The sequence below is a fragment of the Macaca mulatta genome, chromosome 19 (assembly GCF_049350105.2).
Source record: "Macaca mulatta isolate MMU2019108-1 chromosome 19, T2T-MMU8v2.0, whole genome shotgun sequence".
Classification (NCBI taxonomy): domain Eukaryota; kingdom Metazoa; phylum Chordata; class Mammalia; order Primates; family Cercopithecidae; genus Macaca; species Macaca mulatta.
The window spans coordinates 52063443-52266614 of NC_133424.1; the positions used below are offsets into that span (position 1 = coordinate 52063443).

At 45.6% G+C, this 203172-nt stretch overlaps 5 protein-coding genes, 1 long non-coding RNA gene and 1 pseudogene across 18 annotated transcripts; 5 read left to right on the forward strand and 2 right to left on the reverse strand.

Annotated features, from left to right (window-relative positions):
* Window positions 1–12934: 12934 nt before the first annotated feature.
* CYP2A27P (cytochrome P450 family 2 subfamily A member 27, pseudogene) lies at window positions 12935–21855 on the reverse strand (annotated as a pseudogene). The gene is made up of 8 exons (XR_013410686.1): window positions 20657–21855; window positions 20211–20376; window positions 19119–19276; window positions 18619–18771; window positions 17287–17463; window positions 15696–15837; window positions 15042–15229; window positions 12935–14520 (listed from the first exon to the last, which is right to left on the reverse strand). The product of XR_013410686.1 is annotated as a cytochrome P450 family 2 subfamily A member 27, pseudogene (transcript).
* An 85-nt stretch (window positions 21856–21940) lies between these two features.
* Window positions 21941–68173, forward strand: CYP2A23 (cytochrome P450, family 2, subfamily A, polypeptide 23). Of its 2 annotated transcripts, XM_077975859.1 has the most exons (11): window positions 21941–22011; window positions 33112–33275; window positions 57466–57699; window positions 57976–58138; window positions 59129–59278; window positions 59518–59678; window positions 60757–60933; window positions 62949–63090; window positions 63558–63745; window positions 64266–64407; window positions 65048–68173. In XM_077975859.1, the coding sequence occupies exons 3-11, from the start codon at window positions 57520–57522 to the stop codon at window positions 65227–65229; spliced, it is 1485 nt and encodes a 494-aa protein (XP_077831985.1). In that variant the 5' UTR covers window positions 21941–22011; window positions 33112–33275; window positions 57466–57519; the 3' UTR covers window positions 65230–68173.
* Window positions 68174–79411: 11238 nt separating this feature from the next.
* On the forward strand, window positions 79412–91474 carry LOC144337513 (uncharacterized). The gene is made up of 3 exons (XR_013410702.1): window positions 79412–79791; window positions 82383–82548; window positions 90747–91474. It is a non-coding gene; the product is annotated as an uncharacterized LOC144337513 (long non-coding RNA).
* A 6742-nt stretch (window positions 91475–98216) lies between these two features.
* Window positions 98217–122348, forward strand: CYP2B6 (cytochrome P450 family 2 subfamily B member 6). 4 transcript variants are annotated; one of them, XR_013408530.1, is made up of 10 exons: window positions 98217–98429; window positions 107917–108079; window positions 108214–108363; window positions 110815–110975; window positions 113130–113306; window positions 113902–114043; window positions 116215–116402; window positions 116597–116738; window positions 120593–121470; window positions 121597–122348. XR_013408530.1 is itself a non-coding variant. In NM_001040212.1 (9 exon segments), coding segments are annotated over 9 exon segments (1476 nt in total).
* On the reverse strand, window positions 121529–141806 carry CYP2G2 (cytochrome P450 family 2 subfamily G member 2). The gene is made up of 9 exons (XM_001100761.5): window positions 140387–141806; window positions 139325–139487; window positions 137079–137228; window positions 135219–135379; window positions 134468–134644; window positions 132713–132854; window positions 129802–129989; window positions 129550–129691; window positions 121529–128161 (listed from the first exon to the last, which is right to left on the reverse strand). Exons 1-9 carry the CDS (start codon window positions 140564–140566, stop codon window positions 127980–127982), a joined length of 1485 nt encoding a protein of 494 aa, XP_001100761.3. The 5' UTR covers window positions 140567–141806; the 3' UTR covers window positions 121529–127979.
* Window positions 141807–144679: 2873 nt separating this feature from the next.
* Window positions 144680–167165, forward strand: CYP2A29 (cytochrome P450 family 2 subfamily A member 29). Of its 7 annotated transcripts, none has more exons than XM_077983036.1 (12): window positions 144718–145329; window positions 155201–155270; window positions 157475–157683; window positions 158270–158503; window positions 158764–158926; window positions 159860–160009; window positions 160248–160408; window positions 161576–161752; window positions 163462–163603; window positions 164072–164259; window positions 164780–164921; window positions 165585–167165. In XM_077983036.1, exons 4-12 carry the CDS (start codon window positions 158324–158326, stop codon window positions 165764–165766), a joined length of 1485 nt encoding a protein of 494 aa, XP_077839162.1. In that variant the 5' UTR covers window positions 144718–145329; window positions 155201–155270; window positions 157475–157683; window positions 158270–158323; the 3' UTR covers window positions 165767–167165. The 7 variants fall into 7 exon arrangements, with proteins under 7 accessions (XP_077839160.1, XP_077839159.1, XP_077839162.1 ...); XM_077983035.1 differs by having other exon boundaries at window positions 157524–157683; XM_077983033.1 differs by lacking the exon at window positions 157475–157683 and having other exon boundaries at window positions 144717–145329.
* A 15233-nt stretch (window positions 167166–182398) lies between these two features.
* CYP2F1 (cytochrome P450 family 2 subfamily F member 1) lies at window positions 182399–201072 on the forward strand. 2 transcript variants are annotated; one of them, XM_077975861.1, is made up of 10 exons: window positions 182399–182676; window positions 184435–184616; window positions 184712–184874; window positions 189438–189587; window positions 193900–194060; window positions 194410–194586; window positions 195172–195313; window positions 197096–197283; window positions 197850–197991; window positions 200604–201072. In XM_077975861.1, exons 2-10 carry the CDS (start codon window positions 184446–184448, stop codon window positions 200783–200785), a joined length of 1476 nt encoding a protein of 491 aa, XP_077831987.1. In that variant the 5' UTR covers window positions 182399–182676; window positions 184435–184445; the 3' UTR covers window positions 200786–201072.
* The last annotated feature ends 2100 nt before the right edge of the window (window positions 201073–203172 follow it).

Sequence of the window (203172 nt, forward strand, 5' to 3'; positions counted from 1 at the left end):
GGGGTCTGAGGGTGGGCTGCCTCTTTTTTTTTTTTTTTTTTTTTTTTTGAGACGGAGTCTCGCTCTGCCGTTCAGGCTGGAGTGCAGTGGCCGGATCTCAGCTCACTGCAAGCTCCGCCTCCCGGGTTGACGCCATTCTCCTGCCTCAGCCTCCCGAGTAGCTGGGACTACAGGCGCCCGCCACCGCGCCCGGCTAGTTTTTTGTATTTTTTAGTAGAGATGGGGTTTCACCGTGTTAGTCAGGATGGTCTCGATCTCCTGACCTCGTGATCCGCCCGTCTCGGCCTCCCAAAGTGCTGGGATTACAGGCTTGAGCCACCGCGCTCGGCCGGCTGCTTCTTGCCTCTGTACTCGGGGATCCTTCACCAAACAGAATGAGGCAGACTTCCTGAGTCAGGTTGGTGAGTACGGCGCATAGTGAAGCATGATGGGTACTCTTATTAGGAGAAAAACATCAGTGAAATTAAATTCAGCAGAGTTTATTTGAGCAAAGAAGTGACTCATGAATCGGACAACTCCCTAAACCAGGAGACATCACACGGCAGTATGGGCAAGCGGTATTTACAGGCAGAAAAAGGAGGTGACATACAGAAACAGCCTGATTGGCCACAGATCACAGCTTGCCTTACTTGGTAACAATCTGAGCAGTTAGTAGCCTGTGATGGACTGAAGGCCCAGCTGCTCTGATTAGCCAACACTTGGCTACTTGTCACAAGAATATATTCGTGTGGGCCGGGTGCAGTGGCTCATCCCTGTAATCCTAGTACTTTGTGAGGTCGAGTGGGTGGATCACCTGAGGTCAGGAGTTCAAGACCAGCCTGGTCAACATGGTTAAACTGTGTCTCTACCAAAAATACAAAAATTAGCTGGGCATGGTGGTGCGTGCCTGTAATACCAGCTACCCAGGGGGCTGAGGCAGGACAGTCACTTGAATTCAGAAGGCGAAGGTTGCAGTGAGCAGAGATGGTGCCACTGCACTCCAGTCTGGGTGACAGTGTGAGACTGCATCACAAAAACAAACAAACAAACAAACAAACAAACAAAAGAATATACTCCCTCCTAAGTTAGGTTGCAGTTCACTCTATGCAGAGAGAGCTTTAGGTCAAATTTAATTTAATTAAACAATTCTTAGGCATCAACATTACTTCTGTCACCATCGTAATTGACTTGTTTGCTCTCAGTATGGAATTCACAATGGACAATGTCAAAGTAGTTGAGTGATTCTTTATGTTTTCTTCATGTTTTTGTTATTCATACTGTAATGAAGCCATTGGATGTACAAAGAATGGCTGCATATGAGCATTTAAGACTCTCTCTCTCTTTTTTTTTTTTTTTTGAGACAGGGTCTCACTTTGTCACCCAGGCTGGAGTGCTGTGGCATGATCTTGGCACTCTGCAGCCTTGACCTCCCAAGGCTCAGGTGATCCTCCTGCCTCAGCCCCCCAAGTAGCTGGAACTACAGGTGCATGCCACCATGCCCAGATACTTTTTGTATTTTTTTTGTAGAGACAGGGTTTTACCATGTTGCCCAGACTGGTCTCAAACTCCTGGGCTCAAGCAATCCACCTGCCTTGGCATCCCAGAGTGGTTGGATTACAGGTGGGAGCCATTGCACCGGCCAAGACTCTTGAGAAAATACAACACATCAGGGAGACTGTTATGATGGCTCTCAGGAGGGTAATACAAAGAAAATGAATTCTGTACCTTACCAGGAGTCTCCATGAACCAAACTGATCAAAATCGAATAATTCAAAGCTCAGGCAATAAAGATAGTTCAATAGTATTAGAGTCTGATTGGTCATGGACTTTGTTCAGGGCACGATGGTGATTAAGGACCAGAACTTGCTATAAAATAACTTGATTTAAAGAGTTATTCATTTTTGTAGTTGGCCTGGTAACACATGTCATAGTATCCTGGAGACCCACTAGAAGAAACATTAAGAGTAGAAAACCTTGGGATAGTCAGGCTTGCTGTGTTAGTCTGTTCTCACACTGTTATAAAGAGATACATGAGACTGGGTAATTTATAAAGAAAAGGGATGTAACTGACTCACAATTCCACATGGCTGGGGAGGCCCCAGGAAACTTACAATCATGGCAGAAGGTGAAGGAGAAGCAAGTACCTTCTTCACAAGGTGGCAGAAGAGAGAGCGAGCGAGCGAGAGAGAGAGAGAGAGAGAGAGAGAGAGAGAGCAAAGAGGGAAGAGCCTCTTATAAAACCATCAGATCTTGTGAGAACTCACTCACTCTCACAAGAACAGCATGGGGGAAACCGCCCCCAGGATCCAATTACCTCCTACCAGGTCTTTGCCTCCACACCTGGGGATTACAATTCAAGATGAGATTTGGGTGAGGACACAGAGCCAAACCATCTCACTTGCCATCCCATTCAGGATGCTTGCAAACCAACTGTTAGCTGCCCCCATAAACACATATCTTCTTTTTGCCCTGAGAAATTTCATTAGTGTATTTTGTGGCAGTGTCTAGAGAAATAGCATTGTCAGCCACATTTTAAATTAAGTTATCTGTACTAGCAAATTCACGGGAAAGATAAGAGCAATATTTGGTTTTGTTCAGCACCATACACAAGCCTCCAAGATGGGCAAAGAGGAGATCTAAAACTGGATGATGTTCCATTAGGCGTTTCTGTTGAACACAAATGTTCTTATCCTCCTTTTGGAGAGTGGCTTCTACCCATCTGGACACCTTGGAGGTTCAATTGGCTACAAAATTCAAGATATCCCTTAATGTATAAATTAGCCTCAGATTCCATACAACTGTCACCCCAGTACCACCAAGAGTGAACACCCAGGGACTCCACTGGAAACTTTTCTCAGCAGAAACCAACTTATCTCCATCAATTTTGAGGTTGATAGTGATTTCAGTTATTGACTGGTTTGGCTTTTAACTATGGGAGGTATTATTGAAATCTCAGGGAAACAATTTGGAAACCAGCAGTGAACTCAGGAAGGACCAGGCGTCCATCCAGGTTCTCCATGAGTGCATGCTTCACACTGGAGTTACAGCCTCTTAAATACAAATTTTTAACACCATAAGTAGCAATTTATGCTTCCCTAATTCAGGTACATAACACTGGTTTATTAAATAGGTTATCATAGGTAATTTGATGGTGCCATTGCACTCCAGCCTGGGTAACAGATTGAGACCCTGTCTCTGAATTGGAACAATGTGGGGGCACTGTCCTTGGAGGGGCGAGTGGGCATGAAGAGGTGTCTGGGTATGAGCCACAGGTGTGGAATTTCACTCTTCTCTGCCATCCTCTGTTACATCTTTGGGTACCTGCCTGCCACTGAAAGAACGAGGTAAAAGAAGTGGTGGCACGAATCAAATAGATTTTGCTGTGCCATTGAGAGAGAGCAGACTAGCAAATCTCAGTGCCAGGCCAGTGGAGGAGAGAGGAAGAGCAGGAAAGGAGTCTGGGCAGGGAGTGCTTATCAACAATATACATAATGCCCTATAACGGTAACTGCCACTTGGTCAGTGTTTACCTGGCTTATCACTGCTTACCATGCATGATTTTATGTTTAAATATGTACTTATTATTAGTAATCAATCAACCCATTTTCCAATGGGAGAATTAGAACACTGACAATACCTTCCAGCTCCTCTTCCCCTTCCCCCTCCCATGTTGACCATACTCCTGAATCTTAGGCTTGTTATCCCTTTGCTATTAATAAAGCTTTTTTTTTTTTTTCTGATCAATGGTCTTTTTACTGATACCAAGTACAGAGTATATATGCCAATACTATTATGAATTTTAAAAGTATTTGCTTAGACAGAATACATGGACTTACAAATGATGAATGTGATAATTGTCATACATATATGTTTATCTTAGACACTTAATCGAAACACGTGGTCTTTGGTTATTGTTAGACACTGACACTTTACCTGGAAGATACAAGATAATTGGGTCATAGACTCTCAAATTAAGGAACCTTTAGATTTTTCAGGGCAATGCCATGGAGGGAGCCAGGGAGGCTTATGATTAGGTAAGATGTTGTTTGGGTGGCTCACCACCCAACTGGTCAACACCCAAAGACGTGGTGGCTTATACCTGTATTCCCAACACTTTGGGAGGCTGAGGTGGGAGGATCGCTTGAACCCAGGAGTTAGAAATGAGCCTGGGCAACCAAATAAGACCCTGTCTCTACAAAAAAATTTTTAAAATTTAGCCAGTCATGATGGCATGTGCCTGTAGTCCCAGCTACTTGGGAGACTGAGGCAGGAGGATCACTTGAGCCCCACAGTTTGAGGCTGCAATGAGCTATGCTCACGTCACTGCACTCCAGCCTGGGTGACAGAGCAAGACCCTGTCTCTTAAAAATATATCATCTGCAGTGTGAGGGGTGATAACATTTAGGAAAGTGTGTATAGGTTTAAATTCTGACCAAAGACATCCTACACAATGCACTGAACCTTGTCTTTAAGGGCTTTTTCTAAGCAAGGCAGAGGCTACCTGGGTACCAATCATGCCTCTATTAACAGAATTTGTTGCTCCTTCTAGTTCTTGGTATCTCACTGCCCCCTTTCTTTATGAGAGCTGGTATGGTCATTGAATAGCCCAATCATTTACAAATTCTGAAACAAGCAAAACTGTCAATGAAATTTGTATTTGCCTAAACTGAGTTTTCAAAAGGATCTTTGTGGCTAACTTGTTAGTTCATAGAAAGTAGAGGCTTGTCAGGAATGATATTGAATTTTTTCATTTCAATTGTTTTAGAGACGGGGTCTCAGTCTGTTACCCAGGCTGAAGTGCAATGGCACAGTCATAGCTCACTGCAGCGTTGAACTCCTGGGGTCAGGAGATTCTCCCGCCTTAACCTCTAGAGTAACTGGGACTACAGGTATGAGCCACCATGCCCCACTATTTATTTTTATTTTTGTAGAGATGGGTTCAGGGGAGGATCTCACTAAAATGCCTAGGCTGGTCTCGAACTCCTGGCCTCAAGCAATCCTCCTGCCTCAACCTCCCAAAGTGTTGGGATAAGTTTTGAAAAGACATGTTTGACCCTCTCCCCTTCTTTCTTGCAGCAAAGATTTCTATTTTCCCACACGGAGGACTTGGGGTAAATAGTTTGTTTTGCTGTTGTTGTTGTTGTTGTTTGAGGATGTGGGTGGATCATCTTGGTTAATGTCAATGCAAGAACAGTGTCTGTTCCTCATTATTGGGGTTCCTTAGCTATCCAGGCAGGCAGCAGCTCCCTTGAGAAGATTTCCTGAGCCCCAGGTTCCCACCATATGCTCTCATACACCAGCTGCCCCTTGTTACTGAGCCTATGTTCTTGACAGTGCTGCATTTACCTGTGAACCTGTGGCTGAGCTCTCCCTCACACTTCCAGACAAGGAAGGCCTGTGAGGTCTCAGCAAAGTGCTGAACATAGTGCCTGGTACACAGTAGGCGTTTAGTAAATATGTGTCCAGGAACAAATGAAGGAGTCAGTGAGTGAAAGCTCCAAGCCTGACTTAGCAGAACTGGCAGTCAGCCAAGTCCTGTAAAGTGCTGCTTGGCCCCCAGTAGGGGGTCAGAGATCTGGGGATCCCTCCCCACCAAATAGAGCTGCATCACGTAGGTGAAGGTCCCAAGTGCCCATTGTTTTCTTTTCATTGTTTTCCACGTGTCACAAGAGTATCATGTGAATCAATGGACTTAGTTTTCTCACTAGAGTAATGTGGCTAGGAATTATCTGTGTTGTCATAGGGGATTTTCCAGGTGTCATTTACAACTACCTGTGGACAAGGTGAGGTGCTACCCTCATCTTAGAAGTAGGGATGGTGGCCAGGCATGGTGGCTGATGCCTGTAATCTCAGCACTTTGGGAGGCCGAGGAGGGCAGATCAACTGATGTCGGGAGTTCGAGACCAGACTGACCAACATTCACCTGCCTTATCCCATTCCATCTTCACTGCAACCCTCTAAGGGGGCTTGAGAAAGAAGATTACATTCCCAAAGGCACATCTTGGAAAGCAGGACCTTGGGCAAGTATTTTAATATCTCTAAACCTCAGTGAATTCATTTTCTTAAAGAGAAAAAAATCTGTTGAGCACTACCCTAAGGGCAGTGCTGTATTGGGGGCTGAAGATAATGCATCAAACAAGTCACACAGAGACAGGGTTCCTGCCCCAGGAAATTTAAAGTCCAACAGGGAAGATGGGCATTCATCAAATAACAGTAAAATAATCATCTCATGAAATGAATGAATGCCTGCAACATGCTTAGAACTGCCTACCACTAAGGACATGCTCACATGGACAATTATTATAATTAGACATAATTGTGATAAGTGCTCTAAAGGGAGCTTTGGGATTACAAAATAGGAAATACTAGCTAATCTTGTGGGGTCAGTAAGGAAAAGCTTACCAGAGGAACCGGCTTCCAAGCCGGGATGTTCATGGATGAGTGTCAATCAACCATTGCAAAGTGTGTTCCAGGCAAAGGAAACAGCAAAGGCAAAGGCCAAAGGTGGAAACATGATGGTATCGCTGAGAAACTATAGGAAGTCCAGTGTGCCTTGGTTGTAGATTGCAGAAGGGAATAAGACAAAGGGCTCAGCTCGGCAGGACCTTGAGGGTTGCGGGAGGAGTTTGGTCTAGCACTGGGGAGTGGAGAAGGTCTTGACGTGCTCTGACTTGTCCCAGTTCTCATCCTCCACTCTTTGGTTGGTTAAGAGAAAAGTTTTAGACAAATTAAACTTAGCAGAATCTATTTGAGCAAAGAAACAATTCATGAATTGGGCAGCACATGGAACCAGTAAAGGTTCAGAGAGCTCCACCCAGCAGTGTGGTCAGGCATTATTTATCCACAGGGAAAGGAACTGAGGTACAGAAACAGCCTGATTGGTTACAGCTCTGTGTTTGCCTTATCTGAGCGTGTCTGGGCAGCTTGCAGCCTGTGACTGGCTGAAGCTTGGCTGCTCTGATTGGCCAAGGTTACTTGTTCCAAGAATATACTCTCAAGTTACATTGCAGTTTGTTTACATATTGAGTTAGGTTACAGTTTGTTATGTAGGGAGGCCCCTTTAGGCCAAATTTAATTTAACATGCACCATCCATGAAAGGCCCCAGAAACCAACCCCCAGTCTTGAATTTCATCAGTGACTTCAGTGATCCAGGGTCCTGCCCCACCCTGTGGTTTTGTGCAGTACAGTGACCTCCTTCCACATTTTATCTTCAATGAAAGTTGGAAACACATGGGGTGGTGGCTTGAGGGTCAATGTCTTCTCTCAATTTTGCTATCTTTTTTTTTTTTTTTTTTTTTTTGAGATGGAGTCTCATTCTGTCGCCCAGGCTGGAGTGCAGTGTCGAGATCTCAGCTCACTGCAACCTCTGCGTCCTGGGTTGAAGTGATTCTCGTGCCTCAGCCTCCCGAGTACCTGGGATTACAGGCTTTTGCCACCACGCCTGGTTAATTTTTTGTATTTTTAGTGGAGACAGGGTTTCACTGTGTTAGCCTGGATGGTCCTGATCTTCTGACCTAGTGGTATGCCTGCCTCAGTCTCTCAAAGTGCTGGGATTACAGGCGTGAGCCACTGTGACCGGCCTGCTATTTTGTTTAAAGAGAGGCAGAGATGTAGGGAAATAAGGACAGAGACAGATAAGTAACAAAGATAACGAGACTGAGAAACAGAGTTAGGGACAAAGAGGGAACACCCTGAGAGATAGAGATGGGGAGACTGTGGCAGAAAGACAGACAGCAGGTGAACATCAGACAGTATATGGAGAGGAAGAGAGAGAGAGACACAGAGAGAGAGAGCCACATAAGGAGAAGGAGGAGAAGGAGGAATAAGAGGAGAGGGAGGAGGAAAAGGAAGGAGGAGGGGAGAAGGAAGGAGGGAAAGGAGAGAAACAGATAAGAGATAGGAAAAAGAGAGAGTGACATAAGAAGAGAGGAAGAAAGAATGAACAAGACAAAGTATCTTTAGAGGGAGATGAAAAAAGGATAGAGCAAGAGATATTGGGGAGGAATCAGATTCAAATAGACGGAGATAGGAAGTTAAGCAAGATGGAAGAAAGCCAAAAAAAGGAGAGGAAAGGAAGAAAAACTGTGTCTGACAGTTTTTCAGAAAAAGACAGGGGTAGGGCTGCCAGGAGCAGAAAGAAAGGTATAACCCAAGCCAAAAGTGTACTGCAGCCAAAGAAATTCCAAAAGGTGTCCAAACAGACGGCCCCAGAGATGGGGAGGGCGTGATGGGAGGGAGCTAACAAGCATCAGGCTATTGTGGAAAACGTTAGGTCACACAAATAGTTACAGAAGGACAAGCCCAGAGACCTGCCTGTTTCTAAGCTCATGTCGCCCACCTTCTGGATGTGCCAAAGGGACGTGGACCCTTTTCCAGACACCTCCACGTAGACGCACTTGTCCAACAACTTGACAGGCGTAGGGAATGCCTGAAAACTCACACTTGACATGGCCTTTCCAAGGTCTGCAGATTACGAAACACTGAAGTGAAGGGAAAGGCTCCCTTTGTCTCTGCCTCAGCTTTCTCTGGCTCCCGTTGTTCTCATTTTTCTCCAGGTCTGTAGTTTAGAACCTATGGGGGGTTCCTTGCACCTCTGAGAATCAGTGGAAGAAAAAGACCCTCCCTGACTCACATGCATTGGTCCCATTCACAATTTACATACAACTTGGGTTTTTTCCCCCCTGAGCTCTTGAAGCCTGTGGATCTCAGGCTGAGACCCGAAGACAGCCTAGAGACACACACACAGACACATGGCCAGAAACACATACCCCACACATACCCCCAGAAACAAACACAAGACGATAACCAAACCTTAAGGCTCCTTAGCACAAGCCAAGTGCTATCCTAAGAGTTTTGTCAGTTGTCTCCTTTAACCACACAAGAGCCCTTTGAGAGGGGTGCCATTCTCCCCGTATGAGAAGTGAAGAACACTAAGAATGTTGTCATAAATACGCTCACACTCACACATGTAGAGGTACACACACACACACACACACACACACACAACCGGAAGCAGGTCATTGTACTCTGTGGAGGTCACCAAACCCTTTGGAACTCTAACAGAAGCTACAAACCCTCTACCAGAAAAATGAACATGGCGCTGGGCGCAGTGGCTCATGCCTGTAATCCCAGCACTTTGGGAGGCCAAGGTGAGAGGATCACCTGAAGTCAGGAGTTTAAGACCAGCCTGGCCAACATGGTGAAACCCCATGTCTACTAAAGATACAAGAAATTAGCCAGGCACGGTAGTGGATACCTGTAATCCCAGTTACTTGGGAGGCTGAGACACGAGAATCATTTGAACCCCCGGGAGGCAGAGGTTGCAGTGAGCCGAGATGGCGCCACTGTCTTCCAGCCTGAGTGAGAGAGAGAGACTCCATCTCAAAAAAAAAATAAATAAATAGAGAGAGAGAGAGAGATGAACGTGGCACATCCACTCAAAGATTTGCACCTGGTTTCAGAGCAGCTTCCTCAAAGTCCACCCTGAATTGTAGGTAAAAGGCCAGTCTTATGCAAATCTGTTGCAGTGGACATACGTATCTGGGCTTAGGGACATATGAGAGTGAAGAGTATTCACCTGCCCTGTGCCCACACTGGTGACCTTCTGTGTCCACAGGGAGGCGGATTTGCCTTGATGAAGGCATCGCCCGCAACGAATTGTTCCTCTTCTTCACCACCATCCTCCAGAACTTCTCCGTGGCCAGCCCCGTGGCTCCTGAGGACATCGATCTGACACCCCAGGAGTGTGGTGTGGGCAAAATACCCCCAACGTACCAGATCCGCTTCCTGCCCCGCTGAAGGGGCTGAGGGAAGGGGGTCAAAGGATTCCAGGGTCATTCAGTGTCCCCACCTCTGTAGACAGTGGCTCTGACTCCCCGCAACTTCCTGCCTCTGAGAGACCTGCAGCAAGCCAGCTTCCTTCCCCTCCATGGCACCAGTTGTCTGAGATCACATTGCAAGTGAGTGGAGGAGCGAGATTATTGAAAATTATACTATACTATATATATATATTATATATTATATATATTATATAATTTATATAATATAAATATATATATTATATATATAATATATATATATTTTTTAAGACAGAGTCTCACTCTGTCACCCATGCTGGAGTGCAGTAGCACAATCTCGGCTTACTGCAACTTCCACCCCCGGGGTTCAAGCAATTCTCCTGCCTCAGCCTCCCTAGTAGCTGGGATTACAGGCGTGTGCTACCACGCTCAGTAATTTTTGTATTTTTGGTAGAGACGGGGTTTCACCATGTTGGCAAGGCTGGTCTCGAACTCCTGAACTCAAGTGATTCACCTGCCTCAGCCTCCCAAAGTGCTGGGATTACAGGTGTGAGTCACCGTGCTCGGCCATGTACATATAAGATTTTAAAAATTAAGATGAAATTCACATAACATAAAATTAGCCATTTTAAAGTGTGCATAGTGGCATGTGGTTCATTCACAAAGCTGTACAGCCACCACCATCTAGTTCCAAACATTTTCTTTTTTCTGGTAGGGAGTTTCACTCTGTCACCCAGGCTGGAGTTCAGTGGCGCCATCTCAGCTCACTGCAACCTTCACATCCTGGGTTCAACAGATTCTCCTGCCTCAGCCTCTGGAGTAGCTGGGATCACAGGTGCCCTCCACCATGCCGGGCTAAATTTTGTATTTTTAGGTGGTCTTGAACTCCTGATGTTAGGTGATTTGCTTAGTTCCAAATGTTTCATTATCTCCCTCCAACAAAACCCATACCTGTCAAGCTGTCACTCCCCATACCCCATTCTCCTTTTCATCTCAGCCCCTGACAATCTGGTTTTTGTCCCTATGGACTTACCGATTCTCAATATTTCCTATAAACAGAATCATACAATACTAGATTTTTTTTTTTTTTTTTTGAAACAAAACCTTGATCTGTCTCCCAGGCTGGAGTGCTGTGGTGTGATTTTGGTTCACTGCAACCTCTGCTTTCCAGGTTCAAGAGATTCTCCTGCCTCAGCTCCCAAGTAGCTGGGATCACAGGCATGTGCTACCACGCCTGGCTGATTTTCTTATACTTTTAGTGGGGACATGTTGGCCAGGCTGGTTGTGAGCTCCGGGCCTTAGGTGATCCACCCATCTTAGCATTCCAAAGTGCTGATATTACAGGCGTAATATGTGATCTTTTGTGTCTGGTTGCTTTCACGTTGAACGCTATTTTTGAGGGTCATGCCTGTTGTAGACTACAGTCACACACTGCTGTAGTCCTCCCCCATCCTCGTTCCCAGCTGCCTCTTCCTATTGCTTCCCTCTGTCAAAAGCCTCCTTGGCCCAGGTTCCCTGAGCTGTGGGATTCTGCACTGGTGCTTTGGATTCTCTGATATGTTCCTTCAAATCCGCTGAGAATTAAACATCTCTAAAGCCTGACCTCCCCAGGTCAAGAGGTGATCTGTGCCATTTCGTGTGGGATTCTTTTGTTGTCAGGTCCCTAGGGATTTTTCTGGAAGGAACATTGGTGAGAACGCCTCTCTCACCTCAATGCCAACTCTGTGAAGGGCTAAACCATTGTCTTGCTCATCACCGTACTCTCAACACAGCGTGTGGCCTATGACAGGTGTTCAAAATATTTGCTGAGGAATGAATGGATGAATGAGTGGCTAATCAGCATCCCCTACCCCCACAGCCCTCCCAAAATGGAGCTAGGCCTCCTCCATCAGACTGTCTCCTCCATATCCCACTTTCTTCTGAGACCCAGAATAAATTCTCATCCCCAAAGAGCCCAAGATGCCCCCAATTCTGCCTGCCAGTTACTCTCGATCCCCTGTGCTGCAATGCAACCTTTTGGTAAAGCTTAGCAGTATTCTTGAAGTGGAACCAGTCTAAATCCAGCCTCCAGGCTGGACATGGTGGCTCATGCCTATAATCACAGCACTTTGGGAGGCCAAGGCTAGTGGAGCACCTCAAGTCAGGGGGTTTGAGACCAGCCTGACTAACATACGGAAACCCTGTCTCAACTAAAAAAATACAAAAATTAGCCTGGTGTGGTGGCACGCACCTGTAGTCCCAGCTGCTCAGGAGACTGAGACAGGAGAGTCACTTGAACATAGGAGGCAGAGTGTGCAGTGAGCCAAGATCCCACCACTGCACTCCAGCCTGGGCGACAACACAAGACTCCATCTCAAAAATCAATCAATCAATCAATCAATCCAGCCTCCACACATTCCACCAGCAGGACCACCACCCTTCCCTGAGGGAGGTGCTGCAAGTTTAATATCTTTATCACGAGGATACACCAGCCAGCCTGTGGCCAATGGGAAGCTGGCTCTGAGACTCAGCCCTGAGATGCTAACCTGTTGGTCTCTGTAGCACCTGCCAGCTTTGGGCTCCTTGTAGCCTCTGAAGAGTTGGCAGGGACTCTGCCAGTGCAAATGCATGGCACATCTTCCCTTACCAACCACAGAAATCAAACAACAAACAGAACAACATGTCTTTTAAGAGCGACAGCAGAATGGAAGGTGGGTGGAATGAGGACCACGGCGCCCTCAGCCTTCTCACTCCTCATTGTTCCCAGTGACCTCTTGTTACTCTGGGTCTGGGGCCATTCCCACCTCCCAGGGCTGCCTCTCTCCTGGGCCCTGGCCTCTGTCCTTCCTGGGGGAGCACTTTGCAAATAAACCACAGGGCTTTCTCAAGTTTGTCCAGGTTTTCAGATGCGGGAGTGTGGAAGGGATGGAAAGGGTGGAGGTGGGTAGAAGGGAAACCGCTCACGGGCAGCAAGTCAGTTGGGGTGAAACTTTGGATGGGACTCCACAGAAAAGATTAGGAGTTCCTTTCTCGCTTATATATTAACTACAGAAGCTTCTAGAATTTTATAAGGTCAAATGAAGAGGAGGCCGACAGGAGGGAGAAATTCTGATAGACTTGAGGTTTTGAGCTGTGGTCCTGGGGTGGAGCAAGACAAGAAAAGTACTGGAGATTGGGGTTTGAGGAGTCTATGCAATTTTTATTTTTAAAAATCTTTGTGGCCACATAGTAGGTGTATATAGTATAGGGTGTGTGAGATATTTCGATACAGACAATGTATAATCACAGACATACAATGTAGATAGACATACAGTGTATAATCACATATAATAATCACATCAGGGTAAATCTGGTAACCATCACCTCAAGCACTCACCATTTCTTTGTGTTACAAACGTTACAATTATATTCCCTCTATAATGTAAAATGTACAACAGGCTGGGTACTTACATGTTCAACCGAATCATATGGTTACCAGCTGTCTTAGAAATAATCACTAATAAAACCGACAGAGCCTTGACTATTTTGGCCTGGCAAGAAACACAGACGAGAAGTACTATCTATCAAAATAGATTGGCTCTTGAGTACTTGCTAGCAGCTGAAGGAGGTGCCTGTGAGAAACTTAACCTTACTAATTGTTGTCTACACATAGATGACCAAGAACAAGTAGTTGAAGACATAGTTAGAGATATGACAAAACTGGCACATGTGCCCGTGTAAGTGTGGCATGGATTGGATCCGGGGGCCATGTTTGGAAAATGGTTCCCAGCACTAGGAGGATTTAAACTCTCATAATAGGAGTTATAGTAGTAATAGGAACCTGCTTCCTGCTCCCTTGTTTGCTACCTATACTTCTTCAAATGATAAAAAGCTTCATCACTACCTTAGTCCAACAAAATGCTACAGCACAAGTGTACTATATGAATCACTCTTAATCTGTCTTGCAAGAAATCATGGGTAGTGAGGATGAAAGCGATAACTCCCACTAATGAGTGAGGTTCTCAAAGGAGGGGAATAAAGGAGGAGAAACTTGGTGTCCTTGAAATTTGTGTCCTTCCTGAGGAGGAGAGGCGGGAGGGGTGGAGGTGAAGCCCACTCTCGGTGTAGCCTCACCCCACTACCGACCTCCAGCTACAGCTCTCCTAGGGAGGAGGGGTGGAATATTATGGCCTGAGAGATGTTCAGAGGAGGCTCTGATCCTCCCTGAGCCTCAGTTTCCTGAGTGTACAAAGGATGTACGAAAGATGGGGTGATCCATGCCAGGTGTCATAATGGAAGGTTTAGATGCCCCTTCCTCCAGATACACTCGCAAATATGACTGCTGTGCTATCATCTCCTTTTTAGGAATCTGAAGAATCTGCTGTGTGACCCTAGACAAATGAATCTGATTCACTCTGGGCCTTGGTTTTCCCCACTCTGAAAGGGGTAAGATGTTTCCTTCCCTTTTGCCTGGGTGCAGGTACTGAGTCGTTAAGGGAGTATCAGCTGATGACTAAAGGGTAGATTCTAACAGGAACGTGGAAGCCAGGGAAATACCAGCTACACCACAGAAAGGACAGCTGGGTGAGGGAGGCCCCTGCTGGTGTGAGCAGTGGCCTTGCAGCAACCAGTGGTCTCTTACCAATGGAAAAGGGCACAAAAGCATCACTCTTCTTAAACTGTCTCTTCCCATCCAGGAATTACTGGGAATTGAAGTCCTGGGGGTTGGAGAAGAACCTGGGGGTCTCTCAGCACGGAGCCCAGCATAGGGAACATTTCTGTGCCCTGGGAGGGAGGAGGAAGGTGTGTGAGATGAGGCGGGTTGGGGGATTGGTGAAGGTCCACAGGGGCTGGAGGGAGAACTAGGGTGCTCCAGGTGAGGGTAAGTGGCAGGCATGGGAGTTGGGGGCCTCTGAGGGAGGAGCTTTGGGGGATAGAAGGTTCATGTCCCTGAGACAGGAAGTTTGGGAGACATGGGGTCCATGTCCTCTTAGGCAGGGTGTTCAGGGAAAATGAAATTTGTGTCCTTAAGGCAAAAGGGCAAGGGGAAAGGAAAAGGAAACTCACGTCCCTTGAGACAGGGAGTTTGTGGACATGGAGCTGCTTCCTCTGCGGCAAAAAATTCTGTTGGAGATAACAGGATTCAGGTGTCTCTGAGACGGAAGATGGAAGGGATGTGGTGACTAGAAAAATCTTTGATTTAAGGAGTGGGACAGGGGCTAGAAAGCTTCTCATGGAGATGGGATGCTGGGGTCTCAGGGAGTGTGTCGGAAGTCCTTCTAGGCTGGTGGGGGGACATGCAGCACCTTCAGGAGGAAGACATCCTGAAACTTGGTGTCCTTGTTGACCCTGTGGGCCACAGCCATGGGGATCACGTCTCCAGATCTTTGGATCTCGTGGATCACTGCCTCCGTGTAGGGCATCCTGGCCTGGTCCTCAAACTTGGGCTGCCGGTTCTTGCCGATCACTCTGTCAGTCTCCTCATGGACCTTGGCTGGGGGAGGAGGGGGAATGTGTTTAGGTATTTAGGGGTCTCAGAGAAGGGATTATAGTCCAAATAGGTAAAATGGGGTAGATTACATGGCTCCACCAATGACACGGAGGTAGACCATTCAGAACAGACATTAGTCATTCGCATTGTTGGAGCAGGGTCCTGTTAACCAGGTTGTGCCAGAATCACAGGGGAGGCACAGGGAGGAACTCAAGGGATGATCCAGAGGAGCAGGCAGTGGGCACTCAGTGGGCTTGGGACGGGAGTGACTGACCAATCACTACAGACATTTTCAGTATTTTAATAGCTAGTGAGACTCAGCTGATTCCTGTCAGCTGAATATTGCCCTGTCTCTGGAGAGCAAGGCACGTCTCAGGGTCCTGGGATCTGGGACAGGTGGGGACATTGCACCAGGGTCAGTGGAGTTTTGAGGGTCTGGCTCTCCTCTTCCCTCCCCGTCCAGCCTTACCCTCCACCTCTGGGTGCTTCATGAGCAGCAGGAAGCCGTAGCGCAGGGTGGTGCTGACGGTCTCGGTGCCCGCAATGAAGAGGTTCAGCGTGGTCAGCACCAGGTTCTGCATGTAGAACTCCGTGTTGGGGTTCTTCTCCTCCTGCAGGGAGAGGGGGCTTTAGACCATCCTCACTCCTCTTGCCCTCAAGGCCCTGCTAGGGCTTTTCCTTTAGATCTACCTCTCTTCGATTCAGACCAAAGGTGGAAAGAGGGACCCTAGATCTACCAGGCTCACTCCAGGTTCCAGCCCTTGCCCTGGCTGCTGGTTCTACCCAAAATGCTCTTCCTTCTCACCTAGCTTACCTGACTAGCTGTCCTTTAACTGTCAGATTCGTTATACCTTTTCTTTTTTTTCTAAGTTAGAGACTGGGTCTTGGGATGTGGCTCAAGCTGGAGTGAAACTCATTGGCTCAAGCAGTCCTTCCGCCTCAGTCCCAGGTAGTTGGGACTATAGGCATGCACCACCAGGCCAGGCTCAGTGGTCCCTTTTTTTAAATGGTAGAAATATTTAGAAAAAGAGGGATAGAGAGATACAATGAGAAAAAGCACAGATATTGTAAGGTCGAATGAGTCAGAGAGAGTAAAAAAGAGGCATAGTTTCTCTGACAGACAGAGCTTTAAGCAACAGCATCCTATTTCTTCCCTAAAAATCTTGATGCTTACTGTGGAGGAACCCCCTCCCTTGATCCTTTCTCCCTGAGCTTAGACTCCCTAAAGCCTTCCCACATGGGAGACTGACATCCACATGGAGGTGGGGATCCTGCAATGTACAGCCAGGTCACCTGTCCACAGAGGTGTGTCTGCTAACCAGGGCATGATAAGTTAGCGAGCATGGTGGCTAAAAGCACCAGCCCTTGGATCACCTGAGGTCAGGAGTTCAAGACCAGCCTGGCCAACATGGTGAAACTCCATCTCTACCAAAAATACAAAAATTAGCTGGGTATGGTGGTGGGCGCCTGTAATCCCAGTTACTTTGGAGGCTGAAGCAGGAGAATCACTTGAACCCAGGAGGTGGAGGTTGCAGTGCGCCAAGATTGCACCATTTCACTCCAGCCTGGGTGACAAAAGCGAAACTCTGTCTCAAAAAAAAAAAAAAAAAAAAAAAGCACCAGCCTTAGACTTAGATAGACCAGGGTTTGAGCTTGGGGGACCTCAGCTTCCTCTCTGTGTGACCTCAGGGAAGCCACTTATACTCTCTGGGCCTCAGTTTTCTCAATTGTAAAATTGAGGCCATGATTGAACCTCCTCAAGAGCTGTCATGAGTGCTAAAGCAGGGACTATCTTAAAGCACTTAACACAGTGCCTGGCACATGGTAGTTCTGTAGAAGTGCTTGCTATTTGAATTCACATACAAAAGTCCTGCCTCTGGGTGAGGGGTCGGTAGATAGGGGTCACTATATCAACAGCAGTGGTTGATATAGTTGGGATTGTGAGGATTATTATGACAGGGGCTAATTTGAATGGGCCTGTGTTGTCTGCCCTCCCCACTGCCAGCCTGATTTCCCTCTGCCTGGCTTTGCAGCTACTCCCATTGGCTGCTGGGGTGTACCTCCTGCAAGCGGATGAGAAAGGAGTCGATGAAGTCCCGTGGGGAATTGGGATCCAGTGTGCGCTGGTTGTGCTCCACCTTCTTGGCTATGAAGTCGTCCAGCCCCTGCAGCTCTTTAAAGGTCTGTTGCTGTGGTCCTGGCAGGTGTGTCATTACCGAAGAGAACATCTCGTAGAGCTGGGGTTGTGGAGAGAGGATGGGAAGGGAAGGACAGCTGTCAGGGGGGCAGGAATTGATGGGAATGGAACCTGTGTCAGAGAAAGAAAGGCACTGGGTTGAAGGCACCTACCTGCCCAGGTGTTCAGGTATTTCAGTGGGGCTGGATGGGAGCATATATCTAAGTTTTCATGAGGGTTAAGGGAGAAGGCTACTGTCCAGGAATTTAGGTAAGATGGATTGAGGCATACATCCAGGTTTCAGTGAGGCTGGATTGGAGCACACATCTAGGTGTTTAGATATTCAAGGCAGGATGTGTTGGAAGACACCTGTTCAAGTGTTTAGCTACTCGGGTGGGGCTGGTATGAGGGGAGTGTCACCTGTCTAGGTATTTAGGCATTCAGGTGGGCTTCCTTGGAGACAACTACCAAGATACTTATTGGGTCTGGATTGGGGGCTTTTGTTCAGGTGTTCAGGTATTAAAGCGGGGCTGGTGAAGAAGTAGAGGGGATACCTGTTCAGGTGTTTACCTATCCAAGTGGGATGCATTGCGGGCACCTCTGTAAGGTGTGTGATTGGAAAGGTTGGGGAACACTTATTTGGGTGTCTGGGGAATAATCTGTCTAGATATTTATGTGTTTAGGGTGTTGGTTAGGACAGCTGTCGATGTTTTCAGGTATTTAAGTGGGTGAAGTAGAGGGTGCTTGGCCAGATATTCCAGTGGGCTAATTTGGGACATTTGTGTAGATGTGAAATGATTATGATGGGCCGGATTTTGCAGCACCAGGTGTTCAGGTATGCAGGAAGGGGTAGAGGCAGTCACTTGTCCAGGTGTTAAAATAGTCAGAAGAACAGGGTAGGGAGCACCTGTTACAAATTAGGGTAAGTTGGGGATGGGAACACGTGCCCAGGTGAGAGAGCTGAGCTGAGGGCTTGCATCCTGCCCGCAGGCTTTGTTTTGGGGAGCATCTGTTGAGCTATCCAGGTGTCCTTGGAGACTGGGTATTGGACACCCATCCTGGTTTCTGGTGCAACTGTCCAGTTGTCCAGTATTGGGGGCTGATTTGAGGGGACACTGCCTGGAGGCAGGTGGGCGTTTGGGGCACCTGTCCCCATGTAGGGGAGCAGTTGGCAGGTTGTGGTAGGGGCGTCAGGGGCCGGGTTGCAGCCGGTTACCTGCCCCGTGGAGGTTGCCGTGAACTGGAAGCTTTCCCGCATCATGCGCAGCAGTGACAGGAACTTTTGTCCTCATAGTCAAAGCGGTCACCAAAGGCAATGGAGCTGATGACATTGGAGACGGTTCGGCTCAGGAAGAAGGTGGGATTGATCCTGGAGCTTGCGGGTGTGGCGGTGTGTTGGGGGAGAAGGGGTTTGGGGAGAGAGTCAACTCAGAGGTCTGATGCCAGTCTGAGAATTCCAGGAGGCACTGCCCTGATAAGCCAAATTCCCAGCGCCAGACTCCAGGGCTGGGAGCGCGGGCGCCTTTCCCCACCTAGTCCCCGTTCCCGGACATAATTGCGCGCGCGGGTTCCTTGCCCTGGGCGTTTTTCTTCTCCAGCCTCAGCTGCTCACCGCGCGTGCTCACCGCGCGTGCTCACCGCGCGTGCTCACCGCGCGTGCTCACCGCGCGTGCTCACCGCGCGTGCTCACCGCGCGTGCTCACCGCGCGTGCTCACCGCGCGTGCTCACCGCGCGTGCCCAGGAGGGCCTGGATGAGGAAGCCCGCCTTCTCCTGGATACCTCCTGACGCCGTGCTTGCCCACCCCGAAGTTCCGCAGGGTGGCGATGGAGAAGTGCCTGAGCAGCTTGGCGCGCTCCAGGGTACTGAAGATCACTCCTGGGGAGGGAACGCAGGGGTGGAGTCAGGCGGCGGGGGCAGGCGCAGAAGCCTCGCGCAGGAGAGCTGCAAACTCAGTCAGAGAAACAGAAAGGGACAGAGACCGAATGGGAAGAAGAGGATCGGAAAAGAGACAGGCCAGACAGATGCACAGCGAAACAGAGGGAGACGGGACACTCCACAGAATATAAAGAGGGAAGGAGGGAGAGAAAGAGAGACAGAGATGGGAGAAGAGGATGGAAGGAGGGGAAGTGAGATATGGGGAGATCTGGGAGGAGAAAATAAAAAATGGTGAGTCTCTTTTGTTTGTATATTTGTTTATTTGTTTTTGAGACAGATTCTCGCTCTGTCGCCCAGGCTGGAGTGCACTGTCGCGATCTTGGCGGCTCACCGCAACCTCCACCTTCCGGGTTCAAGTGTAAAAATGGTGAAAGATTCTTAAGCTGAGCTGGAGAAGAGGGAAAATTACTGCGACAGAAACAGAGAGGGTCTGGAAGGAGGAGAGACCGTTACCAGGAGATGGAGGCTGGAGATGTGGAAGTAGGAATACTGTGAAATCCTAAGACAGAGGAAGAAGGAGAGGTCAGTGGACAGAGGAGAAACACGGAGAAGCACAGAATCTGAGAAGGACAAAAAGACAAATGAAGACAGAGGACCAGGGCTGGAAAACGGAAGCCCAGGATTGTCCTCAGAGATGGAGACAGAGGGGAAGGAGGAGACTCCAGTGAGAGAGGCAGGGAGAAATCTGGACAGGGACAGGGATGCTGGAGACAGGCAAGAGGGAGAGGACACAATGAAGGGAGCTGGGGAGAGAAGACCAGACTGGGAGCTCTGCTGCAGCCTTCAGTGGGCAGGAAAGTCAGGAAGAAGGCTGGGGACGCAGAGGCCATCGAGTCGGCCTGGCCAACTTCCTCCTCCGGGATCCCCTCACCATAATAGCCTTTGAAGAACAAGTTGAAGGTGGCCTGCTCGCCTCGCCCGCTGAACTCCTCAGCCTGGTCCACCAGAGCCTCCCTGACGGCATCATATCCGCACAGCACCACCACCCGCCGGGGCCCCAGGTGAATGGTGAACACCGGGCCATAGCGCTCACTGATCTGATGGAGGCGGGTGGGAGAGGTTAGAGGGAGCAGCTGCTACTCCGAATGGACCCAGCACCGAGATTTCATGTACTGGGATGCTTCGCCCAGTCAGGTTCTCACAGTCAGGGAGCTGGACATCCCAAGACCCTGTCTTTCCTGGCTAGGACCCTGACGCTTAACCTCCAAAACTCCCTTTCCTGAGTCTCTGGTCCACAGTGGTCAATCCCCTGCCACAAAGCTCCAGCCAGCTGGGCAGCCCCCACCCCGTGCCACCCATCTCCCTGCCTTGGGACGCCTTCATGAGGGAGTTGTACATCTGCTCTGTGTTCAGCTGCAGGTAGTTTCCAATGAAGGGCAATGGGGTGGGTCCCGGAGGTAGCTTTCCCTTGCTGTTCCTCTGCTGCCAGACAGACATCAAGACCATCACAGTCAGGCAGGCCAGCAAGGCCACCAGGAGCAGCCCTGAGGCCAGCATGGTGGCAGTGGGATGATCGATGGTGACGGCTGGGGTGGTTTGCCTTTATGCTGCCTGAAAAAGAGGGGTGGACTTTGACTGGTTATATAATCACCTCATTTGGTGATTGTAACTACACTCCCTCCATGAACTCCACCTAGCTTGGGATACAGCCAGCAAGGGAGGAGGAGGGGGACCCCAGGGCAGCTGAACCAGGAGGGGACCTCCAGACTAAATCTGTGGTACTTTGGGAAGGGTGCCGCAGGGCTGTGGATTTAGGAGGAGGCATCAGATAAACTGTAGAACTGAGGAGTTTGGAATATTTGCACAGGGGAGCACCTGGATTTTGGATTTGGGATCTGGGAGTGAGAATGCACCCCAAAGTTGTGGATTTGGGGGTCCCAAGGAGAAGAATCCAAAGGTCTGAGTTTTATTAGGGTGAGATGGAAGTGTGGCTGTGCATTTGGGGTCTTCTGGTGAGGAGGATGCAGGATTAAGAGTCTCAGGAGGGGGGATTCCAGGCATATGGACTTGAGAGTCTTGGGGCTAGGAAGACCCAGGGTGTGGGTGTGGAGTTTCTGGGAGGAGGAGTGTGTAGCAAGCCCAGCAGCTCCTCCCAGAAAACCCAGCAGCCCAGCACTGGGCCCAGGGACTGACTTGATTTTGCTGTGGCCCAGAGCTGTCTCTTAATGCCCAGAATCCTCATTGGAACCTCAGAGTGAGTCCAGGATGGGTGCCATAGAACCTCCACTGCCCATCTCTGGTTGGGAAAGGGTTGGAAGACTAGAGCCATATTTCAAGGGAACTTTCCCCACACCTGGAGGAGAGTACCTCCTGTTATCAGTTGGCAGAGGGATTGGCCAGGTCTGGAGAAATAGTAATAACAACCCCCAAATGGTGGAAACATCTCATGTCCCAAGGGTTGGAATTTACAAAGACCTCCACTGGTTTCCAACAAGATCCTTAGGGAAACCCACTAGATTGATTGTATCATCGCTATTAATATTATTGTTATTTATGTTTCTCATTTTATATAAGGGTCTATGGAGGACAGAAAACAGACAGTGGGCAGGGGACATGCGTGAGTGGCCCTGAACTCCCGTCTCTCCTCCTCTGCATCCTTAGTTCCCCTTTCTGGATTTCGTTTTCCCGCCAGTGGAAAGGAACTATTTAGAAAGAGAGGATCATATTTGAAGGTGAGTTAAGTCTCCTTTAAGGGTGATTCCTGCTTTGTCAGGGGCTACTACTATTAGCAGGCAGAGGGAGCAATCGCAGAAGAGATTGGGGTAAACTCCAGTGTTAGGCACAGAGGCAGAGCCTGGGGTGGGTAGGAGTGGAGAAGGATGAGTAGCCCTCTTGTCCTTCCCTCAGGGAAATTCTTCCTTAGTAAACAGGACAGTTACCCTTTGGTGAGCATGGTTGCATATGGGAAGAGCAAGTCTAGGTGTGTATGATCTGGTCGAATCTGTAACAATGAAGTTGGTTCATCATCATCCTCATTTTGAAGATGAGCAGATCTAGACTCCATAAATCCAGTTGAGTGAGGTCACACAGGGGGTAAGTGAGGGAGTGGGGATATGAACTCTCTCCTCGTTCCCCTTCAGTGACTGGCCTAGATCACCCTGGGAGTCAAGTGCGGGCCAGGCTTAGCAGGAGGTGAGTGCTGAGATTGGTATCAGCAGTGGACACAAGGATGACACTGGCGGGTTCTGATATCTGCATCAGATATGGCCAGGGAGGGGAGGCATCGTGTTGGCTTTGGGACTGCCCCCAGGTGTACGCAAGGATGGGAAACAAGTTGGCACTGAGCTTGACACCAGGAGAATATTAAAGTCATGTTTGGTGCCAAGAGGGCTCTGTGTGTTGTCTCAGGTGTCACTGAGGGCATAAGAATGTCCTGCTTCAGGAGGGCATGAGAGTGTCCTGCTTCAGGAGGGCATAAGAGTGGTACCATATAGGGTCTGAGGTTGGTTCCAGTGGGCTCTGACATGAGCATTAGGCAGGTGCTGAGATTGGTCCTATGTGGGTCTGAGATAAGCCTCAGCCAGATCCTGAGAGGGGCCCCAGATGGCCGCAGGACAGGCTCTGATGGTTGGTCCTTCCAGGGTTGCACCTCTCCTCTGGGTCACCAACTTTGGACAAGTGGAGGTAGGTGAGGTTGACACTCCCAGGACTGGCTCTAACTGGCTCAAATTAGCTGTTGAGCTCTGAGACCTATGTGGAGGGATCAAAGAGCAGAGAACAAAGCAGAGAGAGGGAAGCCGTTGATTGATTTTGTGGGGGAAGAGGTGGGAAGGAGGATTAGCACCAGCGGGACAGACATCAATCCCTTTAATCCTGGTCACCAACCTGCACTCAGGCTGGCCACAAGCCTGGGTCCTTCCTCTTCTCCCTCATTGCTTAAAAAGGAGAGAGGTAGAAATGTGGGGAGTTTGTTTCTCAATGAGGTTGGCACTAGGAAGGGCACTGAGTGTTCAGACAGGCTGCCATGACCTGGCCAGGGAGGGCGTGGGGAGTCAGGTTGGGAGAACTCTAGTATTTGGGGACATAGAGGTCTGGCAATTTTGGCCCTGTTGATTACTCTGGAGCGTGGAGTAAGAGAATGGTATCTGAAATTACGTGGGAGGGACTTGTCCCACTGGTGGTGACTTGGGTACAGGCTTTCAGAGTGAGTTAGTGGCGAACCCAGGAAAATCCCTTTCCATTGTTGGGCCTGTGTTTCCCTTTCTGGATGGATGGTACAGTGGTTAAGAACAAGGTTAAGGCATGGATTGGAATCCAAACCTTATCGCTTCTTTGTTGTGTGACCTTGAAGAACTGACTTCATCTCTCTGAACCTTATGGAGCCAAAAACAGCTCCTAGCTCTTCAGCTGTTTAGGTGAGAAGTATATGGGTCAATGCAGGCGAGTCACATGTAAGTGTGCAATGAATATTGGCTGTTCTTATTAAGGATGAACAGAATGGATGAGATGTTCTCCAAGCCCCCTCCTGGCTTTTGCAATTCTCTGGTCTAATGTTCCCAAAGCTTTTCCTTTGAGAAGGGGGAAGGGAGACAGAGTCTTTTGGGAACCTCTCTCCCCATCCCTTCCTTAGCATAGGCAAGCCTTACCCCATGAAGCTGTGAATAGGAAATTGACCTTAGGCTGCCTCCTAGAGCATGGCACTGAGTTAAGTAATATTCGCAGGAAGAAAGGCCAGTGTTAGGCCCTCAGATTACTCTGGATGGGCCTGGAGCCCTGGCCAGGACTTCGCCCACCTGTCTCTCTCCCTTTTTCTCTGGTCTTGTCTTTCTGTCTTTCTCTTTCTCCTTCCCTGCAAGTCAACCTTCCCCTCAAACACCCTGTGTGCTCCTGCAACTTTGCGTCATTTTGTCCAGTGGTTTCTCCTAGATGCCTCTGCCATGTTTATCCTTATTTATATGCCTGTCTGTGTGTGTGTCACTCTGGGTGCATGCTTGAGGTTTCTGTATGCATATATGTTTCAGCATGTCCCTGTTGATAGATGAATTTATGCATGCACCAGGCTTTGTGGGATGTGTGTTTGTGCTGGATAAGTGGGCATCCATTCCAACTTATGTCTGCACATGCACGTTTGTGTGAGTGCCTGATGAGGTGCATGTATGTCCATGCCACTCTTCCTGAATGTTTGCCAGTCTCTGTCTGTCTGTGCATGTAGTCTGAGTGCATGCTTTGGGTTTTATCCCTTGGGGGGTATCTATGATGTACATTTCTTTGTCCAACCTGATACATGGCTGCATGTTCACATTTGTGTGGATGCGTGCACAACTGGGTGACTACATATACGTGTGTGGATGTTTTTGTGCATACATTCTGGTGTCTGTATGCAGGCACGTGGGCCCTGTTGTGTACACATGAACATCTGGTTCACAAACACCTGTCTGTTTGGATTAAAAAATAGCCCTAGCCTAGACCCATTTCTCTTCAAAACAAAACAAAGCAACAACAACAAAACACCGTGTGAAGCTTTTTATGAGTATGATCTTAATTACACTCTGCACTGCAAGCCTGTGACGTTGGTTTTATCATCTTCGTTTTGCAAATGAGTTGGATAAGGCTTCCAAAATTGGAAGTCCTTTGCTTTGGATTCTACAGCAAATGAGGGTAGAGCTGGTGTATGGCCTTGTGTGACTGTCAAGTCCATGCTGTGAACTACCACTCTGGACTGCCAAGTTCCACCTGTTTTCTTTATGAAACATCAGAAAATTACCCCTAATCTCCTGTGGTTCTTGAAAAACTTCCCTGTAAGCCTGTAACAAAACATTCCAAAATGTTAGGGGGAAAACAAGTCTTTTATTAGGAGGGAGACTTCAACTTCTATAGTTTTTGTGTTCTTTGGAAGATTAACCAAAGATCTGGTCAGCTGGCATACCCCTCAGGCCATTGGCAGTGAGACAGTGCAGGGGTTGGGGAGCTAGCTGTTGTGGGTGGAGAGTAAAATGTCTGTGTTTCATATTTCAGAGTGATGACAAGGGTGAAGGTGGGCCTGTGGAAGTGTTGGCTGAAATAGAGTGAAGAAGGTCAAAGAAAAGAAGAAAGTCAAGATTCTTTCTTTCTGAGTGTTTGGACAGCTCACATCCATGGCCAGAAAGTGCTTCCCTACCAGTAGAATGTCAGGGCGTAGAGTAGAGAGGCAGGAAAGAAGTTGGGTAGATGACAGAGATGAACAACTTTTTAAATAACAGGGTGAAGTGTCAGTGTCCAAGTGTTCTGGAGAGTTTTTTCTGGTAATTGTTGAGTAGCTTCTATTAGATCAAGCATCCTGTGAATAACAGCTATTAACTCTGAATAAAACATTTTTAAGAACCCAATTCTCTGAAATTACTGGAGAGTGAACAAAACCAGTAGATACTGAAGGGGGTTGGATGAAAGAGATTTCCTATTTTGGGTGTTTTTTTTTTTTTTAATGCTTTCAGCCTAAAGGCAGACCCTGGAAAGTGCCTTGTGAGGTGGCTTAATCCCAGATAGAGATGTTTTAATTTTTTTTTTTTTTTTTTGCTTCTTTGTTTTCTTATTTTTATTTTTAGAGACACAGCCACACTCTGTCCCCCAGGCTGAAGTACAGTGGTGCAACCTTGGTTCGGTGCAACCTTGGTTCATTGCAGCCTTGACCTCCTGGACTCAAATGATCCTCCCACCTCAGTCTCCCGAGTAGCTGGGACTACAGGCATATATCACCGTGTATGGCTAATTTTTTTTTTTTTTTTTTTTTTTTTTGAGACGGAGTCTCACTCTGTTGCCCAGGCTGGAGTGCAGTGGTGCGGTTTTGGCTCACTGCAAGCTCCACCACCTGGGTTCACACCATTCTCCTGCCTCAGCCTACTGAGTAGCTTAGACTACAGGTGCCTGCCAGCATGCCCAGCTAATTTTTTGTATTTTTTAGTAGAGACGGGGTTTCACCGTGTGAGCCAGGATGGTCTCTATCTCCTGACCTCGTGATCCACCCACCTTGGCCTCCCAGAGTGCTGGGATTACAGGTGTGAGCCACTGCACCCGGCTGCATATGGCTAATTTTTTAATCTTCATTTTTTTTGTAGAAATGGGGCTGCCTACGCTGGTCTCGAAATCCTGGTCTCAAGTGATCCTCCTGCCTTAGCTTCCCAAAGTGCTGGGATTACAGACATGAACACACCATGCCTGGCCTATGTCTTAGTTTTCAACAAGAAGCTTAAATAGTAAAATAAACAAATAATCCTAGAAATAGAAAAAAAAAACTGTAGGATATAAAGGATATATATTAGCATATAAAGACAGAAAATATTTTGGTATAGCTGTACAGTGTGTTTGTGTTTTCAGCTAAGTGTTATTACCAAAGAGTCAACAATTTAAACAATTTTTAAAGCTTATAAAATAAAACAGTTACAGTCAACTAAAGTTAATATATTTACTCATTTATTTAATTTTGAGACAGGGTCTTGCTCTGTCACTGAGGCTGGAGTGCAGTGGTGAGATCATGACTCACCGAAGCCTCGACCTCCTGGGCTCAAGCAATCCTCCCACCTCAGCCTCCTGAGTAGCTGGGACCACAGGCATGTGCCACCACACGCAGTTAATTTTTGTATCTTTTACAGACAGAGTTTTGCCATTTTGCCCAGGCTGGTCTCAGACTCCTGGGCTTAAGTGATCTACCCACCTCGGCCAAAGTGCTGGGATTACAGGCATGAGCCACTGTGTCCAGTCTAAATTTAATTTATTGTTAAAATATTTTAAAAAATAAATTTATTTAAAATAATTAAAAAAGATAAATTTAGTCTACAATAGTGTACAATAGTGTCCTAGGCCATCACATTCATTCATCCCTCACTGACTCGCCCAGAGTAACTCCCAGTCCTGTAACCTCCATTTATGGTGAGTGCCCTACATGGGTGCCACTTGTTCTTTTTTTTTTTTTTTTTGAGACGGAGTCTTGCTCTGTCGCCCAGGCTGGGGTGCAGTGGCCGGATCTCAGCTCACTGCAAGCTCCACCTCCCGGGTTTACGCTATTCTCCTGCCTCAGCCTCCTGAGTAGCTGGGACTACAGGCGCCCGCCACCTCGCCCGGCTAGTTTTTTGTATTTTTTAGTAGAGATGAGGTTTCACCGTGTTAGCCAGGATGGTCTCGATCTCCTGACCTCGTGATCCACCCGTCTCGGCCTCCCAAAGTGCTGGGATTACAGGCTTGAGCCAGCCACTTGTTCTTTCATGCTATATTTTTACAGTACCTTTTCCATGTTTAGATATGTTTACATACACAGATATTTACCATCGTGTTATAGTTACCCACAGTATTCAGTACAGTAACATGTTGTACGAGTTTGTAGCCTAGGAGCAATAGGCTCTACCATATAGCCTAGGTGTGTAGTAGGCTATTGTTAGAAATAAATTTTCAGTGCCGCAAAAGAAATAACACTCAAACACAAATTTAATTTTCTCAGCAAGGCAATTTTTACTGCTACAGAAGGGTGTGATTCATGGATGGAGCAATGGCAAGAGCACATCTGAACAAGGGAGGGGAAGGGGTTCTTATTCCTGATGCAGGTAACCCCTACTGCTGCATCATTCCCTGACTGGCTAGGGTTGGATTGCACAGTCTAAGCTAATTCTGATTGGTGATTTTAAAGAGAGCAGGAGTATGAGTTGGAGTGGTGGGGTGAGTAGTTTGGTGGGAAGGACAGTTACAGAACAGGTGACTCAGGATGACTCAGGTCAGAGCAGGTGATGAGGGGTGACTCAGGATGGAATAGGTGATAGAGGCTAGGAGAGGGTAGTTTATTGAAATGAGGGGCAAGGAGACAAAGAGAATGAGAAAGTTAAACTTTAAAATGAAGAACAAAGAACAGGGGAGCTGAACATACTGACACGTTGGTCCTTTGGAGAGGATCTCAGAACTCATTGTACTTAACAATTTACAGGCTAAAATCTTTGATGAGGGATTTATTATATCCTACACTATGTACCAACTCACAGCCCAAGCAGCATGCTCAGGTGGTGTCGGTGGCATTGGCAGTGGCATGGTGGGTAGGAAGAGCTTGTCCTCAGGACATGAGCAATTGTGCAGCAGCCTTGCTGTTGGGGGTACAAGGTTCATGGCAGTGGCCCCAGACAGGCAGCTCTCAGGCTCTGGGGAGCATGTGCTTTGACTCCCTTTGTCCCTGAGGCAGCTTCCCAGTATGCTGCACCACCCATCCCTCAGGGTGTAAGCCCACTACATGGGCTAGAGTGCTGGGGACCCAGCCATGTTGCTGTATCCTGCTACAGTCCTCTAGGCAAACGGAGGGATGTCAGTGGGGCTCTAGGGATTTGGAGATGATGGGGCTGTTGACGCCCCAGGGCTGTTTTTTGTTTGTTTGTTTTTGAGACAGAGTTTTGCTCTTGTTGCTCAGGCTGGAGTGCAATGGCGCAATCTCGGCTCACTGCAATCTCCACCTCCCAGGTTCAAGTAATTCTCCTGCATCAGCCTCCCAAGTAGCTGGGATTACAGGTGCCCATCACTGTACCCAGCACATTTTTGTATTTTTAGTAGAGATGGGGTTTCACCATGTTGGCCAGGTTGGTTTCGAACTCCTGACCTCAGGTGATCTGCCCGCCTCAGCCTCCCAAAGTCCTGGGATTGCAGGTGTGAGCCACCATGCCCAACCCGCCCCAGGGTTGTTGAAGCCCATGGCAGGATGTGGTATAGTTGGGGCTGGGCTCTCACAACAGCACCGTACTGCAGCTGCTTGGGTCTCAGTGCATGTGGGAACAGCATGAGCTCCCTATCTGGAAAAATATCATTGCGTGGACTCCAGGCAGTTCTTTACACTGGTCTCAGGGCCTGAGAGTGTCAAGGGGCTCTCCCACAGCAGGAATGTGGGAGTCCATGGTGGCAATATGGGCTTCTAGGAGTCTCTCACCTTCCCTCCTTGCCCCCACCAGCCAATTCCCTCCCTCTCATTCCATGCCTCAGGTGTTAGCTGTCACTTCTCTGCTCAATCCTAGTCCCTCTTAGATGTGGTGATCTGCTGGCTGTTGAGGTTGTTCTTTGTGGAAGAGGAGGAGTGCAGGGCGGGTGCCTCCAGTCAGCTGTTTTGAAGCCTCCCCTTCAGGACATGATGTTTGAATTACAGTTGCTTTATAATAGGTTTTGAAATCAGGTGGTGTAATACCTCCAGTTTTGTTCTTTTGCTCAAGATTGTTTGGGCTAGTCAGGGTCTTTCACGGTTCTGTTTGAATTCAAGGATTTTTTTCTATTTCTGTAAAAATGACATTGGAATTTTGATAGGGAGTGCATCGAATCTGGAGATCTCTCTCTCTTTCTCCCTTTCTCCCTTTCTTTCTTTCTTTCTTTCTTTCTTTCTTTCTTTCTTTCTTTCTTTCTTTCTTTCTTTCTTTCTTTCTTTCTTTCTTTCTCTTTCTTTCTTTCTCTTTCTTTCTTTCTTTCTTTCTTTCTTTCTTTCTTTCTTTCTTTCTTTCTTTCTTTCTTTCTTTTCTTTCTCCTTTCTTTCTTTTTTCTTTTCTTTTTTTTTTGTTTTGTTTTTGAGATGGAGTTTCACTGTTGTCGCCCAGGCTAGAGTCCAATGGCACCATCTCACCTCACTGCAACCTCTGTCTCCTGGGTTCAAGTGATCCTCCTGCCTCAGCCTCCCCAGTAGATGGGATTACAGGCACCTGCCACCACACCTGCTCAGGATATATATATACACACATACACATATATATACACACACATACACACACACACACACACACACATACACATAGTATTTTTAGTAGGGAAAGGGGTTCACCATGTTGGCCAGGCTGGTCGCGAACTCCTGACCTCAGGTGATCCACCCACCTTGGCCTCCCAAAGTGTTGGGATTACAGGCATGAGCCACTGTGCCTGGCCAGATCCCTTCTTTCTTGGAGGCAGCAGCCAGAAGCTCTGCTGGGAGAGAGCAACATCCTCCCCTAACTGCCCCCTCTCATTTTAGCCTTTCTAGGGAAAACCTGACTGCCTGGTTTGTCAGTCAGCCTGGTCTCCTCAACTACTGCATGTGTGTGTTGAAAATATTTGCATGATGCTGTCAAGGTTGCAGACAAATAGCAATAATTTTACATGGTTGGTGAGAATGTAAATTAATTCAACCATTGTAGAAGATGGTGTTCCACAAAGATTTAGAACCAGAATTCCTCAAAGATTTAGAACCAGAAATACCATTTGACCCAGCAATCCCATTACTAGGTATAAACCCAAAGGAAAATGAATCATTCTATTACAAAGAGAAATGCACACATGTGTTCATTGCAGCACTATTCACAATAGCAAAGACATGGAACAACACAAATGTCCATCAATGATAGACTGGATAAAGAAAATGTGGTACATATACACCATGGAATACCACACAGCCATAAAAAGGAACGAGATCACATCCTTTACAGGGACATGAATGGAGCTGGAAGCCATCATCCTCAGCAAACTAATGCAGGAACAGAAAACCAAACACCGCACGTTCTCACTTATAAGGGAGCTGAACAATGAGAACACCTGGATACAGGGAGGAGAACAACATACACTGGAGCCTGTCAGGGGTGGGGTGAGAGGAGAGGAGAGCATTAGGGAAAATAGCTAGTGCATGCTGGGCTTAATACCTAGGTGATGGGTTGATGGGGGCAGCAAACCATTATGGCACACATTTACCTATGTAACAAACCTGTGCACCCTGCACACATACCCCAGAACTTAAAATCGAAATTAAAAAAAAAAAAATTTGCATGATTGTTGGTGTGTGAAAGTCTCACAATAAACCATGAATTCAAAAGTATTTAAATTGGCTGATGAGTCATCATGAAACTGCTCATCCTCACCCCTACACCTGTCAGAGTTAGCACAATTGACAGGGGTTGCATAAGAATTCCAACCTCACATGAGACTGGGTCATGCCCCAAAATCAAGGTGTGAGGATGTACACTTGTACATGGGGATGGGGAGAGATGTGGAGGGAAGGGGAGGAAAAACTATTTCAGAACAATAATTTATCTACCATAGGAGTAATTTTTACTTTCTTCTTTACATTTTCTGTATTGTTTAAATTATTTTAATAAAGTGTGCATCATTCTAGCATCAGACAAAAAAATAAAGCCATGTTGGGTTGCAAACCAAAGGGCGGAGTTGTCGAGTATTTGTGTATCTTTATTATTACCCAGGTTTTAAATGGTTTGTTTTTGGGTAAAGTAAACCATATTAGTTTCCCTAAAGCTTCCATAACAAATTACAACAAACTGGGTCATTCAGAACAACAGAAATTTGTTCTCCCACAGTTCTGGAGGCCAGAAATCTGAAATCAATGTAACAGCAGGGCCATACTCCCTCTCAAGGCTTGGAGGGAGAAGTCGCTTTGTGTCTTTCTCCCAGTCTTTGGGAATTGCCTGCAATCCTTGCATTCCATGGTTTATGAACTGCATCATTCCAGTCTCTGCCTCCATATTCACATTGCCTCATCTTTTGTGTGTGTGTGTTTTGCTTTTCTGTCTCTGATCTCTCTCGCTGTGACTTTTTCTTATATTTAAAAAAAAAAACAAACTTGTATTAGGCCAGCACAGTGGCTCATGCCTGTAATCCCAGCACTTTGGGAGGCTGAAGTGGGAGGATCAGGTGGAAGGATTGCTTGAGCCTAGGAGGTGGATGTTGCAGTGAGCCAATATCACACTACTGCATTCCAGCCTGGATGACAGGGCAAGACCCTGTCAAAAAAAAAAAAAAAAAAAAGGTAAAAAAAGAAAGAATGAAAGAACACATGATAGAAAGAAAGAAATAAAGAAAAGAAAGAAAGAAAAGAGAAGGGGGAGGGAAGGAAGAAAAGAAGGAAGGAAAAAATGTATTAAAGGTTGATCTTGATGGGCTTCAGGATACAACTATCCCAAAATATAGTATTTGGCCTTTGAGAAAACAGCAGAAGCAGGAAGATAGATCATCCTCCTCTTCTCCCTCCTTTCTCCTGTGAAGGAGGTAATAAAACCTAGGAATGATTCTCTGGCACTGCTCAAGCCCACACAGAGCTCCAGGGGCCTTAAATCCGGAGCAGCCCTGCACCAGGTGCCATAGCCCCACCAAGGGAGGACAGACTCCTTCACACACCCCAGGATATGGGTCACAGTGAAGTGACCACGTTGTCTGGGGTGATACTCAAGGTTTGCTGTCTCGGCGAAGGAAATCAAGGATGGGGACTCACAAAGAGTGAGGTTAAGAGTGAAAGTTTAATAGGTGAAAGAAAGAGAATAGCTCTCTGCTGGAGAGAGGGATCCTAGAGAAATGGGTTGCTGGATCCACAGTGAAATGCAGGAGATTTTATAGATGCCTGGTGAGGAGGTGGTGTCTGATTTACATAGGGTGTGAAAGATTGTTGGACCATATGTGCCATTTGCATAGGGCATGAAAAACTGGTTAAGACTAGGTGTTCCATTTGCATAGGACACAAATTTCTGGCTGCCTCCACCCTAATCTTTTATTGTGCAGGCAGGTCCTCTGCCTGGCCTGCACCATGTTGCCCATCCCTGTGTTGTACACATGGTAACAGAGGAAAAGGGGGATGATGGAGCCTCCATGTTGAACATACCTGGCTCCTAGCTAGCCCTTTTCTATTGGTACAGCTGCCAGCATTCCCCAGTACAAGCTTCCAGCTCACTTATTTATCTTTGCAGCTGGATTTTTCAGGCTGCTCTTTGTTAGAAAAGAAATTATTTTGGGGATTGCTTTGTGTTAGAAGGGAAGCTCTGTCAAGGACTCTGTTGCCCTCACTATCTGCTTAAATCATTTCTTTCTATCTTCTGTATCAACAGGATACTGAGGTGTGGAAAAACTGTGGACTGTGTGATCCCCCACCCATGCTGCTCCTCACCAGACAGGGCTCACCACCTTGGGCTCCCAGTACAGCTACCCTGCCCCTACCTGGATACTGTGGTTGGTCATGGCTCTTGCATTCCTCTGGAATGGAACTCCAAAGGTAACTGACAGGCCCTGTGCAGTTGCTGGCAGCAGCTGTCCTCATTCCTTCTGCCCTGAGGCTAAGAGAGAACAAGGAGGCTGGACACTTCTGTGCACCTCCAGCAGAACTGTGCATACCACAGCTCCCTACTTCTGCTGTTCTCTGTCAAATGTGGTTTGCCACCTTCTGGCATTCAGTGTACCCATCCTACCCCTGTGTGAGCATTTTGGCTGCAGCCCAGTGCCCTTCTGAAAACTGTACCCCCAACAGGCTTGTGGTCTTCCCTTAGGCATCCACCACCAAAGTGTTTTACCTGCCCCTGCCTAAGAGCTCAGCCAATGACCCATGGACCAGTCTGCCCTCCCCATCACAGCCGGCACCTGGACTCTGGGCCAGTCCAACCCCAGTCCAGCCCCCTTAGAACAGATACACTCTGGCCAGTGGCCCATCTACTGGCCTGGGAACTGGGAAACTACCTAGTCCATCCCAACTCTGCTGGCACATTACCACTTTTTCCAGGGCCTCAGGTCAGGCCAACCCAGTCAGCTAACAGCACCACAATGAACACCATCCCCATGGGCCCAATGGTGGGGCAACCTATTTCTTTACTGCCACGTTGGATAACAGGTGAGCCATAAACTGATAGTTTGCTTAGAATGATGATTTCCAGCTTCATCCATGTCTCTGCAAAGGACATGAACCCATCCTTTTTTATGGCTTATGGCTACATAGCATTCCATGGTGTATATGTGCCACATTTCTTAATCCAGTCTATCATTGATGGACATTTGTGTTGGTTCCAAGTCTTTGCAATTGTGAATAGTGCTGCAATAAACATATGTGTGCATGTGTCTTTATAGTAGCATGATTTATAAATCTTTGCATATATACCCAGAAATGGGATCACTAGGTCAAATGATAAGAAATGCTATGATTTTCTATACACCATTGTACATTGGTATGTAGAAAATCATAGCATGTCTATACACCAGTAACATTTAAGCTGAGAGGAAAATCAAGAATGCAATCTTCGTTATAATGGCCAATACAAAACATGAAATACCCAGGAATACATCAAACCAAGGAGGTGAAAGAGCTCTACAAGGAGAACTACAAAACACTGCTAAAAGAAATCGCAGATGACAGAAACTAACGGAAAACATTGCATGTTCATGTATTGGAATAATCAACATTTTTTTTACATGGCCATACTGCCAAAGCAATCTATAGATTCAATACTATTCCCATCAAACTACCAACATCATTTTTCACAGGATTAGAAAAAAATCATTCTAAAATTCATAGGGAACCAAAGAAGAGCCTGAATAGCCAAATCAATCTTTAAGCAAAGAGAACAAAGCCAGTCATCACACTATCAGACTTCAAACTATACTACAAGGCTACAGTAACCAAAATGGCATGGTACTGGTACAAAAACACATAGTCCAATGGAACAGAAGAGTGAACCCAGAAATAAAGCTGCACACCTACATCCATCTGATCTTTGACAAAGTCAACAAGGCAAACAATGGGGAGAGTTCTACCTGTTCAATAAATGGTGCTGGGATATCTGGCTGTCCATATGCAGAAGAATGAAACTGGATCCCTACCTATCACCACACACACAAATTAAATCAAAATGGAGTAAAGACTTAAAATTAAGACCTACAACTATGAAAATCCTAGGAGAAAACAAAGGAAGCACTCTCCTAGATATCAGCTTTAGCAAAGAATTTATGACCAAGTCCTCAAAAGTAGTTAAAAGAAAAACAAAAATTGACAGGTGGGACCTAATTAAACTAAAGAGCTTCTGCATAGCTAAAGAAACTATCAACAGAGTAAATAGGTACCCTACAGAATGGGAGAAAATATTCTCAAACTATGCATCCAACAAAGGTATAATGTCCAGAATCTACAAAGGACTTAAAACAATTTAACAGCAGAAAATATATAATCTCATTAAAAAGTGGGCAAAGGTGCTCGCTTCAGCAGCACATATGCTAAAAAGTGGGCAAAGGACATGAACAGACACTTCTTAAAAGGAGACATATAAGCGGCCAACAAACATATGAAAAAATGCTCAACATCACTAATCATCAGAGAAATGTAATTCAAAGCCTCCATGAGAATACCATCTCACAGTTTTTAGAATGGCTGTCATTAGAAAATAAAAAAATCACAGATGTTGGTGAGGCTGCAGAGAAAAGATAATGTTTATATACTGTGTGTGGAAATGTAAATGTAAATTAGTTCAGCCACTCTGGTTTGGACATTTCTCAAAGAATTAAAAATAGAACTATGAATCAACCCAGCAATCTTATTACTGGGTATATATTCAGAAAAAAACAAATTCTTCCACCAAAAAGACACATGCATTTGTGTTCATTGCAGCACCATTCATAATAGCAAGGATGTGGAATCTACCTAGGTGCCCATCAGTGGTGGATTGGATTAAGCAAATGTGGTACACATACACCATGGAATACTACACAGCCATTTAAAAAGGAAATCTTGTTCTTTGCAGCAACATGGATGCAGCAGGAGTCCATTATATCTAAGCAAATTAATGCAGGCACAGAAAACCAAATACTGCATATTCTCATTTATAAGTGAGAGCTAAATGTTGGGTACACATGGACACAAAAAATGGGAACAACAGACACTGGGGACTACTTGAAGGGACAGAAAGCAAGGGAGCAAGGGTTGAAAAAAATGCCTAATGGGCACTACGCTTACTACCTAAATGGGATCATCCATACCCCAAACCTCTGCATCATGCAATATACCCATGTAACAGACCTGCACATGTACCCCCTGAGTCTAAAAAAAGTTGAATTCTTTAAAAAAACAAATAACAATAGCATTAAAGACATAGATTGGCTGAATGGATTGAAATAAAATAAGATTTAACTATACGCTGTCTGAAAGAGACTCAGATTGGTTGAATGGATTGAAATAAAAATAAGATTTAACTATATGCTGTCTGAAAGAAACTTATTATAGATCTAAAGGACACACATAGGTTAAAAGTGAAATGATGGAAAAAAAAATTCCATGTAAACAGGAACCTACAGAGAGAAGAGGTGGCCATATTTACAGCAGATGAAATAGATTTTAAGACAAAAACTGTTATAAATGATAAAGAAGGACATTTTATAATAATAAAAGCATCATTTCAACAACAAAACAATTATATTAGAGGTCTCAACATTAGAGCTCCCCAATACATGAAGCAAATATTGACAAAATTAAAGGGAGGTCTAGACAATAAAAAAAAATCGTAAAAGACTTCAATGCCCCACTTTCAATTATGGACCGAATAACCAGACAGAGGATAAAGAAACAGAGGACTTAAACAACACTATAGATCAATTGGACCCAAGAGACATACACAGAAAACTCCACCCAATAACAGCAGAATAAATTATCTTCTTAAGTGCACATAGAATGTGCTTCAAAACAAACCACGTGTTACAAATAAGTTTTACAAATATAAGAAGATTGAACTAATACAAAGTACCTTTTTCAACCACAATGAAATGAAACTAGAAATCAATAGCAGAAGGAAGACAAGAATATCCACAAATAGGTGGGAATATTTAACTTCTTCCCAAAGAATGAAAAGATCAAAGAAGAAATCACATCGGGAATTAGGAAATTCCTGGAGACAAATGAAAATGAAAACACAACATACCATACCATGGAGGTACAGTGAAAGCCGTACTAAGAGGGAAGTTTACAATGATAAACACTGACATTAGTAAAGAAAATATCCCTAATCAACAAATTTACTTTACAACTCAAGGAACTAGAAAAAAGAAAACAAACTAAATCAAAAGTTAGCAAAAGAAAATAATAAAGTTTAAAGTGGAGTTAAATGAAGTAGAAAATAGAAAAACAATAGCAAACATCAGTGAAACTAACATTTTGGGTTTAAAAAAAATTCAAAAATCCTTAGCTAGATTAAGAAAAAAGAGAGAAGACACAAATAATTAAAATTAGAACTGAAAAAGGAGACATTACAATTAATTATAGAAATAAGACAGATTGTAAGGAAGTATTATGAAAAATTCTATGCCGACAAGCTGGATAACTCAGAACAAAAAGAAAAATTTACAGAAACATAAAATTTACCAAGACTGAATTATGTTGAAATTAAGAATTTGAACAGATCTATAACTAATAAGGATATTGAAATAGTAATCAAAAACCATTCAATAAGGAAAGCTCAGGGCAAGATGGCTTCACTGCTGAATTCTACAAAACATTTAAGGAAGAATTAACACCAAGCCTCCTCAAACTCTTTCTCAGAATTGACAAGGAGGAGGCACTTCTGAATTCATTCTTATGAGGTCAGAATTACCCCAATACCAATGCCAGACAATGATGCAAAAAGAAAAGAAAAATATAGACCAATATCCCTGATGAATATTGATGCAAAAATTATCAACAAAATACTAGCAAACCAAATTCAACAGCCCATTACAAGGATTATAATTATAATATGGTGACCAAGTTGAATTTACATCTAGAATGCAAGTATGATTGAACAAAAAGTAATCAATGTGAAACGCCACATTAACACAATGAAGAACAAAACTACATCATCATCTCAACTGATGCAGAAAAAGGAATTGACAAGACTCAGTATATTTTCATGATTAAAAATACACTCAATGAAGTGGAATAGAAGAAATGTTCCCCAGCATAATAAAGGTCATTTATGAAAATCCCACAGGTAATATCACGCTAAGGGTGAAAGAGTGAAACCTTTTCTTCTCAGATCAAGAGAAAGGCAAAGATGCCCACTCTTACCACTTCTATTCAACATAGTACTGGAAGTCCTAGCCAGAGAAATTAGAAAATAAAAATTAAACACACCAAAATTGGAAGAAAAAAAATAAAGATCCTCAAAATAAATCCTCATGTATATTATCAAATGACCTTCAACAAGGGGGGGCAAGACCAAACACAGGGGAAAAGGAGAGTGTCTTTAACAAATGATGTTAAGAAAATTGGATATCCACCTGCAAAAGAATGAAGTTGGACCCTTACAATATACTATATACAAAAATTAACCATAAAGACCTAAAAGTAAGAACTAGAAATATAAAACTCCTAGAAGAAAACATAGAGGGAAAGCTTCAAGACATTGGGTTTGGCAATGATTTCTTGAACATAACACCAAAAATAGACAAATAGGATTACCTCAAACTTTAAAACTGCTGCACATCAAAGAAAATAATCAAGACAGAGAAAAGGCAACCTATGAAATCGAAGAAAATAAGCGCAAATCATACACCTGATAATCAGTTAATAGCAGCATATATAAAGAAGTCCTACAACTCAACCCCCCAAAAATAAATAACCTGACTTGAAAATGGGCAAAGGACTTGAATTGAAAATTCTCCAGAGAAGATATATAAATGGCCAATAAGTATATTAAACTTAATGTCATTAATTATTAGAGAAATGCAATATCACTACAATATGACATCATCTCACAAACCATTCGGATTGCCACTATTAAGAAAACATAGAAAACAAGTGTTGGTGAGCATGCAAAGAAATCAAAACTTTTTGCTCTATTGGTAGGAATGTAAATTGGTGCAGCCACTATAGAAAACAATATAGAGGTTCTTTAAACAGTAAAAATATCGGCTGGGCAAGGTGACTCACGCCTGTAATCCCAGCACTTTAGGAGGCTGAGATGGGCGGATCACCTGAGGTCAGGAGTTTGAGACTATCCTGATCAACATGGAGAAACCCCATCTCTACTAAAAATACAAAATTAGCTGGGCGTGGTGGTGCATGTCTGTAATCCCAGCTACACAGGAGGCTGAGACAGGAGAAACACTTGAACCTGGGAGGCAGAGGTTGTGGTGAGCGGAGATTACATCATTGCACTACAGCCAGGGCAACAAGAACAAAAGTCTGTCTAAAAAAAAACAAAAGTAAAAATATCATTGCCATATGGCCCAGAAATCCTACTTCTGAGAATATAGCCAAAACAATTCAAAGCATGATCTTGAAGAATTTCCACACTGACTGGTTGCAGCGTTATTCACAATAGTCAAGATGTGGAAGTGACACAAATGTCTATTGATGGATGAATGGATAAAGAAAACGTGAGATATTTATACAATGAGGTATTAATGTCATTAAAAAAAAAAGAAGTCCTATCACATGCTATAACATGGGTGAATCTCAAGGACATGATGCTATGTATAATAAGCCAATCACAAAAGGACAAATACTATATGAGCCCATTTATATGACATATGTAAAGTAGTCAAAAATAATAGAAAGAGAAAGTAGAAAGATGGTTGCCAAGGACTAGTGGAGGGGAAGGAAAAATTGTTCAGTTTGTATAGAATTTGAGCATTGTAAAATGAAAAAAATCTACAGATCTGTTGCACAATAGTGTAAATATATTTAACCCTGTTGAATCGTACTCATAAAAAAATTTTTAGAGACATGTCCCACTCTTCCACCCAGGCTGGAGTACAATGGCACAGTCATAGCATAATGCAGCCTCAAACACCCCTGGGTTCAAGTGATCCTCCTACCTCAGTCTCTGGAGTAACTAGGATTATAACAGTGGGTCATTACACCTGGGTAATTTTTTATTTTTATTTTTTGTAGAGATGGGGTCTCATTAGGCTGGCCAGGCTGGTCTTGAACTCATGAGCTCAAGCAATTCTCCCACCTTGGCCTCCCAAACTGCTGGTATTATAGGCATGAGTCATCATGCCCAGCCTTGAAAATGTTTAAGATGGCAGGCCAGGCACAGTGGCTCATGCCTGTAATCCCAGCACTTTGGGAGGCCAAGACAGATGGATCCCTTGAGGTCAGGAGTTTGAGACCAGCCTGTCCAACATGGTGAAACCCTGCCTCTACTAAAAATACAAAAATTAGCAAGGCGTTGGTGGAGGATGGGGGTGTCAGCCATTGCTGAGACTTCAGTATGTAAATAAAGCAGCAAGGATGGTGTTTGAGCTCTGAGAATGAACAGAATGCCTTGCCAAGTGGGTCCCTGACCCCTGTGTAGCCTAACTGGGAGACACCTCCCAGTAGGGGCTGACAGACAACCTCATACAGGTGGGTGCCCTTCTGGGATGAAGCTTCCAGAGAAAGGATCAGGCAGCAATATTTGCTGTTCTGCAATATTTGCTGTTCTGCAACCTCTGCTGGTGATACCAAGGCAAACAGGGTCACAAGTGGACCTCCAGCAAACTCCAACAGACCTGCAGTTGAGGGACCTGACTGTTAGAAGGAAAACTAACAAACAGAAAGGAACAGCATCAACATCAGCAAAAAGGACATCCACCCCAAAACCCTATCTGTAGGTCACCAACATCAAAGACCAAAGGTAGATAAAACCACAAAGATGGGTAGAAACCGCAGCAGAAAAGGTGAAAATTCTAAAAACCAGAGTGCCTTTTCTCCTCAAAAAGATCATAGCTCCTCACCAGAAACAGAACAAAGCTGGACAGAGAATGTCTTTGATGAGTTGTCAGAAGTAGGCTTCAGAAGATCTGTAACAACAAACTTCTCTGAGCTAAAGGAGCATGTTTGAACCCATCTCAAGGAAGCTAAAAACCTTGAAAAAAGCCAGGTGATGGTGGGGAGTGGGGGCGTCAGCCATTGTTGAGATGAATAGCTAATTAGAATAAACAATGTAGAGAAGACCTTAAATGACATGATGGAGCTGAAAATGATGGCATGAGAACTTCATGACATATGCACAAACTTCAATAGCCAATTCGATCAAGTGGAAGAAAGGATATCAGTGATTGAAGATCAAATTAATGAAATAAAGTGAGCAGACAAGTTTAGAGAAAACAAAGTAAAAAGAAATGAACAAAGTCTCCAAGAAATATGGGACTATGTGAAAAGACCAAATCTACATTTGATATGTGTACCTGAAAGTGACAGGGAGAATGGAACCAAGTTGGAAAACACGGTTTGGGATATTATCCAGGAGAACTTCCCCAACCAAGCAAGGCAGGCCAACATTCAAATTCAGGAAATGAAGAGAATACCATAAAGATACTCCTTGAGAAGAGCAGCCCAAAGACACGTAATTGTCAGATTCACCAAGGTTGAAATGAAGGAAAGACAGCCAGAGAGAAAGGTTGGGTTACCCACAAAGTGAAGCCCATCAGACTAACAGCGGATCTCTTGGCAGAAACCCTGAAAGCCAGAAGAGAGTGGGGGCCAATATTTAATATTCTTAAAGAAAAGAATTTTCAACCAAGAATTTCATATCCAGCCAAACTAAGCTTCATAAGTGAAGGAGAAATAAAGTCCTTTACAGACAAGCAAATGCTGAGAGATTTTGTCACCACCAAGCCTGCCTTCCAAGAACTCCTGAAGGAAGCACTAAACATGGAAAGGAACAACTGGTACCAGCCACTGCAAACACATGCCAAATTGAAAAGAGCATCGATGCTAGGAAGAAACTGCATCAAGTAATGGTCAGAATAACCAGCTAACATCACAATGACAGGATCAAATTCACACATAACAATATTAACCTTAAATGTAAATGGGCTAAATGCCACAATTAAAAGACACAGACTAGCAAATTGGATAAAGGGTCAAGACCCATCAGTGTGCTGTATTCAGGAGACCCATCTCACATGCAGAGACACACATAGGCTCAAAATAAAGAGATGGAGGAAGATCTACCAAGCAAATGGAAAGAAAAAAAAAAAAAAAAAAAAAGGCCGAAATTGCAATCCTAGTCTCTGAGAAAACAGACTTTAAACCAACAAAGGTCAAAAGAGACAAAGAAGGCCATTACATAATGGCAAAGGGATCCATTCAATAAGAAGAGCTAACCATCCTAAATATATACGCACCCAATACAGGAGCACCCAGATTCTTAAAGCAAGTCCTTAGAGACCTACAAAGAGACATAGACTCCCACACAATAATAATGGGAGACTTTAACACCCCACTGTCAATATTAGACAGATCAATGAGACAGAAGGTTAACAAGGATATCCAGGACCTGAACTCAGCTCTGCACCAAGCAGACCTAATAGACATCTACAGAATTCTCCACCCAAAATCAACAGAATATACACTCTTCTCAGCACCACATCACACTTATTCTAAAACTGACCACATTATAGGAAGTAAAGCACTACTCAGCAAATGTAAAAGAACAGAAATCACAACAAACTGTCTCTCAGTCAACAGTGCAATCAAATTAGAACTCAGGATTAAGAAACTCATTCAAAAACCACACAACTACATGGAAACTGAATTATCTGCTCCTGAATGACTACTGGGTAAATAACAAAATGAAGGCAGAAATAAAGATGTTCTTTGAAACCAATGAGAACAAAGATACAACATACCAGAATCTCTGGAACACATTTAAAGCAGTGTGTAGAGGGAAATTTATAGCACTAAATGCCCACAGGAGAAAGCAGGAAAGATCTAAAATTGACACCCTAATATCACCATTTAAAGAAATAGAGAAGCAAGAGCAAACACATTCAAAAGCTAGCAGAAGGAAAGAAATAACTAAGATCAGAGCAGAACTGAAGGAGACAGAGACAGAAAAAAAACTTCAAAAAAATCAATGAATCCAGGAGCTGGTGTTTTGAAAAGATCAACAAAATTGATAGACTGCTATCAAGACTAATAAAGAAGAAAAGAGAGAAGAATCAAACAGAAGCAATAAAAAATGATAAAAGGGATATCACCACCGACCCTACAGAAATACAAACTACCATCAGAGAATACTATAAACACCTCTATGCAAATAAACTAGAAAACCTAGAAGAAATGGATAAATTCCTGGACATATACACTCTCCCAAGAATAAACCAGGAAGAAGCTGAATCCCTGAATAGACCAATAACAGACTCTGAAATTGAGGCAATAATTAATAGCCTACCAATCAAAAAAAGTCCAGGACCAGAAGGATTCACAGCCAAATTCTTCCAGAGGTACAAGGAGAAGCTGGTACCATTGCTTCTGAAAATATTGCAATCAATAGAAAAAGAGGGAATCCTCCCTAACTCATTTTATGAGGCCAACATCATCCTGATACCAAAGCCTGGCAGAGATACAACAAAAAAAGAGAATTTTAGACCAATATCCCTGATGAACTTCGATGCAAAAATCCTCAATAAAATACTGGCAAACCGAATTCAGCAGCCACATCAAAAAGTTTATCCACCACGATCAATTGGGCTTCATCCCTGGAATGCAAGGGGATGGTTCAACATATACAAATCAATAAACGTAATCCATCATATAAACAGAACCAAAGACAAAAATCACATTTCCATTCTGTGTAGGTACCAAATTTTATCCATTTATGTGCTGATTGTCACTTGGGTGGCTTCCACGTTTTGGCTTCTGCAAATACTGCTGCTATGAACATGCGTGTACTAAGATCTCCTTGAAATCCTGCTTTCAGTTTTTGTCAATATATACCTAGGATTAGAATTGCTGCATCATATGGCAATTCTATTTTTAATTTTTAAAAAAATTGCCATATTATTTTCTAAGGTATTTTTATTTTTCTATATTTAAGGGTTACAAGTTCAGATTTCTTTTTTCTTTTTTGAGACAGAGTCTCACTCTGTTGCCCAGGCTGGAGTACAGTGGCCTAATCTCAGCTCACTGCAACCTTCGCCTCCACCCACCCCCCCGCCCCACACCCCAGATTCAAGCAATTCTCCTGCCTCAGCCTCCCAAGTAGCTGGTACTGCAAGTGTTTGCCACCACACTCAGCTAATTTTTGTATTTTTAGTAGAGATGGGGTTTCACTATGTTAGCCAGGCTGGTCTTGAACTCCTAACCTCAAGTGATCCGTGAGCCTTGGCCTCCCAAAGTACCGGAATTGCAGGTGTGAGCTACTGTACCAAGTCACAAGTGCAGATTTCTTATGTGCATATATTGCATCATGGCGAAGTCTAGCCTATTAGCTTTCCCAGCACCCAAATAGTGAACACTGTATCCAATCAGCAACTTTTCAAGCCTCACCCCCTCCCACCCGCCCACCTTTCAAAGTCTACAATGTCCGTTGTTCCACTCTGTATGTCCAAGGGTATCCATTGTTTAGCTCCCATCTATAACTGAGAACATGTATTATTTGACTTTCTGGTCTGACTTCTTTCTCTTAGGGTAATGGTCTCCAGTTCCATCGATGTAGCTACAAAAGGCATGATCTCATTCCTTTTTATGGCTGAATAGTATTCTATGTTATACATATACCACATTTTCTTTATCCAAACCTCTATTTTTGGGCTTAGATTGATTCCATAGCTTTGCTATTATCAATACTGCTACAGTGAAATACAAGTGTAGGTATCCCCTTTATAAAATGATTTTTCTTTTTTTTTTTGTTTCCTTTTTTTCTTTATTTCTTTCTTTTCTTTTCTTTTTTTTTTTTTTTTTTTTTTTTTTGCAGTGGAGTCTTATTTTCTTGCCCAAGCTGGGGTGTGCAACAGCACGATCTCAGCTCACTGCAACAACCTCTGCCTCCCCGGTTCAAGTGATTCTCCTGCCTCATCCTCCTGAGTAGCTGGGACTACAGGTGTGTGCCACCATGCCGGGCTAATTTTTTGTATTTTTAGTAGAGATGGGGTTTCACCATGTTGCCCTGGGTGTTCTCGAACTCCTGACCTCAGGCGATCTGCACGCCTCAACATCCCAAAGTGCTGGGATTACAGGCATGAGCCACCACACCTGGCCTAAAATGATTTATTTCTTTTGCTGTGAAGAAGCTCTTTAAGTTCCATTTGTGTATTTTTTGTTTTATTGCATTTTTTTTGAAGACTTCATCATAAATTCTTTGCCTAGGCCAGTGTCCAAAAGAATTTTCCCTAGGTTTTCTTCTAAAATTTTTATAGTTTCAGGTCTTAGATTTAGGTCTTTAATCCATCTTGAGTTAATCTTTGTATATGATGAAAGATACTGGTCCAGTTTCATTCTTCTGCATATGATTATCCAATCTTCCCAGAAATATTTATTGAATAGGATATCCTTTCCCCAGTGTATATTGTTGTTGACTTTGTCAAAGATTAGTTGGTTGTAGGTAGGTGGTTTTATTTTTGGGTTTTCTGTTCTGTTCCATTGATATATGTGTTTATTTTTATACCAGTACGATGCTGTTTTTGTTACTATATGCTTGAAGTATAATTGGAAGTCAGGTAATGTAATGCCTCCAGCTTTGTTCAACTTGCTTAGAATTGCTTAAACTATTTGGGCTTTTTTCTGATTCTATATGAATTTTAGGATGGCTTTTTCTAATTCTGTGAAAAATGGCGTTGGTGTTTTGATAGAGATTGCATTGAGTCTATAGATTGCTTTGGACAGTATGTTCATGTGAATGATATTGATTCCTCAAATCCATGAGCATGGGATATTTTTCCATTTGTTTATATCATCTACAATCTCTTTCATCAGTGTTTTGTAGCTCTCCTTATAGATATCTTTCATCTCCCTGGTTAAATATATTCTTAGGCATTTTATTTTCTTTGTTACTATTGCAAATGGATTGCCTCCTTGATTTTGTCCTTGGCTAGATCGTTACTGGTGTGTGGAAATGCTACTGATTTTGGTAGGGTAATTTTGTATCCTAAAACTTTACTGAATTGTTTTCTCAAATCTAAGAGTTGTTTTTAGAGTCCTCAGAGTTTTCTAGACATAAGATCATCTCATCAGCAAACAGGGATAATTTGACTTCAATTTTCTCTAATTTGGATGCCCTCCATTTGTTTCTCTTGCCTAACTACTCTGGCTAGGACTTCCAGTACTGTGTTGAATAAGAGTGGTGAAAGTAGTATTCTTGTCTTGTTATAGTTCTTAGAGGGAACGCTTTCAAATTTTCACCATTAAATGTTATGTTTGCTGTGGGCTTGTCATATGTAGCCTTTATTACATTGAGATATGTTGCTTCTATGCCTAGTTTGTTGAGGATTTTTATCATGAAGAAATGCTGATTTTTATTGAATAATTTTTCTGCATCTATTGAGATGATCATATGACTTTTGTCCTTCATTCTGTTGATGGAATGTATAACATTATGGATTTGCATATGTTAAACCATCCTTGGATCCCCAGGTTAAATCTGACCCAATCATGGTGTATGGTCTTTTTTATTTGATTTGCTAGTATTTTGCTGAGGCTTTTTGTATCTATGTGATTCAGGGATATTGATCTGTAGTTTTCTTTTTTGTTGTGTTCTTGTCTGATTTTGTTATCAGGATGATACTGGCCTCGTAGAATCAGTTAGGGAGAATTCCCTCCTCCTCAATTTTTTGGAATAGTTTCACAAGGATTTGTATTAGTTCTTCTTTGTATGCTTGGTAGGATTAATCTGTGAATCTATCTGGTCCTGGAATTTATTTTCTTGAAAGACTTTTTTTTGAGACAGAGTTTCACTCTGTCACCCAGGCTGGAGTGCAGTGGCATGATCTCGATTCACTGCAACCTCCACCTCCTGGGTTCAAGCAGTTCTGCTGCCTCAGCCTCCTGAGTAGCTGGGATTACAGGCGTGTGCCACCACGCCCAGCTAATTTTTGTATTTTTAGTAGAGATGGGGTTTCACTGTGTTGAGCAGACTGGTATCAAATTCCTGAGCTCAAGTGATCTGCCCTCCTCGGCCTCCCAAAGTGCTGGGATTACAGGCATGAGTCACCATGCCTGGCCTTCTTGGGAGACTTTTAATTACTGATTCAATCTTGCTATTCATTATTGATCTGTTCAAGAGTTCCACTTCCTGGTTCAATCTTGATAGATTGTAACTGTCCAGGAATTTATCCATTTCCTCTAGGTTTTCTAGTTTGTGAGGGTATAGCTGTTCATAATAGTCTCTCATGATGTTTTGTGTTTCTATTCAGTCAGTTATAATGTCCCATTCTTCATTTCTGATTGTTTTTATTTTCATTTTCTCTTCTTCTAGGTTAGTCTAGCTAGTGGTTTATTAGTTTTGTTTAACATTTTGAAGAATCAAGTTTTGTTTTGTTGATTTTTTTGTTTTTGTGGTTTCTATTTCATTTAGTTCTGCTATGATCTTTGTTACTTCTTTGGCTAACTTTGGGTTTGGTTTGTTCTTTTTCTAGTTCCTTGAGGTGTAACGTTGGTTGTTAATTTGTGATCTTTCTACTGTTTTTTGAGATGGAGTCTCACTCTGTCACCCAGGCAGGAGTGCAGGGGCGTGATCTCGGCTCACTGCACACTCTGCCTCCCAGGTTCAAGTCATTCTCCCACCTCAGTACAGGCATGCACCAATAAGCCTTGCTAATTTTTGTATTTTTTAGTAGAGACAGGGTTTCTTCATATGGCCAGCCTGGCCTCAAACTCCTGACCTCAAGTGATCCACCCACCTCAACCTCCCAAAGTGCTGGGATTACAGCAGTGAGCCACCATGCCTGGCCCTTTCTACTTTTTTGATGTGGGCATTCAGTGCTATAAACTTCCCTATTAGTACTGCTTTTGCTGTATCCCACAGGCTTTTGTATGTTGTATTTTCATTTTTACTCATTTTAATTTTTTTTTAAAATTTCCACCTTAATTTCTTTGTTGACCTGGTGATCTTTCAGGAGCATGCTGTTTAGTGCCCATGTATTTATACCATTTCAAAGTTCCTCTTAGTATTGATGGAATGGAATCCTTTTCTGACTTTATCCACTGTGATCTGAGATGATACTTGATATAATTTTGATTTTTAAAAAATTTGTTAAGACATGTTTCGTGGTCTTAATATATGGTCTATCTTGGAGAATATACCATATGTTGATGAAAAGAATGTATATTCTGTAGTTGTTAGGTAAAATGTTTTGTAAGTGTTTGTTGAGTCCATTGGGTTAAAGTCCAATTTAAGTCTGCATTTGTCCATTTTTGCATCACTCTAAAGGAACACCCAAGGCTGCGTAATTTATAAAGAGAAGTGGTTTAATCAGCTCACAGTTCTGCAGGCAGAACACGAAGCACAGTACTGGCATCTGCTACTGATATGTGTCTCAGGAAGCTTACAATCATGGTGGAAGGCAATGGAGGAGCCAGTGTATCACATTGGCAAGAGATGGAAGGGGGTGGTCCCAGACTCTTTTAAACAACCAGATCTCATTTAAACTGAGTGAGAACTCACTCATCACGAAGGGGACGGCACTGAGCCATTCATGAGGGATCTGCCCCTATGATCTGATACCTCCCTCTAGGCCCTTCCTCCAACACTGGGGATCACATGTCAACATAAGATATGGAGGGGACACACATCCAAAGCATATGAAAGTCTAATGTTTCTTTGCTAATTTTGTCTCTCAATGATCTGTCTAGTGTATGAGTGGGATGTTGAAGTTCTCCACTTTCATTGTATTCTGTCTGTCTCATTCTTTAGGTCTAGTTATATTTGTTTGTAAATTTAGGGGCTGTGATGTTAGGTGCATATATATTCAGCATTGTTATATTCTCTTGCTAAATTGATCCCTTTATCATTATATAATGACCTTGTTTTGTTTTTAATGTTTTTGATTTAAAATCTGTTTTAACTGGCATAAGATATAGCTATTCCTGCTTGTTTGGTTTTTGTTTGCATGGAATATCTTTTTCCAACTATGTACTTTCAGTCTATATGTGTCTTTACAGGTAAAGTGAGTTTCTTATAGGCAGCATAGAGTTGTATCATGGTGTGTGTGTGTATGTGTGTGTGTGTGTGTGTGTGTGTTTATTTGTTTTGAGATGGAGTTTTGCTCTTGTTGCCCAGGCTGGAGTGCAATGGCACGATCTCGACTCACTGCAACCTCTGCCTCCCTCTGCCTTGAACTCCCAGGTTCAAGCAAGTCTCCTGCCTCAGCCTCCCAGGTAGCTGGGATCACAGGCATATGCCATTATACCCGGCGAATTTTTGTATTTTTAGTAGAGACAGGGTTTCTCCATGTTGGTCAGGCTGCTCTCGAGCTCCCAACCTCAGGTGATCCAATCGCCTCGGCCACCTAAAGTGCTGGGCATCATGTTGTTTAAAGTATTCTGCCAATACGTATCTTGTAAGTGGAACATTTAATCCATTTATTCAAGGTTAATATTGATATGCTAGGCTTTATTCTTGTCATATGGTTAATTGTTTAAAGTTATTTTATATGATAAATTATTTGTTTCTTTCTTTTTCTCTGTCATTGTGGTTTGATGAGATTCTGCCATGTTGCCATTTGATTCTTTTCTCTTCCTCATTTATGAGGTTGTTTTTATGAGAAATGTGAGTTTTATTCTTCTGTGTGTTTTCATGATGCTGAGTGTTGACCTTTCATTTCCATGTTTAAGACCCATTTGAGCATCTCCCATAGGAACAGGCTAGTGTTGACATGTTCACTCGCCATTTGCTTGTCTGGAAAAGATTTTATTTCTCCTTCATTTATGAAGCTTATTCTGACAGAGCATAAAAGTTTTGACTGACAGTACTTTTCTTTCAGCAGTTTGAAATGCCATTCTGTTCTCTTCTGGCCTGTAAGGTTTCCACTGAAAAGTCTGCTGTTAGTCTGATGAGTTTTCTTAATAGGTAACTAGATGATTTCTCTTGCTAATTTTAAAATTATTTCTTTCTTCTTGACTTTAGACTTTCTAAATATACTATTATGTGAAGTTCTTTTTGCAATGTATTTGCTGGGGCTTTGTATCTGGATGTCTAACTCTCTTGCTAGATTTGGAAGTTTTCATCAATTACTTCCTAAAAATAGGTGTTCTAATTTTTTAAAATCTCTCTTCCCCCTTGGAAATACCAAAAATACATAAGTTTGGTCACACTATGTAGTCCCAGATAACTCAAAGTCTTTGTCTCTTCTTTTTTATTCATTTTTCTTTATTTTGTCAGACTGGATATTTCAAAAGACCTGTCTTCAAGTTCTTAGATTCGTTTTTTTTTTTCTAATTTTAGAGATGGGGTTTCAGTATGTTGCCCAGATTGGCCTTGAACTCTGGCCTCAAGGAATTCACCTACCTTGGCCACCCAAAGTGCTGGGATTACAGGCATGAACCACCTCACCCAGCCATGTTCTGAGGTTCTTTCCTCTGCTTGGTCCAGTCTACTATTGAAGCTTTTGAATATATTCTGTATTCCCTTCATTGAATTTTTTTAGTTCAAGAGTTTCTGCTTTTTTTTCTTATAGTATCTCTCGCCTTGGTAAATTTCTCATTCATTTCCTGGACCGATTTTCCAATTCTTTGTATTGATTTTCAGATTTCTCCTGCATCTTGTAGGGCTTTATAAAATCAACATTTTGAATTATTTATCTGGCATATTGAGGGATTCTTTTTGATTGGGATCTGTTGCTGGACAATTATTGTGATCCTTTGATGATGTCATGATTTTCTCCTTTTTCGTGTTTCCTGTGTCGTTTCATTGATATCTGCAAATCTTGTGTAGTAGTAGCTTGTTGAAGTTTTGTTTTTTTTTTGTTTTTTTTTGTTTTTTTTTTGAGACAGGGTCTCGCTCTGTCACCCGGGCTGGAGTGCAGTGGCGCAATCTCGGCTCACTGCAAGCTCCGCCTCCCGCGTTCCCGCCATTCTCCTGCCTCAGCCTCCCGAGTAGCTGGGACTACAGGCGCCCGCCACCTCGCCCGGCTAATTTTTTTTGTATTTTTTTTTTTTTTAGTAGAGACGGTTTCACTGTGTTAGCCAGGATGGTCTCGATCTCCTGACCTCGTGATCCACCCGTCTCGGCCTCCCAAAGTGCTGGGATTACAGGCTTGAGCCACCGCGCCCAGCCCTCAAGTTTTTTAAAATTGTTTTTGTAGGAGAAAATTTTTTTCCTGAAAAATGTATGTATGTTGTTGGTTGAGTAGGATACTTTGGCTTTCATTCTGGGTGCCTATGGTAGTGTGATCTTAGTATGACTTCATAGGCGGTACCCACGGTCACTGGTATCTTTGATTTCCTTGGTAGCTTAGAGTAGTTATTACTTGAGATTGTGGAAAAATTTAGCTGGGTATTGGATGCCAACTGAGCCCATCTTTGGGCCCTGGTGGTGGCAGCAGCTTGGAGAGTGTGCCTGAGCCCCAGAGCAGCCTACACTGGCTTTGGTATTAGTGAGTCCTGGGAGGCTGATTCTTGAGCTTCTTAGTGGCTTGCTTAGAGGGTAGTCATGGAAGTTGGGGGACAGGGACATGGGCAAGTTCTCAGACCCCTGGGAAGCACACCCTGGTGTGATATGGTTGACGGCAGTAGCGGTGGTGGAGCAATCCACTAGGACCCAGGCAGTCCATGTTGGTGTTGCTGGTAGATGCAATGGGTTGGGTGGGCTACTCCCCAGTCCCACAGCATCCTGTAGCAGGTGTGGTGGTATTGTCCTAAGTGTGCTTAGGAGAGCTTGTTCTCCCCTGTCCCTTCCCCATCTGGGTGGCATCACCTCACACTTGGCAAAAAGGGGGACACAGCCCAACATTAAACTCTTGCAATTGTGCCTGCTGTGGGCTTGTGACCAGAGAGGGCAGGCAGCACCAGAGCTTCCTATGTCTTCTCTGTTGAATCCCTTCTCTTCTCTGAAGAATCCGAGCAATCTTTCCTAGATAATCTGTTTAAAATGGAGTTCCTCTCCATGAAGAAGGCCATGCTACCTGCATCTGGTCAGCCATCTTGATCACCTTTCTACATTTAAAGAGACACAGCATGTTAAAAAGAAAATTTAGTTCCCTTAGGAATTGTTATTTACCTAGCCCTCCCAGTCAAGAAGTGGTCTGCATTTTAAAGGATTTTAATGCTTTTTTTCACTCCCCAGTGATTTCAGGGAATTGGGTTGTTAAAAATGTTTTCTTTAGAGTTAATAGTTTTTATTCATGGGATGCTTGTTCCAATAGAAGTCACTTAACCATTACCAGAAGAAACTTCATCAGTGCACTTGGCAGCTGATATCTTTGTCCTCTTGGAAAAAAAAAAAAAAAAAAAAAAGTTGTTCGGGCATGGTGGCTCATCCCTGTAATCCCAACCCCAACACTTTGGGTGGCTGAGGCGGGCAGATCACCTGAGGTCAGGCGTTCAAGACCAGCCTGGCCAACATGGCGAAACACCATCTCTACAAAAGTACAAAAATTAACCAGGCCTGATGGTGGGTGCCTGTAATCCCAGCTGCTCAGTAGGCTGAGGCACGAGAATTGCTTGAACCCAGGAAGCGGAGTTTGCAGTGGGCTGAGATCGTGCCATTGCACTCAGCCTGGGCGACAGAGCAAGACTCCATCTCAAAACAAAACAAAACAAAACAAAAAAACTGTTCATCCCTGTCATCTATCCAACTTCTTTCCCATCTCTGGACTCCTAAGTCTTGCCATTTTCCTGGTAGGGAGGAACTTCATGGCCATGGATGTGAGTTATCCAAACACTCAGAAGAAAAGAATCTTGACTTTCTTCTCTTCTTTGACCTTCTTCACTCTATTTCAGCCAACATTCCCACAGCCCCACCCTAATCCTTGTCATCACTCTGAAATGTGAAACACAGACATTTCACTCTCTGACCACAACCACTACTACTCCAACTCCCCCACTACTTCATTGCCAATGGCCTGAGGGGTATACTGGCCCACAAGGTCTTTGGTTAAGGTTCCAAAGAGTGCAAACACTATAGAAAGTCAAGTCTCCCTCCTATTAAAATACTTTTTTTCTAACATTTTGAAACCTTTTGTTACATGTTTACACGAAAGTATTTGAAGAACACAAGAGATTACAAGCAGTTTTTCTAATGTTTCATAAAGAAAAACAGGTGGGGCCTGGCAGTCCAAAGTAGTGATTAACAGCATGAAATTTACATTCACAGCCAGGCGTGGTAGCTCAAACCTGTAATCCCAGCACTTTGGGAGGCTGAGGTGGGCGGATCACCTGAGGTCAGGAGTTTGAGGTTTGAGACCAGCCTGACAAACATGGTGAAACCCCGTCTCTACTAAAAATACAAAAATTAGCTGGGTGTGGTGGCTGTAAACCCAGCTACTCGGGAGGCTGAGGCTGCAGAATCACTTGAACCCAGGAGACAGAGGTTGCAGTGAGCTGAGATCGCGCCATTGCACTGCAGCCTGGGCAATGAGAGCAGAAGAGCAAAATTGCATCTCAACAAGAAAAAAAGAAAGAACAAAAGGAAAGAAAGAAGAAAGAATGAAAGAAAGAAAAGAAAAGAAAGGGAGAGAGAAAGAAAAAAAGAAAGAGGAAAGAAAGAAAAAAGAGAAAGAAAGAGAGAAAGAAAGAAAGAAATTTACAGTCATACAAAACCATACTAAGACTCTACCCTCATCAGCTGTGGAATGCAGAAGCAAGTCACTTATGACCGACTTTGGGAGCCTTACCTAACTCATTTGCAAAATGGAGATGATAAAGCTAACCTCACAGTCTTGCAATGAGGAGTTTAAGATTATGCTCATAAAATCTTCCCACAGTTCAGGGGCTTTTTTCAAGCAGACACATGGAGCTGGGCTAGGACTGTTTTAATCCAAACACAGATGAGCACAGGAAAACATCAGATGTTCAGCTGTATGCAACATGGCCCACAAGCCTGCACAGACACACCAGAATGCACACATGAAAACATCCACATACTTACATGTAGTCACCCAGTTGTGAATGTGTACACACAAATATGACTATGCAGTATACATCTTCTTTTACACAGAAATGCACATTGTAGACACCCCTAAATCATGTGTGCACACATGCTGTATGCAGAGACAGACAAAAAGACTGGCAAGCATTGAGAAACAGTGGCACACCCCGTCAGGCACACACACACATGTGCATGTGTAGACATAAGTTGGAATGGATACCCATTATCAGGCACAAACATACACCCCACAAAGCCTGGCACACACACAAATTCATGTATCAACATGGACATACTGAAACATACATGCACATAGACACTACAAGCATGCACCCAGAGTGACACACAGACGGTTGTATAAATGAGGATAAACATGGCAGAGGCATCCAGGAGAACCCATTGGACAAAATGGCACAAAATACAAAGATGCAGGAGCACACAGGGTGATTGAGGGGAACACTGACTTGCAGGAAAGGAGAAAAAGAAAGATAGAGACGGGATCCAAGACAAGTGTAGACAGACAGGTGGGCAAAGTCCTGTGCAGGGCTCCAGGGCCAACCAGAATAACCTGAGAATCTAATGCTGGTCTGTCCTTCTGCAGATACTGCCTAACTCAGCACCACGCTCCAGGAGGCCATGAAGGATTAATTTCCTATTCACAGCTCCATGGGGTAAATCTTGGCTGTGCTGAGGAAGGGATGGGGAAAGAGGTTCCCAAAGACTCTGTCCCTTTCCTCCTTCCCAAAGGAAAAGATTTGGGAGCTTTAGACTAGAGAATGTAAAAGCAGGGAAGGTGCTTAGGGAACATCTCATCCATCCACTTCATCCTACAGATTAAAGAGAACAACTACTATTCATTGAGCACTTACTGCCATGTACCTCATCGGCATTAACACATATATTTCTCCCCTAAATAGCCAAAGAGGTAGGAGCTGTTCTTGGCTCCATAAGGCTCACAGAGATAAAGTCAACTGTTCAAAGCCACACAACAAAGAAGGGATAAGGTTAGGATTCCAATCCAGGCCTTAATCATTGTACCATCCATCCAGAAAGGGAAACTGAGGCCCGGCAAAGAAAAGGGATCTTCTTGAGTTCAACACTGACTCACTCTGAAAGCCTGTACCCAAGACACTGCCCACTGGGACAAGTCCCTCTCACATCATTTCAGACACCATTCTCTCACTCCATGCTCCAGGGTAATCAACAAGTCCAACATCGATTGACCTCTATGTCCACAAATACTGGAGTTCTCCCAGCCTGTCTCTCCCCACCCCTCCCTGGCCAGGTCATGGCAGCCTGCTGACCACTCAGTGCCCTTCCCTGTGCCAACCTCACTGAGAAACAAACTCCCCAAATGTCTGTCTCCCACCTTTTAAGGAAACAAGAAGGAAAAGGAGGGGCGAGGCCCAAGTGCAGGCTGGTGACCAGGATTAGAGGGATTGATATCTGCCCAGCTGGTGCTGATCCTCCTTCCCACCTCTTCCCCCCCAAAATCAACAAACAACTTTCCTCTCTCCGCTTTGTTCTCTGAACTTTGCTCCCTCCACACAGGTCTCAGAGCTCAGCATCCCAGAACACTTGGAGCAAGATGTCAGTCCTGGGGGTGCCAACCTCACCCACCTCCCCTTGTCCAAAGTTGGTGACCCAGAGGACAGGTGCAACGCTGGAATCCCCAAACATCAGAGCCTGTCCTGTGGCCATCTGGGGCCCCTCTCAGGGTCTTGTTGAGGCTCATCTCAGGCCCACATAGGACCAGTCTCAGCACCTGCCTCATGCTCACGTCAGAGCCCAATGGAACCAACCCTATATGGTGCCACTCTTAAACCCTCTAGAAGCAGGGCATTCATATGCCCTCAATGACACCTGAGACAACACACAGAGCCCTCTTGGCACCAAACATGACTTTAATATTCTTCTGTCAAGTTCAGTGCCAACTTCTTTCCCATCCTCGCGTACACCTGGGGGCAGTCCCAAAGCCAACACAATGCCTCCCCTCCCTGGTCGTACCTGAGGCTGATATCAGAACCTGTCAGTGTCATCCCTGTGTCCACTGCTGATACCAATCTCGGCACCCACCTCCTGCTAAGCCTGGCCCACACTTGACTCCCAGGGTGATCTAGGCCAGTCAATGAAGTGGGACGAGGAAAGAGTTCACATCCCAGCTCCCTCACTTACTCCCTGTGTGACCTCACTCAAGAGGATTTATGGAGTCTAGATCTGCTCATCTTCAAAATGAGGATGATCATGAACCAACCTCATTGTTACAAAGATTCGACCAGATCATACACACCTAGACTTAATCTTCCCATATACGACCGTGCTCACCAAAGGGTAACTGTCCTGTTTACTAAGGAGGAATTTCTCTGAGGGAAGGACAGGAGGCTACTCATCCCTTCTCCACTCCCACCCACCCCAGGCTCTGTCTCTGTGCCTGACACTGGAGTTTACCCCAATCTCTTCTGCGATTGTTCCCTCTGCCTGCTAATAGTAGTAGCCCCTGACAAAGCAGGAATCACCCTTAAAGGAGACTTAACTCACCCTCAAATATGATCCTCTCTTCCTAAATAGTCCCTTTCCACCGGCAGGAAAACCAAATCCACAAAGTGGAACTAACGACGCAGAGCAGGAGAGATGGGAGTTCAGGGCCACTCACGCATGTCCCCTGCCCACTGTCTGTTTTCTGTCCTCTGTAGACCCTTATATAAAATGAGAAACATAAATAACAATAATAATATTCATTGGAATGATACAATCAATCTACTGGGTTTCCCTAAGGATCAAGGTTGGAAACGAGTGGATGTCTTTGTAAATTCCAACCCTTGGGACACTTGAGATTTTTCCACCATTTGGGGGTTGTTATTACTATTTCTCCAGACCTGGCCAATCCCTCTGCCAACTGATAACTCGAGGTACTCTCCTCCAGGTGTGGGGAAAGTTCCCCTGAAATACGGATCCAGTCTTCCACCCCTTTCCCAACCAGAGATGGGCAGTGGAGGTTCTATGGCACCCATCCTGGCCTCACTCTGAGGTTCCAATGAGGATTCTGGGCATCAAGAGACAGCTCTGGGCCAAAGCAAAATCAAGTCAGCTCCTGGGTGGGGTGCTGGGCTGCTGGGTTTTCTGGGAGGAGCTGCTGGGCTTGCTACACACTCCTCCTCCCAGAAACTCCACACCCACACCCTGGTCTTCCTAGCCCCAAGACTCTCAAGTCCATATGCCTGGAATCCCCCCTCCTGAGACCCTTAACACTGCATCCTTCTCACCAGAAGACCCCCAAATGCACAGCCACACTTCTGTCTCACCTCAATGAAACACAGACCTTTGGGTTGCTCTCCCCAGGAACCCCCACATCCACAACGTTGAGGTGCATTCTCAGTCTCAGACCCAAAATCCAAAGTCCAGGTGCTCCCCTGTGCAAATATTCCAAACTCCTCCGTTCTACAGTTTATCTGATGCCCCCTCCTTAATACACAGCCCTAGGGCACCCCTCCTGAAGTACCACAGATTTATTCTGGAGTTCCCCTCCCTGTTCAGCTTACCCAGGGTCCCCCTCCTCCTCCCTTGCTGACTGTGTCCCAAGCTAGGCGGGATTCATGATGGGGGGTGTAGTGGAGAGGTGAAATGAGGTGATTATGTAATCAACCAAAGTCCGTCCCTCTTTTTCAGGCAGTATAAAGGCAAACCACCCCAGCCGTCACCATCGATCATCCCACTGCCACCATGCTGGCCTCAGGGCTGCTCCTGGTGGCCTTGCTGGCCTGCCTGACTGTGATGGTCTTGATGTCTGTCTGGCAGCAGAGGAACAGCAAGGGAAAGCTGCCTCCAGGACCCACCCCATTGCCCTTCATTGGAAACTACCTGCAGCTGAACACAGAGCAGATGTACAACTCCATCATGAAGGTGTCCCAAGGCAGGGAGATGGGTGGCACGGGGTGGGGGCTGCCCAGCTGGCTGGGGCTTTGTGGCAGGGGATTGACCAGTGTGGATGGGAGTCTTACAAAAGGGATTTTTGGAGGATCAGCATCAGGGTCCTAGCCAAGAAAGACAGGATCTTGGGATGTCCAGCTCCCTGACTGAGAACCTAGGGACAACGGATCCCAGGAGTTGACATCTCGGTGCTGGGCCCATTCAGAGTGGGAGCTGCTCCCTCTAACCTCTCCCACCCGCCTCCATCAGATCAGTGAGCGCTATGGCCCGGTGTTCACCATTCACCTGGGACCCCGGCGGATTGTAGTGCTGTGCGGATATGATGCCGTCAAGGAGGCTCTGGTGGACCAGGCTGAGGAGTTCAGCGGGCGAGGCGAGCAGGCCACCTTCGACTGGCTCTTCAAAGGCTACGGTGAGGGGGTGCCCAAGAGGGGGAAGGTGGCCAGGGGGACGGGATGGTCTCGGTGTCCCCAGCCTTCTCCCTGCCTCTCCTGCCCACTGGAGGCTATGACAGAGCCCCCTGTCTGGTCTTATCTCCCCATCTCCTTTCATTCTGGCCTCTCCCTGTGTGTCCCTCACCTGTCTCCAGCGTCCCTGTCCTGATTCCTCCCTGCATCTCTCTGCCCCTCGTTTTCTCTCCTCATTCCGCCTCACTGGAGTCTCCTCTTTCCCCTCTCTCCATCTCTGAGGACATCCCGGGTTTCTGTTTTCCAACCCTGGTCCTCTGTCTTCATTTGTCTTTTTGTCCTTCTCAGCTTCTCTGCTTCTCCGTGTTTCCCCTCTCTCCGCTTCCCTCTCCCACTCCTTCCTCTGGCTTAGGATTTCACAGGATTCCTACTTCCACATCTCCAGCCTCCATCTCTGAGTAACAGTTGGTCCTCCTTCCCGTCCTCTCTGTTTCTGTCTCTGTATGTTTCTCTCTTCTCCAGCTCAGCTTAAGAATCTTTCACCACTTTTATTTCCTCCTCCCAGATCTCCCCATATCTTACTTCCCCTCCTTCCATCCTCTTTCTCAATCTCTCTCTCTCTTTCTCTCCCTACTTTCTTCCCTTCCTCCATGGAGTGTCCCTGTATCCCTCTGTTTCTCTGGGCATCTGTCTGGCCTTTCTGCTTCTCTTCTGATTCTCTTATTCTTTCTACCCGGGGTCGGTCTGTCTGTCCGTCTCTCTCTCTCTCTCTCTCTCTCTCTCTCTCTCTCTCTCTCTCTCTATCTCTTTCTCTCTCTCCCTCACTCTTGTTTCTCTGACTCTGAGTTTGCAGCTCTTCTGGGCACTCCCGCTGAATCCATCTCTCTCCCACCCCACTCCCTCTCTGCTCCACCCTTGGGGAGCCCCCTGGAGCTGGTCCGCTCCTGCCCCTGCCGCCCTCTGACCTCTCTCCACCCCCACGTTCACCTCCCCAGGCGTGGTTTTCAGCAACGGGGAGCGCGCCAAGCAGCTCCGGCGCTTCGCCATCGCCACTCTGCGGGACTTTGGCGTGGGCAAGCGCGGCATCGAGGAGCGCATCCAGGAGGAGGCGGGCTTCCTCATCGAGGCCCTCCGGGACACGCAAGGTGAGCAGGGCACCCCGAGGGGACGGTTGCAGGAGCAGGAAAACGCCCAGGGCGGGGACCCGCGCGCGCGCATTCTGCCTGATGATGGGGACTAGGTGGGGAAAGGCCCCCGCACTTCCAGCCCTGGAGTCTGGCGCTGGGAATTTGGCTCAACAGGGCCCTGCCTCCTGGAATTCTGACTCTCCCCAGGCCTCTGAGTTGACTCTCTCCCCAACCCCCTTCTCCGGCCACACCCGCAGGCGCCAATATCGATCCCACCTTCTTCCTGAGCCGCACTGTCTCCAATGTCATCAGCTCCATTGTCTTTGGGGACCGCTTTGACTATGAGGACAAAGAGTTCCTGTCACTGCTGCGCATGATGCTGGGAAGCTTCCAGTTCACGGCAACCTCCACGGGGCAGGTAACCGGCTGCAGCCCGGCCCGCGATGCCCCTACCACAACCTGCCAACTGCTCCCCTACCTGGAGACAGGTGCCCCAAACTCCCACCCCCCTCCAGACAGTGTCCCCTCAAAATCAGCCCCCAATATTGGACAACTGGGCAGTTGCACCAGAAACCAGGACAGATGCACAATACCCAGTCTCCAAGGACACCCGAATAGCTCAACAGATGCTCCCCAAAACAGAGCCTGCCAGCAGGATTCAAGCCCTCAGCTCAGCTCTCTTACCTGGGTGCATGTTCCCATCCCCAACTTACTGTAATTTCTAACAGGTACTCCCTACCCAGTTCTTCTTTTCACATCTACACAAATGTTCCAAATTAGCCCACTGGAATATCTGGCCAAGCACCCTCTACTTCACCCACTTTAAATACCTGAAAACATGGACAGCTGCCCTAACCAAGACCCGAAACACATAAATATCTAGACAGATTATTCCCCAGACACCCAAATAAGTGTTCTCCAACCCTTTGCAATCACACACCCTACAGAGGAGCTCCCAATGCATCCCACTTGGATACATAAACACCTGAACAGGTATCCCCTCCACTTTAACATCTTCACCAGCCGCGCTTTAATACATGAACACCTGAACAAAAGTCCCCAGTCTGGACCCAGTAAGTATCTGGATAGTTGTCCCCAACCAAGTCCACTTAAATGCCTAAATACCTAGACAGGTGGCACTCCCCTCATACAAGCCACACCTGAATAGCTAAACACCTGGACAGGTGTCTTCCAACTCGACTTCACTTGAATATCTGAACACCTAGATGTGTGCTCCAATCCAGCCTCATTTAAATACCTGAAACCTGGATATATGCCTCAGTTCTTCTCACCGAAATTCCTAGACTGTGGCCCTGGCACCTAACCCATGTGAAAACTTAGATATAAGTTCCCATCCAACCCCACTGAAATACCTAAACACCTGGACAGATGCCTTTAACTCAGTTCCTTCCTTGCTATGAAACAAGTCCCATTCCCATCAGCTCCAGGCCCCTGACAACTGTCCTTCCCTTCCCATCCTCTCTCTGCAACCCCAGCTCTATGAGATGTTCTCTTCAGTGATGAAACACCTGCCAGGACCACAGCAACAGGCCTTTAAGGAGCTGCAAGGGCTGGAGGACTTCATAGCCAAGAAGGTGGAGCACAACAGGCGCACGCTGGATCCCAACTCCCCACGGGACTTCATCGACTCCTTTCTCATCCGCATGCAGGAGGTACACCCCAGCAGCCAGTGCGGGGAGATGCAAAGCCAGGCAGGGGGAAATCAGGCTGGGAGTGGGGCAGGCAGATAACACAGGGCCATTCAAATAGCCCTTGTCATAATAATCCTCACAATTGGCCGGACGCGGTGGCTCACGCCTGTAATCCCAGCACTTTGGAAGGCCGAGGCAGGTGGATCACCTGAGGTCAGGAGTTCGACCAGCCTGGCCAACATGGTGAAACCCTGTTTCTACTAAAAATACAGAAATGGGCCGGGCGCGGTGGCTCAAGCCTGTAATCCCAGCACTTTGGGAGGCCGAGACGGGCGGATCACGAGGTCAGGAGATCGAGACCATCCTGGCTAACACGGTGAAACCCCGTCTCTACTAAAAAATACAAAAAACTAGCCGGGCGAGGTGGCGGGCGCCTGTACTCCCAGCTACTCGGGAGGCTGAGGCAGGAGAATGGCGTAAACCCGGGAGGCGGAGCTTGTAGTGAGCCGAGATCCGGCCACTGCACTCCAGCCTGGGCGACAGAGAGAGACTCTGTCTCAAAAAAAAAAAAAAAAAAAAAAAAAAAAAAAACAGAAATGACCTAGGCATGGTGACATGCGCCTCTAATCCCAGCTACTCAGGAGACTGAGACAGGAGAATTGCCTGAACGCGGGAGGCAGAGGTCGTATTGAGCGGAGATCATGCCACTGCACTCTGGCCTGAGTGACAGAGCAAGACTCTGAAAAAAAAAAAAAAATCCTCATAATCCCAACTATATCAACCACTGCTGTTCCATCTACTGAGCCCTCACCCACAAGCAGGACTTGTGCACATGAATTAGAATAGCAAGCACTTCTACAGCACTACCACGTGCCAGGCACTGTGTTAAGTGCTTTAAGATAGTCCCCACTGAACACTCACAACAGCTTTGAAGGAGGTTCAATCATGGCCCCGATTGTACCAGTGAGGAAACTGAGGCCCAGAGAGTTGAAGTGTCTTAACTGAGGTCACACAATAAGGAAACCTTGGTCCCCCAAGCTCAAACCCTGGTGTCTCTGAGCCTAAAGCTGGTGCTTTTAGCCACCAAGCTCTCTAACCGTTCATGCCCTGGTTATCAGACACACCTCTGTGGACAGGTGACCTGGCTTTACATTGCAGGGTCCTCACATCCATCTGGACATCAGTTTCCCATGGGGGAAGGCTTTAGGGAGTCTGAAGCTCAGGGAGAAAGGATCAAGGGAGGAGATTCCTCCACAGTAAGTGTCAAGATTTTTAGGGAAGAAATAGGTTGCTGTTGCTTAAAGTTCTACGCTTGTTTCTTAGAAAAACTCTTTTTTCCTGACTCTTCATCTTGCCGTCTCTGTACTACTTTCTCTTCGTCTCCCCTCATCATTATCTTTCTAAATATTCCTACCATTAAAAAAGTAACAGACTGGGAAAATGAAAAAACCCCATCTGTACAAAAACTACAAAAAAAATGACTGGGCATAGTGGTACATGCCTGTGGTCCCAGCTACTCAGGAGGTTGAGGTGGGAGGATAGCTTGAGCCCAGAGTGGGCAGAGGCAGCAATGAGCCAAGATCACGGCACCGCACTCCAGCCAGGGTGACAGAATAAGACCGTGTCTCAAAAAAATTAATTACTTTTTAAAAAATTAACAAGTGAGCCTGCATGGTCATGTGCATTTGCAATTCTAGCTACTCAGGAGGCTGAGGCTGGAGGATTCCTTGAACCCAGTTCAAGTCCACCCTGTGCCACTTAGCAACGCCAAGTCTGTATAAGAAAAAAAGACTGACAGCTAAGTTGATAATTAAAGGACAGACGGTCAGCGAGGTAAAGAAGCTGAGAAGGAAGAGCATTTTGGGCAAAGCCAGCAGCCAGGGCAAGGGCTGGAACCTGGAGCGAGTCCGGCAGATCTAGGGTCCCTCTTTCCACCTTTCATCTGGACCAAAGAGAGGAAGATTCACAGGAGAAGCCCTAGAAGGGCCCCAAAAGCATGGGAAGTGAGGTTGGTCTAAAGCCCCCTCTCCCTGCAGGAGGAGAAGAACCCCAACACGGAGTTCCACTTGAAGAACCTGGTGCTGACCTCGCTGAACCTCTTCTTTGGAGGCACCGAGACCGTCAGCACCACCCTGCGCTATGGCTTCCTGCTGCTCATGAAGCACCCAGAGGTGGAGGGTAAGGCTGGAGGGGGAGGGAAGTGGAGGGTTCCAGACCCTCAAAACTCCACTGACCCTGGTGCAATGTCCCCACCTGTCCCAGATCCCAGGACCCTGAGACGTGCCTTGCTCTCCAGAGACAGGGCAATATTCAGCTGATAGGAATCAGCTGAGTCTCACTGGCTATTAAAATACTGAAAATGTCTGCAGTGATCTGTCAGCCATTCCTCTCCCAAGCCCACTTAGTGCCACTATCTACTCCTCCGGATCATCTCCTAAGTTCCTCCCTGTGCCTCCCCTGTGATTTTGGCACAACCTGGTTAACAGGATCCTGCTCCAACAATGTGAATCACTGATGTCTGTTATGAGTGGTCTACCTCCGTGTCATTGGTGGAGCCATGTAATCCACCCCGTTTTACCTATTTGGACTATAATCCCTTCTCTGAGACCCCTAAATACCTAAACACATTCCCCCATCTCCCCAAGCCAAGGTCCACGAGGAGATTGACAGAGTGATCGGCAAGAACCGGCAGCCCAAGTTTGAGGACCAGGCCAGGATGCCCTACATGGAGGCAGTGATCCACGAGATCCAAAGATTTGGAGACATGCTCCCCTTGGGTGTGGCCCACAGGGTCATCAAGGACACCAAGTTTCGGGATTTCTTCCTCCCTAAGGTACTGTCCCCCCACCCCCCAGACTACAGGGACGTCCAGCCTCTCTCTGTATCCCCAGCATCCCACCCCCATTAGAAGCTTTCTAGACCCTGTCCCACTCCCTCAATCAGTCAAAGAAGACTTCCCCCACCACCACATCCATTCCACCTTCCCACTTAGAGACTCCTGAGTTCTGCATCTCCCCAGACTCTTTGTGTCAGGAGAATCAACCCCATGTTCCCAAACTTCCTGTCTTAAGAAACAGGAGCCCCCTTTCCATTAGGCTTTTTGCCTTAGGGACACAAGTCTCAGGTCCCCCAAACACCCTGCCTAGCAGGACATGGACCCCATGTCTCCCAAACTTCCTGTTTCAGAGACATGAACCTTCTATCCCCCAAAGCTCCTCCCTCAGAGGTCCCCAACTCCTCCATGCCTGCCACTTCCGCTTACCTGGGGCACCTTAGTTCCCCCTCCAGCCCCTGTGTACTTTCACCAATCCCCCAACCTGCCTCATCACACACACCTTCCTCCTCCCTCCCAGGGCACCGAAGTGTTCCCTATGCTGGGCTCCGTGCTGAAAGATCCCAAGTTCTTCTCCAACCCCCAGGACTTCAATCCCCAGCACTTCCTGGATGAGAAGGGGCAGTTTAAGAAGAGTGATGCTTTTGTGCCCTTTTCCATCGGTAAGAGACCACTGTTTGCTGCCAGGCCACTGCTCACACCAGCAGGCGCCTCCCTCACCCAGCTCCCCTCTGTGCTGTGTAGTCTGGTATTTCTCCAGCTTGGAAGTTCCTGTTAGAATCTACCCTTAAGCCACCAACTGATACTTCCTTAACTACCAAGCACCCAATACCTGCGCCCAGGTAAAAGGGAAGGAAACATCTTCCCCCATAGATTTATTTGTCTAAGGTCACACAGCAGATTCTTCAGATCCCTGAAAAGGAGATAATGGCACAGCACAGCAGTCATATTTGCAAGTGTGTCTCGCAGGTAGGGGCATCTAAACCTCCCATTGCTACACCTGGCATGGATCATCCATCTCTGATGAATGCGTGACATTATGCCTTTTTCAAAACCCATAGAACTGTACAACACAGAGTAAACCCTAATGTAAACTATGGACTTTGGTCAGTAATAATATATCAATATTGGTTCACCATTGTTATATCTCTTATAGAAAGAAACTGAGGCTTCTCTGAAAGTCTCTCAGGCCATAATATTCCACCTCTCCTCCCTGGGAGAGCCGCAGCTGGGGGTCGGTAGTGGGGCGAGGCTGCACTGAGAGTGGGCTTCACCTCCACCCCTCCCGCCTCTCCTCCTCAGGAAAGCGGAACTGTTTCGGGGAAGGCCTGGCCAGAATGGAGCTCTTTCTCTTCTTCACCACCATCATGCAGAACTTCCGCTTCAAGTCCCCCCAGTCGCCCAAGGACATCGACGTGTCCCCCAAACACGTGGGCTTTGCCACGATCCCACCAAACTACACCATGAGCTTCCTGCCCCGCTGAGGGAGGGCTGTGCTGGGGCAGGTCTGGTGGGCGGGGCCAGGGGCGGGGCTCACGGGAGGGGCGGGACTAAGAATGGTTGCAGGATAGGGGAAAGGAAGACTAGGTGGTTAGAGGGAAGAGAAGAAACAGAAGGGGCTCAGTTCACCTTAATGATGTCCTTCAGAGCTGGGATGAGAGGAAGGGAAACCTTATAGTATGCTATGGAGAGTAGTAATAATAGCCGCTCTTATTTCCTGAACAAGTACCTCCATGTCAGCTTTGTTCAAAAAGCGTTGCACGTTCACCTCACTTAATTGCCACAAACCTCTGCAAAGAGGAACAGCACTCATGCCCATTTTACACGTGACAAAGCTGAGACTCAAAAAGTTGTCTCTATCTGATGTCTCACAAAACATATGCGCCCAGAAAATCTTTGAACACAGATCTGTGCCCATAGCCCTCTAGAAAGATTCTTAAAAAGCACCCTACCTTATGTAAAACAGCTTAGTATAGCATCAGACGTCCTGAACATCCCTGTCCTGAGGGTTTTTCCAGAGACCTGAAGGGTGGCTGTCCTACCTTCACTGCACACTTGCCCACACTCTCACCTACTCAGCATGCTTTGAATACCGGGGTACAGTCTGAGCTCACTACCAGGTAAGGCCACTGTGGCCCACTCAGAGTCAGTACAGGGACACAATGAGACATGAATGGACATACAGAGTCAGTCCATTGACAATTCTTTTGCACAGCAGAAGTTTTTAATTTTAATGACTTTCTGTCATTGTATCTCTTAAAGAAAAAGTTGAAGGAGAGAACCACTTTCAGAGAATGCCGAGAGAACTCTGGATGAAGATGTACCTTATGCATGTGTGTGATCATGTGCAGGTGTGCATGTGAGCATATGACTGCATATTCTTCTCCGTGTATGCATGAAACACATTCCACTATGTGTTTCTGAAGGTGGGGCTCTCCTGATGGATCTGGGGTCCATTGTAAGACCCAGTTAAGAGTTTCACAGTCACTGCCCACTCTCAAGGAAGTTAGTGTATGTCCCCCTTAGAAGCTGCCTTACGGCATTCACGAAAATTAACTCAAAGTTTATCATAGACCTAAATGAAAAGTGAGTATAAAATTTCTAGAAGATAATACAGGAGAAAATCTAGATGATCTTAAGTTTGGTGATGACTTGTTAGATACAACACCAAAAGAACAATCCTTGAAAGAAGCAATTGATAAGTTCTGTGTCATTAAAATTAAAAATTTCTGCTCTGCAAAAGAATTGTCAAGAGAATGACAATACAAGCTGCAGACTGGGAGAACATATTTGCAGGGAACATATCTGATAAAGGACTTACATTCAAAATACACAAAGAACTGTTAAACTCGACAATAGAAAACAACTCAATTAAAGAATGGGCAAACAATCTGAGCAGACACCTCACCAAAGAAAATATACACATAGCAAAAAAGAATAAGGAAAGATGCTCCACATCATATGACAGTAGCAATTTCAAATTAAAACAATAGTTTTTTTTTTTTTTTTTTTTTTTGAGACAGAGTCTCGCTCTGTTGCCCGGGCTGCAGTGCAGTGGCCGGATCTCAGCTCACTGCAAGCTCCGCCTCCCGGGTTCACGCCATTCTCCTGCCTCAGCCTCCCGAGTAGCTGGGACTACAGGCGCCTGCCACCTCGCCCGGCTAGTTTTTTGTATTTTTTAGTAGAGACGGGGTTTCACCATGTTAGCCAGGATGGTCTCGATCTCCTGACCTCGTGGTCCGCCCGTCTCAGCCTCCCAAAGTGCTGGGATTACAGGCTTGAGCCACCGCGCCAGGCTAAAACAATAGTTGTGTACCACAACCCACTTATTAGAATGAGTAAAATCCAAAACTGACAACACCAAATGCTGACAAGGAGGTGGCTCAACAGGAACTGTCATTCATTGATGAGGGGAATGCAAAACGGCACAGCTACTTTGGAAGGCAGATTGGAGATTTCTTGCAAAGCTAAACATATTCTTACCATGTGATACAGCAATCATGTTCTTCTGTATTAACCCAAAAGAGTTGAAAACGTATAGCCATACAAAAAATTTCTGCACAGATATTTATAGCAGCTATGTATTCATAGTTGCCAAATCTTGTATGTAACCAAGATGTTCTTCAATAAGTGAACGGATAAACGAACTGTGTTATGTTCATACAATGAAATACGGTTGGGCGTGATGGCTCGTACCTGTAATTACAGCACTATGGAAGGCCAAGGCACGTGGATCAGTTCAAGTCAGGAATTTGAGACCAGCCTGGCCAACATGGCAAAACCCCATCACTACTAAAAATACAAAAATTAGCCAGGCATGGTGGCATGCGCCTGCAGTTCCAGCTACTTGGGAGGCTGAGGTGGGAGAATTGATTGAACCTGTGAGATGGAGGTTGCAGTGAGCTGAGATGGAGCCACTGCACTCCACCCTGGGTGACACAGTGAGACTTTGTCTCAGAAAGCAAGCAAAAAAAAAAAATCTATCTATCTATCTATCTATCTATCTATCTATCTATCTATCTATCTATCTTTCTATCTATCTATCTATCTATCTATCTATCTATCTATCTATCTATCTATCTATCTAGATAGATATATAGATATGAAATTTGGCAATAAAAAGAAATCAGGCCTCAGAAAGACATGGAAGACCTGAAATGTATATAGCTAAGTGAAAGAAGCCAGTCTGAAAAGGGCACATACTATGTGATTCCAACTATATGACATTCTGGAAAAATGAAACTGTGAAGACAGTACAAAGATAGTAGTTGCCAGGAGTTTAGGGAGGAGGAAGGATGAATAGGTGCAGCACGTGGTTTTAGGGCAGAGAAACTATTCTGTGTGATACTGAAATGGTGCATAATATTATGCCTTATTCAAAACCCATAGAACTGTACACAGAAAAAATAAAACCTAATGTAAACTATAGACTTTGGTTTATAATAATATATCAATATTGGTTAATCATTGTAACAAAGGTACCATACTTATAAAAGATGTAAGGGGAAAAAGAAGTATATAGGAACTTTCTTCCATTCCAAGATGGTCAAATAGGAACAGCTGCAGTCTGCAGCTCCCAGAGAGATCGATGCAGAAGATGAGTGATTTCTGCATTTCCAACTGAGGTACCTGGTTCATTTCATTGGGACTGTTCAGACAGTAGGTGCAGCCCATGGAGGGTGAGCCAAAGCAGGGCGGGGTATTGCCTCACCCGGGAAGCACAAGGGGTTGGGGGATTTCCCTTTCCTAGCCAAGGGAAGCCATGACAGTGTGTACCTGGAAAATTGGGACACTACCACCCAAATACTGTGCTTTACCAACAGTCTTAGCAAATGGCACGCCAGATTATATCCCATGCCTGGCTCAGCAGTTCCCACACCCACGGAGCCTTGCTCACTGCTAGTGCAGCAGTCTGAGATCGAACAGCGAGGTGGCAGCCTGGCTGGGGGAGGAGAGTCCACCATTGCTGAGGTGTGGGTAGGTAAACAAAGCATACAGGGAAGCTCAAACTGGGTGGAGCCCTCCTCAGCTCAGCAAGGCCTCAGCATTCCACCTCTGGGGGCAGGGCATAGCTAAGCAAAAGGCAGCAGAAACTTCTGCAAACTCAAACGGCCCTGTCTGACAGCTCTGAAGAGAGCAGTGGTTCTCCTAGCATGGTGTTTGAGCTCTGAGAACGGATAGACTGCCTCCTGAAGTGGGTCCCTCACCCCGATGTAGCCTAACTGGGAGACACCAGGAGGGGCCGACTGACACCTCATACAGATGGGTGCCCCTCTGAGATGAAGCTTCCAGAGGAAGGATCAGGCAGCAATATCTGCTGTTCTTCAGCCTCCACTGGTGATACACGGGAAAACAGGGTCACGAGTGAACCTCCAGCAAACTCCAATGGACCTGAAGCAGAGGGACCTGACTGTTATATGAAAAACTAACAAACAGAAAGGAATAGCATTAACATCAACAAAAAGGACATCCACATCAAAAACCCCATCTGCAGGTCACCAACATCAGAGACCAAAGGTAGATAAAACCACAAAGATGAGGAGAAACCAGAGCATAAAACCTGAAAATTCTAAAAGCCAGATCACCTCTTCTCCTCCAAAGGATCACAGCTCCTCACCGGCAACGGAACAAACCTGGGCAGAGAATGACTTTGATGAGATGACAGAAGTAGGCTTCAGAAGGTTGGTAATAACAAACTTCAAGCTAAATGAGGATGTTTGAACTCATCACAGGGAAGCTAAAAACCTTGAAAAAGGATTAGACAAGTGGCTAACTGGAATTAACAGTGTAGAGAAGACCTTAAATGAATGGAGGGAGCTGAAAACCATAGCATGAGAACTACGTGACACATGAAAAAGCTTCAATAGCCGATTCAATCAAGTGGAAGAAAGGGTATAAGTGATTGAAGATCAAATTAAAGAAATAAAGTGAGAAAACAATGTTGGAGAAAAAAGAGTAAAAAGAAACAAAGCCTCCAAAAACTATGAGACTATGTGAAAAGACCAAATCTACGTTTGATTGGTATACCTGAAAGTGATGGGGAGAATGGAATCAAGTTAGAAAACACTCTTCAGGATATTAGGCAGGAGAACTTCCCCAACCTAGCAAGGCAGGCCAACATTCAAATTCGGGAAATACAGAGAACACTACAAAGATACTCCTTGAGAAGAGCAACCCAAAGACACATAATTGTCAGATTCACCAAGGTTGAAATGAAAGAAAAAATGTTAAGGGCAGCCAGAGAGAAAGGTCCGGTTACCCACAAAGGGACGCCCATCAGACTAATAGTGGATCTCTCAACAGAAACTCTACAAGCCAGAAGAGAGTGGGGACCGATATTCAACATTTTAAAGAAAAGAATTTTCAACCCAGAATTTCATATCCAGCCAAACTAAGCTTCGTAAGTGAAGGAGAAATAAAATCCTTTGAAGACAAGCAAATGCTGATTTTGTCACCACCAGGCCTGCCTTACAAGAGTTCCTGAAGGAAGCACTAACCATGGAAAGGAACAACCAGTACCAGTCACTGCAAAAACATGCCAAATTGTAAAGACCATTGATGCTAGGAAGAAACTGCAGAAAGTAATAGGCAAAATAATCAGCTAACATCATAATGACAGGATCAAATTCACACATGACAATACTAATCTGAAACGTAAATGGGCTAAATGCCCCAATTAAAAGACACAGACTGGCCGGGCGCGGTGGCTCAAGCCTGTAATCCCAGCACTTTGGGAGGCCGAGGCGGGTGGATCACGAGGTCAGGAGATCGAGACTATCCTGGTTAACATGGTGAAACCCCGTCTCTACTAAAAATACAAAAAACTAGCCGGGCGTGGTGGCAGGCGCCTGTAGTCTCAGCTACTTGGGAGGCTAAGGCGGGAGAATGGCGTGAACCCGGGAGGCGGAGCTTGCAGTGAGCCGAGATCATGCCACTGCACTCCAGCCTGGGAGACACAGCGAGACTCCGTCTCAAAAAAAAAAAAAAAAAAAAAAAAGACACAGACTGGCAAATTGGATAAAGAGTCAAGACCCATCAGTGTGCTGTATTCAAGAGACCCGTCTCATGTGCAGAGACACACATAGGCTCAAAATAAAGGGATAGAGGAAGATCTACCAAGCAAATGGAAAGCAAAAAGAAGCAGGGGTTGCAATTCTAGTCTCTGATAAAACAGACTTTAAACCAACAAAGATCAAAAGAGACAAGGCCATTACATGATGGTTAAGGGATCAATTCAACAAAAAGAGCTAATTATCCTAAATATATAAGCACTCAATACATGAGCACCCAGATTCATAAAGCAAGTCCTTAGAGACCTACAAAGAGATGTAGACTCCCACACAATAATAATGGGAGACTTTAACACCCCACTGTCAATATTAGACAGATCAATGAGACAGAAGGTTAACAAGGATATCTGGGAATTGAACTCAGCTCTGTGGACCTAATAAACATCTACAGAACTTTTCACCCCAAATCAATGGAATATACATTCTTCTCAGCACCACATTGCACTTTTTCCAAAATTGACCACATAGGTGGAAGTGAAGCACTCCTCAGCAAATGTAAAAGAACAGAAATCACAACAAACTGTCTCTCAGACCACAGTGCAATCAAATTAGAACTCAGGATTAAGAAACTCACTCAAAACCACACAACTACATGGAAACTGAACAACCTGTTCCTGAATGACTACTGGCTAAATAACAAAATGAAGGCAGAAATAAAGATGTTCTTTGAAACCAATGAGAGCAAAGACACAACGTTCCAGAATCTCTGGGACACATTTAAAGCAGTATGTAGAGGGAAATTTATAGCATTAAATGCCTACAAGAGAAAGCAGGAAAGATCTAAAATCGACACCCTAACATCACAATTGAAAGAACTAGAGAAGCAAGAGTAGACACATTTAAAAGCTAGCAGAAGGTAAGAAATAGCTAAGATCAGAGCAGATGAATGAGATAGAGACAGAAAAAACCCTTCAAAAAATCAATGAATCCAGGAACTGGTTTTTGGAAAAAATCAACAAAATAGATAGATGGCTAGCAACCCTAATAAAGAAGAAAAGAGAGAAGAATCAAATAGATGCAATAAGAAATGGTAAAGGGGATATCACCACCGATCCCACAGAAATACAAACAACCATCAGAGGATACTACAAAAACCTCTATGCAAATAAACTAGAAAATCTAGAAGAAATGGATAAATTTCTGGACACATACACCCTCCCAAGACTAAACTAGGATGAAGCTGAATCCCTGAATAGACCAAAAACAGGCTCTGAAATTGAGGCAGTAATTAATAGCCTACCAACCAAAAAAAGTCCAGGATCAGATGGATTCACAGCCAAATTCCACCAGAAGTACAATGAGGAGCTGGTACCATTCCTTCTGAAACTATTCCAAAATAGAAAAAGAGGGGAATCCTCCCTAACTCATTTTGTGAGGCCAGCATCATCCTGATACCAAAGCCTGGCAGAGACACAACAGAAAAAGAGAATTTTAAACCAATATCCCTGATGAACATCGATGCAAAAATCCTCAATAAAATACTGGCCAACAAAATCCAGCAGCACATCAAAAAGCTTATCCACCATATCAAGTTGGCTTCATCCCTGGGATGCAAGGCTGGTTCAACATACACAAATCAATAAGCATAATCCATCATATAAACAGAACCAAAGACAAAAACCACATGATTATCTCAATAGATGCAGAAAAGGCCTTTGACAAAATACAACAGCCCTTCATGCCAAAAACTCTCAATAAATTAGGTGTTGATGGGATGTTTCTCAAAATAAAAAGAGCTATTTGTGAAAAACCCACAGTCAATATCATACTGAATGGGCAAAATTTGGAAGTATTCCGTTTGAAAACTGGCACAAGACAGGGATGCCCTCTCTCACCACTCCTATTCAATATAGTGTTGGAAGTTCTGGCCAGGGCAATCAGGCAAGAGAAAGAAATAAAGGTATTCAACAGGAAAAGAGGAAGTCAAATTGTCCCTGTTTGCAAATGACATGAGTGTATATTTAGAAAACCCCATCGTCTCAGTCCAAAATCTCTTTAAGCTGATAAGAAACTTCAGCAAAATCTCAGGATACAAAATCAACGTGCAGAAATTACAAGCATTCTTATACACCAATAACAGACAGAGAGCCAAATCATGAATGAACTCCCATTCACAATTGCTACAAAGAAAATAAAATACATAGGAATCCAATTTACAAGGGATGTTAAGGACTTCTTCAAGGAGAACTAGAAACCACTGCTCAACGAAATAAAAGAGGACACAAACAAATGGAAGAACATACCATGCTCATGGATAGGATGAATCAATATCATGAAAATTGTCATACTGCCCAAGGTAATTTATAGAGTCAATGCCATCCCCATCAAGCTACCAATGACTTTCTTCACAGAATTCAAAAAAACTATGTTAAAGTTCATATGGAACCAAAAAAGAGCCCACATTGCCAAGACAATCCTAAGCAAAAAGAGCAAAGCTGGAGGCATCATACTACTTGACTTCAAACTAGACTACAAGTCTACAGTAAACCAAAACAGCATGATACTGTTACCAAAACAGAGAGCTATACCAATGAAACAGAACAGAGGCCTCAGAAATCACACATCTACAACCATCTGATCTTTGACAAACCTGACAAAAAGGAACAATGGGGAAAGGATTCCCTATTTAATAAATGGTGCTGAGAAAACTGGCTAGCCATATGTAGAAAGCTGAAACTGGATCCCTTCCTTACACCTTGTACAAAAATTAATTCAAGATGGATTAAAGATTTAAATGTTAGGACTAAAACCATAAAAACCCTAGAAGAAAACCTAGGCGATACCATTCAGAACATAGGCATGGGCAAGGACTTCATGTCTAAAATACCAACAGCAATGGCAATAAAAGCCAAAATAGACAAATGGGATCTAATTAAACTAAAGAGCTTCTGCACAGCAAAAGAAACTACCATCAGAGTGAACAGGCAACCCACAGAATGGGAGAAAATTTTTGCAATCTACCTATCTGGCAAAGGGCTAATATCCAGAATCTACAAAGAACTTAAACAAAATTACAAGAAAAAAATCAAACAACCCCATCAAAAAGTGGGTGAAGGATATGAACAGACACTTTTCAAAAGAAGACATTCATGCAGGCAACAGACACATGAAAAAATGCTCATCATCACTGGTCATCAGAGAAATGCAAATCAATACCACAATGTGATACCATCTCACACCAGTTAGAATGGCAATCATTAAAAAGTCAGGAAAGAACAGGAGCTGGAGAGGATGTGGAGAAGTAGGAACACTTTTACACTGTTGGTGGGAGTGTAAACTAGTTCAACCATTGTGGAAGACAGTGTGGCGATTCATCAAGGATCTAGAACTAGAAATACCATTTGACCCAGTGATCCTATTACTGGGTATATACCCAAAGGATTATAAATCATGCTACTATAAAGACACATGCACAGGTATGTTTATTGTGGCACTATTCACCAAAGCAAAGACTTGGAACCAACCCAAATGTCCATCAATGATAGACTGGATTAAGAAAACGTGGCACATATACACCATGGAATACTATGCAGCTATAAAAAAAGGATGAGTTCGCGTCTTTTGTAGCGACATGAATGAAGCTGGAGCAAACTATCGCAAGGACAGAAAACCAAATATAGCATGTTCTCACTCACAGGTGGGAATTGAACAATGAGAACACTTGGACACAGGTGGGGAAACATCACACAATGGGACCTGTCATGGGGTGAGTGAATGGGGGAGGGATAGCATTGGGAGAAATACCTAATGCAAATGACGAGTTAATGGGTGCAGCACGTGAACATGGCATATGTATACATATGTAACAAACCTGCACGTTGTGCACATGTACCCTAGAATTTACAGCATAATAAAAATAAAATAACATAACATAAAATAAAAAAGAAGAAGAGAATTAAACCTAAGTAAAGTACTTAGAACTAATTGCTGGCACATTGCTGTGTTAGTTGCTGTTCTCCCAAGCCAGAAGCAGCACAGACAAGTTACCACCAGGGGACGCTGTATTTTCCCAGTTCCACGGGTTACTCAGGCTCAAGAGTCTGGCAGAGCATCACAACAGCCCTGAATTTGAATCCTGCTCTGCCACTGCCTAGCTGAGATCTTTTATTGCCTGCCTAGCTGAGACATTTACTAGCACTAGGCCTCTTTATTAATTTCAGTTCATTCCTTTTTTTCTTCTTTTTTTTTGAGACACTCTCACTTTGTCGCCCAGGCTGGAGTGCAGTGGCACAATCTTGGCTCACCACAGCCTTCACCTCCGGGGTTCAAAGGGTTCTTCTGCCTCAGCCTCCCGGGTAGCTGGGATACAGGCACCCGCCACCACCTCTGGTAAATTTTTATATTTTTAGTAGAGATGGGGTTTTACCATGTCAGCCAGGTTGATCTTGAACTCCTGACCTCCTGTGATCCACCCACCTCGGCCTCCCAAAGTGCTGGGATTACAAGCCTGAGCCAACATGCCAGGCAGAAAGCTGGTTTTCTTGAGAGGTGATGAAGACTTGAGGCCACGTCAACCATACCTGAGTTAGAATTCCAGTTCCAGCACCTACAATCTATATTTCCTTTGATAAATGACTTCATCAATCTGCCCTTCAGTTTCCTCCTTTATCAAATGAGTATTTTAACAAAATCTCTATATAACATATGGCAATCACGATGGATACACCATGAGGATTCAATGTGATACTGTAGGAAATCCTTTAATGCAAGGCTTGGCATGAAAAGCAACTCCTATCAACCTTAAAATATTAAGACTAATATTAAACTAATACTTGGGGGCAGGAAGATTACATGAGGGCAGTTCAGGACCAGCCTGGTCAACATGGTGAAACTCCATCTCTACTAAAAATACAAAATTAGTTGGGTGTGGTGGCGTGCACCTTGTAATCCCAGCTACTCAGGAGACTGAGTCAGGAGAATTGCTTGAAACCAGGAGGCAGAGGCTGCAATGAGCCAAAATCACACCACTGCACTCCAGCCTAGGCGACAGACTCTGTCACAAACCCAGCCCCCCTCCCAAAACCCCCCAAAAACCTGTGCAGGAGTGCTATTCTCAGCCCCATTTTATTTTTTTCATTGATTTTTGAAACAGGGTCTCACTCTGTCACCCAGGCTGGAGTGCGGTGGCACGATCACAGCTCACTGCAGCATTGACTTCCTGGGCTCAAGCGATCCTCGCACCTCAGCCTCCTAACTAGCTGGGACTACAGGTGTGTGCCACTAAGTCTGGATAATTTTCAAATTTTTTTGTAGAGATGGGGTCTCACCATGTTGCCCAGGCTGGTCTCAAACTCTGGTTCAAGCGATCCTCCCGCCGCAGCCTCACAAAGTGCTGGGATTAGAGTCATGAGCCACTGTGCCCGACTTCATCACCATTTTATAGATGAGGAAACAGAGGCACAGATGAGTGAAGACATTTGCTCAACTTCACATTGCTAGTGGCTGGTCCAGGATTCAGATTTAGAACAGTTACTTCAGATCTATTCTCCTTTGCACAACCACTCCACCCTCATTTTGCAGATGAGAAACGGAGGCTCAGTGAGGGGAAAATTCTTGATCAGGACTGTACAGGCAATGCTAGGATTTGAGCACTGCGTTCCTCTTTAGCTGGCACAGAGAAGTACCTGAGGTATTCCAGGGCTGTCCAGGTGGAGGCCCTTGCCTTGGCCACAGGAGTACATGGAGTCGGGGAGATATTAGAACACAAGTCACTGACATGGGCAGATCACCTGAGGTCAGAAGTTTGAGACCAACTTGGCCAACATGGTGAAAACCCATCTCTACTAAAAATACAAAAATTAGCCGGGTATGGTTGTGTGTGCCTGTAATTCCAGCTACTTGGGAGGCTGAGGCAGGAGAATCGCTGGAACCTTGGAGGTGGATGTTGCAGTGAACTGAGATGGCTCCATTGCACTCCAGCCTGGGTGACAGAGTGAGACTCCATCTCAAAAAACAAACAAACAAAAACAAACAAACAAAAATGAACACAGTTCAGAAGAATTCCTCAGGAGGTTAAGGGTCCCCACCTGCTTTGTCCACAGAGTTTATGTCCTTCTCAAGAAGGGTGTGAGAGAGAGACACGGAGAAATGTCTAGAGATACAGGGCTCTTTTTATTTTTTTTGTTTTGTTGTGTTGTGTTTTAGTTGGAGTCTCACTCTGTTGTCCAGGATGGGGTGTTGCCCAGGCTGCAGTGGAGTACTCTAGCTCTGGCAGCCCATCTGTAGCTCCCCTGGCCCATGTCTAGCTCCGCGGGCCTGACTCTAGCTCCCTCCACCTCTCTGTGAATGTCTATGTCTCTCCCTGTGTCAATTACACATTCATCAAACACTTACTGTGTGTCTACCCACTGGCATATTGAGTCTCATGTCCAACCTCACAATGACTCTATAGGGTTGGTGTATTAGTTCATTCTCATGCTGCCAATGAACACATACCTGAGACTGGGTAATTTATGAAGAAAAAGAGATTTAATGGAGTCACAGTTCCACATGGCTGGGGAAGCCTCACAATCATGACAGAAGGCAGAGGAGGAGGAAAGACACATCTTACATGGTGGCAGGCAAGAGACAGAGCGTGTGCAGGGAAAACTGCCCTTTGTAAAACCATCAGATTGTGTGAGAATTATTCACTATCACAAAACAGCATGGGAAAATCCACCCCCATGATTCAATTACCTCCCACTGGGTCCCTCCCATGACATGTGGGGATTATGGGAACTATATCTCAAAATGAGATTTGGGTGGGGACACAGCCAACCCATATCATTCCACCCCTGACCACTCCCAAATCTCATGTCCTCACATTTCAAAATAAATCATGCCTTCCCAACAGTCCCCCAAGGGACCCTTAACTCATTTCAGCATTAACTCAGAAGTCCACAGTTCAAAGTCTCATCTGATATGAGGCAAGTCCCTTCTGACTATCAACCTGTAAAATTAAAAGCAAGTTAATTATTTCCTAGATACAATGGGGGTACAGCCACTGGGTAAATATACCCATTCCAAAAGGAGAAATTGGCCAAAACAAAGGGGCTATAGGCCCCATGCAAGTCCAAAATCCAGCAGGGCAGTCAAATCTTAAATCTCCAAAATGATCTCCTTTGACACCATGTCTCACATGCAGGTCATGCTGATGCAAGAGATGGGTTCCCATGACCATAGGCAGCCCTGCCCCTGTGGCTTGCAGAGTATGGTCCCGCTCCTGGCTGCCTTTACAGGCTGGCATTGAGCGTCTGTGACTTTTCCAGGTGCACAGTGCAAGTTGTTGGTGGATCTACCATTCTGGGGTCTGGAGGACAAAGGCCCTCTTCTCACAGCTCCACTAAGCAGTGCCCCAGTGGGGACTCTGTGTGGGGGCTCCAACCCCACATTTGCTTTCTTCACTGCTCTAGCAAAGGTTCTCCATGAGGACCCTGCCCCTGCAGCAGTCTGGCCACCCTGGTGTTTCCATACATCCTCTGAAATCTAGGCGGAGGTTCCCAAACCTCAGTTCTTGTCTCCTGTGCACTCACAGCCCCAACACCACTTGGAAATTTCGAAGGCTTGGGGCTTGCACCCTCCAAAGCCAAGGCCTGAACTGTACCTTGGCCACCTTTAGCCAAGGCTGGACTGGCTGGGAGGCAGGGCACCAAGTCCCAAGGCTGCACATAGCAGGGGAGCCCTGGAGACCTTTTCCCCATTGTCTTGGTGATTAACATTCTGCTCCTGGTTACTTATGGAAATTCCTGCAGCTGGCTTGAATTTCTCCCCAGGAATTGGGGTTTTCTATTGCATCTTCAGGCTGCAAGTTTTCCAAACTTTTATACTCTGTTTTCTCGTGAATGCTTTGCTGCTTAGAAATGTCTTCTGTGAGATACCCTAAATCATTTCTATCAAGTTCAAAGTTCCACTGATCTTTGGAGCAGGGGCAATATGTCACCAGTCTCTTTGCATAGCAACAGTGACCTTTAGTGCAGTTCGCAACAACTTCCCCTTCTCCATCTGAAACCACCTCAGCCTGGATGTTATTGTCCATATCGCTATCAACATTTTGGTCAAAACCATTCAACAAGTCTCTAGGAAGTTCCAAACTTTCCCACATTTTCCTGTTTTCTTCTGAGTCTTCCAAACTGTTCCAACCTCTACCTGTCACTCAGTTCCAAAGTAGCTTCCACATTTTTGGGTGTCTTTACGGCAGTGTCCCACTCCCAGTACCAATTTACTGTATTAGTCCATTCTCATGCTGCTAATGAAGACATACTCGAGACTGGGTAATTTATAGAGAGAAAGAGGTTTACTGGACTCAGGTCCACAAGGCTGGAGAGGCCTCATAATCATGGTGGATGGGGAAGAAGTAGCAAAGGCACATCTTGCATAGTAGCAGGCAAGAGAGAGCAGCAGACAAGAGAGGGAAACTTCCCTTTATAAAACCATCAGATCTCATTATACTTATTCACTATCAGAAGAACAGTACGGGAAAACCCATCCCCATGAGTCAATCACCTCCCACAGTCTCCCTCCTATAACATGTGGGGATTATGGGAACTACAATTTAAGATGAGATTTGGGTGGAGACACAGCCAAACAATATCACTAGGTATCCATATGTTCCAGATAAGGAAACTTTAGGCTCCAAGCTGAGCTTGCACTTGCCTGAGCATCTTTAGCACAACAAACGAATGACGAAGATGGGATTTGAGCTCAGGTATGTCTGACTCAAAACATATGGGGAAAAGAAAGAGAGATCAAAATGGAGTTTCTTATGTCTTCCTTTTCTATGTAGACACATAGTACCTGGCCCCACATGGGTATGTGGCCCCACAGGTGATCGTTGCCCTGCCCAACCCGAGGAAGAAGGAATGATGATGAATATTTCTATTGAGTATTTATCTTCCTATTTGCCTAGGGAATGCACCAGGATGCTTAATGCCTACAACCCAAAATTGGTTGATAGAAGTACCTACTGTCAGTGCCACCAGTAGATTTACTTATCATATGGTAAGTGGAATGTCACTCAGACTACAGGTAAATTATTTGCAGACCCTTTTTATCAAAGATCATTAAAATCTAGGCCTAAGGGGAAGCCTTGCCCCAGGGAAATTCCCAAAGAGTCAAAAGCCCAGAAGTTTTAGTTTGGGAAGAGTGTGTGGCTGATAGTGTGGTGATATTACAAAACGAAGAATTTGGAACTATTATAGATTGGGCACCTCGAGGTCAATTCTGCCTCAATTGCACAGGACAAACTCAATCGTGTCCCAGTGCACATGTGAGTCCAGCTGTGGACAGTGACTTAATGGAAGGTTTAGATAAAAACAAGTACAAAAGGTTAGAGTCTCTCTACCCTTGGGAATGGGGTGAAAAGGGACTCTCATCACCTCCACCAAAGTTAGTTAGTCCTGTTACTGGTCCTGAGCACCCAGAACTTTGGAAGCTTACTGTGGCTTTGCACCACATTAGAATTTGGTCTGAAAATCAAGCTATAAGAACAAGAGACCATAAGCCATCTTATACTATGGACCTAAATTCCAGTCTGACAATTCCCTTGCAAAGTTGTGTAAAGCCCCCTTATATGCTAGTTGTAGGAAAAATAGTAACCCAGATTCCAAAACTATAACCTGTGAAAATTGCAGATTGTTTACTTGCATTGATTCAACTTTTAATTGGCAGCACCGTAGTCTACTAGTGAGAGCAAGAGAGGGTGTGTGGATCCTGTGTCCATGGACCAACCGTAGGAGGCTTCGCCATCCATTCGTATTTTAAATGAAGTGTTAAAAAAGAGTTCTAAATAGATCCCAAAGATTCATTTTTACTTTGATTGCAGTAATTGTGGCATTAATTGCAGTCACAGCGATGGCTGCTGTGGCGGGAGTTGCATTGCACTCTTCTGTTCAGACAGTACACTTGGTTAACAATTGGCAAAAACATTGTATGAGACTGTGGAATTCACAATCTAGTACTGATCAAAAACTAGCAAATCAAACTAATGATCTTAGACAAAATGTCATTTGATGGGAAATAGGCTCATGAGCTTGGAACATCATTTTCAGTTACAGTGTGACGGGGATATGTTAGATTTTTGTGTTACATCCCAAGCCTGTAATGAGTCTGAGCATCACTGGTACATGGTTAGACACTATGTACAAGGAAGAGAAGATCATTTTCCTTTAGACATTTCAAAATTAAAAGAATAAATTTAAATTTGGTGCCAGGAACTAAGGCAATCACAGAAGCTGTTGATAGCCTCACAAATCTTAACCCAGTGACTTGGGTTAAAACCCTCGGGAGTTCCACTATTATAAATTTTGTATTAATCCTTGTGTGCCTGTTTTGCCTATTGGTAGTTTGCAGGTGTATCCAGCAGCTCCAAAGACACAGCGATCATCAAGAACGAGCCATGATGACGATGACAGTTCTGTCAAAAAGAAAAGGGGGAAATGTGGGGAAAAGAAAGAGAGATCAGATTGTTGCTGTGTCTATGTAGAAAAGGAAGACATAAGAAACTCCATTTTGATCTGTACTAAGAAAAATCGTTCTGCTTTGAGATGCTGTTAATCCTCAACTTTAGCCCCAACCCTGTGCTCACAGAAACATGTGCTGTATGGAATCAAGATTTAATAGATTTAGGGATGTGCAGGAAATGCCTTGTTAAAAATATTTTTGCAGGCAGTATATCTGGTAAAAGTCATCGCCATTCTCCATTCTCTATTAACCAGGGACACAATGCTCTGCAGAAAGCAGCAGGGACCTCTGCCCAAGAAAGCCTGGGTATTGTCCAAGGTTTCCCCCACTGAGACAGTCTGAGATACGGCCTCGTGGGAAAGGAAAGACCTTACCTCCCCCAGCCCGACACCCATGAAGGGTCTGTGCTGTGGAGGAGTAGGGAAAAAGGGGGGCTCTTTGCAGTTGAGATAAGAGAGAGGTTTCTGTCTCCTGCTCATCCCTGGGAATGGAATGTCTCGATGTAAAACCAACCATTCGTTATTCTGAGATAGGAGAAAACTGCCTTGTGGCTGGAGGTGAGATATGCTGGCAGCAATACTGCTCTGTCACTCTTTGCTACGCTGAGAAGTGTGTGTAAAGTGAAACATAAATCTAGCCTATGTGCACATCCAGACACAGCACCTTTCCTTGAACTTATTCATTACACATTCCTTTGCTCACACGTTTCCCTGCTGACTGTCTCCCCACCGTCACCCTGTTGCCCTGCCACACTCCCCTTGCCAAGACAGTAAAAACAGTGATCAATAAATACTGAGGGAATTCAGAGACCAGAACTGGTGCGGGTCCTCACATGTTGAGCGCCGGTCCCACTGGGCCCACTGTTCTTTCTCTATGGTTTGTCTCGTGTCTTATTACTTTTCTCAGTCTCTCATCTCCACCTGATGAGAAATACCCACAGGGGTGGAGGGGCAGGCCCCCTTCAACTCACAATATCATTAGGTATCCATGTTTTCCAGATAAGGAAACTTTAGGCTCCAAGCTGAGCTTGCACTTGCCCAAGCATCTTTAGCACAACAAATGAATGACAAAGTTGGGATATGAACTCAAGTATGTCTGACTCAAATTAGTCCTTTATTCTGACTTCCCAGAGTGTGCTCCTCAGAGCCTTGGACCTGAGAGATAGTGACGAGTGCTGTGATGGAAAAGAAAAAGCTGAGAACCCAAATAGTCTGAATAGCTGCTGTCAGCTCCCTCACCTCTTGATGTTATTTTAAATGCACACTAACATTCTAAAGGCCCTGAGAAGTCCTGCAGGTAAGAAATTGCTTTCCTATCATTTAACCCAGTTTCTCCCTTGCTATTTACCTGTGGAATCCCCTTCCTCCAGAACTCATTCTCTCCACCTTCTGCTGAGGGAGGCATCATGGGGTAGTGGTTCAAACAGCAGGCTGTAGAACCAAACTTTCTGGGTTTGAGAACTGATTCTACCTACCGCCTGCTCTGTGACCTTGGGAGAGGTCTCAAGCCCTCTGTGTTTCACTTTCTCCATCTATACAATGGGGGTGACAACAATCCCTACTTGAAAGGGTGGACAACAAAGTGAATTACTCTATTGAAAGCACTTCATGCCTCCCTATCCGTGCTCCGCAAGGGTGGAATGAGGACTCACAGTACCCGTATTAGGCCATACTTGTGTTGCTATAAAGCCTGTGCCAGATTGCACACCGCAGCAGGAGCCAGGTCCTGGGGTCAGGGAAGTCCATGGTGGCATCTTTCCTAGGTCAGGAAAGTGTGGGTTGTACTTTGTTGGTTCTTTCCACCTGGGTCAGGGAAGTGTGGAGTGTGTCTCACGTGTCCGTCTGAAGAGACCACCAGACAGGCTTTGTGTGAGAAACATGGCTGTTTATTTCACCTGGGTGCAAGTGGGCTGCGTCCGAAGAGAGAGTCAACAAAGGGTGGTGGGATTATCATTAGTTCTTACAGGTTTTGGGATAGGCGGTGGAGTTCAGAGCAATGTTTTGGGAGCAGAGGGTGGATCTCACAAAGTACATTCTCAAGGGTGGGGAGAATTACAAAGAACCTTCTTAAGGGTGGGGTAGATTATAAAGAACCTTCCTAAGGGTGGGGGAGATTACAAAGTACATTGATCAGTTAGGTTGGGGCAGAAATAAATCACAATGGTGGAAGGTCATCAGTTAAGGCTATTTTCGCTTTTTTGGTGGATCTTCAGTTGCTTCAGGCCATCTGGATGTATACGTGCAGGTCATTGGGGATATGATGGCTTAGCTTGTGCTCAGAGGCCTGACAGGGTGCAGCTGCTCCTGGCAGCTTTGACTTTCATCCTCAGATAAAGCATTGCCTGTGTGTCATCCCCATGCATGTGGGGTGACACAGCCACCTCCATTCCCTGAATCAGCATCTTCAGTGGTGGGAACTGGTTTGTTTAGCTTTGCAAGCAAGAGGAAGATTCTCCACTTCAAATGAGAAAGAAAGTGCCAGACAGAGACCGCAGATATGAACACATTCATTCACATGTTGGGTGATTAGGGACTGACCCCTGCCGGGCGCAGGGAGGGGACAGGCTCACAGCAGTGATGGAGACAGGTCCAAGCTTAGGGGACATCAATCAAACTGGACCCAGTATCTGTGCTTCCGGACCTCAGAGTCTAGAGAAACAGAGACACAGAAGGGGATAGAAGAGGATGGGGAAGAGGCAGGGGGCAGAGGGGAGAGAGGGGGGTTGCACAGAAAGGTCCACAAGATCAGAAAAAGGCCCAGACAGCAGAAGACAGGGAGAGAACTGACCAGCTAGCCAAAGACATATGAATGCAAGAGAGACAGGCCTCTCAGTGGATCCTGTCTTGATATCCCCAGGTCACAGTGTCCCTGTCTTTCCCCACCTGTTTTATCCCTGCCTCTGGGTCTCATCTATTTTGTCTCTCTCATCCCCTCTCTGTTTCTGTCCTCATGTCTGTGTCTAATGCTGTCACAGAAAAAGGGAGGTGAAGGAGAAAGACATTGAACATCTACAGGCCACACAAAGACAGGGACTGGGATAGACACACACACAAACACACAACTATAAATATGACAAGCACATGCAGACACACCCAGGATCATACACTACCACCACTCCCCAAATATAAACACACCCTCACATATAACACCATACAAACATACACAAACACACACCAAATCGTTCACAAGGATGAACACCAACACAAATTGTTATGCCCAGACCATTTATTCCCCGAAGAAGACCACCAGAGTCCAGAGTCAAAGCTAAGCAGCAAGGATCTTTATTACAGGTTCGAACCTGGAACTCTCCCTCGCTCGTGAAACGAGACAGGCAGGAGAGCTCCCCCACTGAACTCCGAACAATGTTATATAGTCTAAGGAAAGTAGGCATAGAATCATTATACAAATTAGAGGTATGATTGGCTGGAGTTTGAACAAAGCGATTTGGCAAACTATGATTGGTTCCCGCCATTTCTGATATTTCAGTACAACCCTTGAGGCGGAAGAGCAGTTTTACACAAAGGCAGTTAATTATATTGCGTCAGGTTGCACAACCAGTTTATGGCTATCTGGCTATCTTACTTAAACATTCCTTGTGACCTGGCTTCAGAAAGAAAAACATGTACTTACAGAACTTACGAAACCTCTGGTACATGCAGAGATTAGAAAGCAGAACAAAGAGTTTAGCAACATCGGGGGGGGGGGGAAGGGAGGGTACGCATTTTTGTATCTTTGTGTCCTTTCAAAATACAAACACATGTCTTTTTAAATTTTTTTTTTGAGATGGATTCTCACTCTTCTTGCCCAGGCTGTAGTGCAATAGCATGATCTCAGCTCACTGCAACTTCCACCTCCTGGGTTCAAGGGATTCTCTTGCCTCAGCCTCCTGAGCAGCTGGGATTACAGGCACCCACGACCAAAACCAGCTAATTTTCATATTTTAAGCAGAGACAGATTTCACAATATTGGTCAGGCTGGTCTCAAACTCCTGACCTCAGGTGATCCATCCACCTCGGCCTCCCAACATGCTAGGATTACAGATGTGAGTCACCACACCTGGCCCAAACACACATCTTATGGCCAACGTAAAGTGACAGTGACCAGAGTAACATTCTCACTGAAACAACCACAAAGTGGAGAACATACAAGGAAAAAGAATATTTAAGGCACAAGACATCAGGCAAAGAAGGACAGTAATCTCTGAGATATGTGAAATGAAAGAAGAGCTCTATAATTGAGTCCATTTATGGCCTTAAGAGGGTTCCCAGGCTGCAGTGCAGGAAGGAGGAACCCAGGTGGAACCAAATGTGCTAGCTGCATTGAGGAGGAAACAGTGGAGCATCTGAGAGGGAACAAGGCAGCTAGAATTTATAGGATGGAGTACAGGTTAGGAGATGCCTTGGGAGGGAATTCAGCTGAATCCTGACTAGCTCATGTTTGTGAAGAAATTACCCGAGGCTAGCGAGAGAACCATCTAAAAAGATTCCAGGAAACAGTGTCAGTTGCTCACACAGGGCCAGGAATAATGCCTGTTCCTGTCAGCCAGACTGAAAAAAGTTTCTAATTCCTGGGGCATTGGGACCCAGGAAAGAATTGCCTCAGTAGTGAGGAATAATTAGTCCTAGCCTGAAGCCTTTTCAAACCTCACTGAATGAATCTTAAAACCAAGCCTAAAAGGATAAATGTTTCCCAAACAACTTACCTGTGTTCCAAAACCAAGCTCAAGAATATTTATATAAATACAAATATTCAGTAATGGATAAGGTAAAATCCATGATGTCTAGAATCCAACAAAAAATTACAGGAATGAAGCAGATATATAGGAGGAGAAAAATCAATTAAAATAGACACAGATTATAGAATTAGCAGAAAAGGACATTAAATCAGATATTATAATAGTATTCTGTATGTTCAAAGAGTTAAGTAGAGATATGTAAGATATAAAAAATGTCTAAATCAAACTTATACAGATGAAAACTATAGTATGTGAGATTGAAAATACACAAGACTTATGGTAGATTAGACATTGCAGAAGAAAAGATTAATGAACTTGAAGTCATAGCAAGAGAAACTATTCAAAATGAAACACACAGAAAAAGAGAATTAAAACAAAACAAACAGAGCATTAGTAAGCCATGTAACACCATCAAGGGGCCTCAAATATGTATGATTGGAATCCCTAAAAGAAAGGACAGAGAGGTGGGAAAATACAAAATATTTGAAGGAATGAGGGGTGAAAACATTTTCAAATCTGATGAAAATTATAAACACATAGATCCAAGAATCTCAAGGAAACTCAAACACAAGAAACATGAAAAAAAAAGACACCAAGGCACATTATAAGAATATGGTTCAAAATCAATGTAAAAAGAAAGTCTTAATAACAGAGAAAAAAGACATATTGTGTAAAGAGGAATAAAGATAAGGATGTTAGCAGATTTCTCATCAGAAACAGTGCAAGTGAGAAAACAGTGGAGCAACATTTTACAAATACTGAAATAACAAATCTATCAACCCAGAATTCTATATCCAGCAAAAAGGACTTCCAAAAACAAACACAAAATAAAGATATTTTTAGATATACAAATGTTTAAAGAATTCATCACTGGTAGGATTGCAGTATAAGAAATGTCAAAGAAAGTTCTTCAGGCAAGCTAGATTGTTACTTTTTTTGTTCAAACCGTCAATTATTCTTCTAAATGTTCAAATAATAGGGGAAAATCTTATGTATTTACCATTTCTGGTGTTCTTAATTCTGTTGTGTAGACCCATATTTCCATCTGGTCTCATAGTTTTGTAGTTTTCCCTGTAAAAGTCTTTTACCTCCTTGGTTAAATTTATTCCTAGGGTTTTTTTCGGTAGCTATTTTAAATGGGATTGCTTTCTTGATTTCTTCCTCAGCTAGTTTATTATTGGTGCATAGAAATGCTACTTTTGTTATCGGTTGATTTTGCATCTTGAAATGTTGCTGAATTTGTTTATCAGATTTAAGAATTTTTTCGTGGAGTCTTTAGTCTTTTCTAGAACTAAAATCATGCTGTCAGCAGAGAGAGACAAATTGATTTTCTCTTTTTCAATTTGGATACCCTTTATTTTTTTTCTCTTGCCTAATTGCTCTGTCTAGGACTTCCAGCACTATGTTGAACAGGAGTGGTGAAAGTGGTCATTCTCATCTTGTTCCAGTTCTTTCAGAGAAGTTTTCAGTTTTTTCTCATTTAGTGTGATGTTATCTGTGAGTTTGTCATATGTAGCCTTTATTCTGTTGAGGTATGTTCCTTCTATGCCTAATTTGTTGAGAGTTTTTGTCATGAAGGGATGTTGCATTTTATCAAATACTTTTTCTGTGTCTATTGAGATGATCATATGGGTTTTGTCCATCATTCTGGTGATGTGATGTGTGATGTATATTGATTTACATATGTTGAGCCATCCTTGCATTCCTGGGATAAATTCCATTTAATTATGGTGTAATTATACAATAATTTTCAATGTATTGTTGCATTTGGTTTGTGTATTAGTCCATTTTCACATTGCTATAAATAAATACCTGAGACTGGGTAATTTATAAAGAAATTAGGTTTAGTTGACTGATGGTTTCACAGGTTGTATAGGAAGCATGATGATGGAACCTGCTCATCTTCTGAGGAGGCCTTAGAAAACTTTTACTCATGGCAGAAGGCAAATCGGGAGCAGGTGTCTTCACATGGTCAGAGCAGAAGGAAGAGAAAGAGGAGGGATGTGCTACACAGTTTTAAAAAGCCAGTTATCATGAGAACTCACTCACTATACAGTACCAAGGAGGGATGGTGCTAAGCCATGAGAGACCACCCCCATGATCCATTGGGGATCCATGATGGATCCATGATCCATCCCAGCAGGCTGCACCTCCAACACTGGGGATTACAATTCACTATGAGATTTGGGTGAGAACACAGATCCAAATCACAGCAGTTTGCTAATATTTTGTTGAAGATTTTTTAGTCTATGTTCAACAGGAATATTGGCTTACAGTTTTCTGTTTTGTTCTTGTGTCTGATTTTGGTATCAGGGTAATATTGGCCTCAGGATGAGTTAGGAAGATTTCCTTCTCTTCATCTTTTTGAAAAAGTTTGAGGAGAATTGGTGTTAGTTCTTTGTAATATTGGTAGAATTCAGCCATGAAGTCATCAAGTCCTGGAATTTTCTTTGTTGGGATAATTTTTATTATTAATTCAAACTCATTTCTCATCATTGACCTTTTTAGGTTTTCTGTTTGTTTCTGATTCAAAGTCTGTGGGTTATATGTATCCAGGAATTTATCCATTTCCTCTAGATTCTCCAGTTTGTTAGTATATAACTGTTCATAATAGCCTCTGATGATCTTTTATGTTGATGGTATCAGTTGCAGTGCCTCTTTTTATTTCTGAATTTAATTATTTGGGTTTTCTGTCTTTTCATTCTCTGTTAGTCTAGCTCATGGCTGATTTGCCATTTTTTCAAAAAACATTTTTCATTTCATTGATCCTTTGTATTGTTTCTTTAGTCTCTATTGTGTTCAGTTCTGCTCTGATGTTTATTCTTTCATTCTACTAATTTTGAGTTTGGTTTCTTCTTGCTTTCTAGTTCCTTGAGGTGCATGATGAGATGGTTTATTTGAAATCTTTCTACTTTTTTGATGTAGCCATTCATTACTATAAGTTTCCCTCTTATTACTGCTTTTGCTGTAACCCATAGGTTTTCCTATATTTTGTTTCCATTTTCATTCATTTCAATACATTTCTTGATTTTCTTCATAATTTCTCCTGTGACGCAGTTCTCACTCAGAAGCATGTCAATTTCCTTGTATTTTTACAATTTCCAAAGTTTCTCTTGTTATTGCTTTAGTTTTAATCCATTGTGGCCTAAGAAGATACTCGATATGATTTTGATTTTCAAAAATATGTTGAGACTTGTTTTGTGGTCTAACATATGATCTATCCTGGAGAATGTTTCATGTGCTTATGAGAAGAATGTATATTCTGCAGCTGTTGGGTAAAATGTCCTGTAAATGTCTGTTAGATTCGTATGTTCTATGGTGCAATGTAAATCCCATGTTTTATTGTTGATATTCTGTCTAGATGATCTGTCTAATGCTGAGAGTGGGATGTTGAAGTCCCAACTATAATTGTGTTGGAGTCTATCTCTCCCTTCAGATCTAATAGCAGTTGTTTTATTTATCTGTGTGCTTCAGTGATGGGTGCATATATGTTTAGAATTGTTATAACTTCTTGCTGAATTGATCCTTTTATCATTATGTAATGACCTTCTTTGTCTCTTTTTACAGTTTTTGACTTAAAGTGTGTTTCCTTTATAACCATAGCTATTCCTGCTCACTTTAGGTTTTCATTTGCATGGAGTATCTTTTCTCATTTCTTTACTTTCAGTATATGTGTCTTTACAGGTGAGATGAGATTCTTGTAGGCAGCATATAGTTGGGTCATGCTTTTAAAAATCCATTCAGCCAGTCTGTTTCTTTTAAGTGGAAAGTTTAATCCATTTAATTCAAGGTTACTATTGATATGTGAGAGATTAATCCTGTCATAGTATTAGTTGGCTTCTTTATATATGTATATCCTTTGTTCCTTTCTTTCTCTCTTATTGTTTATCATTGTGGTTTTGAGAGACAGGACTAGCTGGATTTCCAGATCTGTTACTATCCAAGGGGTCCTAGGACAGGCAGTCACTAGGTACTTCTCCCAGCCACTAAGTTGTGACTGGGGAACTTTACCCTTTTCACATGCCATTCTAATTATGTCTGAATGCCCCACTCCTTTGTTAGGCAGAGACACCTTAGCAAAATCAGGGGCCATTATACACTAGAATTAAGAGAAGGAAAAAGGGTAAATATATATACAGACTCTAAGTATGCTTACCTAGTCCTCTATGCCCACGCAGCAATATGGAGAGAAAGGGAATTCCTAACTTCTGAGGGAACACCTATTAAACATCAGGAAGCCATTAGGAATTATTATTGGCTGTACAGAAACCTGAAGAGGGGGCAGTCTTACACTGCTGGGGTCATCAGAAAAGAAAGGAAAGGGAAATAGAAGGAAACTACCAAGCGTATGTTGAAGCCTAAAGAGCCACAAGGTGCGATCCTCCATTAGAAATGCTTATAGAAGGACCCCTAGTATGGGGTAATCCCCTCTGGGAAACCAAGCCCCAGTACTCAGCAGAAGAAATAAAATGATGAACCTCACAAGGACATAGTTTCCTCCCCTCATGATGTCTAGCCACCGAAGTAGGAAAATACTTTTACCTGCAGCTAACCAATGGAAATTACTTAAAACCCTTCATCAAACCTTTCACTTAGGCATCGATAGCACCCATCAGATGACCAAATCATTATTTACTGGACCAGGCCTTTTCAAAACGATTGAGCAGATAGTCAGGGCCTGTGAAGTATGCCAAAGAAATAATCCCCTGCACTTCAGGCCAGACATTTCAATCCCTGTATTTTTAACCTCTTTGTTAAGTTTGTCTCTTCCAGAATTGAAGCTGTAAAAACACAAATCATTCTTCAAATGGAGCCCCAGATGCAGTCCATCACTAAGATCTACCATGGACCCCCGGACTGGCCTGCTAGCCCATACTCTGATGTTGATGACATCAAAGTCACCCCTCCCAAGGAAATCTCAACTGCATGACCCCTTCTGTGCCCCAGTTCAGCAGAAAGTAGTTACTGTGATCATCAGCCAACCTCCCCAACAGCACTTGGGTTTTCCTGTTGAGATGGGGTACTGAGAGACAGGACTAGCTGGATATCCTAGGCTGACTAAGAATTCCTAAGCCCAGCTGGGGAAGGTGACGACAACCACCTTTAAACACGGGTCTTGTAACTCAGCTCACACCCAACCAATCAGTTAGTAAAGAGGTCTCACTGAAACACCAATTAGGCTAAAAGTAGGAGGTAAAGAAATAGTCGAATCATCTAACGTCTGAGAGCACAGGGGGAGGGAAAATGATTAGGATATAAATCCCAGGCATTTGAGCCTGGGTGGGCAACCCCTTTTGGGTCCTCTCCCATTGTATGGGAGCTCTGTTTTCACTCTATTAAATCTTGGAAATGCACACTGTTCTGGTCCATGTTTGTTCCAGCTTGAGCTGAGCTTTTTGCTCACTGTCCACCACTGCTGAATGCCACCCGGAGACCCGCTGCTGACTACCATCCCTCCGGATCTGGCAGGATGTCGGCTGTGCTCCTGATCCAGCGAGGTGCCCATTGCCCCTCCCGATCAGGCCAGAAGCTCACCTTTGTTCCTCCATGGCTAAGTACCCAGGTTCATCCTAATCGAGCTGAACACTAGTCTCTAGGTTCCACGGTTATCTTCCACGACCCATGGCTTCTAATAGAGCTATAACACTCACTGCATGGCCCAAGGTTCCATTCCTTGGAATCTATGAGGCCAAGAACCCCAGGTCAGAGAACAAAAGGCTTGCAGCCATCTTGGAAGTGGCCTGCCCCATCTTGGGAGTGGCCCGCCACCATCGTGGGAGCTCTAAGAACAAACGCTCGCCCCCATAACATTTTGGTGGGTTATTTTGTTTTTGCTGTCATGCTACCATTTGAGTCCGTTCTCTTCCTCATTTGTATGTTTTCTGTACCAATGGGTTTTACTTTTTGTGTGCTTCCTTATGGTAGATATCCTCCTTTTGCTTCTATGTGTAAGACTCCTGTAATCTTTTCTTGTAGGTCTGGTTTAGTGATGATAAATTTACTCAGATTTTATTTGTTTGGGTACGACTTTATTTCCTTTTCACTTATAAAGCATAACTTTCCTGGGTACAGTATCTTGCAGATAGTTTTGTTTTTCTATCAGCATATTAAATGTATGATTCCATTTTCTCCTGGCTTGTAAGGTTTCTGCTGACAAATCCACTGTTGATGGGCCCCTTTATAGATGGCTAAATGCTTTTCTCTCATCGTTTTTAGCATTTACTCTTAATCTTTGACTTTAAGCAGTCTGACTACAATGTGCCATGGAGAAGAACTTTTTGCATTGTAACTACCTACAAATCACGGAAATCATTATGTCTAGATGTCTAAATCTCTTGACAGACTTTAGAAGGATTTAGCTATTATTTCATTAAATAGGTTTTCTATCCCTTTGGTTTTCTTTTTGCCTTCTGGCATAGTGAAAATTTGAATACTTGGTTGCTTTTTGGTGGTGTATGTATCAGGTATGCTTTGCTCATTGTTTCTTATATGTTTTTTCTGACTGAGTTATTTCAAAAGACCCATCTTCAGGTTCTGCAATTCTTAATTTTGTTTGATCTAGTCTATCATTGACGCTTTTGAATTTGTTTTGTATTTAATTCAATGAATTCTTCAGTTCCAGAATTTCTGTTTGGTTCTTTTTTTTATGACAGTGATCTGTTTGGTAAATTTCTCACTCATATTCTGAACTGTTTTTCTGACTTTTTTGTTTCTTGTTTTTTGTTTTTTCCTTCTCTTGTATTTCACTGAGCTTTTTAAATATCATTATTTTGAATTTTAAGGCATTTTATGGATTATTTCTTCTTCTTCCTCCTCCTCCTCCTCCTCCTTCTTTTCTTCTTCTTCTTCTTCTTCTTTTCTTCTTCTTCTTCTTCTTCTTCTTCTTCTTCTTCTTCTTCTTCTTCTTCTTCTTCTTCTTCTTCTTCTTCTTCTTCTTCTTCTTCCTCTTCCACTTCCTCTTCCTCTTCCTCTTCCTCGTCTTCTGTCTTCTTCTTTCTTTCTTTTTTTGAGATTGAGTCTCACTCTGTAGCCTAGGCTGGAGTGCAGTGGTGCAATCTCAGCTCACTGCAACTTTCACCTCCCAGGTTCAAGCAGTTCTAATGCCTCAGCTTCCCAAGTAACTGGGATTACAGGTGCGCACCATCACACCTGGCTAATTTTGTATTTTTAATAGAGGTGAGGTTTCACCACGTTGGCCAGGCTGGTCTCAAACTCCTGACCTCGAGTGATCCACCCACCTCAGCCTCCCACAGTGCTGGGATTACAGGCGTGAGCTACCATGCTTGGCCTAGATTTATTTTTCATTAGACTCTCTGGCTGGAGAATTACTGTGTTCTTTTAAGGGTGTCGTGTTTTCTTGCTTTTGCATGTTTCTTGTGTCTTTATATTGATATCTGTGCATCTGGGATCATGGTTGCTTCTTTTAATTTTTTGAATCTGCTTTCATAGGGAAGGACTTTTTCCTGAAGATATGTCTATGGTGTTGCTTGGGTTGGGCACTTTGACTTTGATTCTGAGTGCATGCATTAGTGTGGTTCCCATATGATTTCTTCCTCCATAAAAAATGTCAGTAGTGTGTCAGTGGTGTCTGTGATTTCCTCATTGGCTTAGGGTGTGGTTGTTAGTGGACGCTGTGGTAAAGTTTTTCTGAGATGGGGGCATTAGGTGGACCAAGGGATGGCAGCAGCATGCTGAGTATGCCTGTCCTTGGGTTCCAGGGTAGCATACACTGGCAATGGTGTTAGTGGATCTAGGTGGGCCAACTCTTGGGCCTCTAGGTGACTTTCTCAGGTTCTGACAGTGGAATGGAGGGCTGCGCTGGTAGGTAGGTCCTCAGACCCCTGCGTGGTGGACATAGAATGAGCAGTAACAGTGGCAGGATAATCTTCTAGCTCCAAAATGGTCCATGCTGGTGTTGGTGGTGGTGTAATGGACTGGATAGGCCAGTCGCCAGGCCTGCTGGTGGCACATGCAGGTGGGTGCCAGCCATGGTGGTAGCAGCGTGTTGGGTGGGCCCATCTCCTCCCTGGGAGGAGCCCTCAGGTGCCGAGTACTTTGGTACTTTGATACTCAACTGCCAAAGGTGGTGGATGGAGCAGGGCGATCCCCAGCACCCCATATGACATGCTTGGGCACTAGTGGAGTAGAGCTTGGCCAGGGGGGCCTGTCCTCAGACCTCTCAATGGTGTGTGGGCACTGACTACAGTAGGCAGGAGTGGCTGATCCCCAGGTCCTCAGCAGATGCTCTGCAGGGCCTCCTGAGGAGGGCAGGATTGCTCTCAGTGGCTGCGGAGCATTGCTTCACCCACAGGTGGGAGTCATAAACCTCTTAGCAATTTTCAAGTAATTGCTTTTCAATTAATTTATAGTTAACACAATACATTTTTATTAACTATAGTCACTATTTATGTAATAGATCTCCTGAACTTATTCCTCCTAACTGACATTTTGTATCCTTTGATCAACATCTCCTCACCCTCTCCACCAACTCCTGGTAACCCCCATTCTACTCTTTGCTTCTGTGGGTTAAACTTTTTAATACTCCACATATAAGGGAGATCATGCAGTATATATATTTCTGTGCCTGACTTATTTCACTTAATGTAACGGGGTCCAGTTTCACCCCTGCTGTTGCAAAGGACAGGATTTTCTTCTTTCTTAAGACTGAATAGTATTAGAGGGGGTGTGTGTATGCATGTGTGTGTGTGTGTGTGTGTGTGCATGCATGCATGGCACATTTTCTTTATCCATTCATTCACCTGTTGATACACACTTAGGTTGATTGAATATCTTGGCTGTGTGAGTATGCTACAATAAACATGGGGTGCAGATAGCTCATGGAGGACTTTGAGTAACTTGAGTAAATAAACATTCTTTAAAAAGAAGAAAGATCTCAAATCAATGATATTAGCTTCCACTTGAAAAAAAAGAAGGAAAATAAACCCCAAAGGTGATAAAAGAAACAAATTCTAAAAACTACAGAAGAAATCAATGAAATATAAAACAGAGAAACAACAAGGAAAATCAATGAAACCAGACACTTATTCTTTGTGAAGACTAATAAAATTGATAAAGAAAAAAATAGAAAATACATCATTTACCAATATCAGGAAAGATAGTTGAAATCATTATAGATTCTATAAATATTTAAATAATAATAAGGGAATATTAATAAAACCTTGGCAAAAAAAATTGGCAATTTAGATGATTTGAATAAATTCCTCAGAAGATACAAACCACAAAAACTCACTAAGGGAGAAATAGATAGCCTGAACAGCCCTATAGTTATTTTCAAACTGAATGAGTACTTAAAAACTTTTCTACAAAGAAAACTCTAGGCCCATATGACTTCACTAGTGAGTTCTATCAAACCTTTATGAAAAGAGCATTATCTAGTCTATAAAATCTCAGAAAAACAGGACGTGAAATTTTCCATCTCATTCTCTGAGGCCAATATCACACTGATCTCAAAACCAAGCAAAGACATTCCAAAAAGGAAAACTATGGACCAATGCCCTCATGAACACAGATTTAAAAATACTAAACAAAATTTTGGCAAATTAAATCTAACAATATAAAACAAGTGTACTACCTTGTGGGATAAACACAATGGAAGTGGGTTTAACAAGGGATGCAAGGTTGGTTTAATATCTGATAATCAATTAAGGGAACTCAGCATATTAATAAGCATATATATATATATTCATTATAATACAGACATGAAAAACACTTGATAGAAATCCAACATCCATTCCTGATTAAAAATTATCAGTGAGCTAGAAATAAACAGAATTTCTTACCCTGACTAAAGGCATCTAGAAAAAAGTCTGCAGCCAACATCATACTTAAAGGTGAAAGACTTAATGCTTTCCCTCTAAGATTGGGAGCAAGTAATGAATGGCTGTTCTTACCACCCTGATTCAAAATTGCACTGGAGGTTCTATCTATTATTCCACTCTCTAGGTCCATGTGTACACATTGTTTAGCACCCACTTTCTAATGAGAACATGTGATACTGACTTTCTGTCCTGGCTTGTTTCGCTTAAGATAATCACCTCCAGTTGTATCTATGTTGCTATAAAAGACAAGATTTTATTCCTTTTTATGGCTAAATAGTATTCAACAGTGTATATATACTACATTGTATTTAACCATTCATCTGTTGATTCCCTATCTTTGCTATTGTAAACAGTATTTGGACCACATTTCAAGTACTTAATTAGTGTCCACATGCAGCAAGTGACTACCATATTGGACAATGTAGCCCTAACCCACTGTGCGACCTTGGGTAAGACTTGCAAACTGTCACTGCTTCAGTCTCTCCATCTATAAAATGGGGATGGCAACCATACCTCCCTAAAAGGGTACAGACTGAGTTACTGTGTGTAAAGCCCTTCATGCCTCCCCATTGGTGCTTCACCCTGGGGTTGGAATGAGGACGCAATCTTGGCATCAGATGACACAGCACAGCAAGACCCAGGTCCTTGGGTCAGGAAAGTCCATGCTGGCACCTCTCTAGGGTCAGGAAAGTACAGCTTCCACCTCTTAAAAATCAGGACTGTTCGTCTGCTTTTCCTGGATCAAAGTAACTTCGGGGTCAGTGCCCTGGATCCAGCAAAGGGTTTGCTTAATATTGCAAGAAAGATGTTGCCTTATGGTCAAAAGTCAGGTCTAGGATGAGACAGGGAGACACGGACACATTCACACCCAAATTTTGCAAATATGGACTGACCCTGTCAGAGGCTGTGTGGGTGCAGGGTCACAGTGAAGATAGAGACAAATGGGAGTCCAGTAGACGTCAATCAAACTGGACCCATTTTCTGCACACCTGGAGCTCAAGAGTCTCCATGGGGAACACAGAGACACAAAGTTAGAGAGAGACAGAGCCAGAGAAATTTCCTGCACTGTGAAGATGGTCAGAGGCAGGGAAGAAACTCCTCAGCACTAGTTAGAATGATCAGAAACCAAGCAATCAGGGACCTGATTGCTGCACCTGCCAGGTCTCAGTTTCTGTCTCCCTCCAACTGACCACCTCTTCCTCTGAGACTCACCAGTTCGGCATCTCTTGCCCCTCATTCTGTTTCGCCCATCACTTCCACCTGTGGCTGTCACAGAAGGGCGAATGAAGGAGAGGACATTGGAGATAGACCCTGAGCTTCTGCAGGCTTCCAAAGAGAGGGGCTAGGAGACACACCAACACACAAGCACAAATACGCCAGCACACAGAGATACACACAATTGGTTTGCATATTGCTAGGTTATAGTCTGCTGTGGTATAAAGGCAGTGGGCCAAATTTGATTGAATTGAACAATTCCTTCTTTTCTTCAGCTTCTCTTTTTTCTTTCTTTCTTTCTTTTTCTTTTTCTTTCTTTCTTTTTTTTTCTTTGAGTTAGAATATTGCTCTACCACCCAGGCTGGAGTGCAGCGGCGTAATCTCAGCTCACTGCAGCCTCCGCCTCCCAGGTTCAGGTGATTCTCTTGCCTCAGCCTCCCAAGTAGCTGGGATTAAACATGCCCACCACCATGCCCAGCTAATTTTTCTATTTTTAGAAGAGACAGGGTGTTGCCATGTTGGCCAGGCTGGTCTCGAACTCCTGACCTCAAGTGATGTGCCCACCTCAGTTTCCCAAAGTGCTGGGATTACAGGCATGAGCCACCGCACCCAGTCAGCCTCTCGATTTTGAACATACACTACCACAACCTCCACAACACACAAAAGTAAATGCACTTTCATATATGAAACTGTATAAATACAAGGAAGGTCCACACATGCAAGGATATACACATAAGCACCCCCAGATTCAACCACAGAAACACACATCAGCACATTTGCATAAATTCAAGCACCCCTTTACATACAAAAACCATGTAAGCACATACAGGGATGCAAGCAGGCATGGATGAATGTACACAAGCATAAACAAACAGACAAAGCTAAGTAAAAAAGTGCATGCTCACCCATGCTTACAAAAATACACATACACATACCCACACACCCACATATTCACATGCTCAGGTGGACTTTGATAACTCTACCACTGTATCCTTGCCAACATCTAGAGAGTGGGTAAGGGATAGGCATCAGGTCTCTGGGTTGCCCAACATGTAGTGTGGGTTCCCTAATACCTTTTTCTAAGCTAATGCTCCTGGACAATGATGAAAAGGGAGGCGGGGAATGGATGAAATTTCATAACTGGGTGGAGAGGTAGGTTCAGGATAAAAGGCCCAGTTGGAGGCTGCAGTGGGGTGCAGGGCAGTCACACCAGAACCATGGAGCTCAGCGTCCTCCTCTTCCTTGCACTCCTTACAGGCCTCCTGCTACTCCTGGTTCAGCGCCACCCTAACGCCCATGGCCGCCTCCCACCAGGTCCCTGCCCTCTGCCCCTTTTGGGAAACCTTCTGCAGATGGACAGAAGAGGCCTACTCAGATCCTTTCTGAGGGTAAGGCACAGATGAATGGGGTCTGAGGGTGGGCTGCTTGTTGCCTCTGTATTCGGGGATCTTTCACCAAACAGACTGAGACAGACTTCCTGAGTCAGGGGTGGCACGGGGAGGGATGATGAGTACGGAGCATAGTGAAGCATGATGGGTGCTGTTATTAGGAGAAAAACATCAGTCAAATTAAATTTCGCAGAGTTTATTTGAGCAAAGAGGTGGCTCATGAATTGGACAACTCCTTAAACAAGGAGAGACACCACACGGCAGTATGGGCAAACAGTATTTACAGGCAGGAAAAGGAGGTGACATACAGAAACAGCCTGATTGGACACAGATTGCAGCTTGCCTTACTTGGTCACAATCTGAGCAGTTTGCGCCTGTGGTGGACTGAAAGCCCAGCTGCTCTGATTAGCCAACACTTGGCTACTTGTCACAAGAATATATTCCTTTGGGCTGGGCACAGTGGCTCATGCCTGTAACCCCCGCACTTTGGGAGGCCGAGGCGGGCAGATCACCTGAGGTCAGGAGTTCAAAACCAGCCTGGCCAACATGGAGAAACCCTGTCTCTACTAAAAATACAAAAATTAGCTGGGCATGGTGGTGCGTGCCTGTAATTCCAGCTACCCAGGATGCTGAGGCAGGAGAATCACTTGAATCCATCAAGTGGAGGTTGCACTGAGACGAGATGTTTCCACTACATTCCAGCCTGGGTGACAGAGGGAGACTCCATCTCCAAAAAAAAAAAAAAAAAAAAAAACAGAGAGAATATAGTCCCAAATTAGGTTGCAGTTCACTGTATACAGAAAGAGCTTTAGGTCAAATTTAATTTAATTAAACAATTTTCCCCTTTTGGTCAGCCTCAAAATTTTGAGACTGACCAAAACCTTGGGCATCAACATTACTTCTCTCACCATCATAATGGACTTGTTGCTCTCAGTATGGAATTCACAATGGACAATACCAAAGTAGTTGAGTGATTCTTTATGTTTTCTTCATGGTTTTGTTATTCATACTGTAACGAGACCATTGGATGTACAAAGAATGGCTGCATATGAGCATTTAAGACTCCTTTTTTTTTTGAGACAGGGTCTCACTCTGTCACCCAGGCTGGAGTGCTGTGTCACGATCACAGCTCACTGCAGCCTTGAACTCCCAAGGCTCAGGTGATCCTCCTGCCTCAGCCCCCAAGTAGCTGAAACTACAGGTGCATGCCATCACGCCCAACTACTTTTTGTATTTTTTGTAGAGACAGGGTTTTGCCATGTTGTCCAGACTGGTCTCAAACTCCTGGGCACAAGCAATCCACCTGCCTTGGCCTCCCAAAGTGCTAGGATTACAGGTGGGAGCCACCGCACCTGGCTAAGACTCTTGAGAAAATACAACACATCAGAGAGACTGTTATGATGGCTCGCAGGAGGGTAATACAAAGAAAATCAAGTCTGTACCTTACCAGAAGTCTCCATGAACCAAACTGATCAAAATCGAATAATTCAAAGCTCAGGCAGTAAACACAGTTCAATAGTATTAGAGTCCGATTGGTCATAGACTTTGTTCAGGGCATGATGGTGATTAAGGACCAGAGCTTGCTATAAAATAACTTGATTTAAAGAGGCATTCATTTGTAGTTGGCCTGGTAACACATATCATAGTATCCTGGAGACCCACTAGAAGAAACATTAAGAGTAGAAAACCTTGGGATAGTCAGCCTTGCTGTGTTAGTCTGTTCTCACACTGTTATGAAGAGATACATGTGACTGGGTAATTTATAAAGAAAAGGGATGTAACTGATTCGCAAGCACCTTCTTCACAAAGTGGCAGGAGAGAGAGAGAGAGCAAAAGGGGAAGAGCCTCTTATAAAACCATCAGATCTTGTGAGAATTCACTATCACAAGATTAGCATAGGGGAAACCGCCCCCAGGATCCAATTACCTCCTACTAGGTCCTTCCCTCCACACCTGGGGATTACAATTCAAGATGAGATTTGGGTGAGGACACAGAGCCAAACCATATCACTTGCCATCACCATTCAGGATGCTTGCAAATCACCTGTTAGCTGCTCCTGTAAACACGTATCTTCTCTCTCCCCTGAGAAATGTCCTTAGTGTATTTGGTGACAGTGTCTAGAGAAACAGCAGTGTCAACCACATTTTAAATTAAGTTATATGTACTAGTGAATTCATGGGAAAGGTAAGAGCAATATTCGGTTTTGTTCAGCACCATACATAAGCCTCCAAGATGGGCAAGGAGGAGATCTAAAATTGCATGATGTTCATTTAAGCATTTTTGTTGAACACAAATGTTCTCATCCCCCTTTTGGAGAGTGGCTTCTACCCATCTGAACTCCCTGGATGTTCAACTGGCTACAAAATTCAAGATGTCCTTTAATGTATAGATTAGCCTCAGATTCCATACAACTGTCACCCGCAATACTACCAAGAGCGAGCCCCCAGGAACCCCATTGGAACCTTTTCTCAGCAGTAATTTCAGTTATTGACTGTTTTGGCTTTTAACTACGGGAAGTATCAGGGAACTCTCAGGGAAACAATTTGGAAAGCAGCAGTGAGCTAGGACACATAGCAAGTTCTGGACCAGTGAGGAGAAAGAACAGAGTAAGCAAACCTCCACAGACTCAAGGTAGGCACTTGGGTTTGAAAAGAGGGTCACCTACTGGCATCAGAGCAGAGGTCAGTTAAGCTTGTTTACCCGTAAGTCTGCATAGCTCCTGAACAAGGTGGGAAACTTACTTTTTTTGTGGTCTTTTTCTAGCATGCTGCAAGGATGCACAGCCACATTTAGTTGGAAAGAGACTTTACTGCATTTACTTATTTATTTATTTATTTATTATAGAGTTGGGGTCTTGCTATGTTGACCAGGCAGTTCTTGAACTCTTAGCTTCAAGCGATCCTCCCATCTCAATCTCCCAAAGTGCTGGGATTACAAGCATGAGCCACCACGCCTGGCCACTTTATCATATTTAATCCAGTAACATTACACATGCAATTACCCATACCCACACAGGTTATCCCCAGCTCCTGCATACGGGATGCCTGGAAGCACAATATGCCTTTTTCAGCCATCATTCAGATACGTTTTCTATATTTGGTAGTGATTATGTTCTTAGTTAGTTAATAATATGTTATTAAATACTGTTATTATATTACCTAACTAAGAACATAATCACTTCCAAATATTTCCAGTGAGTGCAAAAAAGCAAGTGGCAATGATGTCTGGAATATCAAGATATAGCTTTCCACTCCTCCGTTGGGGCTTCAGGGTGATTCCCATTGGGAACACAAAGAGGCATTGGCACCAGTGAAATTATTTCCTGATTTTGGAGCATTGACTCACAAACTCAACAATTGCTTGTTTTTTTTGTTGTTGTTGTTTGTTTGTTTGTTTGTTTGTTGCTAGAGTATAAGCCTTTGCTAAAGCCATTCGCAGATTATAGTCCTGTGGATTTTCTTTTTTTTTTTTTTTTTTTTTTTTGAGGCGGAGTCTGGCTCTGTCTCCCAGGCTGGAGTGCAGTGGCGCAATCTCGGCTCACTGCAAGCTCCGCCTCCCAGGTTCACACCATTCTCCTGCCTCAGCCTCCCAAGTAGCTGGGACTACAGGCGCCTGCCACCTCGCCTGGCTAATTTTTTGTGTTTTTAGTAGAGACGGGGTTTCACTGTGTTAGCCAGGATGGTCTCGATCTCCTGACCTCATGATGTGCCCGTCTCGGCTTTGGGTACCTGCCTGTCACTGAAAGAATGAGGTAAAACAGGTGGTGACACGAATCAAATAGATTTTGCTGTGCCAATGAGAGAGAGCAGACTAGCCCGTGTCAGTGCCAGGACAGTGGAGGAGAGAGGGAGAGCAGGAAAGGAGTCTGGGCAGGGAGTGCTTATCAACAGTATACATAATGCCCTATAATGTGTAACTGACACTTACTCAGTATTTACCTGGCTTATCACTGCTTACCATGCATAATTTTATGTTTAATTATCTACTTATTATTAGTAATCAATCAACTCACTTTCCAATGGGAGAATTAGAACACTGACAATACCTTCCAGCTGCTCTTCCCCATTCCCCTCCCATGTTAACATACTCCTGAATCTTAGGCTCCTTATCCTTTTGCTATTAATAGAGTTTATTTTTTTCTCATCAATGGTCTTTTACTGATACCAAGTACAGAGTATATATGCTAATACTACCATGAATTTTAAAAGTATTTGCTTAGACAGAATACATGGACATACAAATGATGAATGTGATAATTGTCATACATATATGTTTATCTTAGACATTTAGTCAAAACACGTGGTCTTTGTTTATTAGTTAGACACTGTCACTTTACCTGGAAGATACAAGGTAATTGGGTCATAGACTCTCAAATTATGGAATCTTTAGATTTTTCAGGGAAATGCCATGGAGGGAGCCAAGGAGGCTTATAATTAGGTAAGATGTTGTTTGGGTGGCTCACCACCCAACTGGTCAACACTCGAAGACATGGTGGCTTATAGCTGTATTCCCAACACTTTGGGAGGCTGAGGTGGGAGGATCGCTTGAACCCAGGAGTTAGAAATGAGCCTGGGCAACTGAACAAGACCCTGTCTCTACCAAAAATTTTTAAAAATTTAGCCAGGCGTGGTTGCATGTGCCTGTAGTCCCAGCTACTTGGAAGACTGAGTCAGGAGGATCACTTGAGCCCCGCAGTTTGAGGCTGCAGTGAGCTATGATCACATCACTGCACTCCAGCCTGGGTGACAGAGCAAGACCCTGTCTCTTAAAAAATATATATATCATCTGCAGTGTGAGGAGTGATAACATTTAGGAAAGTGTGTATACATTTAAATTCTGGCCAAACACATCCTACACAATTCACTGAACCCTCTCTTTAAGGGTTTTTTCCAAGCTCTGCAGAGGCTACCTGGTCACCAATCATGCCTCTATTAACAGAATTTGCTGCTCCTTCTAGCTCTTGGTATCTCACTGCCCCCTTTCTTTATGAAAGCTGGTATGGACATTGAATATCCCAATCCTTTACAAATTCTGAAACAAGCAAAACTGTCAATGAAATTCGTGTTTGCCTAAAATGCGTTTTCGAAAGCATCTTTGTGGCTACCTTGTTAGCTCATAGAAAGTGGAGGCTTGTCAGGAATGATATTGAAGAATTTTTTCATTTTAACCATTTTAGAGACAGGGTCTCAGTCTGTTACCCAGGCTGGAGTGCAATGGCACAGTCATAGCTCACTGAAGCCTTGATCTCCTGGGCTCAGGAGATTCTCCCACCTTAGCCTCCAGAGTACCTGGGACTATAGGTATGACCCACCATGCCCCACTATTTATTTTTACTTTTGTAGACACAGGTTTGGGGGAAGGTCTCACTATGTTGCCTAGGCTGGTCTCGAACTCCTGGCCTGAAGCAGTCCTTCTGCCTCAACCTCCCAAAGCATTGGGAGAAGTTTTGAATAGACATGTTTGACCTTCTTCCCTTCTTTCTTGCAGCAAAGATTTCCATTTTCTCACAGGGAGGACTTGGGGCAAATAGTTTGTTTTGTTGTTGTTGTTGTTTCTTGAGGATGTGGGTGGGTCATTTTGGTTAATGTCAGTGCAAGAACAGTGTCCGTTCTTCGTTATTGGGGTTTCTTAGCTATCCAGGCAGGCAGCAGCTCCCTTGAGAAGATTTCCTGAGCCCCAGGTCCCCACCATATGCTCTTATATACCAGCTGCCCCTTGTTACTGAGCCTATGTCCTTGACAGTGCTGCGTTTACCTGTGAACCTGTGGCTGAGCTCTCCCTCACACTTGCAGACAAGGAAGACCTGTGAGGTCTCAGCACAGTGCTGAACATAGTGCCTGGTACACAGTAGGCGTTTAGGAAATACGTGTCCGGGAACAAATGAAGGAGTCAGTGAGTGAAAGCTCCAAGCCTAACTCAGCGGAACTGGCAGTTGGCCGGGGTCTGCAAAGTGCTGCTTGGCCCCCGGTAGGGGGGTCGCAGATCTGGGGATCCCTCCCAGCCAAGTAGAGCTGCATCACATAGGTGAAGGTCCCAAGTGCCTATTGTTTTCTTTTCATTGTTTCCACATGTCACAAGACTATCATGCTATCATGTGAATCAATGGGCTTAATTTTTTCCCTAGAGTAATGTGGCTGGGAATTATCTGTGTTGTCTTGGGGATTTTCCAGGTGTCATTTACAACTACCTGTGGACAAGGTGAGGTGCTGCCCTCATCTTAGAAGTAGGGACTGTGGCCAGGCACAGCAGCTGATGCCTGTAGTCTCAGTACTTTGGGAGGCTGAGGTGGGCAGATCACCTGAGGTCAGGAGTTCGAGACCAGCCTGATCAACATGGAGAAACCCCATCTGTACTTAAAAAAACCCCAGAAAACTAGCTGGGCGTTGTGGCACATGTCCGTAATCCCAGCTACTCAGGAGGCTGAGGCAGCACTCTTGCCTGATCCCAGGAGGCGGCGGTTGCCCTGAGCCGGGATTGCACCATTGCACTCCATCCTGGACAACAAGAGTGAAACTCTATCTCAAAAAAAAAAAGTAGGGATGGTGATGCTCAGCCTGGGGAAAGCACTGGTCCAGTGTCACACAGATGGGAAAAGGGGAAGCTGAGATCCAGCAGGAGGTCTGTCTCCAAAGCCCTCCTAGATTAAAGCTGCTTAACAATTTGTGGATGATGAAATCCTCTGAGAGTTTGATTAAAGCTGTGGCCCCCTCTTTTCCAAATAGGCACATACATGTTTGCACAAAGTTATGAGGCTTCACAGACTCCCTAAAACTCTTTCATAAACCTTCCAAGGATTCTCTAGGTATTCATGACCATCTATTATGATTACATCTCTTGGGGGCAGGGTAAAGAGGGAGGGCATGAGCAAGTGTGTGTCAAGGCTGAGGAAGCTGGTGCTGTTGCTTTTCCATTTCCCAATAAGCTTCCAGATTCCTTCTGGAGTCAGAAGGATGCGGGCTTATGTCTCAGATTCAACTCTTATGCATTGAGTCACAGTTTTCTCTTCTGTCAGTTGAGATCATGACAATGAGAAGGTGTGCCCCTAAGGTGGTTGTGAGGATTAAATGGGATATTGCATACAGCTAGTATATAATAAGTGCTCATTAAATGGCAACTACCTTGATCCACTCATTCATTTATTCATGAATCCAATAACAATTCACTGGGCACTTCCTACGTACCAGGAAATATTCTAGGAATTGATGATGTGGCATCTTGGACAAGACATACGAGATCACTGTGCTTATGGACATTCCGTTGGTGGAGACAGATAAGCAAAAAATAAACAGATAAGGAAATGTTAGGTGGACAAGAGCTATGATTAAACTAAGCAGGGGGTTATTTCAGAAGGTGATGAGAACTACGTTAGGTTGAGGAAACTCAACCTAGAAGACTAGGTTCTAGTCTTCTAGAGTCTAGGAAAGAGTCTAGGAAAGACTCCTGCTTTGTTTCTGAGCAGGGACCAGGAAAGATTCAGGTGGAAGGCACCAGAAGGAGGCAGGGGTGGTTGCAAGAATTCTGAAGCAGGAAAAATCTCAGGGAACAACATGGAGGAATGAGTGGGAGGAGAAGTCAGAGAGGTAACGGGGCCACGTCATGTAGGACCATGTGAACCATCCGTGGAGACTTCAGATCTTATTCTCAGCAAAGTGGGAGTATTGGAGGCCTTGGTGAGCACAGGGATATTAATTATTTTACATTTTAGTGGGGTTACCCTGGCTTGTGGGGCACTGAAACAATTGTTAAGTGGTATAAGCATATAAGCCTGGAGAGCAGTGAAGGGGCTTTGCTGAGACCAGTGCAGGTCATTTGTAAGTAAAGTTAACCATTTTTATGATTTTTATGTCAAGTTTTTATTGAAGTTGAACATCACCATAAAAAGTGCACAGCTCAATGAATTTTCACAAACTAAACACACTCATGTAATTGACATGCAGACCAAGTAGCAAGAGTCCCCCGAAACCCTGCACCCTGTTCTTTTCTAGTCACTATCCGCCTACCACCTTGATCATGGATTGATTTTATCTGTGTTTAAACTTCTTTTGTTTGTTTGTTTGTTTGTGAGATAGAGTCTTGCTCTGTCACCCAGGCTGGAATGTAGTGGCACAATCTCAGCTCACTGCAACCTGCACCTCCCTGGGCTCAAACAATTTTCTTGTCTCAGCCTCCCAAGTAGCTGGGACTACTACAGGCAAGGGCCACCATGCCTGGCTAATTTTTGTATTTTTAGTAGAGACGGGGTTTCACCATGTTGGTCAGGCTGGACTTGAACTCCTGACATTTTGATCAGCCTGCCTCGGCCTCCCAAAGTGCTGGGATTACAGATGTGAGTCACTGAGTCCAGCCCTGTGTTTGAACTTCATACACATAAGATTATGATACATGGACTCTTTTGTGTCTAATTGCTTCCACTCAAAATTATGCCTGTGAGTTTCAGCCACGTTATCGAGTGTAGCTGTAGTTTGTTCGTTTTCATTGCTGTATAATATTCTACTGTGTGAAACTCTCATTGTTTCTCTATATCTATGTTGATGAATATTTTATTAAGAAAGCTTCTGTGAATACTTTGTTCATTTTTTCGTGAACACAAGTACACATTTTTGCTGGGCATGTACCTGGGAGTGAAGTGGCTGGGTTCCTGGGTATCCATTTGTTCAGCTTCGGGAAATACTGCCCAGCAGTTCCCCAAGTGGCTGTACACTAATCCCACCTTATCCACTGGAGATATTTTCTGAGACCCCCAAGTGAATGCCTGAAACCCCACATAATACTGAACCCTATGCATATTGATTTTTTCCTATACAATCACATTATATAGGGAGGGTGGTATACACTGTGCAGACGTGGTGAACAAAGCATGATTCATGTCCTGGGTGGGACAAAGTGGATGGTGCGAGACATCATCCTCCTCCTCAGAATGATGCACAACTTAAAACTGATGAATTATTTCTGGAATTTTCCATTTAATATTTTCAGACTGCAGTTAGATGTAGGTAACTGAAACTGCAAAAAGCAAAACCACAGATCCTAAGAAGTATGGGATGGGGTGATATTCGTCGTATTTTAGCAACCATCTCTACTGTTTAGGGCACCAGCCAATCAGAGCAGAGCCTGGCTGGGCCACCCATTAACCTAAGCTTGTCCAACCGCCTTATTTTGTTGTTGTTGTTTTGTTTTAGTCTTTTAGCAGCCTGAAGCCATGGTTTTCAGTTTCTGTCTCTAGTGATACACAGAAAAGAAGGATGAGCAAGGGGCTTTATTGGCCCAACAAGAAACAGAAACTAAGAACCCATGACTGTATTCTCTCCTTTGGATACCATTAACCGTTAACCCTTAGTCGCTGGGTCCTGGCAGGGGAAAGGGCAGCCTGGGAAGGCGGATGTTGGGGAGGGGCTAATTACCAATCTCTTACGTAAGTATTTTGATAGTTTTACAACTGAGGTGTATGCTGACTAACAGCCACCCCGGGTGTGGATGTAATTGGCAGTTCCGAGAGAAATATGGGGACGTCTTCACAGTATACCTGGGACCGAGGCCCGTGGTCATGCTGTGTGGAGTAGAGGCCATACGGGAGGCCCTGGTGGACAACGCTGAGGCCTTCTCTGGCCGGGGAAAAATCGCCATCACTGACCCAGTATTCCAGGGATATGGTGAGGGCCTCAGAGGCACTGGGAGGGGGCGGGTGGGGGATGCATCAGGGAAGGGAGGATATGGGGGGGAAGAAGGACTCAGAGCCTTCTTCCAACTTCCTATGCAACCAACCCACACCTTCCGTACACCCCAGGCGTTGTCTTTGCCAATGGAAACCGCTGGAAGGTGCTTCGGCGATTCTCTCTGACCACCATGAGGGACTTTGGGATGGGAAAGCGGAGTGTGGAGGAGCGGATTCAGGAGGAGGCTCAGTGTCTGATAGAGGAGCTTCGGAAATCCAAGGGTGAGTCCTGGGAGATGAATAGGAAAGAAAGACAACGAAACACTGAGAGATGCAGGTGCACGGGAATAGAAAGAGAGGTATATGTGGGCAGAGACAGAGACACATGAAACAGGAGACACGATCTGACAGAGGGATAGGGACAGAGAGGGAGAGAGACAGGGGAATAGAGAGGGTCGGGGATGGGCAGGAGAGAAACACAGAGAGCCAGGGAAAGAGAGAGATGCCAGGTGTATAATGTCCACGAATTGCTCAAAGAGGCTGGATGCGATGACTCTCACCTGTAATCCTAGTACTTTGGGAAGCTCAGGCGGGAAGATTGCTTGAGGCCAAGAGTTAGAGAACAGCCTGGGCAACATGATAAGATCCTGTCTGTACACAATATAGAAAAGAAATGAGCCAGGCATGGTGGTGTGTGCCTGTAGCCCCAGGTATTTAGGAGGCTACGGTGGGACTACAGGATCACTTGAACCCAGGAGGTTGAGGCTGCAGTGAGCTGTGATTGTGCCACTGCATTCCAGCCTGGACAACAGAGCAAGACCCTGTCTCAAACAAACAAACAAACAAATCCTCAGAGACATATATTTTCATAAACCAATTGTGTCTATCGAAGGCAAAGACAGAAGTTATGTAAAAGAAAGCAAAGAGAGAAAAGAAAAAACTACAGACATTTAACAAATAATGAACTGTGTTTTCCTCGCGCTGGGTGCAGTGCTGATGAATTGGCAGTGAGCAAACAGGCCAGGTGGGCTGTCCCGCCCTGGTGCAGCTGGAGGGGTCATGAAGGAAGCACTAGGTTGTTTCTGAGTTCTCCATAACTTGGTGTCTGTGGGAAACACAGGTGATGGGTCTGTGGCTAGCACCTCCATCTCATTCATGCTAGGTGATTCCCATCTCATCTTATCAAAATGTCTCAGGAGACTCTGGGACATAAATGCAGAGGCTGTGTGGGGAGGTAGAGACACAGGAGCTCTTGGAAAACAGGGACAAGAAGACTGAAGAGAAGGACAGGAAGAAACAGAGTGACACAGGCAGGAGGAAAGAGACAGATGGAGGGACCGAAACAAAGTAATATAGGTTGGGCATGGTGGCTGTTCATGCCTGTAATCCGAGCACTTTGGGAGTCTGAGGTGGGTGGATCACTTGAGGTCAGGAGTTCAAGACCAGCCTGGCCAACATGGTGAAACCCCATCTCTACTAAAAATACAAAAATTAGCCAGACTTGGTAGCATGTGCCTCTAATCCCAGCTACTCAGGAGGCTAAGACAGAAGAATTGCTTGAGCCCGGGAAATAGAGGTTGCAGTGAGCTGAGATGACACTACTGCACTCCAGCCTACATGACAGAGTAAGACTCTGTCTCCAAAAAAAAAAGTAGGAGGGAGACAAATATACACACAGAGAGACAGAAAGAAACAAAGGCAAAGAGAAACTGAGGGAGAGAAAATTAGAGAGACAGACAGACAAGGCTCAGGAAAAGGTCTGCAGAGTAATGAGAGAAGAAGGCAAGTGAAACTCAGAGAGAGGCTGTGCCAACCTGATGTTCTTGGGCGCTCACAGATCACCCTCCAGCTGGAGCCAGGGCTGAGCCTGGTGTATACAAGTATCAATTAACAAGTGCAGAACAATTCCCGGAAGACTGGCGAGCCCTATATGTGAAAAGAAGAGATGACTGGGGAGTAATAGGTAGGGGTAGAAAGATGGTTTTTTATTTTTTTTTAAATTAGAGACAGGGTCTCACTCTGTTACCCAGGTTGGAGTGCAGTGTCACCATCACAGCTCACTGCAGCCTCAAACTCCTGGGCCCAAGTGATCCTCCCACTCAGCACCCTGGATTCCTCCAACTGGGATGACAGGCATGTGCCACCATGTCTGGCTACATTTTTAATTTTTTTTGTAGAGACAGGGTCTCCGTATGTTGGCCAGGCTGGTCTTGAATTCCTGATCCTTTTGTCTGAGGCTCCCAAAGTGCTGGGATTAGAGGTATGAGCCACTGTGCCCACCCAGAGATTTTTGATTTATACAAGCAATTGATTGAACACCTACTCTGCCCAACCCCTACCCCTGGGATTTAACTGTATTTGCTCCCAGAGTCAGAGGTGGGGCCTGAGAGGAGGTGTAGAGTGAGAACCGGCTGCATGGACTCTATAGCTGCGTTGCCTGGGTCTAAATCCTGGCCACAGTAATGAGTGACTGTGCAACTTAAGTCAAATTACTCAACCTCTCTGTCTGCCCATCTAAAAATTGGAGCTAATAATCAAGTTGCATCTGCTTCATAATGTTGTAGAGAGAATTCAGTGGAATTATGTGTGAAGTGCTGGTACAGAATTAGCTGTTATGGTTATTCTTATGGTTATCATTACTGAGTGATGGCAGACAATCACACAGAGATGGGTGACAGCCTGATGTTCCCCAGGTCCTTCAGTCTGTGTCCTTGACCTGCTGCTTCTTCCTAGGAGCCCTCGTGGACCCCACCTTCCTCTTCCATTCCATTACCGCCAACATCATCTGCTCCATCGTCTTTGGAAAACGCTTCCACTACCAAGATCAAGAGTTCCTGAAGATACTGAACTTGTTCTACCACACTTTCTCACTCGCCAGTTCTATGTTCGGCCAGGTCAGGGAGAGGGAGAAGGAGAGGGAGGGTGGGGGTGAGGTGAACATCCAGGACACACGAGAAAAGGACGACCTGTCTTGGGGGCCCAGAAATGCAGCTTATCGCTGGAAGAAAGGCAGAGACCATGTGGAGAGTCAGGGACATGGAGACCTGAAGGGAGGGGAGATGGTGAGACAGGGATAGAGACAGTGAGAGAGAGAATGGGGCATGATGTGGAGGCAGAAATAGAGTCAGAGAGAGACTGAGAGAAGGAAGATGAGCAAAAACAAGACAAAGGACAGAGATCAAGAGATCCTGAGAGACAGAGTAGATGAGAATGAGTGTGAAAGAGAGGGAGAGAGAGAACGAATCAGGCTTTGGGCTTCATCTCTACTCTTCTGCTCCTCGATGTCATTTTTGTTATTATTATTATTTTTTTAGACGGAGTCTGACTCTCTCATCCAGGCTGGGGTGCAGTGGTGCCATCTTGCTTACTACAACCTCCACCTCCCAGGTTCAAGTGATTCTCCTGCCTCAGCCTCCCAAGTAGCTGGGACTGCAGGCATGCGCCACCACACCTGGCTAATTTTTTTTTTTGAAACGGAGTCTCACTCTGTTGCCCAGGCTGGAGTGCAGTGGTGCAATCTTGGCTCACTGTAACCTCCACCTCCCTGGTTCAAGCAATTCCCCTGCCTCAGCCTCCTGAGTAGCTGGGATTACAGGTCTGTCACCACGCCCAGCTAATTGTTTTGTATTTTTAGTAGAGACGGGGTTTCACCATGTTGGCCAGGCTCATCTCGAACTACTGACCTCAAGTGATCTGCCCGCCTCGACCTCCCAAAGTGCTGGAATTACAGGCGTGAGCCACCGTGCCCAGCCTGCTCCTCGTTCTTCTGTATCCTTGCTTCTCTGTCTTTGGTAAAGCTCCTCACCTGAAGAAAATCAAGGATGCATGACAATAAGGAACAGCATTTCTTCATTTTCTCCCATTTCTCCTTCTACTTGTTTTTTTTGTTTTGTTTTGTTTTGTTTTTTTAAAAAAACATTCCCCAGATTATAAAGGTAACCTTCTGCTCTTTTAAAACAAAATACTAAAAAGTCTCCTTATTGATTAACATGGAAATGTGCCTATTACATATTAAATTTAAGACTATCAAGCTGCAGAACAGTATGCATAGCAGTAGCTTTGTTGGTTTGTTGTTTTGAGACAGTATCTTGCTCTGTTGCCCAGGCTGGAGTACAGTACTGTGATCTCGGCTCACTCGTTCAAGCGATTCTCCTGCCTCAGCCTCACAAGTAGCTGGGACTGTAGGCGAGCTCCACCACACCTGGCTATTTTCTTGTATTTTTAATAGAGATGGGGTTTCACCATGTTGGCCAGGCTGGTCAACATAGCTACATCTATTAACTAAGGGTGTATGTTGGATTCACATGTGGGATTGTCACAGTTATTGATTTTCAGGGCCCTGCTTTCCAGATGGTCTGATCTGGAAAGTCTGGGATGGGGCCCAAAGTGAGTACTTGTAACAAGCCCGACCAATAATTCTAATGTTCTCCTCCCATTGAGAACCACAGAGAAAAGTCTGGAAGGAGACCCACCAGACAGTTAACAATGGTCATCTCTAGAAGGAGAAATTAAGAAGGAATTTTACATCTCAGTATATACGTTTGCATTTTTGCAATTATTTGCAATAAATTAGGCATTCCATTCTTCATCAAAGTAATAGAGATGTGCTCCAAAATACATAGTCCTAAAGTGTCAGCAGGCTTATCTTGCGAAGAATCATTTTATCAATGTCCGACACAGCAAGGGAGATGAGAAGAGGTGGGAAGAGGGAGAGAAAAGTATGAGAAAGACAAATAAACAGGCTGAGGTAGACAATGAGTGGCACAGAAAGGAAGCAAGACAGAAACAGAGAGATAGAAAGGAGAGAGGCAGGGAGATGGGGCAGAGGCCAAGAAAAAGACAGAAGGATGAGGGAGGAAGATGCCGAAAGAGGTAAATGTGAGAATAACAGATCAAATGAGACATAGAGTCAGTGAGTGAGGGTTCAGAGACAGAGGGGAGTGGGGAAGGGGGGTTCCCACAGAGGTATTGGGGTCCAGGAAGGGCCCTCTCCCTGTGACCTGCTCGCTCAGCCCTAGGCAAACCTCACCACCCCTTCTTTCTTGCAGCTGTTTGAGCTCTTGTCTGGCTTCTTGAAATACTTTCCTGGGGCACACAGGCAAGTCTACAAAAACCTGCAGGAAATCAATGCTTATATTGGCCACAGTGTGGAGAAGCACCGTGAAACCCTGGACCCCAGCGCCCCCCAGGACCTCATCGACAGCTACCTGCTCCAAATGGAAAAAGTGGGGTCTGGGAGAGGGAAAAGGGAGGGGAGGAGAGGGAGGGCAAGATGGAGAGGTGAGAAGAGGGAGGGAAAAGTGGTAGGGAAGGGGAAGAGGGGGAGGGAAGAACAAAGACTAGGGAGGGGAGAATAGAGAAAGGGAGGAGAGGAGATGAGGAAGGAAAGAAAGATGAGGTGAAAGGAAGGAGAAAATAGGGAGGAGGAACTGAGATGGAGAGAGAGGGAAGGTGGGGAGAGAGGGAGAGGGACAGAGAGAGAAGGAGAGAGAAGACTGACTGAGGAAGGAATTCAGGGTAAGGGACAAAAATACAGCAACAGGAGAAAAGACTCAGAGGCAGAAAGAGACTGGGAGACAAAAAGAGAGAAACACATCAAAGAGATGTGGAGAGAGATAGAAACAGAGCCAGGCAGAGTAAAGAGAGGCTGAGAGAGACGGGTTAGAGATATGCGGCTGGACATGTAGAGGACAGCAAAAAGCACACTGAGCCAGATAGTGTCAAAGACCTTTAGGCAAACAGAGGGCAGCCAGGGAGACGGGCGTGTTCACAGCAAGGCTACAGCCTCCCCCTCTCTGCCCCTCCCTACTGTGGACACAGGAGAAATCCAACCCACACAGTGAATTCAGCCACCGGAACCTCATCATCAACACGCTCTCGCTCTTCTTTGCTGGCACTGAGACCACCAGCACCACTCTCCGCTACGGCTTCCTGCTCATGCTCAAATACCCTCACGTCGCAGGTGGGCAAGGGACAGCCTATCAAGGGGGTCTTCTGACCTCCTTCTGAGCTGTAGAAATGGGGCTATGGGTACCACCTGGATGAGAGAGGGGATGCTGGCTTCCTATTCTGGGAGCACTGCAGGCTTTGGACTAGCTTCCACTAAGCCAGTTCTGTTGGTGGATGCATGAACGCATGAAGAACCTGTCCATACGTTCTCCCACTGGTTTCTCCCATCACTTAAGGATTTTTTGTTCTAAGTTGTTTTTTTTTTCTTTGTTTTTTTTTGTTTTTGTTTTGTTTTGTTTTTTGAGACAGAGTCGTGCTGTGTTGCCCAGGCTGGAGTGCAGTGGCACGATCTCGGCTCACTGCAAGCTCCACTTCCAGGGTTCACACCATTCTCCCCTTCTCAGCTTTCCAAGTAGCCAGGACTACAGGCACCCACCACCACACCCAGCTAATCTTTTGTATTTTTAGTAGAGACGGGGTTTCACCGTGTTCGCCCAGATGGTCTTGATCTCCTGACCTCATGATGTACAAATTTAAGGGGTACATATGCAGTTCTGTTACATGCCTACGTTTTGTAGTGGTCAAGTTAGGGCTGTTAGGGTATTTATCACCCGAACAATGTACATTGTAGCCATTAAGTAATTTCTCATCATTCACCCCCTTCTGCCCCCTCACTCTTCTGAGTCTTCACTGTCTATCATTCCTCTCTCTGTGTCCATGTGTACACATTTTGTAACATTCACTTATGAGTGAGAACATGCGAAATTTGACTTTCTGTACCATCACTTTAAAATTGATCCATTCATCTACTTATCTTTTCATCTACTCATTCTTTAATTCATTGATTAAAGAATGTATACTCACTGATTCTTTCATCTATGATTCAATCAAAGACATATACTGTCATTCATTTATTTGGATTACTTGATCCACAAGTTGATTCTTTGAAACAGTGATATGTTGATGGACTATTTGTCATTGACTCATTGGCTCATTCATTCATTCATTCATGCATTCATCCATCCTTCTACGAACTAGGTTTCACCCTTATCCTTGCATCAGTCAATCTTTCAATTCACCCTTATTCCATCCATGCGTTCCTTCATTTATCACAGTAATTCACTCATTTATTCACCTCTGATCTATTTATCACTCAATTCAGCCATTCCTTTATTCCTTTATTTATTCATTCTTCACTAATTTACTTATTCACTTGTTCTTCCGTAAATCTAGCCATTCATGTGATTATTCATTAATTGGTTTCATTGATTTCTCTATGGACCATGCATTAGTGATTAATTAAGCAATCCATCTACTAATTGATAAGTAAATCTATACATCCATTTATTCATTTGTTCATTTATTCACCCATCTTTCCATCCATGAGTTAATCTATTGACTGATTGATTTATGTATTTATTTATCTATCCAGTTGTTCATGGATTCATCTATTGTTCTACTACACTGCTATGTTTCTGAGGACCAAGAATAGTGTCTCATGTATATTATACACAAAATAAATATTAGTTTATTTTCTACTCATCTTAGAGAGGATGTTTTGAGTGGTTGTAGCCTGCAGTTCTTAATCTGAAATTCCATGCAAAATTGTGGTGTGTGTGTGCATGTGTGTGTGTGTGTACCTGTGCATGTGGGAAGAGGATCCCTAATATCCATTAGATTTCAATCAGTGAGAATTCTTGTTGCTTCCTCCCTCCTTCCCTCACCCCATGCTGATTGCTTTGAGGGGTATCAAGGATCTGACCTTTTACTATAGGTTTTTCATTGTTGAGTAGAAAGTAGTGTCCCTGCTGAAAGGTCTCTTTAAAAAATTTTTTTTTCTTTTTTTTTCTTTTGAGAAGGTGTCTTGCTCTGTCACCCAGGCTGGAGTGCAGTGGCACGATCTCAGCTCACTGCAACCTCCAACTCCTGGGTTCAAGCGAATCTCCTGCCTCAGCCTCCTGAGTAGCTAGGACTACAGGCGTGCACCACCACACCCGGCTAATTTTTTGTATTTTTAGTACAGATGGGGTTTTGCCATGTTGGCCAGGATCATCTTGAACTCCTGACCTCAAGCAATCCGCCTGCCTCGGTCTCCCAAAATGCTGGTATTATGGGCATGAGCCACCATGCCCGGCCTGAAATGACTCTTTAAAATGAGATTCATTCGTGTTCTCTCCTCTGCAGAGAGAATCTACAAGGAGATTGAACAGGTGATTGGCCCACATCGCCCTCCAGCGCTTGATGACCGAGCCAAAATGCCATACACAGAGGCAGTCATCCATGAGATTCAGAGATTTGCCGACCTTCTCCCCATGGGTGTGCCCCACATTGTCACACAACAGACCAGCTTCCGAGGGTACATCATCCCCAAGGTAACACCAGCTGGACTCCCACATCCTTCCTCTGTGGGCATCCTGGATTCTCTTAATCCCCAAACTCAACCTTTTTTAAGCTTCTCAATTGAGTCCCTTTGTTTCTGTTTTTTCTTTTTCTTTTTTTGTGGTGTGTGTGTGTGGAGGATGGGAAGGGAATGACAATATCTTTTGATCTTGTGATCCTCCCTCAGGACACGGAAGTATTTCCCCTCCTGAGTACTGCTCTCCATGACCCACACTACTTTGAGAAACCAGACACCTTCAATCCTGACCACTTTCTGGATGCCAATGGGGCATTGAAGAAGAATGAAGCTTTTATCCCCTTCTCCTTAGGTAAGCTGGACCCACAATTTCTTTCCCAGACACCAAGGGCAGGTCCTACCCTCAACTTGAGAAAAACAATGACAGGTCCTTATTAATTGAGCACTTAATATATTCCAATTGCTTCACCTGCTTTATCCCATTCCATCTTCACTACAACCCTGTAAGGGGGTTTGAAAAGGAAGATCACATTCCAAAGGCACATCTTGGCAAGCAGGACCTTGGGCAAGTATTTTAACATCTCTAAACCTCAGTGAATTCATTTTCTTAAAAAGAGAAAATCTGTTGAGCACTACCCTAAGCCCAGTGCTCTACTGGGGGCTGAAGATAATGCATCAAACAAGTCACACAGAGACAGGGTTCCTGCCCCAGGAAATTTAAAGTCCAACAGGGAAGATGGGCATTCATCAAATAATAATAATCATCTCATGAAATGAATGAATGCCTGCAACATGCTTAGAACCGCCTGGCACAAGGGCAATTATTATTATAATTAGACATAAGTACTCTAAAGGGAGCTTTGGGAGCACAAAATAGGAAATACTAGCTAATCTTGTGGGGTCAGTAAGGAAAAGCTTACCAGAGGAACTGGCTTCCAAGCCAAGATGTTCATGGGTGAGTGTCAATCAACCATTGCAAAGTGTGTTCCAGGCAAAGGAAACAGCAAAGGCAAAGGCCAAAGGTGGAAACGTGATGGTACCGTTGAGAAACTATAGGAAATCCAGTGAGCCTTGGGTGTAGATTGCAGAAGGGAATAAGACAAAGGGCTCAGCTGGGCAGGACCTTGAAATCTGCGAGAGGAGTTTGGATTTCTGCTCTAGCACTGGAGGGTGGAGAAGGTCTTGACGTGCTCTGACTTGTCCCAGTTCTCATCCTCCACTCTTTGGCTGGTTAAGAGAAAAACTTTTGACAAATTAAACTTAGCAGAGTGTATTTGAGCAAAGAAACAATTCATGAATTGGGCAGCACATGGAACCAGTAAAGGTTCAGAGAGCTCCATCCAGCAATGTGGTCAGGCATTATTTATCCACAGGGAAAGTGGTCAGGCATTATTTATCCACAGGGAAAGGAACTGAGGTACAGAAACAGCCTGATTGGTTACAGCTCTGTGTTTGCCTTATCTGAGCATGTCTGGGCAGCTTGCAGCCTGTGATTGCCTGAAACTTGGCTGCCGTGATTGGCCAAGATTACTTGTTACAAGAATATACTCTCAAGTTACATTGCAGTTTGTTTACATATTGAGTTACATATTGAGTTATTACGGTTTGTTATGTAGGAAGGCCACTTTAGGCCAAATTTAATTTAATTTAACAGGCACCGTCCATGAAAGGCCCCAGAAACAAACCCCCAGTCTTGAGTTTCATCAGTGACTTCAGTGATCCAGGGTCCTGGCCCAACCCCTCGTTTTGTCCAGCACAGTGGCCTCCTTCCACATTTTACCTTCAATAAAAGTTGGGAACACATGGGGTGATGGCTTGAGGGTTAATGTCATCTCTCAATTTTGCTATCTTAAGTTTTTTTTTTTTTTTTTTTTTTTCTTGAGATAGAGTCTTGCTCTGTTGCCCAGGCTAGAGTGCAGTGTCATGATCTCAGCTCACTGCAACCTCTGCCTCCTGGGTTCAAGCGATTCTCCTGTCGCAGCCTCCCAAGTACCTGGGACTACAAGCTCGTGCCACCACATCTGGCTAATTTTTTGTATTTTTAGTAGAGACAGGGTTTCACTTTGTTAGCCTGGATGGTCCTGATCTTCTGACCTTGTGGTAAGCCTGCCTTGGTCTCCCAAAGTGCTGGGATTACAGGCGTGAGCCACTGCAACTGGCCTGCTCCTTTGTTTTAAGAGAGGCAGAGATGTAGGAAAATAAGGACAGAGACAGATAAGTAACAAAGATAATGAGACTGAGAAACAGAGTTAGGGACAAAGAGGGAACACACTGAGAGATAGAGATGGGGAGACAGTGGCAGAAAGACAGACAGCAGGTGAACATCAGACAGTATACGGAGAAGAAGAGAGAGAGACACAGAGAGAGAGCCACATAAGGAGGAGGAGGAGGAGGCAGAGGAATAAGAGAAGAGGGAGGAGGAAAAGGAAGGAGGAGGGGAGAAGGAAGGAGGGAAAGGAGAGAAACAGAATAAGAGATAGGAAAAAGAGAGAGTGACATAAGAAGAGAGGAAGAGAGAATGAACAAGACAAATAAGGTATCTTGAGAGGGAGATGAAAAGGAAGGAGAGAGCAAGAGAGATTGGGGAGGAATCAGATTCAAATAGACGGAGATAGGAAGTTAAGCAAGATGGAAGAAAGCCCAAAAAAGGAGAGGAAAGGAAGAAAAACTGTGTCTGACAGGTATAGACAAAGAAAAAGACAGGGGTAGGGCTGCCAGGAGCAGAAAGAAAGGTATAACCCAAGCCAAAAAGGTGCTGCAGCCAAAGAAATTCCAAAAGGGGTCCAAACAGACGGCCCCAGAGGGGAGGGCGTGATGGGAGGGAGCTAACAAGCATCAGGCTGTTGTGGAAAACGTTAGGTCACACAAATAGTTACAGAAGGACAAGCCCAGAGACCTGCCTGTTTCTCAGCTCATGTCGCCCACCTTCTGGATGTGCCAAAGGGACGTGGACCCTTTTCCAGACACCTCCACGTAGACGCACTTGTCCAACAACTTGACAGGCGTAGGGAATGCCTGAAAACTCACATTTGACATGGCCTTTCCAAGGTCTGCAGATTATGAAACACTGAAGTGAAGGGAAAGGCTCCCTTTGTCTCTGCCTCAGCTTTTCCCAGCTCCCTTTGTTCTCATTTTTCTCCAAGTCTGTAGTTTAGAACCTACTGGGGGTTCCTTGCACCTCTGAGAATCAGTGGAAGCCATAGACCCTCCCTGTTTCATATGCATGAGTCCCATTCACAATTTATATACAATTTGGATTTCTTCCCCCATGAGCTCTTGAAGCCTGTGGATCTCAGGCTGAGACCCGAAGACAGCCTAGAGACACACACACAGACACATGGCCAGAAACACATACCCCACACATACCCCCAGAAACAAACACAAGGCGATAACCAAACCTTAAGGCTCCTTAGTACAAGCCAAGCGCTATCCTAAGAATTTTGTCAGTTGTCTCCTTTAACCTCACAAGAGCCCTTTGAGAGGGGTGCCATTCTCCCCGTATGACAAGTGAAGAACACTAAGAATGTTGTCATAAATACGCTCACACTCACACATGTAGAGGTACACACACACACACACAACCGGAAGCAGGTCATTATACTCTGTGGAGGTCACAAAACCCTTTGGAACTGTAACAGAAGGTACCAACTCTCTACTAGAAAAATGAACATGGCACTGGGCACAGTGGCTCATGCCTGTAATCCCAGCACTTTGGGAGGCCAAGGCTGGTGGATCACCTGAGGTCAGGAGTTTGAGACCAGCCTTACCAACATGGTGAAACCCCATGTCTACTACAAATATAAGAAATTCGCCAGGCATGGTGGCAGGTTCCTGTAATCCCAGCTTCTTGGGAGGCTGAGGCATGGGAATCCTTTGAACCCTGTGGGAGACGGAGGTTGCAGTGAGCCGAGATGGTGCCACTGTGATCCAGCCTGGGTGACAGAAAAAGACTCCACCTCAAAAAAAAAAAAAAAAAAAAAAAAAGGGAGAGAGAGAGTGAGTGAGTGAGAAATGAACATGGCACATCCACTCAAAGATTTGCACCTGGTTTCAGAGCAGCTTCCTCAAAGTCCACCCTGATTTGCAGGTTAAAGGCCAGTCTTATGCAAATCTGTTGCAATGAACATACGTTGGACTTAGGGACATAACAGGGCAAAGAGTATGCACCTGCCCTGTGCCCACGCTGGTGACCTTCTGTGTCCACAGGGAGGCGGATGTGCCTTGGTGAAGGCATCGCCCGCAATGAATTGTTCCTCTTCTTCACCACCATCCTCCAGAACTTCTCCGTGGCCAGCCCTGTGGCTCCTGAAGACATCGATCTGACACCCCAGGAGAGTGGTGTGGGCAAAATACCCCCAACGTACCAGATCCGCTTCCTGCCCCGCTGAAGGGGCTGAGGGAAGGGGGTCAAAGGATTCCAGGATCATTCATTGTCCCCACTTCTGTAGACAGTGGCTCTGACTCCCCGTAACTTCCTGCCTCTGAGAGACCTGCAGCAAGCCAGCTTCCTTCCCCTCCATGGCACCAGTTGTCTGAGGTCACATTGCAAGTGAGTGGAGGAGCGAGATTATTGAAAATTATAATATACAAAATTATATATATATAATTATATATATATTTTTAGATGGAGTCTCACTCTGTTGCCCAGGCTGGAGTGCATTGATGCGATCTCAGCTCACTGCAACCTCCACTCACGGGGTTCAATCAATTCTCCTGCCTCAGCCTCCCTAATAGCTGGGATTACAGGTGTGCGCTACCAAGTTCGGCTAATTTTTGTATTTTTAGTAGAGACGGGGTTTCACCATGTTGGCCAGGCTCGTCTCGAACTCCTGAACTTGAGTGGTTCACCCACCTTGGCCTACCAAAGTGTTGGGATTACAGATGTGAGTCACCGTGCCCGGCCATATATATATAATTTTAAAAATTAAGATGAAATTCACATAACATAAAATTAGCCATTTTAAAGTGTACAATTTAGTGGCATGTGGTTCATTCACAAAGCTGTACAGCCACCACCATCTAGTTCCAAACATTTTCTTTTTTTCTGAGACAGAATCTCGCTCTGTCACCCAGGCTGGAGTTCAGTGGCGCCATCTCAGCTCACTGCAACCTCCACATCCTGGGTTCAAGAGATTCTCCTGCCTCAGCCTCTGGAGTAGCTGGGATCACAGGCACCCCCCACCATGCCCGGCTAAGTTTTGTATTTTTAGGTGGTCTCGAACTCCTGATGTCAGGTGATTCACCTAGTTACAAATGTTTTCATTATCTTTCCCCCAACAAAACCCATTCCTGTCAAGCTGTTACTCCCCATTCTCCTTTTCATCTCAGCCCCTGACAATCTGGTTTTTGTCTCTATGGCCTCACCGATTCTGATTATTTCCTATGAACAGAATCATACAATATTTGACTTTTTTTTTTTTTTTAAACTAAGCCTTGCTCTGTCTCCCAGGCTGGAGTGCTGTGGTGCGATTTTGGTTCACTGCAAATCCACCTTCCGGTTTCAAGAGATTCTCCTGACTCAGCTCCCAAGTAGCTGGGATCACAGGCATGTGCTACCACGCCTGGTACATTTTCTTGTACTTTTAGTAGGGACATGTTGGCCAGGCTGGTCGTGAGCTCCTGGCCTCAGGTGATCCACCCACCTCAGCGTCCCAAAGTGCTGATATTACAGGCGTAATAGGTGATCTTTTGTGTCTGGTTGCTTTCACGTTGAACGCTATTTTTGAGGGTCGTGCCTGTTGTAGACCACAGTCACACACTGCTGTAGTCTTCCCCCATCCTCGTTCCCAGCTGCCTCTTCCTACTGCTTCCCTCTGTCAAAAGCCTCCTTGGCCCAGGTTCCCTGAGCTGTGGGATTCTGCACGGTGCTTTGGATTCTCTGATATGTTCCTTCGAATCCTCTGAGAATTAAATAAACCTCTCTAAAGCCTGACCTCCCCAGGTCAAGAGGTGATCTGTGCCATTTCGTGTGGGATTCTTTTGTTGTCAGGTCCCTAGGGATTTTTCTGGAAGGAACGTTGGTGAGAACGCCTTCCTCACCTCAATGCCAACTCTGTGCAGGGCCAAACTATTGTCTTGCTCATCACTGTACTCTCAACACAGCATGTGGCCTATGACAGGTGTTCAAAATATTTGCTGAGGAATGAATGGATGAATGAATGAGTGGCTAATCAGCATCCCCTACCCCCACAGCCCTCCCAAAATGGAGCTAGGCCTCTCCATCAGACTGTCTCCTCCATATCCCACTTTCTTCTGAAGCACAGAATAAATTATCATCCCCAAAGGGCCCAGGGTGCCCCCAATTCTGCCTGCCAGTTACTCTCGATCCCCTGTGCTGCAGTGCCACCTTTTGGTAAAGCTTAGCGCTATTCTTGCAGTGGAGCCAGTCTAAATCCAGCCTCCAGGCTGGACGTGGTGGCTCATGCCTATAATCGCAGCACTTTGGGAGGCTGAGACAGGTGGATCACCTCAAGTCAGGGGTTCGAGACCAGCCTGACCAATATACCGAAACCCTGTCTCAACAACAGCAACAAAATGAGCCAGGCATGGTGGCACAAACCTAGAGTTCCAGCTACTCAGGAGGCTGAGACAGGAGAATCACTTGAATGCAGGAAGCAGAGGTTGTAGTGAGCTCAGATCCCGCCACTGCACTCCAGGCTGGGCAACAAAGCAATACTCCATCTCAAAAATAAAAATAAATAAATAAACAAATCCAGCCCCCACACATTCCACCAGCAGGACCACCACCCTTCCCTGAAGGAGGGGTTGCAAGTTTAATATCTTTATCACAAGGATACATCAGCCAGCCTGTGGTCAAAGGGAAGCTGGCTCTGGGACTCAGCCCTGAGATGCTAACCTGTTGGCCTCTGCAGCACCTGCCAGCTTTGGGCTCCTTGTAGCCTCTGAAGAGTTAGCAGGGACTCTGCCAGTGCAAATGCATGGCACATCTTCTGTCACCAACACAGAAATAAAACAACAAACAGAGCAACTTGTCTTTTAAGAGCGACAGCAGAATGGAAGGTGGGTGGAATGAGGACCACAGCGCCCTCAGCCTTCTCACTCCTCATTGTCCCTAGTGACCTCTTCTACTCTGGATCTGGGGCCATCCTACCTCCCAGGGCTGCCTCTCTCCTGGGCTCTGGTCTCTGTCCTTTCTGGAGGAGCACTTTGCAAATAAACCACAGGGCTTTCTCAAGTCTGTCCAGGTGGTGAGATGGGTTAGTGCGGAAGGGATGGAAAAGGAGGAGGTGGGTAGATGGGAAACAGCTAGCAAGGCAGCAAGGCAGTTGGGGTGCAACTTTGGGTGGGACTCCGCAGACAAGCTTGGGAGTTCCTTTTTGGCTTATATATTTACTACAGAAGCTTCTGGAATCTTGTAAGGTGAAATGGAGAGGAGGCAGACTGGAGGGAGAAATTGTGATAGACTTGAAGCTTTGAATTGTGGTCCTGGGGTGGAGCAAGGCAAGAAAAGTACTGGAGATTGGGGTTTGAGGACTCTGCAATTATTTTTAGTTTTAAAAATCTCTCCCTGGTGCTCTCTGTCTTTCTTTTTTTCTCTCTCTCTCTCTCCATCTCTCTCTCCTCTCCCCACCTCTCTCTCTCCATCTCTCCCTTGTGCTGTCTCTCTGTCTCTCTGTCTCTGTCTCTCTCTGTCTCTGTCTCTCTCTCTCTCTCCATCTGCCTCAACCCTCCATCTCTCCCTGGTGCTCTTCTCAGTCTCTCTTTTTCTCTCTCTCTGTCTCTCTCCTCCCCCCTGCATCTCTCCTTGGTGCTCTTTGTCTCTCTCTCTCCCATCTTCCCCTGGTGCTATCTACCTCTCTTTCTCTCTCTCTCTCCATCTTTCTCTCTCCTCTCTCTCTTTCTCCATCTCTTTCTCTGTCTCTCTCTCTCCCCATCTCTCCCTGGGGCTCTGTCTTTCTTTTTATCTCTCTCTCCATCTCTCTGTCTGTCTCTCCCTCCATCTCTCCCTGATAGGCTCTCTCTCTCTTCTTCTCTCTCTCCTCCTGCCACCTCTCTGTCTCTCCATCTCTCCCTTGGGCTCTCTCTCTCTCTCTTTCTCTCCTCTCTCTCTTCATCTCCCTCACCCCCATCTCTCCCTGGTGCTCTTGGTCTCTCTTTCTCTCTCTACATCTCTCTCTCTCTCTCCTTCCCCCCCATATCTCCTTGGTGCTCTTTCTCTCTCTCTCTCTCTCTTCCTTTCTCTCTCTCCCCCATCTCTCCCTGGTGCGCTCTCTCTCTCCATCCCTCTCTCTCTGTTGTTCCCTCCATCTCTCCCTGGTGCATGCTCTCTCTCTCCATCTCTCTCTCCTTCCCCCACCTCTCTCTGTCTCCATATCTCCCTGGTGCTCTCTGTCTCTCTCTTTCTCTTTGTCTCTCTCTCTCTCTCTCTCTCTCTCTCTGTCTTCATCTCTCTCACCTCCCCATCTCTCCCTGGTGCTGTATCTCTCCTTGTTACTCTCCCTCTCATCTCTCCGTGGTGCTGTCTCTCTTTCTCTCTCTCTATCTTTCTCTCTCCATCTCTCTCTCCTCTCTCCTCTCTCTTTCCATCTCTTTCTCTGTCTCTCCCCCATTTCTCCTTGGTGTTCTCTCTCTCTCTCTCCATCTCTCTCTCTCTCTCCATCTCTCTCTCCCCTCCGTCTCTCTCTGGTGTTCTCTCTCTCTCTCTCGCTCTCTCTCTCTTTGTCTCTTTCTCTTCCTTTCTGTCCCCCTGGAAGCTTTTCTCTTGCTCTCTTCTTACTTACCCATGCTCATTGCCCAGATACCTCCCCTTCTGGCTCTCTGCCTGTGGGAAGGAGTAAGGTGGAGGTGATTATGTAATTGTTATGATTCCAGAGGATGGGGGTGAGGGATGAGGAGGAGATCAGGAAGGAAGACTTTCTTCTCACCCATCCATCAAACTGGCCTCATAGATACCTCCCCCAGCTCCACGGCTACTGAATTGGGCGGGTAGGTCAGATCACTGCCTCCCTCCCCCAGGGAAGGTCAGACAATGAATCATACAGAACCAGAGGGAGTGAGAGTCTCAGGCTGGGAGACAGAGGCTGCAGTCAGGTGGAGCTTCCCAAAGGAGACAGGCAGGCCTCAGGGCTCTCCCTCAGCCTCCAGAAAAGGTGAAAAGCAGTGGAATCAAGATGTCAGTGGAGGTTTTGGGGAGCCCCCAACTCAGCTGGGCTGAGGCCTGAGGAATCCAGTTCCTAAAGCCCCAAAACAGAGACCAACTAGTGAAATAGGTTTCAAATCTACCATATTCTGCCCAGCTTCACTGCTGCTGCTGGGTCTGAGTCAACATCACCAGTTGCAGTAGCTTGCTAATAGGTCTTTGCTTTCATATCCATCATATGATAGCTAGTGTGAGCCCCATAAAATATGTCAGTACATGTCACCCTCTGCTCACCATCCCTCCAAAGACCTCAATCACTTTCAGGGTAAAAAACAAGACCTCACCTTGGCACATAAGACCCCACACAGTCTGGCCCCCATCACCTCCCTGGTCTCGTTTCCTTCACTCCTACTCTGTCTTCCTCCTCCATGCCAGCTACACCTGCTCCCTGTGGATTCCTGGATGCACACAACCTCCTGCCTTAGGACTCTGCTGGTTTGTTTGTTTGTTTGAGACAGGATCTCACACTGTTGCCCGGGCTGGAGTGCAATGGCGCAATCTCAGCTCACCGCAACCTCTGCCTCTCAGGTTCAACCGGTTCTCCTGCCTCAGCCTCCTGAGTAGCTGGGATTACAGGCACCCGCCACCAAGCCCGGCTAACTTTTGTATTTTTCGTAGAGATGGGGTTGTCACCATGTTGGTCAGGTTGATCTCAAACTCCTGACTTCAGGTGACGCACCTACCTTGACCTCCCAAAGTATGAGGATTACAGGCGTGAACCATCGCGCCTGGTCGCTGCCATTTTTTTGTTTCTTTGTTTTGTCTTGTTTCTGTTTTTGTTTTTAGATGGTGTCTCCTTCTGTTGCCCAGGCTGGAGTGCAGTGGCAGGATCTCAACTCGCTGCAAGCTCTGCCTCCCGGGTTCACACCATTCTCCTGCCTCAGCCTCCTGAATAGTTGGGACTATAGGCACCCGCCACCACGCCCAGCTAATTTTTTGTATTTTTAGTAGAGACGAAGTTTCACCGTGTTAGCCAGGATGGTCTCCATCTCCTGACCTCGTGATCCGCCTGCCTCGGCCTCTGAAGTGTTGGGATTACAGGTGTGAGCCATCATGCCCAGCTGCTGCTGTTTTTAATCATTCTACCAGGAACACTCCCTTCCCAGATATCTTCATAGCTTGTTGCTCCATCACCTTGTGAAACCACCCCTAACCATCCATTTACAATTCCAATCACAGAATGTGTATCCCACTTATCAGCCTTGCTTTTCTAACGCGGTATGTCTTTCGCATATTTATTTCCTATGCGCTCTATTGTTCACCTTCCTTACTAGAATGTAAGCTCCTTGAAGGCAGGAGTTTTTGTCTGTTTTGCTTACTGAGGGATTTCAAGTCCCTGAAGACTATGCCGGCACTGTTGGGTATTCAATAAATATTGACTGAATAAATGAAAAAGAGGGAACATTGTTGTCAGTTAATGGAGTTTGGAAAGGGAATGATAGAAGGTGGGAACAACCGAGCTGTTGTCAAAAATGGAGTGGGGAGGCCCAGCATGGTGGCTCACGTCTGTAATCCCAGCACTTTGGGAGACCAAGGTGGGTGAATCGCTTGAGGTCAGTATTTTGAGACCAGCCTGGGCGACATGGCGAAACCCCATCTCTACTAAAATTACAAAAATTAGCCAGGTGCAGTGGCACATGCCTATAATCTCAGCTACTTGGGAGGCCGAGGCACAAAAATTGCTTGAACCCGGGAGGCGGAAGTTGCAGTGAGCCTAGATGGTGCCACTGCACTCCAGCCTGGGCCACAGAGTAAGACTACATCTCAAAACAAACAAATGGACTGGGGAGTATTTGGAATTGGGAGTTCAAGTAAGAGCAACTAGAAAGGAAGATTAGAAGAGATGACGGTGGAGAAAGGTAATGAGTCAGTAAGATGGGTGAGGATGGGACATTTTACCCAGGGGAAGTCACTGGAGCGGAGCTGGCAGAAACTATAATAACAAGTCAAGAAAGACATTTCAAGCTGTTGACTGTACCCTACATCGCTGTCACACATAATACACAATACACTTGCTACACTCAACAGACTTGAGGTCTTTGTTGACTTTTCGGGGGCTGGTGGGTAAAGACGAGAACCAAGCAGAAAGGATTTTAGACTACATTTTGGTCAAAATCACAGCACACACAAAAAGGGACAACATGAAGACACAGGGTCTACACTAAGAATTTGATGCAGCCAGAAACCTAAGCCACGGTGACCATGTGACCGTGAAACCTGCAGGCAGAGGTGCAAATCTTGCACAGGGCGTTGCTCTTCTATGGGAGGGGAAGACACGCAGCTGTACATTCTCAGGTGACCCTGGCTGACTCTGTAATCATGGTGCCTCCTCTTAGGGATGCTGTGAGGATTAGTAAGATGAGGAAGAGGGGTGCTCCTGAACATGAGAGGAGAGCTGCGTTCCCCGCTTCCTCCTTGCCCCGCAGGTGGCGCTCAGCGGGCCACGAGGCAGAGTTCATAGGTGGGGGGGATGTTGCCAAAGCCTGAGAGCTTGGGGGTGATATCGATGTCCGCGGGCGGCACCAGCGAGCGTGGAGAGAAGTTCTGCAGGATGGAGGTGAAGTAGAGAAAGAGTTCCATGCGGGCCATGGCCTCGCCCAGGCAGACGCGCTTTCCTGCAGGCACAGGGGAGGACAGAAGGAAGGGTCGCACCTGCACAGGTCATGGAGTGTCGGGGGTGTCTGGACTGACCACCCCACTGAGCCTCAGCTGCCTCATCAGCACCTCAGGACTCATGACTGTGCCTGCTTTATAAAGGGGTGTTACACAGGCTTAGTGGGTGTCTATAGTTAGGCTCAGCTAGGACCTGCGACTTCTCTGATGGCTCTGATTCCATCCCATTCCAAGAGGGAATGGTTCTATAGGATCCATGAGTTTCAAGGTTGTGTTCATTTCAGTTCCTCAAGGGTTTGTCAAATGCCTATTACGTGCCAGACACTGGTGAGAAAAAAAGTGAAACTCACCATTAATAACACCTACTGTTTGTAAGCCGCTCTTCCAATCGTTTGGAGGGATGAACCCCTGTTTCACAGACGGGTCCTGAAGTGACTCAACCAAGGCCCCACCATTTCTAAAAGGTGGAGTGGAGTCCAGGTTCCCAACCGCTGCCCTGACTCCAGGATCCAAACAACATACACTTTTGTTGTTGTTTTTTGTTTGCTTGAGACCAGGTCTCACTCTGTCTCCCAGGCTGGAGTGCAGTGGCATGATCTCGGTTCACTGCAACCTCATCTCCTGGGTTCAAGTGATTTTTGTGCCTCAGTCTCCCGAGTAGCTGGGATTAGAGGCACATGCCACCACGCCTGGCTAATTTTTTTATTTTTAGTAGAGATGGGATTTCACCATGTTGGCCAGGCTGGTCTCGAACTCCTGGCCTCAAGTGATCCGCCTGCCTCGGCCTCCGAAAGTGCTGGGATTACAGGTGTGAGCCATTGTGCCCCACCAATATATACTTAAAATGTTGCTGCACATAGATTTTATGCCATGAGTAGGCAAATGACTGTCTGTTGGGCAAATTTGCCCTGCTGCTTGTGTTCATATAGCCTGCAAACTAGGAATGCTTTTGGCATTTTAAAATGGTTGGGGAAAAAAGAGTCTTTTGTGATATATGAAGATAAAACAAAATTCAAATTTCATTGTCTGTAAACAGTTTTTCAGGCTCACACACACACTCATTCATTTACATATTGTCTATGGCTGCTTTTGTAGATCAATGGCAAAGGTTCAGAGGCTATCTGCCTGGAAACATAGAAAATATATCTTATTTTCTTCTTAACAGCCAGTTGGTTTATGCCCTGTTTAGTGCTGTCACCATCCTAACTTTTTTTTTTCTAACTATCAGGGTTAATTGTTCCAATATTTACTAATTCTGGGATTCTAAAACTTTATGGTTCTAAGATATAACCTTCAAATTCACATTGTGACTTGAACTTCAAATACAGATCAGTGGCTGGGGGGTGGATTTAGCACATGCCTGGGGGGAAGTCAGACCAGAGAAACCTACCAGAGGAAAAAGGCACAAAAGCTTCATTCTTCTTGAAGCGGCCCTGCTCATCCAGAAAGTGCTGGGGATAGAAGGCCTCTGGGTAGCGGAAGTATTTGGGGTCTTTGAGGACAGAGCCAAGCAGGGGAAATACGTCTGTGCCCTGGGGTGAAAATGGGGCAGTTAGGAGAAATCAGTGTTGGACTACAGGAGTAGGGAACCAGGGGGACAGAGGAGTGCAGTGGAAGGGAGGCAATGAGGGGGCTACCCCACCTTGGGCAGAAGGTAGCCTCGAAATTGAGTGTCCCGGATGACGTTGTGGGGGACACCCATGGGCACGATGTCTACCAGTCTCTGTATTTCGTGGATGACGGCATCTGTGTAGGGCATCTTGACCCGGTCATCCACACTTGGGAGCCGGTGTGGTCCAATCACCTGGTTAATTTCTTCATGGATCCTAGCTGGAAGGGGCCAGAAAATATAGTGGAGAACAGAGAGAAAAAAAACAGGAGGTGTTTTTGTTAGGCAAGCCAGGGAAAATCATGTATTCCAAGCTCCAACAGGAAGAGATCTCAGATGCAAGCCATGCATGTTTGGTCGCTTTTTTTTTTTTTTTTTTAAGCAGCCTGTCACACTGGCTGGAGTGCAATGGCATGATCTTGGCTCACGACAACCTCCGCCTCCCCTTCAAGTGATTCTTCTGCCTCAGCCTCCAGCGTAACTGGGATTACAGGTGCCTGCCACCCGCCCAGTTAATTTTTGTATGTTTAATAGAGACGGGGTTTCACCATGTTGGTCAAGCAGGTCTTGAACTCCTGACCTCGTGATCCACCCACCTTGGCCTCCTGAAGTGGTGGGATTACAGGTGTGAGTCAGGCACCCGGCCTGTTTGGTCGCTTCTTTGACTTAACAACTGACACACTGGTGGTGCTCAATTACTTGTCAGACATCAGGAGACAGGCAGCTTGGCGTCTTGAACGCTGCCACGACATTTGGTCTTTATTTAAAAGCATCAGAAAGCCATGGTGCCAACTTGGCTCTCATATATGGGATTTTTACAAAATGGGAAAGAGGCATGCTAGGTGACTAGGACAGGATTGACACAAATGGCAAGTGGGTATGTCACTGATTAAGATCACCACTGATCGAGTTACTCCTCTTTGCGCTTTAGGGTTTAGGGATGAGTGACTTCACCTTTTTTTTTTTTTTTTGGAGATGGAGTCTTCTCGCTCTGTTGGCCAGGCTGGAGTGTGGTAGCATGATGTCAGCTCACTACAAGCTCTGCCTCCTGGGTTCATGTCATTCTCCTGCCTCAGCCTCCAGAGTAGCTGGGACAACAGGCGCCCACCACCTCACCCGTCTAATTTTTTTTTATAGTTTTAACAGAGACGGGGTTTCACCATGTTAGCCAGGATGGTCTTGATCTCCTGACCTCGTGATCCACCCGCCTGAGCCTCCCAAAGTGCTGGGATTACAGGCGTGAGCCACTGCACCCGGCCTGTGTGACTTCATCTTCTGAACTTGTGTTTTGTCACCTTCAAAATGAGTGTGATGGTTGGACAAGGTCATAGAGTTGTAAACATTACATAAAGTCTGGTGTACAAGGAACTAGGACAGTGCTTGGCACATAGAAGCATCCAATAAATATTTGATTTGATTTGATTTTCTTTTCTTTTTTTTAGAAGGAGTCTCGCTGTGTCCCCAGGCTGGAGTGCAGTGGTGCAATCTTGGCTCACTGAAACTTCTGCCTCCTGGGATCAAATGACTCTTGTGCCTCAGCCCCCCAAGTAGCTGGGATTACAGGTGTGTGCTATCACACCTGGCTAATTTTTGCATTTTTAGTAGAGACAGGGTTTCACCATGTTGGCCAGGCTGGTCTTGAAGTCCTGGCCTCAAGCGATTTGCCCATCTCTGCCTCCCAAAGTGCTGGGATTACAGGCGTGAGCCACCGCACCTGGCCTGATTATTTAGACTGGTGAAAGACAACTCAGACAATGGAGGTAAGACTAGAAATGTTTGAGTGGAAGTGTGTTAGTGTCTCTTATCTGCACCAGGAGAAATCCTTTGGCTTGTTTTGAATTGCATTATTAAGGAGAGGGGCCAAAACTGGGAATTTTCCTTAAGCAAGTAGTGAGTTCCTCGTTACTAAAGTTACTCAAATGGACCAGATCATAAGTTATTGGAGACGGATTCTATTTAACTTTGGCAGGGCGGTTGGCTCAATAATGGCCATCAGAGATAACTACCTCCAAGTCTCTAAAACCTAATGCCTGGAAGGCTGTGTATATAAGGGTAACAAAAAGACAAGAGAGACTTTGAAAATGCCAGTAAATTAAGAATCTTGAGACGAAAAGATTAGCCTGGATTGCTGAGATTTGCCCTCAATAGAATATTGTGTGTCTGCATAAGAGAGAGGCAGGAGAATCTGAGTTAGAAAAAAAAAGATGTGAGGCTGGGCGCAGTGGCTCACACCTGTAATCCCAGCATTTTGGGAGGCCAAGGCGGGTGGATTACCTGAGGTCAGGAGTTTCAGACCAGCCTGGCCAACATGGCAAAACCCTGTCTTTACTAAAAACACAAAATTAGCTGGGTGTGGTGGCACACACCTGTAATCCCAGCTATTCGGGAGGCTGAGACAGAAGAATCGCTTGAACCAAGGAGGCAGAGGTTGTGTGAGCTGAGATCACGCCACTGCACCCCAGCCTGAGGAACAGAGGAAGACTGTCTCCAAAAAGAAAAGACAAAGAATAAAAGATGTGATGCCAGAAGCAAACAGAGGTTTGAAGAAGCTACGCTGCTGGCTTTGAAGATGGAGAATAGAGTCGTGAACCCAGGATTACAAGGAGTACAGCTTTAACACCCAGAAAAGGCAGAGAATCAGATGGTCCGTTGGTGTCAGCCAGTGAAAGCCTATTTGAACTTCTGAAATTCAGAACAGAAGGATAATGCATTTGTGTTGTTTTAGACGACTAAGTTCCTGGTAATTTGTTACAACAGCCATAGGCCACAGACACCAAGTAGAAGATTAAGTTAAATGACCCCCACAGTCGGGGATGTCGTGTTTCACGCCCTGAAGTTGTCAAGGGTGAAGAGTCTGAGGCCGTGGGATTCTAGATTTTCAAGATGATGTCTTCTTTATGTTGGGAGGGGGACGTACCAGATAAGCAGCTCAGGGCGGACTCACCTTCCACTTCGGGATGCTTCATTAACAGCAAGAATCCGTAGCGCAGTGTAGAGCTCACCGTCTCCGTGCCAGCAAAGAAGAGGTTCAGAGTGGTGAGGACCAAGTTCTTGAGGTTGAATTCTGTACGAGGATTATTTTCATCCTGAGAGTGAGGGGATAGTGAATGGAGTCACTCTCTTCTGTCTTTATTGTCTTTTTTTTTTTTTTTTTTTGAGACAGAGTCTCGCTTAGTCGCCCAGGCTGGAGTGCAATGGTGTGATCTCGGCTCACTGCAAGCTCCGCCTCCCGGGTTCACGCCATTCTCCTGCCTCAGCCTCCCGAGTAGCTGGGACTACAGGCGCCCGCCGCCTTGCCCGGCTAGTTTTTTGCATTTTTAGTAGAGACGGGGTTTCACCGTGTTAGCCAGGATGGTCTCGATCTCCTGACCTCGTGATCCGCCCGCCTCGGCCTCCCAAAGTGCTGGGATTACAGGCGTGAGCCACCGCGCCCGGCCTTTTTTTTTTTTTTTTTTTTTTTTTTTTTGACAGTCTCGTTCTGTTGCCCAGACTGCAGTGCAGTGGCATGATACCATCTCACTGCAACCTCCACCTCCCGGGTTCAAGCGATTCTCCTGCCTCAGCCTCCCGAGTAGCTGGGGTTACAGGCGCCCGCCACCATGCCTGGCTAATTTTTCTTTTTTTGAACACTTAGTAGAGATGGGGTTTCACCATGTTGGCCAGGCTGGTCTCAAACTTCTGACCTCAGTTGATACACCCACCTCGGCCTCCCAAAGTGCTGGGATTACAGCGTGAGCCACTGCGCTTGGTCTATTGTCTTATTTTCTCATTAGCTTTTTTGTCTATTGTATAGGGAAACAATAGGTGGGTAAACCAAGCATGTCTGGGAGAGAACACAGTCAGAACAAAGGTCCTGGGGCAGGAACGTGCCTGGTGTGTTAGAGAAACAGCAAGGCAGAAGCCGGGGTGGATGGGATGGAGTGAACAATAGGGAGGATGGGAGGAGAAGAAGAATGTAGGATGCCTTGTAAGATTTGAACATGTAGGGACAGTAGTATATAGAATTTAAATTTCCAAGGGCAAAGATTCGATAATATAAAAATATAAATTTACAAATGTATAAAACTCTAAGAAATGGTGATACAGAAGTATTAACCTTCTACATTTCTATAGAGATATAGAAATAGAGATACATATCTATAGAAACAGAGATATAGCTCTATATAGAAATAGATGTATATCTCTAAACAAATTCAGAAGGTTAATACTTCTGTATCATCATTTCTTAGAGTTTTATACATTTGTAAATTTATATTTTTATGTTATTGAACCTTTGCCCTTGGAAATTTAAATTCTATACCTATGTCCCTACATGTTCAAATCTTTTAATTTTAACTTAAATGTTAACTTAAACTTTAAACTTCAGAAAATTTCTAAGTTTTTGAGATTCTAAGACTCAAAACTACAGTTGTAACTCTCTGGCATGTATAAGGTGGAAGATTTTAAGTTTCCAAGTTCCTAAATTTTCCAAATTCCTAAAATTTCTAGATTCAAAGTCTGTTTTAAAGCTGTAACAGTTTGTACTTTTACAGTTTCTATACTCATCTGTAGATAAAAGTAAACCCTGTGAAATAATGCTTGTTTTTTTATGTTTTGTTTTGTTTTGTTTTGCCCTCAGTGTTTGCAGATTGGTGGAAAGTTGCAGGGACCAGTGGTTGAGAAAATGAGAGGGAAGGACCAGTGGAAGAAGAGGAGATACCTGGTGCATCTTGATGAGAAAGCAGTCAATGAAGTCCCGAGGGTTTTGGGGGTCAAAGGATGCTTCATTGATCTTGACCCTGGAGGCAATGAAGTCCTTGAGCTGTTCTATCAAGTAGTAGACGCGATTGTGTCTTCCTGGCAAATACTGCATGATTCCAGAGTACATGTCATAGAGCTGTGGGAATACGTAAGGGGACTTTGTCACTGATGGGTGCCAGGGGCCCTCATGGGCTGAGTCTGGAGTTGGACAGCTGGGCTCAAAGTCCAGTGCTGGGTCTAAGAATCAGGTGAGGCCCTTTTGCTTCACGGAACTTGGGTCCTATTGAGACAGTAGTTCCCCCTTCACCTTGGTTTTGCCTTCCACCATTTCAGTTATGTGTGCAGTCAACTGCAGTCTAAAAATATTACATATAAGATATTTTGAGAAAGAGTACATTCACATAACTGTTGTTAGAATATGTTGTTATAATTGTTCTATTTTATTACTTATGAATGCCAGTCTCTTACTGCACTCAATTTATACATTGAATTTTATCACAATATGTATATATCAGAAAAACTTAGTATCTATAGAATTGGGTACTATCCATGGTTTGAGGCATCCACGGGGGTCTTGAACATATCCCCCAGCAATGAGGGGGAACTACTGTACTAACCTCCCGGGGGTGTGGGGAGGATCAAGTGGGGTATAGGAAGGTGCTTAGTTAACTGGGGTTGGTGCGTGGACAGAGAGGTGGCTGGGTGGGCACCTGCGCCCAGGGAGTGCTCATCTCAATGAAACTCTCATTGATCAACCGCAGCAGATTCAGGAACTGCTTGTCCTCATAGTCGAAGCGACTTCCAAAGACAACAGAACTGATGACGTTCGAAACGGTGCGGCTCAGCAGGAAGGTGGGGTCGATGGGGGCACCTGGGCAGTGGAAATTGTTTATGTTGGAGGTAATCGTCATGAATATGGGGTGTGGAGTCACCGTGATGCATCTGAGTCCCAGGTCTACTACTTAATTACATGTGCGAGCCATTTCATTTTTGTGTTTTGGGTCTAGATTGTCCAATCTGCAAATTGTTTTGGGAACCATTTCATTGATTCACGAGGATTCAATATCATTATCCGTATAAAATAATTAGCACAATGCCTGGCATACAGTAAGCACTCAAGAAAAGCTAGTTGAGCTTAATCATTATTTTGTATTATTATTACTTAAATGTGTTGATGTTAGAGACTCACATATTTGGGGAAAAATGAGATAAGGGACACATTATAAAAGTTCCTGAATTCTGTCTAGCTCTACGATGATTCCATTTGGGCAATTAAAAAAATCCTTCCTGGTCCGGCGTGGTGGCTCATGCCTAGTAATCCCAGTACTTTGTGAGGCCGAGGCAGGCAGATCACAAGATCAGGAGTTGGAGACCAGCCTGGCCAACATGGCGAAACCCCGTCTCTACTAAAAATACAAAAATTAGCCAGATGTGGTGGCAGGTGCCTGTAATGCCAGCTACTCAGGAGGCTGAGGCAGGAGAATCACTTGAACCTGGGAGGTGGAGGTTGCAGTGAGCCGAGATCGTGCCATTGCACTCCAGCCTGGGTGACAAGAGCAAGACTCTGTCTCAAAACAAAACAAAACAAAACAAAACAAAATTCTTCCCTTGCCCTCACCTACAACTTCTGTAAAACAAGATCAGTAGATATGGGAAGAATTTCTCTAAAATAATGCACATATTCACAGATACACAATTTTATGAATAATGTCTGGGGTACATGGGCATTTGAAGTTTTTATATAGACCTGTTAATCACCCATGTAGACCAGGCAAGGCGCCTTGGATGCAGAGAAAATGTGTCTCTATTTCTACCTCTTATCTATTTTTCTGTCTTGTTTTTTTTTTCCAGCCTCTGTGTCCTTTCTCTATAGATCCCAGTGTTTCTAGACCTTATTTTATGGTGGGACTGAACTCCTTTTAAAACATAATGAAATGAATATAGAGTTTCAAATTTGCAAGATAAAAAAGTTCAAAAGATTTTTTTCACAACATGAATATACTTAACACTAATTAACTGGACACTTAAAGAGGCGAATATGGTAACTTTTATGTTATGTATTTTTTACCACAATATGGATATACAAATGTAATGAAATTTGAGCCTGTCTTCAGGAAAAGTCACAAAGTCACATGTCGCCAAAATCTGCATAGGATATCAAGAGCTCACAGACCCCCTGAGATCCACTGATTAAAGTTTCTAGAGAAGTGGTCTCTAAGGGTCTTCCATGTTTACTGTTTTGTTGTTATTTTTTTAAGAGACAGAGTCTCACTGTGTCTCCCATACTGAAGTGCAGTGGCACGATCATAGCTCACTGCAGCCTTGAACTCCTGGACTCAAGCAACCTCCGGCGTCAGCCCCACAAGTGGCTGACACTACGGGCCTGTGCCACCATGCCCAGCTCATGTAAACTTTTAATATGGAAGCTGGCCAGAAATCCCAGTGGATTCTTAATATTTTCCCTCTTCTTCCATTCCAGAGCTTTCTCCCACCAAAGCTCATCTTCTCTTGACTGAGAGCTCCATAACCACCCAGTCACCTAGTGGCCCTCCCCCTTGTGGCCCCCATACCCTTGGTCTTCCGGAACTCCTCCAGTAGGTAGCTGGCCTCCTCCCGAATTCGCTCCTCAATGCTCCGCTTTCCCATCCCGAAGTCCCGAAGGATGGTCAGGGAGAAGCGTCGGAGAATCCTCCATCGTTCTCCATTGGCCAGAGCCACACCTGCCAAGATCTCAGTCTCAGGCTTCTGCCTCCCTCCCCTTGCTGTGTTCAACTCGGTGCTACACAGTGATGGGGAAAGATTATGAAAGCTCTAGACTGTGCTGTCAAGGAAGCCATTCTCAACCTTCAAGGCTCAATCAAGAGAGTAAGGTTCCCTCTCTCCAGGATCCTCGGAAAGAAAAAAAAAAAAAGTCCAGACTGAGGTGGAGGAAAAAGGAATCAGTGCAGGAGTGATAGGGGGAGACCAAACAGTGTTTCTTACAGGAAAGAGGGGTGGAACTGGATAAATAAAAAAAAAATAACTGAGTGAATGCATAGGAAGGTGGAGGGATGTATGGACAGAGTGCCATATAGAGTGCCCTGGAATGGGGATATTAATTCTTTTTTCTAAGTAATACTTGGATTTTCTGTATGTATACACATATGTGTACGCAGAAGCTCACACCTGTACATAGATATACCTACGAAAAAGGAGTTACCGTGTAGTAAGAAACATTTAGAAATTACTAAATGTGTGGACTGATGAGAGTCTTATACCAATGCACTAGATCTAATGAAATTATTTTGCTTTATTGATGAATGGAAGGAAGAGTTTATGACTGGAATGATGGATGGATGGACGGATGGATGGATGGATGAATGGATGGAGGGATGGATGGATAGAAGACTTAATAGATGGGTGGATGGTTAATGGATGGATGGTTTGAGATAGATGGATAACGTTTGGAGAGTGGATAGAGAGATCGATAGACGTATAAAAGATGAAAGAATTAATGAATGGATGGAATGATGGATAGATGAATAAATAGTTAATTGACCGATGTATAAATAATAGAGTGAAAGATGTTTTTATAGAAAGAATAATGAATGGATTTTCTGATGAATATGGATCAATGGACAAAAGGAAGAAAAGGTAATAGAAAAAAAGAAAGAAAAGAAAGAAAGAGAAAGAAAGAGAGAGAGAAAGAAAGAAAGAAAAAGAAAGAAAGAAAGGAAAGAAAGACAGCATGTGGTGAGCCTGCTTGGAATCGAAGGATATGGGCAGTTAGAGATGGATGCTTGGGAGAAAGATATCTACCTAAGTGAAGGAGGCAGAGACCTATGGGTTAGGTATGTGGATGAGTATAGGAAGATGAGAAATAAGGTTGGCTATGAGAGCTTTAGTGGGTGCATAAAGAATATCACTAACCGCCAGGTTCAGTGGCTCATGCCTGTAGTCCCAGCACTTTGGGAGGCTTAGGTGGGTGGATCACCTGAGGTTGGGAGTTCGAGACCAGCCTGTCCAAAATAAAGTAACCCCATGTCTACTAAAAATACAAAATTAGCCCTGCATGGTGGCTCATGCCTGTAATCCCAGCTACTTGGGAGCCTGAAGCAGGAGAATCGCTTGAACCCAGGAGGCAGAGGTTGTGCTGAGCTGAGATCGTGCCATTGCACTCCAGCCTGGGTAACAAGAGTGAAACTCCATCTCAAAAAAAAAAAAGAATATCACTAATCCATTAAAAATAAGAGCAGAAATAACAAAGAAAACAGTTTAGAGTCAGATAGCATAGGCTCAAAATAAAGTGATCCTACCACTTACTGTGTGACATTATCTAATCTTTATCTTAGCTTTTTCTTTTCTTTCTTTTTTTTTTTTTTTTTTTTTAACAGAGTTTCACTCTTGTTGACCAAGATGGAGTAGAATGGCATGATCTTGGCTCACTATAACATCCGCCTCCCGGGTTCAAGCGATTCTCCTGCCTCGGCCTCCCCAGCAGCTGGGATTACAGGCATACAACACTACGCTCAGCTAATTTTTATTTTTAGTTTTTAGTAGAAACAGGTTTCACCATGTTAGCCAGGCTGGTCTCAAACTCCTGACCTCAGGTCATCCACCCGCCTCAGCCTCCCAAAGTGCTGGGATTACAGGCGTGAGCCACCATGCTGGCCTATCTTAGCTTTTCATTGACAACATTAGTATAATGTTAACAGCTCTCCTAAGGGAAGCAATGCAATAAGTCATGTAGAGTACTTACTTACCAAAGAACCTGGCATAGAGGGAGTGCATTGCAGTCATTTCTGGTTTTATTCTTTTTGTTGTCGTTGCTACCTACCATGACCTTGGAAGTTTCGCTCTATTGAAGCCAGTTCTCCACGGCCACTGAACTCATCCGCTTGGTCTACCAAGGCTTCCTTCACTGCTTCATGTCCACATAAAACCACCACTGGCCGGGGACCCATGTACACAGTGAACACAGGGCCGTATTTCTCCCTGAGCTTGGAGTGAAGGAAAACACAAGAGGAGGGACTGATTGGAGTACCAAGTATAGGCCAATCGAGGATTTTAGAGGATGGTGATTTCAGGGGGATATAAACATGGTACTAAGGAACCAAGGTAAATCTGGGCTTGGAAGGACTATTGGGAAACAGGCACGGAAGTCTTGACTTCTATCATCCTAGGCAAAAGCTCATCCCTCCCCACAAGACTTACTGTTCTCATCTATAAAATAATGGACCTGGATTCGATAAATTCCAAGATTCATACTTCTCTCTCTGAAATGTTAAATTTCTAGAATCTTAGACTTCATGATACCAAGTCTCAAAGCGCTAAGACAACCTGAGTCAAAGTGTCCTTGTGTTTAAAAATATAATGTACTGTGATTCCAAAGTCCTGAGATCATGAAAGTCTTATTTCAATGCACTGAGAATGTGTGTTTCCAACATTTCAGGATTCTGGAATTTCAGAATTCTTTTTTTTTTTTTTTTTTTTTTTTTTTGAGACGGAGTCTCGCTCTGTCGCCCAGGCTGGAGTGCAGTGGCCAGATCTCAGCTCACTGCAAGCTCCGCCTCCTGGGTTCCCGCCATTCTCCTGCCTCAGCCTCCCGAGTAGCTGGGACCACAGGCGCCGCCACCTCGCCCGGCTAATTTTTTGTGTTTTTAGTAGAGACGGGGTTTCGCCGTGTTAGCCAGGATGGTCTCGATCTCCTGACCTTGTGATCCGCCCGTCTCGGCCTCCCAAAGTGCTGGGATTACAGGCTTGAGTGGTATTTCAGAATTCTAAGATTTGCAAAGTCTGTGCTTCTGAGAGTCTATCTTTAGAAGGCATAAGGTTCTATGTGAATCTGGCTACAGGATTAGTTGCTCTAAGCCCTGTTAGAGGAGACAGACACACTCACCTTCATGAAAGACTGAAACGTAGCGTCAGTTCGAACTTGCAGCAGGTTCCCCAGGAAAGGAATTGGTGTAGGACCTGGGGGCAGCTTTCCTGCCTTATTCATTCGTTTCCAGGCAATGAGGACAAGCAGGCAAGACAAGCAGAGTGCCAGAAAGATGGTGACAGCCCCTCCCAGCTCCATGGTGCCAGGTCAACAGGTTCTGTCCTGGGCACCAGATCCTGCCTAAATAGGTCCTGGGAGATCAGCTTATACCGAAATCTGAACACCCTGGGATTCAAGTTTTCCGGGTTTGAATGTCATTGGAGAAGAGATTGCTTTATTTGGGGGGTGGTTATATAACCTATAATCTCCCATCTGAATAAGGGTAAATTGAATTCACACAGGGAAATCCTCCGGGGCCATTCCCCTTTCTTCATATTTCCAGTCTGCCTGTTCTTCTCTCTCAGCTCAATAGAATTGACAGAATTTCTTGGTTGGGGGTAAGACGCAGATTATTCTCTTTTTAGGCTTTTGGTTTTAGGATCCAAACAATCTGGATACAAGTGGCAGCTCTGTCTTTTCTTCACTGGTCAAGTCACTTAACCTCTGGGACTTGTTTCACCATCTATCAAATAGGGAAACCATGTTATTTTATTTGTATTATTTTATTTTATTTTGTTTTATTTGAGACAGATTCTCACTCTGTCACCCAGGCTGGAGTGTAGCGGCGTGATCTCATTTCACTACAACTTCTGCCTCCCGTGTTCAGGTGATTCTTATGCCTCAGCCTCCCAAGTAGCTAGGACTACAGGCGTATACCACCATGCCCAGCTAATTTTTGTATTTTTCTAGAGATGCAGTTTCACCATGTTGGCCAGGTTGGTCTTGAACTCCTGGCCTCAAGTGATCCACGCCCCTCAGCTTCCCAAAGTGCTGGAACTACAGGCGTGAGCCACCGCAGCTGGCAGGCCATGTTGTTTTAGAAAGTCTTGATAGACAACAAGGAAAACTCTTTGTTCATTATTTAATTAAGGATAACCCTAATTAATCAGTTATTAAATTTTTTTAATTGATACAATAATTGTACATATTTGTGGGGTACAGTGTGATGTTTTGATATATGTATGCAATGTACAACAATCAAATTTGGGTAATTATTATATCCATTACTGAGACATTTGTCATTTCTTTGTGGTAAGAACATTAAAAATCCTCTCTTCTAACTATTTTGAAATATGCAATGTATTATCGTTAACTACAGCCACCCTACTGTGTAATGGAACACTAGAATGTCAATAAGGCAAGTAAGCTGAAGATTTAGAAAACAAGAGAAATAAATCAATTGAAAGGGTTTTGTTCAAAAAGTTCTTGTTTTCTACTCAAGATAATGTTAAATAACAATAACCAAAGATTACCTGTGTTGGTGTATCAGAACTTTGCTGTATCAAATTTAAAAAAAGAAATAAAAAAGAACTTTGCTGTAGTGTGTGTCGGGGTGTGTGTGTGTGTGTGTGTGTGTGTGTGTGTGTGTGTATTTTGAAAGCCTAAGGTGTAGGGATCACCCCTGAACTGCAGTCTCTGGAGGGGAACGTCTCCTCCAGCGAAATTAGTGATTGCGTTTCTTATAATCTGAAAAGTGATTCACTACCTTTTCTGCACCAAATATTTTCAAAGCCTTATTGTCCTGAAATGAACTTCCTGGATATCATATCCTACCCACATATACTATTTAACAGAATTCAATGTCCTTTTCATGCGACTGTATTCTCAGACTTGGAAGCTGAATCCCTCAAGGTATCTGTAGGTTTGGGGAATGGGGTTTGGCTGGCTGAGCTGAGGCATCCTGTGTCCAGAAGTGGTGGAAATTCTGGGAAAACTGAGTGACTCACACACAGTATCACTTTTTGTCTCTTGGATCTGCTACTAGAATGTCCTTCTTGGAGTAGAGACTCAGCTTAGCCCAACTCCTTTGACTCTCTTAGCTTTTGCCTCCCCATCCCATTCTGATCCTCACCCCCCAACACTTAACACCCATTCAGGACTAATCTCTTAACCCTCTCGTGGTGGTGGTGTGTGTGTGGTGATGTTGGTTGGTTGTGAGTCTGGTTTTCCGACTCAGACAGGAAGGGAGAGAGCAAGTGCTCTTAGAACAGCTCCCCTAGGCCGGGCACGGTGGCTCAAGCCTGTAATCCCAGCACTTTGGGAGGCCGAGATGGGCGGATCACGAGATCAGGAGATCAAGACCATCCTGGCTAACACGGTGAAACCCCGTCTCTACTAAAAAATACAAAAAACTAGCTGGGCGAGGTGGCGGGCGCCTGTACTCCCAGCTACTCGGGAGGCTGAGGCAGGAGAATGGCGTGAACCCGGGAGGCGGAGCTTGCAGTGAGCCAAGATCAGGCCACTGCACTCCAGCCTGGGCGACAGAGCGAGACTCCGTCTCAAAAAAAAAAAAAAAAAAAAAAAAGAACAGCTCCCCTCAACATCCCACCTCCAGATAGGAAGCCAGGAATGGAGGAACTTGAACTAAAAAGTAGAAGCAAGCTAAAGAGGAAAAATAATTGCAGAGGACTTGAGGCAGAGAAATTCAGAGCATGGCAGATTATGTGTGGCTGAGACAGAGATCAAGATTGAGAGAAAATAGAGGTGCATTGAAACAGAACCAGAGCGACATCAAAACCAGAGTGAGATGAGGCTGGGCACGGTGACTCACACCTGTAATCCCAGCACTTTGGGAGGTTGAAGCAGGTGGATCACCTGAGGTCAGGAGTTAGAGACCAGCCTGGCCAACATGGTGAAACCCCGTCTCTACTAAAAATATATGCATACATAAAAAGACTAGTCAGGTGTGGGGGCAGGCACCTGTAATCCCAGCTACCCAGGAGACTGAGGCAGGAGAATCACTTGAACCCGGGAGGCAGAGGTTGCAGTGAGCCGAGATCACGCCACTGCACTCTAGCCTAGGCAACAAGAGTGAGACTCTGTCTCAAAAACAAAACAAACAAAACAAAATAAAGATGAGAGAGAGAGAGATTCGATGAGTCAAAGATAAATGTCAAGGAGGACACAGAGACAGAAGACAATTCAAAGAAGCAGAGAGAGGGAGATAGAAGCAGAAAGAATAAAAGACAGGAAAAAAAGTTTCAGTGAGACAGAGACTGAGAAAGTGACATACGGCTGAGAAGAGAATCAAGAGGAACCCAAAGTGTGAACGCACTTTCTCCCTCATTTCTAAAAAATAAACCAACCAACAAAGCACTGGTGACTCAGAGAGAAATCCAACTAGACAAAAAGTTGGAGATGGAGATGAACAAAGAGAAAGGCAAAGAAACAAAGAGATACAGAGACAAGAGACAAACCGAGGTCTAAGTGGGATAGAGAGAAGGAGATTTGTGCTTCACAGGCTGTGTGTGAAACGGAACCTGGGTCATTTTATGCCTAGTCACATGCCCCTGTTTCTGGGACTAAGAAATGTGATGCTGCCAGAATTTTTTTTTTTTTTTTTTTTTTTTTTTTTTTGAGATGGAGTCTTTCTCTGTTGCCCAGGCTGGAGTGCAATGGTGTGATCTTGGCTCACTGCAACCTCCGCCTGCCGGGTTCAAGCGATTCTCCTGCCTCAGCCTCCGGAGTAGCTGGGATTACAGGCACCCGCCACCATGCCTGGCTAATTTTGTATTTTTAGTAGAGACGGGGTTTTGCCAGATTTGCCAGGCTGGTCTTGAACTCCTGGCCTCAAGTGATCCACCTGCCTGGCCTCCCAAAGTGCTGGGATTACAGGCATGAGCCACTGCGCCCAACCAAATTTTTTAAATTTGTTGTCACTTTGTGCCAGGCATGGAGCTGTGTGCTTGACAAGCAGGGTATCCTCCAATCCAAACAACCAGCTTGCCAGGAGGGGCATGTTAAATAGTCAGAGATGATTCAGGTCACCCTAAAACAAATATTCTTATAACCTGAAGTTGTTGGATAAACTTTTTTTTTTTTTTTTTAAACTCCGTGTAATACCTTTCATACTGGGGAAAAGATATTCAGATGCTTCCAGTGCTTGGGAGTATAGCTCTCATTGTCATCTGGTTTGCTACATTAAATTCATATATGACCGTATTTGAGAAAAGGTTCATATTTCAGAGGCCCCTAGATGTCTCCCAATATTTGTTTTCCCCGTCTTCCACAGTAATGGAATTCTCTCCAACGACATGATTATCTAGAGTTAAAAACTACATTTCCCAAGCTCCCTTGCAGCTGTGTATGGCCATGTAGCCAAGTTCTGACCAATAAGAAGTGAGTGGAAGTGGCGTATGCAACTTTCAGTTTGCGCTTTTAGAGGGAGGGGCAAGATTTTCTTCCGGAATATTTCCTCTTTCTGGCTAACTGGGATGGAAATATGGGGATAGCAAGAGCAACAATTTAGGAAGGAGCAGCAGCAACATGGAAGGAGCCTGGGCCTTTGATATCAGTGAACTACCTGATGACCTCTGGGTTGCTTATGCAGAGCCATTAAGTGTAAGAAAATTTAATTTCCACCAGGCGCGGTGGCTCACACCTGTAATCGCAGCACTTTGGGAGGTCAAGGCAGGTGAATCACTTGAGGTCAGGAGTTCGAGAACAGCCTGGCCAACATGGTGAAAGCCCGTCTCTACTAAAACTGCAAAAATTAGGCCGGCGTGGTGGCACACACCTGTAATCCCAGCTACTCAGGAGGCTGAGGCAGGGGAATCGCATGAACCCAGGAGGCCGAGGTTGCATTGAGCTGAGAGGATGCCAGTGCATTCCAGCCTGAGTAACAGAATGAGGCTCCATCTCCAAAAAGAAGAGAAAAGAAAAAAAAGAAAGAAAGAAAATTAAATTTCCATCTGGTGTAAGCCCCTTTAAACTGCTGTTTCAGGTCTTCATTATAGCAGTTAACCTATATCTTAGGAAATTAGGCTTCTATGAAAAAATGATTGAAAAATCATTGAACCAAGGTAAGTGCTTGTCCAGCATTGGACGTTTGCCTTCTTTTTTTTTTTTTTTTTTTTTTTTTTGCTGTGTCTGAGTACCCCCATATATTAATTTAATGTTTCTTTAATTGATTCTCCTTTTTAAGAACTTAAATTCATTAAGATGGAACTTGGTATTTCTCCCTTTAATGGAAAATTACCTATTTTCTATCAAAACTAGAAAATACCGAGGCTTAAGACAACAACGATTGGTTGTTTCCCACAGTTTCCGTGTGTCAATATAATTTAATGCCATACTCTCCCATATCCACGGGGAAGTCTTTCTGGTACTCATACCTGCCCCCAACTTCTTTTCTGCATCTCCTCTCACTCTTAAACTCAAGCTTGGGGTTCCAGTCTAAACGCAGCACGGCAGAGCTTGAAGAGGTCTCAGAAATATTATTAGTTCAGAGTTTCTCAAAAGGTATAAAATGCATAATTTGACCCCATTTATACCCATGGAGTATAAATCATCAGTTGTGAGATATTGCAAGATTCCTTGTAAGGAGGATGTATGTATGGAATTAAATATTACAGATGATGACAATAAACATATTTAACAACTAGGGCAGCAGAAACATTGTCTGAAGATGGAGTAGGGTCCTGGAGGCCTCCGTAGTTGCTGAATTATGGGACTCTTGGTAAGAGTGGTCCCGGAGAAGTGGCTGAATTTCCCATTCACCAACTGCTCTTCTTTGGATGTTTGTCCTCGCAAACCTCACACTGAAATTTGATCCCCAATGTTGGAGATAGAAACTAATGGGAAGTGTTCGGTTCATGATCCAGGAGTTGCCTGATGTCCTCCTCATGGTAATGAATGGGTTCTTGCTCTATTAGTTGCCATGAGAGCTGATTGTTTAAAAGAATTTGGCCACACCCTCTCTCTCTTGCTTCCCCTCTCCGTGATCACCGCACACGCTGGCTCTGCTTTGCCTTCCACTATGAGTGGACGCAGCCTGAAGCCTAACTACTCTGACTAGGACTTCCAGTACTGTGTTGAATAAGAGTGGTGAAAGTGGCATTCTTGTCTTGTTATAGTTCTTAGAGGGAACGTTTTCAAATTTTCACCATTAAATGTTATGTTTGCTGTGGGCTTGTCATATGTAACCTTTATTATGTTGAGGTATGTTGCTTCTATGCCTAGTTTGTTGAGGATTTTTATCATGAAGAAATGCTGATTTTTATTGAATACTTTTTCTGCATCTATTGAGATGATCATGAGACTTTTGTCCTTCACTCTGTTGATGGAATGTATCACATTATGGATTTGCATATGTTAAACCATCCTTGGATCCCCAGGTTAAATCCGACCCAATCGTGGTGTGTGATCTTTTTGACGTGCTGTTGGATTTGATTTGCTAGTATTTTGCTGAGGCTTTTTGTATCTATGTGATTCAGGGATATTGATCTATAGTTTTGTTTTTTGTTGTGTTCTTGCCAGATTTTGTTATCAGGATGATACTGGCCTCATAGAATCAGTTAGGGAGAATTCCTCCTCCTCAATTTTTTGGAATAGTTTCACAGGATTGCTATTAGTTCTTCTCTGTATGCATGGCAGGATTCATCTGTGAATGTATCTGGTCCTGGAATTTATTTTGTTGAAAGACTTTTTTTGAGACGGAGTTTCACTCTGTCACCCAAGCTGGAGTGCAGTGGCATGATCTCGATTCACTGCAACCTCTACCTCCTGGGTTCAAACGATTCTGCTGCCTCAGCCTTCCGAGTAGCTGGGATTACAGGCGTGCGCCACTACGCCCAGCTAATTTTTGTATTTTTAGTAGAGATGGAGTTTCACTGTGTTGACTAGGCTGGTCTCAAACTCCTGACCTCAAGTGATCCGCCCTCCTCGGCCTCCCAAAGTGCTGGGATTACAGGCATGAGCCACCATACCTGGCCTTCTTGGGAGACTTAATTACTGATTCAGTCTTGCTATTCATTATTGATCTGTTCAAGAGTTCCACTTCCTGGTTCAATCTTGATAGATTGTAACTGTCCAGGAATTTATGCATTTCCTCTAGGTTTTCTAGTTTGTGAGGGTATAGCTGTTCATAGTAGTCTCTCATGATGTTTTGTGTTTCTATCCTGTCAGTTGTAATGTCCCATTCTTCATTTCTGATTGTTTTTATTTTCATTTTCTCTTCTTTCCTGGGTTAGTCTAGCTAGTGGTTTATTAATTTTGTTTAACATTTTGAAGAACCAAGATTTGTTTTGTTGATCTTTTTTATTGTTTTTGTGGTTTCTATTTCATTTAGTTCTGCTCTGATGTTTGTTATTTCTTTGGCTAACTTTGGGTTTGTTCTTTTTCTGATTCCTTGAGGTGTGACATTGGTTGTTAATTTGTGATCTTTCTACTGTTTTTTGAGATGGAGTCTCACTCTGTCACCCAGGCAGGAGTGCAGTGGTACGATCTCAGCTCACTGCAACCTCTGCCTCCCAGGTTCAAGTCATTCTCCCACGTCAGCCTCCTGAGTAGATTACAGGCATGCACCAACAAGCCTTGCTAATTTTTGTATTTTTTAGTAGAGACAGTGTTTCTTCATACTGGCCAGGCTGGCCTCAAACTCCTGACCTCAAGTGATCCACCCGCCTCAGCCTCCCAAAGTGCTGGGATTACAGCTGTGAGCCACCATGCCTGGCCCTTTCTACTTTTTTGATGTAGGCACAGTGCTTCCCTATTAGTACTGCTTTTGCTGTATCTCACAGGCTTTTGTATGTTGTGTTTTCACTTTTATTCATTTCAAATTTTTTTCTAATTTCCACCTTAATTTCTTTGTTGACCTGGTGATCTTTCAGGAGCATGCTGTTTAATTCCCATGCATTTATACCATTTCAAATTTCCTCCTAGTATTGATGGAATGGAACCCTTTTCTAGCTTTATCCACTGTGGTCTGAGATGATACTTAACATAATTTTGATTTTTTAAAAATTTGTTAAGACATGTTTCGTGGATTAATATATGGCCTATCTTGGAGAATATACCATGTGCTGATGAAAAGAATGTATATTCTGTAGTTGTTGGATAAAATGTTTTATAAGTGTCTGTTGAGTCCTTTGGGTTAAAGTCCGATTTAAGTCTGTGTTTGTCTATTTTTGCATCACTCTAAAGGAACACCCAAGGCTGGGTAATTTATAAAGAAAAGTGGTTTAGTCAGCTCACAGTTCTGCAGGCAGAACATGAAGCATGGCACTGGCATCTGCTGCTGATAAGGGTCACAGGAAGCTTACAATCATGGTGGAAGGCAACGGAGGAGCCAGTGTATCACATTGGCAAGAGATGGAAGGGGGTTGTCCCAGACTCTTTTAAACAACCAGATCTCATTTAAACTGAGTGAGAACTCACTCATCACCAATGGTATGGCACTGAGCCATTCATGAGGGATCTACCCCTATGATCTGATACCTCTCCCTAGGCCCTACCTCCAACACTGGGGATCACATGTCAACATAAGATATGGAGGGGACACACATCCAAAGCATATGAAACTCTAATGATTCTTTGCTAATTTTGTCTTTCAATGATCTGTCTAGTGTATGAGTGGGATGTTGAAGTTCCCCACTATTATTGTATTCTGTCTGTCTCATTCTTTAGGTCTAGTTATATTTGTTTGTAAATTTAGGGGCTGTGATGTTGGGTGCATATATATTCAGCATTGTTATATTCTTTTGCTAAATTGATCCCTTTATTACTATATAATGACCTTCTTTGTTTTGTATTTATTTTTAATGTTTTTGATTTAAAATCTGTTTTAACTGGTATAAGATATAGCTATTCCTGCTTGTTTGGTTTTTCTTTGCATGGAATATCTTTTTCAATCTATGTACTTTCAGTCTATATGTGTCTTTACAGGTAAAGTTGATTTCTTATAGGCAGCATATAGTTGCATCGTGTGTGTGTGTGTGTGTGTGTGTGTATGTATGTGTGTGTGTTTGTTTTGAGATAGAGTTTTGCTCTTGTCACCCAGGCTGGAGTGCAATGGCACAATCTTGATTCACTGCAACCTCTGCCTCCCAGGTTCAAGTGATTCTCCTGCCTCAGCCTCCCCAGTACCTGGGACTACAAGCATATGCCATCACATCCAGCTAATTTTTGTATTTTTGGTAGAGATAGGGTTTCTCCATGTTGGTCAGGCTGGTCTCAAGCTCCCAACCTCAGATGATCCACTCACCTCAGCCTCCTAAGGTGCTGGGCATCATGCTGTTTATTCTGCCAATACATATCTTGTAAGTGGAGCATTTAATCCATTTATTCAAGGATAATATTGATATGCTAACCTTTATTCTTGTCATATTGTTAATTGTTTTAAGTTGTTTTATATGATAAGTTCTTTCTTTTTCTCTTTTTGTCATTGTGGTTTGATGAGATTCTGCCATGTTGCCATTTGATTCTTTTCCTCATTTATGAGGTTGTTTTTATAAGAAATGTGAGTTTTATTTTTCTGTGTGTTTTCATAATGCTGAGTGTTGACCTTTCATTTCCATGTTTAAGACCCATTTGAGCATCTCCCATAGGAACAGGCTAGTGAAAAAATAAAAATTAAAAAAAAAAAAAAAAAGGAACAGGCTAGTGTTGACAAGTTCACTCACCATTTGCTTGTCTGGAAAACATTTTATTTCTCCTTCATTTATGAAGCTTATTCTGGCAGAATATAAGATTTTTGACTGACAGTACTTTTCTTTCAGCAGTTTGAAATGCCATTCTGTTCTCTTCTGGCCTGTAAGGTTTCCACTGAAAAGTCTGCTGTTAGTCTGATGAGTTTTCTTAATAGGTAACTAGATGCTTTTCTTTTGCTAATTTCAAAATTCTTTCTTTCTTCTTGACTTTAGACTTTCTAAATACACTATTATGTGAAGTTCTTTTTGCAATGTATTTGCTGGGGCTCTGTATCTGGATGTCTAACTCTCGTGCTAGATGTGGAAGTTTTCATCAATTACTTCCTAAAATTAGGTGTTCTAATTTTTTAAAATCTCTCTTCCCCCTTGGAAATACCAAAAATGCATAAGTTTGGTCACACTATGTAGTCCCAGATATCTCAAAGTCTTTGTCTATTCTTTTTCATTCATTTTTCCTTATTTCATCGGACTGGATATTTCAAAAGACCTGTCTTCAAGTTCTTAGATTCTTTTTTCTAATTTTAAAGATAGGGTTTCACTATGTTGCCCAGACTGGCCTTGAACTCTGGCCTCAAGGAATCCGCCTACCTTGGCCTCCCAAAATGCCAGGATTACAGGCATGAACCACCTCACCCAGCCATGTTCTGAGGTTCTTTCTTCTGCTTGGTCCACTCTACTATTGAAGCTTTTGAATATATTCTGTATTCCCTTCATTGAATTTTTTTAGTTCAAGAGTTTCTGCTTGTTTTTTTGTTTTGTTTTTTAAGTATCTATCTCCTTGTTAAATTTATCATTCATTTCCTGTACTGATTTTCTAATTCTTTGTATTGATTTTCAAATTTCTCTTGCATCTTGTAGGGCTTTATAAAATCAATATTTTGAATTATTTATCTGGCATATTGAGGGATTCTTTTTGATTGGGATCTGTTGCCGGACAATTGTTGTAGTCCTTTGATGATGTCTCATTTTTCTCCTTTTTCATGTTTCCTGTGTCTTTTCATTGGTATCTGCAAATCTTGTGTAGCAGTAGCTTGTTCGAGTTTTTTTTTTAATTGTTTTTGTAGGAGAAAATTTTTTTCCTGAAAAATGTATGTATATTGTTGGTTGAGTAGGATACTTTGGCTTTCATTCTGGGTGCCTATGGTAGTGTGATCTTAGTATGACTTCATAGGCGGTACCCACGGTCACTGGTATCTTTGATTTCCTTGGTAGCTTAGAGTACAGTTATTACTTGAGATTGTGGAAAAATTTAGCTGGGTATTGGATGCCAAGTGAGCCCATCATTGGGCCCTGGTGGTGGCAGCAGCTTGGAGAGTGTGCCTGAGCCCCAGAGCAGCCTACACTGGCTTTGGTATTAGTGAGTCCTGGGAGGCTGATTCTTGAGCTTCCTAGTGGCTTGGTGAGAGGGTAGTCATGGGAGTTGGGGGACAGGGATGTGGGCAAGTTCTCAGGCCCCTGGGAAGCACACCCTGGTGAGATATGGGTGATGGCGGTAGTGGTGGTGGAGCAATCCACTAGGACCCAGGCAGTCCATGTTGGTGTTGCTGGTAGATGCAATGGGTTCGGTGGGCTACTCCTCAGTCCCACAGCATCCTGTAGAAGGGTGGTGGTATTGTCCTAAGTGTGCTTAGGAGAGCTTGTTCTCCCCTGTTCCTCCCCGATCTGGGTGGTGGCTACAGTGGCATCAACTCACACTTGGCAAAAAGGGGGACAGAGCCCAACATTAAACTCTCATAATTGTGCAAGCTGTGGGCTTGTGACCCAAGAGGGTAGGACCCTTTCAGGTAAGCAGTATGGACAAGAAATTGTGGAAGCGGGGTCCGCTCAAGTCTCCCTGTCACAACAGCCCATAGCAGGGTCAGGGGAATTGTCCTAGGTATATGTGAAGGAGCTTTGTTTCCCTGTCCCTCCTTGGCCAGGTGGTGGCTGCAGCCAGGTCAACTGAAACTGGGCCTCAGGGTAGGGCACAGTACAGTATTAAACTCTCAAAATGGTTTCTTGGGCCTGCAACCAGGGTAAGAAGCTGCAGGGAGTGTGGTTCACTCACATCTCAGTCTCAACAGCAGCCCACAGCAAGGCAGAAAGGACCCTCCCATGGGTGCCTGGGAGTGCTGGGTCTCCTCTATACCTACCTGAAGCAGTCGACGGGCAGCAACCATTTCTGTAGATCTCTAGTGTCTAGGTTCTCAAAATGGCACCCAGCTGAGGCTGCTCTAGGCTCAGATGGGATTCCATGTGGGTTCCATTTTCCAGGGCAATGTCTCTGCACAATCTTTAGGGAGCTCCATATGTCAGGCCCAAGACCCAAGTGGGTTGAGGGTTTCTACCATAGCCAAGATCATAAATGCCCATTTCAAAGTGTGGAGCCCTGGGAGTTTCTCTCTTATAATTTCCCCACATCCAGGAGCCACTCTCAGCTTTCAGTCAATCCCCTTTCCTTACTCACTTCCGGTGCTTCCCATCTCTTCTCTGTTGAATCCCATCTCTTCTCTGATGAATCCAAGCACTCTCTCCTAGATAATCTGTTTAAAATGGAGTTCCTCTCCACGAAGAAGGCCATACTACCTGCATCTGGTCAGCCGTCTTGATCACCTTTCTACATTTAAAGAGACACAGCATGTAAAACATATTAGTTCCCTTAGGAATTGTTATTTACCTAGCCCTCCCAGTCAAGAAGTGGTCTGCATTTTAAAGGATTTTAATAAGATGAAAAATATTCTAAAATAAATTTGCAGTGACCCCATCTCCCATTCTTCCTGCGATAAGGAAGACCAAAGCTATGTGTTTTCTTTTTTCTTTTCATCTGGAAATCCCTTTCTTCTAACTCCCTTCAGAAGCTGCTGCTTTTTTTCACTCCCCAGTGATTTCAGGGAATTAGGTTGTTACAAATGTTTTCCTCAGAGTTAATAGTTTTTATTCATGGGATGCTTGCTCCAATAGAAGCTACTCAAATATTACCAGAAGAAACTCTTCATCAGTGCACTTGGCGGCTGACATCTTTGTCCTCTTAAAAAATAAAAATAATAAATAAATAAATAAATAAATAAATAAGTTGTTCGGGCATGGTGGCTCATCCCTATAATCCCAACACTTTGGGTGGCTGAGACGGGCAGATCACCTGAGGTCAGGAGTTCAAGACCAGCCTGGCCAACATGGCGAAACACTGTCTCTACAAAAGTACAAAAATTAGCCGGGCATGATGGTGGGTGCCTGTAATCCCAGCTGCTCGGGAGGCTGAGGCAGGAGAATTGCTTGAACCCAGGAAACGGAGGTTGCAGTGGGCCGAGATCGCTCCATTGCACTCGGCCTGGGCGACAGAGCAAGACTCCATCCAAAAAAAAAAAAAGTTGTTCATTCCTGTCATCTATCCAACTTCTTTCCCATCTCTGGACTCCTAAGTCTTGCCATTTTCCTGGTAGGGAGGAACTTCATGGCAATGGATGTGAGCTGCCCAAACACTCAGAAGAAAAGAATCTTGACTTTCTTCTCTTCTTTGACCTTCCTCACTCTATTTCAGCCAACATTCCCACAGCCCCACCCTAATCCTGTCATCACTCTGAAATGTGAAACACAGACATTTCACTCTCTGACCACAACCCCTACCACCCCAACTACCCCACTGCTTCATTGCCAATGGCCTGAGGGATATACTGGTCAACTAGGTCTTTGGTTAAGGTTCCAAAGAGTGCAAACACTGTAGAAGGTCAAGTCTCCCTCCTATTAAAAGACTTTTCTTCTAACATTTTGAAATCTTTTGTTACATGTTTACATGGAAGTATTTGAAGAAACACAAGAGATTACAAGCAGTTTTTCTAATGTTTCATAAAGAAAAACAGGTGGGGCCTGGCAGTCCAAAGTAGTGATTAACAGCATGAAATTTACATTCACAGCCAGGTGTGGTAGCTCACGCCTATAATCCCAGCACTTCTGGGAGGCCAAGGTGGGTGGATCACCTGAGGTCAAGAGATTCAGCCTGACAAACATGGTGAAACCCCATCTCTACTAAAAATACAAAAATTAGCTGGACATGGTGGCTGTAATCGCAGCTACTCAGGAGGCTGAGGCTGGAGAATCACTTGAACCCAGGAGGCAGAGGTTGCAGTGAGCCGAGATTGCGCCATTGCACTGCAGCCTGGGCAACGAGAACAATAGAGCAAAACATCTCAAAAAGAAAAAAAGAATGAAAGGAAAGAAAGAAGAAAGAAAGAGAGAAAGAGAGAGAGAAAGAAAAGAAAGAAGAAAGAAAGAAAGAGGAAGGAAGGAAGGAAGGAAGGAAGGAGAGAGAGAAAGAACGAAATTTACAGTCACACGAGACCATACTAAGACTCTACCCTCATTAGCTGTGGAATGCAGAAGCCAGTCAGTTACAACCGACTTTGGGGGCCTTACTTAACTCATTTGCAAAATGGAGACGATAAAGCCAACCTCACAGTCTTGCGATGAGGAGTTTAATTAAGATAATGCTCATAAAATCTTCCCACAGTTCTGGGGTGTTTTTCAAGCAGATAAATGGAGCTGGGCTAGGACTCTTTTAATCCAAACACAGATGAGCACAGGAAAATATCAGGTGTTCACATGTATGCAACATGGCCCACAAGCCTGCAAACAGACACCTGAATGCACACATGAAAACATCCACATACTTACATGTAGTCACTCAGTTGTGAATGAATACACACAAATATGACTATGCAGTATACATCTTGTTTCACACAGAAATGCACAACGTAGACACCCCTAAATCATGTGTACACACATGCTGTATGCAGAGACAGACAAAAAGACTGGCAAGTATTGAGAAACAGTGGCACACCCCGTCAGGCACACACACACATGTGCATGTGTAGACATAAGTTGGAATGGATACCCATTATCAAGCACAAACATACACCCCACAAAGCCTGGCGCACACATAAATTCATGTATCAACATGGACATACTGAAACATACATGCACATAGACACTACAAGCATGCACCCAGAATGACACACAGACGGTTGTATAAATGAGGATAAACATGGCAGAGGCATCCAGGAGAACCCAATGGACAAAATGGCACAAAATACAAAGATGCAGGAGCACACAGGGTGATTGAGGGGAATACTGACTTGCAGGAAAGGAGAAAAAGAAAGATAGAGACGGGATCCAAGACACGGGTAGACAGACAGGTGGGCAAAGTCCTGTGCAGGGCTCCAGGGCCAACCAGAATAACCTGAGAGTCTAATGCTGGTCTGTCCTTCTGCAGATACTGCTGAACTCAGCACCACGCTCCAGGAGGCCGTGAAGGATTAATTTCCTATTCACAGCTCCATGGGGTAAATCTTGGCTGTGCTGAGGAAGGGATGGGGAAAGAGGTTCCCAAAGACTCTGTCCCTTCCCTCCTTCCCAAAGGAAAAGATTTGGGAGCTTTAGACTAGAGAATGTAAAAGCAAGGAAGGTGCTTAGGGAACATCTCATCCATCCACTTCATCCTACAGATTAAAGAGAACAACTACTGTTCATTGAACACCTACTGCCATGTACCTCATCTGCATCAACACATATACTTCTCCCCTAAATAGTTGAAGAGGTAGGAGCTGTTCTTGGCTCCATAAGGCTCACAGAGATAAAGTCAACTGTTCAAAGCCACACAACAAAGAAAGGATAAGGTTAGGATTCCAATCCAGGCCGTAATCATTATACCATCCATCCAGAAAGGGAAACTGAGGCCCAGCAAAGAAAAGGGATCTTCCTGGGTTCAACACTGACTCACTCTGAAAGCCTGTACCCAAGACACTGCCCACTGGGACAAGTCCCTCCCACATGATTTCAGACACCATTCTCTCACTCCACGCTCCAGGGTAATCAACAAGTCCAACATCAATTGACCTCTATGTCCACAAATACTGGAGTTCTCCCAGCCTGTCTCTCCCCACCCCTCCCTGGCCAGGTCATGGCAGCCTGCTGACCACTCAGTGCCCTTCCCTGTGCCAACCTCACTGAGAAACCAACTCCCCAGATTTCTATCTCCCACCTTTCTAAGAAACAAGAAGGAAAAGGAGGGACCCAGGCTTGGGGCCAGCCCAGGTGCAGGCTGGTGACCAGGATTAGAGGGATTGATATCTGCCCAGCTGGTGTTAATCCTCCTTCCCACCTCTTCCTCTCCAAAATCAACAAACAGCCTTCCTCTCTTCACGTTGTTCTCTGACCTTTGCTCCCTCCACACAGGTCTCAGAGCTCAGCATCCCAGAACACATTCAGGAAGATGTCAGTCCTGGGGGTGCCAACCTCACCCACCTCCCCTTGTCCAAAGGTGGTGACCCTGAGGACAGGTGCAACCCTGGAAGCTCCAAACATCAGAGCCTGTCCTGTGGCCATCTAGGGCCCCTCACAGGGTCTGGCTGAGGCTCACACAGGACCAATATCACACCTGCCTTATGCTCATGTCAGAGCCTACTGTGACCAACCTCAGACCCTAGATGGTGCCACTCTTATGCCTTCCTGAAGCAGGACACTCTTATGCCCTGAATGACACCTGAGACAACACACAGAGCCCTCTTGGCACCAAACATGACTTTAATATTCTCCTGCTGTCAAGTTCAGTGCCAACTTCTTTCTCATCCTCGCGTACACCTGGGGGCAGTCCCAAAGCCAGCACGATGCCTCCCCTCCCTGGCCGTACCTGAGGCTGATATCAGAACCCGCCAGTGTCATCCCTGTGTCCACTGCTGATGCCAGTCTCAGCACCCACCTCCTGCTAAGCCTAGCCTGCTCTTGAATCCCAAGGTGATCTAGGCCAGAAAATGAAGGGGGACGAGGAGAGAGTTCACATCCCAGCTCCCTCACTCCCTGTGTGACCTCACTCAAGAGGATTTATGGAGTCTAGATCTGCTCGTCTTCAAAATGAGGATGATGATGAACCAACCTCATTGTTACAAAGATTCGACCAGATCATACACACCTAGACTTAATCTTCCCATATACAACCGTGCTCACCAAAGGGTAACTGTCCTGTTTACTAAGGAAGAATTTCCCTGAGGGAAAGACAGGAGGCTACTCATCCCTTCTCCACTCCCACCCACCCCAGGCTCTGCCTCTGTGCCTAACACTGGAGTTTACCCCAATCTCTTATGCGATTGTTCCCTCTGCCTGCTAATAGTGGTAGCCCCTGACAAAGCACGAATTGCTCTTAAAGGAGACCTAACTGACCCTCAAATATGATCTTCTCTTCCCAAACACTCCCTTTCCACTGGCGGGAAAACCAAATCCACAAAGTGGAACTAAGGACACAGAGGAGAGACGGGAGTTCAGGGCCACTCACGCATGTCCCCTGCCCACTGTCTGTTTTCTGTCCTCTGTAGACCCTTATATAAAATGAGAAACATAAATAACAATAATAATATTAATAGGGATGATACAATCAATCTAGTGGGTTTCCCTAAGGATCTGGGTTGGAAGCCAGAGGAGGTCTTTATAAATTCCAACCCTTGGGACATGAGATGTTTCCACCATTTGGGGGTTGTTATTACTATTTCTCCAGACCTGGCCAATCCCTCTGCCAACTGATAACAGGAGGTACTCTCCTCCAGGTGTGGGGAAGGTTCCCCTGAAATATGGCTGTGGTCTTCCACTCCTTTCCCAACACGAGATGTGCAGTGGAGGTTCTATGGCACCCATCCTGGCCTCACTCTGAAGTTCCAGTGAAGATTCTGGGCATCAAGAGACAGCTCTGGGCCACAGCAAAATCAAGTCAGTACCTGGGCCCAGTGGTGAGCTGTGGGTTTTCTGGGAGGAGTTGCTGGGCTTGCTACACACTCCTCCTCCCAGAAACTCCACACCCACACCCTGGGTCTTCCTAGCCCCAAGACTCTCAAGTCCATATGCCTGGAATCCCCCCTCCTGAGACTCTTAATCCTGCATCCTCCTCACCAGACCCCCAAATGCACAGCCACACTTCCATCTCACCCTAATAAAACCCAGACTTTTGGGTTCCTCTCCCCTGGAACCTCCAAATCCACAACTTTGGGGTACATTCTCAGTCTCAGACCCAAAATCCAAAGTCCAGGTGCTCCCCTGTGCAAATATTCCAAACTCCTCCGTTCTACAGTTTATCTGATGCCCCCTCCTAAATCCACAGCCCTGAGGCACCCCTCCTGAAGTACCACAGATTTAGTCTGGAGGCCCCCATCCCTGCTCAGCTTACCTGGGGTCCCCCTCCTCCTCCCTTGCTGGCTGTGTCCCAAGCTAGGCGGGATTCAGGTGTAGATTGGGGGTGTAGTTGGGAGGTAAAATGAGGTGGTTATATAATCAACAGAACTCCGCCCCTGTTTTTCAGGCAGTATAAAGGCAAACCACCCCAGCCGTCACCATCGATCATCCCACTGCCACCATGCTGGCCTCAGGGCTGCTTCTGGTGGCCTTGCTGGCCTGCCTGACTGTGATGGTCTTGATGTCTGTCTGGCAGCAGAGGAACAGCAAGGGGAAGCTGCCTCCGGGACCCACCCCATTGCCCTTCATTGGAAACTACCTGCAGCTGAACACAGAGCAGATGTACAACTCCATCATGAAGGTGTCCCAAGGCAGGGAGATGGGTGGCACGGGGTGGGGGCTGCCCAGCTGGCTGGAGCTTTGTGGACCAGAGTCTCAGGAAAGGGAGTTTTGGAGGTTCAGCGTCAGGGTCCTAGCCAGGAAAGACAGGATCTTGGGATGTCCAGCTCCCTGACTGTGAGAACCTGAATGGGCGAAACATCCCAGTACATGAAATCTCAGTGCTGGGTCCATTCGGAGTAGCGGCCGCTCCCTCTAACCTCTCCCACCCGCCTCCATCAGATCAGTGAGCGCTATGGCCCCGTGTTCACCATTCACCTGGGGCCCCGGCGGGTGGTGGTGCTGTGCGGATATGATGCCGTCAGGGAGGCTCTGGTGGACCAGGCTGAGGAGTTCAGCGGGCGAGGCGAGCAGGCCACCTTCGACTGGCTCTTCAAAGGCTATGGTGAGGGGGTGCCCAAGAGGGGGAAGGTGGCCAGGGGGACGAGATGGTCTCAGTGTCCCCGGGCTTCTCCCTGACTCTCCTGTCCACTGGAGGCTATGGCAGAGCCCCCTGTCTGGTCTTCTCTCCCCATCTCCCTTCATTGTGGCCTCTCCATGTGTGTCCCTCACCTGTCTCCAGCGTCCCTGTCCTGATTCCTCCCTGCCTCTCTCTACCCCTTGTTCTCTCTCCTCGTTCTGCCTCACTGGAGTCTCCTCTTTCCCCTCTCTGTCCATCTCTGAGGACATCCCGGGTTTCTGTTTTCCAACCCTGGCCCTCTGTCTTCATTTGTCTTTTTGTCGCTCTCAGCTTCTGTGCTTCTCCGTGTTTCTCCTCTCTCCTCTACCCTCTCCCACTTCTTCCTCTGTCTTAGGATTTCACCTTATTCCTACTTCCACATCTCCAGTCTCCACCTCCTGGTAACAGTCTGTCCTCCTCCTTGATCCTCTCTGTTTCTGTCTCCTTATTTTTCTCTCTTCTCCAGCTCAGCTTAAGAACCTTTCACCATTTTTATTTCCTCCTCCCAGATATCCCCATATCTCAATTCCCCTCCCTCCATCCTCTTCCTCCATCTCTCTCTCTCTTTCTCTCCCCACTTCCTTCCCTTCCTCCATGGAGTGTCCCTGTATCCCTCTGTTTCTCTGGGCATCTGCCTGTCTAGCCTTTCTGCTTCTCTTCTGATTATCTTATTTTTTCTATCTGATCTCTCTCTCTCTCTCTCTCTCTCTCTCTCGTTTCTCTGACTGAGTTTGCAGCTCTCTTGGGCACTCGCGCTGAATCCATCTGTCTCCCACCCCACTCCCTCTCTGCTCCACCCTTGGGGAGCCCCCTGAAGCTGGTCCGCTCCTGCCCCCGCCGCTCCCTGACCTCTCTCCACCCCCACGTTCACCTCCTCAGGCGTGGCGTTCAGCAACGGGGAGCGCGCCAAGCAGCTCCGGCGCTTCTCCATCGCCACCCTGCGGGACTTCGGGGTGGGCAAGCGCGGCGTCGAGGAGCGCATCCAGGAGGAGGCGGGCTTCCTCATCGAGGCCCTCCGGGGCACGCGCGGTAAGCAGGGGACCCCGAGTGCGGGGGCAGGAGCAGGAAAACGCCCAGGGCTAGGGACCCCCGCGCGCGCGTTCTGCCTGGGGATGGGGACTCGGTGGGGAAAGGCGCCCGCATTTCCAACCCTGGAGTCTGGCGCTGGGAATTTGGCTCAGCTGGGCCCTGCCTCCCGGAATTCTGACTCTCCTCAGACCTCTGAGTTGACTCTCTCCCCAACCCTCTCCTCCGGCCACACCCGCAGGCGCCAATATCGATCCCACCTTCTTCCTGAGCCGCACCGTCTCTAATGTCATCAGCTCCATTGTCTTTGGGGACCGCTTTGACTATGAAGACAAAGAGTTCCTGTCACTGCTGCGCATGATGCTGGGAAGCTTCCAGTTCACGGCAACCTCCACCGGGCAGGTAACCGGTTGCAGTCCAGCCCGTGACGCCCCTACCACAACCTGCCAACTGCTCCCCTACCTGGAGACAGGTGCCCCAAACTCCCACCCCCCTCCAGACAGTGTGCCCTCAAAATCAGCCCCCAGTATTGGACAACTGGGCAGTTGCACCAGAACCCAGGATGGGTGCCCAATACCCAGTTTCCAAGGATACCTGAATAGCTCAACAGACACTCCCCAGAACAGAGCCTGCCGGCAGGATGCAAGCCCTCAGCTCAGCTCTCTCACCTGGGCACGTGTTCCCATCCCCAACTTACCAAATTTTCTAACAGATGCTCCCTACCCAATTCTTCTGAATATTTTAACACCTGGACAAGTGACTGCCTCAACCCCCCTCCTGCATACCTGAACACCTGGTGCTGCAAAATCCAGCCCATCATAATCATTTCACATCTACACAAATGTCCCAAATTAGCCCACTGCAATATCTGGCCAAGCGCCCTCTACTTCACCCACTTAAATACATGAAAACATCGACAGCTGCCCTAACCAACACCCTAAACACGTAAGTATCTAGACAGATTATTCCCCAGACACCCAAATAAGTGTTCCCCAAAACTTTCCAATCACACACCCTACAGAGGAGCTCCCAATGCATCCCACTTGGATAGGTAAACACCTGAACAGGTATCCCCTCCACTTCAACATCTTCACCAGCCCCGCTTTAATACCTGAACACCTGAACAAAAGTCCCCAGTTCAGACCCAAAAATTTTCTGGGTAGTTGTCTCCAACCAAGCCCACTTGAATGCCTAAATACCTAGACAGGTGACACTCCCCTCATACCAGCCCCACCTGAATAGCTAAACACCTGGACAGGTGTCTTCCAACTCAACTTCACTTGAATATCTGAACACCTAGATATGTGCTCCAATCCAGCCTCATTTGCATACCTGAAACCTGGATATATGCCTCAGTTCTTCTCACCGAAACTAGTAGAACGTAGCCCTGGCACCTAATCCACATGAAAACTTAGATATAAGTTCCCATCCAACCCCGCTGAAATACCTAAACACCTGGACAGATGCCTTTAACTCAGTTCCTTCCTTGCTATGAAACAAGTCCCATTCCCATCAGCTCCTGGCCCCTGACAACTGTCCTTTCCTCCCATCCTCTCTCTGCAACCCCAGCTCTATGAGATGTTCTCTTCAGTGATGAAACACCTGCCAGGACCACAGCAACAGGCCTTTAAGGAGTTGCAAGGGCTGGAGGACTTCATAGCCAAGAAGGTGGAGCACAACCAGCGCACGCTGGATCCCAACTCCCCACGGGACTTCATCGACTCCTTTCTCATCCGCATGCAGGAGGTACACCCCAGCAGCCAGTGCGGGGAGGTGCAAAGCCAGGCAGAGGGAAATCAGGCTGGGAGTGGGGCGGGCAGACAACACAGGCCCATTCAAATTAGCCCTCATCATAATAATCCTCACAATTGGCCGGACGCGGTGGCTCACGCCTGTAATCCTAGCACTTTGGGAGGCCAAGGCAAATGGATCACCTGAGGTCAGGAGTTCAAGACCAGCCTGGCCAACATGGTGAAACCCCATCTCTACTAAAAATACAATAATGAGCTAGGCGTGGTGGGGTGCGCATGTAATCCCAGCTACTCAGGAGGCTGAGACAGGAGGATGGCTTGAATGCGAGAGGCAGAGGTTGCAGTGAGCCGAGATCATGCCACTCCACTCCAGCCTGAGTGACAGAGCAAGACTCTCAGGAAAAAAAAAAAAAATCCTCACAATCCCAACTATATCAACCACAGCTGTTCCAACCACTGAGCCCTCACCCACAGGCAGGACTTGCGCACGTGAATTAGAATAGCAAGCACTTCTACAGCACTACCACGTGCCAGCCACTGCATTAAGTGCTTTAAGATAGTCCCCCACTGAACACTCACAACAGCTCTTGAAGGAAGTTCAATTATGGCCCCAATTGTGCAAATGAGGAAACTGAGGCCCAGAGAGTTTAAGTATCTTAACTGAGGTCACAAAGCGAGGAAGCCTTGGTCCCCCAAGCTCAAAGGCTGGTGTCTCTGAGCCTAAAGCTGGTGCTTTTACCCACCGTGCTCTGTAACCATTCATGCCCTGGTTATCAGACACACCTCTGTAGACAGGTGACCTGGCTTTACATTACAGGGTCCCCACCTCCATCTGGACGTCAGTCTCCCGTGTGGGAAGGCTTTAGGGAGTCTGAAGCTCAGGGAGAAAGGATCAAGGGAGGAGATGCCTCCATAGTAAGTTTCAAGATTTTTAGGGAAGAAATAGGATGCTGTTGCTTAAAATTCTGTGCTTGTATCTCCGAAAAACTCTTTTTTCCTGACTCTTCATCTTGCCATCTCTGTACTACTTTCTCTTCGTCTCCCCTCATCCTTCTCTTTCTAAATATTCGTACCATTAAAAAAGTAACAGACTGGGCAACATGGCAAAATCCCGTCTGTACAAAAACTACGAAGAGTGACTGGGTGTGGTGGTGCATGCCTGTAGTCCCAGCTACTCAGGAGGTTGAGGTGGGAGGACAACTTGAGCCCAGGGTGGGCAGAGGTTGCAATGAGCCAAGATCACGGCACTGCACTCCAGCCTGTGTGACAGAATAAGATCCTGTCTCAAAAAAAATTAATTTTTTGTAAAAAACAAGTGAGCCTGCATGGTCATGTGCATGTGCAGTTCCAAGTACTCAGGAGGCTGAGGCTGGAGGATTCCTTGAGCCCAGGAGTTCGAGTCCACCCTGCACAACTTAGCACGACCAAGTCTGTATAAGAAAAAAAAAAAAAAACAAAACAGACAGCTAAGTTGACAATTAAAGGACAGATGTTCAGCAAAGTAAAGAAGGTGAGAAGGAAGAGCATTTTGGCCAAAGTCAGCAGCCAGGACAAGGGCTGGAACCTGGAGCGAGTCTGGCAGATCTAGGGTCCCTCTTTCCACCTTTGGTCTGGACCAAAGAGAGGAAGATCCAAGAAAAAAGCCCTAGAAGGGTCCCAAGAGCATGGGGAGTGAGGTTGGTCTAAAGCCCCCTCTCCCTGCAGGAGGAGAAGAACCCCAACACGGAGTTCCACTTGAAGAACCTGGTGCTGACCTTGCTGAATCTTTTCTTTGCGGGCACCGAGACCGTCAGCACCACCCTGCGCTACGGCTTCCTGCTGCTCATGAAGCACCCAGAGGTGGAGGGTAAGGCTGGAGGGGGAGGGAAGTGGAGGGTTCCAGACCCTCAAAACTCCCCTGAGCCTGGTGCAATGTCCCCACCTGTCCCAGATCCCAGGACCCTGAGACGTGCCTTGCTCTCCAGAGACAGGGCAATATTCAGCTGATAGGCATCAGCTGAGTCTCACTGGCTATTAAAATACTGAAAATGTCTGCAGTGATTGGTCAGTCACTCCCGTCCCAAGCCCACTGAGTGCCCCATTACCCGCTCCTCTGGATCATCTGCTAAGTTCCTCCTGGTGCCTCCCCTGTGATTCTGGCATGACCTGGTAAACAGGATCCTGCTCCAACAATGCGAATGACTAATGTCCGCTATGAATGATCTACCTCTGTGTCATACACGGAGCCATGTCACCCACCCCGTTTTACCTATTCAGACTATCATCCCTGCCCTGAGACCCTAGCTACCCAAACACATTCCCCCTCTTCCCCCAGCCAAGGTCCACGAGGAGATTGACAGAGTGATCGGCAAGAACCGGCAGCCCAAGTTTGAGGACCGGGTCAAGATGCCCTACACGGAGGCAGTGATCCACGAGATCCAAAGATTTGGAGACGTGATCCCCATGAGTTTGGCCCACAGGGTCATCAGGGACACCAAGTTTCGGGATTTCTTCCTCCCTAAGGTACTGTCCCCCCACCCCCCAGACTACAGGGACGTCCAGCCCCTCTCTGTGTCCGCAGCATCTCACCCCCATTAGAAGCTTTCTAGACCCTGTCCCACTCCCTCAATCAGTCAAAAAAGACTTCCCCCACCACCACATCCGTTCCACCTTCCCACTTAGAGACTCCTGAATCCTGCATTTCCCCAGACTCTTTGTGTCAGGAGAATCAACCCCATGTTCCCAAACTTCCTGTCTTAAGAAACAGGAGCCCCCTTTCTATTAAGCCTTTTGCCTTAGGGACACAAATCTCAGGTCCCCCAAACACCCTGCCTAGCAGGACATGGACCCCATGTCTCCCAAACTTCCTGTTTCAGAGACATGAACCTTCTATGCCCCAAAATTCCTTCCTCAGAGGACCCCAACTCCTCCATGCCTGCCACTTCCGCTTACCTGGGGCACCCTAGTTCCCCCTCCAGCCCCTGTGTACTTTCACCAATCCCCCAACCTACCTCATCACACACACCTTCCTCCTCCCTCCCAGGGCACCGAAGTGTTCCCTATGCTGGGCTCCGTGCTGAAAGACCCCAAGTTCTTCTCCAACCCCCAGGACTTCAATCCCCAGCACTTCCTGGATGAGAAGGGGCAGTTTAAGAAGAGTGATGCTTTTGTGCCCTTTTCCATCGGTAAGAGACTAACTACTGTTTGCCGCCAGGCCACTGCTCACACCAGCAGGCGCCTCCCTCACCCAGCTCCCCTCTCTGCGGTGTAGCCTGGTATTTCTCCAGCTTGGAAGTTCCTTTTAAATTCTACCTTTGAGCCACGAGCTGATACTCCCTTAAGTACCAAGCACCCAATACCTGCGCCTAGGCAAAAGGGAAGGAAACATCTTCCCCCATAGATTTATTTGTCTAGGGTCACACAGCAGATTCTTCAGATCCCTGAAAAGGAGATAATGGCACAGCACAGCAGTCATATTTGCAAGTGTCTCTGGCAGGTAGGGGCATCTAAACCTCCCATTGCTACACCTGGCATAGATCACCCCATCTATGATGGATGCGTGACATTATGCCTTTTCCAAAACCCGTAGAACTGTACAACACAGAGCAAACCCTAATGTAAACTATGAACTTTGGGTAGTAATAATATATCAATATTGGTTCACCATTGTTACATCTCTTATAGAAGGAAACTGAGGCTCAGGGAGGATCAGAGTCTCCTCTGAAAGTCTCTCAGGCCATAATATTCCACCTCTCCTCCCTGGGAGAGCCGCAGCTGGGGGTCGGGAGTGGGGCGAGGCTGCACTGAGAGTGGGCTTCACCTCCACCCCTCCCGCCTCTCCCCTTCAGGAAAGCGGAACTGTTTCGGAGAAGGCCTGGCCAGAATGGAGCTCTTTCTCTTCCTCACCACCATCATGCAGAACTTTCGTTTCGAGTCCCCCCAGTTGCCTAAGGACATCGACGTGTCCCCCAAACACGTGGGCTTTGCCACGATCCCACCAAACTACACCATGAGCTTCCTGCCCCGCTGAGGGAGGGCTGTGCTGGTGCAGGTCTGGTGGGCGGGGCCCGGGAAAGGGCGGGGCTAGGGGCGGGGCTAAGAATGGGGGCAGGATGGGGGAAAGGAAGGGGCGACGTGGTTAGAGGGAAGAGAAGAAACAGAGGGGCTCAGTTGACCTTGATGATGTCCTTCAGAGCTGGGATGAAAGGAAGGGAAACCTTACAGTATGCTATGAAGAGTGGTAATAATAGTGTCTCTTATTTCCTGAACAAGTACCTCCATGTCAGCTTTGTTCAAAAAGCGTTGCACGCTCACCTCACTTAATTGCCACAATCCTCTGCGAAGGGGAACAGCATTCATGCCCATTTTACACGTGACGAAACTGAGGCTCAGAAAGTTTTCTCTATCTGATGTCTCACAAAACGTAAGTGCCCAGAAAATCTTCGAACACAGATCTGTGCCCATAGCCCTCTAGACAGATTCTTAAAAAGCACCCCTTCCTCACGTAAAACAGCTTAGTATAGCATCACATGGCCTGAACATCCCTGTCCTGGGGCTTTTTCCGGAGACCTAGCGGGCAGCTGTCCTACCTTCACTGCCCACATGCCCACACTCTCACCTACTCAGCGCGCTTTGAGTACCAAGGTGCAGTCTGAGCTCACTACCAGGTAAGGCCACTGTCGCCCATCCAGAGTCAGTCCAGGAACACAACGAGACATGAATGGACATACAGAGTCAGTCCATTGACAATTATTTTGCAGAGTAGAAGTTTTTATTTTAATGACATTCTGTCATTGTACCTCTTAAAGAAGTTGAAGTTGAAGGAGAGAACCACTTTCAGAGAATGCCTGGACAACTCTGGATCAGGACATACCATATGCATGTGTGTGATCATGTGCAGGCGTGCATGTGAGCATATGACTGCATATTCTCCTCTGTGTATCCATGAAACACATTCCACTATGTGTTTCTGAAGGTGGGGCTCTCCGGATGGATCTGGGGTCTGTTGTAAGACCCAGCTAAGAGTTTCACAATCACTGCCCACTCTCAAAGAAGTTAGCGTATGTCCCCCTTAGAAGCTCCCTTACAGCGTTCGTGAAAATTAACTCCAAGTTTATTGTAGACCTAAATGAAAAGTGAATATCTATAAAACTTCTAGAAGATAACACAGGAGAAAATCTAGATGACCTTAAGTTTGATGATGACTTATTAGATATGACACCAAAAGAACAATTCTTGAAAGAAGCTATTGATAAGTTGATAAGTTCTGTCATTAAAATTAAAAATTTCTGCTCTGCAAAAGAATTGTCAAGAGAATGACAATACAAGCTACAGACTGGGAACATATTTGCAGGGAACATACCTGATAAAGGACTTACATTCAAAATACACAAAAGACTGTTAAAACTCAACAATAGAAAACAACCCAATTAAAGAATAGGCAAACAATCTGAGCAGACACCTTGCCAAAGAAAATATACACATAGCAAATAAGCATAAGGAAACATGCTCCACATCATATGTCAGTAGCAATTTCAAATTAAAATATTAGTGATGTACCACTAACCACCTATTAGAATGGCTAAAATCCAAAACTGACAACACCAAATGCTGACAAGGAGGTGGCTCAACAAGAACTGTCATTCATTGATGGTGGGAATGCAAAATGGTGCAGCTACTTTGGAAGACAGACTGGCGGTTTCTTGCAAAGCTAAACATATTCTTACCATGTAATACAGCAATCATTCTCTTCTGTATTAAGCCAAATGAGTTGAAAACGTATAGCCACACAAAAATTTCTGCACAGATATTTATAACAGCTTTATTCATAGTTGCTGAATCTTGTAAGCAACCAAGATGTTCTTCAATAAGTGAATGGATAAATGAACTATAGTATGTTCATACAATGAAATATGGCCGGGTGTGATGGTTCATGCCTGTAATTACAGCACTATGGGAGGCCAAGGCAGGTGGATCAGTTGAGGTCAGGAATTCGAGACCAGTCTGGCAAACATAGCAAAACCCCATCTCTACTAAAAATACAAAAATTAACCGGGCATGGTGGCATATGCCTGCAGTTCCAGCTACTTGGGAGGCTGAGGTGGGAGAATTGCTTGAACCTGTGAGATGGAGGTTGCAGTGAGCTGAGATGGAGCCACTGCACACCAGCCTGGGTGACACAGTGAGACTTTATCTCAAAAAAAAAAAAAAAAAAAAAAAAGCAAAAAAACACAAAAGAAACAAAATATTATTTGGCAATAAAAAGAAATCAGGCCTCAGAAAGACATGGAAGACCTGAAATGTATATAGCTAAGTGAAAGAAGCCAGTCTGAAAAGGCCACATACTATATGATTCCAACTATATGACATTCTGGAAAAATGAAACTGTGAAGACAGTACAAAGACAGTAGTTGCCAGGAGTTTAGGGAGGAGGAAGGATGAATAGGTGCAGTTTTAGGGCAGAGAAACTATTCTGTGTGATACTGAAATGTTGCATGACATTATGCCTTTTTCAAAACCCATAGAACTGTACAACAGAAAAAAAAAACACTAATGTGAACTATAGACTTTGTTTCATAATAATATATCAATATTGGTTAATCATTGTAACAAAGGTATCATACTTATACAAGATGTAAGGGGGAAAAGGAAGTGTATTGGAACTTTCATCCGTTCCAAGATGGTCGAATAGGAACAGCTCCGGTCTGCAGCTCCCAGCATGACTGATGCAGAAGACGAGTGATTTTGTACATTTCCAACTGAGGTGCCTGGTTCATCTCATTGGGACTGGTTGGACAGTGGGTGCAGCCCATGGAGGGTGAGCTGAAACAGGGCAGGGTATTGCCTCACCCAGGAAGCACAAGGGGTTGGGTGGTTTCCCTTTCCTAGCCAAAGGAAGCCATGACAGAGTGTACCTGGAAAATTGGGACACTCCATTTTCCCAAATACTGCACTTTTCCAATGGTCTTAGCAAACAGCACACCAGGAAATTACATCCCACGCCTAGCTCGGCAGGTCCAACACCCACAGAGCCTTGCTCACTGCTAGTGCAGCAGTCTGAGATCGAACTGTGAGGCAGCAGCCTGGCTAGGGGACGGGTGTCTGCCATTGCTGAGGCATGAGTAGGTAAAAAGCATACAGGGAAGCTCGAACTGGGTGGAGCCCTTTGCAGCTCAGCAAGGCCTTTTGCCTCTGTACATTCCACCTCTGGGGGCAGGGCATAGCTAAACAAAAGGCAGCAGAAACTTCTGCAAACTTAAACGTTCCTGTCTGACAGCTCTGAAGAGAGCAATGGTGCTCTGAACACAGTGTTTGAGCTCTGAGAACGGACAGACTGCCTCCTCAAGTGGGTCCCTGAACTCCATGTAGCCTAACTGGGAGACACCTCCCAGGAGGGACCAACTGACACCTCATACAGGTGGGTGCCCCTCTGGGATGAAGCTTCCAGAGGAAGGATCAGGCAGCAATATTTGCTGTTCTGCAGCTTCCACTGGTGATACACAGGAAAACAGGGTCTGGAGTGGACCTCCAGCAAACTCCAAGAGACTTGAAGCTGAGGGAACTGACTGTTAGGAGTAAAACTAATTAACAGAAAGGAATAGCATCAACATCAACAAAAAGGACAACCACACCAAAACCCCATCTGTAGGCCACCAGCATCAAAGACCAAAGGTAGATAAAAATACAAAGATGGGGAGAAACCAGAGCAGAAAATCTGAAAATTCTAAAAACCAGAGCACCTCTTCTCCTCCAAAAGATCACAGCTCCTCACCAGCAATGGAACAAAGCTGGACGAAAATGACTTTGATGAGCTGCCAGAAGTAGGCTTCAGAAGGTCAGTAATAACAAACTTCTTTGAGCTAAAGGAGAATGTTCGAACCAATCACAAGGAAGCTAAAACCCTTGAAAAAAGATTAGACAAATGGCCGACTAGAATAACCAGTGTAGAGAAGACCTTAAATGACCTGATGGAGCTGAAAACCATGGTACAAGAACTACATGACACAAGCACAAGCTTAAGTAGCAAATTCAACCAAGTGGAAGAAAGGGTCTCAGTGACTGAAGATCAAATTAATGAAATTAAGTGAGAAAACAAGGTTAGAGAAAAAAGAGTAAAAAGAAATGAACAAAGCCTCCAAGAAATATGGCACTATGTGAAAAGACCAAATCTACATTTGATTGGTGTACCTAAAAGTGATGGGGAGTATGGAACCAAGTTGAAAAACACTCTTCAGGATATTATCCAGGAGAACTTCCCCAACCTGGCAAGGCAGGCCAACATTCAAATTTGGGAAATACAGAGAACACCACAAAGATACTCCTTAAGAAGAGCAACTCTAAGACACATAATTGTCAGATTCACCAAGGTTGAAATGAAAGAAAAAATGTTAAGGGCAGCCAGAGAGAATGGCTGTGTTACCCACAAAGGGAAGCCCATCAGACTAACAGCGGATCTCTCGACAGAAACTCTACAAGCCAGAAGACAGTGGGGGCCAATATTCAACGTTCTTAAAGAAAGAATTTTCGACCCAGAATTTCATATCCAGCCAAACTAAGTTTCATAAGTGAAGGAGAAATAAAAACATTTACAGACAAGCAAATGCTGAGAGATTTTGTCACCACCAGGCCTGCCTTATAAGAGCTCCTGAAGGAAGCACTAAACATGGAAAGGAACAACATGTACCAGCCACTGCAAAAACATGCCAAATTGTAAAGACCGTCAATGCTAGGAAGAAACTGCATCAACTAATGGGCAAAATAACCAGCTAACATCATAATGACAAGATCAAATTCACACATAAAAATATTAACCTTAAATGTAAATGGGCTAAATGCCTCAATTAAAAGACACAGACTGGCAAATTGGATAAAGAGTCAAGACCCATCAGTGTGCCATATTCAAGAGACCTGTCTCACGTGCAGAGACACACATAGGCTCAAAATAAAGGGATGGAGGAAGATCTACCAAGCAAATGGAAAGCAAAAAGAAGCAGGGGTTGCAATCCTAGTCTCTCATAAGACAGACTTTAAACCAACAAAGATGAGAAGAGACCAAGAAGGCCATTACATAGTGGTAAAGGGATCAATTCAACAAAAAGAGCTAACTATCCTAAATATATATGCACCCAATACTGGAGCACCCGGATTCATAAAGCAAGTCCTTAGAGACCTACAAAGAGACTTAGACTCCCACACAATAATAATGGGAGACTTTAACACCCCACTGTCACTATTAGATCAAGACCGAAGGTTAATAAGGATATCCAGGAATTGAACTCAGCTCTGCACTAAGCGGACCTAATAGACGTCTACTGAACTCTCCATCCAAAATCAACAGAATATACATTCTTCTCAGCACCACATCACAATTATTCCAAAATTGACCACACAGGTGGAAGTAAAGCACTCTTCAGCAAATGTAAAAGAACAGAAATCACCACAAACTGTCTCTCAGACCACAATGGAATCAAATTAGAATTCAGGATTAAGAAACTCACTCAAAACTGCACAACTACATGGAAACTGAACAACCTGCTCCTGAATGACTACTGGGTACATAACAAAATGAAGGCAGAAATAAAGATGCTCTTTGAAACCAATGAGAAAAAAGAGAAGATGTTCCACAATCTCTGGGACACATTTAAAGCAGTGTGTAGAGGGAAATTTATAGCACTAAATGCCCACATGAGAAAGCAGGAAAGATCTAAAATCAACACCATAACATCACGATTAAAAGAACTAGAGAAGCAAGAGCAAACACATTTAAAAGTTAGCAGAAGGCAAGAAATAACTAACATCAGAGCAGAACTGAAGGAGATAGAGACACAAAAAACCCTTCAAAAAAATCAATCCAGGAGCTGCTTTTTGAAAAGATCAACAAAATAGATAGACTGCTAGCAAGACTAATAAAGAAGAAAAGAGGGAAGAATCAAATAGACTCAATAAAAAATGTTAAAGGGGATATCACAACCAATTCCACAGAAATACAAACTACCATCAGAGAAAACTATAAACACCTCTATGCAAATAAACTAGAAAATCTGGAAGAAACAGATAAATTCCTGGACACATACACCCTCTTAAGACTAAACCAGAAAGAATTTAAATCTCTGAATAGACCAATAACAGGTTCTGAAATTCAGGCAATAATTAATAGCCTACCAACCAAAAAATGTCTAGGACCAGATGGATTCACAGCTGAATTCTAACAGAGGTACAAAGACGAGATGGTATCATTCCTTCTGAAACTATTCCAATCAATAGAAAAAGAGGGAATCCTCCCTAACTCATTTTATGAGGCCACCATCATCCTAATACCAAAGCCTGGCAGAAACACAACAAAAAAAGAGAATTTTAGACCAATATCCCTGATGAACATCAATGTGAAAATCCTCAATAAAATACTGGCAAACTGAATCCAGCAGCACATGAAAAAGCTTATCCACCACGCTCAAGTTGGCTTCACACCTGGAATGCAAGGCTAGTTCTACATATGCAAATCAATAAACGTAATCCATCACATAAACAGAACCATCAACAAAAACCACATGATTATCTCAATAGACACAGAAAAGGCCCTCAACAAAATTCAACAGCACTTCATGCTAAAAACCCTCAATAAACTATGTATTGATGGAAGGTATCTCAAAATAATAAGAGCTATGTATGACAAATCCACAGTCAGTATCATACTGAATGGGCAAAAACTGGAAGCATTCCCTTTGAAAACTGGCATAAGACAGGGATGTCCTCTCTCACCACTCTATTCAATATAGTGTTGCAAGTTCTGGCCAGGGCAATCAGGTAAGAAAAAGAAATAAAAGGTATTCAGTTAGGAAAAGAGGAAGCCAAATTGTCCCTATTTGCAGATGACATGATTCTATATTTAGAAAACCCCATCATCTCAGCCCAAAATCTCTTTAAGCTGATAAGCAATTTCAGCAAAATCTCGGGATACAAAATCAATGTGCAAAAATCACAAGCATTCCTATATACCAATAACAGACAAACAGAGAGCCAAATCATGAGTGAACTGTCATTCACAATTCCTACAAAGGGAATAAAATACCTAGGAATCCAACTTACAAGGGATGTGAAGAACCTCTTCAAGGAGAACTACAAACCACTGCTCAACGAAATAAAAGAGGACACAAACAAATGGAGGAATATTCCATGCTCATGGATAGGAAGAATCAATCTCATGAAAATGGCCATACTGCCCAAGGTAATTTATAGATTCAATGCCATCCACATCAAGCTACCAGTGACTTTCTTCACAGATTTGGAAAAAACTACTTTAAAGCTCATATGGAACCAAAAAAGAGCCCACATTGACAAACCAATCCTAAGCAAAAAGAACAAAGCTGGAGTCATCATGCTGCCTGTTTCAAACTATACTACAAGGCTACAGTAACCAAAACAGCATGGTACTGGTACCAAAACAGAGATATAGACCAATGGAATGGAACAGAGTCCTCAGAAATAACACCACACATCTACAACTATCTGATCTTTGAAAAACCTGACAAAAACAAGAAATGGGGAAAGGATTCCCTATGTAATAAATGATTCTGGGAAAACTGGCTAGTGATATGTAGAAAGCTGCAACTGGATCCCCTTCTTACACCTTATACAAAAATTAATTCAAGATGGATTAAAGACTTAAATGTTAGACCTAAAACCATAAAAACCCTAGAAGAAAACCTAGGTAATACCATTCAGGACATAGGCATGGGCAAGGACTTCATGACTAAAACACCAAAAGCAATGGCAACAAATGCCAAATCAGACAAATGGGATCTAATTAAACTAAAGAGCTTCTGCACAGCAAAAGAAACTACCATCAGAGTGAACAGGTAAGCTACAGAATGGGAGAAAAATTTTGCAATATACCCATCTGACAAAGGGCTAATATCCAGAATCTACAAAGAACTCAAACAAATTTACAAGAAAAAATAAACAACCCCATCAAAAAGTGGGCAAAGCATATGAACAGACACTTCTCAAAAGAAGACATTTATGCAGCCAACAGACACATGAAAAAATGTTCATCAGAGGAATGCAAATCAAAACCACAGTGAGATATGATCTCACACCAGTTAGAATGATGATCTTCAAAAAGTCAGGAAACAACAAATGCTGAAGAAGATGTGGAGAAATAGGAATGCTTTTTTTTTTTTTTTTTTGAGACGGAGTCTCACTCTGTCGCCCAGGCTGGAGTGCAGTGGCCGGATCCCAGCTCACTGCAAGCTCCGCCTCCCGGGTTTACGCCATTCTCCTGCCTCAGCCTCCTGAGTAGCTGGGACTACAGGTGCCCACCACCTCACCCAGCTAGTTTTTTGTATGTTTTTTAGTAGAGACGGGGTTTCAGCGTGTTAGCCAGGATGGTCTCGATCTCCTGACCTTGTGATCCACCCATCTCGGCCTCCCAAGGAATGCTTTTACACTGTTGGTGGAAGTGTAAACTAGTTCAACCATTGTGGAAGACAGTGTGGCAATTCCTCAAAGATCTAGAGCTAGAAATACCATTTGACCCAGTGATCCCATTACTGGGCATATACCCAAAGGATTATAAATCATGCTACTATAAAGACACATGCACACGTATGTTTATTACAGTACTATTCACAATAGCCAAGACTTAGAACCAACCCAAATGTCAATCAATGATAGACTGGATTAAGAAAATGTGGCACATGTACACCATGGAATACTATGCAGCCATAAAAAAGGATGAGTTCATGTCCTTTGCAGGAACAAGGATGAAGCTGGAAACTATCATTCTGAGAAACCTATCACAAGGACAGATACCAAACACCACATGTTCTCACTCATAGGTGGGAATTGAACAATGAGAAGACTTGGTCCCAGGGTGGGGAACATCACACACTGGGGCTTGTCATGGGGTGGGAGACTGGGAAAGGGATACCACTGGGAGAAATACCTAATGTAAATGAGGGATTGATGGGTGCAGTGGCCCAGCATGACACATGTATACTTATGTAATGCCCCTGCAAGTTGTACATATGTACCCTAAAACTGAAAGTATAATAATTTTAAAAAAGGACCTGGAATTAGAGTTACATAGGAAGAGTAAGTTCAGGAGATCTACTCTACAACATGGTGACTATAGTTAATGATGATAAAGCGTATTTTTGGAAAATGCAGAGAGTGAACATTGAGTTCTCACTACAGAAATGATAACTATGTGTGACAATGCATTGTTAATTGGATAAATTTAACTATTTCACAATATATATACTTTAAAACATCATGTTGCACACAATACAATAAATAATTTTTTTTTTTTTTGAGACAGGTCTCGCTCTGTTGCCCAGGCTGGAATGCAGTGCTGCCGTCGTGGCTCACTGCAGCCTGGATCTCCCAGGCTCAAGTTATCCCCCCACCTCAACCCCCAAGTAGCTGGAACTACAGGTGCATGTTCAGGGTTTTTGTGCTGGTTTTTTTATTTTTGTGGGTACATAGTAGGTATATATATTTATGGGGTACATGAGGTGTTTTGATACAGGCATGCAATGTGAAATAAGCACTTCATGGAGAATGGGGCATCCATCCCCTCAAGCATTTATCCTTTGAGTTGCAAGCAATCCAATTACATTTTTTAAAATTATTTTAAAATATACAATTCAGGTATTATTGACTACAGTCGCCCTGTGGTGCTATCAAGTAGCAAGTCTTATTTATTCTTTCTAACCATTTTTTGTACCTGTTAACCATCCCGACCTTCCCCCCAGCCCTCCACTCCCCTTTCCAGCCTCTGGTAACTATCCTTCTACTCTGTGTCCATGAGTTCAATTGTTTTGATTTTTAGATCCCACAAATAAGTGAGACCATGCAATGTTTGTCTTTCTGTGCCTGGCTTGTTTCACTTAACGTAATGATCTCCTAATTTCTTTTTTTAGTCCATTCAATTCTAGATCATCTTCTAATTTTTTTAACTATTTTGTAGACACAGGGTTTTATCATGTTGCCCAGGCTGGTCTCGAACTCCTGAGTTCAAGTGATCCTCCCACTTCTGCCTCTGCCTCCCAAAGTGCTGGGATTACAGATGTGAGCTACCACGCCCAGCCTTTTTTGTTTTGTTTTGTTTTTTCTTTTATCTCACCTGGGACAGATGAGATTCATTTTTAAATACTCAAGTTAAAAAGGGGAGATGGTGGTGGAAGAAGAGATGAAACAAGATCGTTTGTGTGTTGAAAACCTCTGGTGATGCATGCATGGATATTTGTTATCCTATTTTCTCTTCTTTTTTTGTTTTGTTTTGTTTTGTTTTTGAGACAGAGCCTTGCTCTGTCATGCAGGCTGTCGTGTCATCCATGGAGCCTGGCCACTCTACTTTTATAGAACTTTGAAAGTTGCCAGGCATGGTGGCTCATGCCTGTAATCCCAGCACTTTGGGAGCTGAGGCGAGCAGATCACCTGAGGTCAGGTGTTTGAGACCAGCCTGATCAACATGGAGAAATCCTGTCTCTACTAAAAATACAAAATTAGCTGGGCGTGGTGGTGCATGCCTGTAATCCCAGCTACTCAGGAGGCTGAGGCAGGAGACTTGCTTGAACCCAGGAAGCAGAGGTTGTGGTGAGCCGAGATCATGCCATTGCACTCCAGCCTGGGCAACAAGAGAGAAACTCCATTTCAAAAAAAAAAAAAATTCATAATAAAAAGGTTAAGAGAAATGAAGAATGAAGAGGATCAGAGAATGGAGCGGGAACTGAAGGATGACATGGGGTCAAGAGAAGGTCTGGTATTCTCATACACATCTCAGGGAAATGTAAATTGATAAACCACTTGGAAGAGCTGTTTAGCAGCACCCACTAAGGCTAAAATATACCTTATCCTATGGCCCAACAATACCCAAAATAACTGAATGCACAGATTACAAAAAGGCTTGTGTAAGAATGTTCAGGCCAGGCGCTATGGCTCACACCTGTAATCTCAGCACTTTTGGAGGCTGATGCGGGGGGATCATTTGAGGTCAGGAGTTCGAGACCAGCCTGGCCAACATGGTGAAACCCTCCCTCTGCCAAAAGATACAAAAATTAGCGGGGCATGATGGCATGAACCTACAGCCCCAGCTACTCAGGAGGCTGAGGTGGAAGAATCACTGGAACCCAGGAGGTAGAGGCTGCAGTGAGCAGAGATCATGCCATTGCACTCCAGCCTACATGACAGAGAGAAAGCCGGTCTCAAAAAAATAAAAATAAAAAAGAATGTTCAGAGCAGCTTATAGCCAAAAACTGGAAACAAACCAAATGTTCATCAACAGATGAATGGATAAAGAAATTACGGTATATTCATACAATGAAATACATTAGCAAGGGTGGCACAGTGACCCATGCCTATAATCCCAGCACTTTGGGAGACTGACACAGGCAAATCGCTTAAGGCCAAGCCTTCAGGACCAACCTGGGCAACATAGTGAGACTCCACCTATAAAAAAATAAAAAACAAAAAAATTAGCTGAACATGGTGGTACGGGCCTGTAGTCCCAGGTAATTGGGGTGCCAAGGCAGGAGGATCACTTAAGCTCAGGAGGTAAAAGAAAGAGGGAAGGAAGGCAGGGAGGGAGGAAGGAAGGGAGGGAGGGAGGGAGGGAGGGAGGGAGGGAGGAAGGAAGGAAGGAAGGAAGGAAGGAAGGAAGGAAGGAAGGAAGGAAGGAAGGAAGGAAGGGGCAATACATACCATTATACCATTTCTGGTGTGTGTTTTTTAATAGCCATCCTAATGAACATGAAGTGATACCTCTTGCTTTTGATTTGCATTTCCCTAGACGGCTAGTGATTTTGAACATCTTTTCATAAAAGGGTCTTTTTAAGATGGGAGAAATACAGCTTATTGGGGGGTTTTTTGCTTGTTTTGTTTTGTTTTGTTTTTTTTGAGACAGAGTCTCGCTCTGTCGCCCAGACTGGAGTGCAATGGTGTGATCTCAGCTCATTGCAAACTCTGCCTCCTGGGTTCAAGCAATTCTCCTGCCTCAGCCTCCTGGGACTACAGGCCCAGGACACCATGACCAGTTATTTTTGTATTTGTAGTAGAGTTGGGGTTTCACCATGTTGGCCAGGCTGGTCTCAAACTCCTGGCCTCTAGTGATCTGCCCACCTCGGCCTCCCAAAATGCTGGGATTACAGGCATGAGCCACCATGCCCGGCCAGCTTATTGGATATTTATGAAAAATATTCAATAGAAGAAAACAATCACACAGGAAGTGAAAACATGACACAGGCACTTTGGAAACGAGTTTGAAAGTTTCTTATAAATATACACTTATCATAGAACCCAGCAGTCACATTCACAGCTATGTCTAGATAGATGAAACATAGATCCCCACAAAGACATATGCATATATACCAAGAATAATACATATTATTATTTACAATAGCCAGACCTTGGAAACAATCCACATTTCCATCAACCGGTGAAAAGCAAATTGTGGCACACCTACATGAGGTGACATACTACTCCTCAATGAAAAGGAATGAGCTTCTGATGTATGTAACACATGGCTGACTCTCAAAAGCATTACATATGCTTCCCAGAAGCAGCCTTGGCATACAGAAGAAAGGCCCAGCCATATATTTTCATTTATATGAAATGTAGATCCATAGTGGGAAGAAAAAGCTAGAACAGGGCTGGATGCAGTGGCTCAAGCCTGTAATCCCAGCACTTTGAGAGGCTGAGGCGGAAGGACTGCTTGAGCCCAGGAGTTCAAGATCAGCCTGGGCAACATAGGGAGACCTCTGCCTCTACAAAATTGTTTAAAATTAGCCAGTTGTGATGGCACATGCCTGTACTTCCAGCTACTCGGGAGGCTGAGGCAGGAGTATCGCTTGAGCCGGGGAGGTCGAGGTTGCAGTGAACAGTGATCACACCACTGCACTCCAGCCTGGGAGACAGAGCAAGACCCTGTCTCAAAAGAAGAGAAAAAAAACTATAACAGCGGTTGCCCACAAGAGATGGAGCATGGTTGACTAGGAAGGAGTATGAAAGAGTGTTATTATTATTATTATTATTATTACTATTATTATTATTTTAGAGAAGGGTCTCTCTTTGTCACCCAGGCTGGAGTGCAGTGGTGTGGTCATAGCTCACTGTAACCTGGAACTCCTGGGCGCAAGTGATCTTCCACCTCAGCCTCTCAAGTAGTTGAGATCACAGGTGTGCACCACCACACTTAGCTATTGTTTTTTTCTTTTTTTTAATAGAGACGGGGGTCTGGCAATGTTGCGCAGCCTGGTCTCAGTTTTCTGGCCTCAAGTGATCCTCCCACCTCATCCTCCTCTAGCTAGGATTACAGGCACAAACCACCAGGCCCAGCTCCAAGAGAACTTTCTAGGATGATAAAAATATTCTGTTATCTTCATAGGGATTTGGATGCATTCAAAATTCAACAAATGTTCGCTTACAACGTGTGTATTTCATCACATGTAAATTTTACCTAAAGGAATTAAGGCAAAACTCCACCTACACTCGTTCACATGAGCTATGACCCAGTAAAAAGAATCAGGTCCTCCAGTTGGCGATGGAATGGGATCTGGCACAGCAAGGGGGGCTCGCCTAAGCCTGACATGGGACAGTGTGTGGTTCTAGCAGGAAGGAAGGCTGCACGTGCCGTCCAGATGCCAGTGGGCAGGAGGACAGGATGGTGGAGGATGCTCCCGCCCACTGCCCATTGCTGCCGTTCTCTCCATGAGATAAGAAGCGGGATCATCAACACAGAGTGAGGTGAGTGAAGAGCGTTTTGGAGTTTGAGGAGGCAGGAAGAAAAGGATAGGAACAGGGCAGGGGGGAAGTCCCAAGAGAGGACAACGAAAGGCGAGCCATTCTTCCACCATGGAGTGTGTTTTGGTTTTCTGCAATACGCCAGCGGTTCTCAACTGGGTTGATTTTTTTCCTCCCAAGGGGACATTCAATAATATCTGGAGTCATGTTTGTTTGTAACAACTGGTAGGGAGTGAGTGGGTTCTGTCATCTACTGAGTAGAAACCAAGGGCGCCACTAAACATCCTACCATACACAGGACACGGCCCCCACCACCCCACGAAGGCCCAAGACATCAACAGCGGTGAGCTGAGAAACTGCTATACATCCCTTCCTTGCCCCAAGTTCCCTCTGTAGCAGGACAGCACGTCAGACCAACAGAACTCAAAGCCTCTTAAAACTCCCCTTCTTGGCCACACATGGTGGCTCCACCCGTAATCCCCAGGGGCCCAGGTGGGAGTATCGCTTGAGCCCAGGAGTTGGGGACCAGCCTGGGTGACATAGCAAGATCTCATCTTTACTAAAAATTTTAAAAATTAGCCAGGTGTGGTGATACACGCCTGTAGTCCCAGCTACTTGGGAGGCTGAAGCAGGAGAATCCCTGGGGCCCAGGAGATCGAGGCTGCAATGAGCTATGATCACACCACTACACTCCAGTCTGGGTGACAGAGTGAGACTCTGTGTCAAAACAAACTAACTAAATCCCAGTTTCCCCAATCAGGTGGTCTCATTAGACCAATCTTTTTTCTTTCTTTCTTTCCTTCTTTCTTTCTTTCTTTCTTTCTTTCTTTCTTTCTTTCTTTCTTTCTTTCTTTCTTTCTTTCTTTCTTTCTTTCTTTCTTTCTTTCTTTCTTTCTTTCTTTTTCTTTGAGTCAGAGTTTCACTCTTGTTGCTCAGGCTGGAGTGTAATGGTGCAATCTCGCCTCACTGCAACCTCTGCCTCCCGGGTTCAAGCGATTCTCCTGCCTCAGCCTCCTGAGTAGCTGGGATTATAGGCATGCACCACTATGCCTGGCTAAATTTTTTTTTTTTTTTTTTTTTTTTTTGTATTTTTAGTAGAGACAGCGTTTTGCCATGTTGGTCAGGCTGTCTCAAACTCCTGACCTCAGGTGATCCACCCACCTCAGCCTCCCAAAGTGCTGGGATTACAAGTATGAGCTACCGCGCCCGGCCTCATTAAGCCCCTCTTAACCAAGTTCTAAGGTGAGGGATAAGCTGCTTATAGGGTTGGCATGCATCCAGCACTGCACCCTCCCCTTAAAGGTAGGGAGTAGATGCCAAGGGAAACTAGAGCTATATAATCCCATCATCAAGCCTTCAGCCCTCTTCCAGGACCTGCCCCAACCTGCCTTCCCAGGACTGAAACAACAGCATGGGTCCCACCTCCATCCCACCATACGCCTGGGACCTAGGGTGTCAAATTCCCCAGGACCTCCAAACACTTCCTCCTCTGCCCCTCTGAGAACAGCAATCCTGGTGCACACCCACGAACCTGTGTGGGTAGTTTACCTCCACCTGGCCTCCCAGACCTTTGACCTCAGGGGCTTTCCACCTAGCCCAGTCCCTGGCACCAGAGCCCTGGCCCAGCTCCAGGTTTTGCAATCTCCCCTTGTGACCTGGCCAGGAGGTGGGTAACTAGGGCCAGTTTTTGTTTGTTTGTTTTTGAGACTCTGTTGCCGAGGCTGGAGTGCAGTGGTGTGATCTTGGCTCACTGCAACCTCCACCTCCTGAGTTCAAGCGATTCTCCTGCCTCAGCCTCCCAAGTAGCTTGGACTACAGGTGTGAGCCACCATGCCCAGCTAAATTTTTGTATTTTTAGTAGAGACGAAGTTTCACCATGTTGGCCAGGCTGGTCTCGAACTCCTGACTTCAGGAGATCCACCCACCTCGGCCTCCCAAAGTGCTGGGATTACAGGCACGAGCCACCCTGCCCAGCCTACTAGGGCAAGTTTCTAAGGCAGGAGCCAAGAGTAGACATGGCTGGTGGGGTGTTCGGGAGGGCAGCAGGAGGGCTGTTTATGAGCCGGTGGTGGGAGAGACTGTCATTCTAGTCTGAGAGCCTGTTTCCCTGTGGCTTCCAGCTCTGTCCTTCTCCTAAACACTCCTTCAACCTCAGCCTGGCTTCAGTCCCACCAAGTGCAGTGTGACTCGTGGAGACATGAGAGACAGACAGAGTGAGAGACCGGCGAGATCAGGAGAGAGTGACTGAGAAGGACTTACAGGGAGATCAGGGAGAGACGCAGAGAGAAGGAGAAAGCCCAGAGAGCAGAAGAAATGAAGACCCAGAATTGAACAATGAGATCACTTGGACATGGGAAGGGGAACATCACACACCGGGGCCTATTGTGGGGAGGGGGGAGGGGGGAGGGATGGTATTGGGAGTTATACCTGATGTAAATGACGAGTTGATGGGTGCTGATGAGTTGATGGGTGCAGCACACCAACATGGCACACGTATACATATGTAACAAACCTGCACATTGTGCACGTGTACCCTAGAACTTAAAGTATAATAAAAAAAAAAAAAAAAAAAAAAGAAATGAAGACCCAGAAACACCGAGGGAGAGACAAATAGAGACACAAAAAGATTGAGAAGCAGAGACTGTAGAGGCAGAAGTAAAGCAAGACATAGCATTTCAAAGACCCATGGCAAGGGACAGGGAACGACAAGAAGAGCTATGCTCTGGAGAGAAACGGACATAGCCAGGGCCACTCGGCCCATCAGTGGCAGAACTTTACTTGAACCCAGAGAAAGAGAACCAAGTGCCCCAAATACAAATGGGACCCAGCCCCCATCCCTGGCCCATCATTTTGCCACAGCCCCACAACTACCCCATTCCCTCTACCCCAAAACCAGGCCCAGGGTCTGAATGGCAAAAAAAAAAAAAAAAAAAAAGCTTTGCCCCATCCCAGGAGGGCCCACCAGGTGTGGCCCCCTTCCACGGCACCTTTCCAGTTTGCGGTGAGCCCTGGGGCCACAGGAAAGGTATGGCAGGATGGTGGGAGGGAATTAAAGTTCACTGTGAGAACAAGAAAAGGGGGGTTAAGGAGGAGGGTGTGGGCAGAAACAACTTAAGAACAACCTCTGCCCACCCGAGCACACCCAGAGCTGCAGAGTACGTGTCTGGAGCGGCCTGGCCAGTGTCTCCTGCAGCTCAGCAGGTAAAGGGCCCCGGTGAGGGATGCAGAGGAGGAGGGAGTGGCTCCCAAGAGAGGCTGGGTCGCCGGCTCCAATCTCTGTCTCTGAGACTGGCTAGGAATCTTCTTTGCTGTCTCCTCTGAGAGCTCTCGCATCCCTGTTCTGAGCACCGAGATTTCTGTACTGGCACTTCACCCAGCGGGCGGCATCTCTCTCTGCAGTGCGACCCCATGGTTGGCAACACTTGATTCTTTGCTGCCACTGTTTCTGCCTGTGCCCGTCCTCTCTGTTTCAGTCTCTCTCTTTCTCTCTCTCTCTCTCTTTTTTTTTTTTGTTTGAGGCTGGAGTGCAGTGGTTCTCTCTCGGCTCATCGCAACTTCCACCTCCCGGGTTCAAGCGATTCTCCTGCTTCAGCCTCCTGAGTAGCTGGGATTACAGGCACCCGCCACCACACCTGACTAATTTTTGTGTTTTTAGTAGAGACGGGGTTTCACCATGTTGGCCAGGCTGGTCTCAAACTCCTGACCTCAGGTGATCCGCCTGCCTCGGCCTCCCAAATGCGAGGATTACAGGCACGAGCCGCCGCGCCCGGTCTCAGTCCCTTTTGATCTGCCCTTTGCAGCCTACCCATGTCTTTGTGTGGCTCTAACATTTCCTGCCTCTCTTATTCTCTCTCTCTCAATCCCTCTCTCTCTCTCTCTCTCTGTCTCTGTCTTTCTCCATCTCTATGTGACTCTGTCTTTGTGTATCTGTTTCTGTCTGTCATTCTCTTGCCCTCAGTCTCTGTGTCTAGCTCTGTCTCTTCCTCTCTCTGTCTCTCTCACCCTTTTTCTCTCCATCCTTCCATGTCCATCTCTGTCTCTCAGTCAGTGTCCATCTCGCTGTCTCTCCATTCAATCTCTCTTGTCTTTCCCCAGCTCTGTGTCTGTCTAGTTCTCTCTTTCTTCCTCTGGTCTATGTCAGCCTCTCTCTTTCTGTGACATGCTCTCTAGCTCTCCCTCTCTCTGTGTTTGTCTGTCTCTGTCCCTGTATGTCTTGATCTCTCTTTATCACTGTCTCTGTATGAGAATCAGTCTCTTGACAGACAGGTGATGATAGATAGATAGACAGATAGATAGATAGATAGATGATAGATAGATAGATAATAGATAGATGATACATAGATAATAGATTATGATACACAGATAGCAGATAGATGATATAGATAGATAATAATAGATCAATGATAACAGATGATAGAAGAATAGATAGATGATTGATAGATGATAGATAGATGATGGATAGATGATAGATAATAGATGAAAGAAAGAAAAGAGAAAGAAAAGAAAGAGAAGAAAGAAACAGAGAAAGAAAGAAGAAAAAAGCAAGCAAGCAAGAAACAAACAAACAAACAAACAAACAGATGAGTGATAGATGATAGATGGCCGACAGGTAGACAGACATCTGTACATATGTAGATTGCTCACTGGTTTTCTGTCTCTCTCATTATCTTTATGCATATCTCTCAACCTCTCTTAGTCTCTGTTCCTCTATCCCTTGTCTCTCTCCATTTCTGTCTCTGTGTTTCTGTCTCATTATCTGTCTGTATGTTGACTATCTCTGCCTCTTTCCTCCTTTCTCCCTCCCTTCCCCAACCCCTGACCTCTCCCGGTCTCCTTCTCTCCATCTGCCTTCATTTCCAGGGCCTAGGGAAGGCAAGTCTCAGGGGAGATCAGGAAAGGGGAGATCCCACTCTCTCCTCAGCGATGTCCTCTCCCACTTTGCCCTCCAGACGCCAGCAGCTGCCTTCACCATGGACAGCATAAGCACAGCCATCTTACTCCTGCTCCTGGCTCTCGTCTGTCTGCTCCTGACCCTAAGCTCAAGAGATAAGCGAAAGCTGCCTCCAGGACCTAGACCCCTCCCACTCCTGGGAAACCTGCTGCTGCTTCGCTCCCAAAACATGCTGACTTCTCTCACTCAGGTGCAAGGCCCTTAGCTTGGGTGACAGTGGAAGGATCAGGAGGAGGGGGCCCATGGCCACAGGAACCCCTGTAACTTCTGTCTTCTTATCCCTAGCTGAGCAAGGAGTATGGCTCTGTGTACACAGTGCACCTGGGGCCCAGGCGGGTGGTGGTCCTCAGCGGGTACCAAGCCGTGAAGGAGGCCCTGGTGGACCAGGGAGAGGAGTTCAGTGGCCGCGGTGACTACCCTGTCTTTTTCAACTTTACCAAGGGCAATGGTAAGCCTCGTCCTTGTCTCCTCTACTCTGGGCCTTTTCCATATTGAGGGAGGGGGTGAGGGTGGAGACTGTCATCTCAATCTTGATACTCAGGGCTGCTGGCATCACTGATGACACCCAATGCAATGCAGTGAGGTAGTGTTGGTCTACAGTGAAGTCCGTCCCACCTTCCCCACCTCCAGATCCCACCACTGTCCTGAATTCCACTCTTGTACCGCTCCCCATCTCCATCCAACCCCAACCCCATTGTCATCCCAACCCCTAGCTCTATCCCAACCACATCATCAACTTTCCAACTCAATCAAGTGGCCCCGGTTCCCACTGACCACCTCAACCCAATCCCAGTCCCCATCAACCTTTCCCCACATCAACCTTTCACCACATCAACCCCACCTTCATCCCTATTCACAACACTGATGGCATCTCAATCCAACCTTCATTCCCATTATGAACCCTATCCCAGTCCCCACTTTAAATTCTATCATCAACCCCATCCTAGTCCCTTTAGTCAAACTGAATTTTTTTTTTTTAATCCAAGACGAGGCTTGCTGTGTCACCCAGGTTGGAGTGAAGTGGCACAATTTCAGCCCACTGCAACCTCCGCCTCCCAGGCTCATGTGATTCTCCTGCCTCAACCTCCTAAGTAGCTGGGACTACAGGTGCACACCACCACACACCTGGCTAATTTTTTGTGTTTTTAGTAGAGATGGGGTTTTGCCATGTTGGCCAGGCTGGTCTCGAACTCCTAACCTCAGGTGATCCACCTACCTCGGCCTCCCAAATTGTTGGGATTACAGGCCTGAGCCACTGCTCCTGGCCCAAACTGAATTCTACTGCTACTTTTCCCCAACCTCAGTCCCATCTCCTAATCCAATTGCCTATTGAAATTTCCAGTTCCCAGTTCTCGCTTTCAATCTTAAACTCACTACCATCACCAAAACAAACTCATCACATATCTACCCAACCCCAAGCTCAAGTTCAGTCCCAATCTATCAATCCTCCTCATCCTACCCAACTCCATCCCCATCACCAGTTTCAAATCCAATTTATCATCAATCTCATAACCCCCTTCATGCCCCACTGTCATTCCCAACCTAACCCAAACTCAACTCCATCTTCAGCCATCCAACGATTCATATCATTCACTCAAAACCTCATCTAGGTCAATATCCTGTCCTTCTAAGGCTTGGAAATCACCCTAGTCTTGTGGTCTTCAAAGTTAATTTATTTAGTTAGTTATTTTTGAGATGGAGTCTCGTTCTGTTGCCCAGGCTGGAGTGCAGTGGCATGATCTCGGCTCACTGCAACCTCCACCTCCCGGGTTCAAATATTCTCCTACCTCAGCCTCCTGAGTAGCTGGGATTACAGGTGTGCACCACTATGCCTGGCTAATTTTTGTATTTTTAGTAGAGACTGGGTTCACCATGTTGGCCAGGCTGGTCTTGAACTCCTGACCTTGTGATCTGCCCTCCTCAGCCTCCCAAAGTGCTGGGATTATAGGCGTGAGCCACTGCGCCCAGCCACAAACTTTGTTTTAAACACAAATCTCTGTTCAAAGGAAGCTATGTGACAAGACCCAATAAATGATGGAAGGAAGGAGGGACCAACAGAAGGAAGGAGGAAGAAAGCAAAAAGGAAAGAAGGAAGGAAGGAGGGGAGGGAGAGAGGGAGGGAAGGAGCGGAGGGAGAGAAGGAGGGAAGGGAGGGAGACAGGGAGGAAGGGACAGGATGGAGAGAAGGACAGAGTGATGGAGGGGTGGAGGGGGAGAGGGAGAGAGGGAGGGAGGAAGAGAGGGAGAGGAGGGAGGGAGGGAGAGGGAGGGAGGAAGGAAGGGAGGGAAGGAGGGAGAGAGGGAGGGAGGGAGAGGGGGAGGTAGGGAGGAAGGGAGGGAGGGAAGGAAGGAAGGGAGAGAGGGAGGAAGGGAGAGAGGGGAGAGAGGGAGGAAGGGAGGGAGGGAAGGAAGGAAGGGAGAGAGGGAGGGAGGGAGGGAGGGGGAGGGAAGGAAGCCATCATGATTGGAAAGGGGATCCTGGAGACCTGCATCCTAGAGGAGACTATTCTCTCCTCACCTCCAAAGAATGCCTAGGGCTCTCCCTGGCTCCTGCATTAGATGGGTCCCAGTTGCCCCAGGATTTGAAATCAGAGAGCTCTGGCACAATATTACAATACTGTGTATTAGGTACACATTCCATCCTTCATGCTCCCTTCCCTGGCTTCATTTGATGACCTTACCTGTCCAGGTGCACCAGATGCAAGCAGGTAGAGACAGGGTGCTTGAGAAAGTCACCTTGCTACTTTTGCACAGAAAACATCTGGAAGGGTACATCGTTTGTTACCAAAAATAGCCACCACCTAGTTATGCAATACACAGCACAGAGGGTAACAGCAGGGTTCTGCCACTCACTGGCTGTGTACCCTTGGACCAGAGGCCTCCCTTCTCTGCCCCTCGGTCGGCTACCATGAGAAAATTATAATAGCATTGACTCCATGTTACAAGGAGTCAATGAGATAATGCATAAAAATTCAGGCAATACCCTATAACCTTTTTTCTCTTCTTTAGTATCTAGTTCTCTGCTAGGTCCAGAGGAACCAGAGATAAACACATCTGAGACTTTATCCTATAGAGGTCCCAGGCCAGTGGAAGACACAGGCATCACCAACCAGATTGTCCATCCCAGAGTGGTCCAGGCTGGGATGGGGGAAGCCTGGGGAGCCATGGAAACCCTAAGGAAGCACTTGGCCCAGCCTAGAAGGGAGGAGGAGCCAGAGAAGGCTTCCTGGAAGAGGGGACCTCTAAGCTGAAACCTAAAGAATGAAGATGAGTATTCAGGAGAATGCAGGGCGTGAAAGCGCTCTGGGAAGGACCAGCCTGTGCAAAAATTGTGGGTCCAGGGAGAGAAGAGATGGGGTCTGTTTTGTTCCTGGATCAATTCCCAGTGTCCTGGTGCTTATTTTTCTTGCCTATCTCTCTTATTCGTGCATTTAACAATCAACAAGCAGGCCGGGCACAGCGGTTCACACCTGTAATCCCAGCACTTTGGGAGGCTGAGGTGAATGGACCACCTGAGGCCAGGAGTTCGGTACCACCCTGGCCAACATGGTGAAACCTCATCTCTATTAAAAATACAAAAATTAGGCCAAGTGCGATGGTTCGCGCCTGTAATCCCAGCAGTTTGGGAGGCCAAGGCAGGTGGATCACAAGGTCAGGAGATCGAGATCATCCTGGTCAACATGGTGAAACCACATCTGTACTAAAAATACCAAAATTAGCTGGGCATGGTGGTGCACGGCTGTAATCCCAACTACTCAGGAGGCAGCATTGGGTAGGAGGCAGGAGAACGGCTTGAACCCACGAGGTGGAGGTTGCAGTGAGCCGAGATTGTACCACTGCACTCGGCCTGGTGACACAGCGAGACTCCATCTCTCTCTCTCTCTCTTTCTCTCTCTCTCTCTTTCTCTGTGTGTGTGTGTGTGTATATATATATATATATAGTGTGTGTGTATATATATATAGTGTGTGTATATATATATAGAAGCAACAGAGCTAGAAAGTGGAGGAGCTAGGACTTAAATATATATACACACACACATTATATATATACACACACATACACACATATATACACACACACATACACACACACACACTATATATATATATATATATATAGTGTGTGTGTGTGTATGTGTGTGTGTAAAAGCTGGGCATGGTGGTGTACACCTGTAATCCCAGCTAGTCAGGAGGCTGAGGCAGGAGAATCACTCGACCCCAGGAGGCAGAGAGTGCAGTGAGCTGAGATGGTGTCACTGCACTCCAACCTGGGTGACAGAGCGAGACTCTGTCCCAAAAATAATAATAATAATCAATAAGCAATCATCAGCACCACCTGTGTGACACCCTCTGCACTGGACAATGCTAAGGACGCAGTGGTGACCAAGACAGGCACCCACTCTGCCTTCACAGTTCTGTGAAGGAGACAGCCCCATCACCAGACAGTAACAGCCCAGAGTGATCAGGTTCTTTTTTTTTTTTTTTTGAGACGGAGTCTTGCTCTGTGCCCCAGGCTGGAGTGCAGTGGCGCGATCTTGGCTCACTGCAAGCTCCGCCTCCCGAGTTTACGCCATTCTCCTGCCTCAGCCTCCCGAGTAGCTGGGACTACAGGCGCCCGCCACCTTGCCCGGCTAATTTTCTTGTATTTTTAGTAGAGACGGGGTTTCACCGTGTTAGCCAGGATGGTCTCGATCTCCTGACCTCGTGATCCGCCCGTCTCGGCGTCCCAAAGTGCTGGGATTACAGGCTTGAGCCACCGCGCCCGGCCAGTGATCAGGTTCTTAATGGGGAAACAGAGGCAGAGTGACAGGACTGTGGTGAGGGAAGCCCATGGTCCTATGGAAGCTTGAAGGAGACCCCTAACTTGGAGGGTCCAGGAGGGCTTACTGGAAGGAGCCAGGGAGATTCCAAACTCCGTCCCTCTCCCAGTGAACACCAGGAAAGGGAACCTGGATGGCAGTGGCCTCAGGATGAGTTCCCGGTTAAGCTGGCCCTCTCCTCTTCTCCCCAGGCATCGCCTTCTCCAATGGGGATCGATGGAAGGTGCTGAGACGGTTCTCTATCCAGATTCTACGGAATTTCGGGATGGGGAAGAGAAGCATCGAGGAGCGGATCCTAGAGGAGGGCAGCTTCCTGCTGGCAGAGCTGCGGAAAACTGAAGGTCGGGAATTTTTTTTTTTTTTTCCAAATAGGCTGGAGTGCAGTGGCACAATCTTGGCTCACTGCAGCCTTGACCTCCTGGGCTCAAACCATCCTCCCACTTCAACCTCTCAAATAGCTGGTACTTCAGGTGTGCTCCACCACACCCAGCTTATTTTAAAATTTTTTGTAGAGACAGGGTCTCACTATGTTGCCCAGGCCAGTCTCAAACTCCTGTGGTCAAATGATCCTCTTGCCTCAGCCTCCCAAAGTGCTGGAACTACAGGTGTGCACCACTATGCCTGGCCAGGCCTTTGAATCCAGTCCATCCTCATAACTCACATCCATTCTATGTTTTTCTTTTTTTTTTTTTTTTTTGAGATGGAGTTTCACTCTGTTGCCCAGGCTGGAGTGCAGTGGTGTGATCTCAGCTCATTGCAACCTCTGCCTCCCAGGTTCAAGCGATTCTCTTGCCTCGGCCTCCCAGGTAGCTGGGATTTCAGGTGCCTGCCGCCACACCTGGCTAATTTTTGTATTTTTAGTAGAGATGGGAGTTTTGCCATGTTGGCCAGGGTCATCTTGAACTCCTGACCTCAGGTGATACACCTGCCTTGGCCTCCCAAAGTGTTGGGATTACAGGCGTGAGCCACCGCGCCCTGCCCTCTCTGTGGTGTTCTGAGCCCAGCTGCTGTCACTGTGGTGGATGATGATGATGACATTCTTGGGAACACACCCTGTGTGTGGATCTGTGCTAAGCACATTTTCACACATAAGCCCCTAAGCCTCAGAACAATCCATTTTGCAGAGGAGGAAATGGAGACAGAGAGATTAAGCAACTAGCTTGAAGCAACAGAGCTAGAAAGTGGAGGAGCTAGGACTTAAATTTATGTCTGACACCCAAGTCCAGTCCACACCCGAATGCCCATTTATTGAGCACTTACTGGATACCAGGCATTATGCTAAAGTCTTAACATGTGTGAACCCGTTTCACCCTCCAGTAATCCTAGGAAGTGGGTGTTGTTACAGGGGAGGGAACCGAGGCCCAGAAAGGTTATATCACATGCCCAAGAAGTGGCAGAGCTGGGATATTTATATCCAGGTTAAAACTGCTTACCCATGGGGAAAAAAAAAGTTAATAAAAATATTCAGGCCAGGTACGGTGGCTCACACCTGTAATCCCAACACTTTGGGAGGCCAAGGCAGGAGGATTGCTTGAGCCCAGGAGTTTGAGAGCAGCCTGGGCAACAAAGTGAGACCCTGGTCTCTATAAAAACTTAAAAATTAGCTGGGCACAGTGGCATGCGCCTGTCGTCCCAGCAACATGGGAGGCTGAGGTAGGAGGATTACTTGAGCCCGGGAGGTTAAGGCTGCAGTGAGCTATGATCGTGCCACTGCACTCCAGCCTGGGTGACACAGCAAGACTCCATCCAAAAAAAAAAAAAAAAAAAAAATCAACATTGACATGATGCCTACATATGCCAACACTGTTCCAGCACTTTGTGTAAACTGCCTTCTTGAAAAAAATCACCCAAATCTAGGAAGTAGGTCCTATTATCAGCCCCATTTTACAGAAGAGGAAATTGAGGCAAAGAATGCTAAACAGCCCTCTTCGCTGATCTCCAAATCATTCTGCTTTTGGGCAAAAAATAATAATAATGTGGGCCAGTCATGGTGACTCACGCCTGTAATCCCAGCACTTTAAGAAGCCAAGGCAGGAGGATCACGTGAAGCCAGGAGTTCAAGACCAGCCTGCACAACATAGTGAGACCTCATTCTACAAAAACTTTTAAGATTAGCCAGGTATACAGCCAGGCACAGTGGCTCACGCCTGTAATCCCAGCACTTTGGGAGACCAAGCCAGGTGGATCACGAGGTCAAGAGATTGAAACCATCCTGGCCAACATGGTGAAACCCTGTCTCTACTAAAAATACAAAAATTAGCCAGGTGTGGTGGCGGGTGCCTGTGGTCCCAGTAACTCAGGAGGCTGAGGCAGGAGAATCACTTGAACCCTGGAGATGGAGGTTGCAGTGAGCTGACATCATGCCACTGCACTCCAACCTGAGGACAGAGTGAGATGCTGTCTCAAAAAAAAAAAAAATTAGCCAGGTGTATGCACCTGTAGTCCTAGCTGCTTGGAAGGCTGAGGCAGGAGGATCGTTTGAGCCCAGGAGTTGGAGGCTGCTGAGGCTATGATTGTGCCACAACACTCTAGCCTAGGTGACAAAGCAAGGCCCTGTCTCTTAAAAAATAATAATAATAACAATAATGTGGCAAGTGATACTGAAGGGGTTAAATGATGTGCTGTAAGTGAAATAATAATAACTGTCTGTATTAGTTTCTTATTGCTATTGTAATGGATGACAGCAAACTGAGCAGCTTAAAACAATGCAAATTTAGTCTGTCATGGTTCTAGAGGTCCAAATTCTAAAGTGGGTTAGTAGGGCTGCTTTCCTTTGAAAATCTTTAGGGGAAAATTCATTTCTTCCTTTCTTTCTCGTTTTTTTTTTTTTTGTTTTTTTTGTTTTTTTTTTTTTTTTTGCCAGGATCTCACTCTGGCACCCAGGCTGCAGTGCAGTGGCATGGTCTGGGCTCACTGCAGCCTCGACCTCCTGAGCTCAACTGATTCTCCCACCTTAGCTTCCCAAGTAGCTGGGAATACAGGCATGTGCCACCACATTCAGCTCATTCTTTTTAATCTTTTGTAGAGAGGGAGTCTTGCTATGTTGCCCAGGCTAGTCTCAAACTCCTGGGCTCAAGCAATCCTCCTACTTCAGCCTCCCAATATATTCTGGGATTACAGGTGTGAGCCACCGCACCCAGCCTACGTTACCATTTCTTACTCGGTCCCTCCTGCCTCCCTCTAAAAAGGATCCCAGTGATTACATTAGGCCCAGCCAGATAGTCTAGAGCAAACTTCTTGTCTCAGAATCCTCAACTTAATCCCACCTGCAAAGTCCTTTTTACCACGTAAGGGAACGAATTCACAGGTTGTAAGCATAAGGACATGGACATCTTTGGGGCCCATCACAGCCTGCCATGACACCGTGATCTGTGACAGCCTCGCACTGGGTCAGGCCCTTCACTGACTCCCAGTCACACACTCACTGACTCCTTATAGCAGCCCCATGATGAGAGAAGTGCCATCAGACCCATTTTACAGGTGAGAAAACTGAGGCTCAGAGAAAGGAAGTCAGTTTGCCCAAGTCACACCAAGACTAAGAGGCCAAAGAGGATTCAAACCGCATCCATCTAACTCCAGATCTGGTTTTCTGGGCTGTGCTATTGTGTCCTGGGTGCTGTGCTGAAATGTGTCGTTTTGCCTGGACATGGTGGCTCACGCCTATAATCCTAGCACTTTGGGAAACCGAGGTGGGCAGATCACTTGAGGTCAGGAGTTCAAGATCAGCCTGGCCAACATGCAGAAACCCCTTCTCTACCAAAAATACAAAAAAAAATTAGCCGGGTGTGATCTCAGCAACTTGGGAGGCTGAGGTAGGAGAATTGCTTGAACCCGGGAGGCAGAGGTTGCAGTGAGCCGAGATCGTGCCACTGCACTCCAGCGTGGGCGACGGAGCCAGACTTCGTCTCAAAAAAAAAGAAAGAAATGTGCTGTTTGGTATTCACTATGGTCTGTTCAGCTGTTGGACGGCCAGATGCTAGGTGTTGTGTTATTTCTGGGTGAGATTGTAGAGTTGTCAGGCGCTGCATGTGGTTTTGCGTTGTGTCATCTGCTGGCTGCCAATGTTGTTGCGTTGCTGCATAGTGTGGCCTTTGTTCTGCTGCCTTGATTGTACGTGTTGTGATGTCACATCGTGTGTTCGGTGCTGTCTGCTGGGTTGTTGTGTACTAGTGTGTGTTGTGTGGCAGGATTATGGAGCTGTATGCTGGCATTATGTGTTGGTGTGTGGTTACCGTGTCTTGGGATGTTTCCGGGCTGGTTGTTAGGTCACCGAGTGTCCTGTGTTAGCATCTACTGTGATCCTATTTGCTGGGTGTTCTGTTGCCCTGTGTTGTTGTGTTCCGTGATGCCTGATGATTGCCTTGTGCTATGTTGCGTGTTGTGTGTTGTGTTGCCAAGAATAGCCGGTTCTGTGGTGGGTATTGTTGCTGTCGATGTGCTGCAGGAGGTTGTGGGTTCTGTGCTGTCTGTGGCATTGACACATGCTTTTGGGGTGTTGTTAAGCAGCATGTTGTGACCATGTGCCTGTGCTCTGCACCGCAAGACACGTTGCCATGGTTGAGTCGGATGTTGTGCAAATTAATGGTGTTGCTGCATGAGGTCTGGTGTGCTGCACATCGCGTCTTCCTGATCCATTCCATTCCCCACCCTCAGGCGAGCCCTTTGACCCCACGTTTGTGCTGAGTCGCTCAGTGTCCAACATTATCTGTTCCGTGCTCTTCGGCAGCCGCTTCGACTACGATGATGAGCGTCTGCTCACCGTTATCCGCCTTATCAATGACAACTTCCAAATCATGAGCAGCCCCTGGGGCGAGGTCAGCCAACTGAGTCCAGCAGGAACGGGGTGTGGGGTCCGCAGGACCTAGGAATGGAGAGGAAACAGTGGGCGGGGAAAGGGCTGCGAATGGCCCTCCCAGGGCCCGCCCCTCCCATCTGACCCCACCCAGAGTTACACGGCCACGCCCCCTCCCCTCCCATGAGCATTTATGGTCGCCATTCCCTCCTTCCCACTCCCCCTCAGCCCCAACCCCAACCCCAACCCCGGACTCTCCAGAACCTGGCTACCTTTGGAGACCCAGTCCCTGCCTACCTAATCCACACAGACCCCGTTCTCGCCTGAACACACTTCGTCCTCCTCCAAAACCCTCCCACTCTGGTCCGCAGTTGTACAACATCTTCCCGAGCCTCCTGGACTGGGTGCCCGGGCCGCACCAACGCATCTTCCAGAACTTCAAGCGCCTGAGAGACCTCATCGCCCACAGCGTCCACGACCACCAGGCCTCTCTAGACCCCAGATCTCCCCGGGACTTCATCGACTGCTTCCTCACCAAGATGGCAGAGGTAATCCCTACCTGGAAATCCCACCTCTAGTCTGACCTGAAATTCTCCTGCTGCCCCTGCCTCAAACCCACAGGGACCCCAGATGGGGCAGGGTTGGGGGACCTTCTCCCTGGAGAAGCTGAAGCATCTGGCCCAGCTGGGCTGGAGCCAGGAGCCACTCACAGCCACAGCCAATTTACAGCTCATTAAGAAGTCATCAAAGGCTGTGGGGCAGGCACAGTTGCTCACGCTTATAATCCCAGCACTTTGGGAGGCCAAGACAGGAGGATTGCTTGAGTCCAGGAGTTCGAGACCAGCCTGGGCATTATAGTAAGACCCAGTCTCTACAATACGTACATACATACATAAACCATATTAAAAAAAAAAAAAAAGAAACAAGAAGTCATTCAAGCTCTATCCAAGAAGTTAATTGTAGGCCCTGCAGCTGAGATTTTCCCAGCCCTGCCCTGCTGCGTTCCCCAGCTCTCCTAGGGAAAGAAAGTTAAACCCAGCTGGGACTGAATGGGCCCCCAGCAGCAGTCGTACTGGTCTAGAGGGAAGGTGTCTCCATCCCTAGCTCACATCCCCACCTCTCTACCCCGACAGGAGAAGGAGGACCCACTGAGCCACTTCCACATGGATACCCTGCTGATGACCACACATAACCTGCTCTTTGGCGGCACTGAGACGGTGGGCACCACGCTGCGCCAAGCCTTCCTGGCACTCATGAAGTACCCGAAAGTTCAAGGTGAGGCCCACCCACACAGCAGCGCGGAGGTGCCCATGTGTTCCAGCCTCACCCCAGAGCAGGGAGCCACAGCCCCGCCTCTAGCCCCGCCTCCCAGGTCTGAGATAGCCTCCTGCTGACCCCAGGAGTCCACAGCCAAACCCACAAACCCACACGGAGGCCGATCCCACCCACATGGCCCACGAGGTCCACGCAGCCTGCCCGAATCCTGACCCAGATCCCACCCGCTTAGTTGTTTTTGTTTTTGTTTTGGTTTTGTTTTTTGGAGACAGAGTCTTGCTCTGTCACCCAGGCTGGAGTGCAGTGGTGTGATCTCAGTCGGCTCACTGCAACCTCTGCCTCCCAAGTTCAAGGGATTCTCCTGCCTCAGCCTCCCAAGTAGCTGGGATTACAGGTGCACATCACCACATCCAGCTAATTTTTGTATTTTCAGTAGAGACAGGGTTTCACCAAGTTGGCCAGGCTGGTCTCGAACTCCTGGCCTCAAGTGATCCACTCGCCTCAGCCTCCCAAAGTGCTGGGATTACAGGCGTGAGCCATTGCACCCAGCTCTGCTTAGTTTTTTGTTTGTTTTTTGAGAGAGTCACTCTGTCGCCCAGGCTGGAGTACAATGGTGCAATCACAGCTCACTGCAGCCCCTTGGGCTCAAGAGATCTTCCCACCTCAGCCTTATCAATAGCTGGGAGTACAGGTGTGCACCACCACACTCAATATACTCAGCTAACTTTTTATTTTTTGTACAGACAGGGTCTTGCTGTGTTGCCCTGGCGGGTCTCCAACTCCTGGGCTCAAGCAATCCTCTCACCTCAGCCTCCCAAAGTGCTGGGGTTACAGGTGTGAGCCACCACTCCCTCCTGCACCCGCTTAGTCTTGCTTTGTGCGGACTGTGTCCACCACTGCATAGATCCACCTTCGGCTTCAGAGCCCAGCTAACAGTCCTCCCAGAGCCCTGCCCCAGAGCCCCAGCCACAGGCCCGCGGGGGAACCCAACCTCTCCCACACAGCCTGGCCCACACACACAGCTCTGTCTGCTACTCCAGCTCCTCAAGCCCCATCTCTGGGTGTATCCCCTGCTCTGCCCCAGATCTCCAGCCCTCCCTCACAGCTCACCCACTCCATGCACCATCCAGCCAGTAGGGTCCGGAAACTGCTCCTGAAATCCCATCAGGTCCTGGATTCCAGGCCTCCCTGAAATCCCGCCCACACAACTCAAGGCCCAGGCCCTTGCACAAGCCAAGCTTTGGCGCTCACTGACCCACTTCCTCCCAGGCCCTAGCTAATTCTTTTTTTTTTTTTTTTAATTTATTTTTATTTTGTTTATTTATTTATTTATTTATTTTTTGAGACGGAGTCTCGCTCTGTCACCCAGGCTGGAGTGCAGTGGTCGGATCTTGGCTCACTGCAAGCTCCGCCTCCCGGGTTTACGCCATTCTCCTGCCTCAGCCTCCCGAGTAGCTGGGACTACAGGCGCCGCCACCTCGCGCGGCTAGTTTTTTTTGTATTTTTTAGTAGAAACGGGGTATCACCATGTTGCCCAGGATGGTCTCAAACTCCTAGGCTCAAACGATCCGTCCGCCTCGGCCTCCTAAGTGCTGGGATTACACATGTGAGTCACCGCGCCCGGCTAGCTCTAGCTAATTCTCACATGTGCCGCAGCAGTGGCGCCGTGCCATGGGAGACTTTGACTAGACCCCTCCCTACACACGCACACACCTCTTCCCAGCCTGGTTGCCCTGTCACGCCCACTGACACCCTCGACTCCGCTTCCCCCTCCGCCTACAGCCCGCGTGCAGAAGGAGATCGACCTCGTGGTGGGACGCACGCGGTTGCCGACGCTGGAGGACCGCGCGGCCATGCCTTACACAGATGCTGTGATCCACGAGGTGCAGCGCTTTGCAGACATCATCCCCATGAACTTGCCGCACCGCGTCATTCGGGACACGGCCTTTCGCGGCTTCCTGATACCCAAGGTGCGCTAGGCCTGGCAAACCTAAGAGGAGGCATCGCAGGCTCTTACAACTCGCAAGGAGTATCCCAGGCACTAGCAATCAACATCCCAGGCCTTAGCAACTGGCATCCCAAGCCCTAGCTACAGACATCTCAGACCCTTAAATCCCGAAGCTGGGGCCTTTCCCAGGACCCCATCTCATATCATAGTGGACTAGACCCATGACAAATCCCGTTCCTAGAAACCCTCCCTGGAAGCCCTGGGGTCTGGAACTTCATCTTGAGGATCCCCTGTGCCTAAACGCTACTCTCAGGGCCCCCTCCTTTTTCCCAGAAACCCCATATCTGCTCCCACAAAGGGTGGGGGTTTCCCACATCCCGGCCAAAGTCCCCAATAACACAGCATATAGCACCGATCACTTGGAACCCTAGACACCCACACATTTTTCCTTGGCCCCTGATTGAGTCCTATACCCCACCCACCCACCCCTTATCAAGTCCCCGGGACACCCAGCCCGATAAAATGGAAACTAGTTTGGGAGCCTCCCAGCCCTCCTACACTGCTAACTCCACCTCCTCACCCACACAGGGCACCGATATCATCACCCTCCTTAACACCGTCCACTACGACCCCAGCCAGTTCCTGACACCCCAGGAGTTCAACCCTGAGCATTTTTTGGATGCCAATCAGTCCTTCAAGAAGAGCCCAGCCTTTATGCCCTTCTCAGCTGGTGAGGGCAGGAAGCAGAGTCTTTCTGGCCCAATTTCTACCTACATTCCTCATCCTAATTCCACCTGCCAAATCCTCTCACTCCTTCCTTCCACCCAGTCTCAGCTTTGGATGTACAGAGACATTCATTCCTCCTCTCAACTCTGCGCCTATAGGCAAGTAGTGACTAAAATCCTCATGAAGCGAGGTGGGGAAGTTGATTAATAATTTAACTTGGGACTGGGCACGGTGGCTCACACCTGTAACCCCAGCACTTTGGGAGGCTGAGGTGGGCGGATCACCTGAGGTCAGGAGTTCGAGACCAGCCTGACCAATATGGTGAAACCCCATCTCTACTTAAAATACAAAAATTAGCCGGATGTGGTGACGGGATCCTGCAGTCCCAGCTACTCAGGAGGCTGAGACAGGAAAATCGCTTAAACCCAGGAGGCGGAGGTTGCAGTAAGCCGAGACTGCACCATTGTACTCCAGCCTAGGTGACAGAGTGAGACTCTGTCTCAAAAAAAAAAAAAAAAAAAAAAAAAAGATAATAATTTAACAGCCAGGAGTGGTTGCTCACACCTGTAATCCCAGCACTTTGGGAGATCTAGGCGGGCAGGTCACCTGAGGTCGGGAGTTCAAGATTACCCTGACCAACATGATGAAACCCTGTCTCTACTAAAAATACAAAATTAGCCAGGAATGGTGGCACATGCCTGTAATCCCAGCTACTCTGGAGGCTGAGGCAGGAGGATCACTTGAACCCGGGAGGCGGAGGTTGCAGTGGGCCGAGATCGCGCCATTGCACTCCAGCCTGGGCAACAAGAGCAAAACTCCATCTCAAAATATAAATAAATAATAATTATGATAATTATTATTTAACTTGGGCCAGGCGCATTGGCTCACACCTGTAATCCCAGCACTTCAGGAGGCTGAGGCAGGAGGATCGCCTGAGGCCAGGAATTCAAGACCAGCCTGGACAACATAGCAAGATCCTTTCTCTACTAAAATTTTAAAATTACCTGGGTATGGTGGCAGGCATCTGTGGTCCCAGATACTTGGGAGGCTGAGGTGGGATTATCGCTTGAGCTCAGGAGGTTGAGGTTACACTGAGTATGATCACACCACTGTACTCTAGTCCGGGCAACAGAGTGAGATTCTTTCTCTAAAATGAAAAATACTGACTAGCCAAAAATAAAAAATATGTGAAATTTTTTTTTTTTTTTTTTTTTTTTGAGACGGAGTCTCACGCTGTTGCCCAGGCTGGAGTGCAGTGGCGCGATCTCGGCTCACTGCAAGCTCCGCCTCCTGGGTTCACGCCATTCTCCTGCCTCAGCCTCCTGAGTAGCTAGGACTACAGGCACCCGCCACCGCGCCCGGCTAATTTTTTGTATTTTTAGTAGAGACGGAGTTTCACTGTGGTCTCGATCTCCTGACCTTGTGATCCGCCCGCCTCGGCCTCCCAAAGTGCTGGGATTACAGGCTTGAGCCACCGCGCCCGGCCGAAATTTTTAAAAGAAAATAATAATAATAATTGAACTTGGGAGAGGTCATTGTCTACCTTTCCATTGGGTGGCGCAGTTGAGGTGGTTCTAGGGTGTTTTGTCTTGTTTTGTTTTGTTTTGTTTTGTTTTTGGCTTTCCTCATTACCCTGCTGAAAATACTTACCTCTTTACTCAGTGGCAGGAAAAGAAAAAACAAAAAACTGGCGTAATAATAGGCAACTTACCATGTTGCCTACTGTGCATCAAGTGCTGGCTGTACAAGAGCCCAGCTAAGAGCTTATGTTTTCCTCTGGGAATGTGCAGCCCAGATTCCAGCAGGATTTGCATCCCATCTGTCACCCCCTAGCTGTGTTGCCTTGGGTATGTTACTTCACTTCTCTGTGCCTCAATGTCCACATCTATAAAATGGAGATATACTAAGGCCTGCCTCTTGGAGTTGTTAGAATTAATGGTGATCTAACGCTTAGAGTAGTGCATGGCCCATGGTAAGCTACTTATAACCTCACTGCTTTCCCTGTGTTTACCATTCACTGCAGCTTCATGAGGCACTATTACTATCCCTCCTTTTATTTTTCTTTCTGAGACAGGGTCTTGCTGTCATCCAGGCTGGAGGGCAGTGGCATGATCACGGCTCACTGCAGCCTTGATCTCCTGGGCTCAAGTGATCCTCTCACCTCAGCCTCCCAAGCAGCTGGGACTGCACGCATGTGCCACCTTGCACATTTTTAAAAAAATATTTTTGTAGAGATGGGATCTTGCTGTGTTGCCCAGACTGCTCTCAAACTCCTGGGCTCAAGAGATCCTCTTCCCTTGCCCTCCGAAAGTGCTGGGATTACAGGCCTAAGCCAGCACACCCAGCCTTCATATCCCCGTTTTAAATAACCAGAAAGTGTGGTTTGTCCAGGATCACAAAACTAGTAGTGACAGGGCCGGGATTCGAACCCAAGCAGCCCAGGTCATTCCACTCCACAGTTTAAAGCATCTTTCCCAGATCTACAGATAGGTGAGAATCTGTGACGTCCCCAGTGGTGGTCTTCCTTTCCTCTTATGTTTTCCTCTGGGAATGTGGGGTTGCAGCCTCTCACTTCATCTTATCTCACCGCCGCTCCCCACCCTGCCACCCCCGCAGGGCGCCGTCTGTGCCTGGGCGAGTCGCTGGCGCGCATGGAGCTCTTTCTGTACCTCACCGCCATCCTGCAGAGCTTCTCGCTGCAGCCGCTGGGTGCACCCGAGGACATCGACCTGACCCCGCTCAGCTCAGGTCTCGGCAATTTGCCTCGGCCTTTCCAGCTGTGCCTGTGCCCGCGCTAACACCCCAGCCCTTCCGGATTCGCCTGTGAGCAATGAGGCCCGCCCATGCGGGTTGCTCCTTCTTGGTCCACGGTCTGCCTTTGTCCCTCTGGCAGTCACGCTGTCTTCCCTGCACGCTGTGCCTGCCGCGTGCCCATCCCCCATCCCTCCAATCTGTACCCGGTCTGCAGGGCAGAGGCAGATGTGGGGAAGGGGCATGTCTTTTTGTATCCACAGAGCTTGTTCTATGGCACGCCCTTTTCTGGGCTTTTTGTATCATTTCTTAGTACATTTGTAATAGATTCAAACCAGTCTTGGCTGAATTAAAGGGAGGATGACAGTCATTTAGGATGGGAGAAGGGAGCTGGCTGCAGAGAGGGAGACACTGGCTAGTTCTGCCCTCACCTTTGGGGTGACTAGGGTGGGAGAAAATGTATACTGGAGACCGGCTTGAAGGTAAAGACTGTGAGGACCTGAAGTCAGAGAGGCGGAGAAACCAAGACAGAGAAAAAAGACAGCAGGGCCAGCCGAGGTGGCTCACACCTGTAATCCCAGCACTTTGGGAGGCCGAGGCGGGAGGATCACTTGAACCCAGGAGTTTGAGATCAGCCTGGGCAACAGAGTGAGACCTGATTCTATAAAACTTCAAAAAGTGGGGCAGGAGGATTGCTTGAGCCTGGGAGGTCGAGGCTGCAATGGGCTATCATTGTGCCACTGCATTGCCACCTGGGCGACGGGAGTGATACAGGAGTGAGAAGAAGAAGAAAAGGAGAATGAGGAGGAGGAAGAGGAGGAAGGAGGAGAGGAAGGAGGGGGAGGAGGGGAAGAGGAAGAAGAAGGAGATGAAGAAGAAGGAGGAGGAGGAAGAGGAGGGGGAGGAGGAGGGGGAGGAGAAGAAATTTTTTTTGTATTTTTAGTAGAGACAGGGTTTCACTATGTTGGCCAGGCTGGTCTTGAACTCTTGGCCTCAGGTGATCCACCCGCCTCAGCTTCCCAAAGCACTGGGATTACAGGCATAAGCCACTGCACCCAGCTGATAATTTTTTTTAGAGGCAGTTTCACTATGTCTCCCAGACTGGTCTCAAACTGCTGGCCTCAAGTGATCCTCCAGCCTCAGCCTCCCAAAGTCTGGACAACCTGTGTACACCACCATGCCCTACTCAGACACTGTACTTCTAACTGCTGCCTTTTAATTCACAAGTCAGAGACCCAGAAAGAAAGAGGAAGACACCATTAAATACAAAGAAAAGCAGAGAAACACAGACACTAAGAAATAGGAGGCAGGGGGAATCGAGAGAGAGAGAGAATGGAAAGAAACAGAGAAATGACCAGAGAAAGACAGATGAGCAATGACAGTGGGAGTTCCGAGGACTGAGGCTCCTCTCCCTCAATCCCCGCCCCCCACCTTTTTTTTTTTTTTTTTTTTTTTGGACAGTCTTGCTCTGTTGCCCAGGCTGGAGTGCAGTGGCATGATGTAAGCTCACTGCAACCTCCACCTCCAGGGCTCAAATGATTCTCATGCCTCAGCCTCCCGAGTAGCTGGGATTATGGGCACGCACCACTATGCCTGGCTAATTTTTGTATTTTTAGTAGAGACGGGGTTTCACCATGTTGGCCAGGCTTGTCTCGAATTACTGGCCTCAAGTGATCTGCCCATCTCAGCCTCCCAAAGTGCTGGGATTACATGCGTGAACCACTGCACTCGGCCCTCCCACCCTCTCACTGAAATTCTCTGAAATTCTCCCCTTTGGGGTGGGGATAGCTACCCCAGGCATGTACCCTCCCAACCTGATACCCAACCTAATACCCTAACCCTAACATCCTGCTGGCAGTGGCTGTTCTCGCTGGGCAGGCGTCCCAAAGCACATCGAGCCAGATTCAGGCAGAGTGGAACTGGCCCCTCAGCCATCAGTGGAGGTGGCCTGGGAGGCCCTACCCTGAACGGGGTCTCCCCAAGGCGATGCAGAAACTGGGACACGCTCTGCTGAGCATGGGGCTGGCTGGAGTGAGGCTTGTAGGTGGTCCCCACGTGGGGATTAAGATGTCAGGTCTTTAATCCCCATGCTGTTCCCATCACAGGCTGACCAGGGTCGGTCCCAGGGCCCAGCCAGGGACACAGAGGTGGGAGAAGAGAGGGAGAAATAGACTCAGAGGTCCTGAGAAAGACAGGCAGAGAGAGATGATGGAGAAAAACACGTGGAGACCCTGAAAAGAGATGGAGAGGAAGAGGAAGAGACAGATAACGCAGGGATGGCAGAGAGATCCTGGAAAACAGAAAGCGGGAGGAGAAAGAGAGCCACTGAGAAAAGGCGAAGACAGCGATGTCCAGAGAGAGGAAAGACAAAGATAAATAAAGAGAACAGAAATGAAGAGAGATAGAGAGACCTGAGAGAAAAAGAAAAAGACCT

Coding starts and splice junctions, on each gene's coding strand:
- CYP2A23 (XM_077975859.1), top strand. CDS start 57,520: ATGCTGGCCTCAGGGCTGCTCCTGGTGGCCTTGCTGGCCTGCCTGACT. Junction 60,934..62,948: donor TTCTCATCCGCATGCAGGAG/GTACACCCCAGC, acceptor CTCTCCCTGCAG/GAGGAGAAGAACCCCAACAC. Junction 63,746..64,265: donor GGGATTTCTTCCTCCCTAAG/GTACTGTCCCCC, acceptor CCTCCCTCCCAG/GGCACCGAAGTGTTCCCTAT.
- CYP2B6 (XM_077975856.1), top strand. CDS start 98,259: ATGGAGCTCAGCGTCCTCCTCTTCCTTGCACTCCTTACAGGCCTCCTG. Junction 116,403..116,596: donor GAGGGTACATCATCCCCAAG/GTAACACCAGCT, acceptor ATCCTCCCTCAG/GACACGGAAGTATTTCCCCT. Junction 116,739..120,592: donor TTTTATCCCCTTCTCCTTAG/GTAAGCTGGACC, acceptor CTGTGTCCACAG/GGAGGCGGATGTGCCTTGGT.
- CYP2G2 (XM_001100761.5), bottom strand. CDS start 140,566: ATGGAGCTGGGAGGGGCTGTCACCATCTTTCTGGCACTCTGCTTGTCT. Junction 134,645..135,218: donor TGAGCACTCCCTGGGCGCAG/GTGCCCACCCAG, acceptor GTATTCCCACAG/CTCTATGACATGTACTCTGG. Junction 132,855..134,467: donor TTCTCATCAAGATGCACCAG/GTATCTCCTCTT, acceptor CCTCACTCTCAG/GATGAAAATAATCCTCGTAC.
- CYP2A29 (XM_077983034.1), top strand. CDS start 158,324: ATGCTGGCCTCAGGGCTGCTTCTGGTGGCCTTGCTGGCCTGCCTGACT. Junction 160,010..160,247: donor GGCCCTCCGGGGCACGCGCG/GTAAGCAGGGGA, acceptor CCACACCCGCAG/GCGCCAATATCGATCCCACC. Junction 164,922..165,584: donor TTTTGTGCCCTTTTCCATCG/GTAAGAGACTAA, acceptor TCTCCCCTTCAG/GAAAGCGGAACTGTTTCGGA.
- CYP2F1 (XM_077975861.1), top strand. CDS start 184,446: ATGGACAGCATAAGCACAGCCATCTTACTCCTGCTCCTGGCTCTCGTC. Junction 194,061..194,409: donor TGAGCAGCCCCTGGGGCGAG/GTCAGCCAACTG, acceptor TCTGGTCCGCAG/TTGTACAACATCTTCCCGAG. Junction 197,992..200,603: donor CTTTATGCCCTTCTCAGCTG/GTGAGGGCAGGA, acceptor CCACCCCCGCAG/GGCGCCGTCTGTGCCTGGGC.